The following is a 209055-nucleotide window of genomic DNA, read 5'->3' as shown; positions in this document are numbered from 1 at the left end:
TATTTCATCATCACAACGGGGCAATCTTACATCCCGATTAGTTTCAAATCATTTTAAAAGGTTGATTGGTAATCCCAGCGCGTGTCAGATGAGATGGCATTCAGAACCACGTTGGCACAATGGTGAAAATGACAAAAAAAAAATGAAGCCTTTGTCATGGTTAAAAATAACCACACGTTTTCTTTGATGTATTAAAAGGTAGATACAATCGAATGGTAACAAAGCAGCTCGCAACCGCATCAAGGCTGGAAATAAGGGATTATCGATAAACCGCAGCATTGCAGCAAGCGTGGGTGCTAGATGTGGCACGAATAATTGGTGAAAAAGTGATTTCCTGTTTTCCGGGTCACACCTATATTCTTTCATTTTTATAAATGAGATTCAATGAAGAGGCACGCTTGGGCCACGACGGTGCATCTCCAAACCACTGCCTGAACTTTTGGATGCTGGGAAGAGTTAGCAGCCTGTATGAACGTGAAGGCGCCAACCTTAAATTTGAAGGTACGGTTTGGCTTGTGTTTCATAGATATGGATGTAAGTAAATTAGTGGCCCTTTAAGCTATTTTGCTATCAAGTAATAAATAATAAGACCTAAACTATAGGAGCAGATATAATCTTCTGCCCTATAACCTTCTATAAACTATAATGAATAGATTATAGGTCATAGGTCAGCCTTAATGACGTGCTTATGACGAGTAGCATTTGATAGAGGGACCTACTGTGGGGGAGGGGTGAATCCAAAACAATAGTACTTGTTCAAAGACTATTCGTGTGTGATGTCAGGAAACTATTGAAAATGTCAACAGTTCAAAGTACATTTATTATCAACGTATGCGGTATACAACTCTGAGATCTGTCTTCACCAGATAGCCACGAAGCAAAGAACACCATGGGAGATGTTCAAAGTATCGCCCCCACACGTGCAAAATAGTCACGCGAATGGCACAAAAATATCAACTCCTCCCCATGCGCAAAAACAAATCGTGCAAACAGCAATAAAAATATCAAAGCCTAACCCGCCCCCCCAGGCGCGAAAAAAACCAACATGCGCAAGTGACAAAAAGGACACCACTCCTCCCCACGCAAAAGGCAACAAGAACATCTTCCCCCCACCCACCCCAGCGCAAAAAAAACAACAAACAAACCACACAAACAACAACCACAAGGAACGGGCGAAAACACAGAACTGAAAATAGTGCAAGAGAACCACAGTCCAATCCATAAATCCAAGACTGTACAAAGAAGATCGTAGAAAGAACTTTAAAAATATTTCAGGGAGTATTCCAGGTTTCCACCACCCTTTGATGATTAAGAGATTCCTGACATCAGCCCTTTTACAGTTGAGCTCTAATTTTAAGGTTAATCTCCCTTGTTATAAGATACTGATCTAATTCAATGAGCAAATAGGCTTAGGGAATTGAATGGTCTTCTCCTGCTTTCTAACTAGTGTGAAGCATGTGTATTTACTTAATACTACAATTCCATGCCCATTTACTTGAATGAGTTTACATAACAGTGTGTGCTCTAAATTGGTGAGCATTAGACGTTGTCATTTGTTCTTCCTGCAAGTCTTCTGGTTTATGCCAAATGGCAATTGAGCACAATAAATTCAACTTCTTCAAGTAAAATCTCATACGATAATTGTGTATGAAATAATAATTATGTCACTCAACCAGTAAATTGCAAATACATGTATTCTATTATGGTTTTACAGGAAATTTATCAGAAAACTACTAAACATTACCATATATAGGTTTACCAAATTTCAGCAACTGCTAATTTTGAATATCCCTCTAAGCTTCATGTTTTGGAATTGTCAGTTTGAATATTCACTCGCGAATTTCAATCGATGTTCCGTGGAGAGCGTTTTAATTGGCTGCACCGCCGTCCAGGATGGGGGTGGCGGAGAGGTGCGGGCTACTGCACAGGATCGAAGTAAGCTGCCGAGACGGTAAACTTAAGTCAGCTCCACCATGGGCACTAGCTTCAGTAATATCCAGGTCATCTTCAAGGAGTATAGTTTCAAAAAAAAAAATCGGCGTCCATTATTAGGAACCCCGATTACCCACGTGATGCCTTGTGGTACAGAAGCATGAAGACACACACTCAATGGTTCAGAAACAGCTTCTTCCCCTCTACCATCCGATTTCTGAATGGACTTTGAACCCATAAACACCACCTCGCTACTTTTTAATTTCTATTTTTGCACAACTTATTTAATTTTACATACATACATATAATATAGTGTAATTCACAGTTTTATTTCCATTATCGTGTATTGCATTGTACTGCTGCCCACAAACTCAACAAATTTCACGACATATGCCGGTGATATTAAACCTGTTTCTGATTCGTATTCTAACATGTCTTTGGAAAAAGAAATGAAAAGCTTTATCAAGAAGGAAAAAAGTCGACATGCATATTAGAGTTACAGCTGTTATAGATTAAGGCTTTTTATGGGTTTATTATGGTACCTTCCAATGACTTCCGATTTGACTCCTCATTATAGCTTTTATCATTGATTTAGCTGGATAAGCTCCATTAGGTAAAATCCAGTTTTGTGAACATTTAAGTAGTTCTCATTAATAGTTACAACTGTAGTCATTACCTTCAGTCTCAGCACCAGTGTGTAGAACTGGGCCTTGCTAACCTCATTAGAATCTGTGCATCAGTGTGAACAATCCAGTATCACGTTACAAATAATCATATTTAAACACTGGTACCCATCAATCGAGCTTTGGTTTTAACCACATGTCCAGCAATAATGAAGACGCGGGAGGTTAAAAATTTCCCACTAACCTATTCACCCATTCTAACAGGCAACTTGCGAATCTCGATGGGGGCCTGATGATATCACTTGGGTCCTGCCTTAGTTAATCCTTGGCAGCGAAACCCAGTGCCTGATAAGTCAGAAGCACCGAGGGTGAGTTCAATTGTCCCTAGATTTCCGTGCGGGGCTTTGCTTTCCCCTGAAAGCCATGCCTACCCACTCCCAAACCCATTTACCCCTCGCTACCATTTGCCACGTTTCTGCTGGGTCCTCTGCGATGCTGACTTGAAGCGGGAATCAGCCCAGTGATCTTCAAGTGAAGACCCGAACTTGTTCCTAGCCCAGTTAAAATCAGGACCTTCTGTGTTTCATCGCCCCTATTAGTTTAGTACTCTTTGCAGGATACTTTATCAGTTCTGCATTGTAATACAACCCAATTCATCATTTCAGTCACCTATGGGAATCAGCTAAGTAACCAGAAAATGCATTGAAATTTAACTTGGTAACGCCGCCTCATCAGATCACAGAAGGCTGGAAGCACCATGGTCTTGAAATTACACTGAGATTAGCGCATTAATATTTAATATATCCACATGAAATTCTTTAGTCTCATAATTAAAATAGATATCTACACATTTGTTTTAATTTCTCATTTAAAACAGCAGGCAGGGGAATTTCATGTCCCTGTTTTAAGGCTTTCGTACAGTAATACAAGTCTAATCAGCTTCAATATGCCGCTTCAGAAGTCTGGAGCACACAGTAGTAACTCTTACTGAAAGTGGATTGAGTGCATATTATGTGAGCGCCAGATCTTATGATGTTCCTTCGGCCGAACAGCTTGTGGCCACTCGCAAAGAGCTCGCACACGCGCACACTCGCGCTCTCTCTTTCTCTCTCTCTCTCTCTCTCTCTCTCTCTCTCACACACACACAGACACACACTCTCTCTCACACACAGACACACACTCTCTCTCACACACAGCCACACACTCTCTCTCTCACACACACACTCTCTCACACACACACTCTCTCTCACACACACACACTCTCTCTCACACACACACACTCTCTCTCACACACACTGTCTCTCACACACACACTCTCTCTCACACACACACTCTCTCTCACACACACTCTCTCTCTCACACACACACACTCTCTCTCACACACACACACACTCTCTCTCACACACACAGACACACTCACACTCTCACACACAGACACACTCACACTCTCTCACACACACTCACACTCTCACACACACACACACACACTCACACTCTTTCTCACACACACAGACACACACTCTCTCACACCCACACTCACTCTCTGTCTCACACACACACACACACACACACACACACACACACACACACACAATTAATGCTCACTTGTATGAAATTTTATGGGCGGGCTGTCCCGGTAGAACTGCCACACAATGCAATAGTTTCATAGAGAAAGCATTTAAGACAGAAACAAAAATCAATAAGGCAAAAGACCAGGCAACATAAGCCATCTTATTTTCGAGGCAGTTTCAATGTACGTTATCGAATTTAGAAGGATGCCTAAACCGCCTATAACCTTCTAGAATATCATCGGCGTGTAAAATATGATGGGGCGTTTGTACACCTAAAATTAAACCAGTTTCTGTCTCATCCATCCTTGAAATCATAATAAACATCCCACGTTTGCATTCTAAATAAAGTGAGCTTTTGGGTGTATCAACCACTTCCCTTTGGGAATAAATAAAGTCCACAGGCTTGAATTATTTCAGTTCAGAAACCAACTTTGAATGAACCTCAAATTAAGAGGTGTCAGCACCCTGACCTGCTGTTATCAGCAGCAAGTCACTCGACAGCTCTGATGTTATGTCACATGGAGCCCTTTATCGGCTGCGATTGATGAGATGTCAGACCGAGGAGTGTGGGATATTTAGGGTTTTCCTGGAGGTCAAGCCCAGCTACACAGATCAGAAACTCAAGTGACCAATAAACACTGTTTGTATTTGGGGAGGAGTGAGAGGGAGGGCAGCCCATTTACTTCAGTAGAGATTGAAGCCGACAGCGGAGTGAATGATTCAAGTGTTTAATGATCGGAATGCGTGGTTACTGCAATTAAATTTTAGCAGATCGAGGGCAGCCGTCCTAATATGTCTATGAACCTGTGTGTTTACAATCTGCCTGCTTAGCTCATTTAAAATAGAAATAGACTGTAGGAAGTTTTGAGAAAAAGATACAGGAGTGTTTATTCTAAGACTGGACCAGCCTGAGTTTGTCACACTTACTGAGGCCTGCCTCTACTTCAACCAAGTGGCCTCTGCATTGTTTAAAATCCACCCAAGTGATCATCATCCACCTGATAACTACTCTCACTCTTTTGAGTATATGCATATAAAGTTTTCCGCCGTCTTATTTGTGTGTGCATCTCACCAATTTTTCTACAATAAATGGATGAAGGATAAGCAGAATCGCGTTTAATATCACCAGCATGTCGTGAAATTTGTTGTCTTTGCGACAGTAGAATAATACAATGTATAATAATAGACAAGACACAGTGACACAGTGTATATATATATATATATATAATAAGTGCAAAAATTTTTTTAAAAATGAGGTAGTGTACATGGGTTCAATGTCCATTCAGATATCGGGTGGCAGAGGGGAAGAAGCTGTTCCTGAATCGTTGAATGTGTGCCTTCGGGCTCCCGCATCTCCTTACTGATGGCAGTAATTGAGAACAAGACATGTCCGGGGTGATGGGGCCCTTAATGATGGATGCCCCCTTTCAGAGGCGTCGCTCCTGGATGCTATGGAGGCTAGTGGCCACGATGGAGCTGACTTAAGTTTACAGATCTCCTAATCAGGGCACCCATTCTCCGATGAGGTAGTGCAATGTCACCGTTACTTAAGAGGAGTAACCCCACATTTATCCATTATAAATCTGGAGATGGGGATTTACAGAAGGGTTGGCGATCGAAATGTGTCCGCAATTTAGAGCTTGAGGATCAGCTATACACTCTGGTTTACATTACCATCCAGCTCCTACCTCACATCATACCATGGAATGAAATAGCACTGGAGGCCATTTTAACCAGTCCTGCTCCGAAGTACCTTTTTGCAATGACCAATGATGAATATGCAAGTGTTAATAATTTAAAGTAAATAAAATGAATTTAGAAGCACCCAATAGCAAGCCACGGCACACAGACTCCTTACGGCTGTATAGGTATTTTATTATATTTGGGAATAAACAGAACTAGTTACTGCTCCACACATCAGATGTTGATTCACATCCTTAAAATCTTTCTCAGTTAAAAACAAGGCACATTCGGAAAATATTTCAAAATTGCATGCGACTCATTTAAATCTCCAAAGGAGAATCTTGCTAGCAAAACCCACAAACATTAAAATACAGACGTCACAATATTAACAGACTGATTCACAACAAGGTGTTGAGGTTGAATATAAAATTCTGCAGAACTATCATATGTAGAGGAATATTTTGATCTTCAGCATTATTTTCCACAGTCTGCTGGTTCCTCCTCAGTACAAATGAATTTGAACACCTAGTATCATGAAGACTTTCAAATTAATTAATCTCTTTAAATGTTGGCAAGTATTATTTTAACTAAGAAACCACTTTGGGGAGGAATTGTCTGTTTTGAAAAACTGATACTGAATCATATGATTTAAAAAAAAATTCTCAGTTATTATTTAAAAGTAAAGATAGTCTTATATTCAACAAATTTAAGTAAAGGTGCCCGCTACTAAGATTGTTATAAATGTGCATCAACAAAAAAGCACAGTACAATCAAACCGATCCTTAACACACTAAAAGTTAAGATTAATCTCAGGTAGATTATCTCTAGCCAGTAAGCAAAACTCCTGGCGATGTCCTAACCTTATTCATAAATCTGTTCTTAAACAATAAGAAAAAGTAGATAGCCCACATTTCCACAGTAAAAACCAAGTACACCTGAATATTTTTTCCCCCAGTTAAATATTGCGCTACATACATTCTACACATTATACACATAATTTGCACAAACCATGTATTACTTAACTAAAGAACATGGAAATTCTTAAATAAATGATACAAAGTTCTGAAGAATGAGTTTAGTTTGTGCATAGAGAAATCTGAATCTAATCTAAACCCAGTACTTTGTGCAGAATAGGCAGCCAGACATCCAGAAACATCTTTTAACAATGTGTTTGAAAAGATCCATTATCTTCATGTACAAAGTAACTTTCCTGAAGTTTCCTGGTAAGATGTGTTTGTTTGATTTTTGGTTACAATAAAACAATTACATTGTAAATCCCTGTTATTGCTTTGACGTTCATTGTAACATTGTGCCATTTGTGGGGTATTCTTTCCTCATTTGTATTGTGAAATGTGATCAGTGGTTGTTCACAGTATAACCTGATAAATACAAAATCAACAGTTCAAAAAATAAATTAGGAAGAGCACCAATCAAAAATAAATGGAAACAGATGTAAAGACTTTGAATAAACCATCATCTTAACTCCCAAACATCACAAGAAATATCACAAAAAAGGCATTAGAATTTCACTTTAAATTTTGTTTAAAAACTGGGAAGAAAGTCTTGCTGGAATTGAATTTGAAGGTTGTGTCAGAAATGCATATTGTGTAGATTTCTATTCGCCTCTGTGGTCACACAACAATGCACTCACATCAAGAGAACAAACACATGAACACAGCATTTAAGAGATTCTTAATTTTTCATATTGCAGTCTATGGGTCTTTCAATTTCAGTGACTGAAGTAATAAAGGCAATTTACTTTTATTTAAATAATCTAAGTTGTATTTCTTCAGCTCTTGGTTATTATCTAGTATACTATAAAGCAAATTACGGGATATACTCACAGCCAGTCATGGAAACCCAATCAGGCCACCTATAATTCAATGCACACAGCATATACAAAATGATGGAGGAACTCAGCAGGCCAGGCAGCATCTGTGGAAAAAAGTACAGTCGACGTTTTGGGCTGAGACTCTACAGCAGGTCCTGGCCTGCTGAGTTACTCCAGCATTTTGTGTGTGTTGCTTGGATTTCCAGCATCTGCAGATTTCCTCTTTTATGATTCAATGCATGCTAGTTTTTTTCTTCCCATTTATGTGGAAGGTAGACATTTATTTCAACAAAAGATGTTTGTTTCTTTCAGACCTGTCTTTAAGAAAAGTAGGCATCCACTGTGCAATAGTGAAGGTATACTTCAGTGAAAGCTTGTAGGTACGTATGATCTATCATTCCCCATCATAGTCCCAAACACAGAAGGGGGTTCAGCCTTTACACTGTGGCCTGTGCTTTAATATGCCCAATGCATGCAATCATTTGCATAGGTACAAAAGTACAACACAAAATATATTACAGCTGTATGGCAGAGGGAATGTCAGCTGTATGTCATCTATATCAATGATCTGGATGATAATGTGGTAAATTGGATCAGCAAATTTGCTGATGATACAAAGATTGGAGGTGTAGTGGACAGTGAGGAAGGTTTTCAAAGCTTGCAGAGGGATTTGGACCAGCTGGAAAAATGGGCTGAAAAATGGCAGATGGAGTTTAATACAGACAAGTGTGAGATATTGCACTTAGGAAGGAAAAACCAAGGTAGAACAGACAAGGTAAATGGTAGGGCACTGTGGAGTGCAGTGGAACAGAGGGATCTGGGAATACAGATACAAAATTCCCTAAAAGTGGCGTCACAGGTAGATAGGGTCATAAAGAGAGCTTTTGGTACATTGGCCTTTATAAATCAGTATTGAGTATAAGAATTGGAATGTTATGGTGAGGTTATATAAGGCATTGGTGAGGCCGAATTTGGAGTAATGTGTACAGTTTTGTCACCGAATTACAGGAAGGATATTAATAAGGTTGAAAGAGTGCAGAGAAGGTTTACAAGGATGTTGCCGGGACTTGAGAAACTGAGTTACAGAAAGGTTGAATAGGTTTGAACTTTATTCCCTGGAGCGTAGAAGAATGAGGGGAGACTTGATAGAGGTATATAAAATTATGACGGGTATAGATAGAGTGAATGCAAGCAGGTTTTTTTCCACTGAGACTAGGGGAGAAAAAAACCAGAGGACATGGGTTAAGGGTGAAGGGGGAAAACTTTAAAGGGAACATTATGGGGGGCTACTTCACACAGAGAGTGGTGGGAGTGTGGAATGAGCTGCTAGATGAAGTGGTAAATGCGGGCTCATTTTTAACATTTAAGAAAAACTTGGACAGGTATATGGATGAGAGGGGTTTGGAGGGATATGGTCCAAGTGCAGGTCAGTGGGACTAGGCAGAAAGATGGTTTGGCACAGCCAAAAATGGCCAAAAGGCCTGTTTCTGTGCTGTAATGTTCTATGGTTCTGTGGAAGGTAGCTAAAGTATTGTCTCTTCAATTACTGCTCTGGTGTCACCAATCTCTAATTTTGGAGCATTGATTATGATAGTGGAAAGAACCGCCCAAATTTGGGCACAACTGCTCACCTGGGTTATGAGATCAATTGAGTCCTAATGACAGCTTAGCCAAAAAAATAGTCTCTCCAACAAGGTTACAGCTCAGCCAGACACACCTGGATCTGCAGGATTACATTCTCCACCTCCTCCCATCAAGGCTATCTGTCAGCCTCCATCTGCCACCTATCTGCATTTTAGTTAGCAGTCAAGGTCAACTGAACCCCCAGACCTCTTCCTTGTAAGGGGCACTGAGTGGATGGGGGAGGGGAATTTGCAATAAAATACCCTGGACTTGAAATACTTCTGCCTCAGTTCTGGTGTTAAAATAAGAGCCAAAGGTTCTCCATGATTACTACCTCATTGCCACACTTATATTGATTGTATTTTACCACCTGAATAGCAGAAATTCACAGTTTTGGTCCATTCAGCAGATGTGGGCAACTTTACAAAAGCACCCATAGGATGAAGTAATCAAGTCTGCAATAATTACTTCACATTTTTGGAGGTCAATTGAGTAAGCAGTTGACTAGCTTGCCTAAATAGATAACTATAATGCAAAGGATTAGCCATGATATATATAGTTCTAATCAAAGGTCACCAATGTGAAATGTTGTCTGGTTTCACTCGCCAGTGTTGGTTGCTGACCTCCTGAGTCTTTACAGCATCTTCAGTTTCAACTTCAGATTTACAGCATCTGCAGCATTTTGCTTCTGAATCCTGATTCCAAGTTGCCACTTAGCCATCACAGCAAGCTGCTGGCATCAGTGAAGTTTCTTGCAGCAGTAATTGGTCATTGTGGGAGAGCTCAGTCCTGAGGAGTGGATGGTAGTGTAGGACAGTATTGGCACGACTGTGAAGGATTACACTGGCTTCCTACTCTGCACATAAAGGGATGTTTAATATTTTTTCCGGTGGCCTCTAATTGCTTCTTTAAGATATGCTTCTTTCATTAACGGATTTGTTTCATGGCAAGACCCAGTAACTCTAGATCAAGTGATCACCAACCATTTTTATGCTATGGACTCCTACCATGAACCGAGGAGTCCCATGGACCCCAGGTTGGGAACACCTGCTCTAGATGCTCCTAAAGTGGTGAGCAGCAACACGAGCCCCCTCCACTTTCATTTCCTGCTCGAAGACCCAATTTCTTTCCTGGCAAATTACCATTCATTGTCCCGTACATATCATACAATTAAAAAAATCAATAACTCCCAGTAAACAAATAGTTAAATGGTTAGTTATTGAACAGCTTGAAAGAAATACAATTGATAATCATTATAAAAATGGATACTTATTAGCCCATTATGAGATGAGAGAAACCTCACTTTTTCAAAGACAGATCGCAACATTAGATATTTTGAAGCCACTGAATTATCCGGTTTGGTAACATGTGATCTTGAGAATGGACAGTAGTAGCAGAATGCTGACATCACAAATTCAAGCTCAAATGAAATTAACGGGAAAAAACTTATCCTTGTGAGATAATGCCCATAAAAAGTGAGAGTTTATGAGTTACTTTACATCAACCACATTGGCACACATATATCTATTCCCATAAAAGGGAAAAGTTAAGTTAATCTCATATTAAAATACAAACTTTTGTTTCCAGTTGCTTGAATTATAAAAGCTTACACTGCATTTAAAGCTGTTGGAATTATTTAGTGCATTTACTTAAGTGTAATGTTCAAAGTAATGGCGTTAAGACAGAAGTTACAGAATTTAATACATTATGTTCTGATGGGGTAAATCCTCGACGGTGTAAAAGGAGAAGTGCTGGCAACACCAAGCTTCGCAGCAGCAGTGGCGATGGCCGCTGAGAAGAATACTTTTCCATGTGGCTAATGGTACATTTGGAGAACCAAAACTCAGAGGCCCCCTCCACTGCGGTATACGGGAATCGGACATTCTCTGTTCAGGTTCTCTTCAGCTGCTTTCATCAAAATAGCCAATCTGCTTCCAGACACGGAGCCATTCTGGATTGCGCTCATCAACTAGAAGCAACAGAACAGGAAGAAAATCAATTTTAAAAAGTCATTCAATGCCAATCACATTGTTTAACTTATCAATAGATAACTCATTCAATATCAGGTAGATTTAATAGTTACATTGGCTACACGTATCATTTCTTCAATTATGAACAGATTTTAAGTTACACTGTCTTTCCTGCCTATTCAGGAAGGATACTCATTGTAAGGTAACATTACCAGGAAACCCACTACAAGAGCATTATCATTAAAAAAAAACAAAATCTCAAAGAAGCAGCACATTCTCAGCTATTGGAAGAAATCTCAGGCTTCAGTTGTCTGGGCAGTAATTTGTTGCAGTGCATCAGATGACAGCTGTACAACCCAATCAATTTACGGGAAAATCAGAATCAGGTTTAATATCCTTGGCACATATCATGAAATTGGGGAGGTTTGCCAATGACTTGGAGAACTACACTCAGGGAAACAATTTCCTCACTTCAGTTGTAATTCAGTGTTCTGAGTTGAAGAAAATAAAGATTTTACTTTAAAAGAGAGCATGGGGCATGCTGGATTAACCCTTGCTGCTTCATTGGATGTACTTCTCTCAGCAGCTGGAGGAGCTCTTTTACCAAAGTGGCTAACTTTGCAGCAGCAAAACTTCTCTCCTGCTACATAAATGTTGACTGAAGCAAAGGAAGTGAGCCAACTCAAACAATTAACACCATAGATTTATACTGACATTTCAATTTTCTCTTCAACCAAAAATAAGGTAAATTTTCTTTTTTTCCCCTCCCAATAATGCAAAATATTGATGTCTGGATATTCAACAAAGCTGTACATGAAGCAGTTTTTAAGTAAAAGCTCTGTATCATCAAACAAGTGGTTAAAGATGCTATATAATCTGGCACTACTTTAGCTCTAAACACTGCCATTTTTGAAGGCTTTATTGCAATTAGGTCTGGTTTGCTAATGATATTTTCTCATGGTATTTAATTTGTATATTCTCATACTTTGGGCTAGTCCTGCATTTTAGATAAGATTATAGTACATTTTCGATAAAAGACAGGATCTCCGAAAATGCCGAAACTCCATTTACTTGGCTGCAGAACATTCATGACATTATCAGTAAAACCTAATTATTTTCTGGGAAAAATCATCAACAAGATAGAAAATAAAATATCCTAAATCTGCATTTCCAATCAGAATCCAAAGATCTGCTAGCTATTAAAATTAAATCTCTTCAATCTGTGGGAAAAAATACCCAATGTTAACATAGCACATTAATATTCTGGATTTTACACAGGGATCCATCGCCTCATGGCAGTATACATCAGTTTCTGTGTATCGAAATTCTAGCTTATTTATTACGTTCTGTGAGCTGTACAATTAGCTGGCAGAGGAAATAAATATGAGTTCATTTACACGAGTTACTCAGTGTCATTAAATTCAAATAAATATATATTTCTTTAAAATGGCATGTTAGGCACAAAAGATAGATTTTCTGCAATCTTCTATCACAATGCAGTTATCTACAGCTCATCTCAGGAGAGACAATTACCATTTCCTTTGCCTTGATCTTGTTTGTTTAACTTGACACAGCGAAGAAAGACCCGACATTGACCAAAATCCCGAGCATTAATTTATCTCATGCTCTGCATTCATCACTGTCATTGCAGAGGAAAGGCTTGGCAGATATTTGAAATACCTATCCAGGACAAGATCTATAAAAACAAACTCTACTTTCAGAGGAAAAATAAACTCAAACGCTCAAGCAGACAAAGTCAAATAAGCAGATCGAGAGACTCAATTTTATCTTATGTGTAACTTAAATGAATGTCAAAGGGCTGGGCATTAATTTTCATTCAAATAAGAAACTGCAGTTAATGACCTAAACATTTTAAACTATTACCGAGTTATAGGACCATTTTCTTTCAGTCTCTAATGGAAAAGACAGATCCTCACCTGCAAGAATTCAATTAGCTCTACCTGCCCATTTTTGTTTATGTCAACCTCCGTTAGCATTTCATGCAGAGTTGCCTCATCCACCTGATAACCAATACTCTGCATAAAAGACACAGAAAAAAATGATAAAATTTTAAATATTGCAATAACTCAAATATGCCGAAGAATAGCTTTAACAGAATAGATGTATGGCTACCTTTCCATCCTAACCTATGTGTATTATGAGAGGTCCATACTAACATGGGTTTAAAAGTTCATAGTTCAACATAAACATACGTCACCATATACAACCCTGAGATTTGTTTTCTTGCAGGCATACTCAGTAAGCCCAATAACCATAATAGAATTAATTAAGGACCACACCCAACAGTAGACAACCAACCAATGTGAAAAAGACAACAAACTGTGCGAAGTTAAAAAAACTAATCAATAAATAAACAATAAATATCAAGAACATGTGATATAGAATCCTTGAAAGTGAGTTCATATGTTATGGGAACAGTTCAGCTTTGGGGTAAGTGAAGTTATCCTCATTAGTTTAACTGAGGGGTAATAACTGTTCCTGAACCTGGTGGTGTGAGTTCTGAGGGTCCTGTACCTTCTTCATGATGGAAGCAGCGAGAAGAGAGTATAGGCTGCATGGTGGGGTCTCTGATGATGGATGCTGCTTTCCTACAACACCGTTCCCTGAAGAAAGGTGCAGAGGGTTTTACCCGTGATGGACTGGGCCATAGCTATTAAAGTTCTTATTTAAATGAAACAGAAAACTTATTTTGCAGGCCCTGAAAATTTTGTTGAATTAACAGAATAAAATAAAGGCTGCTCTCATAGTCTTCTTTAAAAAAAAGTGCTTGCAATAGCAAGTCCAAGCTTCAGGCCCCCATACCAATACAGAGTTATTTTACCTCTAATACGCGCTGGACATCAAGCGTTGTGATAAAACCTTTCCTGTCATCATCAAATTTTTGGAACCTTTTCTTATACCTGGAAAAATAAGAATGTATTAGTTTAACTCAATAAACATTTGTATAAAAGATTTGCATTTGTATGGTGCCTTTTATTGACTGAGGTTGTCTCTAAATAAAGGCTGTGTATAAGATGATGAGAGGCATCGATCGTGTGGATAGTCAGAGGCTTTTTCCCAGGGCTGAAATGGTTGCCACAAGAGGACACAGGTTTAAGGTGCTGGGGAGCAGGTACAGAGGAGATGTCAGGGGTAAGGTTTTTACTCAGAGAGTGGTGAGTGTGTGGAATGGGCTGCCGGCAACAGTGGTGGAGGCGGATACGATAGGGTTTTTTAAGAGTCTTTTGATAGGTACATGGTGCTTCAAAAATAGAGGGCTATGGGTAAACCTAATAATTTCTAAGGTAGGGACATGTTCGGCACAACTTTGTGGGCCAAAGGGCCTGTATTGTGCTGTAGGCTTTCTACGTTTCTATGTTAAACGCCATGCTAAGGTGCCATGGTAGTGTAGCAGTTAGCACAATACTATTACAGCTTGGAGCATTCTGAAGTTTGGAATTCAATTCTGCACGGTACTGCGAGGAGCCTTTGTACATCCTCTCTATGGAATGCTTGGGTTTTCTCCTGGTCTGCCGGTTTCCTCCCAAAATCCAAAGACGTGGTGCGTGGGTTAATTGGTCATTGTAAATTGTCCCCTGATTAGGTCAGGGTGAATTGGGTTGCTAGAGCCTGAAAGGCTGGAAGACCCTGTTCCACGTTGTATCACTAAATAAATTAAAATAAACACTTTACACCTTAAGAAATATTTCCTACTGTATGTGTAGCTACTGCTACAACACAGCAAATACAACAACTAAATTAACTTCACAAACATCAATGCTCTTCATGCTGTTCAATAGTTAGGACAACGCTGTTCTTCTTGAAAGAGTACTAATGGGTCTTTGCCACCCTCCAGAGAAGGCTGATAAAGACTTGGTTTAACAAACAGGGACGATTGTACCTGCTGCCCGAATTTATCACTAACTGCCAGGTCAGGTTTCTATGTCCTGTACATGAGTCTGCAGTAGTGCTCTTTCGGTAAAAACAGTTTAACTGTTTCATGCAGTGTGGAGCAAAGGAGAAAAAAGTATTTCTTTTTACCTGTTGACATCCGTAGGTGACAGGTTTATTTCAGTGTTGCGTAATTGATCGGATCGAACTTTGTAACCCATTTCATAGTACAGAAATTCCTCAGCAGCCTTTAGCTCATCCTAAAAACATGCAACAGAAATCAGGGTCAGAATATTAGAAGCTATAAAATTATTAACAGAAATTATGCCAAAGAAGTTACATTAGATTGGGTGTCGTTCCAGATTTCAGCATGTGCAGTCCCTAGTGTATTCTAATTATAGTATTTCTTTACTACTAAAATTTCTAATCAAAGCAATCTTGACTATCTTGACAAAGCATCTGTTTAAATCCAGTCTGCAGTTTAATGAGAAGAGAACAGAGATAAATGCAGAGTAGCTGCTTAAAAAGTGGCAATAGATAATAAATGGGATTAACTTTAAAAAGACACTATACTTGATGAACAATGAATATTATTTGAAGAATATCCTTCTATATTAGGGGGTAATGGTATTCCTGAATTTCCACCTGGCACCTGCATGACTGATAGTAGTGAAAACCGAACTACTGACGCGATGAAGTGGTGACACAGCCAAAGATGGAGGACCATCAATACTGCCCTAAACGTCAGCGGCATGATGGGCAATAGAGTAAGAGAATATTATCTGAGATGGAAAAACCATAAGTGATCATCATTTCACCAGGGTATCTGGAATTCCTTGGTCAGAAATCCACATAAAAATCACAGTAACAGGACTTGCAAAGGATTTGCAAAAATGCCAATCCTTTCAAAAACAGAAAAACAACAATTTTTTCCAAATCATGCAACATATTTTTTCCATACAAAATAAATTCACTCCAAAGGACAAAACGTAGCCAGAAAATGTTGAAGTACTGCATTTTCCATTGAGATCTTATTTAGATCATCTGATACAAAGGATTAGACACATTTTGAATAAAATGAAAACAATTATTAAAAGTATATTGATATAAGCTATCTCATTTATTTTCAAATGCATTATTCATTCAATAAAACAGAGGCTTCTGTGCCACAGGTCTGAAGAAGGACAGATGTTTGGTGTGTGCAGATGCATTTATTATATTCAACTGGCGGTAAATAATGAAGGGATGGTGCATAAGGAGTAATGTCATTTAAAACTATCAGCTTTTTATTTGAGTGCACCAGATAATAAGGAAAAATCTATATATAAGAAGAAAGAACACGCGAGTGACCTGAATCCGTTTCTCACTCCAGTTCAATTCCGCAGCCATTAATTCCACAATGCGGGGAAGAGCGTCTTCAGCAGCCTGCACATTCAGGAAAGATAGTCGAGTTCGGCGTGCAAGGATGTCCACAGCAGTGCGTGCGTACTCCTTCACGGCATACCGTACCTGCACAAATTGGGCAACAATATGCTTTAACATTTCAAACAAGATCTGCCTTACAGCTGGCTTTATTGCTTGGGTTGATGAAAACCTCAGACAAATGCTGCAAATATTATTACGGCATTGTGATCGAGGCCCAGCCAGTGTGCTTTCAAACAAATGGGCTGAGCCTGGCAGCAGCATCTCTTTTGATCAGGGCAGCGTCACTCAACGAGGTGGCACAGTAGTGTGAAACTTTACAGCGCCAGCAACTGGGGTTCAATCCCCGTCACCGTCTGGAAGGAGTTTGTATGCTCTTCTTGGGACCGCGTGGGTTTCCTCTGCGTGCTCCAGTTTCCACCCACAGTCCGATGCCTACCGGTCAGTAGGTCAATCAGTCCCTTGGATGTAATTTGCTGAGTATGCCCTTAGGAAAATGAATCTCAGGGTTGTATAATGTGACATATATGTACTTCGATAATTACATTTACTTTTAACTTCAAAGTGGGTGACGTGGGCTCACTGGGCCCGAATGGTCTGTTTTCTGTGCCGTATTTCTAAATAAATTAAAATAAATACATTTCTGTAAATGCTATAAAATCAGGCAGTGCAAGTAGCAGGAATAACATAGAGATGGAAACATGGCTGGACAGGTGATTAGGAGCAGAGGAATGGAAGAAGGTGGTGAATGTCTGAGCATGGTAAATACCTCAGGACACACTTGGACCCTATGACTCTACGGTGTGCCAAAAGGATATAACGCACTGGAGATAGGACACCTGCAGATAATCTGAATGCAAAGGATAGCTGTAAGATCGTAAAGCTCAGTGGCAGTTTCAGGAAGCAAGACCAGCATGCCTTCACTACAGAGTACTAAACAGCAAGAAGGGTAATTAGTAGTGTTGGCGGTAGTGGGGTGGGGGCAGTGTTCAGTTAAGGGTTGTGCTTCAGAAACTCACCAAGAAAAGGGAGGTGGCTAAATCATCAACCTGATTCTCCAGTGCAGAAGAATCTTTTAGAATTGGACAATTACAATCAGGAAAAAATGTTAAATTCTGCTGGAAATCCATGGCAATGCACACAAAATGCTGGAGGAACCCAGCAGGTCAGGCAGCATCCATGAAAATGAACAAATAGTCAACGTTTCAGGCTGAGACCCTTCTTCAAGACTGGAAAGGAAGGAGGAAGACAGCAGAATAAAAACGTGGAAGGAGGGAAAGGAGGATAGCTAGAAGGTGATAGATGAAGCCAGGTGGGTGGGAAAGGTAAAGAGCTGGAGAGGAAGGAATCTGATAGGAGAGGAGAGTGGACCATGGGACAAAAGGAAGGAGGAAGCAGCACTAGGCAGAGGAAGTTATGTTGTAAAACTCTGGCTGGGCTGCAACTGGAGTATTGCACTGAGGTCTGGCCATCCCATTATAGGAAGGATGTAGAAGCTTTACAGAGGTTGCAGATGAGGTTTACCAGGATGCTGCCTGGAGTTAGGATTGTCCAGCCTCTACTACAAGGAGAGGCTAGACAAACTTGAGATGACTCCTCCAGAATGCTGCAGGCTGAATTGAGATGTGATAGAAGCTTACAAGGTGATGAGGAGCAAAGATAAGAGTAGACAGCCAGGGTGAAGATGTCTAATACTAGACGGCATACATTTAAGGGAGGGGTTCCCAACCTTTTTTATGTCATGGCCCCCTACTATTAACTGAGGGGCCCGTGGAACTCAGGCTGGGAACCCCTGAAGGGGTAAATTGGAGACATACTGGACAATTGTTTTTCTTTAGACATAGAGAGTGCGGGTGCCGGGAATGTGTTGCCAGGGGTGGCAGTGAAGGTAAACACCATAGAGGTGCTTAAAAGGTTCTTAGACACGTGAATGTACAAAGAATGGAGGAATACACACATTGTATCAGCAGAAGGGATTGGTTTAATCAGGCGTTTAACCGGTTTGGCACAACATTGTAGGCCAAAGGGGCTTTTCCAGTTGTTCTAATTGCAATAGAATGGACAGGGTAAAGCCTGATGCAAACTTGCTTGCAGTTTGTTTACCTATTTGGTTGCTTTTCATTAGATACAATATTCCACTGGCATTTGAGAGTGCAGATCAGAGACTGCACAGAAGACCAAGGTGCACAGACTTTGGATCTCCAAAACCCTATTAGAATATAGAACATAGAAATCTACGGCACATAACAGTCCCTTTGGCCCACAATGTTCTGCTGACCATGTAACCTACTTTAGAAACTGCCAGAATACTCCTACTGCGTAGCCCTCTATTTTTCTAAGCTCCTTGTACCTATCTAAGTGTCTCTTAAAAGACCTTATTGTATCCGCCTCCACCACTGTCGCTGGCAGTGCATTCCACGCACCCACCACTCTCTGTGCGAAAAACTTACCTCTGACATCCCCCTTGTACCTACTTCCAAGCACCTTAAAACTATACCCCTTTGTGTTAGCCACTTCAGCCTGGGAAAAAGCCTCTGACTATCCACACGATCAATGTCTCAAAAAAAAATAAATTGTAAAAGAGTTCTACTCTAAAAGAAATGCTGGTGAACATGGCATTAATGCGAGGGAGATGGCAGAGACAACATAGAGTCTAACACCAATTATGATGCCAATATCCACAATGGAGTCAACACTTCTGCTGGCCCACTGATGCTCACAGCTCCCTCCTCGCCCATTCACACATACCAGGAGCAGATCGTCCAGTATCAACTCCCTCAACAAATCTCACTCTGACATAAACCACGAGACTCTGTCCACTGCAGGTAAGTGGCATTATATGGCAAGGCCTGAACAAGAACCCACCACAACCCCTAAGAGAAACACTTTGACAGAAAGCTCCAGAATTAATAGACATTCAAAAACATTCAACTACAAAATAATTACACATGCAACACACTCTTAAAACAAATAAATGCATTTAACATCATTAATCTGCATTTAACATCATTAATCCGATAAATATAAATTATCTGAAACCTACCTCTCACATTCATAGCCTTTCCGCTCTACTGAATGCCGTCACTGAATCAGTGACAAGTTTAATCCATTTGCCTGCCTTTGGTGTATACCTTACTATGCTTAAATGTCTCTTAAATACATTAAAAGGAGGTGGCATCCAATTCCACCTCCTCCCCTGGCAGTGAGACAGGACGCTCTGTGGGTACACCACTGGTCACAGTGCCTACTATCACCAGTTTTGGATCGAGTTAGCCAACTCAGATACCATGCCAACCTACCACATGGATCTCATCAATTTTGGGAGAGTCCAGGTTAAGAAAGGGAATTTTGGATCTTGCTCCATCCCTTCCTTTCTCCTATTTTTAATATACTGGCTACCTCCCCTCTATCTTTCAGTGCAGGTGGAGGGTCTTGAATGAAACTCATAGTGTCTACTTCCCTCCATAGATGCTGCCAAACCTACTGAGTTCCTCCTGTGCTTTGTGAATTGCTACAATTTCCTGAGTTGTCCTATTACCCTTCTTAAAAAAAAGGGAAAAAAACATTTTCCTGCCCTCTGGAACCCTGTTTGTGGCAAAAGAGGATACAAAAGTTTCTGGCCAGTTCCCAATAATCTCCTCTCTTGTCTCTCTCAATAATCAAGGACAGATCTCATCAACCTCTGGGATTTAATCACAATAAATTTGTGAGTACCTTTTCAATATCAACAGCTCACAACATTTGTGCAATAGCAACACTGTTTCTTACCTCTGCTTCAATGTATGGGAAGTCAGCCACCAAACGTTTACCAACTAAAGGCCACTTCCTTCCCGTAACTTGAGCCAACTTAGCCACCTCAAATGCTCTTCCCCCATAGGTAGAGGCAAGATGGCGTGCTACCTAAAGAATAAGAATGTAGTTAAAATCTGTTAGAAAAGCAGAGTTAGCATTTCTATTCTAACTGTGTTGTGTTTACAAAGTACTGTCTATTTTCCTGAGAATTTCATGGACATAAAGCGATGCAGCAGCATTGTTGGCACTAGAATCAGAATCGGAATCAGGTTTCATATCACTGGCATATGTCGTGAAATTTGTTAGGTCTGCGGCAGAAGTACAAGGCAATTCAGAGTACTAGAGGAAGAAACTGAATTACAGGATATAAATTAATATAAATAAAATAGTTAAATTAAATAAGAATTAAATTAAATTAAAAATTAAATTAAAGCATTAAGAAGAGGGACGCCTCACGTCTTAATAAGCTGGTAAGGAAAGCGGGCTCTGTCGTGGGCAAAGTACTGGAGAGTATAACATCGGTAGCAGAGCGAAGGGCGCTGAGTAGGCTACGGTCAATTATGGAAAACCCTGAACATCCTCTACATAGCACCATCCAGAGACAGAGAAGCAGTTTCAGCGACAGGTTGCTATCGATGCAATGCTCCTCAGACAGGATGAAGAGATCAATACTCCCCAATGCCATTCGGCTTTACAATTCAACCGCCAGGAGTAAGATATGTTAAAGTGCCGGGGTTAGGACTCAATGTATTAAGTAAACTACTTAAAAACTTTTTAATAGCTATTATTAATGCTTTTTGAGAGAGTGATTTAGATGCATATCATATTTTTACTGAGTTAAGTATTGTATGTAATTAGTTTTGCTACAACAAGTGTATGGGACATTGGAAAAAATGTTGAATTTCCCCATGGGGATGAATAAAGTATCTATCTATCTAAGTAGTGTAAAAGTAGAAATAAAAAAGTAGTGAGGTAGTGTTAATGGGTTCAATGTCCAATGGCAGAGGGGAAAAAGCTGTTCCTGAATTGTTGAGTGTGTGCCTTCATGCTTCTGCACCACCTTCTTGATTGTAGCAAAGAGAACAAGGCATGACTTGTTCTTCAAATCAGTTTTGTATTTTGAGTACCTTCATCCACATGGTGCAAGCTCAGGGAGATCTATCCCTTGGGACAGGGGTTCCCAGCCTGGAGTCCACGGACCCCCTGATTAATGATAAGGCTCCATGGCATAAAAAATGTTGGGAAGTCCTGCTTTAGGATGATTTCTTGATGCAGTTTGGTTGCAGATTGTCCTTCGTACTGGATGCTAAATGGAATTCTTATTCTACATACATTTTTAATGCGCACACTGTAACATATGTTAGCACAGTAGGGTTAATTTTCCTGACCTTTTCTTACCAAGCAGGTCCATTTCCCAGGAACAAAGTCAAGAATATAAAAGACACAAGGCAGTTGTTTCCAGATTGCTCTTCCCTTTCACAATGTCTCTACCGCGATGCAGTCTGGCACTTCCCTGGGGCTCAGGGGCAGTGCAGAAAATGAGGTGGCGAGCTGCTTTGACAATCCTACTCTGCTTTTGTGCAGAGTTGGTGCAGGGACACAAATTTCCTGGGAAACCTCATGAGACGGAGTCTATAACAAGAACTAGCCACACTGGTTTTAAAAGATTTTGAAACTACCGCTCAGGTCTAGGCCTGGTAGCTATTTTTTAAAGAGTTATTTGAATGTTATTGTCCTTATTGGGAATTGTTCTATGAAATCAAACTTTTTCATTCAGCCAAAGTTAATGAGTTGTTTTGAGAACCCAAGAAAAATAATGTTTGAACAAGAAACTGTGCAAATCAGTCTTGATCTTGACAAAAAGTGAGGATTACAAATGGAGTAGCAAAAAAAGAATGAATTTGAAAATCTAAGGCACAGTTTGGAGGGTCTGCATATTAGATCACAGACTTTTTTGAATGCAGTACTGCAAGTTTTGTCTAAAACAACAAGACTCGTTGCCTCAGCACAAACATGATGGGAGCCACCTCAGCCACAGGAGTTGGGTACAAATTCTAGTCAGCCATGTCCTTTCAGGAAATGAAAACTTATTGTGGTAAAAGGTAAATAATTCAGTCATCTCAGGGAACTCTGTAGCAACTAAATGGAAAATCCTACAACAGGTAGCGGAGTTGGCCCAGTATATCATGGGTAAAGCCCTTCCAACCATTGAGCACATCTACATGAAACACTGCCATAGGAAAGCAACATCCATCATCAGAGATCCCCACCACCCAGTCCAATCTCTTTTCTCGTTGCTGCCATCCAGAAGAAAATACAAGAGGCTCAGGATTCATATCACCAGGTTCAAGAACAGCTTCTACCCCACAATCATCAGGCTCCTGAACAAAAGGTGTTAACTACACTCACTTGCCCATCCATTGAGATGTTCCCACAACCAATGATCTCACTTTAAGGACTCTTTATCTTGTTATTTCATGTTCTGGAAATAACTCGGAAAATGTGTAACTTGGGTATTTAATGGTTGGGTTGAAGTGTTCCCCGATCTTGGCAAGTGTTTCATCAGCATATGAGGAGGTACCATCAGTGCACTGTAAATTACACACTGTGACTGTTTCCTCGTATGGTAATGAAACATTTGTGACTGAATTGCTAAGATCAGAGAACAACTCAGCCCAGCCACTTCATGTTTTCCTTATTTATTGCTATTTATCTACTTCTGCATTTGCACAGCCTGTTCCCTTCTGCACTCTAGTTGATCTTTCATTGAAACTGCTATAGTTACTATTCTATAGATTTGCTGAGTATGCCCACAGGATGAACCTCAGTGTTGTATATGTGTACTCTGATAATGAAATTTACTCTGAACTTTGAATTTACTTAAATTTTACAAGAATGCTAAAAGTTTAGGGAGGCGGTGAAGCCAATATTTCACCTTAAAAGTCTAATAAGCAAAACTAAAGCCCTGAAATAAGAAGTGGCAGGGTCGACAAAAGAAACATTGGCTCAACAACAGAAAACAGAGAAGGATGGTATATGGGGGGGTTGGGGAGGAAGAACAGAAACTGCTTACCTCGGCACCCAGACCATAGTATTGCACCAATCTGATGTGAAGAGTGGGAGACCAGTCATGGGCTCCTTCTAGTAGTAGTCCAACCGTCTTGCATGGTTCTGTTGTGTTCAGGTTGCAAGATTTGACAGCAGCATTTATTGCATCCTCTGCCATTATACGGTAAGTGGTCCATTTACCACCTACAAAATACATGGACCAGGTGTGAACTACAGGTTCATAAAACATCTGCTTTGATACAGTACTTCTCTCACTCTGCATCTATCCTGTCAGGGTGCATTCCCTTCGATGCTACAACTTGGAAGGTATTAGGAACCTTCTTCCAAGAGGACCACAACCCTGTCACGCTTTGGGGGCTTGCATGCCTCATTAACTTGGAGAGCTATGTTGCCTACAGTCAGGACTTTATGCTTTGGCTCTTGGTAGGGCCACCCATGCCAAACAGGTGAAAAGGTAGAGGCCAGACTAAGAGTGGTCCATAGTACTCCAGGTTCAGGGATTCAACTCAGGGCCAACAATCCTGACTAGTCAAACGAAACAGCAATGAAGAATCCTTCTACATCTGATGCGATGGTGTGCTTTCCTGAGTCACCCGGGACTTGCATGACTGACACTAATGAAAACTGAGAGGAAGCTACTGACATGATGAAAGAAGCCCTGAACACCGCCAGAGATGGAGCATCTTCATTGCTGGCCTAAACGCCAGCGGTGTAACGGGCCATAACACACATTAGGATTACGTTTTCCACTGCAATAACCTGTTTATTCCACCCTTTTGTTTCTTCTCATCTTTTCTCATTCATCCACAAAATCTGATTCAACTAATGAATGAACATCTTCAAGTTCCTCTACTCAACTCCAACTTCTGAATATTATCTTTTCTTTTTCTTTAAGAACTATACATTACAATATAATTATATTCACAGACCAAAATAACTCTAGAAACCCTAAATTCATACACAAAGCATTTTATCTTTATCAAGATCATTGCTTTTGTCTGAGACGTACTCAAATCAAAAAAGAAAAAAGCATAAGGTCTTTGTGCAATAAACAGAATAAACTAAATGAATTAAGGATAATCAGCTATAAATTATTTAACAATGCGGTTCAATAATGTTAATTCTGAAAATTTGTTCAAACGATTGATATTCACAGACTTCAAATGATACTACCTGCAATAGTCACCAGCTTGCTGTCAGTCACTGTCACAACATGATTGCGAGAGATTGACTGAGTGTCCTTTGAGTTGGGATCAGACACCAGTGGTCGAATGCCACTCCAAGCTGCGAGCACATCTCCTCTTCTTACTATGCAAAGCAAAAGATCCACGGCCAAAGGTTACTTTTAAAAATCTCCATATTGTCGGCTATTAATATATTCAAAGAATGCAGACTGAACCAGCTTACACTTGACTATCATGGTTTAGAATATTAAGTACAGTGTTTCTAAACAGCTTGACTTTGAAAACAAAATATATCTAATGCAGGTTAGGGTCATGCTGCTAACTAGATGGTACAGATATTTAATGTATCAGAAATGATTTGGAGCTATTGTGAATGTGGTATTGGAATTGGGACATCTTGAGTCTTCTGCCATCCTTGTCTCCATATCCTCTATGTATCCAATAAGAATATCCGCTATTTTTAGTGCATCCAGTAAGGTCAGAACACATTTCCCCCCACCCCCCAAACTTTACCTGCTATGGATTTAAGTTCAACTTCTGACACTTTCCACAATCTTCTCTGAGTATTGTTGTTAGGGCGTATTCAGGAGTTAGGACATATAGCAAATATTAATTTCACCAGCAACCGATCTTCAGGTTTGAATGTGAACTGCAGATTTAATTTTAAAATGCAGCTCAGAACAATTAAACTCAGATGCATGAATGTGGCCTACAGCCAGTGGAAATTAACATTCATTTTGGGTGTCTGGAGTGTGGGTGCGAAGGAGGAGGTGTGTGAAAACTGTATGTAATTCAAAGGAAGCATTGTAGATGCATTGTAACTATAGAATTATGCTGCTGTTATCATTGATATTTAGCATGTAAAAATGTCATGTAATAGTGTGTTGAGCAGGTTTTTTCTTACAAGAGTGTCTTAATATGATGCCTGTTGCTTGTTTATGCTGAATAAAACACTTTCATGTCCATTAGCTTCAGTGTCTCTCTGGTGACTTAGTTCATGTCACAACATTGTCAACCAATGCCTGTAGCTCACCAGCCTCTCATTTCCCAATGTAAACCCATAGTCTATTTTGGATGAGCAGAATAAGAAATAAAGATAATTTAGGTGTGACACAATCCATAGACTATTTTTGTCAGGAGGCGAAAAGGAAGCACTAATGTCTACTGATAACGCACCTATACATAAATTCATCTGTCCTCACTGCCCTTAATGTGAAGGTAATAACCATTATGCATGTCCAATGTAATTTTAAGAAACAACAGTGAAATACTGTAAAGATCAGCCAGGGTGCAGTACGGGTATAAATTCTGTAACCAACTGAGTTAGTTGTTATTATACTGGATCATAAGAGTTCAAAAGTTGTGAAACTGAATTAAATGAAATTGGCGAAATAAATGAAACACTGGAAAACCAAAGTCATAATGTGACAGAAGTCTGTTCTGGGCACTGGTAGTAACTATCGTAGTGTCTGAGTTGATAACAGCTTCCAAAATTCACTTCCACAGAAATCGATGGAAATTAATTTTGGATGCAGGCACAATTCACAGCTGTTATTAGATTGTGCATTTGGCGCAAACTGTCAAAATTTCTTCCATCCCCATCACCAACTGTGTTCAAATTTCAAACTGGCTATGCAAGTTCAACTGAACCCTCTACATCCCCTCCCCATCAACTCACTTTTTACCAAAACTATTTGTTTTAAACCATTTTCAATTATTCCAATGTCCTCTTGTCCATCTAACTCACCCAACATTAACACAAGTTCATCCAAAATCCCGCAGCCTATGTGCTGGCCTCCACACCAACCCTGCTCACCCACCGCTCGTGCTCGATGCTGGTTCCTCACTCAGTAAAATCTCAGTATTAAAAATTCCTGTCTGGTTTTTTAAAATCTCTTTGTGGCACTATTCGTGCCCTTCTGTCATCCCCTCGTGAGCTGCAAATCTCCAAGAATTCTACATTGTGTACAGCGCCAGCAATCAGTGATTAGAGTTCAATTCCCAGCACTTTCTGTAAAGAGTCTGTGAGGTCGCTACGAGAGCATATGGGTTTCTATAGGGTGTTCCAGTTTCCTCTCACATCCCAAAGACATACAGGGTTGGGTTAGTAAGACAAGAAAGAGCATACTATGTTGGCACCAGAAGCAAGGTGAAACTTGTGGGTCCTAGACTCTCCCACCATAGGAAACATCCTCTCCACATCCAATCTATTGAGGATTTTCTACATTCGATAGGTTTCAATTAGAACACCCCTCATTCTTCTGAATTCTAGTGAAAACAGGCCCAGAGCCATCACAAGCTCTTCTTATGACAATCTGTTCAATCCTAGAATTATTTTCATGAGAGAGAATAAGGTACAAGAATATGGGACTGATGGACCTGCACTGCTGGGAGTCAGAATGAACTTGATGGACTGAATTGCCTCATTCTGTGCTATGAATTATGGATTTTGAGCTACTTTAATCAGTACTTAATAATAATTGCAAAAATATCAGCAATATTACAATTTCCAATCTTTTATGCAAACATTTGCTTTGAAAGTAAAACCCAATTAATCTTTATTATTTATCTACAGGAATGTATTCATTTTGTTAGTAAGTATAAATAAAATATTTTTACTAGTAGTATTAGTGAACAGAAGAAAAGGATTTTAAAGTTGGCTATAAAAAATGAGAGCACTAAATATTAATTTTTACATTCCATTTCTACTAGGAACAAGCAAACATGCAAATAAATTCTGGAAGGAAATACGGGACATAGAAATTAAAATGAACAGAAAAAAAGGTGACAAAAATCTGAATAAAACCACAGTGAGATGTCAAAATAAAGATGAAGGATTAAGTATTACAATTGCTATGGATATCCGTTAATACAAAAGATGAAAAATTCCACAGCATATTTTATCATGTCATCAAAATTTAAACATTTAGAATGTTGAGCAAATTAACCAGAGCTCCAGATTTTAATAGAATAGCCGGTAATAGAATTTCAGAAAGTGCTCATCTTTGAGACATAATTGTGCTGCAAAGCCTGTTCAATAAGAGTCTGAAATGAAAATGCAGATTCAAAAACAGAACAAACACAAAATAAATTAGCTTGCAATAATTCTGTAACAATATTGTTAATGGAATATAGAAAATATAAATGATTATGCAAAACTGTTCATCGGCTGAAAAAAATTACCACACATCATAATATATTTGGCTATTTTAATAAGCTACGGAAATCCAAATCAAATTTTAAAACCTGCCATGAGCTGACAGCAGTCAGTCAATTGGATCAAATGACTCCTAAAATTAGGTGATATTTCCATATAGTTACAGTAAAATGTACAGTTTTATATTTTAAAAAATAAACGAGGTTTTAAACAATATTGATTTATAGACATTCAAATCCCCTTTCTACTAAAATGAATTAATTCCCTGAAACACACTAAACACCAATAAATATGAACCATTCTTCCATTCCAGGATCAACAAAACTTGCAATAACCCCTAAGTAAGCATAATGCATCTAAAATATTGGACTTCCAATTGTGTTTTAACAGCCTAACTTTTAAATACATGGCAAAAAAAAATCAACATCTGCTCAAGCCCACATGAATGGGTAAAACAATGAAAGACTTGAAAAAAAATTGACATGGTAATAGGAAGCAGAGGGTGATGACTGGAAGTCTGTGATGAGTGATGTGCCACAGGGTCTGGGACCCTTTCTGCTTGTGATTTATATTAACATTTGACATGAACACAGGAGGCATGATTAACAAGTTTGTGGGTGACCATGAAAAGTAATGGAGTTGTGAACAGCAGGGGTACTTGTCCAAGGCTCCAGAAGGGTGGAGGTCAGGGGTAAAGTTGGGCAGAGCATTGGCAGATGCTATTTCATCTGAACAAGTGCAAGGTGATGCAGTCCAGGAAGTAACTTAGAGGTAGGACACTTGATAGGGTGCTGGTCAACAGAGGGACCTTTGAGTGTAAGTCCATTGTTCATTGAAGGTGTCAGGACAGGTAAATCTGGTGATGAAGGCGGCACACAGCACACTTGTCATCATATAATAATGAAGTAGTTTTGTACAGGACAGACCCTTTGGCCCATTGAGTCTGTACTAAACATGATGCCAGCTCTCTTGCCTGTTCATGGGTTTGTCTAAAAGTTTCTTAAACATTGCTATTGTATCCGCTTCTCTCAGCTTCCAGCTCTCTAGAAAAAAAAAGTATGTTTGTCCAAACTCTCCTTATAGCTAGTACACTTCAATTCATGCAACATTCTCGTGAACCACTTCTACACCCCTCCCAAAGCTTCCAAAACTTCAAATATAAATGGACAAAAGTTTTATGCAAGTACAACACAACTTCACAATCTTTAAACTCAACACCCTGACCAATGAAGGTGAGTTTGCCAAATGCCTTCTTTACCACCTTAAGCACTCACGTTGCCACATTCAGCCAGATATGGACAGCACTGATCTTAATGGAACACCACTGGTCACAGATCTCCAGTCAGAAAAACACCCCTCAGCCACTAACACCTGATTTCCACGATCAAACCAATTTCATATTCAACTTGCCAATTCCTCCGAATTAGGTCCCATGTGACCTAATACCAGCCTACCAAGAGGGACCATGTCAAATGCCTTGATAGAAATATAGATTGAAGGGTCAAACTGATCTTGGAGTAGGTTAAAAGGTCAGCACAACATCATTGCCGAAGGGCCTGTACTCTGCTGTAGTGCTTTATGTCTGTGAAGACAACATCAACTGCCCTACCTTCAATCATCTTTGTTTAATCAAGCTGAATTAAATTTGTGAGACAGGACCTGCCAGGAATGATGACTATGCCTAATAAATTCATGCTATTCTGGATGGAAGTAAATCCTGCCCCTTAGAAACTTCTCCAGTAATTCTCATACCTCAGGTATGGATTATTCCTTCTTAAACAAACCATCAACAGTGGGTATTCCTCCAGTCTTCTGGGACTTTACCCGTAGCTAAAAAAGATTCAAAGATCTCCTCAAAGACCACAGCAATCTCCTCCTCTTGCTTCCCCCAGTATCCTGTGGTAGACTCCATAAGGCCATGTGGACTTACCAACCTTAATACTTTTTAAATACACTCAACAGCTCCTCCTTATTATTGCATCCCTTAGGATATTAACACAGACTTCTCCTTGGTAAATACTGATGCAAGTAATCACTTAGTACCTTTCAACCTATCACCTGCTAACTATCCTCCTTCTCCTTCCCCCCCACCACACCCACCTTTTTATTCTGGCATCTTCTACCTTCCTTTCCAGTCCTTAAGAAAGGGTTTGGCTCGAAACATCAATTGTTTCTTCATTTTCATAGATGCTGCCTGACCTGGTGAGTTCCTCCAGCACTGTGTGTGTTGTTTTGAATTTACAGCATCTGCAGAATTTTTCATGTTCACATTTAGTACCTCTCCCAGTTCCCCTGGTTCCAGGCATCAACTCTTTGAGTTGTCCCTGAGTGAAGTCACCATTTCCCTAAATGCTCTCTTGCTCTTAATATAATTAAAGGCTGGGGGTATTTGAGGGGGAAATTGTTTTTATTATAAGAACAGGGAGTGGTCGATATCTGGAACACACTGAGGAGGTGCTGGAGTTAAATACAATCACTGTGTTTAAGAAACATTTAAATGGGCTCTTAATAAGTAAAGTTAAATGGATAAAGAAACGTTAAAGTAGGAGAAAGGCCCAGCAACAATGAAGCTCCAGAACATGAGGTGGCTGAGGAATGTGGGGGTCAGATAGCTGAAAGTCTGCAATGGGATACAGAGGCAAAACGGCCTTCCACAGTGGATCCAAGTTGGAAGGGCACCAAGTGTGGGATAGGAGGAGAACCAATGATTGAAAAGCTAGAGCTGAGTAGTGCATGGGGGAGCCAATAGAAATCGACATCAATTCGATAAAAGGCAAATACTGATTATTGTCAAACAAGGTGTGGGTGGTAGAGGCTGTGCAGCACTGAGAAACTGTCCATATTCTGCAGGTTAACAGAATGGTTCTAATGGCACTTTATTGTGACTGAGTTACAGTGAATAGCTTGTCTTGCATACTGTCATATCAATCTGCAGTACACTGAGACAGTACAAGATGAAACATTAACCGAATGCAGAATAGAGTGTTGCAATTACACAGAAAATGCAGTGCAAGTAGGCAATAAGGTGCAAGATTATAATGAGATTAATCCTGAGGTCAAGAGTCTACCTCATTGTACTAGGGATGGGTACATCTAATTGTACCCATTCACTTCAAGGACTAGGATCTTAAATATTGACATTTCTGTTTTTTCTGTCACAGTGGCTGTTGTGTGGCAAAAGGGGCAACTGAAGGAGTTCGGCATGAGTCCCCAAATCCTCAAGACCTTCTACGGGGGCACCATTGAGAGCCTCCTGACTGGCTGTATCACCGTCCAGATACATCCAGATACGTCCAGATACAGATGTATCGCCTCACGTCTTAATAAGCTGGTAAGGAAGGCGGGCTCTGTCGTGGGCAAAATACTGGAGAGTTTAACATCGGTAGCTGAGCGAAGGGCACTGAGTAGGCTACGGTCAATTATGGATAACTCTGAACATCCTCTACATAGCACCATCCAGAGACAGAGAAGCAGTTTCAGCGACAGGTTACTATCGATGCAATGCTCCTCAGACAGGATGAAGAGGTCAATACTCCCCAATGCCATTAGGCTTTACAATTCTACCGCCAGGACTTAAGAACTTTTTAAAAGCTATTATTAATGCTTTTTGAGACGGTGATTTAGATGCATATCATATTTTTTTGCATATCATATTTTTTTTTACTGAGTTAAGTATTGTATGTAATTAGTTTTGCTACAACAAGTGTATGGGACATTGGAAAAAAAAGTTGAATTTCCCCATGGGGATGAATAAAGTATCTATCTATCTATCTATCTATCAGAAGGGGAACTGCATCGACCTTGATCACTGGGCACTGCAGAGAGCGGTACGGACAGCACACCGCATCTGTGGATGTGAACTTCCCTCTACTGAGGACATTTATAGCAGCAGGTTCAGAAAGAAGACCTGGAAGATCATCCGGGACACCAGTCACCCCGACTATGAAGTGCTACAGCTGCCTCCGTCTGGCAAACGGTACCGCAGCATTAAAGCCAGGACCAACAGACTACAGGATAGCTTCATACTACAAGCCATTAGACTTTTAAATTCACGTGTCTGTGCGTTGCAATGGAGTCACAGCACAAAGATTTTTATTCCCTCACATTGTGGGACGGATGTAAGATTTAAATAAATTCTCAACTTCATTCCATAGGTACGGCCTGGTCTCCAGAGCATTTCCTGTTTTCTCTCATGTCAGATTTCTGGCATCTACAGTATTTTATTTCTGATTTATGTAGGATCGAGTTGGAGATTTCTGCAAGGAAGCAAATCAATGCTAAGTGTTTCAAAAGCAAAAGGATAAAGTTAAGATGATGAAGCCAAGAGTTGATGGGGACTGGTTGCTACACATAGCCAGCATTTGTTTGAAATTGTTCCTTGCATTGGTCAGAATGCTACTGAGGATATTAAAATGCTGAATTAGAATGACTCCTTCAGGCAGAAATGAGGACCCCACCCATTGCAATGCAGGAGAAATTATTCATATATTGAGATAGAAAGAGATAGGTAACCCAGCTGACTATCAGAAATAGCAGTGAATTAAGGAGTTTCTTAACTTTGGCTCAAGCATATACAGTATAAAAGCAAGAAAATGTAAAGTAGTGAGACACCAAACAGACAAAATAGCACTGATTACTTGAACTAGTGAATCTCTGCATGGTGGCCGGTACAGAAGTCAAGCAGAAATGGACTTAGGTGTAAGGTTGTAACAAAAGTGGTTCAGATGAAAGGATGACTAGAGATGGGAATTCAGTCGAGAAAAACGAGATAATCGCTATTGCAGCATCAGCATCCCGGGTTCAATTCTGCCACTTGTCTGTAAGGAGCCTGTACATTTTCCCTGCAACGGCATGAACTGCCACTGTGTGCTCCAGTTCCCTCCTACGTTCACACGAGGAGTAGGTCAGTTGGTCAATTGGTCATACGGGTGTAGTTGGGCAGTGTGGACTTGCTGGACTGGGACGGCTTGTTACTCTGCAATATGTCTAAATAAAATAAAATCAAAAGTAATATGGAGTTACCAGAAAAACAAATAAAAGGGATGTGGTGTTCAACTTTTTAGAAAAACAAAGGAGTTAATCTTTTGAAATTCTGAAGTATAAGGTCAAAAAGCCCTTGTGAACTACAGATTTGGGATTTGATGTTGGGGTGTTCACGAGCTTGGCAATTAGCTTGCAGACGTTTCATCACCAGTCGAGGTGACATCCACAGTGTGCAGTTGTTAGCGTTTCTCTCTGGGAGTGCTTGTGCTTACATTGCCTCAGTCCTGATTGGCTGCCCCTTCTCTTGACCTCTCAGTTCTATTGGCTCACATTTCTTTGGCTCTTAGGGGTTCGTATACGGTGTCTATTTCGAAATGCTTGTTTACAGAGTTATCAGAAAAGAACCATGCTTCTAATGATTTGTGATTTCTAGAAAAACAATAGGATCTAAACAGTAACCTGACAGAAGTACATTATAAACGGAAAGTGGAAACTGATTCTATGTTAACAACTACAATGCTGATTGAAGAAGTCATGTAAAAGAGACATTTACTAAGTTAGGAAATGGCTAGAAAACAGACATATATTAGAAGGAAATGTGCATTTATATTCATTTCATTAATAATTCAATGACTAACATTTTAATGGCTGGGATAATGCAGCAATATATGAACGTACTTCCAGTATGGTTTCTTCCGGATAATGCAACACATCAGATTACGGGGAAGTTAATTTGATATGAAATGATCAGTCTTTCTTTTAAAAAGATATACAGTATGACAGATGTAAGCAATGCTTTGTAATGCGATAACAGGATTAATTCCACATGGAATGACATATTAGGCAACATTGACACATTTGCCATAACAAGGTTTACGCAAGTTATTAATGACAATTTACATTGATACAAGTGGAAGATACATGAAACACTATATCTGTGAACGTCTGTCAGCCTCTGCTTTTTCAGTTATTGATTTCATTTAAAGGAAAATCATGATAATATATTGCATTTTAAAAATGATTAAAATTTGTACAGGATTGATATTTGGGATTATGTGGCAAAATATACTACAACTTACCTCCGGAAATCGATAACAGCTCAATATACTTAATAATTAATTCTTTCAGAATGGAAATGAGGAGGAATTCCCTTAACCAGAGAGTAGTGAATCTGTGGAATTCGTTGCCACAGGCGGCTGTGGAGGCCACGTCATTGGGTATATTTAAGGTACGGGTTGATAGAATTTTGATCAGTCAGGGTATGAAGGGAAACGGGGAGAAGGCAAGAGATTGGGGCTGAGAGGGAAAATGGATCAGCCATAATGAAATGGTAGAGAAGACTCAATGGGCCAAATGGCCTAATCTGCTCCCATAACTTATGGTCTTATGGAAATTGTATTGCAGGCATACTTCATACAAGAGGATGTTTTATATAACACAAAAACGGTCAAGCGACAAATCATTTGGAACTATTTGACACCTGGACTCTTTATTACCCCTGCTAGAAAAATTAATGTTCACTTTACTGGGAAATGTTTAAAAACAGCAAAATTCTGTTAATGTGAATTAGGCTCAAAGAACAACAAACCGGGCACCAATATAGAATGAATTATGCATCCTTTATAGTGTCAGAATGAAAAGGCCTAAACTGCCTTTACAGATGTGTTTGTCCATTTAACATTACTGCTTCCGAGCACACTGAAGAACCATAAATCATGTTGCATGCAAGATTTAAGGTACTGTCCAGTAAAAAGAAACAATATGTGCACTGAGATAGCAGGAAGATAGAATTAGAATTTTCACTACCATAACAAACCCCATTTATATAATATTTTTGAGATAGCAAAACATATCAAGGCCTTTCAAAAGAGCCTTATCAAATAAGATTGACGCTGCACCACAAAAAGAAAAAAAAAATCCCCTCCCCTCCCCCCCTCTTTTTCTGACTCTGGCCTTTTTACATCTTCTCACCTGCTTGGCTCTTCCCTCTAGGTCCCCTCCTCCTTCCTTCTCTCTTATGGTCTACTCTCATCTCCTATCAGATTCTGTCTTCTCCAGCCCTTGACCTTTCCCACTCTTCTGGCTTCACCTATCATCTTCCAGCTAGCCTCCCTTCTCTCCCCCACCTTTTTACTCTGGCATCTTTCCCTTTCCTTTTCAGATTCAGAAACGTATCTTTGGATGGAGAGGTTCCAAAAGAAGCTCAATTCCTTAAATACGGAGCAAGTTTGATATGAAAGATTGGTAGCTCAGGTCAGCTGCTTGTTTGTAGGGTTGTTCAACTGAGCTCGGAGGCTAGGTCGCAAAAGTTTCATCATCAGTCGAGGTGACATCGTCAGGGAGCGACTGAGTGTTGTTTCTGCCGAGTGCTCACGTTTATATTGGTCCGACTCGTTGTTCTGATTGGTTGGCTGTTGTGCTGGCCGCCAGTCTCCGCTTGGTCCCAGCCAACCGAATAGCTGCATTAACTCCACTGGCCCGTATCCCTGGTTATCAGCCAACCAGTCAGAACAAGTCAGACCAATACCACAGAAATAACACGCAATTGCACACTGATGATGTCATCTCCACTGGTGTCGAAACGTTTACAAGCTAACTTCCAGGCTTGGCGAACAACCCTACAAACAGAGAGCAAGTAATAACAAACGTTAGTTGTGGTAAAATTATTAGAGTCCATCTTAAAAATTAAAGGTCTTATATATGCAGGGAGGAAGGAAGGGAGCACGTGTGAATAGCTGGCGGTAAAACCCAACTAGGCTGAGGAGATAGCAATCTTATTGGCATAATAAAAGCTTCAAAAAAGCTCTATTGTCTTACATGCCCTACAGCTGACCAAATGAAAAGAATAGCTGACCTCTGGAAAGAAACACAAGTGGCAGGAGGACCGTACTGGAGAAAGACCAATAATGAAGAGATGGGTGGGAGAGAATAGACACGTTAATACAGAGTCAAAGGTTAAGATTTGTGTAAAAGTTTAATGTAGAACTCAAAAGTACATGATACGGCAAGTAATCTGTGATGTGGGTTGGCAGGTTTGGAGGCAGGAGAAAGAATAAAAGTTTTTTTTTCTGATTTGGCTGAATGTGGCATTCCCCAAGGACTTGAACTGAGTCCCAAGCTTTTCAGCATTTATATCAATGATTTGCATGAGTACAGAATTGTTTATCCACATTTGCAGATGCAACAAAGATAAAAACCTTTGGAAGAGCCACTGGGAGAGCTGAAAATTAGAGTCACAGACTGAGTGAGTAGGCAAAATTATGTCAGATGGAGTACAATGTGTTTACGTACCAGGTCATGCATGCTTGATTCAAGAAAGGCAAGATGGAACATTGTCCAATGGAAAGAGAACAGGCAGAAAAGGGATTTCAGTTTTCTTGTTCCTAAACCACCAAATTCCAAGCACAGGCAAAATTGTGATCAGAAAAGGATTGAAACCTCAAGCACTGTCTATTGAGCTTAGGTTAGGCCAGTCCTCAAACTTCCCTCATCTGATACATAACCCAGCATTCAAATGATTTGAGCCCCATTAACTTTCCATTTCTTCTTGTCACATATTGTGTTTGATCTTCTGATTAGATGTTTGTATCTGAAGTCAAGGAGTAACCCAAATTTCACATTTGCCCCATTAAACTGTAAAATTGAGCAACAAATTCTAGCTTGTACATAAGAGAAGATTAACGTTAACTGGATATGTTACAGATAAAATTTTAATTAAAACTATCCATATCATTCTACCTTATATATGAAATAGTCAAATAAAAAATAGACAGTAGATCATTCAACAAGCAGTTATAACTCACTGATTTATGCTTTTAATGTTCTCTTCAGAATAAGCACTGCAGAGTGATGCAGGAAAAAAAAAACTTAAGACTACATTTCAAATACTACTGTTGTTACCACACTGGTCGATCTATCTAAAATGAGGCATTTATCATATTATGAGAGTACTGAACTGCACTTATAAACCATGCTACCAGAAATAGTTCTTGTCACACTATAATTAAATTGCTGGAATGAATCCAAATCTCTGGAAGTGGATGTGCCTGGCATAATGCACACAGGATAATATGGTTTGTAGCAGATTGATATGGCTGGCACAGTTTATTTAAATAATATGAGCCCATTTATAAATATTGTTAATTACTGAAATTTAAACACTATTGACAGTAAGAACAGATTTAAACAATGCATACACTTCTATTATTAGATTCACGTCAAAGTTACACTCCCCGTTGGTGTACAAAAGTAAACTTCAGAACTGCACATTCTTACGAGCATGTTCTAGAAACAAAGGGTTTATATATCGATGGGGTTCTCGATATGACCTCAGACTGAATGCAGCACAAACATCACCAACAATGCCAGCAACCTTTCTCGTGTGTCTAAACAATGAGTAATATCAAGTCAAGCCAAGTTTATTGTCATTTAACAAGATACATGCATACTGTCAAACGAGACAGCGTTTCTCCAGACCAGGGTGTAAAGCATATTAGTACACATAACTCACACGTAAGACCAAAAGATTTAGGAGCAGAATTAGGTCATTTCATTGTGGCTCAATGCATGGCATATAAGAAAAAAGGTGAAAGATCTCGTTGCATGATTACAGATTGTCAGGTGTGATGTGGCCATCACTGTATCATGGCTGAAGTACAGTTGTAGTTGGGAGCTGAATGTCCAAGGTTACACATTATATCGGAGGGATAGGAGGGTAGGTAAGTGGGGTGGTGTAGCTCTACTGGTAAAGAATGGCATCAAATCAATACAAAAATGTGACATAGGACTGGAAGATGTTGAATCCTTCTGGGTTGAGTTAAGAACCTGCAAGGGTAAAAAGACCCTGATGCCAGTTGTATACAGGCCTCTCAAAAGCAGCTGGGATGTGCACCATAGATTACAACAGGAAACAGAAAAGGCATGTCAAAAGGACAATGTTATGTTAGACATGGAAGATTTCAACATGCAGGTTGATTGGGAAACTCAGGTTGATGATGGATCACAAGAGAATAGGTTTGTTGAATGCCTATGAGATGGCGTTGTAGAGCAGTTTGTCACTGAGCCTACTAGGTTTTATTAGCTATACTAGATTGGGTGTTATGTGATGAACTGGAGGCGATTAGGGAGCTAAAGATAAAGGAACACTTAGGAGGCAGTGACTGCAATATGATTAGTTTCAACTTGAAATTTAATAGGGAGAAGGTAAAGTTTGACGTAGCAGTGCTTCAGTGGAGTAAAGGAAATTATTGTGGTATGAGAGAGGAGTTAGCCAAAGTAAATTGGAAGGAGATGCTGGCAGGAATGACAACAGAGCAGGAATGGCTGTGAGTTTCTGGGAAAAATAAGGAAGGTGCAGGATAGGTGTACTTCAAAAACAAAGAAATACTCAAATGACAAGATAGGACAACTGTGGCTGACACGGGAAGTCAAAACTAATGTAAAAGCAAAAGAAAAGGCATACAACAAGGCAAAAATTAGTTGGAAGATAAAGGATTGGGAAGCTTTTAAAAACCTACAGACAGCAACTAAAAGAATCATTAGGAGGGAAAAGATGAACTATGAAAGTGAGCTAGAAAACAATATCAAAGTGGATAGTAAAAAATGAAAGAGAGATGAGGATATAGGACCACTAGAAATAAGGCTGGAGAAATAATAATGGAAGACAAGGAGCTGGCAGATGAACTATGAGTATTTTGCATCCATCTTCACTGTAAAAGACACTAGCAGTGTGCCAGATGTTGTGTGAAGGAAGAGAAGTGAGTGCAGTTACTATTACAAGGGAGAAGGTGATGAAAAAGCTTAAAGACCCAAGGGTACACAAGTCACCTGGATCAGGTGACTGCTCCACCATTTCATCATGGCTGATCCGTTTCCCCTTTTGGCCCCAATCTCCCATTTTCGCCCTGTATCCCTTCATGCCATGACTGGTCAACCTCTGCCTTAAATATATATAAAGACTTGGCCTCCAAAGCCATCTGTGACAACACACAATAACTCAGGAAAGTAAGAATTAAATCTAGAAATGAATTACGCATAAATAAAGTGCATGTAATTGCAATGTGTTGGCGCGTGGCCAAGTGGTTAAGGCATTGGTCTAGTGATCTGAAGGCTGCTAGTCCGAGCCTCAGCTAAGGGAGCGTGTTGTGTCCTTGAGCAAGGCACTTAACCACACATTGCTCTGCGACACCGGTGCCAAGCTGTATCAGCTCTTGCCCTTGGACAACATCGGTGGTGTGGAGAGGGGAGACTTGCAGCATGGGCAACTGCTTGTCTTCCATACAACCCTGCCCAGGCAGGCCTGCACCCTGGAAACTTTCCAAGGCGCAAATCCATGGTCTCTCGAGACTAACAGATGCGTATATATTAAATATTGAAGGGTACAGTACGAAGCATCCGGTAGCACTTCAAGGCAATATACATGTCTTGGTGCTCATGATTCAGGTGAAATAATATTTTCATTCATCCCCCACAAGCCATCTACTCAGTTTAGATAGATATAGGCAACAAATGCTGATAATTCACATTCAGAACATAGTTTTAAAAATATCTGCCTTCTGGTGTGGCAGTCTTATACTTTACACTTTTGTCCAAGTTCTCCTGGTTGATATGAGCTGTCTAAGCAAGTAAAAGAAGAATGAAAGATACCCATTGTTCTCCATCACACCATTCCCTTGATTCTCTGAAAAGGTGATTCGAGGTCTGTATCTCCAATGGTCTTCACAGTGATCAGAGTTGGTTGGAGTGGGAGTTGGTGGTTCTTGAGGGGAGAAGAGGAAACAGGAAAGGTTCGACGCTTTCCAGTCTCCCTCTTCATTTTGTTCTCTACGTTTCAGTGGGACTCCCGAAGACAATGTGGTAATTTGGTTATGCCAACATCATTTACTGTGGTTTAGAGATTCTATATTGATGTTCTAGCTAGCTTAATTTAGAGAACAATGGTAATCATCAACAAACTGATGAAATTATATCCATAAATATAATATTAAAAATGAAGTTTTAGAATATATTCATAAAGTGCCATCTCTCTGGCACTACGTTCCTCCTTAGAACACCTGGAGAATAAAGACGCATATGTAAGGCTCCTTTTCATTGACTACAGCTCTGCCTTTAATACCATCATTCCAAATAAACTGATTCCTAAGCTCTGGAACCTGGGTCTTAGCACTCAGATCTGCAGCTGGATCTTCAACTTCTTCACAGACAGGACCCAGGTTGTAAAAATAGGGGACAAGCTCTCCTCTACAATCACTCTGAGCACTGGTACCCCTCAAGACTGTGTACTCAGCCCCCTGCTGTACTCACTGTACACCCATGATTGTGTAGCCAATTTTCCATCAAACTCAATATATAAGTTTGCTGATGACACCACAATTGTAGGCCGTATCTTGGGTAATGATGAGTCTGAGTACAGAGAGGAAATTAAGAACCTGGTGGCATGGTGTGAAGACAATAACCTATCCCTCAACGTCAGCAAGACAAAGGAATTGGTTGTTGACTTCAGAAGGAGTTGCGGACTGCACGACCCCATCTACATCGGTGGTGCGCAGGTGGAACAGGTCAAAAGCTTTAAGTTCCTCGGGGTTAATATCACAAATGACCTGACTTGGTCTAACCAAGCAGAGTCCACTGCCAAGAAGGCCCACCAGCGCCTTTACTTCCTGAGAAAGCTGAAGAAATTTGGCCTGTCCCCTAAAACCCTCACTAATTTTTATAGATGAACCGTAGAAAGCATTCTTCTAGGGTGCATCACAACCTGGTATGGAAGTTGTCATGTCCAAGACCGGAAGAAGCTGCAGAAGATCGTGAACATAGCCCAGTACATCACACAAACCAATCTTCCATCCTTGGACTCACTTTACACCGCACGCTGTTGGAGCAGTGCTGCCAGGACAATCAAGGACACGACCCACCCAGCCAACACACTTTTTGTCCCTCTTCCCTCTAGAAGAAGGTTCAGGAGCTTGAAGATTCGTATGGCCAGATTTGGGAACAGCTTCTTTTCCAACTGTGATAAGACTGCTGAACGGATCCTGACCTGGATCTGGGCCATACCTTCCAAATATCTGGACCTGACTTGCACTACCTTACTTTCCCTTTTCTATTTTCTAATTATGATTTATAATTTAAATTTTTATTATACTTACTTCGATTTGTACTTCAGGGAGCGCAAAGCGCAGAATCAAATATCGCTGTGATGATTGTACTCTTCAGTATCAATTGTTTGGTGACAATAAAGTGAAGTCAGTGCTTAGATGAGTATTACCCTCCCCTGTACTTCCCCACCAGTCATTGATATCAACAGATCTATCACTGAGAGCAGATTATACAAGATAGGCGATACCCTTACACTCATTTAATGCTCATGGTTAATTTTGGAGGTTTTAAAATTAAGAAAATTTCACATAATTACCTTCGACATCAGGACTCAGATAATTGCGTATTTCACTGAGAATGAAGTTAATCTCTTCCTCGTGTGGAATTGGTTTAGTTGTGATCTCCGTCGGTGTATCAGTGGTTCCGGCAATGACCATTCCTTCCCAAGGTAAGAAGAATATAACTCTGCCATCACTAGTTGCTGGATCCAGCAGTCCCATTGCTCCAGGGCTACAAGTCCAAGTTACCAGGTTATTTTAAATAGAGGGCGAATGTCAAGCCAACAATTCACTAAAACGCAATAACATTTGGATTTTATACAGGATGATCTTTAAAAGAACAACTGTTATTATTTTGTGATGATATTACACCTGACTATATTCAGTTCACAAATAAAACAAAAAACAAGCTAAAGTTGTGTGCCAACCTGTATCAGGTGGAAATGACATGAATCTATGATTTGCTGCCTGTTTTACTCGCATCATCTTTTATTAAGTGACTCATATAGAATGCGTCTTGCACTGAAAGTCAACATACCACTCTCAAATAGGGTTAAAATTTATTTTATTACCTATAGTAGCCAGGCAAGACAACGTGTACGCCAGTACTGCCCTGACAAATCTTCTTGACTCCTTTATCATCCATTTCACGCAACGTATCTGTGAACGGTCCAGTAGCGTTGATAACACATTTGGCCCTCACTTGAAACAATTCCCCTGAGAAAGAAAACAACACTAATCAGGCATCCAATAGTCCTAGGGTAACATATAAATGAACAATAGTGTACAAAATAATTTTAGAACAACCTTGAAATGATAACTCCTGTAAAATATATGTCCGCTTTAAAACATAGAAAATTAAAGTTGTAACATAAATACTACAAAAGGTTTTGAAGGTTTTGAAGGTTTTTATGCTAATTATATAAAAGCAATAATTAAAATTCTACATGCAGCTGGCTTTTACAATTCCTGTGGTGGTTCTTGGGGTGAAGTCACATCTGTTCTTTGAGACAATCATAACTTCATCCTGGTGTCACAAAGCAGGTGGCTACTGAGAAGGCCGATGCATTGGTTCTAATTTGCCAGTGCTGCCTAGATTCAGAGTGGATCTATGAGATTAAAAATAGAATATGTTGCTCCATTACTCAGAAAGGAAGGGACACAGAAAGCAGCAATGGCCAACATGAGCCAAAGGGTTTTATTCAATAACCATAGGTGAGTTAACATACTATCTATATGGGAAAGCATTACAAGGTACAGTAAACACACACACAAAATGCAGTAGGAGCTCAGCAGGCCGGGCAGCATCCATGGAAATGAATAAACAGTTGTCGCTTCAGGACAAGATCCTTCATCAGGACTGGGGGAAAAAAGATGAGGAGTCAGAGCAAGAAAGTGGGGGGGAAGGGAGGAAGAAGTACAAGGTGGTAGGAGATAAGGTGAGAGAGGGAAACAGGAATGGGGTAATGATGAAGGTGGGTTGTTGGGATACAATTAGCAGAAGTTTGAGAAATCAATGCTCATGCCATCAGGTTGGAGGCTATTCAGATGGAATATAAGGTGCTGCTCCTCCAGCCTGAGTGTGGCCTCATCTCGGCAGTACAGGAGGCCATGGACTGACATGTTAGAATGGGAATAGGAAGTAGAAATGAAATGGGTGGCCAGAGTGCAATCCTGCTTTGTCTGGCAGACAGAACGTAGGTGTTCAGTGAAGCAATTTCCCAATCTACATCGGGTCTCACTGATATACACACCAGGAGCACCAGGTACAGTAGATGATTCCAACAGACTCACAGCTGAAATGTCGCCTCCGCTCGAAGCAATGTTTGGGCCCTGGAAGAATGGTAGTGAAGAAGGAGGCGTAAGGCAAGGATAGTACTTGTTCCGCTTGCAAGGGTAAGTACCAGGAGGCAGATCAGTCGGGAGGGAGAAATGGACAAGGGAGTCACGTAGGGAGTGATCGCTGCATAAGTGGAAAGTGGGGGCGGCGGGGGGAGGGGGGAGATGTACTTGATGGTGGGATCCCACTGGAGATGGCGGAAATTACGGAGAATTATGTGCTGGACGAAGAGGTTAGTGGGGTGGTGACGAGAACAAGAGGAACCCTATCCTTGGTGGGGTGGCGGGAGGATGGGGTGAGGGCAGATGTGCGTGAAATGGAAGAGATGTGGTTCGGGGCAGTGTTGATGGTGGAGGAAGGGAATCCCCTTCCTTTGAAGAAGGAGGACATCTCATTAGTTCTGGAATGAAAAGCCTCATCCTGAGAGGAAATTGAGAGCATTTTTACAAGTGACAAGGTGGGTAGAGGTACAGTCCAGGTAGCTGTGGGTATCAGTGGGTTTATAAACAATATCAGTAAATAAACTGTCTCCAGAGATAGAGACAGAGAGATTGAGAAAGGGGAGGGAGATGTCAGAAATGGACCAAGTGAATTTAAGGGCAGGGTGGAAGTTGGAGGCAAAGTTGATGAAGTTAACAAGCATTGCATGGGTGCAGGAAGCAGCACCAATGTATTCATCGATGTAGCGTAGGAAAAGTTGGGGAGTGATACTGGTGTGGGTGGGGAACAGAGACTGTATCACATAGATGACAAAAAGGCAGGCATAACAGGGAGCCATGCGAGTTCCCATGGCTACAGCTCTTGGATGAAGGAAGTGGGAGGAGAGTGGTGGTGTAGGGGAATAGGTTGGGTCTTCTCCAGAAAGAAATGGGGAGCTTTAAGGCCCTCCTGATTGGGGATGGAGGTGTATAGGGACTGGACACCATGGTGAAAATGAGACGAAGGATACCAGGGAACTCGAAGTCCAGAGTGTGTTAAGTATTATTGATGTAGGTAGGATGGAACTGAAGATGGCGGGGGAAAAAACAGAGTCGAGGTACACAGATGTAAGTTCAGTGGGCCAGGAACAGCAGAAACAATGGGTCTACCTGGACAGGCAGGTTTATGGGTCTTGGGTAAGGGGTAGAAATGAGAGGTGCAGGGCAAAGGAAATATGAGGTTGGGTGGCAATGGATGGGACGTCCCCAGAGTTAATGACAATGACCTAGTGGGGTCCTGTTCGAGAGGCGGGTAGGAAGTGTCTGAAAGTTGTCACCTGGCCTCAGCACCTGAGTTACACTACAGTAAGACACTTCAAAGAAATCCAGGTATTCAAACATAGGGAGGCTATGTTTGGCCAAATTAGTGCAGTTCTTTCAAATAATATGCACTTTGTGTTAGGAAATGTAGAGGAAACTTAACCCAAAAGCAGAGCAGTGGAGTCAATTTTAGTGGTGAGCGATAACAATAAGCCACAATGGACACAACACCAGAGAGAACAGGTACTAAACACAACAGGCAACAAGGTGACTGGAGGCTAAAATCAACAGGTTGAGGCTGGCTAGTTTGATGGGTGAATGAGGTTTGTGGATGAGAGCTGAGTTTAAATAGGCCGCAGGTGATGAGTTGGAAATGAGTGGCAGGTGAATTCTGTTAGCTAGGTGAAGACTAGGAGGCACCTGCCTGCGTAGGCCTGACAGGACTCCCCCTCCCCCCCCCCCCACCAACAACTGGCACCCAACAGCCCAGGACAATCCAAATGTGTCTGCTGGAACCCTTCGATGAGCGATGGAGCCAAGATGAAACTAGACAGCACCAAAGTCCTCTCCTCCCGGCCATACCCTTCCCAGTCAACCAGGTGCTGCCATGATGACATGATTCCGTCAACTGGTGAACCATGTACACTACGCCACTTTCCACTATTCTAAGTTGTGGAGGTGCAGGCTTAGATGGGTTGAGTGGTCCATGGGCAATGGGCCTAATGTAGGACACATGGAAGGTACGTGTGATCCTGGGGGACAGTGTCAGCTGGAGACTTTAGTAACTGGATTGATGTGATGAGTAATCTTGAAGCGACCAACAAACCAGAGTGTGTACTTGTGGAAGTATCATGAGGAAGGCGGATGAACTTAGAGCGTGGATCAATATGGAGAACTGTGACGTTGTGGCCATTACAGAGACTTGGATGTCTCATGCCCAGGAATGGCTGCTGAATGTGCCAGGCTTTAGATATTTCAGAAAGAATAGAGAGGGAGGCAAAAGAGGTGGGGCATGGCATTGCCAATTAGGGATAATGTCACGGCTGCAGAATAGGAGGAAGCCATGGAGGGATTGTCTACTGAGTCAGTGTGGGTGGAAGCCAGAAACAGGAAGGGGGTAATACTGGGTGTTTTTATAGGTCCACAATAGTAACAGGGGCATCAAGGAGCAGATAGGAAGGCAGACTCTGGAATGGTGCAATAATAGGGTTGTCGTGATGGGAGATTTTAACTTTCTTAACATTGATTGGCATCTCCTTAGCGCAAGTAGGTAAGCCAACTAGAGGAGAGGCTGTACTTGATTTGGTATTGGGTAGTGAACCTGGTCAAGTGTCAGATCTTTTGGTGGGAGGGCATTTTGCAGGCAGTGACCACAACGCTATCTCCTTCACCATAGCGCTGCAGAGGGATAGGAGCAGACAATTCGGGAAAACATTTAATTGGGATGGGGGAAATATGATGCTTTTAGGCAGGAACTTGGGAGCATAAATTGGGAACAGATGTTCTCAGGGAAATACACAGCAAAAACGTGGCAAATGTTCAGGGAACATTTGTATGGAGTTCTGCGTAGGTATGTTCCATTGAGGCAGGGAAAGAGTGGCAGGGTTAAAGAACCATGGTGTACAAAGGATGTAGAAAATATAGTTAAGAAGAAAAGAAAAACTTACGAAATCTTCAAGAAATTAGGTACTGCTCTAGAATATTACAAGGTTGTTAGAAGGAGCTTAAGAATGGATTTAGGAGAGCCAAAAGGGGCCATGAGAAAGCCTTGATGAGAAGAATTAAGGAAAACCCCAAGGCATTCTACAAGTTTGTGAAGAGTAGGAGGATGAGCCATGTGAGAATAGAACCAATCAGGTGCAATAGTGGAAATGTGTACAAGGAGTCAGAGGAGGTAGCAGAGGTACTTAATGAATACTTTGCTTCAGTGTTCACCAGGGAAACAGACATTGGCAATTGTGGGGATAACTTACAGTGGACTGAAATGATTCAGCATATAGAGATCAAGAAAGAGGATGTGCTGGAGCTTTTGAAAACCTTTAAGTTAGTTAAGTCACCGGGATCGGATGAAATATACCCCAACCTACTGTGGGAAGTGAGGGAAGAGATTGCTGAGCCTCTTGCGATGATCTTTGCATCATCAATAGGGATGGGAGAAGTACCAGAGGATTGGAGGTTTGCAAATGTTGTTCCCTTGTTCAAGAAAGGGAGTAGAGATAATCCAAGAAATTATAGACCAGTGAGTCTGACTTCAGTGGTGGGCAAGTTGTTGGAGAAGATCCTGAGAGGCAGGATTTATGAGCATTTGGAGAAGAGACATAATCTGATTAGGGATAGTCAGCATGGCTTTGTCTAGGGCAGGCCTGAGTGGAATTATTTGAGGAAGTAACAAAACACATTGATGAGGGTAGAACAGTGGATGCAGTGTATATGGATTTCAGTAAGGCATTTGACAAGGTTCCCCATGCAAGGCTCATTCAGAAAGTAAGGAGGCATGGGATCCAAGGAGACGTGGCTTTGTGAATTGGCTTGCCCGCAGAAGACAAAGGGTGGTCGTAGATGGTTTGTATTCTGCATGGAGGTCAGTGACCAGTGGTGATCCACAGGGATCTGTTCTGGGATCCCTCCTCTTTGTGATTTTTATAAATGACCTCAATGAAGAAGTAGAAGGGTGGGTTAGTAAATTTGATGACACAAAAGTTGGGGGTGTTGTGGATAGTCTGGAGGGTTGTCAAGAGGTTACAGCGTGACATTGATAGGGTGCAGAACTGGGCTGAGAAGTGGCAGGTGGACTTCAACCCAGATAAGTGTGAAGTGGTTCATTCTGGTAGGTCTAATTTGATAACAGAATATAATATAAATGGTAAGACTCTTGGCAGTGTGGAGGATCTGAGAGATCTTGGGGTCCGTCTCGATAGGACACTCAAAGCTGCTGCACAGGTTGACAATGTTGTTAAGAAGGTGTATGATGTGTTGGCATTCATCAACCGTAGGACTGAGTTCAAGAGCAGTGAGGTAATGTTACAGCTATACAGGACCTTGGTCAAACCCCACTTGGAGTACTGTGTTCATTTCAGGTCACCTCACTACAGGAAGGATGTGGATGCTCCAGAGAGAGTGAAGAGGAGATTTACAAGAATGTTGCCTGGATTGGAGGGTGCACCTTATGAGAATGGTTTGAGTGAACTTGGCCTTTTCTCTTCGGAGCGACAGAGGATGATAGAGGTGTATAACATGATGAGAGGCACAGATCATGTGGATAGCCAGAGGCTTTTTCCCAGGGCTGAAATGGCTAACACAAGGGGGCATAATTTTAAAGTGCTTGGAAATAGGTACTGAGGGGATATCAGGAGTAAGTTTCTCACTCCTAGTGTGGTGGGTACCTGGAATGCACTGCCGGCAGTGGTGGTGGAAGTGAATACAATAGGGTCTTTTGAGAGCCTCTTAGATAGGTGGAGCTTAGAAAAATAGAGGGCTATGCGCTAGGAAATTCTAGGCAGTCTCCAGAGTAGGTTACATGGTTAGCACAACAGCGTGGGCTGAAAGGCCTGTAATGTGCTGTAAATTTCTATGTTCTGTGTTCTAAGTTGGTGCACTGGAGCAGATCTTGGATGGACAGCCAGACATGGTACCCAGGCCAGAGTAGTCTGGCTGGGCACCACTGGCGACTGGCCTGCCAGGAGTAGGCACAGTTGGCAGCAAGGGTGACCCTCCAAGCATTCCAGCAGTGGCCCACTAGGGCCTGGTGGGCGGGACCTCTACTGTTGGCTCCTCTGTGGGGAACAACAGAAGCTGGTAGCCATACCCGTAGTAGGCAAGGTGTGTAAATTAGGGAAATCTCAGCCCAAACCAGATACTTCTTCCACGTGGAAGGGGTAGAAGTGGTGAAGCATCACAGAAACTTTTCCATTTACTGATTTGCAGTAAGTTGGTTTGTGAATGATAGCCTGAGGGCAAACCCACTGAGGTGTAAATGAGGGTACAGAAGGCTCACCCACAGCGGGAGACAAATTGAGAGTCCTGGTCCAATGCAATGTCCTGAGGGAAGCTAAGGAGGTGAACTACCTATTGGAGAACCAGATCCACCATCTCAGCAGCTGTTGTAACTTTGGGGATAGCAATGAAGTTGGTCGCCATGGAGAACCCACTCACCATTGCCATGATCACCGTGGCCCCATTGGAAGGTGTCAAACCTGTGATGAAATCCATTGCAATGTGGGACCCACGGGCACTGGGGGACATGCTGAGGCTGTAGGAAGCCAAAGGGCCACTAGGTGGAGGAATTGGACAGGGCACATTGAGGGCAGATAGGGACAAACTGACATTTTGTACATCTGCGATCATGGTGGGCCACTAGAATTGGCATTGCAGAAAATCTTGCACCCATCAAGGGCCTGGACAGCCATTGAGAGGTGTGGAGTGGGCCCACAGTTGTGCCTCAGAGGGCACAGCCAATGACATGTACAGTACATGTAGTTGACAGCCGGAGCAGGCTCATTCTGTGGGGCCTAGTGGATTGGTTCTTGAGGTACTAGATGAATGGGGTGAAGATCTGGGAGGATGGAATGATAGGCTGAGGGTCGATCTCCATTTCAGCTGGGTTGGTAGGAGATGGTGAATTTGAACTGCTTGAAGAAGAGGGACCAGTGAGCTGATGTGGGTTGAGTTGGTGAGACTGTTTTATGGATATGCGGTTCTGCTGGTCAGTCTAGATCAGGAAAGGCTCAGTGTTCCCCATCAGCCAGTGTCTCCGCTCCCCCAAGGCCCATTTAACAGAAAATAGTTCCCCGACACTTCTCCATAATGGTGCTGTGTGGAGTTGAACTTGCAAAGGAAGAAGGCCCAAGGGTGTGCCTCCCCATCCCGTCCTTGCTGAAAGAGAACGGCAGAGAATAGGAGCGGTGGTGAATTACCTCGAGTTCCTCAAAAGCGTGGTCTGTATCTGTAAGGTAGGTGACTTGGTGAAGGAGGTGAGAGGAACAGAGATTTAGTTGTAGTTTCAGATGAAACAGTGGAAGAAGTTGGAGTATCCCAAGAAGTGTTGTAGCTGATTGAGGTAGCGCGATCAGGGCCATTCAATGATGGCACACAATTTCTCTGGGTCCACGGTGTCTTAACGTGAAAGGATGTAACCCAGGAAGGAAATGGCTGAGGTATGGAATTGTAATTTTTCTAACTTGCAGTGCAGTTGATTTTTTGAGGAAACGCTTAAGGACTTAAAGGACGTGACGAACGTGGTCTTGGGGGTCTTTGGTGAAGATGGAGGAAGCAAAGAATGAAGGGAAGTTTTTTGATGTTTGAGTAGGTTGACCCAGGGAACTATTGCAACAATTGTGCTCCCCAGGTGTTGTGAAGAATTGAGTTGCCGGCTTTTGATACGGTGCCAAAGAAGAAACAATAGTGAATATGTCAGTCAGGAAGCCATGTTTTTCCTCTGACGTTAGTACTTTTGCTATGTTTATTCTAAGAGACTGCTGTGAAGAGCTGTGCTGTCAAAATAAACTGGTTCAGTGGCTACCCAAATAATAATGCATGAAAGTGCCCATGCTGAAGGAAGCAACTATTAATTCCAGTAGCTGTGGCTTCCATTGAAGAAGCTGCTCCATCTCAGCTTGTGGTTGACTTTCCAGGTTTCGCTATCACTGTTCCAATTATGCAAATGGTGACAATGAGATCAAGCACATGGCAGTGGACTTGCAGAAGGTGAAATGCAGAGACTTTCCCACCTCAACTTGCACAGTGACTCATTTAGAGCCAAGACGTCTACATCTTTGTTGCAAAGTACTCTATAATCTTGTCAACTTCACGAGTGGCACAGCTAAATCAGTTACATGATCTAACCCACAGGTGAAATAATTCCTGAAGTTACATAAGCAAACTGCATGGACTATAAGGAGAGTATAAATTGGTGATTCTGGTCAGAGAGGAAATCCAAGGCTGAGAAGGAGAAAAGATTGCCTACAATAGTCAGAGTAATTTCATAGATTCAAGGTATCATGGAAAATTTGAAAAAGTAACCTACTTAGCCTATCTTGTTCCTGTTAACTTGAAGCAGTAATCATTTAAAATTTTCTCCAGTGTAATCTTCTGTACTTAATATAAAACCTGTAAAAGCCAGCTTTAAAATGAAATATCAACAATAATGGCAGACTGGGTTGAACATGCAGATTGTGGGAGTGCGTAGCCAGTGATGGAATCCTGTGTGACTGTGTCTGCTTGAACCTCTCCACCTCACAGTTTTTAAGATGAAACACAGGCTGGAAACATCCCAGCCTGGTTTTTGGGTGACATGTCCCAGACTTCAATCATAGCTCATAGAAAGATAGAAAAATCAGGACAAACTGGTTTGACTGATAACCTGGTAATGATGACACATGAGACAGAGCATGAGGATCTTCAATAACCAATTCCAACCAACAGGTGTAATGTACTAGTTATCAGGGAGGATATGAACAGCAATAGTCAGAAGGATAGCTATACTCTTGATCATGGTACCTGGGAGCATGAGGTGATCTAGAGCAGGGTTTTCCAGCTTTCTTTATGCCAGGGACCAATACCATTAAGCAAGGGGTCTGTGGACCCCAGGTTGAGAACCTCTAATCTAAGGAAGAATGATTTCCAAGTTAAGAGGCCCAAACCTGCTCATAATACTCCGAGTGAGAACTCACCAATGCTTTATAAAGTCTCAACGTTACATCCTTGCTTTTATATTCTAGTCCTCTTGAAATGAATGCTATCACTGCATTTGCCTTCCTCACCACAGGCTCAATCTGCAAATTAACCTTTAGGGAATCCCGTATAAAGTCTCCTAAATCCCTTTGCACCTCAGTTTTTTTTTTGTATTTACTCTCCATTTAAAAAATATTCAACCCTTTCATTTCTTCTACCCAAATGCATGACCATACATTTCTGGATTAGTAATCTAGATTACTTTTTTAAAAAATCTAGATTACTGTAATGATCAGCAAAAGGCAGCAAATATATAGCAAGGGTTTCATAAGAGCGACATGGTAGCGTAGTGGTTAGTGCAACACTTTACAGTACCAGCAACCTGGGTTCAATTCCTGTTGCTGTCTGTAAGGGGCTTGAATGTTCTCCCCGTAACCACATGGGTTTCTTCCGGGTGCTCCTGTTTTCTCCCACGGTCCCAAGACTTATCAGTTGATAGGTTAGTTAGTCATTGTAAATTGTCCTGGGATTTACAAGGGTTAAATCGCAGGTTGCTGGGTGGTGCGGCTTAAAGGCCGGGTTGGGGGGGGGAGGGGGGCGCAGTATCTCAATTTTGAAAAAATGGGGAAAAAACTAGCATGGCATCAAAATCAACAATCTTATATTATAATTCCATGTGAAAGAAGGGAATAACAGACTATGTCCCAAAGTAAAAGAATGATACTCTGAAAACTTCAGGCTTGTTAAGAGATGGTTTTGCCCCACCATTCACAGTAGAGGACAGGGACAGCATCCTGGAAGTCACAAGGAAACTAATACTGAATCAAACAGTAGAATTTTAAGCAAAATGTGTAACGAAGAGATCAGCAGCAATAAAAAAAATGAAAAATATCTAGAACCAGATGGCTACATCCCAAGGGCTTAAAGGAAGTAGCTGAATTTATTGTAGATGTTCAATGTAAAATCTTCCACAGTATTACCATTCAGGAACCATTCAATTCAACTGGAAAATCCTGCATGCCTCTCTGTTACTTTAAGAAAAGTGAGCCAAGGAAACCAGGGAATTATAGAGTATTATTCGACTATTTGTTATCAGAAAATCACGGCTCTGTAATTAATGAGAGAGGACAAACACCCTGAAAACTTCCATTAACCAGAAAGAGCCAGCAAAGGCGTGTATCAGGCAAGTTCTGGAAACTTTAAATGTAGCACAGACAGGGAGTTAATCGTCTGATTACAGTGAGGGCTGTGGGGATGGAAGCACATCCTAGCTGAACACAGCAATGGAAAGTCCCTTGCCAACTCGGTTTGACTGTCCTAACTTCCCTTTAACTGATCAGTTTCACAATGCGGAGGAAAATAACTTGCCGGCAATCAACTTAAAAGCTGGATAATTAACTTCAGCGACAGAGTTTCATTAAAAAAAAAATTAAATCACTTAAATCCTTCAGATATAAGTCACTTGGGCCTGGCAGCATGCATCCTCACAACCTGCACCAGCAAACACCTTCGTGACTTTAAAAGCAACTGTCTATTAAAAAAATCCAAAATACTGCACTCAAGGCCATAAAACCAAAAAATATAGAAGCCAAATTAGGCTATTTGGCCCATCGAGTCTGCTCTGCCATTTCATCATGGCTGATGCATTTTCCTTTTCAGCCCCAATCTCCTGCCTTCTCCCCATATCCCTTCATGCCCTAACATCAAGAACCTATCAACCTCTGCTTTAAATATGCCCAATGACTTGGCCTCCATAACCGTCTGCGGCAACGAATTCCACAGATTCACTACTCTCTGGCTAAAGAGATATGAAATAAAAGTTTCATCCATTGATACCTTCATATTATTATCCATTCTTCTTCAGATATAACTATCCCTCCTTCCTTCTCCCATTTTGTTTTAACGTATGAAGCCGAATGTGTTTAAAGATTTGACAAACCCTTATACAGGCTTGAAATGATTCTACTACCGTTATCTGAATTATATGCTTTTCTGAATAACTCTATCAAACATGTATTTGCCTTGGTTACATTTGTAACCCTCTTATTAACATACTGTCACATCTGTAAATACCGATAAATGTCTTGTTTTTCTAATGTGTTTCTCTCTAAGCATTTCAAAACTGAACAGTTGTTCTGTCTTTCATTATATTACAAAGAACTGTTATTCCTTTAGCTGTCCAGTCCTTAAATCTAGCATCCAGTTTATTCAGCGTAAGATCCGAGTCATATGCACACCATTTAAGAATTGCAATATCTCCCTCTAGTTTATATTATTTTATAGTAGTTTTCCATATTTTAAGAGTCCATTTCACCCATGGGTTATCAATAGTATTTACATAACTCCCTGTTTGCTGGAGAAATTGTGTAAGTCAAAAAGCAAACGATTATCATATTTTCTGGGAATGCCCCGTTATCAGACTATTGGAGTGGGATACATAATTCCCTACAAGACATCTTTAAATGTGAATGCCCTTAGAAAGTAGGACCATATATTTGGGTATATACCTCAAGAATAGTTGAAAAGAGATAAATATTTAATGAATATACTGTTGGTGGCTGGTAAAAAGATCCTTACCAGGAAATGGATATTACAGGAGAGCCCAACTTTAAATGCATGGATGTAAATTAAAATGGACATTTACAAGATGGAAAAGATGACAGCATCTGTTAATCATAAGTTGGAACAATTTGATTCATACTGGGAAAAATGGTTTAATTACATAATACCTCATAGGCCTGATTTTATTCTCACCAATCAATGAATATGTTGTAAAAAAAAATCACTCCCTACTTGTACATAGTTTTCTCCTTTTACTTGTTCTTTCTTTCCTCTCTTTTCTATAAGTGTATACCTCAGATAAATATTAAGTGGAGATTTATGGCAAATATGACTATATGATATATATGTATAGTATCTGAAATACATCTTATGGAAATATTTGATGATGAACTTCAATAAAAATAAATTACAAAAAAAAATAAATAAAAGTTTTTAAAAATGTTAAACTCAGCAGGTCAGGCAGCATCTACAAAAATAAAGATGGTTTCAGTTTGATAGTCCTTTGTCAAGAGTTGAAAATGTACATCTGAGGGAACAGGACAATTGGATTGCATGTTCATCACGACAGGAAGAGCTAGAGGAGAATGGATTTATTCCTAAACACACAGCAAGATTTCTGAAGGTTACCTGAAATAGCAGGTCAATGTTTTGGTCACAATGAATCATTTATTGTGCTCTTGCAATAAGAAAACTTCACTAGAATCTCTTTTGACTTTTGGCCCACTGTGTAATTAAGGTTAAAAATCAGAACCTGATTCTGCTGAATTTCTGGCCAGCCCTTCCTCTCTGGCTGCAATTTTCCCACCCGATCGCTGTCAATCTCCCAAATCAGCAGTCTGCAGAACGATGTGCTCGTTGAATTTGGGCAACGGTTTCAACAAAAAAAAAACACATAAAAGGTCCAAAGATGTTAATGTGGCACCAGATGGTATTTTAATCAGGTCTTGAGTGAGGAAGCTGCCATGGCTTTACAATTTGCTGAAAACAGGGGGTAGTGACTGATAAGGATGAAGAGGCCCTCAAACAAGATGAAGTAGGTTTTCTTTGTGGGCTCAAGAGCTGATCTTTAGGTCACACTTGGATTACCCTGGCAAGGGCATCCCACAGCAGTTGCAATTCTAAAATGTTCCAAAAGGCTTTGTCAGCAAGGAATCATAATAACTGTGCTTTATGTATGTAGGCTGTATCTCCTCATTTTCACCTTCAATTGCACGTATGATGCAAGCCAAGGTTGTGAAATCCTATATATCTACTGGCCCAACCTTCAGCCAATAATCTGTGTTTGGATGAATCCAAGACTTCAATTACTGACACATGGTAGGGGTCTCCCTACCATCCATCAGGGACATTTATCAGGAATGATGCATACACAGGACTCTTAATGTAATTAAGGATCCCACCCATCCATCCAGCATCCTCTTTGACTTTCTACCGTCAGGCATGAGACTGACGCATAAAAAGACCGGCCAGGATAGGAAACAGTTTCTTCCCTCAGGCTATTTGGAGTCCCAACTCCCTGCCACATCGCATTCAAAGTGTAACCAGTTAATCTGTACTGTACCTTACAATATTTAATTTAACACTTCAGTTTGTTTATGCATAATTCATCTGTAGATTTTATCCGAACTTTCATATGTGTAATATGCGTGTTATGTGTACTACTGTGCTTTACACCCTGGTTTGGAGAAACATTATCTCATTTGATGGTATACATATATGTGTATATAGTTAAATGACAATAAACTTGACTTAACTTCAGTACACTGGTACCTCAATACCTTTAATCACAGATTGCATTCTTGTGAATTAGAATGAAAAGTAACTGCTGGGTTAAATGATCTAACTGCCTCAAAGAAAAAATAGACACACCGGTGCTGAAAGAGTTAACATCCCTTCAGGTGATATATACTGCACCTACCTGTTTCAACATCCTTGCACTCGGCACCGCATACGTACTGTTTGCCAGTGTCCGGGTCCGTGCTTTTCAGGAGCTTCACCGCTTCAACGTAATTGGCTATGGCAGCACCATACCTGGCGGCAGTGAGAGCGATCACAAGGTTCGTTCGTGCATCATTGTGTTGTCCTGCAGCAGGGGACAGATTCCGAGGGAAAGCGTGAGTCACCTCAAGCCACTGACTTGTAGTATGGAAGAGTGTCAGAACAGATCTGTCACATCTGTCCCTGTCAGATTTGATATATCTCATTTTCAGCCAAGACTTCGAACAATAATTCTAAGTCTAATTTACAGCACTCTCCACTTTAAAGGCTCAAGAGTGGTAATTAACATCCCCTATAATTCATACAACATAAAAAGGATTTCCATAAAGAAACAATTTTACATTGTGACTTATATACACATACTGTTTTAGAAAACCAACAGTGATTTAGGTCCAGGTCAAAGGTCATAAGTTCTTCAATTTAAAGCAAAAGATTTTAAAAAGGTGACAAATGAACAAAGCATGATTTCATGGGGAAGTAATTCTTATGTACATTATTAATGATTTATTGCAAAAAAAAACCCTGATAAACGAGAGCAGAGAATGGAGAAGATTAATCATGTTTAATGTCTGTGCTTGAGGGATTTCTTCTATTTATTATTGCGACTGAAGATAAAACCATGGATGTTGTGCTGTGAGCAAGATTGTTCTGCATTGCAGGGGCACAGTCTCTGTGTGCCCTGAATTTATAATGACTAGGGGCTAGGAACTAGTAAGAAGGTTAATGCTACCACAAGCTAACAGCAATTCTAGCAACCATCCCGTTGCGATTTGCCTATTGCCACAATCTCACTGGCTCTCCACTCAGCCTTGGATCACCTGGACGTTAGCAATACCTACGTCAGGCTGCTATTGATAACTGCTCAGCGTTCCAACACCATCATATCCTCAGTACTAATCAACAAACTCCAAAAACTGGGCCTCTGTAACCCCCTCCTAACTGGTAGACCACGATCTGTGCAGATCAGGAATAACATCTCCACCTCTCTGACAATCAACACTGGCGCTCTTCAGAGATGTGTGCTTAACACACTGCTCCACTCTCTCTACACCCATGACTGTGTGGCTAGGCTCAAATGCCATCTATAAATCTGCTGATGATATAACAATTGTTTGCAGAATTTCAGATGGTGACGAGAGGACACATAGGAGTGAGATAGGTCAGCTGGTTCAATGGTGTCTCAACAACAACCTTGCACTGGACGTTAATAAGACAAAGGAATTGATTGTGGACTTCAGGAAGGGAAGTCCAGGGAATACAACCAGTCCTCATCGACAGACCAGCAGTAGGAAGGGTGAGCAGGTTCAATATCCTGGGATCTATCCTAGGCCAAACATATTGGTGCAATTACAAAGGACAGCGGCTACATTTCCTTAGGAGTTTATGGAGACTTGGAATGTCGCACAGACTCTCGCAAATTTCTACAGATGTATCATGGAGAGTATTCTAACTGGTTGCGTCACTATGTGTCATGGAGGGGCCACTGCACAGGTTCAAAAAAAGCTGCAGAAGGTTGCAAGCTCAGCCAGCTCTAACATGGGCACCAGGCTCCCCTGCATCAAGGACATCTTCAAGGGCAATGCCTCAAAAAGACAGGTCCCATTTTTGTTTGCTCTCTTTTTGCACTGCTGACTTAATTTAATTATCTATTATCGTAATCTAAAGGTTTTTATTATTATTTATTGCAATGTACTGCTGCAGCAAAACAACAAATATCACCACAACAAATTTTGTGACATATTCCAGTGATATCTGAACCATCAAGAAAGATGAAGTGTGTTTTACAGCCAGTAATACTATTACTCAGTTAACATGCAGGGCCAAAAACTATTTTCAGTTATTAATTCAGAATGGAAAGAAATACTTATTGGACCATAAGACTGAGCATTTCTATTGAACTGATTGAAATTTGTTGGAGCTTTTCAATTAAGGGTCATAGAAAAGTACAGTACAGAAGTAGGCCCTTCAGCCCAGCTAGTCTGTGTTGACCCATTTAACCTGTCTTCTCCCATCAATCTGCGCCAGGACCACAGCTCTCCAATACCCCTAACATCCATGCACCTATCCAAACTTCTCTTAAAACTTTGAAATTGAGATCGCATGCACCACGTGCACTGGCAGCTCCTTCCACATTCTCACAACCCTCTGAGTAAAGGAAGTTTCCCTTCATGTTCCACTTAAACTTCTTACCTTGCACCTTTAACCCATAGCCTTTAGTTGTAGTCCTACCCAACGTCATGGAAAAAGCCTGCTTTGCATTGACCCTATCTATATTCCTCATAATTTTTTATACCTCTATCAAATCTCCTCTCAATCTTCTACATCCCAAGGATATAATCTTTTAATATATGTAACCCTTTAAGGAAAAGATGCAAAAGGAAAGGACATCAACTTGAAATAAGGCAATATAGGCAAGATGAATATACTGTTAAATCCTCTTAAACATTTGTTCCATAAATACAGTGAAATGACTGATGATTGCTGTCACTTTAATCTTCAAACACCAGAATCGCAAGTTTAGTCTGCAAATCGTAAGCAAAGATCAATGATTGTTTCAGACTAAAATCACAACTATTTTTCCTCCTTTATTTTATACTTTTATCCAATTAAAGTTAGAAAACCTTGAAAACCAAAAACTGTGCTCCTCTTTCAGAAAATTCAAATTGCTAACCTCTGGTCAAACGACTTGAACAAGTAATCTTGTTAAATAAATAAAACTGAAGATATTTAAAGGTTCAGTAAGCCAGATAGCAAAGATTTCTCATGCAGCACTCCAACAAACCATAAAGCACAGCTACACATACAGTCATCAAGTCAGCGAGCAAAGCCAATTTAATCTGCCGTTCCCCCTGAGGTAAGTGTAGTTCAGTGTCCTGCCCCCACTCAGCCTCAGCCATAATCCCCATTTCCTAAAGGAAGACTGTGTATTGAAGTGAAGAAAATTCTGCACTGGAATAAAACGATCTAAAATGACAGAGACAATAATGACAATGAATTTCATGTCTCCAAGTCATGAGCCTACAAATGCTTGACTGGGCAGACTTGTCCAATTAAATTGTTGCAGGTAACAGCAGGAGACGCAGTTATCATCTGCATGCTTGTGGGGATGGCTCCTCTGAGCTGGTGAACTGCTGTGGAATGCAAAGCTCTTATGTTTTATTACAAGAAGACAACCCAAAGGCTCCAACGTACATACGTATCTAAGCACAGAGATATACAGTACTTCCTGACAAACCCAAGACTGTCTTGTAAGATTGCTTAAGCCCCGCATCATGCAGTGTATCTATCAAGAAAAGCACATCCAAATACCAAGGTCCCTTCACATGGCTTCAGAATAAGGTGTCTTCTTCAATATTCCTTCAGCTGCATGAATGGATCTGACACATCACTGCTCAGATTTCAGTCACATTCCTTAAAAAAAAAATATGTTGCCTTTTCCCTTCCAAGAGAATCTGGATGTCAGAAAATGCTAAATGAAGTCTGACAAGTACCCGTAAGAAATAAAGGAGAGAGTTTGCGGCTACAAAGGAAACCTTGACTAAATGGGACATGCTGTATACACCCAGGATAACAACTAACATATGGTTTGCTTTTCTTATGCCAACATAGAGCACATCTACCCTGCAGTAAAATAGATTCTTGCATTAGAATATGGCCTTCTAATATTTGAGCATGTATTCAGAATTTTCTGTGAAAGTTTGAACGATCACAGCTCTGCTAGGTCAGAAACTAGTTTTTCACCTTCCCCCATCCCTTCACCTGGATATATGTTCAAGCACACTGGATGTTTTGGCATGACCCGAGTACTTTTTTTTGGTATGAACTCCAAAGCATCTGGCCAAAGCATCACAGTCAGGACACCTCCCCAGGAGTCCCTTCCCGTGAAACTTGTTCATTTTAAACTTAATCCAAATCCTTATGAACGGGAGCTTTCAGGAAGACTAATACTATTGATACACTGAATTTTGAAAATGTGTTTCTGTTATCCCAAAACCTGTCCTGAAATTGAAACGTTCTTAAATCTTGTTTGTGTTCATCTGCTGGTGTGCACTTTATGGCTAGTAAGTCTACTTCTAAAAGCTCCAGATGGCTGAAAATTCTGATACGTTGCCTATCTCATATTAATAAAAGGATTCCTAACAGTTAGAGGAACTAAGGTCTGAATGACAGCCCAGAGGTGAATAGGTACAGAAGGAGAGTCAAGTCAAGTGACCTGGAAGAGAGGATTTCCCTGAGTTTCTTTCCAGTAGCCTTTCCATTCAGGATGTAATTTTCTTTTCCTCTCCGTTGCCCGTCTACATAGAGGTGGGGATATACTAGATAACTTACAACAGCGTTTAGCAAATATTCCTGGTCTTCTAGTGCACAGCAAATAGCATTTACATCATCCATTTAACCCTTCTTTCCTCAGTTCACCTGCTGGGTAACATAGGCCTGGTACAATTCACTAAAACAACTTCAGATGGACTTACTGTCAAGAGGGCACACAATCCAATTTACCAGTCCATAGAAGGTACATTCCCATATCACTGGTTCAAACCACAAACAGGCAAATTTAAGTCTTTTGATCACCAAATACAGATCTTTGGAATTTTAATCTCTGAAATTTCAGCAATTTATCTTTCTTTTGAGGAGTTAAGATTCATCCCCAAGAGTTTATCCAAACAGGCATCATTACTCTGGAGGGGTACCCCAGATTACAGATGACCTGAGTTATGAAAATCCAATATTTATTTATTTAATGAGAAACAGGCCTTTCCAGCCCTTTGAGTCGCACGGCCCAGCAGTTCTCCAATTTAATCCTTGCCTAATCATGGGACAATTTGTGATGACCAATTAACCTGCCAACTGGTACGTCTTTGAGCCGTGGGAGGAAACCAGAGCACCCACACGGTCATGGGGAGAACGTACAAACTCCTCACAAACAGCAGCAGGAATTGAACCCAGGTCACCTGTTCTAACCACTATGCTAGAGTGCCACCATATTGAATTTTATGATTCAATTCGCCCATATATTTTAAAGCATTTTAAGAGACAGCAAAAAATAAAATAAAATATGTGATGTTTTTCATTAATGGCTACAGTATACATTCCATTACTTTAACTATGGTTCATATTAGGGTGAGCATTCAATGAAATGAAAGACTTATAACAAGTGAATGTAAAACAATATGAAATGCGTTATTATGGAATATGAATGTTTCTGGCTTACAGATAGTTCCCAGGAACAGAACCCTTGTGTAACCTGGGGGACTGTCTGTACTCGACACAATTATACTTAAAGATAAGGGCTGACAGACTTTAACATGCAATAACTGTAACATGTGAAAATACTTGCCTCAAGTGTTTGAATATCGATAGCTTTAAAAAAAATCTTAAAAAAGCCACTAATGTTAAGCTTGTGCAAGCACTAAGTCTAGTTCCGATTCCCCTTTGACAGATATTTAAAGCCCTTTAGACATAATTAAAATAAAATGGTTACCATCATAGTACACAACAGCTCCTAGAAGCTTTTCTTTTTTCAGCATAGGGAATAGTTCCAGAGCTCTTGACTTGGTAAGGACGTAACTGCTTGTCAAACACTGACTTCCAGCCACAAAATCATACATCTTTATCCCAGCCCAGTAATAAGGTAAGTGCCACCACCTATTTAGATAAAAATAAAGGAGACTATGATGAACTAGAAAGCAAACCTTTTGCAAATATTCAGACCTAAATGTACTGTGAATTAGCGTGTGTGTTCATTGAACACTGTTATAAGACTCACTGTCAATACATTACCAAAGTATCATTTAAGCCATTACTAAAACTGGATAATTTGTCTTAACATATTCATTTTATTGTTACCAATGTTTTTATTAAATGTGAGGCTATGGAACATCTCACCTGTGCTGATTTACAATGCAGTGTTGAACTAAAACTCTACATTTGCAGGCATAAATATATTACAAGCTAGCAATTTTTAAACTTAACATGAAGCAGTATCAAATTTATTTTGCTTTCTTTATGCAGCATTAATTGTAGCCAAAATTTCCGGGTAATTTTTTATATTTTTCATAAATTACATTTATCATTATGAAATGGTATATTTTTAGGCTCCCATGTAATTCTTTGTATGACACTTAAACTCCCAAAGCAGTTTTATCTCATTAACATGACATCCAGAATCTCAAATAAAATGGTTTTTGAGTATCTACATTTGGTATTACAGTGGATTCCGGTTAATTGGGACACATTACACCAGTACATTTTGCTCCAAATAAGCAGCTCCAATTAACCAAAGTTTCATGAAAATAGTCAAAAAGGTATAAAAAAGCTACTGTTTAACTGAATAACAAATTATGTATTTAAATGAAATACAGAAGAAAAGGAGAACACTAGCAATACCACAACAGTACAATAAAACTAAACATTAGTTTCTAAAATGTATTAGTGGAGGAATCCATCCAGTGTACTCTGCCATGTTCTTTTGATTGACTGTAAATAAACAAAATCAGCACTGATACTTAATCCAGATAATCAATCAATTATGCAATCCATTGTTTTCTTTGAACCTGATAGTGTTGCATGTTTTTAGCCAAGGAAACCGTTCAGTGTAGCATGATTTAAATAAAAGCCTGTTTCATCAACATTGTAGATATATGCATCACCTGTACAACATTTTTGAAGCAAGTTGGGCAGTTTTGCAGACTTCTGTTACCTCACTTACAGCATCAGCACTACCTATCTCACTAAGAGCTTTCTTGAACTTAATGTGGTGCCTCCATTTCCACCAAAACAATGAACCATCTGTTGCTCTGAAATCTTTGTGACCCAGCTTCTTAGCTAGCTCCTCTGACTTGTTTTTTAACAATGGTCCACTGGCACGCACACCTCATCCAGTTACAGTAGAAAACCACTGACTGAGGGCCTCTTCAACACCTGGTTCTCATCTTCGTGCTTTCATTTTTGGGATGTTCCCCGTTGTCCCTCGCGTAATGCCCATTCTTCTCGCAGTTTATCTTGCTGATGTCTCGGGCATGCGACTGTAGATTTCAGCACTCCAGTTACCTCTGCCAGCTGACGGTGTTAGGTGGACGGCTTTTGATCTGGTCCAGTAGGGTCATTTTTTTTGGCGAGTATCAAATCTTTTTGTGGCATCTTGGCAAGGGTTCTGAACTTTTTTTCAGGTCAACAAAATGATCAAAAAATCACTGCATTTTGAATCAGCGCCTATTGGCCCAAATGGATAACATAAGACAAGCACACATGACTTATGCTATTTAAAAACTGCTCGCTCTAAGCATGGTGTGGTGTTTAACGGCCACACAAGTGCACGCGACTGACGCTAGCTACAGACTGTTCGGCAACAGTCTCCAGTCCCAATTAAGTGGCATGGTGTCCCAAAAGATGAAGGGAATCCTGGCAATTTTCTCAATTAGTTTTTGTTTTTTTAAGAGTCGTCCCAAATAAGTGACTGCCTCAATTAACTGATGGCCCAATTAACTGGAATCCACTGTACTACCTTTTCCAGAAAAATAACAGTGTGCAAATTATGCCCTTTGTTCAATGAATGTACTGTCTACCCCAAATGCAGATTTTTCCTATCAGATCTTCTGGAATAAGCCCACTTTTACGTGTCCTCACTGCTGGTGGCAAACTAAACAAAAACAATTCAGGAAGAAGAACTGGGAGCTGCAACAGTATTTTGTATTGTCCCTGCCATAATATCCACATCAAATTCTGTAAAAAAAAAAGACACTCCCTTTAAATGTATCAGTAGAAAACTAACATAGCAATGGGTTAAAACACACATCAGAGGACTATAGTTCTGCATCAGGCTTACTGAAGCAAAGGCGGCTGATCAGTGTAAGGCAATCTGCAGTCATTCCAGAGAGAAAAGATAAAGGTGAGCCAACAGAGCTGATCAGATAATTGCTTCTAGAGCTCTTGCACATCTGAATTTATGAAAATGACAACTGATTTTCAATTACTTCCAGAACTTGCAGAACCTATTGCTCAGTTAATCTAAACTTTATACTCCGCATTAATTACAAATCTCAAGTTTTCTGCTCAGCAGTTTGATATGTCCAGAGTTAATTAATTTCAAAGAGAATTAGTATTACTGATAAAATAATAGATTAGAAAGTTTAATTTCACTACTGACATAAATCAACCTTATTGAAGTAATACAGGGAAATCTTGATATAATGCACAAATCAAGGGAGAACTTTAACACCCACATTATAAATACACCAACATTCATCTAATTTCTGCTTTGAGGAACATGATACAACCCTTGTAATATCTGAAACCTGAGGATGCCCTGTACACTCTGTATAAATAAACAGTCTGTCATTTAGGCATCAATTTCTTGACAGAGAGAAGCAAGAAATAAATTCTGCAAAGATTTTGTTATCTGGCCTGGTAGACATCTATCCTCTGTAACTTGTCATGAAAAGTTCAGACTTCTTCAAAACAGCAAGATTAGTTAACTTGCAAATAAAGCACAAGGAAGTCAAAGAGCACCATTTCCTGTTGCACTGTAGAGAGCACACTTCAAACACTGATTTATTTCATTGTTTTGCCTCATCCTACAATCTCCTCCGCAACAAACAAAAATTAATACTTACACATTGCATTTCATCATTGTACTTGGTATGGGCTTGAGACTGTCCTCACGTAACTACATAACCTAATTCCTGAAAGTTCCAGAAGATACGAGAAACCCTGAACATTAATCTGAACGTGAGAAATCCTACAGATTCTGGAAATCCAGAGCAACACAGACAAGTTGCTGGAGGAACTCAGCAGGTCAGGCAGCATCTATGGAAATGAATAAGCAGTCGACATTTTGGGTCAAGACACTTCTTCAGGACCTTGAAGCACACACTGCCCTGAAGCACAAGTTTTCCTTCACTCAAAGTTTCCTCAGTCTTTACAGTGCAGCGTGCTTTAGTGATATTATTGGTATTGTAATCCCATCTGTGGCAAAATGAAGGATGAGATAAGTAATCTCCTCTTTCCTTACTTTGAATAATTGTTACCTCTTTAGTCAGTAGTGCACCTGGACATGTGAGTAACATTGACAGCAAAGAGATTGTCACTGACGGGGTTGTTCCAACAGCAACACTATGAATCCTACTGACTTGCAAAAAAGGGAAGCAGAATTAGAAGGTGAGTAGAAGCTAACCAGTGAAATAAACTGAAAATCCCGGAAACACCCAGCAGATCAGTATGAATGAAAAGCAAAACGTTGCTGGTTGAAGATACTATCACAACTGGGACAAATGCTGCCCAACTAGTTTCCTTTTCAGTTTTTATTTCAGATTTTCATCACTTGTATTTATTTTTGATTCTCTGAGGAATAACCAGATGAGAACAAATATCATCAGTGAAAGGAGCCTACGAAGATAATGTTTATGCCTTAGGAAAACTGCCTCTTCAAAATAAATAAAAACCCTCCCCACAAAATAATGCTGGAAATAGAGTCGTAGAAAAAGACAGCACAGAAACAGGCCCTTTGGAGCATGCCAAAACCGTTTAAAATGCACACTCCCATCAACCTGCACCGGGTCTGTAGCCCTCCACACCCCTCCCATCCATCATCTATCTAAAGTTCTCATAAACATTGAAATCAAGCTTGCATGCACCACTTAGGCTGGTAGCTCATTCCACACTCTCCTGACTCTCTGAATGAAGAAGTTCCCCCTCATTTTCCCTCTCCCTTTCCAGCCACAACATTAAAAAAAAAATCAAGAATTTTGATTTACGATGCAGTGAAAGAGAATAGGAACTGCAAATTCAAAGCAGTGACAAATAATTGAAAAAATATTCAAGTCTATTTAAAGCTACAAGTAAAATTATTTATTTATTTATTTAAATACAATAAGAACAATTTTCATCAACAATTTTAGAGGGTACATTGGTAGTCCAACTATTCACTGCTTCATTGTTTTTTCACCTTTCAGTGAGATGGATGGGTTTGGTGCCGTGATATCAGCTTCTCAACATCAGGCTGAGTGTCACTCAGGAGGAGTCTCAGATCCCCACGTTCAGTAATTTGCAGTCTGTTCCACTGTCTTGAAGTAAGTTTGGCAACTGCACTGAAACCGTGCATCAATAAATATGATGTTGGAAAGACAATAAAGAACATCTTGACCTTTTCCACAGTGCAGGATAGCATTCAGAGATTCTGCAACCAAAAGTCTTGATTTGATTTTTTTGAATCTCAGCTTCAGCTCGAAGTTATTTTGTAGCAAGATCAGTTCTTCCTCTTTCCTCCCTGTCAATCCCTCATAAGAAGTGTTCAGCAATTTAGATTGAGTAAAGATCCTGAAATTTCTTTTGACATGGCTTTATGCAACTCACCCAGGTGGGCACAGTATATACTTGAAGACCATCACCTGCTATTCTTTCTTTTTCTTCCAACTCAAAGAGGCTCATAAATTACATGATGACCAATGTTGCACTTAAATAGGGTTAACCTGAGCAGAAATATGGAGACAACTGATTTGACTTTGATAAGGTTCACATTATGTCCCTGCAATTGAAAACTAATTTAATTAACCTGGCAAATAATTCTGACAAATAAGCAATGTGATGCCTAATATTCTTAAGTGGATTACTGAATGAAGCATTTTGGATCTTCAAAGAAATTTATCAGTTTCAAAAAGCACATAGAAGTGTCTCAGGTAGTTTTCTTTTGCGAACCATCTGACTTCTGTGTACAACAGCAAACATTCAAACTGTTCATCATTCTCATGATGCACCATCAATAACTCACTCTGAGACGTAAGAAGCGAGATATCGGCTTTTATTGACTGGAAGAATGAACAACACTACGTCCTGGAGAATGAGGCCGGGCTCAGTCCTCAATCGCCTTTATACAGGGGTCTGTGGGAGGAGCCACAGGAGCAGTCAGCATGGTTCTGTGGGAGGAGCCACAGGAGCAGTCCAGACAGGTATATGTAGTTCACCACATCTCAATACAATGCTCTCAAAATAGTTGAGAACTGAGAGCATGGAACTTGATTTTAATCACTGTGATAACAGCTGATGCACTATCAATAACTCCAAATGACTGGAAGTAGAGTAAATACCGAAAGGCTTTTATTAGCAGTAAAATGGACCACGTCCATCCTGGATGACCGCCCTGGACTGTGGGAGGAGCAGTGACACCATCGCCTTTATCCAGGGGTCTGTGGGAGGAGCCACAGGAGCAGTCAGCAGAAGGGCGTGTCCAGACAGATATACATGGTTTACCACAACAGCATTTAAAGATTTCTACAGCTGATCATTTTGGTTTTTGCAACAAGATGTTGTCTGTGAATTACATGGTGAAATGTAAATATATTAGATACAGCTTTTTTTCCAAGTAATAACCCCTATGGTAGATTTAAAATATGGAAGAAAACATCAAACTCAAATGGGTCAAAGAAGCAGACAGATCAATTGTCTTTGTTCTTGCCATGTGCTTGGAGATGGAGGTTGCCATTTTGTGGAATTGTTTTACATCCTCCATTTTGTGAGATAAAATTGCTTCACTTTCTATATTTTAAAGTAGACACAGTGATGCTTCAGGTAATCTGATGGACTAGAGATAATTTCCAATAAGAAGTTATTTGTGAGGTGTTTTTCATATGCAGATTTCTGAATGTTGTGGTTGATGCCTGCCTGAATTGATTCAAACTGATTACTGAAGAGACCAAAGAGCCATAAATAATCAGTTGTCACTTCTGCATCAGAGCCAATAAAAAGGTGTTAAAGGTCAATTAGCTGACCTACAGCCAATGACACTGGATTGCAACATTTGAATTGGTAAAGAATGAATATAAAAGTGGACACTTACAGTGTGCGGTCAGCGATAACTCTTAAGAGAATCACCATCGTGAGGAAGAACTCCCATGCCACGGGTTGGGTGAAGAAAGAATTGATCATCTGGTCAACAGAGGTCCCCTATTTTGGTGTTATAAATTGGGCAAGTTGTCTGAATAAGTATTGGTACAAAGGGGACAGCAGAATTCATCTTCTAAGTTGTTGGCCTGGCATCAACATGGTTATGTTGTTCTTTGTGCAGAGAAAATAATCAATTAATTGTGTAGTGAGTTTCTTAATTTAGTTCTATTGATGAAGGGTCAACAGTGGCATCCTGTCATTGATGGTGTCCCATCATTTGCACAAGCCTGAACGTTAGTAAGCAGAATGTCCTCCTCTTTGGAAAAACTGCTCAAAAACCCAAATTATTAACTCACCCTTTGTATCTGTTTCTAGTTCCCTTGCAAGTAATAACTCTTGAATCATGCTTTTATAAAGCAAACATAATTAAAAAGCCAAGATTTGTTGCCTGGCAAAGTTAACTCACACAACTGCAGAGCAAATTGTGTTGTCCTAAATAAGTAGCACAATATGTCTTTCGTATTCCCAGAAATTTTATCTAATCATCTTTGAACAGAGTTGATGCTGAGAGAATCACTTTAATTATTAAGTCTGGTGGCTTATGTAAAATCATACTCAGAACCTCCCTTTCTGCTGGCAGAATCAGTTCTCCTACAATTGTATGGGGCTTTCCAGGTTTAGCAATGAAATGTTGTATGAAGCACACAAACAATCATTGCTTTGTTGTGAAGTGCTGGCAAACATGCTTTGAAGTGTTTTGCATTTCTGAAAGCTTTCACAAAGTGACAGAAAATAAATCAATTTCTTGTTTGTTTTATCAAAGTGTATGCTTTGAAGTGTATTCACTCTTCAAATATTCAAGGAGCCTTGATGATTTCATTGCCTCATTTGACAGAAGCAAGAGACACATTGGCTGCTGTTAGTTGCAAGGTGCTGGTATAAATCCATATTTCAGATGCTCCACGCCATATTGTCTATACTTCACTTCCTTGAAAGAAAGGGTTAATGTTTGAGGAGTGTTTGACTGCACTGAGCCTGTACTCACTGGAGTTTAAAAGAGTGATGGGGGAATCTCATTGAAACCTATTGAATATTGAAAGGCTAGATAGAGTGGCTGTGGAGAGGATGTTTCCATGGTGGGGGGAGGGATTCTTGGTCCAGAGAGCACAACCTTGGAATAGAGAAACGTCCAGTTAGAACAAAGATGAAGAGGAGGAGGAATTTCTGTAGCTAGTGAGTGGTGAATGTGTGGAATTCATTGCCACAGACAGCTATGGAGGCCAAGTCATTGAGTATATTTAAAGCAGAGGTTGATAGGTTCTTAGTCAGGGCGTCAAAGGTTACAGGGAGAAGGCAGGAGAATAGGGTTGGCAGGAATAATAAATCAGCCATGGTGGAATGGTGGAGCAGACTCAATGAGCCAAATGGCCTAATTCTGCTCCTGTGTCTCATGGTCTTATTGTTTGGTCTGCTTCTGCCATTTTCGTTATGAATCAACCACCACACTCAGTCGCCTATTGTTTAAGTCACCCACCCAAGGATTCAGTGGTCCTCCTCGCTCGCGACGCAACACAAACACACACGTCCAACTTCAAGTGCTGCGGTCAATACAGGGAACAATTATGATATCATCATCATTCAGGCAACATCTGACTTTCTACCTGAAGGCACGTAAAGGAGGGCAGTGATAACTCGGTTGGGCTGTGGGCAAGAGAACTGTGGTCAAGATCATTTGAGAAGGCAGATTCTGTACTTTTCCCCATTGAAAGCCATACTCCAATTCAAAGGAATTATGTCACTGCATGATTAGAGTATGGGAATCATACTAGCTAACACTGTACTGCAGTATTGATTGGAAATAATGCATGGGCCAGCTCCAGAAATTTCACAATTTCTTCAGTCCAGATTTCCCTTGATGTGCCCGTTAGAGAAGTGTCACATTGCTTTTCAAAACTATAATGTGCTTTGAGCAAAGTCTCAGAGAATGGTGGGCTCCATGTGATCAATTGAGCAAGGTCTATGAGAATGGTGGGTTATGTGATCGTTGTAATCAATTGAGGCACTGATGATCAAATGTAACTGATTTCTTGAATTAATCCCTCAAGTGTCCCCATCCTACTGAGTGTTCCCCCCCCCCCACCACTTCCTCTCCACAGCCCCCTGCCTGTAAGGAGTTTGTACATTCTCCCCATAACCACATGGGTCTCCTCCGGGTGCTCTGGTTTCTGCTCACAGTGTAAAGACATACCAGTTGGTAGGTTAATTGGTGGTTATAAATTGTCCCATGATTAGGCTAGGGTTAAATCGGGGGTTGCTGGGTGGCACAGCTTGAAGGGCCAGAAGAGCTGTATCTCAATAAATAAATAAAAATATCTTTACTGCCCCTTTAGAAACTCACACTGCCCCAGGGAGGCAATATCACCCAGTTTAGGAACCACTGATTTACATGAATGGTTCCTGAGATAACATTATACTGACAAAGACAGAACAGAACAGGAGGCTGGGCCTGTTTTCTTTGAACAGGAGGTTGAGGGCATATGTGATGGAACCATATCAAGATGGGTATATAAGGGGTCTCTGCAGAGTGAAGTGCCAGAGCTGAAGTGGTTTCCTTTAGTAGACAGCTTGTGGACTGAAGATTAAGTGGAAGAGGATTCAGAACTTGCAGGCAGGATCCATCCTGGCCTGTAAAGTTTGAAAGATCTGGGATGAAACCAATAGGTTGCTCTGGTAGGCAGCCAGCACACATACAACATGCTGAATGGCTTCCTGGTTTATTCAAATCTCTTCACAGCCATATCCCTATAACCGGGACCCGCAGCAACCACTATGTCTTCCATTTACAACTGCTGCCAAGGCCCAAGTATCCAGGCTTGTGCCTGTCAATGCTGATTGCATGGTTATTTTCCACTCCCATCGTCATTCATGTTCTTCAGCTTTCAACTATCTGAGGCAAGAGTCAGCATTCGGTTGCTTTGCTGCAAAAGATGGCGACAGCAGACAGTTCAATAGAACTCTTCCGCAGCTAATGTTGATGGAGCTCTCCAAAGAGTCTGAAGGGACATTTCTCAATCTATATCCTAAATTTACTGTCAAGCCATAACACAGCAGGAGGCTGCCCCAGAAATCCAGCACTTTAGTGACATCTTTGCTTAAAGTACATGGTATGCATTACAATGATTCACACTCTTCATAAATACAGGCAACGAAAATACAGAACATGGGCCCTTAAGTCATTTTTCAAAGAATAAATAGGATTGCAATTTAACTAACACAAGAGCTGCTAACAGAGAAACTCGTTATTATTATAAACTTGGCAATAGAAATGTGGGTATTTACATAAAGGAAACAAATTGTAAGCTAGATTAATGCAATGGCAGGAAAATGTTGTCAAAGTTCAAAGAAAATTTATTATCAAAGTACATTTATGTCACCATATACATAAAACATCGAGATTCATTTTCTTGCAGATTACTTAATAAATCCAGTAACCATAACAGAAAATAAAAGACAATAAACTGTGTAAATACTAAAAGAAAGAAAAAAGAAACAATAATAAATAAATAAATAAGCAATAAATATTAAGAACATGAAATAAAGAGTCCTTGAAAGTGTCTGTTGGTTATGTACAAAACTTCTTTCCACCTATCAATCAAGATTAACCTTACTTGTTACAGCTACCTGAACCTCCTTACGATATTTCACAATTAGTGAGTACACGATTGAGCAAACAAGAAGCAAAATTCACACTTGACATTCCTACAATACTAAGAAACACTTACTTGTAAAGAGGAAGCATTATAGGTAACTGTCTTGCAATATGAGGAGCAACTTCAAGCAAATTGGCACGTTCTCGTAGTGATTCTCGCACTAGTTTATACTATAAAAATGAACACAGTTTGAAATTACAAATATCGTTAATATAGTTTCCTGAATCATTTAACTTATTTGAAAAGAACAATTAGTTGCTTATCAATTAATGTATTTAATGTACTGTATATTCATCTCCTGATAAAAAACAAAAAATGGTACATTATTATTTTAGCTCAAATTGTGTTTATTATTTATACCTGCTCATAATCCAAATTTATGAATGCTTTCTGTAGATATCGCACTCCTCCATGTATAAGTTTAGTGCTTTTGCTACTTGTTCCAGAAGAAAAGTCCTCTCTCTCTATCAGTGCAGTTTTGAGACCTGGAAAGATGAAAAACAGTTCTTAGTAACTTGTCCTCAATTGTTGGGTTTATGCAATAGTTCAGAAAATAATTTAAAATAATAATATCATTTTGCCCAGTTAAGGCCATCATGCCAGTTTTGTGGCTTGGCAAACCACTTTGTAGGAAAATTTGTGAAGAACAATCATGGTCCTGATACCATGATTGTCTACGTCAAACAACATGACACACAATGATCATCATCACCAAGCCAGAAATCATCTAAAAATAGAGTCAAAGTTCCAGATGATCAACTGGTGGAGCCTGGAGAGGGGGAAGCACTCTGTTTCCAGAATCCAGGGACACTTGGCTCAGATACACTGCCAACACATGTGGCAGAGGGGTAAGGGAAGGGAACCCAGTAGAGTAACTTTTGCAACTGAAAATCAGCTATTGGAACATTCTGAGTCCAAAAGGTCACACACTGCAGGAAGAGAATGGGTAACCGGCTAAAAACTAATGGTTAGCTTTGTATTTACTGGAGACTTTTCCAGTATAGCGAGCGCTCACCACAAGCTCCACCATTACATTTCTTCTGAATTGATGGCTTTGTAGACAAGTCTTTGGACAATATGAAGACAGGTGGATGGGCAGGTAGCGTTGAAGAAGCAGGGAGTATGCAGATTGGACAGATTGGGAGTATGCTCAAGGAAGTAGTTCACGGAATAAAAGGGCTCTGTACTCGCTGGAGTTTAGAAAAATGTGAGGGGGGGTGGATCTCATTAAATCTTGTTGAATATCGAAAGGTCTAGATAGAGTGGATATGGAGAGTATGTTTCCTATAGTGGGAGGGTCTAGAACCATGGGGCAAAGCTTCAGAATACAAGGATGTCCCTTTTGAAGAGAGATAAGGAGGAATTTCTATAGCCAGAGGGTAGTGAATCTGTGGAATTTTTTGCCACAGATGGCTGGGAAGCCAAGTCACTGGGTATATTTAAAGCAGAGGTTGATAGTTTCTTGATTAGTAAGGGCATCAAAGGTTACGTGGAGAAAGTCGGCATACAGGGTTGAGAGGGATAATGTATCAGCTCTGATGGAATGGTGGAGAAGACTCAATAGGTCAAATGGCCTAATTCCGCTCCTATGTCTTATGATCTTCACGCACCATCCAATAATATAAGAAAGAACGAAAATAACTCCCCCGGCAAACTTACTGAAACCACAGCTTAGAAACAAATCTACCTAAAAGGGAAAACACAAAAGTGGGAATTTGAAAAACATATTAGTATAAAATAATATAATTTTACAAACATTTATGGATGTCACTGCATTCACCAGCTAATTTTTTTGGCAAAATATATCCAACTAAGAACTTACACTGGAGAAAAGATGACTCCTGTGGGAATGATGTTTGTAATTGTGAAGTACAACAGCCAACAAGCTACATTGAGCATGTATATGGGAAAAACGAGAGGCCAGCATTGTGGGGACATGATTGGCTGGAGAACTGCAACTTGATTGGAGATCCATTCACAATGTGCAAGCCACACCTGCTGCAATGAAGGCATGTGAATGCAAATTAAGGAAGATACTGGATGATGCCACACCAGTGTTCAAGCATCCACCCTGGAAAACTCAAATATATCAAGGGTAAAACAGTGTTAAATGAAAATGCTACACCAAAGTTTTGCGAAGCCAGTCCGGTTCCTTATACTATCTGTGATAAAGTAGGCAGTGAGTTAGATCACATAGAGGCTGAAGGATTTCTTTCCCAGGTTGAGTCGAGCTCATGGGCAACACCACTGGTCCCAGTAACCAAGAATGTATCTGTCAGGATATGTGGTGATTTTAAGCTTAATCAACCCAGTACTGAAAGTTGACCAATTCTCTCTGCCCAGTACAGAAGTTACCTTTGCAAACCTTTCTGGAGGAAAACACTTCAGCAAAGTGGACTTAGCTGATGGAGATGGAAGAAGAGTCCAAGTTGTTTCTTACTGTAAACATTCACAAAGGGCTCTATCACCATGTTAGGCTTGTTTTGGAGTAGCATCTGCACCTGCACTCTGGCAGAAAGCTGTGGACCAGGTGCTGCAAGGCTGCCCATGCACTCAGTGTTACCTGGATAACATCATTGTTACTGGTAAAAATGACAAGGAACATCCCCAAAACCACAAAACAGTGTTAAAAAGATTAAAAAATTATGGGCTCAGAGCAAAATGCAACAAGTATGGATTCTTCAAACCAAACACCACTTACTGTGGTTCACATGATTGACGCACAAGGATTACACAAGTGTGCTGAGCTGTGGTGGATGCCCCGAGGGCAAAGAACACGTCATAGTTGCGGTCCTTCTTAGGATTTGTCAAGTAATATAACAGACTCCTGTCAAACCTGCATACTGTGCTCTACCCCTTGTACTCTTTACCGCAGATTGGGAAGAAATGGAAATGGACGAAGCAGTATGAGATCGCTTTCAAAATGGTGAAGGAAATGGTGACGTCAGACACCGTACTGACACATTATGATTTACATCGTCCAGTGAAGCTTGCCTGTGATGCCGCACCTTACGTACGGTCATGTCACATTATCTGTGATGGCAGTAAACAGCCCATAGCCTTTGCATCACGTTTCCTTACCGCTGCAGAGAAAATTCATGCATAGATTGACAGAGAAGCCTTGAGCCTGGTTAGGGCTGTAAAACATTTCAACCAGTACTTGAATGGGAGAGAGTTTACCCTCGTTACGGACCATCAATCACTAGTGTCCATTTTCAATCCACAGAAGGGTGCTCCACTGACAGCAGAAACACAAATGCAGAGATGGGCTCTGTTTCTTGGAGGACACAATTACAAGACTGAATTCAAGAAGATGACTAATCATGGACTTGATAATGGATGTCTTGTTTATACTTGCAAAGGGAAACACCTGACAAATTTACAAAAGAGGGCACATCCCTTAATGCAAATGGAAAGTCTCCCTGCAACGGCGGAGATGATCCAAAAGGAAATCAGAAAAGACCCCATACTTCATCAGGTCTACTAGCCACCAAAAATGGCTTCAATGTACAGGAGAAACTCCAGATCCTCCATTGTTACCAGCACCGATATGAACTTCCCTTATGTGGGGATTCAGAGTTGTTGTACCAAACAAGCTGAGAACTAAAGTGCTGGAAGAGCTACATACCAGTCATCTAGTTATGGTTAAAATGAAAGTGTGGCTCGAAGCTTTGTCTGGTGGCCTGGGATAGATCAGCAGATTGAGCAACTTGTCATGCACTGTACAGAATGCCAACATGTCCAGTAGGTGACAAGAGCAGTGCCTCTCCAGCCGTGGGAATGACCTGCACTGCCCTGTCCGAGGATTAATGTGAACTTTACCAGACCGTTCATGAGCACAAATTTCACGAAGCTACAAAATGGCCAGAAATGTTCCCAATAGCCTCCACTACTGCCTCGGCACTGTTGATTCAAGATTCAAGTATATTTATTATCAAAGAATGTATAAATTATACAGCCTTGAGATGTGCTTGCTCACAGGTAGCCACAAAGCAAGAAACCTGAGAGTACCTAATTTAAAGAAAAAAAGGAATAAAAACAAAAATAAAAGACAAACACTTGAAGCGCAAGAGAAAGGAGGTGCACTACAACCCAGGCACTGCTGCTGCAAAATGCCCCCAGGCTTAGATCACTCTGCCCAGTGACTTGTTCCGCCCAGATTTCGTTGCCCAGCCCACAGCTACTCTCAAGCTCTTCAAATCAGTTGGGTGTCCAGAATGATCCAACCGCACACCTGGGCCAGTGGTACGAGCATTGAAATCAAATCTCTACCCGGACCCCAGCTTCTCCTTATGATACCCAGTGCGATCCAACCTTGCTCCTGGGCCAGCTGTACATACATCAGAACTCCATCCACAATGATTCATCTGCTGAACTCGCCTCACCATCGTTCACTCCTTCAATGTTTGCAGCGATAATTTAACACAATTTACCTCAGAAGAGGTATTTTTAGTGATGTTTTTAGTTGGATTTCTTAGCCTTTTGACTACCAGGAATCTGTCACACACACTTGGTAGCGCCATTTTAACCAGATGCCTCTTCACAAGGAATGGAGTTCCACAGTACTTAGTCAGTGACAGTGGACCATAGTTTGTGGGGAACAGACTGAACCAGAAGCTCGCCAACTTCCTTCTTGTACACCGTACTGCAACACATTCCACAACCAGCAACTCACCACCCATGCTTTTCCTGGGTCATCTCTTCTGCTCAGTCTTGGATCTCTTCAAACCCAGTCTCAGAAGGAGTTTGCAGGACAAGCAGCTGAGACAAACTGAGGGCTCCTCAGACAAGGAGGTTCGATGTTTCACTTCTGGACACGCAGTCCTGGTGAGGGTCTACAGAGGTGATCAAAGGTGGGTACTCAGAAAGATTAAGGCCTGAACTGGACCACTCTCAAACTCAGTGGAGATTGGGGATGACAGATCAATCAGTTGAGGAGAGAGAATTGGCTACTGCTGTCAGAAGCACTTCCTGCAGTCTCAGTCACCTCCTACAATGACCACAGAACCTGAGATTATTTCACAGCCACCTGACAAGAAGAGTGTCACCCACCCCCCCAACCCCTTATCAGGGAAGACATTATCCCACAAGAGCGAACAATCCTCTACGGTGATCAAATCTTTAGGCCTGAATGGGAGAATTTAAAATTTATAATGCTGTGGACATCTCTATATAGCAGTTGTATTAAATAATATACTGTGTTTGTAGTAGAGATGCATTCTCTATTGAGATGGAGCTAAGCAGGAAGGAATGTTCTGTATTGAATATTTTAGTAATATGTGAGTAATCTTGTATATATATTGGTTGATTAAGCATTCTTGTTTGTGTCAATATTTCATTACGGGTTATATGTATAAACACGTGAACTGCATATGTCATCACACTACCACATGATACATGCATGCCTCGTTAAAAGTAAACACAAAGTTAGACCCACATACCCAGACCCCTGTGTTTTCCTTTGTATTATTTTAATGTTTTGAAGCTATGAAACAACAACCACCATAAGCAAAGTAATAGTCGCCGTTCCTTCACAAAATAACATAACTTCCTGACAGGAGAATCTCAGAAATAAAGGGTCAACCATTATTGTTTGTCATTCATATCAGTGAGCTGGATGAGAATGTAGAAAGCACAATTGGCAAGTTTGTAGCTGACATCAAAATGGTGTGGTGGATGGGGAGGAAGGTTATCCAAGGCTACTAAAGGATGGAGATCAACTGGGAAACGGACCATGGAGTGATACGTGAAGATTAACCACCGACAAGTATGAAATGATGCATTTTCGGAGGTTCAACTATGGCAAAACTTAGACAGAGAATGACAGGACCCTGTGAGGTTCTTTAGAACACAGAAACCATAAAATACTCCCTACAAGTGGTGTCACTGGTAGACCTGATGGTAACAAACACACTTGCCTTCATCAGACAGAGCAGTGGGAACAAAAGTTGTTATTCATGTTAAAGATGTTGGTGAGATAGCACCTGGAATGTTGTATGTAGTTCTGGTCACCATACTAATAGGCAGGATGTGATTAAACTGGAGAGGATTTTGCCAGTACTGGAGTGCTTGAGTTATGACAGACCAGATAGACTGGGATGGTTTCCCCTGGTGCAAGGGATGATGCCGTGGAAACCTCATAGAATTTTATAAAATCATGATTAAAAAGCCACAGCTAAAATAAATTGTCACAGTCTCACCCCCTCCCCCCCCACCCAAGGTTGAGGAGTCTAAACGAGAAGACACACGTTTTAGTTGAGAGCGGAAAGTCTTAAAGGGGATCTGAGGGAATATTTTTCCCTCAGAGGGTGATAGGTGTTAGAGAAGGAGGTAGATGGGGGTAAAATTACAATGTTTAAAAGACATTTGGGCAGGAACATGGATACAAAAGGTTTAGATGGATTTGGGCCAAATGGAGATAAATGGGACTTGGTCACAAAAGCACCTTGATTAGCATGGACAAGTTGGGCTGAAGCCCCTGGTGTATAACTCTATAACTCTGAAGCTGCATTCAGAGCCAGACTACTACCAAGACGTTAATGCAGACCTCAACAGGGGTGTTCACAATGTGATTTGTTCTGTCTCCAATACTCTGCAGTGTTCAGCCACCACAAGCTCTTCCGTCATTGTACACAGAACAATTTGGCTATCAGGTGAGCTCATCCATTGGCAGCTAGAATGAAGAAAAAGAAGGAAGTTCCTTTTCATTAGCAGCACATTTAAAAACAGGCACAGGAAGAGGGGGTGGAAGTGAAAGATGAGGCTTAGAAGCCACTCACCAGGAGTGGACACCAACAGGTAGAGGATTCAGCCCAGTACATCACAAGCAAAGCCCTTCCAACCATTGAGCACATCTACACGAAACGCTGTCATCAGAAAGCAGCATCCGTCAAGAGTTGCTCAATGCCCAGGCCATGCACTTGTCTCGCTGCTGCCTTCAGGAAGAAGGTACAGGAACTTGAGGTCTTGCACCACGAGGTTCAAGAACAGTTACTACCCCCCAACGTTCAGGCTCTTGAACAAAAGGGGATAACTGCACTCACTTGCCCATCCATTCAGATGTTCCCACAAGCAATGATCTCACTTTAAGAACACTTCATCTTGTTATCTCCTGTTCTCGTTATTTATTGCTATTTATTTATTTTTGCATTTGCAAGTTCAATATCCTGAGTATGATGCCTTGGCACAACTGCCAGCAATGCATGGGCCAAGGACAGCAGTGCAGTCTAATAAAAGGAAGGTGAGACAACAGCTTTCAACAGGAGCCATTGAAAGGGACCATAGGATCTGAGTGGTATGTCAGCAACAGAAGGAGCTGATGACAGTCTTCAGCAATGGCCCTTATAAGACCATACAACATAGGGGCAAAATTGGATTATTTGGCCCACCAAGTCTGCACTTCCTCCCTCACCATCATTCAAGGCCTCAAACAGTCTTTCCAGGTGAGGTAACACTTCACTTGCAAGGCTGCCTAGATCATCTACTGTATTCGATGCTCCCAATGGGGCCTCCACTACATCGATGATATCCAACACAGATTGGGGAACCACTTTGTTGAGCACCTTTGCTCTGTCCTCTGCAAAAGGCAGGATCTCCTGCTGGCATCCCATTCTAATTCAATTTCCCATTACCATTCTGACATGTCTATCCTTGGCCTCCTCTATTACCAACCTGACAGTATGAACATTAATTTCAAAGTTCAAAGTAAATTTATTATCAAAGTACATATATATCACTATATACAACCTTACAGGCAATCACAGTTAATACAAGAAACTCTATAGAATTGATGAAAGACCACAACCAATCAGATGGATATCAGCTAATGTGAAAAAAACAATAAATCATACAAATATAAAGAAAGATAAAAGAGAAATAATAATAATAATAACAATAAATAAGTGAGCAATAAATATCAAGAACATGAGATAAAGAGCCCTTGAAAGTGAGTCCATGGGCTAGGCAATCATTTCAATGATGGGGCGAGTGAAGTTATGGATGATGGATCCTGAACCTGGTGGTGTGGGACTTAAGATTCCAATACTTTCCCCCTGATGGTGGCAACAAGAAGAGAGCACGTCCTGGGCTGGGTGGTGGAGAGCACATCCTGACGATGGATGCAGCTTTCCTGTGACCATGCTGATGAAGGGTCTTGGCCGAAAATGCTGACTGTTTATTCCCAAAGTGCTGGAGGAACTCAGCAGGCCAGGCAGCATCTAGGAAAAGAGGACAGTCAACATTTCAGGCCAAAACCCTTCGAAGGGTTACAGTCCGTAACGCTGACTGTACTATTAGTTCCTCCAGCATTTTGTGTGTTGCTCAGATTTCCAGCATCTGTAGATTTTCTCTTGTTTGTGACCATTTATTCCCCTCTATACATGCTGCCTTAGGTTTATTATCACTGACATATATTGTGAAATTTGTTGTTTAGTGGTAGCAGTAGAAAGCCAGCACAACACAAGACATAAAAATTACTATAAGTTAAAAAACAAATAATGCAGAAGTTAAATTACAAGGTAGTGTTTATGGGCCATTCAGATATCTGATGGCAGAAGGGAAGAAGCTGTTCCTGAATCATTCAGTGTGGACATTCAGGCTCCTGTACCTCCTTTCTGATGGTAGTAATACAAAGAGGGCATGTCCTGGAAGCCGAGGGTAGTTAGTGATGGATGATGCCTTTGATGGTGGGGAAGGTTTTGCCCATGATTGATCTGGCTGAATTTACAACCCCCTGCAGCCTCTTGTGATGCCGTGCAGTGGAGCAGCCATATCATGTTGTGATGCAACCAGGTGGCAGGTTCTCCACCATATATCAGTAGAAATTTGCAAACTTCTTTGGTGACGTAGCAAATCTCCTCAAACTCCTATTAGAGTTGAGTTGCTGGCATGCTTTTCCTCATGAGTGCATCAATATTTTGGCCCAAGATAGATCCTCTGAATTGTTGGCGCCCAGGATTGTGAAGTTGTTCACCTTTTCCACCACTGGTCCCAAGAATGAAGATTGGTATGTGTTCCCCAGCTTTCCATTCCTGGCGTCTATAATCAATTCCTTGGTTTTGCTGCTCGTGAGTGTGAGGTTGATGTGACACCACTCAACCAGCCGACCTATCTCACTCCTACATGCTTCCTCGTTGCCATCTGAAGTTCTGCCAGTAACTGTAGATGGCGTTCATACTGTGCCTAACCACGCACAATTTCACAGTATATGTGCACAGCAAAATCTTCTGTGGGCATATACTGTAGTTACTAATGCTTTGCAAATCATTACGTACAGTTTCTTATCGTTCCCTCATTAATTAAATACTTGTAACTTGCACTAGTTACCTTAGAGCTACATCACAAGATGCTGATGTCACACACAATTCAATCAGAGTAAGGTGCACTTTCCCTTCCCTGATCTAAGACTGTTAGCAAATCTGTTGGCTTCTTTACAACTGCCTGGCAACTCTGATGATTGTCTGCTCGTGATAGCCCTCACGTGTATTTCATTCAATTATACAACAGACAAATTTGATCTCGTGGTTTCTATCCAGACCATAATAAAGTAACAGAGCTTGAATTTTAACTTGTAACTTTCAACTTCTTTCAATAAACATTGTTTTCCTCAAGCCAAGTTGAATTTTCACTTTCTATGGCTTGACTAAAATGTCTCCAAAACCATTAGAAAAATCAAGAACTTTTGTATGTGCCAATTCAACCATAAAACCTTCTCTGAAGCAATCTGACAAACTTTGACTCATTTCAAATTTAACCTCTTGCCAGCAGAAAAAATAGAGATTAATGTTTAAAAACCTGTTCTCAGAATGCACATAAGATCATCAGACACAGGACTGAATTTGTTCATTCAGTCCACCATTATATCATGGCTGATTTATTATCCCTCTCAACAACATTCTCCTGCCCTCTCCTCATTACCTTTGATACCCTGACTCAACAATAATCTATCAATCTCTGCTTTCAGTATACTCAATAACCTGGCCTCCACAACCATCTGTGGCAATGAATTCCAGAGACTCATTACCCTCTGGCTAAAGAAATTCCTCCTCACCTCTGTTCTAAATGAACATCCCTCTATTGTGAGGCTGTGCCCTCTGCTTCCAGACTCCCCCACTATAGGAAATATCTTCTCCACATTCATTTTATCTCGGCTTTTCAATATTTCAATAAAATCCTCCCTCGTTCTTCCAAACTGCAGTGAGTACAGACTCAGAGCTAACATATACTTCTCATACATTAACCCTTTGACTCCCAAAATTATTCTCATGAACTTCCTCTGGACCCTTTCCAATGCCAGCACGTCACATCTTCTCTTAGATAAGCAGCCCAAAACTGCTCACTATACTCCAAATGTGCTTTGACCAATTACTTATAAAACCTGAGCATTACATCCTTGCTCTTATATTCTAGTCTTCTCGAAATGAATGCTAACATTGCATTTCCCTTCCTTACATTTAAGGAATCCTGCACAAGGTCTCCCGAGTTCTACTGCACCTCTGATTTCTGGATATGCTCCATGTCTGTTCCTTTATTCCTTCTACTAAAGTGCATGACCCTACTCTTCCCTGCACTATATTCCATCTGCCACTTCCTTGCCCATTCTCCCAATCTAAGTGCTGCAGATTCATCTACACTACTAGCCCCTCTTCCTATCTTCCTATCTTCCTATCAAACTTAGCCACAAAGCCAGCATGCAAGTCATGACATACAACACGAAAAGAAGCGGTCCCAAACCCAACCACTGTGGAACATCACTCATCACCGGCAACCAACCAGAAAAGGCACGCTTTATTCCCATTCTTTGCCTCCTGCCAGACAGCCAATCTTCTTATCGTGGTAGTATGTTTCCTGTAATACCCTGGAGCCCATAATACCCTTGTTTTGATCAGCAGCCTCATGCTCGCAAGTCCTTATTTAATGCTTTGAGAAGTTAGTGCTGGGCTTTCTCCAGGCACTACCTGACCCTCCGTAGGTAGCGAGGCTGGAATTTGAGAATCGCCGCCCATCAAGGACACAAGATAATGTTCACATCAGGATACTTGGTATCATGGAGTGAGTTAACAAAACATGAAAGAAATACAATGTGGAATTCAAATCAATTATGCAATTAGTTCTGCTTAATCAAGATTCCACATCGATATAATGTAATTAAGAGTTATTGGCTTGAAACATAGTGCAGATAACTCAGGGCCATTGCATAACAATGTATTTTTCCAGCAGTCCAATCCAATCGGGAGCAAGAAAGGAGGCAACTCAAAATAGGTCCATGGGTGAGATTTTAAAGGGAGCAATCAGCATTTTCCCAATCAAATCATGATTCATTAGCAAGGGCAAATAAAAACTAAGGCTGGAACAAGTGGAATGGCCAGTGTGTGAGTGGACCAGTGTTAGTGTGGGGAGGCTTTGACTCATCAGGCTTCGGCAAGCACAGGCTTGGGCGAGGTAAGTATCAGGTAAGTTTCTTCTTCTTCATTCTTTATCTGCTAGTATATAGTTAGAGCAGTGAAAATGGCTCCAGGGGCTGTCTTCTGTTCTTTGTGTGCAATAGGGGAATTCTGGGAGGCCTCTAGCCTCCCAGATAGCCACATCTGCACCAGGTGCACTGAGCTGCAGCTCCTCAGAAAATGCATTAAGGAACTGGATCTGCAACTTGATGGCCTTCGGCTTATTGGGGAAACTGAAGTGGTGATAGATGGGAGCTATAGTGAGGTAGTCACTCCTAAGTCGCAGGAGACAGGTATCTCAGTGCCTGTTGGGACAGAAAAAGGAAATGGACAGCCAATGCAGGCTATTGCTGCAGCCATTCACCTCAATAATAAGTATACCACTTTGGATACCATTTGGGGGGGTGGGTGAGGGGGGAAATGACCCTATCAGGGCGAAGCCGCAACGACTGTGTCTCTGGCACTAAGTCTGGCGTTGTGGCTCAGATGGGGAGGGGGGGGGGAAGAAGACTGCAGTAATGATAGGGGATTCCATAGAGGAGTACACACTAGGTTCTGTGAACATGAAAGATACAACCAGATGGTATGTTGCCTCCCAGGTGCCAAGGTCAGGGACATCTTGGATCAGGTCCATGGTATTTTAAGCAGAAGGGTGAGCAGCCATACGTCTTGGTACATATTAGCACCAATGACATACAGTACTGTTTAAAAAAAAGTCTTAGGTACAAGACTTTTTGCAGAGTACTATAAATACCAATGAAGTTCACTCCCTTACGAGCTCGAAGAATTTATGCACGTTGTTAGGGAGTATTCTGGATTTATTTTAAAATAGAAGATATTAATTCAAACAAGAAAACAGTCTGCAGTTCTTAATATATATTGTAAATTGAAAGTAGAAAATTTAAGTTACTGTACTGTGCAAAAGTTTTAGGCACCCTAGCTATATGTACTATAGATATATATATATATATATTCACACACACACACACACCTAAGAGTTTGGCACAGTATTGTAGACAGGAAAAGAGAGGAGGTTCTGAAGAGAGATCTTAGGGAGCTAGGCAGAAAGCTGAAAAGCAGGACGTCCAGTGTAGCATCTCCAGATTGCTGCCTGTGTCAAGTGTCAGTGAGGGAAAGAATAGGATGATTTGGCAGATGAATCTGTGGCTGATGAACTGATGCAGGGGGCAGGATTTCAGATTTCTGGATCATCAGAATTCCTTCTGGAGAAGGTATGACCTGTACAAAAGGCACAAACGAGAAAATCTGCAGATGCTGAAAATCCGAGCAACACACACAAAATGCTGGAGGAACTCAGCAGGCCAGGCATCATCTATGGATTCCAAAGATGCTGCCTGGCCTACTGAGTTCCTCCAGCATTTTGCGTGTGTTTCCTGTACAAAAGGGACAGGTTGCATGCACATGAACCTCAGGGGGATCAATATCCTTGCAGGCAGGTTTGCTGGAACTGTTGGGAGGGTTGAAACTAATTTGGCAGGGAATTTGAATGGGAAACAGAGTGATAGGCTGAGGTTGAGGCAGTTGGTTTACAAGCAGAAGCAGTGTGTAATGAGACAATCAGGAAGGACAGGCAGATGTTTGGGCAATATTGCAGTCAGTGGGATAAGTTGCAGTGTAATCGGGACAAAATCGGAAGGGGTGATGAATACAGGACTGAAAGTATTATATTTATGCAGTATACGGAATAAGGTAGATGATCTTGTAGTACAGTTAGAGATTGGCAGGAATGGCACTGAGGAGATCACTGTCATAGCTGAAAGAAAATTATAGTTGAGAGCTTAACATCCAAGGACACCTATTGTATTGAAAGAACGAGCAGGTAGGCTGGGGGACAGGGGGGGGTGTAGCTCTGTTGGTAAAAAACGAAAGAGCTGATATAGGATTGGAAGATGTAGAATCCTTGTGGGTAGAGTTAAGAAACTACAAGGGGAAAAAGACTCATGGAAATTATATACAGGCCTCCAAACAGTAGGCAGGATGTGGGCTACAAATTACAATGGGAGACAGAAAAGGCAAAAGGGCAACTTTATGATAGTGATGGGGGATTTCAATATGCAGGTAGATTGGGAAGATCAGGTTGGTGTTGCATTGCAAGAGTGAGAATTTGTAGAATGCTTATAAAACGGCTTTTTAGAGCAGCTTGTGGTTGGAGCCCACTAGACGATCAGCTATTCTGGATTGGGTATTGTGTAATCAACCAATTCTGATTGGCTAAAGTGAAATGTATCAGTATTACAGTGGAGAAAAGGGAACTACAAACGCATGAGAGAGGAACTGGCCAAAGTTCACTGGAAGAGGAAAGTACGAGGGATGAGGGTAGTTCAGCAATGGCTGGAGCTTCTGGAAGCAATTTGAAAGGTGCAGGATAGATACTGTACACCCCAAAGAGGAAATAGTATTCTAAAGGCAGGACGATGCAGCCGTGGCTGAGAAGTGAAGTCAAAGCCGACATATAAGCGAAAGAGTGAGCATATAGAAGAACAAAAATTAGTGGGAAGTTAGAGGATTGAGAAGCTTTTGAACACCAACAGAAGGCAACTAAAAAAAAGCCACAAGGACAGAAAAAATGAAAAATGAATATACGCTAGCCAATAAAATCAGAGAGGACACCCGAAGTGTTTTCAGATATATAAAACGTAAAAGAGGCAGCAGAAGTAGATATTGGACCACTGGAAAATGAACTGGAGAGGTAATAATGGGGGACAGAAAATGGAGGACAAATTGAATAAGTATTTTGCAACAGCCTTCACTGTGGAAGATACCTGCAGTATGCCAGCAGCTTGAGAGTTGGGGGTAGAAATGAATGCAGTTGCCACTACTAGGGGAGATGGTGCTTGAGAAGCTGAAAGGTCTGAAGGTTGATGTCACCTGGTCCAAATGGACTGCACCCCAAGGTTCTGAATGAGGTAGCTGAAGAGATTGTGCAGGCACAAGTCATGATCTTTCGAGAAACAGTAGATTTTGGCATTGTTGCAGAGGACTGAAGAATTGAAAACATCACTCTACTCTTCAAGAAGAGAGGGAAGCAGAAGAAAGGAATTTATCGGAAAGTTAGCCTGAGAGTGGTTGGGAAGATATTAGAGTCATTTGTTGAGGATGAGGTTTTGACGTATTTGGAGGCACATGATAAAAAAGGCCAAAGTCAACATGGTTTCTTTCAGGTAAATTCTTTCCTAACAAATCTGTTTGAATTCTTTAAAGAAATTACAATCAGGATAGATAAAAGAGAAGCAATGGATATGCATATTCTGTACTTAGATTCTCAGCGGGCCTTTGACAAGGTGCTGCACATGATGATGCTTAGCAAGTTAAGAGCCCATTTTAGGAAATATACTAGCATGGATAGAACATTAGCTGATTGGCAGGAGGCAAAGAGTGGGAATAAAGAGAGCCTTTTCTGCCAGTGACTAGTGGTGCTCCACAGAGGTCAGTGTTAGGACTGCTTTGATTTACATTGTATGCCAATGATGTGGATGGTGGAATTGATGGATTTGTGGCCAAGCTTGCAAACAATACCAAGATAGGTAGAAGGGCAGATAACGTTGAGGAAGCAGGGAGGCTGTAGAAGGACTTGGACAGATTAGGAGAATGGGCAGCTATGAGGCAGTTGGAACACAGTGTGTATGGGCATGCACTTGGTAGCAGGAATAAAAAGCATAGACTATTTTCTAAACAGAGAAAGTTTGAAATCCAAGCTGCAAAGGGACTTGGGGGTCCTTGTGCAAGATTCCTTAAAGGTTAATTTGCAGGCTGAGTCAATGGTGAGGAAGGCAAATGCAATGATAGAATTCTTTTCGAGATGACTAAAATATAAAAGGAAGTAATGCTGAGGTTTTATTAGGCACTGGTGAGGCCACAGTGGAGCATTATGAGCAGTTTTGGGCCTCTTATCTAAGAAAGGATGTCCTGGCATTGGAGAGGGTCCAGAGGAATGATTCCAGGATGAAAGGCTTATCATATGAGGAGCATTTGATGGCTCTGGGCTTGTACTTGCTGAAATTTAGAATAATGAAGGGTGATCTCATTGAAACCTCATGAATGTTGAAAGGCCTAGATAGAGTGATTATGGAAAGGACGTTTCCAACAGTGGAGGAGACTAGGACCAATGGGCATACCTCAGAACAGAGAGATGTCCATTTAGAATGGAGATGAGGGGGAATTTCTTTAGCCAGAGCATGGTGAATTGGTGGAATTAATTTCATAGGCAGCTCTAGAGGACAGGTCGTTGTGTGTATTAGAGGTTGATAGATTAAGTCAGGGTGTGAAACGTTACGGGGCAAAGGCATACGAATGGGGTTGAGAGGGAAATGGATCAGCCATGATTAAATAGTAGAACAGACTAGATGGGCCAAATAGCTTAATTCTGCTCCTATATCTTATGGTTTTATAGGTTTTACAGAACGACAAGGATATAAACAGTAACAAACTAGATTGTTTGCAAATGCTTCCAAATGAATGCTATTTCCAAGAGATATTCGCAGCCTTAAGTAAATATAAAACCAAACAGCATTTTTGCCTTTGTCAGTAGTTTCGATTGAATTAATTTCAACATAAACTAAAAGAATAGTTAAGTGAAATAAGTAAATTCAGGATTTTTGTGGCTTTGCATCGTTCAGCCTCAACTAAGTACACATTAGTACTCGGCAGGTGGCAACATCTTCCAAGATAGAAGCTTTCCAGTTCCAAGAAGAGAGGAAAAAAATAATTTGCTTGCAAAACACACAAAATGCTGGAGGAACTCAGCAGCAGGCTTAACAGAAAAGAGTACAGTCGATGTTTCAGGCCAAGGCCCTTTAGCGGGGCTGGGTCTCGGCCCGAAACGTCAACTGTACACTTTTCCATTGATGCCGCCTGGCCTGCTGAGTTCCTCCAGTGTTTTGTGTGCATTGCGTGGATTTCCAGCATCTGCAGAGTTTATATTATTTGTTTGCAAAAATGTCTTCACTATTAGCCTATAACCCATTGGTCAAGGAGCCTCTTAATGAATTGGAACGCCCAAATTGTTGTATTAAAATGATGAAGGGTGAGCAGTTGTGTGAAAGTGTAGCTTTTAAATAGCTTTTAACAAGCAAGAACTTTTTATATTTTGTATTAAAGGAAGGAAGATGTACCTGGTACACAGAGTGCATCAATCACAAAAAACTGCACATTTACTTGAATTTAGGTCTCTTTTGCAGATCACAGTTTTTCATTGACTTCACAAATGAAGAATAAGAGCAAGAGGCTTTGATTGGTCAGGGTTGACCATGGTTGTTGCCTTCCAGCAGTCTAGATTTGCAAGCCTGGGGAGTACAATGTGGAGAACAAGCTGTTGTCCATGTTGGAACCTCCTCCTCTTCATGCATCTGATGAACCCAAAGGAATGGCACCAGCAGCATCACGAGAGTCGCCAGTCAATGTGGAACTCAATGGAGTACAACCTTAGGCTCCCCAACTCTGGATTTTTCCTTTGGGATTTAATCCGGAAGCCTTCCCATGAGTGGATATAGCCACAAGGCAGCAGAAATTTAAGATCATAATTTTCCTTCTCCTAGATGAGCGGCCAACCATGGCTGATGAGCTCCATGTGCCCGAAGCCTCTGGTTTTAAGGTGCCAGTAGCCCACCTTTGCCCATTCTCCTTAGAAATGGTTCCGCCAGGCTTAGTAGCTAAGCCACACATGAAGGCCAGGAGCTAGACTTGATTGTCAGAGGCTATTTGAGGTGCACAACATTGGGAGCATTTATTCGGTAAAGGGACTTTATCAATATTACCTGCCCCGGCTATAACAACCTTAAGAAACCACAAATTAAGCAGACTGCATATTAGTTGTCCTGAATATGTAGGCTCAGTATTGGCCATATCATGAGCAGTTTATCCAGGGCTCGGGTCTCTAGTAAAACTCAGTCATAGTAAAATCTCCAGGATCATTTGGTTAACTTGCACAGCTGCAGTGTGCACCAAGTGAAGGAAAATGGTGGCATTCATCAGACCAACCACTGGATCACAGTTCCAACTGGTCCTCTCTACAAAAGCTCATTTTCAAAAAGAACTGGTGACCTCCAAGTAGGCCATTTTGCTGGGACTTATTTCCATCACGTACTGGAGTACAATACTCCAGGAACATCAATAGGCCAAATCTGGGGAACTGTGAAAGAGAGCCAGCATCTGCCTTGTTCCATCTTCTCCTCCAGTGACAGGGGCATGAATAGGGAATTAGTATATCACCCAAAAATAAACTCTGACACGTCAGCAGCAGGCCACGGGCTGAAAATGAATGAACCAAATTCCAATTTTCACACCAACATTCCCCATAATATCCTAAAGCTCATCAAAAACTTCCAGGAAAGTTCGGGGGCAAGTTGGATTGTTCTATGGCCTTTGGTGTTCTTGGTATATGACTAAAGTGCAGTAACTGGAGGTGACCGATTCCTTTCAAACACAAGTGTCTGTAAGGGGAACCTTCAGCACAGTGACCCAGTAGCTGATCTGAAATATGGCACCTTCTGGGTACAGGCTGATCACCTAATATGGTGGCTGACAACCATAGATTTACTACACTAGAAAAGAGTAATACCTACCATATCTATAAAGATAACTCTATGCATGCAGCCAAAACTGGTATCAGGGCCTCTGCGTCTTCTACTTAAGCTGCCAGACCTGACTGAAAACTCCTATACAAAAACATAATGGACCATGCCACAACCAGTTTTTTTTCTTTTCAAATCTTTTTATTATTATTATTCAAAAATAGCACGTACATCGAAGTAACAACACTTACAATGCCTCAAAAAAGAAATTATCTTAAAGATTGAAAATATTTTTGAATTTAAAAAAACCCTGCTAACTAAGCAAGAAAAGTGAGGGGAAAAAAAAAGAAACCCATTGGAGGTACAGCCCCGGAGCCATGCGTCATCCAAAGAGCTTCTAAAAATAAACATCAAACCGCCAACGAGAAAAAAAATATATATAAAAAAAATTACATTTAGATCGTGGAGGCACGACCAGATTTTTCGGGTGGTCAGCTGCCCAATCAACAGTCTGAACGCAGTTCTACAGAAAATTTGATGTCTGATCCGAAACATTTAAAATTAAGCAGCTTAAATAAATTTTAACCACTTTATTCAAAAGGCAACAAGCTTGGGACTGCATGGGATAGTGGATTGAATAAGGACACACCAATGCAGTTTTACTGACATTGGAAGTATTCTCGGGAACAGTCCACTTTACAACCACTCTGACATGATGATCAGAATAAAACGAACTACACGGAGCTGCAATAGGCAGAGAAGCAGAAAACAGTGGATTCCAGTTAATTAGGTCATCGATTAATCAGGGCAGACACTTATTTCGGACAACATAAAGAACAAAAACTAATCAAGAAAATAGCCAATTTTCCTTCGTTTATTGGGACACTACGCCAAGCAGTTTCTAACTAACATCAGCTATGTGCACTTGTGTCGCCATTAGACACAGTGTTTAGAATGAAGTTTTTAAATAGCGTCAGTTGCATGTGTTGGTGTTCAAAAAAACTTATTTTGTCACTGATAGTGGGCAAGAATTAAGCAGCAAGACAATTCACAACTGCATTGCTCACTGCCGATACAAGCATTCAGGCTTGGAGATGCGAGAAACTGCTGGGAGTGAAAATGAGATGATTCCACTCATTCAACAAGTTAGGACTACAAATAATTTGAAGGTATCAACAATCAACTCGAATGTTACAATAAGAATGAAGATTTGGTGGATGCATTGTATGAAGACAGTCCATTGTCTCTACTAGGTTGCTACACTGATTCTGTCCACTTACAGTCAGGACAGTGTACACTGGATGAATTCCTCTTTTGATAACTAATAGGAACTAATACACAGCTTTACAGTACTGTAGTAGCATTGATAGTGTTCTAATTTGTTCTGCTTTACACTTAAGTGCATAATTTGCTATTCAGTTAAATGGTAGTTCATCTTTTTTATACCTTTTTAACTACTTCCATGAAACTAATTGGGGCAGCCACTTAATTGTGCCAAAATATACTGGCCCAATGTGTCCCAATTAACCAGAATGCACTATAAATTTAATTGTTAAAAACAGTTGCTATTGTGCTCTGCTTGTTCTGTCCACAAGGCATGTTAAGAAGGAATTCCACTGAAGTGACAAAACTGCTTTCCACTATTGTATAAATTCAGAGAAGCATCCTGATTTGTGGGTTCACGTTAATGTCTACTTTTAAAGTTAGTTTAAGTAAAAAAAGAAATTGCAACTTGATTAACAATTATTTCAGAACATCTGTGATATTAATTGTATGAACATGTAGGAGAAGGCATTAGGATTAAAAAAAAACATTTATTAGGAAAAGGAAAAGAAACTGAGAAATAACAGAATAAATGCACAGTTCTTTGGAAAGTGATTTCCAATTTCACTCAGGCAATTGTTCAGAAACAGTGTACACAACAGCAATACCGAAGCACACAAAAATGAATGCTTTTTAGACATTACTTACCCCTAGTAACAGCATCCAGAGCACAGCCAGATCCCGTTGCCCCTCCCCCAATAATAAGGACATCAAATTCCTTGGTGGTCCGTAAAGTGTACAGTTGATCTTCTCTGGGTGGGAGTTCAGTTTGAGGATATTCCTTGTTTAACAGTTCTGATGCTTCAACATAAGAAAGGCAGGCCTAAGTAATTAAAATAGAAGGACAATGAAGCAAGACTTCAACAAAGAGTTTTCCATTTGTTCCCAATTAAAAATATTGAAATGACAGCAGAAGTGTCTGACATTCTATGACAATATTCTCTCACCAGATAGGAAACAAGTTCATTTACAAAAATACTGCTTTATATTCCATATTCTTCAGTAATATTATAAGACTCTTAGGACTTGGAATTTGTCCTCACTCTCTTCTAAAATCTAATTCTATTTACTTCAATGAGGGTAACATGTCAGAAGTGGATTCCAATATGCAGCTAGTTTATATGCACTCTCAACACAAGCAAACAAAGATGAAGTGGTTTCTCTTAATATTCTATTTAGGCCTGCCATTATTTTCAAATGCCCAGCAATTAATAATAACAGAGGTATCAGTACCCAAGTGGACAGGAGCAATCAAATGACCTTTTCGGGAATTGTCCTAAAGATGGAAGTTAATGAAGCCGCTTGGCTCAGCATTACAGGCTGCTGCAATCTTACCAGAATGCATTAGCACAGCAAATATTTCATGAACTCACCACAGAAAATTAGGCCCAGCATGTATTTGCACATTTGTCAATAAAGATCTCTAATTATGAATCTGACCAATTAAAGAATACTAAGTTACTTACCTCTACTCCCCATTCAAAAAATCTGAAATGTCTTTAATGAAGTGAACTACAGTTAGAGATTTCCATAATCTCTTTTTATTAAGCTTTTCTTTTTTTTCATCTTAATGAAAACTTACTTTTTCCTTGTTATTTCCCTATCTGACATTTAATTAATTCCCTGCAAATCACCAACCTTCTCAAGCCACCTTTAAATCCCCATTAGTTAAGGAAATGCAGAGCTGATTTTGCCTTTCCCTAAGATCTCAGCTGCCTCATTGTCCCATTGTAAAATACAATTACCTTCCTGAACAAAACAAACAATTGGGATAATGGCAAGAGAAAGCAAACTAATAAGTGAGCACGTCTCAAACACTCCAGGAAATTCCAGACAACTGAAATGCAGTTTGGCTTCCAGAATCAATCATTTTGCAAACATTTAGTCAAAAAACAGGGTGCAAAAAAAACGACATTTTGTTACATTTCTGAAATTTAAAAACAGGCACAAAGCCCTCTCAGACAACATAGTAGAAACACATTACACACCTTCACTTTACTTACCCCATAACTGAAATGTTCCCACAATCAAGAACTCAACAATGGTTCAATTTAATATCAGAGAATGTATGCAGTATACAATCTGAAAGTCTTAGTCTTTGCGGACATCCACAAGACAAAAAACCCAAAGAATAACAGAAATGTTAGAATCCCAAAGATGCCCTTTCTCCTCCCATGCACAAGCAGCACAAAAACATCAACCTTCCCCCCCACTTGATCCCCATGACCCAACCACTCAAGCAATAGCAAAGCTCCCAATGAGACCCTGAAGTACAGTTCATCAAAAACTACTGTCATCTCAATATTTATTGCTTATTTATTTATTATTATTGTTGTTCTTCTTTTTGCATTTGATTAATATATGTTGTCTTCAGCACTCAGGTTCAAGGTCCAAGTTGGGTGGTCTTACATTGATTCTGTTATAATTATTATTCTATAGAATTATTGTATGCCCATAGAAAAATGAATCTCAGGGTTATATATGATGACATATATGTACATAGATAATAAATATACTTTGAACTTTCAACATTCTGTAAGATAGTAGTATTTTATTTCACTCAACCTATAGATGCAAAAATTATAAACTATGCACTTCTCACAGAAGGCTTTTTTGACCCATCACACCAGTCTCAAATCTCTGGTGGATCAATCCAATTAGATCCACTGCCCTGTTCTTTCATCTCAGTTTTAGTAACTTTCTCCCTTCAAGTACTTCTTGAATTGCCTTCCGGAAGTTATTTTTGAACTGTGTTCCCACCATGCTGACAACCAATGTATTCAAGCTACAATGGTTCATTGGGTAATAAAAATGCTCAAAAGTTCTCATCGCATTGCTATGGGCTCTTTGCTAGCAATTCAACTCTGGTTCCTTTAGTTACCAATGCTTCTGCTGGTGGGAATTGTTTCTCAAAACAATTCACAATTTGGACATATTGATCAAACAGCCCTTGCTTTTATAAGGATCCCAGATTCTCCATATGTGTGACTAGGTGGCAAGAAACTTTTGTTTGTTCATTATGTGCCATGTCATTTGACAAGGGCGATCATGGTCTTTCCATGACCATGATTGTTCCCGGAATATTTTTCTACAGAAGTGGGTTTCCATTGCCTTCTTCTGGGCAGTGTCTTTACAAGATGTGTGACCTCAGCCTTTATCAATACTCATCAGAGAATGTCTGCCTGCAGTCAGTGGTTGCATAACCAGGACTTGTACTATGCTCCAGCTGCTCATATGACCTATTCCCATTCCCATGGCTTCACATGACTCCGATTGGTGGGGGGGGGGGGGAGGGGGAGGGGGGTTGGCTGAGCAGGTGCTACAGCTTGCCCAAGGGTGACCTGGAGTCTAGTAGAAGAAAGGAGTGCCTTACACCTCCTTCAGTAGAAACATATCTCCATCCAACACCCACAAGTAGCTTCAGATAATTTTAATTGGCCATGTTCTTAATTAGAGATCTTTATTGACAATTGGGGATCATTGGTAAAAGGGTATACATGAAAATAAGTGCTGAACCTAACTTTCTATTATAGATCTAATGTTCACGGAGCGTTTAATGTGTAATTACAATAAGGAACAGCCTGTAATTCTGAACTACTGTATGTGGACTTCATTAACGCTGACCTTTAAGATAACTTCCTAAAAGATCTTTTGATTATTCCACCCACTCACTGCAAAACCAGGGAGAAGACAGAGGTTAGTGGAGCAACAAAGCAATCAGGATCACCGGGTTTACAGATAGGGCCACTGCTTTAAATTGCATATATTTCAATGCATATTTGCTGAAAAGTAAGGCGGACCACCAGAGAGTGTGGATAGGGACTGGGGTATGGTGGCCATAACAGAAATATGACTGAGACATGGGTAACACTGGCAGCTCAATGCTCCAGGATACTGAAACTTTGGGCACAGAGGAAAAGGTAAAAGTGGATGGGCTGTTGCCTCTTTTAATATGGGAAGATATACCAGCTGAGCTTGGGGAGGATATTCTTGACGAATCATCTTACGAAGTCATTTATTAGAATTTAGGTCTATATTATATACCAACAGTCAACAGGAGCTCATGGAGCAACCTTATGGGAGTCCAGGGGAGAAATTGCAGAAATTGGCTTTTGTTGTTAGCCACTGTTGGAGTTCCAAAAGACTGGAGTGTAGCAAATGGTGTTCCACTGTTCAAGAAGGATAGCAAGGGCAGGCCAGAGAACTACAAACTGATGAACTAGACTTCAGTTGTAGGAAAATTATTACAGGGGATTCTGAGGGGCAAAATCAACCATCACTTGGATAGTCAAGGATTGATCAGGAATAATCAGCATAGTTTTGTGTGTTGGAATTCACGTCTGATGAATCTTTTGGAGTTTTTCGAAGAGCTTACTAAGGGGATAGCTGAATGCAGGGAAGTAGATGTTGTCTACATGGACTTCAGTAAGGCCTTTGACAAGGTCCCACATAGCAGGCTGATCTGGAAGGTTCGGTCGCACAGGATTAAAGGGGAGCCTACAAGCTGGATTCAGAATTGGCTCACCAATAGGAAACAGAGGATGACGGTTGAATCACAAACAAGAGAAAATCTGCAGATGCTGGAAAGCCAAGCAGCACATAAAATGCTGGAGGAACTCAGCAGGCAAGGCAGTATCTATGGAAAAGAGTATAGGTGATGTTTCGGACTGAGACCCTTCATCAGGACTAAAGGGAAAAAAAAGATGAGGGATTCCAACATATCAATCCATGGCCTCCTCTTCTGTCCAATGAAGTCACACTCAGGTTGGAGGTACAAGTCTGGGTAGCCTCCAACCTGATGGCATGAATATCAATTTCTAGAATGTATAATTCTCTTCATAATCAATTTATGAAGAAAGGAAGGACTATTAAAAATTATTATATAAAAGTTTTTAAAAAAACACTATTCTAAACAAAGGACTAGGCAGTCCATCCTGAGGAAAACCAAGAGAAGAGAGACTCTCTGATCAAATCCAAGGTTCTGAGAAAATAGCTGGAAGAGAATCAGTACAAACATCAGATCATATGAAAATATTCAATAAAAGGTCATCAGATTTCTTCAAATTTAAAGGATGTATCCAATATCCAACTTCTTATTTTCCCTAGACTTAAACAAGATACGATAGAGGAAAGCCAATAAAAGGCGGTAGGAGGGTTACCGTCCTTCTATTTAAGTAAAATGGCTTTCCTAGCCATAAAGGTTGAAAAGGCTATCATCCACTGAGTGAAAGCAGGAGTATGCCAACCTCTTTTCACCATTCCCTTTTCCCTTTCTCACCTTATCTCCTTACCTGCTCCACACTTCCCTCTGGTGTATCTCCCACTGTTCTTTCTTCCATTGACTTCTGTCCTCTCCTATCAGATTCCCCCGTCTCCAGTCCTGTATCTCTTTCACCAGTTGACTCTGCAGCTCTTCACTTCAGCCCTCCTTCCCTTCCGGTTTCATCTATCACCTTGTACTTCTTCTTCCCCTCCCCCCACCTTCTCATCTTCTTTTTCTCCAACCCTGCTGATGGGTCGCTTTTCCATAGATGCTGCCTGGTGATGGTTAAAGGTCAATTTTCCAGCTAGAGGCCTGTGTCAAGTGAGGTGTTCCAGGGTCAAAGTTGGGATCCCTGTTATCCATTATTTATGTAAGTAACTTGGACATGAATGTACATAGCATGATTAGCAAATTTGTTAATGATCATAAATTAGAGGGTCTTGTTGATAGTGAAGCATGCTAGAATGAATTACAAAGAGATATCGATCAATTCCATAGTATTTCAATAGTATTCTCTATGGAAAAGGATCTTAGTGATTGTAGTGATGACTTGCAGCTGACTGAAAAGCTTGAGCATGTAGATATTAAGAAAGAGGATGTGCTGGAGCTTTTGGAAAGCATCAAGTTAGATAAGTTGCCGGGACTGGACGAAATGTACCCCAGGCTACTGTGGGAGGCGAGGGAGGAGATTGCTGAGCCTCTGGCGATGATCTTTGCATCATCAATGGGGACGGGAGGGGTTCTGGAGGATTGGAGAGTTGCAGATGTTGTTCCTTTATTCAAGAAAGGGAGTAGAGATAGCCCAGGAAATTATAGACCAGTGAGTCTTACCTCTGTGGTTGGTAAGTTGATGGAGAAGATCCCCAGAGGCAGGATTTTTTGAGGATGTGACTAAACACATTGCTGAAGGAAGAGCAGTAGATGTAGTGTATATGGATTTCAGCAAGGCTTTTGATAAGGTACCCCATGCAAGGCTTACTGAGAAACTAAGGAGGCATGGGATCCAAGGAGACATTGCTTTGTGGATCCAGAACTGGCTTGCCCACAGAAGGCAAAGAGTGATTGTAGATGCATAATATTCTGCATGGAGGTCGGTCACCAGTGGAGTGCCTCAGGGATCTGTTCTGGGACCCTTACTCTTCATGATTTTTATAAATGACCTGGATGAGGAAGTGGAGGGATGGGTTAGTAAGTTTGCTGATGACACTAAGGTTGCAGGTGTTGTGGATAGTGTGGAGGGCTGTCAGAGGTTACAGCGGGACATTGATAGGATGCAAAACTGGGCTGAGAAATGGCAGATGGAGTTCAACCCAGATAAGTGTGAAGTGGTTCATTTTGGTAGGTCAAATATGATGGCAGAATATAGTATTAATGGTAAGACTCTTGGCAGTGTGGAGGATCAGAGGGATCTTGGGGTCCAAGTCCGTAGGATGCTCAAAGCAGCTGCACAGGTTGACTCTACGGTTAAGAAGGCATATGGTGCATTGGCCTTCATCAATCGTGGAAATGAATTCAGGAGCCAAGAGATAATGTTGCAGCTATATAGGACCCTGGTCAGACCCCACTTGGAGTACTGTGCTCATTTCTGGTTGCCTCACTACAGTAAGGATGTGGAAGCCATAGAAAGGGTGCAGAGGAGATTTACAAGGATGTTGTCTGGATTGGGGAGCTTGCCTTATGAGAATAGGTTGAGTGAACTCGGCCTTTTCTCCTTGGAGCGAAGGAGGATGAGATGTGACCTGAAAGTGGTATATAAGACGATGAGAGGTATTGATCATGTGGATAGTCAGAGGCTTTTTCCCAGGATTGAAATGCTTGCCACAAGAGGACACAGGTTTAAGGTGCTGGGGAGTAGGTACAGAGGAGATGTCAGGGATAAGTTTTTTACTCAGAGAGTGGTGAGTGCGTGGAATGGGATGCCGGCAATGGTGGTGGAGGCGGATACGATAGGGTCTTTTAAGAGGCTTCTAGATAGGTACATGGAGCTTAGTAAAATAGAGGGCTATCGGTAAACCTAGTAATTTCTAAAGTAGGGATATGTTCGGCACAACTTTGTGGGCCGAAGGGTCTGTATTGTGCTCTAGGTTTTCTATGTTTCTATGCTTCTAATTAAGGAGATAGGCTGAGGAATGACAACTGGAGTTTAATTTCAATAAGTGTGATGTGATACATTTGGATATTCACGTATACAATGAATATCAGGGCACTGACAAGTGTTGTGGAACAGAGGGATCTGAAGCACAAGTGCAGAGTTCGCTGAAAGTGGCTGCACAAGTGGACAGGGTGGTGGCACTTAGAATGCCTGCAGAATATTGCCACGTCTCACCTGCACCAACTCGTCCATCACAGGTAAAGCCCTCCCCACCACTGAGCACCTGTACACAGAATATTGCCGCAAGAAAGCAGCATCCATCATCAGAGACCACCACCACCCAGAACACGCTCTCCTCTCACTGCTGCCATCAAGAAGGTGGTACAGCAGCCTCTGAACTTGCACCACCAGGTTCAGGAACAATTATTACCCTCAACCATTGGCATCTTGAACCAAAGGGGATAAATTCAGCTCTCCTCACTTGCTTCATCATTGAACTGTTCCCACAAACTATGGATTCACTTTCAAGGACTCTTCAAGCTCATGTTCTCAGTATTTATCGCTTATTTATGATTTCTTTTTTTCTGTATTTGCACAGTTTGTCATCTTTTGCACACTAGTTGTACATGCAGTAGGTGTAGTCTTCCATTGATTCTATTATAGTAATTATTCTATTATGGATTTATTGAATATGCCTGCAGGACAATAATCTCAGGATTTAAGTGGTGCCGTATATGCACTTTGGTAATAAATTTACTTTGAACTTTAAAATGCTGGTCTTCCTCAGCCACGGCATCAGCTTTAGGAGTAGGGACATAATGTTGCACTAAGTATGCAATTGATGAGGCTGTATTTGGAGTATTGTGAACAGTTATAGGAATGACGATGTCAAGCTTAAGAGGGTACAGAAGTGGTTTCCAAGGGTGCTACCTGGACGTAAGGATCTGAGAGACATTATAGGGAGAGGACGGCTACACTGAACCTTAGCACCTTGGAGCACAGGAGAATGAGGAGACTTCCCTGAGGCTTATAAAATCATGAGGGTTAGGTGGACTGTAATAGCATTCTTCTCTGGGTTGGGGATTCCAAAATTAGATGGCTCAGATACAAGCGTAGTGGGGAGGTTTAAAAGAGATCAAAGGAGTAAATTCTTTACACAAAGAATAGAGAGTACTTGAAATAAGCTAGCAGAGGACGTGGTCGATGGCCAAGCCGAATACAATTGTAACATTTAAGAGGTATTTGAACCTCTTAAATGTTACAAGGAGGAGAGATGCCTGAAGCATTATAGGCTGACAAGGGCAACTGGGACTACCAAGAAGGATACTGCAGTTGTTTGGGCTAGTTGGGCCAAAATGACCGTTTCCGTGATATAATACTCCCTGCCTGTATGTCATAGCTTCACTTGCTACAACTCAGAAGGATGTAGAGTCATAGAAAAGTACAGCACAGAAATGAGCCCTTCCGCCCATTTAATCCATGCCAGTCCATTCAAAATGCCCAGACCCATCGACCTGCACTGGGACCATACCCCTCCATTCCCTTACCATCCAAACTTTCCTTAAACATTGACAATGAGCTCACTTGTGCTGGCAGTTTGTTCCACACTCTTGCGATCCTCTAAGTGAAGAAGTTACCCCTGATGTTCACCTTAAACTTCTTTTACCCTATCTATACCCCTCATAATTTTCTATACCTCTGTCATATCTTCTCTCAATCTTCTATGTTCTAAGGAATAAAGTCCTAACCTATTCAATCTTTTCTTTTAACTCAGATCCTCCAGACCGAGCAACACCTTTGTAAATACTCTCTGTACCCTTTTCAACCTTATTCACATCTTTCTTGTAGATCAGGTGATGAAAACAGCAAATAATAATCCAAATTAGGCCTCACCAAAGTCATATATTTATAGAACACACACAAAATGCTGGAAGAACTCAGCAGGCCAGGCAGCATCTATGGAAAAGAGTATAGTCGACATTTCAGGCTGAGGCCCTTTTTCAGGATATCCTGCTATGGAGGGCTACAGCAGCTTAAAGATTCGTCACGTCTTCCAGCAACTGCGGGTTTCCTCGTGTTTGTGGTTTCTTGTATTTATAGATTTTCCTTTCGTGTCAACGTCCATCACATAATCATTTCTAAACATTCATTGAACAAAGTCTAAAACTCATCGAAATTCAAGTTTGTTAAAATCTTTCCATTTGACCGTTGCACCACATTACAATAAACTAGGAATGGTTTCTTTAAATAAGAAATTATAAAACAGAGGTGCAATGAAAATTTTCATAGTCATTTAGTGCTTTTCTACAGGAGGATTGTAAAATTTTCCCCCACCTACTGTAATTATTTTTACAAATTGTTTAAAAAGAGGGTTGGAAAGCTATATTAATGATAGGTTCACTTTGGTTAATTTCTAACACAATTTCTCACTCCAAGGGGAGATAGAGAACTTTAATGATGACTAAATGTTTTATTCAAATCTATACACAGAACTCATACTGAATGATTATATCAATTTTGCTCCTGCTGGAACATGATTTGACTTGCAAATTCTTGAACGTACAGTATCAAGACATTTGCAATTTGGAGCTTAACAGCAAACGAGACCTATTAATTATCATCTACTCCCAAAAAAAAGTGCATATTTAAATAGTGCAGACAATTAAAGCTAGGTTGTCCTGTAATCACAGTTTTAGTCTAATGCAAGACTTCATGCAAATTACTCAGAGACAGGGATTTCGTTTGTTTTCTCACTGGAGTTACTTTCAGATCACATTCATTTATTAAAGCCTTCAGTACTTTAAAAATACACCAGGCTGTAATGAACATAATACAAAGTATACATGTGCATACAAACCACTGATGATGTGATAATAATTATGCAGTTGTGAGCAAGTTTTCAAATTATGAATTGGATAAAAGAATGATAAATGTTATCCTTTCATTCAATGCTGGGAATGCTTGGCAAGCTTGGTTTTATTCTGCACTTACAGCACTGTGTAAAAGTCTTAGGCACACATATATAACTAGGATGCCTCAGACATTTGCACCCCACTATACTGCTGCCACTCAAAAAAATAACTTCATGACATATCTGAGTGATGATAAGCCTGACTCTAACATGGGTCTCTATTGTGGACTGAGAGCGGGAAGGGGGCAGGGAGAAGGGGGGTAGGGGGAAGCACCAGAATGATATTATGTAATTCTGCAACCAGCCAGAATGGGCCTGCACAGTGCTGTGGTGGTTAGCACCACGCTTTACAGTACAGGCAACCTAGGTTCAAATCCTGCCACTGCCTGTAAGAAGTTTGTTAGTTCTTCTCATGACCACATAGTTTCCTCTGGGTGCTCCAGTTTCCTCCCACAATCCAAACATCCACCAGTTGGTAGGTTAATTGGTCATTGTAACTTTTCCTGCGATTAGGCTCAAATTACTGCACCTAATTTCATCCAGGGGATTGTTGGGCAGTATGGTGTGAAGGGCCTGTTCCATGCTGCATCTCAATAAATAAGTGATCAATAAACCAATTGATTGGAATCAAATGACCTCAGGTCCCACATCACCTCCCACCCCGGCATTCCTTTACAGTACCAGCAGCCCAGATTCATTTCCCATTGCTGCCTGTCCCACACTATACCATTCCCAACATCCTTTGCTCCTAACAGATTTACAAAGTCACTCTCCGTTCCATGTTGACAAATATAATACTGTGCAAAAGTCTTAGGCACCCTAGCTATATACATGAGCCTAAGACTTTTGTACTGTACTTTCTTGTAATAATAAAAATGACATAACATACATGCTGATGGTAATGATGATGTCAACTCAGGCCTGAGAGGCCAGCCTTGGGCATTTTCATGCCTTACAAGGCGCAGAACGAAAGACCGTGTGGCGCGCCACTCCTCACACAGACATTTTGCAGTATTTTTCTTTATTTTACAAGGTCGAGTTCCGAGCTCAACACTCAACCTGGCACGGATGGAAAGCGTACTCGGGAATGGCCCAGCTGGATTTGAACCCAGGAACCTTTGTTCCGGAGTCCGGTGCTGATGTCACTGTACCACCAGCCAACCTAACATACAAAACAAGTTCAATGAAATAATAATAATTAATGTGGCAGCAATAGCAGCCATGACTGTGACCAATGGTGCTCACTGCAAACCCATTAAAGTGTGTATGGCCAGTTAAATCAGGCAGCCACTGTCTGTGAGAGTGGCTGAAGCTGGGTTGCTAACAGTATCTAGACTCTAGATCAGAGATTCCCAACCTTTTTGATGCCATGGGCCAATACCATTAAGCAAGGGGTTCAGTGGGCCCCAGGTTGGGAACCTCTGTTCTAAACAAACACAGGAACCACTTCGGTATAGAGGGCAATGGGCCAGGTGCTAAGTGACAGAATTACCATGAAGAATAGGGCCGAACAGAGTGCTTTCCTGATCTTCAATTCTATAACTTACACTTCTAATCACAGAGCCTTCCTGTCATGCTGCAGTTTTAATTTAGTCTTTTTGAACACTTTAGTCTTTGGTTGGCAAGCTATGCTTCAACTATGGGGTTAGTGGTTAGTACAACACTTTACAGTACCAGCAACCCTGGTCCATTTCTTGTCACTGCCTGTAACGAGTTTATAAACTCCTTTCCATAAGGAGTTTGTACGTTCTCCCCGTGACCGCATGGGTTTCCTCCGGTTGCTTCACTTTCCTTCCCCAGTCCAAGTACATACTGGTTGGTGGGTTAATTGTTCATTGTAAATTGTCCCGTGATTAGGCTAGGATTAAATTGGGGGATTGCTGGATGCCACGGCTTGAAGGGCCAGTAGGGCTTATTCCAAGCAATATCTCAATCAAAACGAATGAATGAATGAGGGCCTGCCAATGTCAACAGGAATTACCTAAGAATTAGCTGATGGCCAGTATAGTGAAAACACTGACAGAGTTTCTCTATTGCACATTGGGCCAGAAAAGGTCTCGGTTCCTTTCTATGTGCCCTTTAGTAGATGTCCTGACCTCACAAAGAACCTTTGGCTCTCCATACCCACTTGCATAACTGAGAGCAGAAATCCCACACACCCAATTTGCAAGACGGAATTCTGATCGCTGGCAGCCAGTCAGATGTGTTACGTGACTCTCACCTTACCTGCCATCTCAGCAGAGCAGGTGAGATGAGAGTCACATAACACAATGGTCTGCCTTCTTATCATTGTGCACTTGAGTGGTCAAACCCCACCCCCACATATTGGGGCAGGCCCCCCCAACACACTTCTAGACTCCTCAGCCAGGGAGCATCACCCTTGAAATAATCCTGTCAAGTTCTGTAAGCATTATGATGACCTTTCATTCTTAGAAACTCTGAGGAGTACACAACAGTTTCTCTAATCTTAAAACTAATCCTTCTAATCCAGTGAATGGTTGTACTCTATCATTCTTAGTAGGACATCAAACCTGTACACAATTCCCTTTGAGGGTGGCTCACCAGTGCAATAAGACACATTTTTACCCGTAAGGGAAATACTTTGGTAATATATCAACATACCAATTGTCTTCCTAACTGCGTGTTGAATTGCATATTAACTTAGAAGTTTAAATTTTCTGGTGTTTAATAAAATAGTTTTTCTATGTTTTTCTTGCCAAAGCACAAAATCTCACACTTTTTCATGTTATTGTCCATCGGTCACATCCCAGCTCTTTTCATTTAGCTTGCTGAGATCTACTTCATAACCCTCTTTATCCTCTTCACAACTTTAAGGCTAGACTCACGTAGACATAAATCAGCCTGGCCACCATGCCTAAAGACTCACGTCTTAACCACACAATTTGGCACATTGCCAATCTCCACCTTAAAAAAATCTTAGATTTTTTTCTTAGTTTCTTAGATTTCAAAGCACTACATTCCAATAGGGTGTGTGTGTATATACACACACACACACACACACGCACACACGCACGCACACACGCACACACGCACACACACACGCACACACGCACACTGGATTAAGACAGGGTGTAGCAATCAGGACAGCAATTCAGAAAGTTGCCAAACACGTTTTCTGAAATTACGAAAGTCAAGTTATTTCAAATACTAACAATGTACACCATCAAGTTTGATAACAGTGAAAAAGTTGACCAAGAGCTATGCAGAACACCTGTTGGTCTGCATTTTAAAATTTTGAACAAGGCACTGCAATCTTTTGCAATTATTTCTTTTAAACCTTCCATTAGTGTAAATTATCAGCACCACACTTGAGCACTCTGAACCTTTGAGGATTACAACATACCTTTTGTTTCTCTGCAGCAACTCTTCACCCTGATTGAGCACAGGTGCTCCCAATCAAGCAATCATCCCAGTGCTGTCACTGCCCTGAGAGTACATAATAGGACAGTGCAGAGGGAGCTTTCCTCTATATTTAACCTGTTGTTTTGGCACTGTTCCCACTTTATTCAGTCTTTGGTCTCAGGAGGACAATAAAGTTTAAAGTCAATTTATTATCAAAGTACATATATGCCACTACATACAACCCTAAGATTCACTTTCTTGTGAGCATACTCAATAAATCCAATAACCACAACAGAATAATTGAATGACCGCACCAACAGGGTAGACAACAGTTTGCAAATACAAAAAAGAAAAACAAGAGAATAATAATAATTAGTAAATAAACAATAAGTATCAAGAACGTACGACAAAGAGTCCTTGGAAGTGTGTCCAGAGGTTGTGGGAACATTTCAATGATGGGGCAAGTGAAATTGAGGGAGGTTATCCCCTCTGGTTCAAGATCCTGATGAATGAAGGATTAATAACTGTCCCTGAAGCTGGTAGTTCGGGTCCTGAGGCTCCTGTACCTTCTTCCTAATGTCCTGATGGTAGCAGCATGTCCTGGATGGTGGGGGTCCTTGATGATGGGTGCTGTTTTCCTGTGACAGCACTCTATGTAGATGTGCTCAATGGTGAGGAGGTTTTTACCTGTGATGGACTGGGCCGTATCCACTAATTTTTGTAGAACTTTCCATACGAGAGCATTGGTGTTTCCATACAAGGCTATGATGCAAACAGTCAATATACTCTCCACCACACATCTACAGAAGTTTGTCAAAGTTTTAAATGGCATGCCAAATCTTCACAAATTTCTAAGAAAGTAGAGGCGGTCAGATCTTCTGAAATGATAACACTAAGGAACTTAGAGTTGCAGACTCCACCTTTGGTTTACAGATGAGGACTGGCTCATGGATCTCTGGTTTCTCCTCCTGAAGTCAATAATCATCTCCTTGGTCTTGCTGACATTCAGTGAGAGGTTGTTGCTGTAGAATTACTTGGGCAGATTTTCAATCTTCCTCCTTTATGGTGATTCATCACCACCTTAGATTTGGCCTATGACAGTGGCGATGTTAGCCAGCTTGAATATGGCAATGGAGCTGTGCATAGCTTCACCACTCTAAGTACAGTATAAAACAAGTAGAGTATGGGGCTGAGCACAATCCAAACCCACTAGGGTCTGAAAGTGATGCAGTCGAGGATCCAGTTGCAGAAGGATGTATTGAGTCCAAGGATTTGAAGATTATTGATTAATTTTCAGGGGATGATAGTATTGAATGCCAAGTTGTGGTCAATGACGAGCATCCTGATGTGAGCACCTTTGCTGTTCAGATGTTCCAAGATTGAGTGAAGAGCCAATGAGATGGCATCTACTGTGGAGCTCTTGCGTTAGTAGGCAAATCAGAGCAGATCCAAGTCTTTTCTCAAGCAGAAGTTGATATGTTTCATACAAACTTCTCAAAGCACTCCATTACAGTGCATTTAAGAGCTATTGGATGACAGTCATTGGGGCAGATTACCACATTCTTCTTGGGTACTGGTATAATTGAAGCCTACTTGAAGCAGCTGGGTACCTCAGATTGCTGAAGCGAGAGGTTAAAGATCTCAGTGAACACTCGAGGATTGACACTTTTACACTTGGCCAGGTACCCTGTTCAGGCTGATGCTTCCTGTGGATTCACCTTCCTGAAGGACGCTCTCACTTGAACCCACAACTAAACTACTTGAATATAAATTTTAGCTGTGGAACTGAACATCAAGAGAGTTAAGGGTTCAAGTTCTGTTCTCATCCAACCTGGGCTAAGAATATGATGTATTAGTAAGAGAGTATGGCACTGTCTGCTGTGACTACTTTTGAATAAAATGTTAAATCTTCTCAACTCGACAAAATATTCCATGGGATTACTTTTCAGGGAAAATGTCCTGACCAATAATTATTGCTCTCCCATCAACACCTATGCCATGAATTCAATCACATTGTGGGAAACTGACTTGAGCAGATTAGCTACTAAAACTTCTGACAATATTATAAAGACATAACTTCCAAACTAGGGGAAAATGCATTGGAGCGTTTAGCAAAAGAGAAGAAATTCTCTTTTTTAAAATTTATTATACTGCCCTTCGAGCTGTGCTGCCCAACAAGTCCCGTTTTAACCCTAGCCTAATCACAGGGTGATTTACAACGACCAATTAACCTACCAACTAGAACATCTTCGGACTGTGGGAGAAAACCTGAACACTCGGTGGAAACCGATGTGATCATGGTGAGAACATACAAACTCCTTACAGGCAGCAATTGGGAATTGAACCCAGGTCTCTGGTACTGTAAATCATTGTGCTAACCGCTGCACTACCATGCACCCTCCCCCCCAACACTATAAAGACACGTCTTTCTTATGGTAGAATGAGGTGTAGGCACTGTAAAAATAACAGCACAATGGTAAAATGAAGCATGTCCTTTTGTAGTTAAGCTTTTGAACTCCAATAGTCTTTAGTAATACCCTCATTAATACTGTGGTGACAGAGAACAATTCTAGTAAATGCACTTTCACAGAAAGATCACTGAAGGAGCATTTTCCAGAACAGGTCAGAGGGACAAGAACAGCAACATGGATTTAAAGTGATGGGTTTTTGGAAGGCAAGTAGAGAAATGGGAAAGTTGAGGGCTTTGGGATGAATGTTAGTGTTGAAGTGAAAGGTGGAGCAGTATGAGCTAGGTAACAGAACAGCTGAGTTACAGCAAGTCACAGTGCAGGCTGGGCAATGCTGCATAAAATCTGGATCGTTAAATGAATGAAACATTATGTCTGAAGGTGACAGGTGAACGTCACAGGTACAAGTTTGGAGTTTACAATGACGTTGGGTATGTGTACGTTGAACCATTTGAAGTTGGTGACAGCGTTGGAGCAATTAGTGTCTGACATGGGAATGAGGTTTTGCCAGTAGTGAGAATGAGAAATGGTCAGTGTAACAGAAGTAGAAATAATCTTGGTGACTGAAGCTGCAAAGTTTGAAAAAGCCAATGATGATCTTAGCTAACAACATAAACAATAAAAGGCAGGAAATTGGGAGAAAACAGCTTTCCAGTTTTGCACCTTGATTGAGCACAGGTGCTCCCAATCAAGCAATCATCCCAGTGTTGTCACTGCCCTGGGAGTATGTTATAGGACAGCGTAGAGGGAGTTTTCCTCCATATAACTACACCAGTTCTCTTGTGGCTGCGCTTCAGTTTCTCCACTGGAACTTACAACCTTCTGACTGGTTACACAGTACAATCAGAATGCAGTGAGTGTAATGTAATGGTTGAGGGGTAGTAACTGTTCCTGAACCATGTAGACGAGCTCCTTGGCCTTGCTGACATTGAGTAAGAGGTTGGTGCTGTGGTACCACTCAGCCAGATTTTCAATCTCCCTCCTAAATGCTGATTTGTCAACACCTATGTCAGTGGTGTCATCAACAAACTTAAGTATGACACTGGAGCTGTGCTTAGCCACACAGTCACAAGTGTAAAGCAAGTAGAGCTGGGGGATAAGCACACAGCCTTGCAGTGCACCTATGCTGAAGGAGGTTGTGGAGATGATGTTGGCAATCCGAACTGATTGGGGACTGCAAGTGAGGATCTAATTGTACAAGGTGATTTTAATGTTTAAGGATGTTTCCTCTGTATAATGTTAAAACCCTCACTGTTGTCTAATGTGAATTATGAAGAACATAAGAAGCACTGTACAATCTCATCCTAATTCTCCTATTCTTAACTGTTAAGTATTTTGCTTGCAATTATGTTTCCCAAGGAATTAACCTGCTTAATTCATCTAATCCTGTCCATTTAAGAAACTGTCCACGTAGAGGCATTGATCATGTGGATAGTCAGAGGCTTTTTCCTAGGGCTGAAATGGCTAACACGAGAGGGCATAGTTTTAAGAGGAGATGTCAGGGGTAAGTTTTTCAGGAGAAACATTTATTTATTTATTTTACACAGAGTGGTGAGTGCGTGGAATGGGCTGCTGGTGGCAGTGGTGAAGGCGGATACAATAGGGTCTTTTAAGAGTCTCCTGGACAGGTACATAGAGCTTAGAAAAATAGAGGGCTATGGGTAACCCTAGGTAATTTCTAAAGTACAGTAAGTACATGTTCAGCACAGCATTGTGGGCCAAAGGGCCTGTATTGTGCTGTAGGTTTTCTATGTTTCTTGAATGCCACAGAGGGCAAAAGGTGGTGGAGGCAGTGGTATGCATTTTAAGAACATAAAATTCCAATATTAGGTGCATGTCTCCCTTTTTTTAAAAAAAAGTCTGAGTTTCTCTGACCAAGTTCAGCTTAGCCAGTTCTCATTCTGAGCACTGTCAATGGTTAGCTTTTAAAATGTTCCACATTTGTTCAACTATACACTAATTGGGTGCATCTTGCAAATGGGAAACAGCAAAAGTGAAGAATTAAAAAAAAGATGTTACTCTAGATCAGTGGTTCCCAACCACGGGTCCATGGACCCCTCGGTTAATGAAGGAGTCAATGGCATAAAACAGGGCGGGAACCCCCGCCCTAGATCATAAACATGCAATGCTGGAAACTCTCAACAGATCAGGTACAAGAGTGGGAAGAATAGGGTTGATTTTTCAGGTGAAGCATCTTTCCACAGATCCATGACAGGGAGAAAAGACGTGTTTTAAGTTGCACAGATGGGAAAATACATTTTTAGAGGCATTTATAAATAAAATCACTGAAAAATATCAGTGGAGTTAAAATAGGACCGAGCTGCACTTGCTAAATTCAATAGAGAGCCCCAAAGGCTGTGAAGTGCTTAAAAGATGAGGTACAGCTCATCAAGCGCATAATGGGTTATGCTAGGGGTCAAAATTAGTGAGATCCAACAGGGAGCAGAACAGAGATTTAAAGTGACAGACAACTGAAAGCTGAAGTAGCCCTTGTGGGACATAGTATTGACTCAAAATATCGACTGCTCATTTCCCTCCACTGATGCTGCCTGGCTTGCTGAGTTCTTCCAGCACTTTGTATGTAGCTTCCCACTTTTCTGGTTCTGATGGTGAATCCCTCTCCCGATATTTCAACTCTGATTCTCTCCCCGCAGATGCTAGTTGACTATCTAAGCTCCTACAGCAATTTATGTTTTTGATTTCCAGCATCTGCAGCTTTCTATTCCAATAATTAGAAACAAAAAAAATCTACAGCACAATACAGGTCCTTCGGCCCACAATGCTGTGCCGAACATGTACTTATTTAGAAATTACCTAAGATTACCCATAGCCCTCTATTTTCTAAGCTCCATGTACCTACCCAGGAGTCTCTTAAAAGACCCTATCGTATCCGCCTCCACCACCGTCGCTGGCAGCCCATTCCATGCACTCTCCACTCTCTGCATAAAAAGACTTACCCCTGACATCTCCTCTGTACCTACTTCCAAGCACCTTAAAACTGTGCCCTCTCGTGTTAGCCATTTCAGCCCTGGGAAAAAGCCTCTGACTATCCACATGATCAATGCCTTTACTTTCCTCCTTTTGATTTTCTTCCCTTCCTTTTACCTCACCGAGGATCCATGAATTCTTCAGTGGAGTGTGGTTCCAAGTTACCAGTTTCACTCACTACTAACACCTCTCCTAATCCCCTAAATATCCATTCAAAGTCAAAGTAGAGTTTATTGTCATATGCACAAGTACACATATGCTCAGATGCAATGGAAACTGCACTTTGAGCTGCTTCACAGGGACACAGCATCATATAAGCAGCATTCATAGGAAAACTTTAAATAATTTGTACACAGTTTTTACAAGAACTCAATTAGAACAAAACAAAGTTCATTCCAGTGCAAAATCTAAGTCATCACATCTGGTCCGGTGTCAGCTGGTTTGAAACTTTTAAGGATGACACAGCCAAGCTTAGCTCTCAAAGTCCAACCCCACATCTCCATCGTGAGAGGTGGAAATGTTACAGCCTCAGCCCCCTCCTCTAGTCCTTGTACAAGGGAGACAATGGATGACAGATACATTGATTTACTCTAACTATACCATCAACATGAAGACAGGAGGTCATTGGTGACCTATGTTTCATTGGGAACCAAGGGCCCCAAAAAGAAGACAGCCAAGCTTAACTCCACCCTCACCTCACTTCCAACAGATATCACTTGATGACAATCAAGAGTAAGAACTCCTGCCTGCCTTCCCATCCTCTGGCCTAGCATGCTCACAATAATTTCAGCAGTATTCTTTTTTTTTTGCAATTCAAATTTTTATTATTTATTTGCTACAGCAACACAACGTACAGACTCTATCTAATACTCTCCTGTATCAGCAACCATATTATTATCCTTTTTTCCCCAGTAATAGAAATGTGTGAAATATAAACAAAGGTCATTGAAATTCTCGTTCCTGGAGCAGAAAATATAGTTTCCTTCTATAGCGGATGCCATTTGCCTGACCATGCACTCATTTGGGGGGCGGGGGCATCTGAACAGTAAAGGCACCTATGTTATTGACTACATTCTGCTTTCAGTGCTATAATTCCAAGTAAACTGATCACCTATTTCTGGACTCTGGGAGTCAACACCTCCCTCTGCAACTGGATCCTTCACTTCCTGAACAACAGACTATAGTCAGCAAGAATAGGCAGCAACATTATCGCCATAATTATTATAAACACTGGTGTTCCACAAGGTTGCATCCTCAGCTCCCTACTCTACTCTATTCCCTGTACACTCATGACTGTGGCCTGATTGACCTCTATGGAATCTTGTACACAGAGGTAGAAGTAAATTCCATCGAGGGCCACGACATGTCAGAATGATAACCTTTCCCTCAATGTCAGCAAATCAAAAGAGCTGGTCGTTGACTTTAGGAATGGGAGTGACGCACATGCACCTGTCTACTTCGATGATGTTGGGGTTGGGAGCTTCAAGTTCCTAGAAATGAACCTCGCCAATAGCCTGTCCTGTTCCGGAGACACCATGGCCCAGAAAGATCACCCACATCTCTACTTCCTCAGAAGAATGAAGAATTTTGGCATGTCCCTGTCGACCCTTACCGATTTTCATTGATGAGCCATATCTGGTACGGCAACTGCACTGCCTGTGACCACAATAAACTGCAGAGAGATGTGCATACAGCACATAACCGAAGCCAGCTTCTTTTCTATAGATTTGGTTTATAATTCCCACTGCCTCAGTACAGCAGCCATCATAACGAAACCTACACTCACCACGGACATTCTCCCTTCTCCCCTCTTCCATCGGGCAGAAGATACAAAAGCCTAAAAGCACGCACCACCGGGCTCAAGGACAGCTGCTACCGGCTCCGCAGTATGATAAAATAGACGCTTTACCTCATAATCTACCTTGTTATGATCTTGTACCTTACAGTTTATTTGCACTGGATTTTCTCTGTGTCTGTTAACATTTCAACACTTGATGACATCAAGTCAAGAAGAGTGTATTTTAGAATACAATGCCAAACTTTGTGCCACATTCTGATAAGAGAACCCTTTCTACATTTCAATTAATACTAGCATTTTGGATTATGACCAACCCTACCAAAAGGTCAATATTTCTCATTTCATTTAGAAAATTTGCTGCTAAAACTGCAATGCCCTCCAGGTCATTTGTATCCTGATCGGAGAAAACAAAATGAGAAAATTCTTTCTTTTCACATTGTGGTAATGTCAGAAACATAATTATTGCTGGATTTCAGATGTAGCTTAGAAAAAAATCTACAACAAAAATACAGCAAACTTCACTAAGAATGTGTTTTCAATAATGTGGATTCAGTTCCATATATTATATTTTGCCTGTATTTAACATACAGATATATAAAATTATGAGGTGTAAATGCAAGCAGGCCCTTTCCACTTTCCAAATCATAGGCTAAGGGTGAAAGGTGAAAAGTTTGAGGGGAACATAAGGGGCAACATCTTCACTCAGAGGGTCGTGAGAGTGTGGAATGAGCTGCTAGCACAGGGGGTGCATGCAAGTTTGATTTCAACGTGTAAGTGAAGTTTGGATAGGGTACATGGATAGTAGGGGTATGGATGGTGATGGGAATAGGCAGTTTAGATGGTTTCACCATGGACTAGATGGACTGAAGGGTCTGTTTCTGTGCTGTACTTTTCTATGACTCAATAGCTCTATGTTATTATGCTGTGTAAATTTTACTTGTACAATAGAAAGAAAAAATATATTACATATATGATAGGATGTTATTTATTGAAAGGTGTTCACCCTCCCACAAGGAAGGGTCGCTAACCTATTTTAATGGTTTCCGGGGAACCAAGTGGGAAACACACGAGATGACTTCTACTACCACAGACAGCACAGTGATCTCCTTCTTATAACCCACCCTCTCCCCCAGAACTGGTGTTAAAAATGCATTTAGAATTTATCTCCAAATGCTCAAAAACAAAATCGAGGGTGATGCAGTGAAGTGAAAGATGTAACCTGTGAAGAAATGTCTACTTTTTTCTTTCTTGAATCTGCACACCTCAGAAACAAGCAAAACAGGTCAAAGTTGGGAAGAACACAAGTTTACACAGCTCTATAGCAATAACACCCAAAAGGAGAGACAATCTGTCAATGACTTGAAATATACTGTAGTCAAATTGGGACAGCAGTATTTTATAATTAAATGTGTAATGAGTAGTATTTCAACACTCTAAAACCATTTTAAATACCAACGGATCATGATTTTGGATAGAGTTCAACCAACTTCCAAACGAATTGCTGAGAGAGAATAAAAAGAGAATGAAAGAGGCAGAGACTGAGAGAGACTATCCAAATATTTATTTTTTCATATGATTAGTTTGAACAGCTGCTGAAGGTGATCTAAGTTTTAATTAACTGTTGATGAGTGACAAATATTCATTTAATGTGAGGCCTTTTCTTTGCATTAACTATTTGCAATTCACATCATTTTATTCTCCTCAGATTTTTTTTTCCAAGCAAATTTCTCTCCTGTGCTTTATTTTAGTTAAATAATTTTTGGTAATCGGCATTTCATGATTGACTGATAAAGTCTGGGCATTTTAAAGAGAACTCGTTATAAGTGATCTTTGTGCACTCATTTCCAGATCTTATACAAGCTGCTCTTCCATAGCTCTCGACAATGCAAAATACAGCGATCATGCAAAATCTGCCAGTCTGTGTCTCCTTGAACACAACTCACTGCTCAAATCTTCTCCTCAGAGTCCCTGCCACCTGCACTCGCCCGGTGCAGAAAGATCACTTGCCCCTGCTCCTGGATGTTGGGCAATGTGGACACAGCAGTGTCTGTGCAGAAAGTTCAGAAAGAGAGAGCTTTGGGCTGGAGAGAGAACAGGCACTCTGAATATATTACACTTCTTGATCAGAAATGAAGAGTGAAAATAGAAGGGAAAACATAAATGAGGCTGATGTTACCTCTGAATTACATCATTCGACCACCATAACTTTCACCTAGCAATAACTTATGAGGGGTGATTGATAAGTTTGTGGCCAAAGGTAGAAGGAGTCAATTTTAGAAAACCTAGCACATTAATTTTTCAACATAGTCCCCTCCTACATTTACACACTTAGTCCAGCGGTCGTGGAGCATATGAATACCTTTTTTGTAGAAGTGGTCCACACCAGGGGAGATTGATAAGTTCATGGCCTAAGGTAGAAGGAGATGAGTTAAACAGCTCTCGTTACATGCACATGCAGTTATGCTGTAGACCACTTCTGGAGGTTCAAGACGCCGACTTCTACGAAGAAGGGATCCGTATGCTCCATGACCGCTGGACTAAGTGTGTAAATGTAGGAAAAATAAATGTGCTAGGTTTTCTAAAATTGACTCCTTCTACCTTAGGCCACAAACTTATCAATCACCCCTCGTATGTTTGTTGAGACACAGCATGGAATAGGCCATGCTGCCTAGCAACCCCTGATTTAACACTAGCCTAATCACGGGACAATTTACAATGACCTATTAGCCTACCAACCGGTGTGTCTTTGGGCTATGGGAGGAAACCAGAGTACCCAGAGGAAACCCACATGGTCACAGGGAGAATGTACAAACTAAAGTCAGCAGCGGGAATTGAACCTGGGTCACTGGTACTGTAAAGCGTCGCGCTAACCACTATGCTACTGTGCTGCCATTAAGTCAGGATGGATATTTATCCAGAATGGTTACCACAGCAGCTGCTGTACAAATATCAATCCATGCTCACCTTGCCAATGGGTGAGTACACGTTAACTGAGGGCAAAGATATAGTCTCTGTTTAAGCATCTGACTTACCAGGCGCACAGGTTAAAACTGCTGCCCACTGGTGCAGCAGGCCGTTTGTCTGGGTGATCACTCAGGAGGAGGAGACTTGTTTCCATTTCCATCCACCCACAGGAGCCAATAGCTCTACTTTAAATGAAAATGAAATGCCTGCAGATGCAGGAAATCTGAAAATGCTGGACACACTCACGGCGTCAAGCAACACTCGTGGAAAGAGGAAGAGTTAACATGTCAGGTCATCAGGACTGAATGAAAATTCTGCAAATTGTAACATTAACCCTGTTAATGGTGGACGGCTGCATGTTTTTCAAGTATTGGCTGTACATGGAGAGTGGCTCATCTAATAGCAGAGCTCTTAAACCTGCACCTCAGAGCCAGCAAGTCCTGCAATGGATGCCAGTCTGCATAAAAGGATGCAACAGAACCCCAAGCTGATCTTAACACAGCGTTGTAGCACACCTGCTGGGACTATCAGGACAACTTCATAACTGGCTGAAGTGGCACCGAATGATTGTCCAAAGATTAAGATTTTTCATGGTATCTTTCACAGGTTAAAAAGATTAGGTGTGTAAACCAGTTCCTGGCACCTTAAACAACATGCTGGAAATTCTGCTTTCTGATATACCTTGCTGGTGAGCACATCTATCTATAGGATCTGTAACAGGCAGATCACATATAATTACAGCAAGTGTGGTAGGCTACAAAAAGGAAAAAGGACACCAAGGGGGTGGTTTACCGGCAGACAGCGAGGGAGTTGCGTGGCCTCAATCATAACAAGTACTAGGCCTCAAGCTGCAGTGTTGCCTGTTTACAGCTACCCAGGAGAGAGGCATCGGAGTCAGTATGCTCCACGGGTGGCAGTGTGGCACCACATCCAAGCCGCAGTGGGTGTTGCCCGCAGTGTTCGCTCGACAAAAGACAAGTGTTTGATTGCAGATTGGTGCAACACTCATGGAATCAGGGACTTGGTCTGTATCTTTGTGACTGTATTTTGCTGACAACTTGCGTGTGCTTGCTATCTTATATGAGCTACATGGGCCTTGTGCTGTGTGTGACTGTTGGTGTGGTGTTTTTACCTTGACCTCGAAGAAACATTTTTGTTTGGCTGCTTTCATGGGCATTGGTGTATGGGTGAATGACAATTAAACTTGAACTTGAAACTCATTTGCCGTTTCATGCCTTGATTTGGTGATGGTATCTGTCTTTCACTATTGTCACATCCGGTAGTTTTGACCCAATGACTTCATCGATGAACCTGAGTGTCAGAGGAGTTCATTTTGGAACCTTACCATATTCCACATATATTGCATGCAGCTGGGGATGCATTTTTACTCCAAGTTTACTTCACAAATTGTATTTAAATAGCCAATGAAGCTCGGGAAGAGCGGGTTGGAGATACATCTCTGCCAAAAGAGATGTAAAGAGCTCCTTCCATCTACTAGCCTGCAGGTCATCCTTAGGCAAGGTATAGACCTGCTTAGCCTCCCCATCAGGGTCACATGAAGCTGTGGGAACTCCTGGTTATGTGACCACTGAAGCCAGGCAGACAATCTCTGACAATTATGTGATTGCAGATTGTTGCAACATTCATAGAATCAAGGACTTGGACTATGTTTTTGTGACTACATTTTATTGATACCTTATGTGTGCTTGCTATCTTATAGATATAAAGACATTGCCCAGAAGAAGGCAGTGGCAAACCACTTCTGTAGAAAAAATGTTGTCAAGAACAATCATGGCCATTGGATGATGATCACCTACATCATATGACACGGCATATTACATTGATGATGATACACTGATGAGGAACAGACGAGTGCTATGAGTACTTGGTCACAGACACACTAGCATGTATCTAAAATCACCTCACCTAGCCTGGCTGATGGCCCCAACTCGAAACATGATTGCACTAGCTGTTCTGACCTGGAGACACAGGATTAATGGCTCATTGAAAATAAACTGTTTATGACGCATGAACAATTGCACCCATGAAAACATACTAGGCCTCACATTGTCCTGTTGTATATCAGATGCAAGAGAAACTGACCCAATCAATTTTCTCTTTAGCAACACACACACAAAATGCTGGAGGAACTCAGCAGGTCAGGCAACATCTATGGAAATTAATAAGCAGTTGATGTTTTGGGCAGAGACCCCTCTTCAGGACAGAGAAGGAAGGGAGAAGTGAGGGGAAGGAGACGAGTTAGAAGGGGATAGGTGAAACCAGATGGGTGAGAAAGGTAAAGGGCTGGAGAAGAAGTAATCTGACTGAGAGGAGAGCGTACCATAGGAGAAAGGGAAGGAGGGACACAAGGGAAAGTGATAGGCAGGTGTGGAGAGATAAAAGGCCAGAGTGGGGGATAGAGGAAGACAGGAAGGAGGAGGGAATTTTGTTTTTAACTGTAAGAAGCCTATTTTCGTGCGATCAGGTTCGAGGCTACCCAGACAAAATACAAGGCATAATACAAGGATTATAAGGCATACAAGGTACAATTTTATCTTTACGTGGTTTTATTTTACCTCTGATAAAAAGAATGAAGGAAAACTTACCCTCTTTGTCCTGCTGTCAATTATCTGGGAAAGACCTAAAATAGTTGTCAGGGTGCTGCCCCCAAGAAGAAGTGCCCCTCCAGCAATCTTCTGAAATGCCATCTTGTTTTCTGAAATACAAAATCACAAGTATCACTCAAATTTGCGTTTATAAAATATAATTTAAACTATCAGATATGTATTTATAAAAGACATGAGAGAATGTAACAAAATAAAAATAGATAATACTGGAAACACCCAACGGATCAGATAACTCCTGTGAGAAAAGAAAGAGAGTTAACTTGTTCGGGAAAAGGAGCTAAAGGATTTTCATGAGATAATTGTCTGTATTTAAAATTATTCCACATAACTTTACGGTATGAGTTGTGGACCTCATTCACAATAAAATAACTAAATAATGGATATTCATTCATTATATTGTTATGAAGGATGAACAACTCTGATGGGCAGAAGGGTGCAGAATTGCCCATGCCCCCTCCCTTTTGGAGAATCGCAAATCGCTACTATTTCGATGCTGTTAACAAGGAAGTAAGAGAGACAAAAGGAAATCTGCCAGGGCAGTTGTTATTGATAACAGCTCATGAAAATTAATGAGAGAGAGGCACAGCTAAGGTGGAATGTCTCCTACTAACAAAAGAGGGATGGAACCATTGATTACTGCTATTGTCTTTTGGAGAAGGATTGTTTACTTGGTACTGTTCTATTCATTGAAACCCCTCAGGGGGCAACCAGAGTGGGCTGGTTTGATGGGTTACGTCATCCCAACCTAATTGACACCTGAGACCCCGTGAGTGGGGATAAAAGTGAGGTCTGGGGTAACACCCCTCAGACACACCAGGAGAAACGCTAGTGAGCATCAGAACCCCCACGAGTCAGGGTGGGAGATCGGAGACCGAACGAAGGGTCGGTAAATTTTAACTCACAGTGTTTTGTAGCGAGACCGGTGGGGGCTTGTGCGTGTGTCCACCCTTGCCTGGGTGACGAGTCCACCACGGAAGAACGGTCTAGCTAAAGGACGGAGAGGTCATACGTGAATGGCCACAACAACAACGCATCGACGGATCAACATCGTAAAGGAAGGTTGGCAAGATAATAGCTGTTACTGTTCACACGTTCTCTCTCTCTCTCTCTCTCTCTCTCTCCAACAATTGCAACACATCGGAAAACAACTACCGCAGCCTGCATGAACTGAACTGAACTTTATATTTCCATCTGACAATTCATTATCCCCTAGACAACGATAAAGCTTGTTTCATTAGTGATTATTATTATACCCGCACTTTTAGGTTTAGTATTGATGACGTATATTATCTGTATATTTGCATTGATATTATTTTTGTGTATTTTTACTAATAAATACTGTTGAAAATAGTATCACCAGACTCCAACAGACACTTCTATCTTTGCTGGTAAGACACCCAGTTACGGGGTTCGTAACAAATCGGGGCCTCATCTTGAGATTTGATACCAAATTGGAGGGCCAGTGAATCGGGCTGTAAGTCCAGACTTGGATCTGGTTGCGTGGGTAACCAGACGGGCAACCAGCAAAGATGGACGTAGACAAATTTACACAAAACCCGACTTTGAAGGCGCTAGAGGATGCCACAAAGACGGACTTGGTAAATATTGCGAAAAGATTAAATCTCACAGAGGTGAGGTCGTCAATGAAAAAGTGGGAGATGCGGAGGGCCATAACTCAGTATTATATTGAGAAGGATGTGTTTTCGGCTGAGGTATTGGAACATATCCCTGAAAAGATACCAGCTATTGGGACGGCTCAGTTAGAGTTGGAAAAATTGAGGCTGGACGTGGAACAGAAGAAAAGGGAGTATGAGCTCCAGCTAAAGGAGTTAGAGGTGAAAAGGGAGAAGGAAACAGCTGGAAAACAGAGGGAGCATGAACTTAGGTTAAAACAGGCTGACAGGGAGGAAAAGGAGAAACAGAGGCAGCATGAGCTGGAAATGGAGAAGTTAAAGCAACAGGGAAGGGTCCAAGGGGCAGACCGAGAGGAGAAGTTTAATGTTAGTAGGGAGTTTAGGTTAGTACCACCGTTCGAGGAGACAGATGTTGATAGTTATTTCTTGCATTTTGAAAAGGTAGCAGTGAATCAGAAGTGGCCCAGAGATCAGTGGGTGGCGTTGTTACAAAGTGTGTTAAAAGGGAAGGCTCAACGGGCATATGTGGCATTGTCCATGGACGCATCTGCGGATTATGAGGAAGTAAAGCAGGCCATCCTTCGGACCTATGAGTTAATCCCTGAAGCATATAGACAAAAGTTCAGAGATTTAAAGAAAGTGTGGAATCAGACATATGCAGAGTTTGCCTATGAGAAGGGTGTGCTCCTGGATCGCTGGTGTGCAGCAGAAAGGGTGGAGGAGGATTTCCAGCGTTTCAGAGAGTTAATTCTGATTGAGGAATTTAAAGGTTGTGTTTTGGATGATATCCGGATGTATTTGAACGAGAAGCCGAATAAGTCTATATCAGAATTTGCCAGGTTCGCAGGTGAATATGTCCTAACCCACAAGACAAAGTTTTCCTCGAATAAGAGTTACCAGAAAGACCGTAGGGATGGTAGAGAAAGCTCACCGGCTGAGGTAGAAAATAAGCCGGGAGCTAGTGGTAAAGGTAAGGAGGAAGAAAGGCAGGCTGGCAGGAGGGTTCCTGGCCTGACCTGTTTTAATTGTGGAAAGGTTGGTCGTATTGCATCTAAGTGCTTTGCTCCGAGGAAGGAAACAGGAGAAGGGAAAGCAGCAGTCCCTACAGGGTGTATTGTGTTGATCAGTAAATCGACAAGAAAGGCCCAGGTAGATAAAATATGAGAGGGGCGTGAGAAATTTATTTCAGAAGGGACCGTGTCTGTGAAAAAGGGAGAAACCCCAGTTCCAGTGAGGATCTGGAGAGATACTGGAGCTGAGCAGTCATTGATTCTCAGTAAGGTACTAGATTTTGGTCCTGAGACTGGAGAGGTAGTTTTGAGAGGCATAGGAAAAGGGACAGAAGCTGTACCTTTGCATGGGATCATTATAAATTGTGATCTGGTAACTGGACCAGTTGAAATAGGGGTACGGTCAGAATTACCGAGAGACGGCGTGGACGTCCTTCTTGGTAATGATTTAGCAGGGGGTGAGGTGTGCTCAGCCGTGAAGCTGACGAGCAAGCCTGTAAGTGTTGAGGACCCGCCCCTGGATTCCAAGATCTATCCCGCATGCGCAACCACTCACAGCATGTTGAGAAAGGCAGCTGAGAAAGAGACCAGTTTAAATGAGTCCTGTGTTGATTTGGCTGAGACGTTTTTACCGACCCTGTACCAAGAGGGGTTAGGGGATGGTAAAACGGAGAATAGGGAGGTGAAAGAGAGTAAAGGAGAGGAGGCAGACCTACCCTTAGCCAAGAGGGAATTTATAGAGGCACAGTGTAAAGATGAGAAACAGATAAGGCAGTTAGAAGGTCCAGGGTTGGACATGGATGATCTGTCTGGCTTGACAGAACTGTTTGAAGAAGTTGAAAAATTTAAACGTGTTCCCGATAATGATATAAGGGCAGTCCTAGATGAAAAGGATGCCGTTACCTTGAAGGAGTCTGCTGGGTTAGCAGATGAAATTGTTTTAACCCGCAGGGTTGAGTTTACTCCGGATGGGAGTTGCCCAGAGAGTAACTGGGAGGATCAGGGGAACTTAGAATTTGAAAAGGGGACGGGTATTGAAAGCCTGGAAGAGGTAGATGTCCTGTTTGAATGTGTTCAAGATGTGGATGCACATGGTACTGAACCTAGTAATGAAACTCAGGAAAAGTCTAAGGTATCTGATTTAGTTGAAAAGGAATGCAGTCCTTTTGGGTCAGATGGACTTGGTTCAGTGAAGAAAGTGTTAACCTTGGTACCAGTGGGAAGTGAGAATTCTCAGTTGTTTGTGTTAGAAGGTGTGTTAAAAGTTAGTGAGGAGATGAGAGCTGGTGATGTGAATATTATTATTGAAGGAGAAGGGAAAAGTGTAGTTCCTAAATTGAATAAAAAAAATTTAAAGTCTGGATTGGTTTCAGAAGCAGTAACCAGGCTGAAGGAACAATGGCTTGTTAACAAGGTGCCTGTGAATCAATTAGTTTGTTTTGGAATTTAAAGGTAAACAACTTGCAGATGTTAAACTGAAAACTAATAGAATGAAGGGTCCTGAAGATAAAACTAATGACTTGCTTAAAAATAAAGAATTGTGTGGAAGTTCAGAAGATGGGCTAAGTTTGGAAAACATCGTTGATAAGATAACTCCTATGAAAGGAGTATGCAAAGGCCTATTCCACACTGGTGAGCAAGCTAACCACGTGAGAGTTAAAAGGAAAAGGGGCAAAGGTTGACAAAATGCCACTTTAAATAACAGGATCTGGTTTTGAGGGATTTCGACAAAGCATATAAATAATAAAGACAACACCATGGAAGATTGACTGTTGAGTTTAAAAGTAAAATAAAGATTAGTATTTGCATAAACTTTTGTAATGTACTACAGAATAATCACACATGTATTGGTTCACATTTTGTAATATATACTTAAGATCACAACTCTTTAGTTTTGTTTTTGCTGAAGAAAAGGAATAAAAATAGGTGGTTATTAAATTGGAGTCTGATGCTACAGGAATTCATTAAGGGACAAGATATTAAGATATTAAAGGAAGTGACAATGTAATCGCTAACTGTTTAGATGCTAAGTTGAATGTATATCTGTATTACTCTGTAGTTAAAAACTCTTTTGTATTGTGTTAGATTCTGTAATTCTGTAAGACTCTGTATTAGTTAATTTTCCCCTTTGGTGAAAATTCCTAGAAGGATGGGGGTGTTACGAAGGATGAACAACTCTGATGGGCAGAAGGGTGCAGAATCGCCCATGCCCCCTCCCTTTTGGAGAATCGCAAATCGCTACTATTTCGATGCTGTTAACAAGGAAGTAAGAGAGACAAAAGGAAATCTGCCAGGACAGTTGTTATTGATAACAGCTCATGAAAGTTAATGAGAGAGAGGCACAGCTAAGGTGGAATGTCTCCTACTAACAAAAGGAGAGCGGAACCATTGATTACTGCTATTGTCTTTTGGAGAAGGATTGTTTACTTGGTACTGTTCTATTCATTGAAACCCCTCAGGGGGCAACCAGAGTGGGCTGGTTTGATGGGTTACATCATCCCAACCTAATTGACACCTGAGACCCCGTGAGTGGGGATAAAAGTGGGGTCTGGGGTAACACCCCTCAGACGCACCAGGAGAAAAGCTAGTGAGCATCAGAACCCCCACGAGACAGGGTGGGAGATCGGAGACCGAACGAAGGGTTCGTAAATTGTAACTCACAGTATTTTGTAGCGAGACCGGTGGGGACTTGTGTGTGTGTCCACCCTTGCCTGGGTGACGAATCCACCATGGAAGAATGGTCTAGCTAAAGGACGGAGGGGTCATACGTGTGCAACGCATCGACGGATCAACATCGTAAAGGAAGGTTGGCAAGATAATAGCTGTTACTGTTCACACGTTCTCTCTCTCTCCCCCCCCTCCCCCCTCTCCACATCGGAAAAAAACTACCGCAGCCTGCATGAACTGAACTGAACTTTATGTTTCCATCTGACAATTCATTATCCCCTAGACAACGATAGAGCTTGTTTCTTATTGATTATTATTATACCCGCACTTTTAGGTTTAGTATTGATGACATATATTATCTGTATATTTGCATTGATAATATTTTTGTGTATTTTTACTAATAAATACTGTTGAAAATAGTATCACCAGACTCCAATGGACACTTCTATCTTTGCTGGTAAGACACCCAGTTACAGGGTTCGTAACAATATGCTTTGTTGTATGATTTAGACAATCATGGAACCATGATAGTTCTTGGAAAATTTTTCTACACAAATGGTTTTCCATTGCCTTCTTCTGAGCAGTGTCTTTGTAAGATGAGTGACCCCAGCCTTAATCAATATCCTTCAGAAATTGTCTGCCTGGCATCCAGTGGTCACAAAACCAGGATTTGCGATATGCACCAGCTACTCATATGGCCATCCCATGGCTTCACGTGACCCTGATCCATGGGGGGGGAGTGGGGGTCCCCCTTGGGGTGCTACAAGGTGCTACACCTTGCCAAAGGGTGACCTGCGGGCTAGCAGAGGGAAGGAACATTTTACACCTCTTCTGGTAGAGATGTATCTCCACCCCGCCACTCAAAAATAACGGATGAATACGGATGACTACCCATCTCTGCTAATAAGCGGGATTTAGGACTGCCTTATATTATTGGAAATAACTAATACCAAAGAACCATCCATGAGCACCACCTCCTTATAGTTCATTAGGTTATTTATCTATTGTTTGTTGTGATTTATCTATTGTGCACTGTGCCGCTGCCACAAAATAAGATTCAGGACGTACGTCAACGATAATAAATCTGATTCTGAATCTCAAAATACTCAACTATTTGCAGGTTTTGTTTAGCTTTTTCATACTGCAGGACACATATGCACTACCATACTGCTCTCTTCTCAAATGAGATAGATACCAACTTTTATTCAATCAACACCATTCACTCAAAAGGACATAGTATTTTCAAACAAATACAAATGTAAACAAGTTACTGTATCCTTGAGAATGCTGGAGGCCTCTGACACATGCAGTAATACCATACTAAGTTTTGAAAAGGTCAGTCATACAAATATTAATGTATATTTATGCAATTTCATTGACATATTTTCAAAGTTGCATTTTAATGACAAGTGCACTAACACTATATTTATGTTTAATGCAGATAATATATTATCTTCAAAGCACTTTTAGTGACAATAGATTCTTAAAGTGGAAACGCCAATGTCTTTGAATGGAAAATCCTACAAAAGATAGACTCAGCCCAGCACGTCACAAATGAAGCCCTCCCAACCATTGAGCACATCTACATGAAACACTGTCATATGAAAGCAGCATCCATCATCAGGGATCCTCACCACCCAGGCAATGCACTTTTCTCGCTGCTGCCATCAGGTAGAAGGTGCAAGGGACTCACACTACCAGGTTCAAGAACAGTTAGCACCCCTCACCCAACAGGCTCTTGAACAGACGGGGATAACTACACTCACTTGCCCCATCATTGAAATGTTCCCATAAAAAGGGAGATCATTGTAAGGACTCTTTATCTCGTGTTCTTATTATTTATTGCTATTTATTTATATTTGCATTTCCACAGTTCGTTGTCTTCTGCACTGATTTATCTTCATTGATCCTCTTATAGATTTGCTGAGTATGTCCACAGGAAAATGAATCTCAGGGTTGTATATGTAATGCCCTGGTTAAGATTTCTACTGATATACTGAGAGGTATTTTTATTTCAGCAGTTTTCTGCAAACATAGTATGTCCTATTAGTAAGCTTCAGTGACTAGTGTTTTGGCTTCGGATAAAGTTAAGGAGCCACTTGCCCTGATGCCAATACCCCTGACTTAGCCAGTTAGTTCGAAGTTGTCTTCAAGGAAGTTTGAACTGTGGCTGGTCATTCACACAGAATGTGGGTTTAGTGCGCGAGTAAAGCAATACACCCAACTACGCCAGGAATGAGCTCCAATGTTTATGTGCACATTTGGATTGGTTTAACTGTAATTATTTTCCTTTTTTTCTGTTAACTATTTGTTAAAGTTGAATTATTGATGAATATGTTTCCTTTGTAATTTTATGCCAATGTACGTTCTGTTATTTTTCTGGCAAATGATAACTCTGCATGGGGCAGCACCTAGACAGCATTCACTACAATTCCTGTCCCTTCCCAGAACATCCCAACTTTCCTGTTTGGTTGAAACCAAACCGTACTGACCCTAGAAGTGTGTTGCTTATCAAAGGTGGCCTGCTCACCACTGAGTCACGTAGCAGCTAGCAGATTCAGCTAACGATCCAAGTTTGTATGCGAGCACCAGTGAGAGGGTATATTGATAAAAATAATTTACTTTTGAACTTTTCCTTTCAACTTTTTGAAAGCATAAGGTTAAAAACAAAATTCCTGTAGCATTCATCAGCATTTATTTAGCCAGTTCCAAAATATGAAACAACTAAAGCAATTGCTAGAAACAAAATATATTCCACCACAAATACTGCACTAGCTTCTAATTTTAACAACTTCATTCATCACAAATTAAATTCCTGGAGCTTGTGCCTGCTGCCAAACCAATCTTTGGAAATTGCTGAATATTAACTAAAGCACATCCTTTTTATAGAATATTAATTACCCTGATTGTGAAAAATGTAGTATCATAATAACCCAACCCTAATAATCAGAAACAACTTCTGGATAAGGAGGGGCTACAACTTTTGGAGCTACAACTGAAAGCTTTATGCAATTTATTGGGGATGGAGAAAAAAGTTAGAAATATTAAAAAAATGATTTTTTTCTTTCAAATCAGAGCAGTTACAATTGAACATTAATAATAAATCCATTGCAGTCTGCTGCTGGAAACTAAAATAATCATTAATAATGTCCCAGTGTGTAGTCTTCCCTTCAAATTGTCTGACTCATTCACAATTCCAGGATGCAGTATTTTAAGTGCTTGAACAGTGTCCCTAGAGTTAGGTCAATAAATAATACAGGATTAGAAAGACGATAGAAGTATATTGGTTGGATAGAAAGCAGGAAAGTGCAAATTGTGCTTATTGATGGCACAAAATCGTCATTATGGTCATGAGCATCTTACTGTGGAAAATGGCTTTACAGACACACTAAACAGCAGAATATCGATTAAGCAAAGTAGAAAGCTATTTATTTGTTCATTGATTTAAAGTCTCACTTATGTACGTTTTCACTCACATCAACACACAGACACCAGCATATTGAACTCCATTTTACACCACTTCAATTGAAACCATGGGTTGTAAGTGTCGCAACAAAGCAGCACCATCATCAAGGATCCCCACTATCCAGGACATGTTCCCTTCTCGATGCTGCTATCAGGAAGGTGGTACAGACGTGTCAGAGTTCACACCACCAGGTTCAGGATCAGTTATTATCCCTCAACCATCAGGCTCTTGTACCAAAGGAGATAACATTACTTGCCCCGTCACTGAACTGTTCCCACAACCTATAGACTCACTTTCAAGGACTCTTCATCTCATGTTCTCAATATTTATTGCTTATCTATTCATATTATTACTACTACTTTCTTTTGTATTTGCACAGTTTGTTGTCTTTTGCAATGGCTGTCTGCCCTTTTGGTGTGATCTTTCATTGATCCTATTTTGCTTATTGGATTTATTGAGTATGCCTACAGGAAAACAATTCTCAGGGTTGTATATGGTGACATATATGTACTTTGATCTTTGAATGTGAAAATGCATTGACTCATGTAAAACTGTTAAGGTAGCTTGTCAAGAAATAATTATTTGGTGTTATAAATAATGCTGAACCAAAAATTCTACTCCCTTTCTGAATAAACCAATTCCCTTAATCTTGCTCCCACCCCCCACCATGACTCTCACCAAACATTAAAATCTATGTTCCTTCCAAGATCATTAACTACTTCTACTGCAGCAGTTGGCACCTTGACCTTAACTCTGCCTTTCTATTAGAGAAATTCCTATTTATCATTTCTGTACTCAAGCTTTTTCATTTGGGTTTTGCATCCTTCATTCTCTTTTATGTCCAAGTCTGTGATCTGGTTTACACCACTGCCAGAGAAGGCACGAGATTAAAACTTGGGAGAAAGGGTAGTGAGGTCAGCTGAGAAGATCATCCGGGGTCACTCTTCCCACCATTACAGACACTTACACCACACGCTGCACCCGCAAAGCTAACAGCATTGTGAAGGACTCCACGCACCCCTCATACAAACTCTTCTCCCTCCTGCCATCTGGCAAAAGGTACCGAAGCATTCCAGCTCTCACGACCAGATTGTGTAACAGTTTCTTCCCCCAAGCCATTAGACTCCTCAATTCCCAGAGTCTAGAGAGAGACAGACAGACAGACACACACACACATACACCACTCCAATTGTTTTTCATTTCTTTCTCAATTCCTGCTAAAACATTGTTTACATTTACATCATTATTATATTGTAATTTACCCTTTACTGTGCTTATTGTCTTGTTTATTAATTATTGTACTGTCTTGCACTGATTTGTGCTCTTTATGTAGTCCCGTGTAGGTCTGAAGTCTAACATAGTTTTGTGTTGTTTCACGTAGTCTAGTGTATTTTTGTGTTGTTTCATGTAGCACCAGGGTCCTGGAGGAACGTTGTTTCATTTTTACTGTGTACTGTACCAGCAGTTATGGTTGAAATGACAATAAAAGCAACTTGACTTGTAGTGGAAGTGAAAACATAGTACTGTGCAGATTCACCTAAAGCTCTTCGAACAGAGGAGCAGACAACAGATTTTCTGGTGATTTATTTACACAATTGGGTTTAATGGGACAAATGGAGTCGAGCTGTTCCTATCTGGCTCAAGGACCAGATCTAAAACGTAATGTAAAAGACACACGGGATGCAAAGATGGGTCATTTTCTGACATTTATTACAATATCAATATTGGATAAAGAACCAATTACCACTTCGAAAGGAAATTGGATGGGGATGTGAGAGAATAATATGCAAGTCACTGGACCGAGCAAACAAGCAAGGGAAAACATGGCTGAAAGGTCTCTTTCTGCACCTTGATAATTCCATGCTCAACATACCGTGTTCTAGATGAAATTCAGCTTCCGTACTGGCCTTCACAGCTTTCTGGCTAACATTTCAATCATCTAGGACTCTCCTAATTCTATAGTTCTCGGTCTCAGCCCAACTCTATAGTATTCTCAAGCCCTTTTCATATTTTGAATTATCTGTTCTTGATTCCAGCCATCAAAGCATCCTTTGGTTCTTCAGCAAGGGCAGAACATTCAAATATCTTACTCTCAGCGATTCCTTCCCCATGTATCCACCTCTGCTTGTTCCCTCTTTAAAAACCTTTAGCCATTTTCTTTAGCAACACACACAAACCGCTGGGGGAGCTCAGCAGGTCCAGCAGCATCTATGGAAAAGTCTGTGGAATTCGTTGCCACAGGCGGCTGTGGAGGCCAAGTCATCTGGTATATCTAAGGCAGAGGTTGATAGATTCTTGGTTAGTCAGAGCATGAAGGGATACGGGGAGAAGGCAGGAGATTGGAGTGAGAAGGAAATGGATCAGCCATGATGAAACTGAAGAGTAGACTCGATGGAACAAATGGCCTAATTCTGCTCCTACATAATGAAAAAAAAGAAAAAAGTCAGTTTCAGTCCAAGATCCTTCAATGGGACATTTTCTTTAATGAAAGTGTCACTCCAATTGCTCAATGCCTTACACATTTCTCCTCTGAACAACAGTTTTCTCACCCGCTTTTGAGCAGTCCCTATATTAAAGATGCAGAAGATTATTGTGTCAGTACTACAGACACTGCTTTCCAACAGAGTTCAAAACATTACTTTGCTAATAGCCTGTTTCTCCCCCCCACAGGCATGGTTTTCTACAATTTCCTTAAATACTTGGAGCAATAAGTGAATCCACCAAACACACTAAACTTCATTTTAGTCATGACTTAACCTAACAAACCTTTGCATTAATTGACCAACTCTTCACTTTAACAGTACATTATGCAACAATTACAGTAAATTTGAGTTATGGCACGAGGTCTCTGGTACATTATACCCTTTCCTTCCATCCTGAAGAAGGGTCTTGGCCCGAAAGACAGTCTATTCATTTCCATAGATGCTGCCTGATCTGCTGAGTTCCTTCTGTATTTTGTGTGTGTTGCTCTGGATTTCCACTTTCTCATCTTGATAATTAGACTACTTTGAGGATCAAAGTTCAAAGTACAAAGTACATATATCACTATACACAACCGAGATTCATTTTCTTGTGGGCATACTAATAACATTAACAGAATCAATGAAAAACTGCCCAACCGGGGCGTTCAACCAGAGTGCAGAACACAACAAGCTGTGTAAATACAAAATGAAAGAAATAATAATAAAGAAATAAGCAATAAATATTGAAAACATGAGTCCTTGAAAATGAATCTACTGGTTGTAGGAATATTTCAATTAAGTGATTAAAATACTGTGTTTTCTTTAGTAAAACAAGAGTATGTCAGAAATATGACAGAAAATAAGCTATTTATACATGACCTATACTAAAGTTAAATAGAAATTTCCCACTTCAACATCCAATTTGAATAATTTTTCTGTGACTATATAAAGTTCTATAATTTACTTGATGAAAAAGATTGTGTGGGTGGCAGATTGGTATTATTATAAATGAAATTAATAACGCTTGGACAGTGGCAAAGTGTTTAAACAGACAAAAATACAGTGAATCGAGCTTATCAATGATAATAGCGTTTGAAATTACACATAAAAATTTAATCTGCTTGGTGATTAACATCATATGGGAATTCCATAATTAAGGAAATTGGTATGCATAATTGGTTGTTTATTGTACTAAACCTGAAATTTCATGTAAATAAGTGTCAGGCAATAAGCATTGGTAAGTTTTTGAATTTAACTCACAGCAGAAAGGACTCGGTTACCTTTAAGAGAAACAAGTGCAGGTAAGACAGACAAGAAGCAGAGGCCTGCAGTTAAGTGCAGATTTCCAACATGTGCAGAATCTCGGGTTTATCAGGTGCTGGTAAGCTGGTAAGTAATGGAAGAAAAATATGAATTGTCATTAACTGTATGTAAGAGGACAAAAACTCAAAGTGTGTAGGTATTTGTAGAGCCAGTGACCACTATTTCTGACCTCTCAGGAACTCATCCTCCTGTGCCACATTATTGGGGCTCCACCTTGAGTCCTGGTCAAGAAGAAACAGAAATCGCAGCTGAGTCCGACTGCCAATCAACTCAAACCTCTCTCATCCCCAGCTCCTGCATCACATCATAGCGTGTAGGACAAAGTCAATTTTATTGTCATTTAATTATATACACATGTGCATGACCACATAATGTATAGAGAAATGAGACATTATTCTGAACCAAAATGTAAAGCACAGTACACACGACACACGATAACTTACGAAGGTGAAGATAAAAATCTACAGATGAATCACACATAAATAACAAACTAAAGTGCATTAATACTAAATATTGTAAGATACGCAATAGTGGCAGTTCAAAGGCGATACAGCAGGAAGTTCAGAAGCCTAATGGCCTGAGGGAAGAAACTGGTCCCATCTTGTTTTTGTGCATCGCTGTCTCCTGCCTGATGGTAGAAAATCCAAAGAGGACGCTGGATGGATGGGTGGGTTCCTTAATAATACTAAAGGCTCTACATACACAGCACTCCTGACAAGTGTCCCCGATGGATGGTAGGGAGACCTGTGATCTTCTTAACTGTTCTCACAGTCCTACGTAAGGACTTCTGGTCCGATGCCCGGCTGCTCCCATACCAGATGAGGACGTAAAGAAACTTAAGTGGTGTTTGGAGATGATTTTGAAGCGGAAATTACACAAAACATTACCATCCTTGCTGGGAATCATAGAATCACTGCAATTCAGGCCATGGCCATGTCATGAACACCCGGCCTACGGATACTCCTACACTTGAATTCAGACGCCCAACTTACATTCCTATAATGACAAAATTAGTTTCCTCTCTCTCCCCGATTTCAGCAATTATTCTTATACGTTTTTGATGGCATTCATTACAACGCTCTAGAGGTAGGGTCACCATGTGAATGATCTTTGTCTGTCTTCTAACTCAGAAAATTGGCTTATGGGTGTCTGTAAAAAGAGCCCGTTCCTTACTAATGGATGGCCTTTAACTACTTAACTAAGTAAGGACTCACGGTGCTGAACCCTGCAGTTATTTTTATTCCTTGGCTTGCGCTCCCATCTGGGATTGCCGAATCTATCTTCGGAGCAGTACAGAGGAATTCCATTACAAGGATACGATTTGCACAGCTCCTCAAGTGACTTAACACTTCAAGTGACAAGTACAAGCAGCACTGACAGGTTGAACAACTGATCGGTGAACAATTCTCATTCTATTAAAATGCCAGTAAGCCAGAGTTACTTCCCCTTGAAAAGGATCAACCTCACCAAGTTAAAGCCCGCCGAGAAACAGATATTGTTGTTAAAACAACGCCTGAAACTTTAATTCCTATGTTCACTGCATGCTTGGTCTGAAGTAGTGGTAAGTAGTATTGTAACAATAATCCTATTACACCGCTGTTCACTCTCCTTCCCCACAGAGATGCTTACCAACACACCAATGCCTGCCAGTTATTCCTACCCCATAGGTTCAGGAGCTGAAAAGCCAAAATGACTTTTGTGTTGATGTTAAACTCTCAGTGTACAGCAGATTCAAAAGCTTTATCTGTCAGCAGAACAGATCTAACCTGACAGTTGAATGAAGCTAGGCAAGACTCCTCTAGGGAGTCGCACTCAGCTTTTCTCTCGTATGTCAGATTAAAATCGGACTTTAGTCCTGATGAAGGGTCTCCATCTGAGACATCGGCTGTTTATTCCCCTCCACAGATGCTGCCTGACCTGCTGCGTTCCTCCAACATTTTGTGTGTATTACTCAGATCAAAATCATTTTGCATTGAAATGATATCTGTAACGGGGGTGCACTGCCGCACAGTAACCAAAATGCTCCTGCACACACAGCCTGTTACCGCACAGCTGGAGTTTTATTTTATATACTGTATTATTAAAGTGCCGCACAGTTTTCAGGCCATGTAAAAAGTTTTGCTCAGAGCAATAGTTGGTCCATGCAGCTGTAAAAAGAAATGAGGGAGAATGTTGTGGGCAATGCAAACTGAAAGAACACTGAAAGTAAGTAGGTTTTGGCTACAAAGTTTGATCCACATATCTGAGTTTCAATAACAATCATGCAACACCCAAGGAAGAAATTACTTCACTGAGATATGAAAATTTCTCAAAAGCATCAGTACAAAATAGGGGAAGATGTTATTCACTTTATACTCATTTAGGATTCTATAAAGATCCACACCACCTGCAACATTCTCTCTTCACACTGGAAGGAGGTACAGAAGCCTGAAGGCACACACTCAGCAATTTAGGAACAGCTTCTTCCCCTCTGCCATCTGATTTCTAAACTGGCATTGAACCCATGAACACTACCTCACTACTTTATTTTATTTCTGTTATTTTGCACTACTTCTTTTAACTTAACTATTTAACAGATATACATCATCGTCTTGCTGCCATAAAGTTAACAAATTTCATTACACATGCATAGTGATAATAAATCTGATTCTGATTCTGCCCTTCTTAGATTCATTGTTTTTTTAATACGCCAGATGTACGTTCTCACCATGACCGCGTGGGTTTCCTCTGGAAGCTCTGGTTTCCTCCCACAGTCCAAAGAGGTACTGGTTGGTAGGTTAATTGGTCGTTGTATCTTGTCCCATGATTAATCAAGAGTTAAAAATAAATAAATAAATGGTGATATTGCTGGGTGATGTGACTCAAAGGGCCTTATCTGCCTGCATCTCAATTAATAAAAATAAATTATAGCTGTTTCCCCATTTGATTCATGTTAATTTTGAATTCAAAATGAAATATTTATATACAACATATAATTTTTAAGAGGACAAATTTCTTTCCCCTTCGTTCCTTTGATCAATGGAATAGCATCATCATTATGTGCTGTGTCGTATGATGTAAATGATCTTTGACCACGATTGTTCTAGGCAAACTTTTCTACAGAAGTGGTTTGCGTTCCTCGGGACAGTGTGTTTACAATACGATGATCCTGGCCATTATCAATACTCTTCAGTGACTGTGAATTCATCATCGTGTAAACATGATGTAGTCTAATGGTGCTCATGCCGAATGACATCTCCACATCCTGTACTCTACTACTTAAAATGCGGTATACATAGATCATCGGGCGAGCTTAACACTCAATTAACGTTGGCTGATGCATTCTTGGTTCCCAATAAACAAAACTTTTCATTATTGTGTTATCTGAGGCTGAGGCTGTGACCAGGAATCGTATATCACAATTCCTGGTCACATAACCAGGAATTGTGATATACAGCCGCTGCTCATACGATCATCCACCAGCTGCTCCCATGGCTTCATGTGGCTCTGATCAGGGGCTACACCTTGCCCAAGGGTGATCTGCAGGATGGTGGAGGGAAGGAGCATCTTACACCTCCTTTGGTAGAGACGTATTTGCGCCCTGCCGCCCAACAATGGAAACTAGACAACCAACTGACCGTCAGGTATTTCTGACTACAATGCAAGCTCCACTTGTATTCTAGCCCTATATTCACATTCCATACAAATCGAATTTTAAAGAGAACAGCTCTTATTCCCAATTCCCATGTGATTCGACTGCCATTCACTATTTCACACCACATCTCCATCAACATCCTAGTCCCAGCACAGTAAAGAGAGCATTTCTTCCTCCTGAATACCTGCACCCTACTCCACGACCCAACCCCCAACACTAAAATCCATTTAAATGTTGTAAAGGCATTTGGCTAAACCAGCAGCCACGCAGTTGCTGAGGAAACCCCCAGCCTCAGATAACACAATAAGGAAAAGTTTTGTTTATTGGGAACCAAGAATGCATCAGCCAACGTTAATTGAGTGTTAAGTTCGCCCTGATGATCTATGTATACCGCATTTTATGTAGTAGAGTACAGGATGCGGAGATGTCATTCGGCATGAGCACCATTAGACTGCATCATGTTTACACGATGATGAATTCACAGTTCCACAATGTTCTGAGGAGGGCATCACATCCTTTCTTTTTCTTGGCTCTGAAATCTGATGACATGGCACCTGTTGACTATTCCACTAATACTCACACCATAAACACCAGGAAGTTTGCAAATGCTGGAAATCCAAAGCGATGCACACAAAATACTGGAGGAACTCAGCAGGTCAGGCAGCGTCTATGAAAATGAACAGTCAAGACTTCTGGCCGAGGCCCTCCTTCCGGAATGGAGGGGAATACAAAGACCAAGCAGGGAGGACAGCACAGAGGAATTGAGAAATTGGTTACTTATTTTTGGTGGACTACAATCTTTGTAATGGTAATACACACAGAGCCCTACCAATGACCAGCAGTCCTAACAACCTTGAAAGCTGGACATATATTTTTTATTCTAATCCAGTCACTGGGCACGGATGTTGCTGACAATGCCTTCACATATTCTCCACTGGTAATTGCTCCTGAACTGAGGAGGCAGTTTCAAGCCAACTGCATTGTTGAGTGTGCAGCCACATACGGTTAGGTTGGTGATATTGGCTGCCCTGAAGGATGTTAATAAACTAGACGTTGCAATGCACACACTGCTTCTGAGGTGTTTCAGCGATGAGTGTTGATACCGTTGAACTTGTTCAGTGTCGCCGAACCTCCATCATTCAAACATGCAGAAATATTGCATCAAGTTCTGAGGAATCTAGCAGGACTTCTCAGTAAGTGAGCCACTCCTTGCTGAATGCTCAAGTAACTACAGTAGCAATGGGCCAAGTAACTGAAGTGGCATTCGAGGAAGTCTTTGGGTCCAGTGACCACGATTCTACTAGTTTTAAAATATTGAAGGAAAAGCATAGAACAGGGCCACAGGTTTAAATCCTGAAGTGGAGCAGGTCAAATTAGGCAGGATCTAGCTGGGGTGAACTGGGTGACTCTAAATGAAGATAAAAGGAAGGCTTTTGTATGGACCATAATCAAGAGTACAGAGGCAGCATACTTCAGTTAAGAGTGAAGGAAGGGATGCCAAATTCAGGGAATCGAGCTGATGGGAGATATCAAGGCTCTGGTAAGGAAAATGAAGGAAATATATATCACGTTTTGGCAGCTGGGTATGAATGAATCGCTCAACAAATATAAAAAATTTCAGTCCAAACCTAAGAGGAAAATCAGGAGGACAAAATGAAGGTATCAGATGGAGTTGGTGGGTATGGTTAAAAATTCTTCAGCTGTATGAATAGCAAAAGGATGACTAGGGAGAGAACAGGTAATCTTAAAGACCATCAGGACTGCTTATGAGTGGAGCCACAGTAGATGGCTGATTTTTTAAATGTCTAGTTCTCCTATGTTTACAAAGAAGAATATTGTGACTGCCAAAGAAATGAGAGTAATAGGTAGTGAATTCTTGGACCATATGCTTATTATGAGGAAGGAGATATTTGCAACCTTGAAGTGCATTAAGGCAGGCAAATACCCAAGAGTGGAACAAGTGCACCTTCAGACCTGAAGGGAGACCAGGGCAGAAATCACCGAGGCCCTTGTTGAGACACTTGTTTCATCATTAGCCACTGCTGAAGTTCTGAAGGAGGGAGGGTGGCTACTGTTGTTTAAGAATGTGATTCAGAAGGAGTTAGATGGCAGGAAGCAAAAGCTGATGGTTTGAAGGCTGATACTCCAACTGGAAGCCTATGAATAGTGGGGAGCTCAGGAGATCAGTGTTAGTATTAATTTTTATGTAAATTATTTGGACATATATGCATATGGTACAGTTAGCAAGTTTGCTGATGATGCTAACTCACAGAGTCTTGTAAACAGTGAAGAAAGTTCTAATGAATTGCAGATCTTGCTCAGCTAGAGCAGGGGTTCCCAACCTTCTTTATGCCATGAATTCCTACCATTAACTGAGGGGTCTGTGGACCCCAGGCTGAGAATCTCTGAGTTAGAGAGATGAGTTGAGGGGGTGATAAATAGATTTCAACTTAGATAAGTGTGAGGCAATCCGTTTTGGACAGTCAAACCATGTCAGGATCTATCGAGTGAATGGCAGGGCACTGACAAGGGTTGTTGAATAGCTGGCCCCAGGAGTACAAGTGCAGTGTTCATTGAAAGCAGCCATGCAAGTTGACAGGGTGGTGAAGAATGTTTAAAGTACAGAGTAAATTTATTATTGCAGTACGTATGTTCCCATATATTCATTTTCTGGCAAATGTTTACAGGAGAATTAAAGAAGTACAATAGAATTTATGAAAAACTATACATAAACAAAGATTGACAAACAACCAATGTGCAAAAGCAAGAGAGAGAACATGGCTTGATTTTTTTTCTCCATCAAGTCATCAGATGTTTCTATAAAACTGAAGCTTCCAGAATGGACGAGTGACTTAGACAATGGATCCCCAACAATACATAATGTTGCACTCAATACTGAGCAGAATATTTGGGAACCTGTAATTCACCTTTCCAAACCTGAATGTGACTTGTATTGATGGTACACAACTCCATTCAAAGATAGACTTTTGAAATTAAAATATTGAAGCTCCAGAAAGGTACACTCCACTCCAATCAGATTCCTTCTTCTTCAGCCCTTTACCTTTCCCACCTATCACCTCCCAATGTCTCAGTTCACCCCCCTCTCCACCCACCCACTTTCCTCTGACCTGGTCTCACCTATCACCTGCACTCCTTCCCCTCCCCCCAGCACTTTATTCTGGCTTCTTCTCCTTTACTTTCCAGTCCCAAAGAAGAACCCCGGCCCAGAACATTGATCATTTATTCCCTTCCATTGATGCTGCCTGACCTGCAGAGTTCCTCCAGCATTTTATCTGTGGCAGTATCCCAAGAATAAGCTCACCTTTGGTGAGCTTTACTCAAAGGTTTGTCACCTTTGAGTATTAGGACCATAGTAAATATTTTTGTAGTGGGAGATGTGATCAGGAAAGGTTTGATGAATAGATGTACAAGATCAAGAATCAATACATGTCCCTGTGAGCATGTGCACAGAACTTCATACGTGTACTTTTCACCAGCACATTCCCTCTGCAATCGATTAGAAGGTCACTAGCTAAAGATCGCAGTAACAAGATCTTGGATTGCTCGGAAGTAGCACATTATCTTCCTCAATTCAGGATTTTAAAAAAGTTCAAAAGTTCTAAGTATATATATTAGCAAAATATATATATATATATATATATATATATATATGTTATACAACCTTGAATTTTGTCTCCTTACAGGCAGCCACAAAACAAAGAAACCCCAAAACACCCAACGCACAGAGAGAGGAATAAACCAAATCCTGCAAACAGTAAAAGTAAATATTATTTTCCTTACATTTCTAAACTTCCAGCAGCATGCTGCTACTTAAATCATCATCCTTTTTCCTCCCTATTTAACAATCTTTTAAAAATCCTTTTGGGACAGTCTCATTCATTCTCATATCTCCATTAATAGTCATTTGCCATGCATGCAAATACAGGACTGGTAATTGATTATTGTTAAGCAATAATTGTTTATTGATCTTTCTTTACTCAAGTATACCTGTATTATGATTGAACGAAAAAAAATACAGAATACAGTGTTACAGAGTGCAGTGCAGACAGACAAAGAGCAAGAGCAATGGCGAGATAAACTGAGAGACCCCATACGTTTTTATATTGCTGTGTTCTTATATTGGATAAGAAATCAAGTCTTGTAACAAAGGAGAAGCTGTACTTGAACCCGGTGATATGCATTCTCAAGCTTTTGTATCTTTTGCCCGATGGGAGGAGGAAAGTAGAGCGAATGTCTGGGAGTGGCCTTTGATTATGTTGGCTGCTCTCCCAAGGCAGAAGGATAGACTGAATCCAGAGGGGGAGGCTGGTTTTCTTGATAGACTAGGCCAGGGTTGCCAACCTTCTTTATGCCATGGAGCCCTACCATTAATTAAAGGGTTCGTGGACGGTGGGTTGGGAACCCCTTGTTTAGGCTGTGTTCACAACTTCCTGCAATGTCTTGCAGTCTTGTGCAAAGCAGTTGTCATTCAAAGCACAAGAACTGCTTCTATGTCCATTGCCATTCTATTTCACCCAGTGATTTAATTTTACAGTGTAACCTCAATGTAACACAATCTAATTTTCACCTTCAGGGTCATAATACCTGCAATATATCCAACCCCCCCAATAAAACAAGGCATTTTATATCGAAGTTCCACATTACCATCCATTTAGTGTACTGCACTCACTGCTCACAATGTCGTCTCTTGTATGTCGAGACCAAACACTCATTTTGTGCCATTTGCAAATCACCTCAATTCTGACAACAAGCATGACCCATTGCTAGCTGCCTGAGACCTCTCCGTCTCAGCCTCATTCAAAGCACTTTGCTTTCAGCCTCCTAATATTCTTCCAACAAAGTTCAATAACTCCATCACCCAGTTGGACAGCCCTCAGTAGCAGATGAAGTGTAGAGAAGGTCCTGAAGGTGCAAGGGTCATGATGAAGTACACTTATAAAGTATCTTTGTCATAGTTTTTCCAGGAAGTTGACAAAGGAAAGGCATTGGACATTGTCTACATGGACATGGACTTTGACAACGTCCCGCATGGGAGTCTGGTCCAGAAGGTTAAGTCGCTTGACATTCAAGATGAAGTAGTAAATTGGATTCAACATTGGCTTAGCAAGAGAAGCCAGACAGCAGTAGTAGATGGTTGCCTCTCTGACTGGAGGCCTATGACTAGTAGTGTACCGCAGGGAGCAGCGCAGTCTCCATTGTTGTTTATCATCTATATTAATGATTTGGCAAACTGGATCACCAAGTTTGCAGATGACACCAAGACTGGGGGCGTAATGAACAATGAGGAAGGTATCAAAGCTTGCAGCAGGATCTGGCCCAGCTGGAAAAATGGGCTAAAAGATGGCAGATGGAGTTTAATGCAAACAAGTGTGAGGTGGGTGTTGCACTTTGGGAGGAGAAACCTGGTACAACATGCACAGTGAACAACAAGGCACTAAGGAGTGCAAAAGAACAAAGGAATCTAGTAATACTGAATTCCTTGAACGTGATGTCACGGGTAGATAAGGTCATAAATTAAGCTCTTGGTACATTGGCCTTCATAAATCAAAGTATTGAAAACAGAAATTGGAAAGTTTTGTTGAAGACTTAGGTGAGGCCTAATTTGGAGTGTTGTGTGCAGTTCTGATCACCTATCTGCAGGAAAGAGATCAGTTAAATTGAAAAAGGCACAGATGACATTTACAAGGCCATTGCCAGGACCTAAGGACTTGAGTTACAGGAAAAGGTCGAATAGGTTGGGACTTATGAGTGGTATATATAGGATAAACGCATGCAGGCTTTTTCTACTGCAGTTGGGTGAGACTAGAACTAAAGATCATAGGTTAAGGGCGAGAGGTGAAAGGCAACACAAGGGGGGAATTTCTTCACTCAAAGGGTGGTGTTACTGTTGAATGAGCTGCCAACGGAATTGTATGTGGGTTCATTTATAACATTTAAGAGAAGTTTGGACTAGTACACGGTTGGCACGGTTATGAAGGACTATGGTCCAGCGGTGGGTTGAAGGTACAAGGCAGAATAGCAGTTCAGCATGGACTAAATTGACCAAAGGCCTTGTTTCAACACCGTGACACTCTATAGCTCTACCTTTTAGAAGATCATTCAAGAGTCATTGAGCGCATTTACGAAGAGCTTTGTCACAAGGCAGCAACATCCGTCATCCAAGCTATGCTCTCTTCTTGCTTCTACCATTGAGGAGGTGGTACAGGAGCCTTGGGGGCCACACCACCAGGTTCAGAAACAGTTATTACCCTGCAACCATCAGGCTCCCAAAACAGTGTGAATAGCTTAATTTACTTCGATACTGTACTGCCTCCACAACCTGTAGACTCTCTTTCAAGGACTCTAAAATTCATGTTCTCAATGTTCTATTTTTTATTATGCACAATTTGGCTTCCCTTGCATATTGGTTATTGGTCAGTCCTTCTCATGTATATTTTTTCATAAATTCTATTGTATTTCTGTTTTCCCTGTAAAAGCCGGCAAGAAAATGAATCTCAAGGTAAGATAGTGTCATACTTTGACAATAAATGTACTTTGAACTTTGAACAGTGGGGTTATAAGACAGTGAGTTTAACATTTCCAAGTAGTCATCACTCCGGAATGTTTATTGCAGATTTCCTGCCAACCTTCCAAACTCTTTAGTAATTTCAGAAAATCTGTTCACGTTTTTACCACTTCCTTGCCGTTTGGTATCCTGCACATTTTCCCCTCTTTGCAAATTGATTTCTTCAGCCTTTGGCCCAATCACAAAACTTCCCCTCTTGTTCTCCCTATCCTCGTAACTTTAATCGAGCATTTCTCTCACTTTCCTCAGTTCTGTTGAGAGACCTTTGATCAGAAATTTCTTCTTCCCAGGGAAAGACGCTGGAGGGCATAGGTTTAAGTTGGAAGTTTTACAACGGACGGGCAACTTCACGCGAGGGTGTTGTATACATGGGAGGAGCTGTCAGAGAAAGTAATTAATAACGTGGGTGACAACATTTAAGATATTTTGCTAAGTAGATGACTTAGAGGGGTTATGCGGGATACGGGCCAAGCGCAGACAAATGGGAATAACCAGGGTATGTACCACTTTGCTGGGCATGGACGAATTGGGTCCGTTTCCAGCTGTATTTTTCTATGGCTTTTAAGATTTTCCCTCCACAAGTACTGACTGATATGCTAAGCATTCCTGTTTGATATAAACACCGGCCCTTATCATCAGGTTGGAAACAGCCAGAGACCTGCCCTATTCCTGAGTGGCTCCGCGGGTTGTCGGTACCCCAGCGATCCCCGGACTGACCACTGAAAGCGGGGCCAGTCCGACCCAGCCGGCGGCAGGTTCAGCGCTGCGCACAGTAGCCCGGGGTGGAGCATCATGAAAGGGAAGTGGGAAAACAACGGCCTTTACATAACATGCTTCTGAAAGGGAAACGCGCCCGCACGGCCAGCACGGCGCTGGGAGCAGGTCGGATGCGAAGCCTCCGGGTCTGAGACGGTCTCTGGGCTTACCTGCTGACAAATGTCACCATCCCCGCTCCTGCGCCAGGCCGGCGGGCGGGATGTCACGCTGCCCGCTGCATCCTTTAAACAAATCGGTTCCCGCTCCACTGAACGCTACTCATTCCACTCACCAGACCACCGCATCCGGACCCGTCCACAGCGATGGAAAATTGCACAACCCTCACCCCCAATGGCGAGGGTTCGTACTATATGACAATCGATGCTGATCGTGACCTTAGAGATTGACAGCTCCATGCGCCCAATGGGAGGCAGCGCCACTATCAATGTGGGCCGGGTTTTGTCCTGGCAGCACCAATTGCAGCCGGCTGGCGAGAAAAAAAATGCTTCATCTTGGACCTGCCCAGTGATTCATCGTAAATTGTGGGAGAGTGGGTGGCTGTGTCATTTCTGGTGTCTCCAGATCATTTTTATAGCGCCTTTTGAAAGTGTTGCAGAAGTTTTACTGTACTTTTGCGCTGTTGTAATATAATCAAAGGGCAAAATCATATCAAAGTGCCAGCAGTCTCACGTGCTTTCAGCAAATATGGGGAAAAAGTTAAAACAAGTTGGACCCCCTGTATTATGGCACACGTGAAGTCCTTTGTCACCTTATATAATCCCCATATATAAGCAATAAAAAATAGATTTTCTGGGGTGCACTCTGCCAACAATGTATTTACAGGTGGCTGTCTGCTGTACAACATCCTCCACACCCTTTCTCACTGCCCTTCCTTCCACCCTCTCTGCCTAGTGAATGTTGGAACATTTATCTTTTTCAGTTTGCTCATATATGAACAACAACATAACCATGTGCATCCTGTTGCTTATTTGTCAAGTAGAAATAATCATTTCTGAGATGTATTTCTGCAGGTTCCATCAATGACATGAAAATTATCTTAACCCTTCTCAGTATTGTGGGGCCAACACTAATCCACTCCTAACTCAGATATCAGACTAATTCCATCGAGGAAATCAAAGAACCATTTACTCCCAACCCAGTTCCAACATTGGGAACTGAAGTTGCCAATCACGGCCTGGTAATGGTAACACCATTGCCTTTGAATGGAAAATATTCCAAAAGGTAGTGGATTCAGCCCAGTATATCACAAGAAAAGCCCTCCAAATTATTGAGCACACCCACATGAAATGCTGCCATAAGAGTGCAGCACCCACCATCAGAGATCCCCACCACCCAGGCCATCCTCTCTTCTTGCTGCCGCCATCAGGTAGAAGGTACAAGAACCTCAGGACTTGCACCACCAGGTTCAAGAACAGTTTCTACCCCTCAACCACCAAGTTCTTGAATAAGAGGGGTTAACTACACTAATTTGCCCCATCATTGAAATGTTCCTACAACCAATGATCTCACTTTAAGGACACTTTCTCATTATCTCATGTTATTTATATTTGCATATGCAGAGTTTGTTATCTTCTGAACTCTAGTTGATCTGTCATTGATCCTATTATTGTTGCTGAGTATGCCCACAAGAAACTGAATCTCAGGGTTGTATATATACTCAGGGTGACATATATACTCTGACATATATACTCAGGGTGACATACATTGACATAATAAAATTTACTTTGAACTTTGCACTTTCAAGTTCCGACACACTAAGCAGTGTATCAGCGATCATTTTAAAATAGGTATTGATAATGATAATCAGACTGTCAACATTAGACCTCTTAATAGCATTAAGGTATAGAAGGATCTTGGAGTCCTGGTTCATAATTCACTAAAAGTAGCTACTTCAAGTGGGTAAGATGGTAAAGTCATATGTATGCTCATTTTCATTGATAATGTGGTGAGCATGCATTGAACATAGAACACAGAAATCTACAGCATATTTCAGACCCCTCTGCCCACAATGTTAGCAAGTTAGCAGAGCTGGGACTTTTCTCTTTGGAGCGTAGAAGAATGAGAGGGGACTTAATAGAGGTCTACAAGATTATGAGAGGTGGATAGTCAGTACCTGTTTCCCAGGGCACCAATAGCAAACACCAGAGGGCATATGTACAAAACTAAGGGAGGGAAGTTTAGGGGAGACATCAGGGTTAAGTTTTTTTACACAGAGGGTTGTGAGTGCCTGGAATGACTTGCCAGGGATGGTGGTGGAGGCTAAATCATTAGGGGTATTTAAGAGCCTCTTGGACAGGCACATGGATGAAAGAAAAATGGTTATGGGGTAGTGTGGGTTTGGTTTAGTACTTTTTTTAAGAATTATATGGGGCATCACAACATGGAGGGCTGAAGGGCCTGTACTGTGCTGTAGTGTTCTATGAATGTTGTGCTGACCATGTAACCTACTCTAGAAACTGCCTACAATTTCCTGAGCACATAGCCTTCTATTTTTCTAAGTTCCATTTACCAGTCCAAGAGGCTCTTAAAAGACCCTATCGTATCCACTTCCACCACTGCCACCAGCAGTGCATTCCACGCATCCACCACTCTGTCAAAAACTTACCCCTGATATCCACTCAGTACCTATCTAAGAGTTAATGCTCAGTGCATTCCACGCATCCACCACTCTGTGTCAAAAAGTTACCCCTAACATCCCCTCAGTACTTAAGAGTTAATGCTCAGCTATATAAAACTTTATTAAGTCCACATTTGGAGTACTGTGTGCATTTCTGTTTGCCTAATTGCAGAATAAAGTGGAGACTGAAGAGTTTACCAGGATGGTGTCTGGATTTGAGGGTACATACTGCAAAGTTTGGATAAACAAGGATTGCTCTTCCTAGAGCGTTGAAGGCTGAAGGGAGATCTGACAGAGGTTTTTTTTAAATTGCAAGGCATAGGTAGGGTAGACCTATGCCACACAAGTCAGTGTCTTTTTGCCAGGGTAGAAATGCCAGAGGACACTCTTTTAAGGTTAAAGGGGGAAGTTTAAAGTGATGTGATGGCCAAGTTTTTACACTGAGAATAGTAGGTACCTCAAGTAGGTATCAGGGGTAATAGTGGAAGCAGGTATTTCGGAGACATATAAGAGGCTTTTAGATAGATGCATGATAAAGAAAGGATCAGAGGGATATGTACTGTATGACACACCTGAAAAGGACATTTAGTATAAATTAGCATCATTTGGCACAGCAGCATGTACTGAATGGCCTATCCTGTGCTGTACTGTTTTATGTTCAATATTTAACATAAATATCAGGTAGAGGGCGACATGGTAGCATAGTCATTAGCACAACACTTTACAGTACCAGGTTCAATTCCAGTCACTGTCTGTAAGGAGTTGGTACCTTTTCCTCGTGACCACATGGGTTTCCTCCAGGTGCTCCGGTTTCCTCTCACAGTCCAAAGAGGTACTGGTTGGTAGATTAATTGGTCGTTGATTAGGCTAGGGTTAAATCAGGGTTGTTGGATGGCATGGCTCAAAGGGACAGAAGGAACTATTGTGCACTGTCTCTCAAAGAATAAGTAAATAAAACCAAGAGAGTTTTCAGAATGTAGAGTGGAGCTGGTGGCAAGAAAATGGGGTTTATGACAGGGACAAAGAATTGTGATTTAAGCTTTCACAATGTTTAACACAAGTAGGATGTCAGTCCAAATAAAACCGGCAACTTCACTGAAGCACATGTAGTCAGTAGATGGTAGGTTCAGTGTTCACAATGGAAACTGACCCATGAAGTCGGCACTTGATCAGGAAAGCAGTTTACATCATTGGTTCCTTCTTGTCTTCAGAATCCTTTGTAAATGGAGCCTGTACTTTGACAAGTTTTCATACTTGTTTTAGTCCAGCCAGTAAGTTTTATACTGAGAACTTGCTGATGACACTACATTGATTGGCCTAATCTCAAATAATAATGAGGCAGCCTACAGAGAGGAAGTCATCACCCTGACACAGTGGCGTCAAGAAAATAACCTCTCCCTCAATGTCACAAAAGCAAAGGAGCTGGTTGTGGATTACAGGTGGAATGGAGACAGGCTCACCCTTATAGACATCAATGGATCTGGGGTTGAGAAGGTGAACAGCTTTAAGTTCCTTGGCATAAACATCACTGAGGATCTCATGTGGTCTGTACATACCGGCTGTGTGGTGGAAAAAGCACAGCAGCGCCTCTTTCACCTCAGATGGTTGATGAAGTTTGGTATGGGCCCCCAAATCTTAAGAACTTTCTAAAGGGGCACAATTGAGAGCACCCTGACAAGCTACATCACTGCCTGGTATGGGAACTGTACTTCCCTCAATCACAGGACTCTGCAGAGAGTGGTGTGGACAGCCCAGAGCATCTGTAGATGTGAACTTCCCACTATTCAGGACATCTACAAAGACAGGTGTGTAAAAAAGGGCCCGAAGGATCACTGGGGATCCCAGTCACCCAACCTCAAACTGTTCCAGCTGCTACCATCCATCTGGGAAATGGTACCGCAGCATAAAAGCCAGGACCAACATGCTCCAGGACAGTTTCTTCCACCAGGCCATCAGACCGATTAATTCACACTGATACAACTATATTTCTATGTTATATTAACTATCCTGTCGTATATTTATTACAAATTACTATAAATTGCACATTTAGATGTAGACATAACGTAAAGATTTTTACTCATGCATGTGAAGGATGCAAGTAATAAATTCAATTCAATTCAATCAGAATCCTTGATAACAGCTGGAATGCCTTTGGGATGAAGGGGCACCAGGAGGAAAGCCACACACAGGGGGAATATAGGAACCCCACACTGAAGGTCAGCCCTGATCTGCCTCGCTGGGAGTGTGAGCCATAGGCACTCCCTACACCCCCAGGCCACCTGTTTAGAAGTACACCCCAAGATGCCTAGGCAAGATGACACAGATTGTGGTCACAGTGATGAAGGGAATGAGTGTTAATGAGATAGATGGGCTGCCAATGGAAGTTCATAGTAAATTGATTATCAAAGTACTTCCTTGTGATTAATTTTCATGTAGACATTTCATGCAGGAAATAGAGTACAGTAGAATTTATGATAAACTACACATTACCATCAAATCCAGATTCAAGATTGTTTAATGTCATTTCCAGCACACAAGTGTAAAGGAGGACAAAATAATTGGTACCTTGGATCCAATGCAGCACCAAAAAAAAAAACACCATTAGATAAGGAACACAATAATTTAAAAAAATACAATAAATACAAATCTATAAGATAGATTCTAAACATTGTACGTCCATAAAGTGATGCTAGGCAAAGTGAGATAAGGGCCTCCGTTGGTCACAGTTGAACATGGATATGCAAACCTGGGCAGTACAATACGCAGAGCAAGCTGTTTCCCATGTAGCAAGCTTCCCCCGTCCATGCATCTGATGAACCCAAAGGTCTGGCAGGGACCGATATAGTTTGGTACCAGCAACATCGCAGGAGTTACTAGTCGGCATTGAACTCAATGTAGAACTGCCTGAAGGACTCCAGCACCGTATTTTCCCTTTGGGGTTTATGTAGATGTATAGAATCTATCTTACATATTTATATTTATTGTATTTTTTTTTTATAATTATTGTGTTCCTTATCCAATGGTGTTTTCTGTGCTGCATTGGATCCAAGGTACCAATTATTTTGTCCTCCTTTACAATTGTGTACTGGAAATGACATTAAACAATCTTGAATCTGGATTTGATGGTAATGTGTAGTTTATCATAAATTCTACTGTACTCTATTTCCTGCAGGAAATGTCTGCATGAAAATTAATCACAAGGAAATACTTTGATAATCAACTTACTATGAACTTCCATTGGCAGCCCATCTATCTCATTCACACTCATTCCCTTCTCCTAGAGGAGATACTGATCATGGCTGACGAGCCCCATTTGCCCGAAGCAACTGGTTTTAAGGTGCCAGTAACCCACCTTTGCCCCTTCTCCTGTCAGTCGAAATGTTTCCACCGGGCTTAGTAGCTAAAGCCACACCTGAAGGCCAGGAGCTGGACTCGGTCAGCAGAAGCTACTTGAGGCACACCTATTATGAGGCAAACAGTTCATGAGCAGGATGGGTGGGATCGTTCATGAAGTTATTGGCCTTTTTCCAGACACCTTTCTGCATATTTGTCCCTGATAGTGGATAGACTGGTGTCAGTGGTGCATTGGTCAGATTTGATTAGCTATTGCAGAGTTCGCCTGTCCATCACAGTGCCATTTCAGTGCCACGCAGTGATGTAGAATGTTAGGATGCTCTCTACTACACATCTGCAGGAGGACATAAATAGTCCAGCTCTCTTCAGCCTTCTAATGAAAGCCGAGGCGTTTGTGAGCTTTCCCAATTGTGCAGGATGTGTTCTGGGACCATGAAAGATGTACACTCCCAGGAGTTTGAAACCGCTCGCAGTTCCACTGCTGTGCCATCAAAGGGCAGTGTGAGTGGGGCGAGTTCTCCAGCAGGCAATAACCGTCTCATTGGTCTTGTTGACGTTAAGGAAGAGGTTATATGCCTGGCACCAGACCTTGAGCTCTTCCACCTCCTCTCTGTAGGCTGTCTCATCATTGCTGGTGATAAGCCCCACCACTGTCGTGTCATCAGCAAATTTGACGATGTAGTTGCTCGGGTGTTTGGACACACAGTCACGTGTGAGCAGAGTGAACCTCAATGGGCTCAGCACTCAGCCCTGGGGTGGGGGGGGGGGGATCTGCGTTGAGGATAATGGGGAGGGAGGAACGGCTTGTGCATCCCGAGTCTTTGCAGTTTGTTCATTAGGCAGTCCAACACCCAGTTGCAGAATGGTCTGTTCACCAAAGTCTGTGGAGCGATAGTGTTGAATGCCGAGCTGAAATCCAGGGACAGCATTCTGACTTAGGCATCCTTTCCAGTAAACTGGTGGCACATTCGGATACAGAGGCCTCTCCAGGGTCAAATAAAGGTGTTTTTGTCTTTTGTAAAAGAAAAATTATGATCACAGGACACTGCTGGACATTAAGAGCTTCAAGTACTGCATGTCTATCCCATCAATGAGGTACTCTCGGTTGGAGGAGACCCCGTTACCGCCTGCTACAGAATGACGCTGGCGTCAATGTGCGAAGGCGGTGTGCAGTCTAACAGCAAGAAATCGCCTTGGATGTGTTTCTTGTGACCACAAAACCTGTTGGACATTGGTATAGAATACTGCTTGCTTATTGGCGAGACCGATGGCGGGGCAGCTGCGTGGCTTTGGCTGTAACACGGACTAGGCCTCATGCTGCGGTGTCGCCCGAGGGAAGTCGCCAGAGACCGGGTGGGACAGCATCCATGCTGGGTTGGGGGTCAGTGCTGCCCCCCAGTGTTCACTCAGTGGAAGACAAGCTGGACTGCACACGTGCATGTGGTCTGCAAACTGCTGAGTCCTGTTCTTGAAATAACAATCATGCTCCTTCAATCTACGAAACATGTCACTTTGGGACTTGAGTTACAGGATGATTTTTTTGGCGTTACTGCTGTCTTATACATGCTGTAGTTGCCTTGTGCTATGTATGACCCTTGGTACTGTGTTTTGCACCTTTGTCCCAGAGAAACGCTGTATCATTTGGCTGTACTCAAGGGTATTTAAGTATGGTTGAATGATAATTAAACTTGAACTTTCTCAGTATGTCAAGTTCAGGTGAATGACAGATTAGTTATGGCACCTACTTGTAGACCTACTTCTGTCGCTTATTCATTCTAAGCATATTGGCAAGTCTCCAGTGTGGCAGGAGTGGACTTTTTGATACGAGTTATTACAAGCTGTTCAAAGCACTTCAATAATGATTGGTATAGATAATTAATTCTGTAGTCACAGACTTCTTCCGTACCGGGATGATGGTGGCCGATTTGGGGACAGAAGCTGGGATGAGTGAAGTATTGGAGATGTCCATGAAGACGTCAGAGAGCTGATTTGTGCACACTTCCTGAGTACTCGGCCTGGGATGTTGTCTGGCCCATCTGCCTCACGGGGGTGGACTCTCTGCAGAGTCCTTCTCATGTCCGCTGCTGTTACAGACAACGGCTGCTCACTTGGGAGGGGAATATCCTTCATGGCCGGCATTATGCTGCATACCTCAGAGCGTGCACAGAAGTTGTTTAGAGCGTCAGGGAAGGAGGTGACACTCTTACAGTCCACGCTGTTTTTCCTTGCATGGTCAGTAACACCCAGCCACATAAACTGGGGATCATTATCGGACAGGTGTTCCTGAACTTTTTGAACATAAGCGGTCTTAGCCCTCGAGGCACCAAGGTTCCCCTGGCCACTCTGAGAGCTGTTCCATCAGCAGAAGGCAGCATCCCGGGTTTTTAGTAGGGAGCACACCTCAGCCTTCATCCAGGGCTTTTGGTTGGGCTCAGAGGTGTCTGTCCTCAAGGTACTAACGTTGTTTACACACTTACTGGTGTAGTCAATGACAAATGAGGCATATTCCTTGAGGGCTGTACCTTCTCCGTTTTGTGGCAGCCTCCGTGAACATCTGCGAGTTAGTCCATTCTAAACAGTCCTGAAGCACAGAGATTGCTTCATTAGGCCATACAGTGGCACTCCTCTTGACCGGTTTCTCCGTTTTCAGCAACAGTCCAGTCAGTACAGTGGGATTAACATGATAGAGATGTGGTCAGAGAGAACAAGATGAGTGTATGGGACGGCTTTGTAAATACTGCATCTGTTTGCATAAATGTGGTCGAGTCTGTCTGTTGTCTTAGTGGCCATGGTGAGATGTTGGTGGAATCTGGGTAAAATGTCCTGCGGGCTAACATGACTGAAGTCTCCTGCAGTTATGAGGAGACTGTTATTGTAGAGAGCTGATGATACTGTAAAGTTCTCACAGTGTGTCCGTGGTTCACACTTGGTGGGGGATGTAGGGAGTGTTGAACACAACAGTAAACTCCCTGAGCAGGTAATGTGACTGGCATTTAATTGTAAGGTGCTCAATTGTCCCAGAACAGTGGCCGTCAACTACAGGTTAGTCTGTTCACCAGCCTTTGCTAACGTACACACAGAATCCACCTGGCAGGGACTTTGTTTGCTGGAACAAAGTCATCCCTCGAGTTGAAACACTGAATCAGTGATGTTTTGTAGTTTAGCCACATTTTGTTGAAAACCAGAATGCAGCTATTGCTCTTTTCTCAGTCTCAGAGAGTCCAAATTACTTTTCTAGCAATCAGACACTGACCAGGAAAAGAGATGGGTGATATTACCATTGGTCTGATCGGGTTAGCTCTCCACCTGGCTGGTACCCCCATTCCCTTGCTGTATTTCCGCTTCCTCTCACACCACCTACATCAGAACTGAATTGACTTTATTTCTTACATCCTTCACATACATGAGTAAAAATCTTTACGTTACATCTCCGTCTAAATGTGCAATCATAGTAATTGATAATAAATAGAACAGTCAACGTAACATAGAAATACGTTCAGATCAGCCCGAGTTATTCTGTCTGAAGGCCTGGTGGAAGAAGCTGTCCTGGAGTCTGTTGATGCTGGCTTTTATGCGACCGGATGGTAGCAGCTGGAGTAGATTGTGATTGGGGTGACTCGGGGCCCCACTGATCCTTTTTTCACACCTGTCTTTGTAAATGTCCTGACTAGTGGGCAGTTCACATCTACAGATGCACTGGGCCGTCCACACCACTCTCTGCAGAATCCTCCGATTAAGGGAGGTACAGTTCCCATACCAGGCAGTGGTGCAGCCGGTCAAGATGCTCTCAATTGTGCCCCTGTAGAAAGTCCTTAGGTTTTGGGGCCCATACCAAACTTTCTCAACCGACTGAGATGAAAGAGGTGCTGTTGTGCCTTTTTCGCCACACAGCTGGTGTGTACAGACCACGTGAAGTCCTCGGTGATGTGGATGCCGAGGAACTTGAAGCTGTTCACCCTCTCAACCCCAGATCCATTGATGTCAATAGGGATTAGCCGGTTTCCATTCCTCCTGTAGTCCACAACCAGCTCCTTTGTTTTTGCGACATTGAGGGAGAGGTTGTTTTCTTGACACGACTGTGTCAGAGGGATGACTTTTTCCCATAGGCCACCTCATTATTGTTTAAGATTAGGCCAATCAATGTCATGTCGTCGGCAAATTTAATTAGCAGATTGGAGCTGTGGTTGGCTACGCAGTCATAGGTACACAGAGTAAAGGAGGGGACTTAGTACACAGCCCTGAGAGGCTCCTGTGTTAAGAGTCAGAGGGGCAGAGGTGAGGGAGCCCACTCTTACCACCTGCCGGCGATCTGACAGGAAGTCCAGGATCCAGCTGCACAAGGCAGGGTGAAGGCCGAGGTCTCTGAGCTTCTTGTCGAGCCTGGATGGAATTATGGTGCTGAATGCTGAACTGTAGTCCAAGAACAGCATTCTCACGTTCTGCTGCTTCCTCAGCTGAGCCACTTAGGCTGGGTCATTGTCGCCGGGCCTGGTGTCCAAAGAATCCTTCCGATGAGCACTGCCATTAACTCTGCTGCTGCCCACTTAAGAGATATTTTGTCTAAAGAGTTCGGCAGTACTGTATTCACGGAGCTTTAGTTGACTGAAATTCCTGACTGGAAACTTTGAAACACTATGTAAGAATTTAAACCGGCACCATTACTGGGAGGCAGAGAAACTGCTATGTCCCTGCCACCACCATGTTACAATGTGCAAAAGAAGACCATCTGTGAAAATTTAAAAAAATACTCAGAACACGAGTTGTAAAGAGTCCTTGAAAACTAGTCTGCAGGTCATAGAATCAGTCCAGAGTAGTGATGATTGTAGATATATACACCGGTTCAGGAGCCTGGTGGTTGTAGGGTAGTAACCATTCCTAAGGCTTCTGTACTTGAAGGTAGCAATGAGTTTGTTCTGAATTGTGTCTTGAACATTATCACAGCTTCACTCATCTAAGCAAATGGAGAATATTCTACCATGCTTGTGTCCTATACCTTGTAAATGGTGGGAGTGAGTTATACAAGGACTAGCCTTGGCCAGTTCTTGTAGTCACGGTAGATATGGAGTTTGTTCAGTTGCTTTTCTTCGATCAACTACTTACCTGCCTTCTGTGTTCCACTTCTCCTGGGTGCTTGTGCACGTTATGTATTGTTTTCTGTTGCTTCATTCAAAACCAAGGCAGCCTATGTGAACAATTGGCGTCCTGTTGCACTCACCTCAGTGAGAAGCAAATGCTTTGAGAGGCTGTCAAGGACATCTACAGCAGGCTACCACCCACACTGGTGCTCCTACACTCCGCCTACCGACAGAACCGGTCTACCGATGATGCTGCAGCCACCTCACCACACACCGTGCTCACTCACCTGGAGAAGAGGGATACATACCGCAGTTCAACATTCAACACCGTAATTCCCTCCAGGTTCGACAGGAAGCTCAGAGACCTCGGCCTGCACCCCATCTTGTGCAGCTGGATCCTGGACTTGCTATTGTGTCGCTGACAGGAGGCAAGGATGGGCTCCCTCACCTCTGCCCCTCAACACAGGTACCACCCCCCCCCCCCCCAGGGTTGTGTCCCGAGTCCCCTCCTCTACTCCCTTTACACCCACGACTGCACTGCCACACACAGTTCCAATCTGCTGATCAAACTCAGAGATGACGCAACATTGATCAGCCCCATTTCTAGTGGTGACGAGTCAGCCATCAGAGGAAAGGTTGACACCCTGACACAATGGTGCCGAGATAACCTCTCCCTCAATGTCCAAGAAACAAAAGAGCTGATTGTGGATTACAGGAGGAATGGAGACAGGCTTGCCCCGATCAACATTAATAGGTCTGCAGTCGATAGGGAGAGTAGTTTCAAGTTCTTTGGTATATACATCACCGATGATCTCACTTGGACTGTACGCACGGACTGTGTGGCACAAAAAGCACACAGCATCTCTTTCACTTCAGATGATTGAAGAAGTTCAGGATGAGTTCCAAAATCCTCAAGACCTTTGTGAGCAACCTGACTGGCTGTATCACTGCCTGGTATGGGAACAGCACCAACGTTGATCGCTGGGCACTGCAGAGAGCGGTACGGACAGCCCAGCGCATCTGTGGATGTGAACTTCTCCCCATTGAGGACATTTACTGCAGCAGGTGCAGAAAGAAGGCCGGAAAGATCACGGGGACACCAGTCACCCCAACCATCAACTGGTTTAGCTACTTCATCTTGCAAACGGTGCTGCAGCATTAAAGCCAGGACCAAACAGCTGTGGGACAGCTTCTTTCTACAAGCCATTAGATTTATAAATTCACATGCCTGTACGTTGTGATGCTGTCATAACACAATGATTTTTACTCCCTCTTGTTGTGTGATGGATGTAAGATTTAAATAAATTCAATTCAATTGTCAAAGATAAAATATCTTTCAATCCTGGAAAACATCTCACCGGTGAAACATTAATTTGATTGTTGTCTTCCTATCTGGCATGCTTAGTATAATCTTTCTTCCAATTTTTTTTTTTTTTTTTTAAGATATTTTAGGTTGATACATTAAAAAACATAGCAGATAAATCATATTAAGTGTAGAAGTTATCTGTAATAAATCTCATGAAAAGAGATTGAAAAATTTTGAGGAAGATGATAATTAAATAAATGTCAACGATGACTAGAATATTATGTTAATTGAACAGATCAGGATAAATAAGAATTCAGATAAAAGGATTCAAAAACTCATCATGCAAGAGCTTTCTTTCTCTTTATATAAACTGGACAATATATGCACATTTGGCAAATTTGATGAAGACACAGAAATCATTGAAGCAATTATCTTTAGTTAGACATTAAAACAAGGGGGATTCCACTTCTCCAACATTTGGTTGGTGTGGGACCAAAGGCAGCTGAAATTCTCAGTTTCCTGACACGATGCCTTCCTTCTGCAATGGGTGACGAGGACTGCCTGCTGGTGACATGGCTCGTGACTCTGATGTGCAATCCGTGCCCAAGTGCACTGCATGTATAGAATAAGAGCCAGGACCGCATGCAATCTGACAGCTGATATGCTGAAACACAATATCCAATTTCTGCAGTATGCTTGCTCTACTCAGCAAATGAAGTGTCAAGATTAGTGATCATTGGCTGACTGCTGTGCACTCTTGTCATCACATGAGGACTGTCTTCAATACCAGCGAAGTCCTGATTAACAGGAACAAGAGAGGAGGCAGACAGAACAGAATCAAAAGGAGGAAGTGAAAGGTAGATGGCAGAAAGACATTTTTTTTTCAGCCTCTCTCTAAAGGGGTAACTTGAGTGCTCAAACTATATAGTTAGAACTCCAATTCCCTGATTGATCACTATCAGTTTCCTAAGTTACTGACTATGATTGCATTCTTTTCCTCAATTTTAAACCAAAATGAGGGTTGATGGAGTATGGTTAGAAGCCACACACCACTGCACTGTTTAAGGATAAATTGTGTAAGTGTTTGAAATGAAATGTGAGGGAGACATGAGACGGGATTGCTCTGTCAAAGGATGTCCACCAACACAATAAGCTAAGTAAATCCCAGTTGTGTTTTTATTACAATGGTTGAGGAATATCAAGGGGAGGCTGGGGGTAGTGGTTGATGGAGCAGATTGAAGCTTAATGTCATTCAGCAAGATTTGGCGAAAGATGTTTTAACCAGATGCATGTTAAATATTCTTAACTCCGTGGCTTGCTGTTGACTGGCTGGAATTGAAAGTAGTACTACAGCTAGTGACTGCACCAGAGGACATGATGAAAGGTGCTCACAGGGAGAGACTGACAAAAGCAAATTGAGAAATATTATCATAGAGGAAATTTGAATGGTTAGCGGTCTGGCGATGCAGTTAGAAGTGATTGCGGGGCGTTCTGTCCAGAGCAGGTGGGATTTAAGAGATGTGAGTATGTATGCATTATGCATCCTTGAGATTCAAATTCTTACAGTCAGCCACAAAACAAGAAACCCAAAAAGAATCCTTAAACAAAGAAGGCAGAGTAAGGGGTGACTGTTATATCGTTGAAACTAAATACAAAAAAATGGTGTCAGGCAAGAAAAAATAGAGAATTCGAAGGAATACGAGCAAAGGAAGTGAAGGGGGAAGCAGAAGTAAAAGTTTAGGGAGCACAAGGAGTGCTTTACCCAAAACACTCAGGGTCCAGCAAGCAATGAGTAGGTTAAAAGAAGAATGATGAAGGGTAGCAAGGTGAGGTGGCAAAGGAAGGGAAGTTACCATCGGAGTAGGGTGAAGGACCAAGATGCAATTGGGTGATAAGTTACACCTTGGTGTTGTTAATTGGGTTGCATGGGTTGGAGTAACACATCAATGAAACAAAAGCTAATGTACTGTGTAAAAGTCTTGGATACATTTATATACTGTAGCTAGGGCACCCAAGACTTTGCACAGTATTGCATTTGGCAACATGAGCAGAGAGCAAATTTGTAAATACGGCAGGAGCAGTGCCATGGGAGGGGTGAGGGACAGGTGGCAGAGAAGGAGTGCCAGGGGTGATTGGGGGTGGGGGTGGTAGTGTGGGAGCACACACACCCAGCCCTGAGACACCAGGCAAGGTAATTTGATTCCAAACACCTGAATTTATTGATCATAACAGAATGCCTCTCTGGAACTTCCTGCCCCCTCCCCTCTCAATTCCCCGTTTCCCAACCATGATTCCTCTCTCCCTGCCTGCTTCCCACTCTCAGTCCACAATAGAGACCCATATCAGAGTCAGGTTTATCATCACTCATTTATGTCATGAAGTTTGTATTTTTTTGCACCAGCTGTACAGTGCAATACATAAAATTACTACAGTGCTGTGTAAAAATCTTAGGCACCCAAGCCATATATATGTGCCTAAGACTTCTGCACAGTGCTGTACATTTCAAGTTACTGAAAGGCAAAGGTAGGAGAAAAGGACCAAAAAATCCATGGAAGGGAGAAAAAAAAGATAAATGTATTAGGCTGTGCCTCGGGGAACTGACAAAATGTTCATGAGTGGATACAGAGGGAAATCTGTATACCTAGGTACCACAGAGATTAGAAAGGGCTTATTTCAGTTAGACTTACCCGCTTGCTATCTTTGAATGCTCCTCTTACTAGGAGTGGATTTCCAAATGTACTCTTCTGCTGGGAAGCCACATCACAGATGATTAACAGGAACTCTGAGCTTAATTGATAGTGTCCGCCACCCTGAATTACAATTAAAGCCCAGAACTACCAAAGCTGTATTTGACATTCAAATATCTGAAAAGGTTCAAAAACTGTTAAAAATTAATAAAACATCGAGAATTAAATTATTAAAAAGTGTTTAAAAATTAAAGCACTAGAAGTATTAAAATACAATTAAAACATTTAAATACATTTAATCAACTCAATTAGGTGAAACAAAAAGTAAATTCTGACCCAGTGGCTCTTCACATTGAAATCAATGCAGATGTATCAGCTTAATCAGGTATGCACTCATTGATAAGTTTCACAGCACAAGTATGAGGTGTGATTGATAAGTTTGTGGCCTAAGGTAGGAGTGAATTTTAGAAAACCTAGCACTTTTATTTTTCAACATAGTTCCCTCCTACATTTACACACTTAGTCCAGCGGTGTTGGAGCATACGGATCTTGAACCTCCAGAAAGTGTCCACAGATGAGTGATCGATAAGTTTGTGGCCTAAGGTAGAAGATGATGAGTTATACAGTTCTCGTTACATGCACATGCAGGTCAACTCTGAGTGATTATGCAGAAAGTTTGAAGTTAATAACTCATATCCTTCTACCATAGGCCACAAACTGATCAATCACCCCTGCTGTGGACACTTTCTGGAGGTCCAAGATCCGTATGCTCCACGACCGCTGGACTAAGTGTGTAAATGTAGGAGGGGACAACATTGGAAAATAAATGTGCTAGGTTTTCTAAAATTGACTCCTTCTACCTTAGGCCATGAACTTATCAATCACCGCTCGTATGGAAATCTGCAGAAGTGGTTTCACTTTCCATTTGGTGACTTGGAATTGGTGATCAGTTAGACAAAACTTACATCTGGTTAAATAGGTTGATATTAGCAGTTCTGAATAGAACTTTACATGTTATGACACTGGTATTTTTTGGGGTAGCAATGAAGGTCTTCCATTTCAGGCAGTGTTCAGGGCTTCCTTTATCTTGTCAGTAGCTTCCTCTCAGTTTTCACTACAGTCAATCATGCAAGGCCCAGGTGGAGACTCAGGAATACCATCACACTCAGATGTAGAAGGATTCGTCATTGCTGTTTCCGTAGCAGTTTTGTTTGACTAGTCAGGGTTGTTAGCCCCAACTGAACCCCCAAACCTGGAGGACTCTTAGTCTGTCCTCCACCTGTGACCTTTTTGGCATGGGTGACCCTGCAAAGCACAAGGCCCTGACTCCAGCCAACATAGCTCTCCGGGTCATTGAGGAATGCAAGCCTCCAAAACACAAAGTTGTGATCCTCTTGAAGGAGTTCTGAGTAGAACTACTAGCTTTTTAGTGAATGATACAATCCATCAGAGACCATCAATAACCATACAGACTCTAAGAGAATCTATCACTTGTATCTCCTTCAAATGCCTCAATAGTTACACAAGGCACACCTTGCAGTTGAAAGTTATTAATAAACTGTGACAATATCTAGTTCTTCAACTGTCACTCATGGGTAAAACTACAGATGAATAACCTTATCTTAGAGAAAGATCAAAGTTTAAAGTAAATTTTATTACCAAAGTACATATATGTCACCATTACTGTACAACCCAGAGATTCATTTCCCTGCGGGCATACTGAACACATCTATAGAATAGTAACTATAACAGGATCAATGAAAGATTGGCTAGAGTACAGAAGGCAACAAACTGCAAGTGTAAACATAAACAATTAATGAGATCATGAAATAACAAGATAAATAGTCCTCAAAATGAGATCATTGTTGTGGGAACATCTCAATGGATGGGCAAATGAGTGTAGATATCCCTTTGTTCAAGAGCCTGATGGTTGAAGGGTATTAACTGTTCTTGAATACATTGGTGCAAGTCCTGAGGCTCTTGTACCTTCTACCTGACAGCAGTAGCGAGAAAAGAGCATGGCCTGGGTCTTGAGGAGATCTGTTGACGTCTTCCTATGACAACGTTTCTTGCTCGGTGGTTAGAAGGGTTTTACCCATGGTGTACTGAGTCAATACTACCTTTTGTAGGATTTTCCATTCAAAGGCATTGGTGTTTCCATTCCAGGCTCTAATGCTGCCAGTCAATATACTGTCCACTATTCGTCTATAAAAGTTTGTCAAAGTTTTAGATGTCATGCTGAAGAAATAACACAGAAACAGCCTTTTGGTCCACCGAGTTCATGCTAGCCATCAACCAGCTATTTCCACTAATGCTATATTAATCGCACGTTGCTATCAACTTCTCCAGGTTCTACCACTCACCTACACACCAGGAGGAACTTACTAACCCACGTGCTTGGAACGTGGGAGGAAACCGGAACACCTAGAGGAAACCCATGCAGTCACAGGAAGAACAGGCACATTTCACATCGACAGAACCCAGGATCTGGATTGAATACAAGCATCTGGCATTGTGAGGCAGCAGATCTACTGACTGTGCCACACATGTCTATCACCCTACAAGTCGATTCTCACAAGTTTAACAGAAGTGACCATTTTATCGAGTGCCTTTTCAGAAAAATATCAATCTCTGGTCCATTTTGAAAAAAAAAGGTCAGGTTACACTGTATTTTAAATATTTACAACCAAAAGGAGCTTTGTGAATAGTTAGTAACACACACAAAATGGTGGAGGAGCTCAGCCCGTGAGGCAACATCTATGGAAATGAATGAACAGCTGACATTTCGGGCTGAGACCCTTCTTGAAGACTGAGTAGGAAGCGGGAAGATGCCAGAATAAAAAGGTTGGGGGAAGCCAAAAGAGGCTAGCTAGAAGGTGATAGCTGTAGCCAGTTTAGGTTGGTAGGAAAGGTCAAGGGCTGGAGAAGAAGGCTAGGCGAGGACAGTGCACCATAGGAGAAAGGAAATGTGAATAGTTGCTCCTAAATGCTCTGAAGTAACAGTTACAATATCATCATAGCTTCTAATGCCAAAAACATTCAATCTATAAGTTGTGTAGTAACTCATGATTAAGCCAAATCTACTTCAGTGGAGTATTGTGAGAACCATAACTTATGTCTTCTAAGGAATGGTATATTATCTATTTGAAACTCTACATTCCATATGAATAAATTGCTAAGGTTCAAGAAAAATTGCAAAACATTTCTAAATACCTCATTCAGAAGGAGCAGAAAAGTGGTGCTGCTCTAACAGTTTAATGGGCTCTAGTGCACATTTGTAGACAATATTTCCATTCCATTCAAAGCCTTTGGAGATGATGCTGTCTAGGTTCATTGGGACTGGGATGGCCCCTGTTCTTTGCAAATATCTATCAAACTGTTGCAGAATTTACCGCCACATCCATGAATCCCAGAGAGAGTCAACTGACCACAGGAGGCAGGGGAAACAATCTGCAGACCACCTGAAAAAGGAATTAATCAATGTAAGCCTACGATTATAAAGCTTCATCCTGTGTAAACCACATTCCAATCTGGAAGCTCCCGAGGACAAATGGGCAGCCTCAAGAGTTTGGAATGTTTCTTTTGGGAATATCTGGTTCCAGGCTAGAATGCTCCTCCTACCCAGTCCATTATCTGCCTCTTATTATCTCACTAGGCCTCACAGGGAGAAGGCCAGGATTTAGGTAATCTGAAGCCTGGCTGAAATTCCAGGCTCACCATTACACTCCTGGCTTGTAGAAGTCCACCAAAAATTTGAAGGAGCTTAAAATGTTCAGTCTAATTGGGTGTTGATGAAACAGCACAAACAAACTATTGGTTTGATTGTTTTATTTGAGGAGCAAAAGGAGGAATTTTAACCCTAATCATAAACAAGTAAATGAAAACATTTCTTTCCATTTCAAATGATCAAAATCACTATCAAATTCTCACTTCAAAGGTTTGGATTATAAAATGTTGACATGATCTCTCATCGGATAAATAATGGAAATTAGTTTTAGATTTACCTTCAGGTGAGATTACCATCAGAAATTCACCAGACATGGATTTCTTCCTCCATGATTAATCCTGGGGAACCCACAGTACAATATTTGGGGCAGATTTAGGGAAGGGTATTTAAAACCAGATTTCTACTATAGATCTGCATCCAGCAATTTGTATTATGTGATACTTCCAAGTGAAGTGTGCTCAGTATACACTTAGTCCTTACAATTATTTGTCCTGTTCGAAAATGCAATAAAAATACTCCAATTCTGGAGACAAAGAGGAGAAACTTTACAGGAATTTTTTTTTTTTTTTTAAACTTTACCTATTACAGTTAAAAATGCTCTTAAGAGTACAGCACATGAAGATTCATTCTCAAACTGGACAATTTGTTTACCTGATCCAAAACATGAAATGTTTTTAAGTTGGCATATATCGGGAAATGATAATTAGCACCAGTACAGAGTCAAAGCGAATACAAGTGGGAAAATACTTTTCTGATTATTCAAAAAGCTCTTGTGATGTCACAATCCCCATGGTTAAAGAATGTTTTGATGGTTGCTGTGCTGTTTTTTGTATAATGCTGTTTTAATCCATTTCTGTGCTGTCAGAAAATCTGAATTTAGTTCTCGTTCAATTTCAGTTTTAGAATACTCAGCAGTCATTTCAAAATGTACAGTTATTGTTAGAGGACTTAGATAGAGTGAACATGGAGAGGATGCTTCCTCTAGTGGGGGAGTCTAGGACCAAAGGGCAAAGCCTCAGAGTATAAGGATGTTCCTTCAGAAAAGAGATGCCTGAAGGTGGTATTCTGTGGAATTCATTCACAGCCACAGGTGGCTGTGGGAGCCAAGTTAATGGGTATATTTAAAGTGGGTGTTGACAGGTTGTTGATTACGAAGGGTGTCAAAGGTTATGAGCTGAAGGCAGGAGAATGGGGCTCAATTAGCCATGATTGAATGCTGGGAACAAACTCAATGGGCTGAATGGTCTAATTTTGTTCCTATGTCTTATGGATTTATGGTGTCACAGAAAGGTCTGAGAGGTAGTGGTGGGTGGTTGAGATCACAGGTTCAGTATTGTGCAAAAGTGTGTGTGTGTGTGTGTGTGTGTGTGTGTGTGTGTGTGTGTGTGTGTGTGTAGTACTGTGGGTCATCAGCTGAGCTGAACAAACTCCATTAAAAGATAGATGGAAGGTACCTGGAACCATAGAAGCCCTGGGATTCCCTTCTTACTTGAGAGAAGTAATGATATATTAAGCTCCACCTTTACCAGTCTGCATATTGCAAAGCTATTGATGAAATCAGGCAGGCCTTTACTTGTGCTAAATAGGAGTGTGACCGACAGCCAAGGTATAAGAACTCACGTCAAAGGGAAACCTCTTCCTAGCCCATCCCATCAAATTGATGACCTTAAATAAATGATCAGAATCTCCGTCCGCTCAGACATTCTGGCACCTTACTCCATGCCAGTGACATGGTGTGCTCTGCGACTTTTGCAATGATGGCCTACCAAAGTGCTAGAATGATCAAGTAAATTGAAACTATAACTTACGCTGTGACAACACACACAAAATGCTGGTGGAACACAGCAGGCCAGGCAGCATCTGTAAGGAGAAGCACTGTCGACGTTTCGGGCCAAGACCCTTCATCAGGACTGACGACGGATTCCACTACTTTAACATTGAACTGTTCATATTACTTGATTTTATTGTCTTATAGCTGACCCATTCTTCCCAAATCAGTGGTGTACAGATGCTACACTCTTTTCCGCTTATTTACTCTATCTAGAGTAAACATATTTTGCTTTTATTTGAAAGTGTACACAATATTTCCATCTCTATCATTTCTTTGCTGTTCTCATCTTTGCTGTTCTCTGTCTTCTATCATCTATCATGCTCTTATCTCCCTCTTGGATGTACGACAGCCAACCAACCCACCACTCCCTTCCCCAGAGAGTACAGCAGAGTACAAGCAGCATCCTGGGCTTTTAGTAAGGAGCACACTTCTGCTCTGCTGTTGTCTGCTTGTCTGCTCTCAAGTTGTTGCACAAATTGTCTGCTGTAGGATTGTGGTGTGACAACATTTCCAATAATTTCTGCATTTGTTTCAGTTTTTAGAGTTGTATTTTGCTTTGGTAAAGTTCGGTTTCTCATGAAGAGTAAGGTGTAGTTCTTCAGTTGAAACATGTTGCATTCCATCAGTAGTTTGTGTTCACTGTCATACGGATTTACAGATTGCACAGAAAAATTATAAAGCTAACTCCACCCATTCTTTCAACTGAAAAGTTTTATATGTCTTGCCAAGAGACAATGAAATAAGATCTATTGATATGTAATCCAGGAATAAACCTAAATAATACTGTATCAAAGAATCCGGATCTCTTGCCCTCAACAATGGTAATTCATTAATTGGGACTACTTGTAGGCCCTGGGGTCAGTTTTGCATGTTTTAATTTAAATTACCAGAGTCTTGTTGCAGGTTTGTACCTAGTAGGGTTTACTAACATTGGGAATGAAGTTAATATAGCACATGTTTCTTGCTTTTTTTTGTCAGAGTAGAATCTACTGAACTTTGTTGAAACTAATTAAATATAAACTTGGGCTTTTGCCCTGAAGCACAATTTTAAATGACTATGAATGGTAATTATTTGAATAGGATTAGGCTTGTTGCTATTTTGCCATAAGTGAACTCCAACAATAAATTAATTACCCGAGTATAGTCATCATGAATTAAGAGTAGTATAAGAAAGTATCAGGTAGAATAAATTAAATAAACCAAGGCACTCAAGAAGGCAATCGATTAAAAAGCAAGCCTCACATAAGCGATTAAGGAAATTGGCAATGAGATAATAATTAAATAAGCTCAGCAGTGAAATAAGTGCCTCAGGAATTAATTAAATAAAAAAACAACCTTTGAACAGTGGACTTAAATGAATTTAAGCAACAGTGATATGGGGGGGGGGGGAGAAATGATGTTCACTTATATTAAAGAAGAAAATGAGTGAAATCTCAAAGAAGTTCCCAAACTGAAAGCAAAGTTAGAATCAGGATTACATTTAAAGTAACTAACAGGAGTAAAACTAACAGCAGGAATGTGAACACATATTTGAAAATTGAAAGAATAAAGGGACTGGATAGGGGACCAGCTGGAGACCTCAGATGCCTGTCTGAACTTTCCGAGCATTGTCAGCATGTTAACAACTATGAGAATGTACTGCAAATTTCAGAAATACTAGTCACCAGTTCTTAAACTGGAACCATATTACACCCGTATGTGAGTTTGCCAGAAATGTATTAGAAAAGTCAACTATTACTTTTAGATAATATTTTCTCTCTCTCTCTCCATCACCAGCCCTGCTTCATAGAATTGTTAAGGCGTCAGCTGATAAACTATTAAAATCTTATCCATATCAATGCAATCTTCAGAAAGACTAGTCCTGTGCTCTCCAGGTTGGCTCCTAATTCTGTGAACTTGAGCTCTTCCCAACTTGCAAAATACCTTATCCGTCCATTATCCAGTGATTGCTAAACCAGTGGCACATCAATTTTAAAATATAAAAATTCTTGGCTTTGTGTTCAAATTCCTCAATGGCATTTTTTTTTTCATTTCGGTAACATTCCCCTAGTCCTACTGTCCCTGTGAACATAGTATTCTTCCAGTTCTGGCCTTTGTCATATCCAACTTTCCTGCTACATTACATAGAATATACAACAATATAAGATAAGAGGTTTAGATAGAGAGAACAACTAGAGACTTTTTCCCAGGGAAGCAATGAAAAATATGAGGGGCACAATTTTAAAGTGATTGTAGAAAAGTATAGGGGAGGATGTGAGAAGTAGGTTCTTCACACACACAGAATGGTAAGTACATGGGACACAATGCCAAGAGAAGAGATAGAGTCTGAAACATCAGTGATAGTTAAGAGACCCTTAGATAAGCACATGGACAAAAGAAAAATGGCAGCTTATGTGGGATAGGAGGGTTATAGTGATCTTCGAGTCAGTTAAAAGATCACAACAACACCGTGGGCTGATGGACTTTTACTGTGCTGTGCTGTACTGTTCTATGTTCAATATTACATAACAGATGTTTCAGCCCACAGTGTCTATACCACTAATGACGGGAAATTAAACTAACCACAACAATCATGTTCTATAACCTTGGCCTTCATTGCTAGAGGGATTGAATTCAAGAGCAGGGAGGTCATGCTGCAACTATACAGGGTATTGGTGAGGCTGCACCTGGAGTACTGCGTGCAGTTCTGGTCTCTATACTTGAGGAAGGATATACTGGCTTTGGAGGCAGTGCAGAGGAGGTTCACCAGGTTGATTCCAGGGATGAAGGGGTTAACCTATGAGGAGAGATTGAGTTGCCTGGGACTATACACTCTGGAGTTCAGAAGAATGAGAGGGGATCTTATAGAAACACACAAAATCTTGAAAGGGATAGGTAAGATAGAAGTAGGAAAGTTGTTTCCATTGGTAGGTGAGACTAGGGGGAAATAGCCTCAAGATTCAGGGGAGAAGATTTAGGACGGAGATAAGGAGAAACTATTTTCCCCCAGAAAGTGGTGAATCTGTGGAATTCTCTGCCTATGGAAGCAGTTGAGGCTTCCTCACTAAATATATTTAAGAAACAGTTAGATAGGTTTTTAAATAGTAGGGGAATTCGGGGTTATGGGGAAAAGGCAGGTAGATGGAGCTGAGTTTACAGACAGATCAGCCAAGATCTTATTGAATGGTGGGGCAGGTTCGATGGGCTGGATGGCCTACTCCTGCTCCTATTTCGTGTTCTTAGGTTATATACCCGTTAAAGGGTGCTGTCACATTTGCTTCCACCACCTCCCTTTTCAGCACCTTCGACACACCCATCATACCATGTTAAACAAAACTCCTTTAAATGTTCCTCCTCTCATCTACATTCCGAGTTCTTTGTCATTTGATATTTCCTCTCTGGGGAAAAAAAAGACTCCCAACCTTTTTTATGCCATAGGTCCCTACCATTAACTGAGGAGCCCGTGGACACCAGGTTGCGAGCCCGTGGTCTAATCCATTTTTGCTTCTCATACTATACTTTATCAAGCTGCTTCTCAGCCTCTAAAGTTCCATTGTAAACAATCCAAGTTTTTCCAGCCTCTTCTTATAGCTAATACTTTCTAATCCAGACCATATCTTCACTCACTCCAAAGCCTTCATAATCCTTCCTTAGTGCAGTGACCAGAACCTACACACAAAACTCAAGTGTGAATTACTTTAGACAACTGCAACATAATACGTCAATTTTTAATCTCAGTTCCACAGCAGATGAAGGCAAGCATGCCATACACTTTCTCTACTACCCTTTCAATGATTAATAAGGGCATCAAAGGTTATGGAGTGAAGCCAGGAGAATGGGATTGAGAGGGAGAGCTTGAATGGCAGAGCAGACCCAACGGCTGAAATCTATTCCTATATCTTATGGTTTTACGGAATACTTTACTAAAGTACATGTTGCCACTTTGAGGGAGCCAAGGACTTGCATCTCAAGATTTCACAGTACAACAATATTCCAAAGGATCCTATCATCCTATACCTGGCTTTTATTTTTGACCTCCTAGAATGTAAAACCTTACACTTATTCAAATTAAACTCCATCTGCCATTTTGTTTCCAACCCAATTGATCTATATCCTGCTGAATCCTTTGATTGCAACAGTACATTCCAATACATAATTATAAAAAACTGTGAATTACATTAAGTATATATGAAAGAGAAAAAAAAAGTAGTGAGGTAGTGTTCATGGGTTCAATGTCCATACAGAAATCTGATGGCAGAGGGGAAGAAGCTGTTCCTGAATTGTTGAATGTGTACCTTCAGGCTCTTGTACCTCCTCCATGATGGTAGCAATGAGAAGAGGGCATGTCCTGGGTGATTGATGCCACCTTTTTGAGGTATCACTCCTTAAAGATGTCATGATGCTGGGGAGCCTGGAGTCCATGCTGGAGCTGACTGAGTTCACAACTTTCTGCAGTTTATTTCCATCCTGTGCAGTAGCCCCCACCCCCCTCCCCATACCAGTCGGTGATGCAGCCAGTCAGAATGCTCTCCATGGTACATCTGTAGAAATATGCCAGTGTCTTTGGTAATATACCAAATCTCCTCGAACTTCACTTCCCGAACCTCATTAATCATCTTCACTACTGCCTCAAAAATCAATCAACTTTGCAACACATGACCTCCCTGCACAAAGCTATACGCTATTGTCCATGCTTATCCAAACCTGAGTATATCCAATTCCAAGGATAATTTGCATTCATTAGAGTTCAAATACATAGGTTTTAATCCCTTTAATTCCTTCACAAACTATCTCTGCCTCTCCATCCAAATGTTTTTTTCATCAGACTGAACCTCATCAATAGCCTACACTGGACCAACTTCTTTGATGTCATAGCCAACAAAACTCATCAGCACTTCTACTTCCTCAGAAGGCTAAAGGATTTTGTCACATCCCCGACAGCCCTTATCAACTTTCATTGATGCACCGCAGAAAACATAATGGCTTGGGATGGCAACTGCCTGCAAGGAGCTGCAGAGTGTTCTGGACACAGCTCGGCACATCATGGAAACCAACCTCCCCTCTCTCGACTATGTAGACTCTTCTTGCTGCCTCAGTAAAGCAGCTAAAGCCCTACTCACCTTAGACATGCTCTCTCCTCCCCCCCCCCCCCCTCCCATCAGGCAGAAGATACAAAAGCCTGAAAGCACGGACCAGCAGACTCAAGGACAGCTTCTACCTTTTCGTCCCATGGTCTTCTGTCTTCTCCTATCTCTTTTGCCAACTTCCCAGCTCCTTACTTCACCATCTCTCCCTTTCCCAGTTTCGCCTATCGCCTACCACTTTGTACTTCTTCCTCCCTTCCCCCCACCTTCTTAGCCCGACTCCTTCCCCTTCCTTTCTAGTCCTGATGAAGGGTCTCGGCCCAAAACATCAGCTGATTACTCTTTTCCATAGATGCAGCCATAGATGTATTGTTAACTGTGGTTTTGCTGTTGCTTTTATTCCGCACTGTGATTGTTTTGCCTTGTTCTGCCTCAGTACGTTGTGTAATGATCTGATCTGTATGCACAGAATGCAAGACAAGCTTTCCACTGCATTTCGGTACCTGTGACAATACGTCAATACCAATCTCCTTCAAGATGTTCCTTAAAAGCCTTTTATTCAAACTGAAGTGGAGTTGATTGTTGGATGCACAAGTATAAGTGTGCAGAGCATTATTGCCACGTACCATATAGAAGCAGTATTCCATAGAATCATAGAACATTACAGCACAGAAACAGGCCTTTTGGCCCTTCTTGGATGTGCCGAACCATTTTTCTGCCTAGTCCCACTGACCTGCACCTGGGCCATATCCCTCCAAACCCCTCTCATCCATATACCTGTCCAAGTTTTTCTTAAATGTCAAAAGTGAGCCCGCATTCACCACTTCATCTGGCAGCTCATTCCACACTCCCACCACTCTCTGCATGAAGGGAAGCAATGTTCCCTTTAAACTTTTCCCCCTTCATCCTTAACCTATGACCTCTTTTTTTTCCCCTGGCCTCAGCGGAAAAAGCCTGCTTGCATTCACTCTATACCCATCATAATTTTATACACCTCTATTAAATCACCCCTCATTCTTCTACGCTCCAGCGAATAAAGTCCTAACCTATTCAACCTTTCTCTGTAACTCAGTTTCTCAAGTCCTGGCAACATCCTTGTAAACCTTCTCTGTACCCTTTCAACCTTATTAATATCCTTCCTGTAATTAGGTGACCAAAACTGCACACAATACTCCAAATTCGGTCTCACCAATGTCTTATACAACCTCACCATTACATTCTCAATACTTTGATTTATAAAGGCCAATGTACCAAAAGCTCTCTTTAATACCCTATCTACTTGTGATGCCACTTTTAGGGAATTATGTATCTGTACTCCCAGATCCCTCTTTTCTACTGCACTCCTCAGTGTCCTACCATTTACCTTGTATGTTCTACCTTGGTTTGATCTTTCGAAGTGCAATACCTCACACTTGTCCGCATTAAACTCCATCTGCCATTTTTCAGCCCATTCCTCCAACTGGTCCAATTCCCTCTGCAAGCTTTGAAAACCTTCCTCACTGTCCACTACACCTCCAATCTTTGTATCATCAGCAAATTTACTGATCCAATTTGCCACATTATCATCCAGATCATTGATATAGATGACAAATGACTGATCCCTGTGGCACACCATTTGTCACAGGCCTCCACTCAGAGTAGCAATCCTCCACTACCACTCTCTGGCTTCTTCCATTGAACCAATGTCTAATCCAATTTACTACCTCTCCATGTATACCTAGCGACTGAAACTTCCTCACTAACCTCCCATGTGGGACCTTGTCAAAGGCCTTACTGAAGTCCATGTATACAACATCCACTGCCTTCCCTTCATCCACTTTCCTGGTAACTTCCTCGAAAAACTCTAATAGATTGGTTAAACATAACCTACCACGCACAAAGCCATGCTGTTTCTAATAAGTCCCTGTCTATCCAAATACTTGTAGATCCTATCTCTTAGTATTCCTTCCAATAATTTACCTACTACCGATATCAAATTTACCAGCCTATAATTTCCCAGCTTACTTTTTGAGCCTTTTTTAAACAATGGAACTACATGAGCTATCCTCCAATCCTTCGGCACCTGACCCGTGGATATCGACATTTTAAATATTTCTGCTAGGGCCCCTGCAATTTCAACACTAATCTCCTTCAAGGTCCGAGGGAATACCCTGTCAGGTCCTGGGGATTTATCTACTCTGATTTGTCTCAAGGCAGCAAGCACCTCCTCCTCTTCAATCTGTATAAGTTCCGTGACCTCCCTACTTGTTTGCCCTGTTTCTATAGACTCCATTCCAGTTTCCTTAGTAAATACAGATGCAAAAAAACCATTTAATATCTCTCCCATTTCTTTTGGTTCCATACATAGCCAACCACTCTGATCTTCAAGAGGACCAATTTTATCCCTTACTATCCTTTTGCTCTTAACATACCAATAGAAGCTCTTAGGATTATCCTTCACCCTGACCTGCCAAAGCAATCTCATGTCTTCTTTTAGCCCTCCTGATTTCTTTCTTAAGTATTTTCTTACTCTTTTTATACTCCTCAGGCATCTTATTTCCTCCCTGTTGCCTATACATGTTATACATCTCTCTCTTCTTCTTTAGCAGAGTTCCAATATCCCTCGAGAACCAAGGTTCCTTATTCTAATTCATTTTGCCTTTAACCCTGACAGGAACATACAAACTCTGAACTCTCAAAATTATTCCTTTGAAGGCCTCCCACTTACCAATTACATCCTTGCCAGAGAACAACCTGTCCCAATATATGCTTTTTAGATCCTTTCTCATTTCTTCAAATTTGGTCTTTTTCCAGTTTAGAACTTGAACCCGAGGACCAGATTTATCTTTATCCATGATCAAGTTGAAACTAATGATGTTATGATCACTGGAACCAAAGTGTTCCCCTATACACACTTCTGTCACCTGCCCTAACTCGTTTCCTAATAGGAGATCTAATATTGCATTCTCTCTAGTTGGTACATCTATATATTGATTTAGAAAACTTTCCTGAACACATTTCACAAACTCTAACCCATCTAGACCTTTAACAGTATGGGAGTCCCATACACAAGCGAAACATGAACCAGACATAAATTATATAGAAATTTTACAAGAAATCACAATAAGAATAAAAAAAGTCTATTTTAGACAGACAGACATACTTTATCGATCCCGAGGGAAACTGGGTTTCGTTACAGTAGCACCAACCAAGAATAGTGTAGAAATATAGCAATATAAAACCATAAATAATTAAATAATAATAAGTAAATTATTCCAAGTGGAAATAAGTCCAGGACCAGCCTATTGGCTCAGGGTGTCTGACAGTCCAAGGGAGGAGTTGTGAAGTTTGATGGCCACAGGTAGGAATGACTTCCTATGACGCTCAGTGTTGCATCTCGGTGGAATGAGTCTCTGGCTGAATGTACTCCTATGCCTAACCAGTACATTATGGAGTGGATGGGAGACATTGTCCAAGATGACATGCAACTTGGACAGCATCCTCTTTTCAGACACCACCCTCAGAGTCCAGTTCCACCCCCACAACATCACTAGCCTTACGAATGAGTTTGTTGATTCTGTTGGTGTCTGCTACCCTCAGCCTGCTGCCCCAGCACACAACAGCAAACATGATAGCACTGGCCACCACAGACTCGTAGAACAGCATTGTCTGGCAGATGTTAAAGGACCTCAGTCTCCTCAGGAAGTAGAGACAGCTCTGACCCTTCCAGTAGACAGCCTCAGTGTTCTTTGACCAGTCCAGTTTATTGTCAATTCATATCCTCAGGTATTTATAATCCTCCACCATGTCCACACTGACCCCTTGGATGGAAACAGGGGTCATTGGTGCCTTAGCCCTCCTCAGGTCCACCACCAGCTCCGTAGCCTTTTTCACATTAAGATGCAGATGATTCTGCTCACACCATGTGACAAAGTTTCCCACCGTAGCCCTGTACTCAGCCTCATCTCTCTTGCTGATGCATCCAACTATGGCAGAGTCATCAGAAAACTTCTGAAGATGGCAAGACTCTGTGCAGTAGTTGAAGTCTGAGGTGTAGATGGTGAAGAGAAAGGGAGACAGGACAGTCCCCTGTGGAGCCCCAGTGCTGATGACCACTCTGTCTGACACACAGTGTTGCAAGCGCACGTACTGTGGTCTGCCAGTCAGGTAATCAATAATCCATGACACCAGGGAAGCATCCACCTGCATCTCTGTCAGCTTCTCACCCAGCAGAGCAGGGCGGATCGTGTCGAACACACTGGAGAAGTCAAAAAACATGACCCTCACAGTGCTCGCCAGCTTGTCCAGGTGGGCGTAGACATGGTTCAGCAGGTAGACGATGGCATTCTCAACTCCTAGTCGGGGCTGGTAGGAGAACTGGAGGGGGTCTAAGTGTGGCCTAACCATAGGCCGGAGCTGCTCTAGGATAAGTCTCTCCAGGGTCTTCATGATGTGGGAGGTCAATGCCACCAGTCTGTAGTCATTGGAGTCACTGGGGCGCGGCATCTTCGGTACAGGGACGAGGCAGGACGTCTTCCACAGCCCAGGAACCCTCTGGAGACTCAGGCTCAGGTTGAAGACATGGTGAAGTACTTCACATAGCTGGGGGTCACAGCCTTTGAGCACCCTGGGGCTGACACCATCTGGGCCTGCAGCCTTGCTTGGGTGGAGATGTTTTAGTTGTCTTCTCACCTGTTCAGCTGCAAAGCCCACCGTGGTGGTTTTAGTCCTAGATTATCAGTTTTTGCTAAACTGTAGAGGTGATTAGAGTTTTGCCAGTTAGTTCAAGAACTAAATGGTTGAAGGGAGGTGGTCGTTTTTGAACATGGTGTCATGGAACTTCAGGTTTCTGTAACTTCTACCCAATGATAACCACCCAATGATGGTGGACAAGGTGGTCCTTGATGATGGAAGTTGTCTTGTTGAGGCAGTGCCTCCTGAGGATACTACTAATGGTGGGGAGAGATGTGCCATGATTTACTTTGCAGAGTCCACCATTCTTTGCCATTTGTTAAGTTCAGATGCTATAATATCTCTTAATTACCCCACCTTTTTATTCTGGCAACTTCCCCCTTCTTTACCAGTCCTGAAGAAGGGCCTCAGCCCAAAACATTGACTGTTCATTCATTTCCTCAGATGTTGCCTGAGTCGATGAGTTCTTTCAGCATTTTGTGTGTGTTGCTGATATCTCCTGTTGCTTTGTGCCTTTTTCTCCCAGTGAAGCAATGCTGCTTAGAACCAGATTCTTCATCCCAAATCAACATTTGCATGGATCTGGCTGAAATCACTAAACCTTTTCTATCCATGTACTTGTCCAAACGCCTTTTAAATATCCGTATTCAGATATTTTGAAACAGTAAATGTATGTTCTAAATCAAGGGTTCCCAACCTTTTTTATACCATGGACCAATGCCATTAAACAAAGGGTTTGTGGACATATATTCCTTCATGTATGCTGAAAATATGAAGTGATATTAATCGGCAGCTAAAGTTACAGATTTTAAAAAAATTTCTAAATGAGCAATTGGAACAATTTCCACTGTATTTCAGTCTCAGTTCTTGAGCAATACAAAATATTAATTAAATCTGCACACTGTCACATTTCGAACATAAACTTACCAGCTTTTGTTATTAACTTTCTTTCCTGGTTATTTTATTCAGAGTAGAGCAGTGACATTAACTGTCCCCCTTGTCAGTGATGAGCCATTAGTTTATCAATGAAGCTAGTCACCTCTCCTCACCACCTCAGAATGTGGGATTAAAGGTCATTACTATTCTCAAAATGAATAGGGGCCATTCTGGTTAATGGAACAATTGACCTTCATTGTGTTTGTTGAAATAAACAGTGAGCTGTGACATTGTTTTATCTGCTCATCTGACTTCATCCTTGATGCCCACAACATATGGATTTTTTGTGCACAAGTCTATATTCCCTTTGTTTAAAAACACACACTCTTGGGTATTACTACAGTACTGTGCAGAAGTCTTAGGCACGAGGATGCCTGAGACTTTTGCACAGCACTGTAGTAATTTTATGTATTGCATTGCACTGCCGCAAAAAAAAAAAATCAAATTTCATGACATACGTGAGTGATGATAAACCTGATTCCGATATGGATCTCTACTGTGCACTGAGAGGGGGAAGGGGGCAGGGAGAGGAGATTCATGGTTAGGAAAAGGGGAAGGGAGCAGAAAGCACCAGAGAGACACTCTGTAATGACCAATGAACCAGTTGTACCGGTGTCTCAGGGTTGGGTGTGTCTGCACCTGCGCCACAACACCATCCACCCCCCCCAGCACACTTTTCCACATGTCCCACACTCTTCTTGCGGTGCACCACCCTCACCATTACCAACAACCTTTGCTTCCACCAGATTTACAAACTTGCTCTCTGTTCCACTTTGACGAATACAGCACTGTGCAAAAGTCTTAGGCACCCTAACTCTATAGTGTTGGCACGTGGCCAAGTGGTTAAGGCATTGGTCTAGTGATCTGAAGGTCACTAGTCCGAGCCTCAGCTGAGGCAGCGTGTTGTGTCCTTGAGCGAGGCACTTAACCACACATTGCTCTGCGACGACACTGGTGCCAAGCTGTATCAGGACATCGGTGGCATGGAGAGGGGAGACTTGCAGCATGGGCAACTGCCGGTCTCCCATACAACCCTGCCCATACAACTGGTCCCAAATCTTCCAAAATCCATGGTCTCACGAGACTAATGGATATATATAATGGATACACACACACATATATACATATAAAATACGATTATATATACATATAAAATACTATTATATAGATAGTGGATAAATCATGTATATAATGCACACAAATCTGGAAATTTAACCAAATGTCATTAAAAGTTCCAAGGTATGAAATGTTGATTTTTTCCCAATATGTGCTTATGATGCATTATATAAAATACTTACTTACTGCTGCTGACATTTAGGAAAGCAATCAAGGCAGCTTTCAGGGCTTCCTTCATCATGTCAGTAGCTTGGTTTTCAGTACTGTCAGTCATCCAAATTCCAGGCGGAGACCCGGGAATACTGTCATACACAGATTTAGGTTTCTTCATTGCTGCTTCCGTAACAGTTTTGTTTTACCAGTTACGGCCGTTAGCCTTGAGCTGAACCCTCAAACCTGGAAAACCAGTGGACCACTCATAGTCTGGCTTCTACCCTTTGACTTGTTTGGCATGGGTGACCCTACAAGAGCCAAAGCATAAAGCTCTGATTCCAGCCATCACAGCTCTCCGGCATGAAAGCCTGCAACCCACGACCACGTTGTGGTCCTCTTGGAGGTTATCTGGAATGTTAATCTGTTAATGGATTCCAGCACCTAGATATGTTATTGTAGACCCTTGGAATCTATGCCAAAAACCCTAAGGGCATAGTCTTATTGTATTCTTCCCACAATTCCCATTACCCTCCCGCAACCCCAGATTCTCCCACTCTCCTACATGCTCTGGGTAATTTAAAGTAGTCAGTAAATCTACCAACCCATGGTTCTTTGACATGTGGCAGGAAACAGGAGTACCAAAGGAAATGGATGTATTCACAGACAAACGTATACGCTTTGCACGGACAGGACCCGAGATTGGGATTGAACTTGGGCTGCTGGAGCTGTGAACCGGCAATACTGTGGCTGTGCCACTGTTTTACCCAAATGAAAATAGTCCCTATTCATTTTGAAAAATAGCTTTGGCATTTCCCTTAAACCCACATTTCAAGGCGGGGAAGAGAAATGACTAGTTTCAACGATAATGAGTCATCAGCCTGGGTGTAATAACCTAGAAAGAAAGCTAATGGCAGAAACAGGCAGGCCAAACTGCAAAAACGTGAACGGTCATCGTCATTTGTAATAACGGAAGTAATTTTGGATTATTTATGTAGAATCAGTGACACCCGTTTCATCATCAAGTGATATTGGAGAACTGTTTTTCCTCGCAGAGAAACTGTTACCCAATGAGAAACTTGGAGTAAGGTGCAGCAGTGCAGTGAGAAAGCTGAGAGAAAGTGTTGGGGAGATGACACAGCCTTTCTTAAAGCTTGTCTGCACTGAAATTAGATCACCGCTAACATGCTCTTATGTAGCAAATAAAACTCTATGGGTAGCTGGAATCTAAGACTCAGAGAGGTCAACAAAGGCTGTATGGTGGCTGACGCAATTCTCTGTTCTGCTGCATCATCAACTGATGAAGGTGTTGTGATGGAAAATAACTGATTCTTTGAGTCTCAACAGTAGAGGCCTGGACACACACAGTTTTAATAATAAGGAATTTATTTACAAGGGGAAGTCGGGTCAACACAAGCAACTACAATACACAGGAAGCAGTGTGGGGACAGGGTATGGTTACACAAACAAAGAACAAGGGGAAAGCACTACAACAGCTATCCCCCTTGACCTTGGATAGCCGTGGCTCCCTTACCAGGACAAACGATAGACCTTCCCAAACATAAATCAATGCACTTACCTCCAATGTGATGGTCTGTAAGAGAAGGCTAGCCAAGGCCAAGTCTCACCTTTTAAAGCATGGGGCTGGGTGCGATAATCCAATTAAGGTGACCAATAATTTAGGTGTGCATTGATTAGTTGGGCGGGACCAAATGTTGATTGGCATGTGGTGTGTCCTCCGACCAGCCAGGTGGCAGTGCATCTGTCACGTGGCCGGTATCTCTGGATACAGAAGGTCAAGTCCGTTGTGTCTCTAGAGCAGGCATGGGCAAACTACGGCCCGCGGGCCATATGCAGCCCGTTAAGCTTTTTAATCCGGCCCGCAGAACTTGATGAAATTATATTAATAAACCTTGTTAACACCTCAGATGCATCCTGAGAATCACCACAACAAAACTAAATCCAGACTTTGATGCGCTGGCTAAAAAGGGAGACCAACAACACTGTTCCCACTGAAATTAAAAATAAGTTTCTTCGTTGTGTTATGTAAAAAATGCATTTGAAAATATTTTTTTCAATAAGCCTTACATGTTACATGTCATTTCTGTTAAGTGATGGACATGAGTAGTGCGCAGGTGCACGTACGTTCTCAAAATAAAAAATGCGCTCCAGATCAAATAACGCGCTCCGCATACTGGCGCGCTGTCACTGTTCTGTCCTTGTGCTGGTCGTTGCTGAGTTTTGGCACAGGGGACAATTGAATAAGAAGGAGCAGGACAAGTAGACCTGCATCTCCTACCGTTTTTGAAATAAAGACAGTCAGGAGGAGAGTGATGATGATAATATCTTGAAGGATAACAGAATTTTCAGTGCTTTAAAATAATAACTGTTACTATTAAAAAAAGCTGTATTTTATTCATTTAATTTTCAGTGTTTTAGAAGTCATTTCAATAAATAGCTAAATACCATGGGACTTCAAAGACAGATATTTTGTTGTAATGCATTTGTTCATTTTCAATTGAAATTAAAGCACATGTTTTCTACATATCCCATGATATTGTATTTTCTCTTATGAGGTGTATTACCAAAACACTCCGTCCATCTGCTCCTGGTCCGGCCCCCCTGTCAAATTTTAGAACCCTTTGTGGCCCACAAGTCAAAAAGTTTGCCCACCCCTGCTCTAGAGAGATGGATAGACTATTCGGAGATTGGCCTCTGGGAAAAGATAATTGAGGAGGATCTTGGCAATCATTCCCAGGGTAGACAACAAGGAGTCCTCTCCTTTCAGAACAGCTTCTTCCCCTCTGCCATCAGATGAACACTGCCTCACTATTTTGCTCTCTTTTTGCACTATTAATTTATTTTCTTTCTTTTTATTTCTTATTGTAAAATATTGTATTTTTCATGTATTGCAATATAATGCTGCCATAAAACAACACATTTCGTGACATACTTAAGTGACAATAAACCTGATTCTGATTCAATGGTTACCGTAAGACTATAAGATATAGGAGCAAAATTAGACCATTTGGCCCTTCAAGTCTACGCCACCATTTCATCATGGCTGATTCAAATTTCCTCTCAGGCCAAATCTCCTGACTTCTCCCTGTATTCCTTCATGCCCTGACCAATCAAGAATCTATCAACCTCTGTCTTAAATACACATAAAGGCTTGGCCTCCACAGCTGCCTTTGGCAAAGGATTCCATGGTAACTACAGTCAGTTTTGTCTCGTTTCTTCATGGTCACACTTCTGGCATCTTTGAGATTTTCTGATGTGTTCTTTTTTTCCCAGACATGGAACTATTTAATTTGTGTCCTCTTCACTCCATAAGCAAAATCAGCTCAGTGCCTGCCTTCAACTGATGGTGTTTGTGAGTACAATCTTCAGGAGGACGAGCTCCAATTTGCCATGGACTCATTCACTGGAACATGAGGGAAGAGCCCGTCACTAAATATATGTAAAACCAAGTACCTATACCAACACTCCACCACCATACAGCACCACCCCCAACAATACAGGTTCATCACAACACTCTGCTGACCGTGGACCACTTCCCATATCTTAGTCAGTACTCAACGTTGGTGGATAACAATGATGAAATTCATCTTAACTTTCAGTGCATCTGCACATACTTCAGCCATCTGAAGAGAAGAGCGTTTAAGATCTAAACACCGACCCCACTCCCAAACATCTAGCCAGACAATGGTCACCGCTGCTCTCCTGCACACGTCTGTGACTGACATTACCTACAGCAGGCACTTCAGAGCATGGCAGGACAAGTGAAGCAAGCTTAACTTTCTCTCTCAGGAAAAATGACCTTAATTGCTCCTAGTTGGCTACAATGGCTAGGATTTATTAATTTACCCAGCAATCCCCCAATTTAATCCTACCCTAAACACGGGACAATTTACAATAACCAATTAACCTAGGTCTTTGGAATGTGGGAGGAAACTATGGTCACAGGGAGAATGTGAAAACTCCTTATGGTGACAGGAATTGAACCAGTGTGGTGTACCAATAAGTGGATGACATAACCTGTACAAAAAATTAATTTGACAGTGTTCGTACCTTTTTGAGAAGGCATGTTTTAATATCAATATGATTTAAGTAAGTGCCCACTTAGACGGCAAGCTCACTGCTAAAGCACATTGTTCCATGCCTAGCTGTTGGATATACATAATACTATTTATTTGCCTGCACTGTAAAGCATTGTGCTAACCACTATGCTACCCTGCCACCTAACACCAGACTTCAGAGGCAGACTCTAAGCTCCGAAGAGACTATCAGGTGGATGAAGAAGACACATAAAGGATGTCTTCAACACCTCCCTGAAAAAAATGCAACATTCTCACTGATTCGTGAGCCCATGGCCATTTTGTGATGGACCTCAGGTTCATTGGTTGGGAACACACAGAAACAAAATGCCTGGGGTGGAAGGAGAACATCATCTCCTGATCTTTCCCGTCTCCCGTTCCTTTAAAATTTTCCTGCAGATCCCACGTGACTCTCATCAGTATAGAGAGCCGGAGTGGAACTAAGCCATCCTCATTCCCAAGGGACTGCCGAGGAAGAAGAGTTGGGATAAACCTAAAGCAATTCACATTAGAGCAGTCTCCATCCATGATGAAATTGGATGAATGACGATAATAATCAATAAGCAATCAGGTCTACCTGAAAACACAAGATCTAAGTCTCACTCCTGTAAGCCATGTTTAGGTACATTTTAGTTTGTTTCAATGATCGCCGCGTACAACATTATTTGCTTCCATTGGAAGAAAGTAATCTGTTTAGATTGATTCAAAATGTAGGTCTGAAAGTACAATCTGCAGCAATGGTAGATTAAAGGTTACCCCACTCGAATGACATGTCTCTATCAAAGACTTTAATGCGGAAAGAACAAGGAAAAGAAGACAAGGCAATAGAAAGAGAGAGGGAGGGAGAGGCAGTGCTGAAATTAAGCTTGTACTGGCCAGTGTGGTGTACCAATAAGTGTGTGACATAAGCTGTACAAAAAATTAATTTGACAGTTTAGTACCTTTTTGAGAAGACATGTTTTAATATCAATATAATTTAAGCAAGTGCCCACTTAGACGGCAAGCTCACTGCTGAAGCACATTGTTTCATGCCTAGCTGTTGGATATACATAATACTATTTATTTTTTCCCCCACAAAATATGTTACCCCCATTTTTATCCATATTGATTACATCTACCTGTTTCAGTGAACCTCTAATAACTGTATGAGGACAGCTAATTCCAAGATTGTGCTCCTTTATGTAAATCCTCTGTGTATGGATTGTCAAAGAGAGCTGGATAATGGTAAGGAGTTAATCCATCCGCAATGAGAATCACTGTAGAACTGACTGCCACATATTTTAGGAACTCGCTTGACCTATTATAACTACTTATTTCTGAAGGAGAGCATAGATTTACCACATAGCTTGTCTCATCACATTTAAAACAACTGATAACATTCTTGACTGAATATGGTCTCAATCGAACGAATAGTTGGCACACCAAGCTGTTCATCAAAAGTGTGGCTAAAGGTCTCTCCTCTTGCAACAGGTAAAGGTTTAAATATGTTACTCCCAAGGGCATAGAATAATTACTGTAGTCTGGCCACTCAAAATAGTTTACAATTCTGATGAAATAACTAGTTCCCTTAATTGCCTGGAATTAATTCCATAGCACAGATATTTACAGGCCTAGAACTAGTTCCACATCTTCATCACCTTCACCTCCATCTAAGACAGTGCAAAATCTTTAGATACATACAGAATGGGTACAGGTTCTTTGGTACACCATGTGTATGTCAACCATGTCAACCTATCTATACTAATCCCATTTCTGCCATACCTTTCAACATCATGGTTACATTCTTCTGCCAATGACATTACTTTGTTTTGTTTTTTTAAAATATTTCATAACGAATAAACTCTTCTCGGGTTTCCAGCCGGGTACAGGTATCAATTATAACCAACCTTTCGATGACAAACTCTGCCATCTTCATCAGGGAAAGCATTAGATCCTTTTTTAATATTTCATACTTTCTCCAAGTTATCTGATAAATTTTCTTCAATTATCCCATTCAAGCTTTTCTAATCTCTCTTTTTCCTCCTTTCTAAACATCACATTCAAGTTCAAGATCAGGTTCAAGTTTATAGTCAAACACGCACATGTATAGAACTAAATGAAGCACCGTCCTTTTGGGGCTGAGGTACGAAACACAACACCTATAATTACGATCCAGCACATACAGTCACAAAATAATATTAGCACAAGTCCCTGAGTGCCTTGGCCTGAAGATTGACAGCTTGACATAAAGTGCAAGGAGCATGTTTATTTAAGACAGTATAATGTTACTGGCACTATTAGAATAAAACAAGCAGTTGTATTAATATGAGAAACAGCAGCAATTAAAGATAAAAACGACTAGTGCATGATGAGAGTGTGTCTGTGAGTTGGGGAGTGGGTGGGGGTGGGTGTGGGTGGTAGGGTATTCAGATAGGGTGTACATGTGTGCTGGGATGGTCACAGGGTGTTAAAAAATATGAAGTCTAATAGCCTGGGGGAGAAGCTGTTACCCAGCCTGACAGTTCTGGTTCTTAAGCTGCAGTACCTTTTACCTGATGGCAGGATTTCAAGGGTATGCTGGGAAGGATGGAGGGGCTCTTTGACAAGAGTGGAGGCACTGTATATTTCATCTTCAATAATTCTGAGTCCTAATTTTATTACATGCCTCCTTTATAAATCAAGATTCCTCCTTCACTTTCAATTTTGTGAAAAGGTATTGTGGATCAGAAGAAACTTTTTTTGTTCCTAGCCCACCAAGGGAAGTATAAAGATAAAGGATATTTGGGGCTCTTCTGGAAATCCAAACAACACACACAAAGTGCTTGAGGAACTCAGTAGGCCAGGCAGCATCTATGGAAAAGAGTACAGTCAACGTTTCAGGCTGAGGCCCTTCATCAGGACTAGTGAGGGCCAAAACATCAACTGTACTCTTTTCCATAGATGCTACCTGGCCTGCTGAGTTCCTCCACCATTTTGTGTGTGTTGTTTGATCTTACCTTTAATTCTTTCATATACTGAATTTTCTATTATTTTCATAATACTTTAAATATCTGTATTTTTTAACTATCTTTACCAACAACTCATCGTGAGGCTTATCTTTACAATGGCTCTCCACTCAGAGCTGCTTTGTTGCCTGCATCCTAGTTGGTATATAGACTATCACCTTTCCCCCTGCCCTATTGCACAAGATCATGAATGTCAGCTGACTTTAGTCATCTGAACTTATTCACTTCTGCTTACCAATGATGCTTGGCATCTAATTCTGAAACAAATCCCTGGCAGCATCTAAGTACCAGTCTACTAAAATGCTTGATTTCTTGAGGTAAACAGATTTTACTGACAAAGCAGAAGAGCAGAGATGTGACGGAAAGTGCAACAGCAGACAGCACAGTTCCCGTTTGTACACTTTCTGTCAAGGAAATAGGAAATTACAGTTTCAGTTATGTTATTACTGCAGATACATAGATAAAAACTGATTTGGAGTTGACTTTTTCTTCACCATCCGGGGAAACTGAGAGGTCATGATCATGAGGAAAGAGTTAATTCAGAGGTTGTTCAGAGAACAGCCAAATATTTGAGCAAATGCATGCCATGTAAAAAAAAGCACTTTATAGCCTCTTAAAAGGAGCTGGAAGAGGCAGAATCTGTCCAGTATTAATTAAATAGAGCCATAGAATATGACTGCACAGAAACAGGCCCCTCGGCCTATTAGTCTAAATAGTTATTTGCAGTGTGAGTCATCTAAGTCCCGTGGATAGTCAGATTAAGTAGCTGGTTTCACCTTCTAATACCCACTCTATTGGGTCGGCTTCAAATCATCCCTTTGGCCACAACGACAATTCTGATTCTTGTGCTACATTTGCCAGATACAGTATGATGCTGCAGCATGACCATAGTGAGGTAATCACCTGGTCTGCCTACCAAACGTTAATCAGGAGTCCCCTGTCAAGGCGCAGGCTCTAATCCCCTGGATGCAGAGATCAGGGAAGGACCAGGCACCGCTCCTTCTGGAGAAAATTGTTTACAGGGATGAATAGGCCAGAAAAAAAAAATCGAACCAGCAATCCAGGGGGTAGAAACATAGAAAACCTACATCACAATACAGGCCCTTCGGCCCACAAATTCCAACATGTCCCTACCTTAGAAATTACTAGGCTTACCCATAGCCCTCTATTTTACTAAGCTCCATCTACCTATCTGAAAGCCTCTTAAAAGACCCTATCATATCCGCCTCCACCACTGATGCCGGCAGCCCATTCCATGCACTCACCACTCTCTGTGTAAAAAACTTACCCCTGACATCTCCTCTGTACCTACTCCCCAGCACCTTAAACCTGTGTCCTCTTGTGGCAACCACTTCAGCCCTGGGAAAAAGCCTCTGACTATCCACACGATCAATGCCTCTCATCATCTTGTACACCTCTATCAGGTCACCTCTCATCCTCCATCGCTCCAAGGAGAAATGGCGGAGTTCACTCAACCTATTCTCATAAGGTTTGCTCCCCAATCCAGGCAACATCCTTGTAAATCTCCTCTGCACCCTTTCTACAGTTTCCACATCCTTCCTGTAGTGAGGCGACCAGAACTGAGCACACAATTTCCTTCCTCAGTCTTCTGAGGAAATTGAGACCCATTCTGGAAAGTGAAAGGAGGCAGATTAGATGGATGGGAGGCCTCTGGGCTGTCTTTCGCTGTGAAAAAAATGGCCTTGTGGTCTACTAGCAAAAAACACAAGTCAAACAAGCAGAGGTTGTGGGATAAGTTACCACAAAATGGTGGCTGTGATCCAGGCACTGCACCTGCATTTCTACCGTTCACCTACGGAACAGTGAATTCTGGTGAGATATTAAATCCAGGTTGAAGTAGTAAGCCAATAGAAGGATTTTGTGCATTCTTCACCACTATCCCATCTGATTTCAATCATTCATCGAGTTTGCTCAGTGATTTTTGTATATGGAATTCTAGAAATCTAATTTGCAGAAGGCTGAATTCTTAATTTTCTGTCACTATTTAGAGATAGATTATATATTTGCTCATTGAAGCAGCATCCATTAATTACAACTTCAGAAGGCTTGTCTGCAAGTTAAACTTAGCTACAGTTATACAAGCTTATGTGCTGGATACCTTTATGGATGTACAGTAATCTCACAAGTGCTATTTATTATGTGCAGCTTTCATGATGTAAATGGCAGAGTTTAATCATGAACACATATTTCATGATGACTATCTATAACACTTGTCTGAGTTTGGCTCTGTGGATTTATAGTTTATAGATAATTGAAGAACCCATTAAACTCCATGGATTTTATATGTTCAATGTATCTGTTTGATAGAAAATAAAACCCACTAAACTCCATGGACAACTAATTCTAAAGCAATTCTGAGCAGAGTTTTGAAAACTGATCTCACTGCTCATTGAGAAATATTAAAATCGTAGGCTTCTTGTGCTCTCACTCAGGGTGGCGTGGTAGTGTAGTGGTTAGAACATCACTTTACAGTACAGGTGACACGGATTCGATTCCTGCCGCTGCCTGTGAGGAGTTCGTACTTTCTCCCTGTGACTGCGTGGGATTCCTCCACCAGTCCAAAGACGTACCAACTGGTCATTGATTGATGTAAGTTATCCCGTGATTGGGCCTGGATTAAATCAGAGGATTGATAGGTGGCATGGCTTATAGGCCTGATAGGACCTGTTCTGTGCTATATCTCAATAAGTAAATAAATAGATTCAGAAGCTATGAAGCGGTTATCTTTAAAGGCTTCATTTGCTCCCAAATAACAAACAGAATTGACAAGCTGATTGGAGAAGACAAATGATGAAATGAATTTTTACTCTAGTTGCTGTTTTAAAGCAGTGGCTTTAACATTGTCCTTTACAGACATTGAATCCCTTTCACTTTGTTGGGCATTAATGAAGTTTTTAATACTGTTTTTAGTTTGAGATGCAGAAAACTGTATGGACATTGAATTGGTGAAGCTATCCTTGCTAATCTTTGCGAGCTGATTTAGCACACACTTTATTAGGTTCCTCCTGTACCAGTTAAGGTGGTCACTGTGTGTATTTCTGCATGTTCATGGTCTTCTGATGATCTATGCCATCCACTTCAAAGTTCGATATGTTGTGCATTCAGAGAAGCTCTTCTGCACACCACTGTCGTAACGTGTGGTTATTTGAGTTCCTGTCAGCTTGAACCAGTCTGACCATTCTCCCTTGCCCTCTCTCATTAACAAGGCATTTTCACCTACAGAACTGCCACTGGCTGGATTTTTTTTTCACACTATTCTCTAGAGACTGCCGTGCGTGAAAGTCCCAGGAGATCAGCAGTTACTGAGATACTCAAACTGTCGGGTCCTAGCCAATTCCACCGTCAAAGTCACTTCAATCCAATTTCTTCCACATTGTGGTGTTTGGTCTGAACAACAACTGAACCTTTTGACCACATCTGCATGTTTTTCTACATTGAATTGCTGCCATATGATTGGCTGATTAGTTATTTGTATTAACAGGTGCACTGGCATACCTAATAAAGTGGCTTCTGATTGCAGGATTTACCCTAACCAGGTCCAAATGACTTTGAAAGAGCATCAGTCCATTCATTTCCTAATCTGGCAAAAAGTATCCAGTATTCCTTTTTATAGCATTGCTAATGGATCAGCAACAAGATTAAAGAGAAGAATATTGCAAATTGTGGGAAATTATCTGTATATCACTGTCCAGAGGAACTTGGATATGTAAGGCAAACAGAACTTGGAGAAGCACACACAAAGTGCTGGAGATACGTGGACTGTACATTTTTCCATAGATGCTGCCTGGCCTGCTGAGTTCCTCCAGCATTTTGTGTATGTTGCTTGGATTTCCAGCATCTGCAGATTTTCTCTTGTTTTAGAACTTGGAGAAGGTGAGGATTGCTGAACTCATATGGCAAGTAGCAATGTGATGGAAGAGGTTTTGCAGTGTAGCTGGATTTGCAGGGTTATTTCACCATGGTGACACCTCATGGACCCTTGGAATGTACAGAGAAAGAGCATGGAAACTGACAGTGTGGCCCACTGAGTTCAGAATGATCACAAAAGCACCATTTACACTAATCCTAAATTAAATCCCGTTTTTCATTCTCATCAGCTCCACTCCCCCACCCCTCAGTTTACACACTTTTGAGGGTTTCCAGTGACCAGTTAAGCCACCAACACACATGCCCTTGCTAAACATGAGGAAATCAGAGCATGGTCCTAGGGACAACATCAGAATCCGAATCAGATTTAATTTCATTAGCGTATGTCGTGAAATTTGTTGTCTTTGCAGCTGCAGAACATTGCAATATGTAACAATAAACACGGTGAATTACAGTAAGTATACATGCATATTAAATAGTTAAATTAAATAAGTAGTGCAAAAATAGAAACAAAAAGGTGAAGTAGTGTTCATGAGCTCAATGCCCATTCAGAAATTGGATGGCAGAGGGGAAGAAGCTGTTCCTGAATCATTGAGTGTGTGTCTTTAGGCTTCTGTACCTCCTTCCTGATGGTAGCAATGAGAACAAGGCATGACCTGGAGGACGGGGGGGGGGGGGGGTCCTTAATGATGGGTGCCGCCTTTTTGAGACACCACTCCTTGAAGATGTCCTGGATACTACGGATGCTATTGCCCGTGATGGAGCTGACTAAGTTTACAACATCTCTGAGGCTTGTTTTGATCTTGTGCACGAGCCCCTATATCAGACAGTGATGCATGCAGCCAGTAAGAAAGCTCTCCATGGTCTATCTGTAGAAACTTGTGAGTGTTTTTGGTGGCGTACCAAATATCCTCAAAGTCCTATTGCAAATTCCATTCATAGAGCACTCAAGGCCTGTGGTACTATGAGGTGGTAGCTTTTCTAGCTGTGCTGCAGAGCCACTAAAGATTTATGTATTGAGGGAAACTTCTCCGAGCCTTTGGATTACCTTTCATCAGAAGGCAGTGAAAGCAAAGCCCTTGAGTAGTTTTAAGGCAGAGATAAACAGCTTCTGTTTAGGGATGGCACCGTAGTGTAATGGTTAGCACAACACGTTACAGTACAGGCGACCTGGGTTCAATTCCCACCACTGTCTGCCAGGAGTTTGTACGTTCTCCCCATGACCAAATGTGTTTCCTATTGCTCATTGTAAGTTGTCCTGTGATTAGGCTAGGACTAAATCAGGGTGGGGTAGGGTAGGGTGGGGTGGGGTGGGGGGGGGGGGGGGGTGTTTGCTGAGCAGCAAGCTAGCTTGAAGGGCCAGATGGGCCTATTCAGCACTGTATCTCAATGAATACATAAATAATTTTTTCATATGTCATTTCATTAGCAGTGATCATTTACCAGGATTAGGCAGGAAGGTGTAATCAAATCAACCATGACCTTAATCAATGATTTGGCAGGCCAAATAATTAATTTCTACTCTAAATTTCTCTAATTGTATTTATGATATAAATATATAATATATTTTGAACACAAAATTTTAAAAATCTGTCAAAGCAATAAATAAATCCATGTCTAATTTTCTAAAAGACTATGAGAACTAAAATTATCATAGAGGACCTGAAGAGGATCAAAGAAAATTGTAATATGGCAAGGAATTACAGGCCATTGACCTGATCTATGTGATGAAATACTTGTTTCTGGAGGAAATACTTTACTGGCAGTTTACCAGTCGACTACATCAAATTATAACACAGCAGACTGTCAAAATTAGCAGTGAGTGGTCATGTCTGTGGTTTTCAAAAAAAGAAATTGTGACAATCTTGTAGCAAAGGAAGTGGTGGGCAGATATAAGGAAATGAGATCTAGTGACATTGATGAAAGGTTTATACTCCAATGGTATTTTTATTTAGTGATACAGCATAGAGTGGGCTCTTCTGGCCCTCTGAGCCATGCCACGCGACCCTCAACAACCCCAGTTAACTCTAACCTAATCACAGGCCAATTTACAATGACAGTTAACCTACCCGGTACGTCTACAGATTGCGTGTGGAAACCAGGGTGCCAGATGAAAACCCACGCATTCCACAGGAGGACATACAGAGATTTCTTACAGAAAAGTGCCAGAAATGAAATCTCAGCTCCGGGGGCCCCGATCTGTAATAGTATTGCGCTGGCCACTACGCTACCGTGGCATGAATGTTGAAATTTCCAGTTTCAGGTAACCCCCCTCTTGTGTTCCTTTTTCACCACTACCAGCCCACTTAGATTCTCTCTCTAGGTCCTAATGAAAGGTCTCGGTCTGAAATGTTATTTCCTCTCCAAAGTGCATCAGCCTGACCTGCTGTGTTCCTCCAGCAATTTGGGTGTTGCTCAAGATCGCCATCATCTGCAGAATCTCCTGTGCTTAGGTTCTCTCTCCCTTTGCCCACCTTTCTCATCTGCCTGTCATTGATGTCTCACTCCCCTGGCCTACCCTTTCCATCTCCTTCCACATGTACTTGAATCTGCCCTTCATTTCGCCTTTGACTCCACTTATTACCTTCTCCACATTCACCCTCCCATCCCCCACCTGGCTCTAAAGTGCCCCCTTTTTCCCCCCTCTCCTTTTATTCTTTGCTTCACCTATCACCCACCAGCCTCTGTATCTAAACTCCACCATCACCTCACCAGTTCCCGCCTGGTTCCATTTGCCATCAACTGGTTCCACTTAATACCCGAGCAGATCCCATCCCTCCTCTTCCTTTCACCTCTTTATACTGGTTTCTGTTATGTCTTGTAACTCTAAAACATTAAACTAATTCAAAAGAAGACTAGGGAGTCAGAAATGTGGGTCTAACTTTGTTTATCACTTTAAGCGAGGTGCGTATGTATCGTGGTAGTGTGATCATGTATGCGATTCACATACTTATAGATACGGTATAACTCGTAATGAATTATTTAGAGAACAAGAATGCTTGCTCAGTCACTTGGAGTACTGTGCTCGGTTCTGGTCGCCTCTCTACAGGAAGGATGTGGAAGCCATAGAAAGGGTGCAGAGGAGATTTACAAGGATGTTGCCTGGAATGGGGAGGATACCTTATGAGAATAGGTTGAGTGAACTCGGCCTTTTCTCCTTGGAGCGACGGAGGATGAGAGGTGACTTGATAGAGGTATATAAGATGATGAGAGGCATTGATCGTGTGGATAGTCAGAGGCTTTTTCCCAGGGCTGAACTGGTTGCCACAAGAGGACACAGGTTTAAGGTGCTGGGGAGTAGGTACAGAGGAGATGTCAGGGTAAGGCTAACAAATTTCAAAACATACGCCAGTGGTATTTGACCTGATTCTGATTCTGATATAGAATATACAACAGTTATCTTCCCTCTGCAGGGATTCCCAACCTTGTTTATGCCATGGACCAATACCACTAAGCAAGAGGTCTGTGGAGTCCCGGCTGGGAGCCCCAGCTCTACACTCTCAGTCCTGATGCAGAGTCATGACTTGAAATGTTTACCCATGGGGATGCTGTCTGACCTGCTCTGTTTCTCCAGCTGTTTGTGTTTTTGCTGACTGAGGACAGAATGTAGCATTTTGAGCCACAAGACAAATTTGAAGCAAGTCCACAAATTAACTTAATATAGAATTAGATTGTTACTTGAAAATTAGAATATTAATAAGTTTGGGAATGAAAGGCAAAAGAAATGGAGCTGTCTACTTAGTGTAAGTATCAGGCAGCCCATTGGACAAAGTTTGGAGCTGCCTTATTCCTGTTTGCTGGAAATCTCTCAAATGATTTCATCTGAATGAATTATCTGTCATCCCTTTCAGATATCCGTAATAACCATTGTCTGATATGGCACAAAAGTATAAATATGAAGGTGGTGGTCCCTTTGACTGATTTTCCAATATTGATGATTGGCTCTGTTGAATTAATAGGAAATGCAGATCTGTATTTACCTCCCTACTGATCCAAAGACAGCTTATATCAATTGTGGTGGATAGTATATTATGTCAGGGGCAGTGAAGTGGAGATATGTCCTTACCAAAGGAGGTGTAAGGCACTCCTTCCCTCCACTAGCCTGCAGATCACACTTGGGCAAGGTGTAGCACCTGCTTAGCCCCCCCGATCAGAGTCACGTGAAGCCATGGGAACAGGCTCATACGATCAGCCAGTGCCTATCACAAGTATTGATTATTGACCATTAACAACAGGCAGACAAGTACTGGTAATGGCTGGGTCACCTGTCTTGTAAAGACACTGTCCAGAAGAAGGCAATGGCAAAGCACTTCTGTAGAAAAATCTGCCAAGAACAATCATGGACATGGAAAGACCGTGATTGCCTACATCATACAAATGGCAGATAATGAACGAACGGGTATATTGCAAATACAGATAATTCTCATCTAGTGGCCTTTTGTGTTTCTGGTGTTGTTTGTTCATTCACATTACGAATTAAATAGACTCACAACCTCAATGCTGTGAAAATACTGAGTTATTTCAAGAAAGTGAAGTCTCTCATTTTTCAATAACAAAGCTAGCCTTCAACACCTGTTCAAAGATGGTGAGATTTGCGTGTTGTATATAAGAAGAGGAAATTTCAAAGCTTTCCCTTATTATACCCCTAAATTCAGCAAGAAGTTGTTATTGCGAATGAGGCTTCTGGCTTCTCTATGTGAGAATCTCCAGGGACAGCAGAACAGAAATTTCAAGTGGACATCAAGCAGCAGGAAGCAGTCACGTTAAATTTTCCCACCCGCGTGCACTTGGTACTGAAAGGAATCTGCAGGTGGCATGCGCCATGGTTGAGATAAATTATCATCAGAAATTAAAACAAGCAAGATTTAATATAACAAAGCTGAGGGAACTTGAAAAGGATAGTGGGAAGGGATAGCCATAGTTCTTAAATCTGAAGTGATAGAAACTTAAATGTCATAAAGGTTAATGCTCCATCAGCTAAATTAGGTTTGGCAACTATGCCATTAATGCATTCAGTTCACTCTTATTTGTGTCTTGCAGCAGTAACCATGATTGGTAAAAAGGAAAAAAAAAATGTGATTTTAAACTGATGCATAGGCAGTAAAAGATACAGAAAATCATTTTGTTATTGCTTGAATTAATATGACTGACAATAACAGTTTAAATGTACTGAAGCATTACTGTGAAATTGGATCTTGCTACAGTTTCTTGCTTGCTCACTAGCAATAAACTGTTAAATGTAAAGACAATGTAAGCAGAATACTCAAGGTGGCCTGGGCAGTTTATCAACAGTGCGATCACAAGAACCCTGGGTGAAATTGAGACAATATGCTCCAAGTGAGCTGAACAGACATAATAATAGTGATGGAAACAGCTACGCTTTAAAATGCAATTTACAGCAAAGGATCCAAAGGGTGCTGTGGATGCTAGTTAACGCATCCCATTTCTTGCTTGAGAAGCTTGAATCTCAGGCACGGCCTTAGGAGTGGATCTAAGCAAATGCCAAGTTCTCCATCTGAGAGTGGTGGGTGAATTGTCGCAATTCCTCCACAAATGGTTGATTCAGCATCACCGGGCCTGAGAAACCGTTTTACCCGCACTCCAGACTGACAGCAGCACATGGCAAAGAGTGGCCTGGAGTTGGGAATCAGCGATGGAATGGCGGGGGGAGGGGCAGGTGAAATCCTTCCATTGTTAGAAACGTCAGTTGAGTTTAAGCAGCTCATTGAAGAATGTGGGGGCTAATCTGGAATAAATATAAGACCCATACCAATTGATTGCAAATGTGCCTACTTCTGGTTTAAGCATGTGGAGTTTTGGGCAGCGAACTAGCTTACTTGGGAGAGAAACTAATGATGGCAAGATTTAATCAGCTTGTATTCCTTAGATTTTAGGCAAGAATTTAAGTTCAGTGGCTCAAGCTTAGCTTTTGTGGACCTTGGAAAATCTGGCAGCAAAGGAGAATTGGTAGTTTCCAGGTTTGACTGATTAATGCAGTTCTAGCGCTGCTCTGAATGGGAAGAGTAGGAATCCTTTCTCCTATTTCCTCAAGCAGACCTGCTATCGTGTCTTACCTGTGTGATCACTCTCTGTGCCCACAGTCTCTTTCTGATAACCCAATCATTCATCTAGCAAGTGTGTGGTCTCCTGCAAACTACCTCTCTGATTTCTCCCCTTGCTATCTCTTCTCTGACATTATGCTCTCTGAACTCTCTCTCTCCCCATCAGATTCTCTCCTATTCTTCACCACTGTGCTCTGAACTGCTGTAACACACCCTCATAGTCTAGATTGCTGTGACTGATGGGTCAGAATCTTTCTGAATGAAACCTTACCTGTATTCTAAAATGTGGTCTGCCGACCTGATATCATGGGCTGTTCCTTTTAAGCAGCTAGGTGTCTCCAACATTTCCCAGGTTGCTACTGGGTGGAATAGCCAACATGCTCGCTTTATTTAAAAAAATTATTATATTTTTTGTGAACTTTCTAACTAATTCAATATTATTGAAGTCTTGCTGACCAGCTGTAGTCTATGTCACCACCTTCTACTCCCACAGCGTGCAGCCCGTCCGGAGAGAATCGGGGACCCAAGCTTGGAAGCCACTGCTGGAAACAGTCTCCAGCTCTCCCTGGCTGCTACCTGGTAACCCAGACTTCCCTGATGAGCAAGCCGCCCACCTTTCAATCGGCTTTGTTGACAGGACTCAAAATAAATGCATAATGTACCAGGCCCTTCTGGCCCTTCAAGCCATGCCACCCAGCAATCCCCGATTTAATCCTGGCTTAACTACGGAACAATTTACAATGACAGCATTGTTGTCAAAACATAATGGCATAAATGGCTGTGATGTTTCACTCCTCAATGATTTCAGCACCTTTTATGTGCACTTCGAAAGGCATTATGACACTACACCTGTGTGAATCCCCAAAGCATCCAGCGATCCTGCAATCTCGGTCTTGGAGGCCAACATCCGAATATCCTTCAAGAGGGTGAGCCCTCACGGGGAGTCAGGCCCCGATGGTGCAGCTGCCCACGTCCTGAGAACCGGTGCCAACCAACCTCTCACTGCTGCGGTCTCCTGCTTCAAAAGTGCTGCGATCATTCGGATGCCCAAGGAAAGCGGAGTATGCCACTTCAAAGACTCTCTACTGACTGCACTCCCATCTACTGTGATGAAGAGCTTTGAGTTGTTAGATAAGGCTAGAATTAGCTCCTGTCTGAGCAAAGACCAGGACCCGTTGCAGTTCTACAGCAGATGCAATCTGAATAACTCTCCACCCGACTTTGGATCACCTAGACAACTGCTTGAGATAAATTGGACTGCTGTTCTCTGATTGCAGCTCAGCATTCAACACCATCGTTCCCTCTGTAATAATAACTAAGTTTCAAGAAAAGAACCAGCCCTCTGCAACTGGGTCCTCGATTTCCTCATTAGGAGTCCACAGCCAGTGTCAGTAATAACATCTCCTGCTAGCTGACTATCATCACAGGCGTACCTCAAGGTGATGTTTGTAACTTTAAAAATTTATACAAGGTACTTATATCTTTATACTAGGTACTTATATCTTTATACTGACGCGGGTACAAAACAATGGATTTCACATCTGTGATAATAAATCTGAATCTGATTCTGAAATAAATAAAACTTTGGAGCCTCATTGCTGAAGGTAATAAATGATTCCCAGAAGTTTTAAACTTTTTTTTGCTTCTTTCTCTGTTTTCCCTCCTCCTGTGGGTGATGATAAACCGCAGACAGCTGACATAAAAAAAATCTTCTGCTCACTTGGCATCTTACATGCCTTCAGGATGTTCCAATTTATAGCCAATGAAGTATTTTTGAAATGTAGGAACTGTGACAGCCAATTTGCACACAGCTCGTTCCAACCAATAGTAATGTAATAATGACCAGATAATGTATTTATGTCATGTTCCACATGGGGTAAATATTGATCAAAGTTAAAGACAAGACCCTGATTTAACATCTCATCCAAAAAGCAGCTCTAAGGAGGTGTCTTCAGGAAGGTATGTATTAAATTCCCTATTGACCTAACATGCATTGAGAAACCATGAGAGATCTTTGATTCAAGCAGCTTAAATAATAGGCTGTGAGTTGAAGAAGTTGCTGCAATCTTGTTGACAAGCAAGATTTATTCAAGGACTCAATTTATAATATCCATTTTCTATTCAGCCTGAGGAACTTTATTTAAGAAGAACTTAAGAATTTATTTAAGTAAGAATTTTTTTTAGGTGCTGAAAAACTCAGAGCTTCTACCCCATCAAAAAAACATTAAATATAAGTTTATGACACAGGACTAATGGAACTAATTGGGTTATAATGCATGGTATTTTGAAGAACATACTAAGCATAGAAGGGACAAAGTTCAAAGTATATTTATTATCAAAGTAGAAATATGTCAGCATATACAACCCTGAGATTCATTTTCTTGCAGGCATACACAATAAATCCAATAACCATAATAGAATCAATGAAAGACCACACCAACAGGGCGTACAACCAGTGTGTAAAAGACAATGAAATGAAATACAAAAAGAAAGAGATAATAATAATGATAATAAATAAATAAGCAACAAATATCGAGAACATGAGATGAAGAGCCCTTGAAAGTGAGTCCATAGGTTGTAGAAACATTTCAGTGATGGGGAAAGTGAAGTTGAGTGAAGTTTATCCCCTTTGGTTCAAGGGCCTGATGGTTAAGGGGTAATAACTGTTCCTGAACCTGGTGGCTCCTGTACCTTTTTTCTGATGGCAGCAGTGAAAAGAGATTATGACCAGGGTCCCTGATCCAGGCTGTGATGCAGCCTGTCAATATACTCTCCACCACATCATTTATAGAAGTTTGTCAAAGTTTCAGATGTTACGCTGAACCTTCATGAACTTCTAAGGAAGTAGAGGTGCTGCTGTGCTCCCTTTGTTATTGACTAAGGGTTTTGCATCAATTATCACATGTATAAAGGGGGTTATTGGGGCAAACCTGACCAGAGTCTGAAAAAGCAACTATAGACAGAAATGTCGACACTTACACCAAGCACCTAGTTGTGTGTAATCCAGCCAGATCTCACCGGTGCTTGGGAAGTCTAGGAACACTAGTGAAAGGTGAGGGAACTGGAGAAATGGAAAATAGAACAAAATTAGAAATTAGAACAATTAGAACAAAATACTAATTAGAACTAATAAGTAGAACTAATTTAATACTAAATTAGAACAAAACTGAAACCATAAGAACTTAAGGCATAGGAGAAGAATTAGGCCATTCGGCCCATTGAGTCTGCTCTGCCATTTGATCATGTCTGCTTTATTTTCCCTCTTAATACTGTTCTCCTTCCTCCTGCCACAACCTTTGATGCCCTTACTAATCAAGAATCTTTGAATCTCTACTTTAAATATATCCAATGACTTCTCTCCATAACCTTTGATACTCCCGCTACTCAAGAACCTATTAACCTTAGCCTTAAATATACTCAGACTTGATCTCCCCAGCCATCTCCAGCAAGTAGAGTCCAAGAGTTGTCAAATGCTCCTCATGTGTTAACCTATTCATAACCAGGATCATTCACAGAATCTCTGGATCTTCTCCAATATTTGCACATCCAATATAGGGTTCATTATAGCGTGGAGGCTTATGATATGTACCAGCTGATCATATGAGCACCCACCACCTGTTTCCATGGCTTCATGTGACCCTGATCGGAGGGGGGTGGGGTGCTAAGCAGGTGCTACACCTTGTCCAAGGGTGACTTGCAGGCTACTGGAAGGAAGGGGTGCCTTACACCTCCTTTGGTAGTTATGACTCTTCACCCCACCACCCAGCTGATTAGTAAGGGTTATAAGATGTGGGTTAGTAACGGTTCATAAGTTATTAGTAGGCTAAGTTGATGCTGAAAGGATAGGGACATTTGTGGGATAAGGCTCAGTAGGAGATTTAAATAAAGGGTTCACATCAAGCAATCTGTCCTGACCTATTTTCTTTGCTGAGGTTGTAGCAAACTTGCCCATAGTGGTTACTGATTTTATTTTGAATTAATTTGTGTATGCAGTACTGTGGAATAGGGCACATGTGCTGTATATAGCTAGAGTGCCTAAGGCCCTTGCACAGTACAGTAGTAATTTTATGTATTGCATTTTACTGCTGCTACAAAACAAAAGCAAATTTCATGACATATGTAAGCGATGATAAACCTGATTCTGATAGGGGTCTCTATTGTGGACTGGGTGTGGGAAGCGGGCAGGGAGAGGAAAATCATAGCTGGGAAAAGGAGAAGGGAGAGGGAAGCACCAGAGAGACGACTCTGTAATGATCAATAAACCAATTGCTTGGAATCAAATGACCTTATCTGGTCTCTCAGGGCTGTGTGTATCTGCACCCACGCTAACCCCCACCCCTGGCACTTCTCTTTCACACCCCTCCCACGGTGCTCCCTTTGTCATTCCCAACATCCTTTGCTCCCACCAGATCTACAAACTCGTTCTCCGCTCTACATTGACAAATACACTACTGTACCAAAGTCTCAGGCACCCTATATGGTTAGGGTTACAGTACTGTAATTTAGTTTCTTATGTCCTGTTTGGCTTGGGGAATAAAAGCAGAAAACCTTTAGAGGAAATTTAGGATTATGCATGCCAGGAACTGAAATACATTTCCTATAATCAGAACAACATTCTGAAGTAACTCAGCAGAAGAGCTACATTACAATTATCTTTGCTGCATATATTTTTATTGACTGTACAGAAAATAAATGACTTTTGATCAAATCGTTGCATAATTGTTAAATTTTATCTATGAATAATAATCAAGTCAACCCTTGGTCAGAATGACCATGTTAAATTTCACCACTTTTATTGGTTACTCGCTGAGAAACTTTTCCATACAATTACAAATTATAAGTAAACCAGTTATTGGGCTGATCCAGTCAATCCCTATATTGACCAAAGCAACTATCTTGTATTCAGTATAGGATGATGGTGAATATTGGTAGCTCGTGTTGAAAGGTTTGATGTTTTTAGAAGTGTGCTTCTCTTCTGATAACTCTATAAACAAACTTATCAAAATAGACACCATCTACGAACCCCTAAGAGCCAAAGAAATGTGAACCAATGGACCTCAATTGAATGGGTAGCCAATCAGGATTGAGCCATGCAAACGGTGACCTTTATAAGAGTGAGCGCTCCCAGAGAGAAACACCAACAACTGAGCACTGAGATCTCACCTTGACTGCTGATGAAACGTCTGCAAATTAATTGCCAAGCTTGGTGAACACCCCAACATCAAATGTGCTCAGTACTTCAACAGGGCAATTTCTATATAAATTAGAAGTATTTAAAATCTACACTTTTTACATACAAGGATGGAAAATATAACAAAATGTTTAAAAGAAAAAGGTATTGTAGGCTTGTGATTTTCAAGTAAACAAGCCCTGCTTATGGATTGCAGGATGCCCCAATGTTATTATGAAGTAGGTGCAGAATTATATTCCAGTCTATTAATGTATAAAGTGCATACATCCACAATCTTTATTGGACAAAAATACGTATATTAAACTATATAATCTGTGCCAGCTGAGATAGTGATACCGTATTGATGGCAGAACCAAAAGTTCGCAAAAAGGACTCATTATCCAGAATGATCTAAAACATTTTGAAAGAAAGCCTACTTTGGAAATGTGGAAGTTTATTGTGGACATCTTTTGTTACCTTTTTATTTGATAAGATTATTTTCCCATCCAATTCTGAAATATGCTATTATCCTCTCTCCTGAGATGTTACCAGATCTGCCACAGTATGTATGTCTAGCTTATTTTAATTTGCTGCAGATTTCCTGCATCGGCAGTATTTTGCCTTTGTAAAATCCAGCACTCCGTCACTGGCAGTCTGACTGGTAGTCTGATATTGAGAGGGATACTCAATGTTCAAACTTACCAGTATGGTGGGAAGGGTGACAGCAGACCTTGAAATGATACTTGGTCAACGTGTCTGCCTCCGGTGCGATTCCATCAGCCAAGAAACCCTTATTCAAATATTTTTTCCTACCAAGTAATTAGTAGAAGTAATGTCACTAGAATGCCAGGGTTCAAAGTTTAGCCAAATGATGAAAATAGTAATGCAAAATACTGTAACTTAGAACTAGAACTAGTATAGATGGGTACTTGATGATAGGTTTGGATTTGATGGGCTGAATAGCCTGTTTCTGAGCCCTGTGAATCTATGACTCTGAAACTGGTAACCAGATTATTGAAAATTACCTCAAGAATATAGTTTGTCTATTTAACGAATTCTTGTACAATACTTTGCCCACTGCACCATAGATTTGGGGTAGCCCTATACTACCCAACAACCAACTCTTTAAAAGGACAAACCATTTCTTGGTATCTTCTCATGAGGCAGAGTGATCTTTGATCTTATATTTCCTTAACCTCCTTAAAGGTGAGCAGATATTTGTTGCGATATAAATCATTAAGCAACTTTTACCAGAGTTACTAATTCCTGTGGTTACAGCCCAACTTAATGGGCGACTTAAAACAGTGAGTAACCCACATTTCCCACAGCAATATATCAGCTGTCTTGAGCAAAGTAATTTCTGATTAATTATTGCATGTTTTCTGAGCCTGGCCCTCTCATGGTTCCATTTAAAAAATCTTGATCTACTAACAAACAGTAAATACACTGGGTATGTTGTACATTTTCACAAACTAACTTGCTACTGCTTATTGACTGTTGGAAGATATTATCACACCACAACCAGCTCATTAAACCCTTCTTTGCTGCTGCCTGAGAGCTGCTTATTTTAATTTGCTGCATACCATGATTAAACTGCAAACTTAGGCTACAAAATTCCCTCCAATATTTTGAGGGAAGCATTGCATGTTTCGTTATGCAGTTTGGAAAAGCCTTGTGAAGATAGTGATATTCCACAGCACTAGTTAAAGATAGTATTCTTGTATAGCTTCATGTGAGACCATAATGTACTGGACCACTGGAAAGTTCTATTGAATTTCTTGAGATGTCATCAGATGGTCCTCATAGTCATTGAATCAGAGTGCCTATCCATGAAGAGCAACCGGTCAAATAGAGAAGGTGTGCAGTGTTTTTAATATTTGAGTAATGTTGTTAACGTTGTTTTAAATGTAGTAATGTTGGTAAGAATAATCAAAATAGGACATACATGGTAAATGGTAGGGCATTGAAGAATGCAGTAGAACAGAGTGATCTAGGAATAATGGTTCATAGTTCCCTGAAGGTGGAATCTCATGTGGATAGGGTGGTGAAGAAAGCTTTTGGTACGCTGGCCTTTATAAATCAGAGCATTGAGTATAGGAGTTGGGATGTAATGTTAAAATTGTACAAGGCATTGGTGAGGCCAAATTTGGAGTATTGTGTACAGTTCTGGTCACCGAATTATAGGAAAGATGTCAACAAAATAGAGAGAGCACAGAGAAGATTTCCTAGAATGGTACCTGGGTTTCAGCACCTAAGTTACAGAGAAAGGTTGAACAAGTTAGGTCTTTATTCTTTGGAGCGTAAAAGGTTGAGGGGGGACTTGATAGAGGTATTTAAAATTATGAGGGGGATAGACAGAGTTGACGATGAGAGGCTTTTTCCATTGAGAGTAGAGGAGATTCAAACAAGAGGACATGAGTTGAGAGTTAGGGGGCAAAAGTTTAGGGTTAACATGAAGGGAAATTTCTTTACTCAGAGAGTGGTAGCTGTGTGGAACGAGCTTCCAGTAGAAGTGGTGGAGGCAGGTTCAATATTGTCATTTAAAAGAAAATTGGATAGGTATATGGACAGGAAAAGAATGGAGGGTTATGGGCTGAGTGCAGGTCAGTGGGTCTAGGTGAGAGTAAGCGTTCGGCACAGACTAGAAGGGCCAAGATGGCCTGTTTCCATGCTGTAGTTGTTATATAGTTATATGGTTAAATATATTGTTTGATTAAGCATTTTTTCTTTGTTTACATAATTCATTACAGATTATATAACAATTAAATGTGTGCCCCTCATAAAGGTAAAACTAAGTAGAAATGCATCTCCCAGATCCCATGAATTCCTTTTGATTCGTTTCTGGAGTTATAAAGCGTAACAGGGTGCTTGTCACAAGGGGAGAGGCCTGGCATCAGCTGACTGTGGGGGGTGTGGCGTGTTACTGTTTCAGCTCCACGGAGTTCAAGCTTGGTCAGTGGTTCTCCCTCAGAAGCACTGATTGAGCCTTACAGTCAGTGAGTTTTAGGCAAAGGCTCCTGAGAAGGTACTCTGAAGTGCTTGGAGTAGTATCAATCTGGACCGGGACCAGCAACAAGAATTCTATCAGCAACAAGATGACCTCTTTCCCACCGAGAAAGTTAATCACTCTTTTCTATTAATGGCATTGCTGAGGGACGGCAGCATCTGAGGAGTCGGCTTCTGCCTCTATTGAGGCAGTGTCATGGTCCTCCAAAGCCCTGTCCCATCCTGAACCAGCAACTGCAGTTGCTGTTGGGGAATAGTTAGCCATGCTCTAAGATCTACTGGCTTGCCTCGTCAAGATTGTGGAGGCAGAGATGGGCGTTGCCCAACCTGAAGAACACCATACTTAAATGTTGTTCACTTAGAGCCATAACACCATGAGACATAGGATCAGAATTAGGTCATTTGGCCTGTGGAATCTGCTCTGCAATTCTAACATGGCTAATTTATTATCCCTCCCAACTCCGTTCTCCTGCCTTCTCCCCGTAACCTTTGGCACTCTTACTTAACCATCAGAGAGAGTTGCCAGTGAAAGAAATGAAATATCCACTTACTCGCAGTGTGGCGAGATCCCTCCCAAGACTTTCATGCACCCAAATATCCATTTGCATTCATTTCTCACTGCTGTTCAGGATATCTGACATTATAATTAAAAAATATGGAAATTGGGGAAAGTTATAGTGGAGGCATTTTAGGGCAATACTCTCCCATTGAGTATCAGTTTAAACATTTTACTGACCATTGAATGAAAGCATACTCATCTGCAATAATGTAGCCATTTATACTTCATACACATTCAAACATTTAAATTGCAATGATTGCTCAAAAATTTTGCACTGTGCTGAATAAATTATTCAAAGAACCCTCTTTTCAATTCTGTTGTGGGGCATAAATTATGTCAAACAAGCCTTGGTTGTGATCCAGTAATGTTCCCTTGTTAACCTGTATGATGGACAAAATAGTGAGAGCTTGTACAAGCTAAAAGGTCACGGAATGATCAGCATTATGCACAATTGCAGGTACAGCTATTTGTATTAGATCACATTTTGCAACTTGTAATGAGAACGGTCGACGCTAGCTGGAGTTGGGTAGGAAAGATCAGAATAACCAGCAGACCAGTGTACTTTCATCACCAAACCATTACAGGGCAAGGGTGGCTATTTGGTAACGGGACAAAATAAAGCCACTTCTTTGCTGGGATCCAAGACAATAATGTCAATGCGAGAAGTGTGCTTTATCTAGATGTCTCTGTGACTTGGCATCCTTTTCAGTTCTTTCTGTGCAAATGCTGTCAAAAGTGCATTAATAAAACATGGCTGGAGACAGTTTGGTTGTAATACATAAATAAAGATAGGGGCTCTCAACATAGGGTTAAGGTCATAATATAGATTAGAGTCAAGAGGCTAATTGGACTCTATTTGTTTATGTGAGTTGAATAGCTCAACTTACATTAGCTGGAAGAAGATATTTGAAATAGTATTAATTCTATTTAGGGGCTGAATGTTTTAAGCCCTAACAGTTCACTGTTAGGTTATTTAAATTTGTTGTCTCTATTGAAGAACAACCAGGCTATTTTAAATAACAACTTAATGCATAATAAGAAACAGAATCCTCTGATAAATTTGGATAAGTATTGAATCTGTACTTGAAATTAATATGATTGCTCTTCCTTTCTCAGGTCAGGGTTTGCACTGGCCATTTTGATACTGACAACACACTCAGAGATGTTTGATATGTTCCATCTTATCAACCCTTCTGGTGCCTCTACGTCTCTGCCCACATAAATACAGGCTCAAAGCACATGTAACTTGTCCACACAATACTGTGCAAAAGAATCATTAAGATCAAGTCTTTGAATTTCAGTGGGGTTCTCTTGTTCATCTGCGGTAACCTTTGCAGAAGGTTGATGGATCCCCGAGAGAAATTGCATAAATGGCTGCTTTTAGCTGCAGATGACATTTCCCCAAGGGTTTTGCTGAACTGCCTTCGGAGAACCCTTTCAACCACAACTTGCATGTATAAGCAGCACCAACAGGTTAAACATATCTTTAATTTAGGCACCGAAAAAAAAGAGCATTTTCATTTTGATTTGTTCCTTGTCAGAGGTAAACTGATAGTTTTACAAGCTCACTGTCTTAGAGCTTTCATTGGACAAAGGAAGCTGGAGGAGCAACTTGCTACCTTCCTGCCTGCTTTATAAAACATCACTGCTAATATAGCTAAAAGTTTTAGCATACTTGTTTGGCGAAACTATGACTATCCCTTTGGACACAACTTTCTGCTTCACGTACGGTGGATAGAGATGATGAAGAAGAAAATGCTATTTAGGTGCAAGTGGGCTGCTGTACAATTATGCTTTTTGTTTTTCAATGGCTCAATTTAATATCGGAGAATGTATACAGTGTACAACCTGAAATTCTTACTCTTCGCAGACATCCACGAAACAGAAGAAAAACCCCAAAGACTGAATGACAGAAAAACATTAGAGCCCCAAAGCCCTCTTGCCCCCATGCACAAGCCTCAGCAACAGTATCAACCCCCTTTACCACCCCCCCATGCAAGCAACAGCAAAGCCCCCAAAGAGACCATGATCTAGAGCCCATCAAAAAAACACTTTTCTACCCCAACACTTCAACGTTCCACAGGCTCCCTCTCACTCTTGAATAGGGAGAGAGAGGCATCTCTCGTGCCTTACCGAGAGGGAAGACCAACAGCTCGCTGTTTCGATGATACAATTTGCAGCATTGCTTATTTCAACAGCAGCCGTTGAAATACCGTCTCAAGGTTTGAATCTTCCGTGAGGCTTCAATCAGTGACACCGGCAAGGAACTGGGTCGTCCACAGGGCCTGAAGGTGCAAATCTTCCTGTCCGGTCCTGGAGATATCAAAAACTGCTAGGCTGATAGGCAAGCTCTGAGAGGGGGTCCACAGTTTGAGTACAGCTGTAGATTATGGACTCCAACAGGACCCCAGCCACCTTGTAAAGGAAAGAAAAGACATTAACGAGAAGAAATTAAATCTCTTCACCATCTTTAGCTCCTCCTCCTCTTACTGTATTAATTTTTACTTTAAGATCTACCTTTATGATACATCAGATTTGCATAAATGAAAGAATACAAAGTCACCTGTCTTCCTGTACAATGATTTTTAACAGAAAATACATTTCAACAATCAGATATATAGACATTACAGGAAGATGGGGCTGTCATCACCAAAGTCACAATGGAGTTGAATTGTCACCTCACAACCTTGAGTGCATATACTTCTGAGAAGTCATTAACACTTTACTTGCACAAACCTGTGAATTAATTAATGTTCTTTTGGAAGGCAGCCAACAGCAGGAGGGGGTCTTCTATTCATACTTGTGTGGCTGGAATCTGCAAGCATGGCAGAACAGATTGTTATTATGCACCCATATGTATCCGTGATCCCAATTCAATGTGATTTTTTTTAAACTTGGCAATCCACACCAATTAAAATGCAATTACCAATTCTCATGTCCTTGATAACACTTGATTCCTTCATTCAGAGTAGTTAAAAAATGCGACAATTTCTTGTAGAAGCAAGAAAAGTCACAACATGAAAACTGAGTGATAAAGCATTTGCATTATATTGCAATCCATGACATTGCTGTCACTGAAGTTCAAAGTTCAAAGTAATTTATTATCAAAGTGCGTTTATGTCACCATATACAACCCTGAGATTCATTTTCTTGCAGATATACTCAATAAAGTCCACAGAATAGTAATCATAACAGAATCACTGGAAGTCTACACCAACTTGGACATTCAAGCAGTGTGCAAAAGACAACAAACTATGCAAATACCAAAAGAAAGAAATAATAATTATAAATAAATAAGTAAGAAATATTGAGAACATGAAATGAAGAGTCCTTGAAAGTGAATCCATTCGTTGTGGGAAGATTTCAATGATGGTACAAGTGGAGTTGAGTTAAGTTATCCCCTGGTGGTTCTGTCCCACCCACCACCTTTTAAATCTACTCCTCAGCTTTCCTTTTCTCCGGTCCTGTCGAAGGGTTTCAGCCCGAAATGTCGACTATACTTTTTTCCATAGATGATGCCTAGCCTGCTGAGTTCCTCCGGCATTTTGTGTGTGTTGCTTGGATTTCCAGCATCTGCAGATTTTCTCTTGTTTATTGTTTTACAATTGTTGATTTGTACATCTGTCAGCAAATACTGGACAAGCAAAAATGTCCTCCAGTGCAGGTAACAAATAAAGTACCATTAACCAAAGGGTCCACGGGCCCCAGATTGGGAACCCCTGTTCTACAGTATATATCATATAACATCTATCTTGAGTCTTACAACAATAGAACAGATATTTTCCTTGGGTGAAGTGGTACATGTTCTTAAGCTTCAGTATCTTCTGCTTGATGGGAGAGGGGAGCAGAGAGAATGATCAGGGTAACGGAGGTCTTAGCTACTCAAGCAGAATAAGAGAAACTGTTCTTCCAATTTGGGTTTGGTCTCTCCATAGCAACAGATAAGGCCAAAGACAGACAACATAGTGCAGGGTTGAGAAACAGATTTAAAACGACATGTAATTGGAAGCTCGAAATGGTTGTGGTGAAAAGAGCACAGGTGTTCCAGTTCACCAATGTAGAAGAGGCTACAAAGCAGCCACCCAGTGCAATAGACAAGGATTGAAGGGGTGGAAGATAATGTCTTTCTCACCTGGATGGGTTGTTTGTGTCCTTGGATGGTGGTGAGGAAGAAGCTGAAGGAATAGATTTTATACCTCCTTCATTTGTCATGGAAGAAGTGCCAGGATGAGGAGGGTGGGCGGGATGGGACGAACAGAGTGGGGAGCCCTGAAAGAGCAGAGCCTTGGAAAGCAGCAAATGAGAGAGGGCGAGGAAGATGTGATTGGTGGCGGGGTAGGAGGTAAGGATTAGGGGTTGGAGGGCAGTGAGAGTGCTCTCTTTTGTTACTGTTGCTGATTTCCTACTTAACAGTGATGTACAAAAAAAAACATCGCAGGAGAGAAAAGGAAAACATTTATTCAGAAATGCTTACTTAAAGTTAGATGTGGAGCAACATCTAGTAAACTTATGGTTTGGTCTGAGATTGGACAATGCCCCAAAATACAGGCAAAAATGTCCACTCTTTTCAATATTTTTTCTGAATCCATTATCCCTCTCAGCAGCTCTTGGAAGAAGTTAATGCAGTTGTGTCAGGTAGAATTTGAATCTAAGATCCTTAAATCTTGAATTGAACAATGTATGTTTCAGGCATTGAATACCATTTAGAAACTTTGATGAACAGGACAGCTGATGATCAATGTAGCTGACTACTGTCCAATCAGTCTACTTGCAATCATTAGCAAACTGATGGAAGGTGTTACTGACAGCGCCATCAAGTAGCACTATTACATCAACAACCTGTGCACTGATCTCAAGTGCTCTGCCAAGACCTTTCTGCTTTGGACCTAATCAGCCTTGGTTTAAATATGGATCAAACAGCTGAAATCCAGAAAAGATGGGAGAGTAACAAGAGCTTTCAAAGTTCAAAGTAAATTTATTATCAAATACATATATGTCACCATATACAACCCTGAGATTAATTTTATTGGGGTATACTCAATATATCCACAGTAGAATAATAACCATTAAAGAATCATTGAAAGACTGCACCATCTTGGTCATTCAACCAGTGTGCAAAAGACAACAAACCGTGCAAATACAAAAAGAGAGAAATAGTAATAATAAATAAGCAATAAACATTGAGAACATGAAAAGTCCTTGAAAATGACTCCATATGTTGTGGGAACAATTCAGTAATGACGCAAATAAAGTTAAGTGAAGTTATCACCTCAGCTTCAAGAGCCTGATGGTTGAAGGGTAATACTATAACTGTTCCTGAACCTGGCAGTGCAGGTGCTGGGGCTGCTGTACCTTCTTTCCAATGGCAGCAGTGAAAAAAGAACATGGCCTGGATGGTAAGGATCCTTGATGATGGACGTTGCTTTCCTGCAACAGTGCCCTGTATGGCTGTGCTCAATGGTGGAGAGGGCTCCAACCATGACCTACTGGAGAAGATTTAAACCATGACCTACCACTACTTTTTCTATACTTTTCTATAAAAGGGCATTGGTTATTTCATAGCCGGCCAGGATACAACTAGTCAATATACTCTTCACCACACATCTATAGAAGTTTTTCAAGGCTTTAGATGTCATGCAGAATCTTTGCAAACTCCTAACGTCGTATAGGCACTGCCGTGGTTATTTTTGTAATTGTACTTACATGCTGGGTGCAGCACAGGTCCTCCAAAATGATAACACTGAGAAATTTAAAGTTGCTGACCCTCTCCATCTCTGATTCCCCAATGAGGAATGGCTCATGGACCTCTGGTTTCCTTCTCCTGAGGCCAATAATTAGCTCCTTGGTCTTTGTGGCATTGTGTAAGAGGTTGTTGTTATGGCACCACTCAGCCGGATTTTCAATCTCCCTTCTATATGCTGATTCGTCACCACCTTTGATTCGGCCGACAACAGTGATGACATCAGCAAGCTTGAAGTTGGCATTGGAGCTGTGCGTAGCCACACAGTCACTAGTGAAAAGCGAGTAGAGCAGGGGGCTAAGCACACAGCCTTGTGGTGCACCTGTGCTGATGATGATTGTGGAGGAGATGTTGTTGACAATCCAAACTGATTGGGGTCTGTAATTAATGAAATTGCACAAGAAGGTCTTGAGGCCAAGGTCTTTAAGTTTATTGGTTAGTTTTGAGAGGATGATGGTATTGAATGCCCAGCTGCAGTTGATAAAGAGCATCCTGATGTATGCATCTTTGCTGTTCAGATGTTCCAATTTTGAATGAAGAGCCAATGAGATGGCATCTTTTGTGGACCTGTGGTAATGTTAGGCAAATTGGAGTGGATCCTAGTTGCTTCTGAGGTAGGAATTTATAAGTTTCATCACCAACCTCTCAAAATAAATCATCGCTGTGGATATAAGTGCTACTGGTAGATAGTCATTGAGGCAGGTTACCACGTTCTTTTTAGGCACCGGTAAAATTGAAGCCTGCTTGAAGTAGGTGAGTACCTCAGACTGCTGAAGTGAGAAGTTAAAGATCTCAGTTAACACTCCAGCCAGTTGTTCAGCACAGGTTTTTAGTACTTAGCTAAGGTACCCCATCCAGGCCAGATATTTTTTATGGGTTCACATTGGCCTCAGAGATTGAAAGCACAGGATCATCAGGGCTGCAGGAGTTTGTGATGGTTCTTCCATATTTTGACGGGCAAAGCGAGCAAAGAAGGCATTGAGCTCACCTGGAAGCGAAGCCCTGCAGTTGCTTATATCGCTTGATTTAACTTTAGAAGAGGTGATAGCATTCAAGCACTGCCACAACTGTCGAGCATCCTTTGTTGATTTAAGTTTAGTCCAGAATTAACACTTCACCCATGAGATGGCTTTTGGAAGATCACACCAGGACCTCTTGTAACTTTCTTGGTCACCAGACTTGAGTTCTACGAGTCTGTGGTGGCCAGTGCTATCATGTTTGCTGTTGTGTGCTGGGGCAGCAGGCTGAGGGTAGCAGACACCAACAGAATCAACAAACTCATTTGTAAGGCCAGTGATGTTGTGGGGGTGGAACTGGACTCTCTGACGGTGGTGTCTGAAAAGAGGATGCTGACCAAGTTGCATGCCATCTTGGACAATGTCTCCCATCCACTCCATAATGCACTGGTTAGGCACAGGAGTACATTCAGCCAGAGACTCATTCCACCGAGATGCAACACTGAGCGTCATAGGAAATCATTCCTGCCTGTGGCCATCAAACTTTACAACTCCTCCCTCTGAGTGTCAGAGACCCTGAGCCAATAGGCTGGTCCTGGACTTATTTCCACTTGCCATGATTAACTTATAATTATTTAATTATTTATGGTTTTATATTGCTATATTTCTACACTATTCTTGGTTGGTGCGACTGTAACCAAACCCAATTTCCCTCGGGATCAATAAAGTATGTCTGTCTGTCTGTCTGTCTGAATGCCTCTGATCTGGCCCTCAGCAGATTGCAGATCTCATAGTTCATCCAGGCTTTCTGGTTTGAAAAGACTGAATGATTTTGTGGGGACACACTTGTCTACAACTCTTTTAATAAAGTATGTGGCAACCATCCTGTATTCATTCAGATCCACAGATGACCCACCCAGTCCACTGACTTAAAGCAATTCAGTAGCCGTTCCTCTGCCTTCCGTGACCACCTATTTGGCTGATATTTAGACTGAGTATGACATCAAGAAGCCCTGAAAATACTAAGGGCTGTAAAAGATAGGTACAGAGAGATTGTTTCCCCACAGTGAGTAGTCTGAAACTACGGATATTGTGACAATGGGATTAGTATAGAATTAGTGTAAATAGCCGCTTGGTTGTCTGCAAGGATTTAATGGTTCTGTTTGTGTTCCCGGAAAAAGAGGGACACCGTTTAGAGCTGAATAAAGGAGAAACTCCTTTAATAAAAGCAGAAAATGCCGGGCAGGACTCTTAATCAGAACTCTACTCAAACCGCTTTACTCACTTGGTAGGGAATCAACAATATTCTCTACTCTATATATATTTATATAACACAAAGTAATATCAACAGCGTATTATGAAATGTGATCCGGAACTGCAAGCGGCGTGCATTTGTCGATATAGATCAGAGGCCACTCGTCCTATCCTCTTTAAACTAGCTAGTTCCCCTCTGCATTCGCAGTCGTCATGGAGGATTTCGATTTGAAGCGTCGACAATTCCTTCTGTTCTCACAGATTCTGCTGAGCTCCTCATTGTGTTAGATTGTTTGTTGCTCTCGATTCCAGAGTTCTGTGAAATCCCAGAGAATGCCGAACAAGGCCGTGTTCCCTTTTTAATGGTATCTGCAGACTATCTACTCCATGCATCGGTGGTTCAGTGGTAGAATTCTCGCCTGCCACGCGGGAGGCCCGGGTTCGATTCCCGGCCGATGCAACATTGCTTTTTATCCCCTCATTATTTCCTGTCGAGAATTCATGCGTATGTTTCATTCGTGAGAACAGTTACTCTTCCCTAGATCTTTCTTATTGTTGTTCCTCTGGTCAAGGTACCAGCAAATAAACTCAGAGCCCCACTAACTGGAGAGGAGACTGAAAAATTAAAAACTCGCCGGTGACCTTCGCCTAGTTCACGAACAAATTCTTAGATGGTTGTTTGAATACAACCACAAACCTCTAATAAAATACTTTGAATCAGCAGTTGAGTTAAATTAATTTCAGCTTTTATTTAAAGACTGAGCAAGTACTTGGGGATGTAGCTCAGTGGTAGAGCGCGCGCTTCGCATGTGTGAGGTCCCGGGTTCAATCCCCGGCATCTCCAGGACGTATTTTTGTTTGCTTTATGTTTTGCGTGAAGTTGATCGGTGTTCTGCGTTGATACTCGTAGTTATTATGATATCATTTAAAAGTAATTTCAGAAGGGGAAATCACATAATCTGAAGGAAGAACAAGGTATTGAAGACGGGAAAGCAAATATTTTCCAGAATTGACACCAAACTGGGGAACACAGGAGCCGTTTCCATCCATCCAAAATAAAGGACTAACTCCAGTATTTATTCTTCTATTTCAAGGAAAAAATATTACTAGATTCTCACAGACAATTCTCCTGTTATACAACATAAGATTATCAACCGCTGAGTTCTGTATTATTCATGGAAAGTCTGACGCATTTTATATTTCAATTAAAAAAAGCCAGGACTGCAGGCATTGGAAAATGTATATAAATCTTATTTGAACCAGCTTGGGGAATGCAGAGAGAATTACAGAATTGTTGACCTTAAGCAATTTACAATCAATGGGCATTACATGACCAAGCAAAAGTCCACTCTGCCTGTGCAGAGGATAGCATTGGACGTTCATTTCACTAATATACAAATCCAAGCAAAAATTACGGAGAAAACCTTTACTTCACTTCAAATCTGATTCTATAGATGTCAAATTGTGATCCAAGCTTACCTCTCACAAAGCGTCTATTCTAGGTCTTAATCAGGTATGCAACTAAATGCGTGTACAGGATGAAAAGGTGGCTTGTGGCTAGGAGGCAGGTGCTTCTTGGGTTTGCATCCATGATATCAAAGGAGTGTGAATGGAGGAAAGTAGAGGTAATGATTCTCGGAGCACTACCTCTCCATTTATGTTAATTATCTGTGTTCTACTTTACAGAGTGCCAGGGTGCTGTCCTGACTTGCCTTCACAGTGAGCTCTGCTCCTTATCCTGAATTGTTCTGTCATCAAATTCCTGGAATATTTGCTCCCACACAGGCACTGCAAAGGAGGCTGAAGTACTCCCATACCACACTTCTGTTCACTTAATATTTTTGATTTTCAAAGCAGGCTACTTATTTCTACTTCCCTAAGATCCACAACACATCAGATTAAATGCCAGCTAGTTGAACACTCTGTCTTACTGAGTTTATTTTGATGAGCATCAGACTTGTCTGTCACTATTATTATCCAGAGAAATCACTTACCATATTAGATGACAAACATCAATTAAGTACAATAGTATTTGCGCAATTGCAAGGATTGCAAATAACACATATTTAGGAAATTATATGTTACAATTGATTTTCATGTTAGTTTTTTAAGTAGTTAAGGCCAACCTAATTGCACTGAACAAGCCTCTTTCCTTTTGTACCTTTTGGATTATTTTAATGAACGACTGAAGGGCTGAGGCAACAATATGGATTTCATCTCAATTGCAAAGATTTAAAAAAGCCAATAGTCACACTTTTATGTCATAGTTTATGCATTATCCGTAATCAAAGATTTATTATCTAAGTATGTATGCAGTACCCAACTGTGACTCGTCTCCCCCACAGACAGCCATAAATCAAAGAAAATCATGGAATCTGTTCAAAGAACAAACATCACCACAACCCCCCCCCCCCCCCCCACACGCAATGAAAAACAAATCTCATAAGTGGCAGCAAAAAAAATGTAAAATACAGACTATAAA

At 41.3% G+C, this 209055-nt stretch overlaps 1 protein-coding gene and 2 non-coding genes across 6 annotated transcripts; 2 read left to right on the top strand and 1 right to left on the bottom strand.

Annotated features, from left to right (window-relative positions):
• Positions 1-5980: 5980 nt before the first annotated feature.
• On the bottom strand, positions 5981-140702 carry gpd2 (glycerol-3-phosphate dehydrogenase 2 (mitochondrial)). Of its 4 annotated transcripts, none has more exons than XR_012099097.1 (18): positions 140596-140688; positions 116745-116854; positions 90940-91114; positions 71358-71482; positions 71070-71167; positions 60893-61056; positions 55331-55495; positions 41676-41820; positions 41142-41335; positions 24581-24715; positions 23412-23590; positions 20315-20446; positions 16475-16633; positions 15275-15384; positions 14076-14154; positions 13171-13269; positions 7813-11232; positions 5981-7724 (listed from the first exon to the last, which is right to left on the bottom strand). XR_012099097.1 is itself a non-coding variant. In XM_073047346.1 (18 exons), exons 3-18 carry the CDS (start codon positions 116844-116846, stop codon positions 11107-11109), a joined length of 2187 nt encoding a protein of 728 aa, XP_072903447.1. In that variant the 5' UTR covers positions 116847-116854; positions 117668-117752; positions 140474-140702; the 3' UTR covers positions 5981-11106. The 4 variants fall into 4 exon arrangements, 3 of the variants coding, with proteins under 3 accessions (XP_072903447.1, XP_072903446.1, XP_072903445.1); XM_073047346.1 differs by adding an exon at positions 117668-117752 and having other exon boundaries at positions 5981-11232; positions 140474-140702; XM_073047345.1 differs by having other exon boundaries at positions 5981-11232; positions 140474-140702.
• A 66260-nt stretch (positions 140703-206962) lies between these two features.
• trnag-gcc (transfer RNA glycine (anticodon GCC)) lies at positions 206963-207033 on the top strand. Its single transcript has one exon. It is a non-coding gene; the product is annotated as a tRNA-Gly (tRNA).
• A 312-nt stretch (positions 207034-207345) lies between these two features.
• Positions 207346-207417, top strand: trnaa-cgc (transfer RNA alanine (anticodon CGC)). The gene has a single exon. It is a non-coding gene; the product is annotated as a tRNA-Ala (tRNA).
• The last annotated feature ends 1638 nt before the right edge of the window (positions 207418-209055 follow it).

This window comes from Hemitrygon akajei, chromosome 5, assembly GCF_048418815.1.
Source record: "Hemitrygon akajei chromosome 5, sHemAka1.3, whole genome shotgun sequence".
Lineage (NCBI taxonomy): Eukaryota > Metazoa > Chordata > Chondrichthyes > Myliobatiformes > Dasyatidae > Hemitrygon > Hemitrygon akajei.
This window is presented reverse-complemented; position numbering and strand designations above follow the sequence as displayed.

Excerpts from the sequence above, each read along its gene's own strand:
- gpd2 (XM_073047344.1), bottom strand. Across the intron at positions 91,115-116,744 it reads TTGACAGCAGGACAAAGAGG|GCCTGCCTTTCTTATGTTGA; the intron begins GTAAGTTTTCCT and ends TTAATTACTTAG. Across the intron at positions 24,716-41,141 it reads TCTGAGTCCTGATGTCGAAG|TAAGAAGAGGAGATGTGCTC; the intron begins GTAATTATGTGA and ends TGCTTTGCATAG.